General features: G+C 40.8%; 3 protein-coding genes and 2 pseudogenes across 14 annotated transcripts; 3 read left to right on the top strand and 2 right to left on the bottom strand.

Moving 5' to 3' along the window:
- Window positions 1–31,145: 31,145 nt before the first annotated feature.
- On the bottom strand, window positions 31,146–31,629 carry LOC150014706 (small ribosomal subunit protein eS24 pseudogene; annotated as a pseudogene).
- A 24,258-nt stretch (window positions 31,630–55,887) lies between these two features.
- Window positions 55,888–228,909, top strand: SCMH1 (Scm polycomb group protein homolog 1). Of its 8 annotated transcripts, XM_090269218.1 has the most exons (17): window positions 55,888–56,065; window positions 98,276–98,356; window positions 102,312–102,440; window positions 111,281–111,349; window positions 111,769–111,792; window positions 122,919–122,989; window positions 136,018–136,252; window positions 154,191–154,279; window positions 158,982–159,225; window positions 185,100–185,332; window positions 188,697–188,823; window positions 205,828–206,028; window positions 207,761–207,952; window positions 215,786–215,980; window positions 217,754–217,819; window positions 226,580–226,722; window positions 227,727–228,909. In XM_090269218.1, exons 3-17 carry the CDS (start codon window positions 102,428–102,430, stop codon window positions 227,850–227,852), a joined length of 2,028 nt encoding a protein of 675 aa, XP_090125344.1. In that variant the 5' UTR covers window positions 55,888–56,065; window positions 98,276–98,356; window positions 102,312–102,427; the 3' UTR covers window positions 227,853–228,909. The 8 variants fall into 8 exon arrangements, with proteins under 8 accessions (XP_090125344.1, XP_090125347.1, XP_090125349.1 ...); XM_090269221.1 differs by lacking the exon at window positions 217,754–217,819; XM_090269219.1 differs by lacking the exons at window positions 55,888–56,065; window positions 98,276–98,356; window positions 102,312–102,440 and adding exons at window positions 106,727–106,961; window positions 121,615–121,757.
- Window positions 70,100–70,954, top strand: LOC150014705 (PIN2/TERF1-interacting telomerase inhibitor 1 pseudogene; annotated as a pseudogene).
- A 2,342-nt stretch (window positions 228,910–231,251) lies between the features above and the next one.
- SLFNL1 (schlafen like 1) lies at window positions 231,252–235,349 on the top strand. The gene is given in 7 exon segments (XM_090268261.1): window positions 231,252–231,508; window positions 231,510–231,669; window positions 233,539–233,732; window positions 233,734–233,825; window positions 233,828–233,859; window positions 234,109–234,252; window positions 235,248–235,349. Coding segments are annotated over 7 exon segments (981 nt in total).
- Window positions 235,350–238,073: 2,724 nt separating this feature from the next.
- On the bottom strand, window positions 238,074–270,071 carry CTPS1 (CTP synthase 1). 5 transcript variants are annotated; one of them, XM_090269215.1, is made up of 21 exons: window positions 269,939–270,070; window positions 267,636–267,698; window positions 266,983–267,019; window positions 266,587–266,765; window positions 264,400–264,570; window positions 261,900–262,000; window positions 260,895–261,011; window positions 258,238–258,321; window positions 257,542–257,622; window positions 252,285–252,436; window positions 250,884–251,016; window positions 248,253–248,341; window positions 247,124–247,218; window positions 246,434–246,496; window positions 244,557–244,600; window positions 243,099–243,195; window positions 241,856–241,911; window positions 241,670–241,766; window positions 240,988–241,132; window positions 240,326–240,412; window positions 238,074–238,972 (listed from the first exon to the last, which is right to left on the bottom strand). In XM_090269215.1, the coding sequence occupies exons 4-20, from the start codon at window positions 266,750–266,752 to the stop codon at window positions 240,328–240,330; spliced, it is 1,776 nt and encodes a 591-aa protein (XP_090125341.1). In that variant the 5' UTR covers window positions 266,753–266,765; window positions 266,983–267,019; window positions 267,636–267,698; window positions 269,939–270,070; the 3' UTR covers window positions 238,074–238,972; window positions 240,326–240,327. The 5 variants fall into 5 exon arrangements, with proteins under 5 accessions (XP_090125341.1, XP_090125343.1, XP_090125340.1 ...); XM_090269217.1 differs by lacking the exon at window positions 267,636–267,698 and having other exon boundaries at window positions 240,326–240,400; window positions 269,939–270,071; XM_090269214.1 differs by lacking the exon at window positions 267,636–267,698.
- Between the last annotated feature and the right edge of the window lie 18,287 nt (window positions 270,072–288,358).

Below are 288,358 nucleotides of genomic sequence, written 5' to 3'. Positions count from 1 at the left end.
CAGCTCTGAAGCCACACTGGGACTCTGGGTAGATGCGGGAAGCAAGGGTCTGCAGGCGGGCAAGAGCGACCCGGGCGAATACTTTGCCGACGACGCTGAGGAGAGAGATGCCCCGGTAGTTGTTGCAGTCGCTGCGGTCTCCTTTGTTCTTGTACATGGTGATAATGTTGGCGTCTCTCATATCCTGGGGGATGTAACCCTCCTTCCAGCAGAGACAGAGTAGATGGTGGAGCGGCTGTAGCAGGACTGGTTTCCCGCTCTTTAGGATTTCTGGAGGGATTCCGTCGCTTCCTGGTGCTTTCCCGCAAGCGAGGCGGTCGATGGCTTTGCCGAGCTCTGCCGCAGTAGGTGGGGTGTCTAGCTCCTCCATGACTGGTAGGTCTGGGATGGCGTTAAGAGCAGTGTCTGTTACGGTGTTCTTCGTTGCGTACAGCTCGAGGTAGTGCTCGGTCCACCGCCGCATTTGCTGTTCCTGGTCAGTGATGACCTTACCTGTCTTGGACTTAAGGGGGGCGATCTTGGAGGGGATTGGGCCTGTTGCCTTCTTGATACCCTCATACATTCCTCGTGCGTTGCCTATATCGGCGGCTTCCTGGATGCTTCTGCACAGGTTTAGCCAATAGGTGTTGGCACAGTGGCGGGCGGTCTTCTGGACTTTGTTCCTGGCAGCCCGTAGAGCTTGAAGTGTACTGGGAGTGGGCGTGACCTTGTAAGCCAGTAGGGCCTTCCTCTTAGCCTCGATCACGGGTTCCATTTCTTCCCAGTGAGCCTCGTACCAGTCAGCGTTCTTCCGCTCTTTCTTCCCGTAAGCAATAATGGCGGAGTTGTATATGGCGTCGCGGAGACGTGGCCAATTGGATTCGATAATGTCATCTGCCGCCACTCCCTCGCCGAGTGCATCTTCCATCTTGTTGATGAATTGCTGGGTCTTAACTGGGTTGCTGGCACAACTGGTGTTGATGCGTGGGCGACCCTTCATCTTGGAGTGGTGCAACCTCTTCGGCATTATGCGCACCTTGCTTACCACGAGGGCATGGTCCGTGTCGCAGTCTGCACTGTGGTAGCTGCGGGTGAGGAGGGTGCTGCCAATATCCGTTCTTCTGGTGATGACGAGGTCAAGCTGGTGCCAATGACGGGAGCGGGGGTGCCTCCATGACACCTGGTGGATCTCTTTGCACTTGAAGAATGTGTTTGTCACGCACAGGCCGTGGTGACACAAAAGCTCAAGCAGTCGCTGACCATTCTCATTGATCTTTCCTCTCCCAAAGTTTCCGAGGCAGGTGGGCCAGGCCATGTGGTCGGCTCCTACTCTTGCGTTGAAGTCTCCAAGGAGATAGAGAGCGTTACTTCTGGGAATCTTGGATAACGCTTCGTCCAGTGCATGGTAGAACTGTTCTTTCTCTTCGGTGGTGGCGCAGAGGGTTGGGGCATACGCGCTAAGAATGCTGACTGGGCCGAAAGTTGTTGACAATCGGAGGGTAAGTAATCTCTCTGTGCCTCCTGTGGGTGGCTCTATGGAGTTAACAAGCGTGTTCTTCACAGCGAACCCAACACCGTGCTGTCTTGGTTGGTCCGGAGACTTCCCTTGCCAGTAGAAGGTGTAGTTGGTTTCTCTGATAGTTCCGTTGTCGGCCAACCGGGTCTCCTGTAGAGCCGCAATGTCGATGTTTAGTCGTGCCAGTTCCCTATCGATGACAGCGGTTTTCTTGGCACCCTTGATCCACGGAAGGTCTGCAGTAAGTCCGGGGCACATGGTCCTGATGTTCCAGCTAGCGAGGCGAAGAGCCGGAGGCTTCTTTCTTGTTGTTTGCTTGGAATTAACTGGTGCGGGTGTTTTGTGGCCCACTTTTCGAGAGGCGCCTCTCTGATCCCCACGCACCCAGTGGGGCAGGCGAGCCATGGCGAGACGGTAGCTGTCCAGTGAGGTGCGATGACCTCTCCCACCGTCAGAGGAGACCCCTGGCGCTCGTTTCCTTCGCCAATCGGATGAGCTTATAACCGGTATCTGTCTCCTCCCGTGTTGAGTCGACATCTTGCGATGACGCTGGAGTGTCCTCTCCAGTGAAGCTGAAGCTACAGAGCCTGGGCAGGGTGATATGGAGGGTCTGCTGTTGCCCATGCAGCAGACCCCCCTCTCTTCGCAGCTGAAGGGTCCAAGGGAAAGACAGAGTCAATACAGCTTGGCTTCAGGTGCGCCGCAGGAGTTGCCGGTGTTGACTACAACGTCAAACCGCCTTAGGGACTCCGGCTCCGGATTTTCTGTCGGGGTTTACTCCCTTAGCCTTTCCCCTGAAGAGGTATGCCGCAAGGCAGTGGAGGTTTTTTGGAGTCAGAGTTTTCCTTCTCTGATGTGCCCTGACTGGAAGATCGAACCAGCGACACTTAGCTCGCAGGCCAACGCTCAATCCACTGAGCCAAACCAGCCAGGGACGATTTCTACATAGCTCATCAAAAATGATAGATCAAATAAACAAAAATAAGTAAAGCTAAAGAATTCAAATAATAAATTTAAAAATGTGATTTGAGAACTCTGTAAAAAAAATCTACCACATTTTACTTCCCCATGGCTATTCTGTAAACACCTATTTGTACTTCTAAATCTCCTCACCTCTTCACCAATTCCCCCAATCCCCCACCCACCTGGCAAGCATCAAGGCACTCTCCATATCCATGATTCTGTCTCTGTTCTTTTCATTTGCTTACTTTGTTTTTTAGATTCAATTGTTGATAGATATGTATTTGTTCCTATTTAATTCATAGTTTTGATCTTCTTTTTCTTAAATAAACCCCTTTAACATTTCATATAATAATGGTTTGGTGATGATGAGCTCCTCTAGTTTTTCTTCTCTGGTAAGCTATTTATCTGTTCTTCAATTCTAAATGACAGCTTTGTTGGGTAGAGCAATCTTGGCTGTATGTCCCTGCTTTTCATGACTTTGAATATTTCTTGCCAATCCCTTTTAGCCAGCAACATTTCTTTTGAGAGATCAGCTGACATTCTCATGGGAATTCACCTGCAGGTAACTAACTGCTTTTCTCTTGCTGCTTTTAAGATTCTCTCTTTATCTTTAACGTTTGGAATTTTAATTATGATGTGTCTTGGAGTGGGTCTCTTTGCATCCATCTTGCTTGGGACTCTCTGTGCTTCCTGGACTTGTATGTCTCTTTGCTTCAACAAATTAGGGACATTTTCTTTCATTATTTTTTCAAATAGCTTTCCAATTTCTTGCTCTTTCGCCTTTCCTTCTGGCATCCCTATGATGCAAATGTTGGGTTGCTTGAAGTTGTCCCAGATGCTGCTTACAATGTCCTCATTTTTTTGGATTTTGGATTCTGTTTTCTTCTTCTTGTTCTGATTGGTTGTTTTTTTGCTTCCTCATGTTCCAAATCATTGATTTGATTCTCAACTTCATCCACTCCACTGTTGTTTCCCTGTAAATTGTTTTTTATTTCAATTAGTGTATCCTTTGTTTCTGACTGGACCTTTTTCATGCTGTTGAGGTCCTCACTAAGTTCCTTGAGCATCCTTATAACCAGTGTTTTGAGTGCTGCATCTGATAGATTGCTTATGATCATTTTGTTTGGTTCTTTTTCTGGAGTTTTGAACTGTTCTTCCATTTGGGCCATGTTTCTTGGTCTCCTCATTTTGGAAGCCTCCTTGTGTTTGTTTCTATGTATTAGGTAGAGCTGCTATGACTCCCTGTCTTGGTAGCATGGCCTAATGTAGTAGGGGTGTCCTATAGAGTTCAGTGGCAAAGCCTCCCTCCCCTATCACCCAAGCTGGGTATTCAAGGTGAGCCCTTCATGTGGGCTGAGTACATCTTTCTTTGTAGTTGAGCCTTGATTACTGTTGGCAAATCAATGGGAGGAATTCACCCAGGCCAGTCAGCTGCAAGAACTTGCTGTGATCACTGACCACCAATCTCCACACTCCACAGAGGATCAGCTGTGCAGGGGCAGGGTGCTGGTGCTCCCACATGGTTTGTAGCTGTCTACTGGGTGTGCTGGCCCTGGGGTTTCCTGGGTGGTGCAGGTCAATGTCAGCTGCCACCTTTATTTTGCCTACAGACACCCTGCCTAAGCTATAAAGCAATCTGAGATGGTTGCTACTTGTGCTGGGCTTGGAGATTCCTATTCGAAGCCAAGCTGTGAATCTAAGCTGACTGCTGTTAGTGCTAGGCCTGGGGCTCACTGAGGCCATCTGTTGCTTTTTTGATAGGATTTAGGAAGTTATGAAGCTTGAGCCAAGACAAGCCATTCACATGGAAAAGCAGCTTGGGTGGGCCCATAAGTTGGATGGGGGAGAGTCTGTGGGGATCTCCAAGGCAGGTCAAACAGTGTTAGCCAGGTTGATGGAGTCTCAGATATGGCGTCAGCCTCCTGGCTCTGTGGCTCTGTGGGGGAAGGATTCAGAAAAGAGACAATGGCTAACCTTTCTGTCTAGGAGAAGGCTGTTCCCCAGCTCTTGCCTTGATGCCAGACAGTTCACTTTCTCCCTGTATGCCATGGGCGCCTTTCAAGCTGCTACCCTGGTGCTAGAGCTCAGGGGGAGTGAGTCTGATTAAGTCCATTTGTGGGTTCCTTAAGATAAACTTCTTGGGACTCCAGAAGTGTCTTCCACAACTCAATCCCCACTGGTTTTTGCAGCCAGAAATTATGAGGATTTATCTTCCTGGCACTAATACCCTGGGCTAGCAGGCCTGCTGTGGGGCTAGAACTCTTTGGCTCCCAAGATATCCCTCCTGAATTTTTATTCAGCACATGTGGATGTGGGACCAGCCCATTCCACGTCTCTGCCCTTCCTACTAGTCTGGATGGATGTGTTTTCTTTAATTCCATAGTTGTCAGACTTCTATTTAACTCAATTTTATAGTTGTCAGCCTTCCATTCAACGTGATCTCCGACAGTTTTGAGTGATGTTTGTTCTATATTTTAGTTGTAATTTTGATGTGGTTGTGCGAGGAGTTGAGCTGTGTTTAACTATGCCACTGTCTTGACCAGAAGTCAAAGCTGTATTGTTTTAAGCCAGTAAGTCTGCAGTCATTTGTTACAACCACAGTAGGAAACTAATATAGAAGGTAATATATGAACAAAGACCTGAGGGAAGAGAGGGTGTAAAACAAATATGTATCTGGGAGTTTCAGATAGAGGGAAGTGTGAGTCCGGAGTCACCAGGAAATCAGGAGAGGGCAGCGAGCTTATAGCAAAGCAATTGATTTATTGGAGAGACTCTCCAGCGAGAGGGGGAATTAGATCAGGACCAATTCCCACCCGAAAGGGGTTCGGATGCTGGTTTTTAAAGCAACAAACCACACTAGGGGGAAGTGTGTGTAGTACAAGTTTCTATTGGTTACTTTCTATATTTTAGTGAGTTATTGGCTAGGAGGTTTCTCTTTGGGCACTGTAATCTCCCTCCCTTTCCAGGCCTTGGGATGAATACACAGTGTCAAGGTTTTCCTTTTCCCAGCTAGTAGAGAGGATACACACAGACTTTCAAGGGCTGCCCTGTTCCTGCACTATCATAGTTTACTTGTGTTGTTTGGAATGCCTGGCAGCCTTATCAGACCAGGCTCAGGATTACTGGGTCAGCGGGTGAGACACGTCTTCCTTTGCTTCACTGGTGAGGGTGCTGCTTTTGTTTTTGGATTATTCTGTTCTTTTCTGTCCCTTCCTGTTTTTTCTGTTCTGGGTTGTTAATTCTGTTACCTATCAGGAGGAGCAAGAGCAAAGGCCCTGTGGTGCGAATGCTAGAGGGACGACAAAAAGCGAGAGTGTGTTGAGCAGCAAGATCCAGAGGGAGAGGACCACCTCAGCAATGAGCAGCGGGGGCCTTGGAAGTGATTGTAGGAATTTGGCTTTTACTTTCTTTCTTTCTTTTTTCTTTTTTAATTTCTTTTTCTTTCTTTTTTTATTACCATTTACGAGCACCTAGAGCAGAGGGGTCTACAATTCAGCTTACACTTTAAGAGAACCACTCTGTCTACTGTGGGTAACCAGGAAGGCGGTCAGGATGACCAGCTTTACCATAAAGCTAATTAAGCTCGAACTTCAGAACTCTACACTTGCATGGGTCCCTGCCAGACCCCAGCAATGCATTCACATGGTCATATGCTTGTAAAATTGTTAAAAGTAAGATATTGTTACCACAATTGGTTAAGACTGTTTGATCTCTTTCTTGATTTTTCCACATATCAATTCTCAGTGCTGGAATGGCTACAGGCATTTTTGGGATCCAGCTAGGGAAAACTGAGTTGGAGGTACCTTTAGTTTGAGTATAGTAGGATATATTTGTGTGGTTCACAGTTTATGCCATGTTATTGGAAGTTATTGCCAGCTGTCTAGGAACAAGAATGGCTTCTAGGAATTTGCCTACCACCCACTGTGTTGACTTACCCAGGATGGTGATGTGAGAGCTTTGAGTATTGTCAGCTCATAGAATTTTTAAATATTAGTCACTGATCAAGAAAATTTGAAAGACCCAGAAATCTTAAAGTTCAGATATAAAATAAACTTGATGGAGCTTCCCAAATTTGACAATTCTAAAAATTCACCAATAACAAGTTGTGAAAGTGGAGGAAGCTTTTTAAAACTATTAATAATAGAAAAAGAAATTTTAATCAGCTGGAGTAGAAAATACTTTTCTATTATTTTCATGAAAAAAAAAGTCTTGTCATATGAAAAGCTTTGACAAAAAAATATGAAGCCAAAAAATATAGGGGAAAAAGTAACATAGAGGCATGCCAGACAATTAATTAATAGGAAAAGATTATTTTGTGAATTGTGTCAGATGTTTATGGTACTGATCTGCCTTTTAAAATTTTTTAATTTGCTCTGATTCCTTTTTTATCTACCTAAATACTTACTTTTATTCTTAATTTAGTATTTGCACCTTCTAATTTTTTCTTAATGATGGCCCCCCAAAACTGAATATTATTTAGGCCCAAGACCTGGATCTGTCCTGGGGGTGAATAGAGATGGGTGTGGAGGTGTGTTAGTATTTGGCATCTTTGTCTCAGATCCATTTCTCACCCTCCCAGCCCTGCCCCCCATCTCTGGGAAGGTAATGACCTTGTAGGCTGTTTCAGGGATTCTGTGTCAGCTACCTTCTGGCAGGATCTGGCCAGTGAGAGACCTGGTGGCCAATTAGAGGGCTGGAAAAAGGGAGAAGCTGGCACTCCCTCCTCCTTTGGAGGCATCCCTAGCCTCTGCTCTGTGCCTCCAGCTCCTACAGTGGTTGCAGCTTCTTTCAAAGTAACTTTGGCCCCTGGGTGTGGGCAACACCACCTTTTCTTGCACCTCTATAGTCTACAGGTGGTCACAGCTTTCTGCTATTGATAATCTTGGGACTTCTTCCCAGTGCCCTATTTGCCTTCTCAGCTTCCTATCACCTGTGTAACCAGTTTCAGTATTACCTTCCTTCATGAAGTGGTTTCTGTTGCCCTGTGTGGATCCTCTCTGAAAGAAGGAGATGAGGACAGAAACAGAGAGTCCTGTTAGAGGGCTAATGGAACCAACCAGTTGAGAAATGAAGGTGGTAAAAAGTGATAGAGATAAATGATTCACTTATAGATGGGATAGAAAAAGTAAGAGAAATAGAGGAGTTGAAGATTACTGCCAGGTATTGGACCTGTGTACCTGGAAGAACAGGCTTATTACTTCCTGAGGTGGTGCAGACTGAGGGGGTGGGAGGAGACAAGGAATTTGTTTAAGAACATTTTAAGTTCAAGATGCCAATTAAACAGAGTGAATATACCAAGTTGGCAGTTAGATATATGAGGCCTCTCAGAAAACAGACCCAAGATACATAGTAGAAAAGACTGAGAGACTCATCAAGGGACACCAATGGAGTGAGTGTAGATAGTGGAGAGAAGAGACCCACTAACTAAACCCTGGAGCATATCAATGTTTAGAGAGAGAAGAGGAGGGACTGACAATGGAATCTGAGACGCACACCCAGAGAGGTCGGAGAACCAGAAGAGTGCTGGCTGGGAAGTCAGCTGATGAAGGTGTGCCTGAGAGAAGGGTCCTATGGGTCAAGTTCTACTGACAGGTGAAGTACAATGAGGTCAGAGACCATTTCGCAATATGAATGTCATTGATGACTCTAATAAGAACAATTTTAGAAGAATGTTGGGGTTAATAACTTGGAGAACATAAACATAAACATTTTTTAAAAATTTGGCTGTGAAATAAAGGAGAGAAATGGTGTAATAGCTGGAAATGAAAGTGGGGTCAAGAGAGGAACTCAAGTACATATATTTATGTATATTTATCTACACACACACATATAATAACCTTCCATTAAAGTATAACATACATAGAAAAGAATGCACAAATCACGAGCATAAAACACGGTAGATGTTCACAGTTCACTTATTCACGTAACTCCTACCTAAGTCAAGAAAGAGGACATTGTCAGCACCCCAGAAAGCCCCTCATGCCCAGTCATTACCTGCTCCTTTCTCCCCAAGGTAACCAATATTCTAACCATACATTAATTCTGCTGTTTTTGAAAGTCATACACTATGACTTTCACTCAATATTGTTTGTAAGCTGTTGAACGTAGCAAGAGTTCATTCATTTTTCATTGCTACATGATCATTCCACAATTTCCATATCCATTCTATCCTTGATGAATGGGCATTTGGATTGTTTACTATTTGTGCAATTATATTTAATGTTGGTCTGAACATAATTGAACATGTCTTTTGGTGCACAAGTGTGTGCATTTCTGTTTGGTATATGCAATAGGTATAAAATTGCTGAATCATAGGGTAAGTATATGTTCAGCTTTAGCAGAGATTGCCAACTAGTTTTCCAAAGTGGTTGTATCAACTTATACTCCATCAGCAGGGCAATCCAGTTGTTCCACATCCTTGTCAACACCTGATTCTGTCCTAGGTCTTTTTAATTATAGCCTTTTAGGGAAAAAGTTTTAGTGGGGAGCCTAAATAAGAGTTATCCAGGCCATGAGTAGGGAAGAGAGTGTCCATGAAGAGGCACAAAGTTGGGGGATATGGCTGGAATGCAGTGCACAGGTAACTGGAAACCAAAACCACCACGGGAGAAAGGCTTGGTGACTGATTAGACATGAGTGGACAGGCAGGAGAAAGAGGAGTCTTTGCATTTTTAAAATGTTAGCCTCAGGACTGCATGCTTTCTGTTCAGGAAAGTTCACCCCTTTTAGCTACACAGTCTGATGAATTTTGACAAACGTATACAGTTAAGTAACTGCTATCACAATCAAGTCAGAATACTTTGATCACTCCACAAGGCTCCCTGATGACCATATAGACTCAACCCTTTTCCCCCACGGCCAGCCCCTGGCAACCACTGATCTGCCTTCTGTCACTACAGTTTTGCCTTTTCCACATTTTCACAATGGGATCATACCATGTATAACCTTTCTGGCTGGTTTCTTTTACTCAGCATAATCCTTTTGAGATTCATCCATGAAATTGCGTATATCAGTAGTTCATTCTTATTACTGAGGTGCAGTTCTTTGTATGGAGATACCACAATTTATTCAATCAGTACTTGATGGGCATTTGGGTTTTGGGTGTTTTTGTTTCCTGGTTTAGGCTATTACGAAGAAAGTTGCTAGAACCATTCATGTACAAGTCTTCATGTGGACGTATCTTTTCAATTCTCTAGGGAAAATATCTAAGAGTGGAATTGCTGGATTCATAGCAATGTTTTAACTTCATAAGAAACTGCCAAACTGTCTTCGAAAGTGTCTGTATCATTTTGCATTCCCACTGGTAATGCATGTGAATTCCAATTGGTCTCATTCTTGCCAGGACTTGATATTATCAGTTTTTAAAAATTATTATTATTATTACTTTAGCCATTTTAATAGTTGTGTGGTTATATCTCATTGTGGTTTAACGTGCATTTCCCTAATGATTAATGTTGTTGAACATACTTCCATATGCTTAATTACCATCTGTATCTCTTCTTTGGCAAAGTGAGCCTCAGAACTTTTAGTTTACATTAAATTCTTTGCAAAAGTCCAAAATATTAAATAATAAATAAATATTAAATACTAAAGTTGGGGGCCAGGAGTCCTAGCTGCTCAGTTTCTTCTACCACTGTCCTCCTTGTCCTCTCTCCCGAGCCCTGACCCTTAAGAGGGCTCCACAGAGCAGCGCTCCAAACCAGACTAAGGCTCTTGCTAGCTAGTCTCCAAAGATGACTTCCCAACAAGCCACACCTTTCTGTATCCAGGCCCTTGTGCACTCCCCTCCCACACCACATCTGGGTCAGCCCTGTAACCAATAAAACACAACGAAAGTGATGATTCTTGACTCCTGCAGCAAGGTCAGAAGAAGCCATAAAGCCCCCTGCTTGGTCCTTTAGAGTGCTCACTCTGGGAGAAGCCAGCTGCCAAGCAAAAAGTCTAACTATGTCAAGACCACTGTGCTATGAGAAAGCCCAAGGCAGCCATATAGAGAGGTTGCATGGAGAGAGAGAAATGCCTGACCAGCCCCCAGCTTTTCCAGCCTCTCCAGCCCAGGCACCAGACATGTGAGTGAAGGAAGCCATCTTGGATGAGCCATCCAGTCAAGCCTTCAAATGACTCCAACCCCAGCCGCCCTCTGACTACAACCCTACCAGACAGAGTCCACAAGTTAGAATTACCTATTGAAATCAACCCTCAAAACCATGAGAGATCCTCATAAATTGCTGTTTTAAGTCACTAGGTATTGGAGTGGTTTGTTATATAGCAATAGTTACATATGGAGAATGACCAGGCTTGGGGTCTAGCTGACTTGAAAAGGTGGTGGGGTAATCCCTGAGCAGAGGAACAAGAGAGAGGACTCTGGATGTAAAAACACTCCTTCTTTTTCTTTCTACATGCAAACTCCCTGGATGTCATCTTATATCCTTACGCTGTCGGTGCCAGAACCGTGGGTGGCTACAAGAAAACGGAGACTGGGCAAGAAACAGGAACTGAGAAAGTCAGCAGATGCCAGGCCCAGGAATGAGCCCAGCTCTGACAAATAAGAACAGTAATTCCTTACATGTTCACGGTCCTTTGCAGTTTCTAAAGAACGCTGAAATGTGTCATCTTATTTGACCCTTACGCCAGCTAGGTGTGTGTGTACTTGAGAGGGTGGAAATTATGAGTCCCATTTAACTAGAAGAAGAAATGAAAGCTCAGGGAGGGTAAGTGTAGTAGAGAGCACAGCCGTGGTTGGGGTTGTTGTTGGGATGAGAGAGGGAATAGGGACTAATTCAAAACTGGCGCAGGGTGGAGAGTGGGGGCAATAAATCACTTAGCATAAAAAGTTGGTAAAGACAAAGCCAGGGCCTAGTTATTAACTGAGCACCTACTGACACTAGAGTATGTTCTTGACACCCCTTGTCTCACGTACTCCTCCTAATAATCCTGTAAGGCAGATGAAATTACCATGCTCGTTCTGCACCAGGTCTCTGGCACCACCACTCAGAGGTGTGGCCCCCAACACTCACCCATCCAACCCATCTTGTCTCCATGAGGTTACTACTGATTCAGCAGACACTGGTTCTGTGGCTGGAACCTTATGCCTGGATGGTGAGCAGAGGGTCCTAGCTGGGCTCCTAACCTGTCCTGTGCACACTGGTGTCCTCACTACCCTTAAGCCCATGGTGGCCATGCCATTTCTGTGCTCAGAAATCATTAGGGGCATCTAGTAGACCAGCCTTTTCATCAACCCCCCACCCATCCACCCTACCCAAAGCTTAGGACCATGCCTATCTCTAGTTGTAGGAATTCATTAATTCATACATTCAGCAGCTAATTATCAAATGCCTGCTCTGTGGTAAGCACTGTGTTTAAGGAGGACAGCAGAGTGTACAATAAGATAGATACCTTTTTTGAACACAAGGAGCCTACAATCTAGCAGTGTATACAAACAAGTTCCCTAAGACACCAAGGAGATATGCAGAGAACTATGGGAATTTACTGAAGAGAGAGTGATCTGACCTAAAGTGAGATGACAGAAGTAGCAGAATGACAGGGGGAAAATTGAGGGAGAGAAGCAAATGCAAAGGCCCGAGGCAGAAAGGTACTTTTGTGGGGAGAGGAGAGAAGAGTGGAGAGGAAAGAGACTAGATAATGTAGGGCTTTGCAGGTCTTACAAAGGATTTAGTTCTGAAGTGAGCTTGGACAGAGATGGTGATGAGTTTTTGATTAGTAGTTTGACCTGTCTTCTGATTCCACTTGGACACAAGGCCTCATTTCGACTAACTAGTTCCTCGATCTGGTCTCCCAGTATGGAGCTCTTGCCTCGACAAATTGCCTGCAGCTCAGTCTTGCACACACTACCCCTCTGGCACTGGCAGAGGCCTGGTGGAGCAGATAATTTATTTCCCTTCCTATATGGGGCTTGTGCTTCAAAGCAGCTGGCCCCAGCCCTAGGGAAGAAGTTTGACTGGCATGAGTCAGTATTGGCAATCCTGCTTCCCTGCCAGTGATGGATTTAGGCACAGGTATGTAAAGAAGAGCCTGATGGGGGACTTCCGGGAAAGGAACCTCATTTCTTCATGGGACATTATGTTGTCTCTGTCTAGATGAGATGCCTGGATCCAGGGCAGCCCTTTTGTGATCATGAGGACAAAATGAACACATTCAGGGTAGCAGCAAGACAGAAAGAATAAACCTGGGTCTTTGATGACATCATTGAGTGACTCTATAGGGGTGCCTCCTCTTTCTCTGGAGGGAGTTCCTGTTATGTGAGATCATCTGTTTTCTCATCGTTTAAGACTGCTGAGTTTGAGGTGTTCTGCTACTGATGTACCTCTGGTCCCAGGCATCCCTGTTCATGCCTTGTGCCTCTGAGGCTGACCCCTGTTCATATGCCTGTGTAGACCCTTGAGTTTGAGATTCCCTATCATAGTACTCCTCTTACTTACCAGGACACTCACCTTGGTGGCAACCTGCATATGGCACCATAGCCCTCTTTCCCTTTAGCCCCAGCAATCTAGTTTTAGACCTTCCACTGTGTCTTAGACCTTGGTTCCCTCAATATAACTTGTACCCTTTTCCATTGCATCTATGCCCTTATAACTGAGGATAAAAAAGCTCTGCCCAAGTCCCGGTGTTCTCTAGCTGAGCTACAATTTGTCTGGTCCCCTGGCTTATTCCGCAAGAAATCAGTCAGAAGCTGCTGTGTATGTTGATCCTGCCAAGACTGTGTGATCAGGAAACTAAGTCAAAGTCAGAGCTTGGGAAGATCAGGAGGCAATAAGGAGAGGAAATGCAAGATGGTGGTTTAGGATCAAGAGCTCAGAAGGCAGTCATGGAGGAAGTGAGTGTGAAGAGGCCTGTTTGGATTTAAAACAAAACAAAACAAAACAAAAAAACAGTGTTAAGTGTGGAGGCAGGTCTTCAGGTTGAAGGCACTGGGCAAGCCTGGGTGCCCCCTCAGATACCTAACATCCCGTCTCCCCTCCTGTCAGTCCTCACCCAGTGTCCTGTGTAGATTTCAAAGTTCCCCTTCAGTAAACTACTAACTTCCTAGTTAAAGTGGTTCAGACTTTGACTCCAAATCAACTCAACACACAGACCACCTACTCCTGCACTAGGTGCTAGAAATGCAGTGATGAATATACAACAGCCCCTGCCTGCTAGGAGCTCATTGTCATCAAAACGATTTTCTGTCCCAGGCCCAAGTCTTGCAGAATCTGTCCCTATTCCCCATTGCTAAAACCAGAACATTCTCCTCTCCTCTCTGCATTCTCTTTTCCTTATGATTCCACTGAATATATACCTCTGCCAGGAAATTTTCTCTGACTCTCACCGTCAGGCTCATTTTATGCCATTCCAGCAACCCTTGGAAATTTCCTATTAAACTATGTCCAGCTGGGATTAACACAGCATGTAGCCTTTTGGCCTTCAGAGGTAGGTAGGTGTGTGTGTGTTCACCTCATTACAGCCGAAGGTCACATCCCCCAATGCACTGCCATCTGAACACATTTGGAGAGCAACTTGAGCCACGGCCCTCCTGCCCTTTACTCTCCCGGAGCTCAGTCCTGCTTCTCTAGATGTTTCCCCTTGATGTTCTAACAAGACCTCAGACTCATCAAGCCCCACACCGTCCCTCCAATCTGCTTTACCTCCCATTGCCCCATTCTGGGTTTGTAGCCACATCAGCCACCCAGGCACACTGACTTAAGACCCCTGACTCATTCTCCAACAGACACACATGTACTGTTATACAGCCATACTCAAAACTTATAGACTCCACAACTGCACAAGAGCTTCATCCTTGTGAACAGCCCACTCAGTCACATGACATAAAACTCACACTCCTTCTCACAAAACTCATATCACATTCAGAGGCATGGTCAGTCCCACAAAAATAAAGTCAAGCCCATGTAGAAATTCACCTTCCTGCATAGTCATATGAAAGCATGTGTATGATAAATAAATGCACACACTCACACATGCATGGTCCTGGGTGACAAGAGTTTCACCAGGAGAATTCTGGGAAAATGAAACATCATAAAGTCCAATCATCTTGAATCCATAATGAGGCCCTGAACCCATTAATTCTGTGAGGGAAGGAGGGCAGGCAGTGCCTTTCCCTGTGCCTGACAGCCTGTGATTTGTGCCTGCTCCATGGGCCTTGGTGCCATAATTCACCCTCAGTGCCCACAGGATGACTGCCCAGCCTGGCATTTTGCCCAACTTAAACTCCAGACCTGCCTGTGCCTGTTCTCCTGGCTCCAGACCCAAGTTGTGTCCCCAAGATGGGGATAGAAGTAGAAAATGTAAGTCCCATAAGGGCTCTATCTCTCAGAAAAGAGAATCACAAGATGTTTCTACCACCCCTATGTCTTCAGGATCCCCTGTGCTGAGCAGTCGGCCAGGGACTCCAGGACAAACTCTTCTCTGTGCCCAGACCACAGTCAAAGCCAAGCTGCCTTAAACAAATTGGCAAAGAGGATCCCAGCAGCCTGAACCTGGGGCTCAGACATCAGTGGCAACCTGGAAACTATGTACTGCCTTCCCTTTCCTCCACCTCCAAACTTACACACAGACTGCCCTGGCTCTAGGGCTGTCTCCCTGAAGACAGGCAGTTGCTAAGCCATCCCTGGAGCTGATGCTCACTGCTAGGGCAGTGGTGGTGTGGAGGAAGAAGGCAGGATGAATTACTTACATACTAGTGTGATAACATGGAGGATCTGTGTGAATGGCTGGAGTGGATGAAGGAGATAAGGCAACAGGAGAAGCTGACAAAGATACAAAATTACAAGGCAACTTGCTATTGACTCCAAAACAAGGAGGACAGTTTTTCTTCTCAGCTGCTGAGAGCTGGGCACAAGGCTGTCCTGCACACTTCCAGAAGGGGCTCTGATTCAAATGCGGGGTCTGGCTCAGTCCTTATAACATCCTGCTTCTTCCCATTAAGGGTGAGTAGGACCACAGTGAAGAAGGATTCCCCAGGGATTAGCTGCCAGCAGATTCTTGTCCAGAACTGCTCTTTTAACCTTTGCTGTCTAGGAACATTATTTACTTACCTTTGTTTCCTCTCTGGGCCTCACTGGTGAAAAGATCAAATCATCAAATTTTATTGAGATAACTGATCAACCATTTGGAAAACAATAAAGCTGAAATCATATTTCACTTTTTTTTTTAATCCTCACCCAAAGATTGTTTTTTTTTAATTGCTTTTTTAGAGAGAGGAAGAGAGAAAGAGGCATTGATCGGTTGCCTCCCATATGTGCCTGGACCAGGGATCATAGGCGCCCACATCCGGACTGGGGAATAGAAACACTCAACCTTTCAGTGACGGGAGAAAATGCTCCAACCAACTGAACCACACAGGCCAGGGCCATACTTCACTCTTTGCACAAAAATAAATTCAAAGGAATAAAAACATAAATGGTAAAAAGTGAAACAACACAAGTACTAAAGCAGAGTGAGTATATCTGTATTATCTTGAGGCAAAGTGGCCTCTCTAAGCATGACATGAAAAAACAAAAGTTATAAAGAAAATGCCTGGTAGACTTAACTACATAAAAATCAAGTACTTATGAAGGACAAAAAATAAATAAGATAGAAAGTCAGAATGAAGTAGAAAAATATTAAGAATATTAGCTGTAATATATAAAAGAGCTCTCACAAATATCAAATAAGATAAATATTCCAATAGAGAAACTGGCAAACAACATGATGAGACAACTCGCAAATGAAATATGAATGCCCATTAAAAACTAAGTGTGCTGATCAAAGAAATGCAAATGAAAAATCAATTGTCACCTATCAGTAAGCAAAAGGTTTTTCAAAAACTGACAAGGGTATATATCATTGGCAGTGGTATAAGGAAGGGGGCTCTCTCCCACACTGTCATGGATTGGAAGACTTAATATCATTGAGATATTAATACTACCTAAAGCAATCTACAGACATAAAACCAAAAGAGTAGAATAGAAAGGTGAAGAAGAAGAACTAGAAATTGAAAAATTATGTGACAAAATAATGAAGCAGAACTTTCTGAACTTGGGGAAGGAAATAAGACTTACAGGTAGGTCCAGGAAGCACAGAGAGTTCCAGAAAAACTGGACCCAGGGAGAACCACACCAAGACACATTATAATCAAAATGCCAGAAATTAAGGATAAAGAGAGAATCTTAAAAGCAGCAAGAGAGAAGAAGAGAATTACATACAAAGGGGTCCCAATAAGACTCTCAGCTGATTTCTCAAAAGAAACTCTGTAAGCAAGAAGGAACTGGCAAGAAATATTCAAAGTAATGAAAAGCAAAAACCTATAACCATGATTACTCTATCCAGCAAAGCTGTCATTCAGAATAGAAGGGCAGAGAAAGTGCTTCCAGGACAAAGTAAAACTGAAGGAGTTCATCAGATCCAAACCACTGTTATATGAAATGTTAAAGGGACTTGTTTAGGAGAAAGAGGATCAAAACTATGAACATTAAAATGAAAACTGTATCACAACAACCAACAACAGAAGCTAGGGAATCGAAACAAAGGCAAACTAAATAGGCAACAAGAGTGGAAAAAGAATTATAGGTATGGGGAACATTATGGGGGAGGTCAGCAGAGAGAGGGAAGAGGGGAAAGGAAGGGAGATCGTGCAGGAATTAAGAAGCATAGTAGGAGGGAGTAGAGTAGACAGGAAGATGTTGAAAAGAACTATATGCACAACCAATGGGCATGGACTAAGGGGGGTGGACAACTGGAGGGAAGGGGTCACTGGGTGGAGGGGAACAAAGGGAAAAGAAATTGGGACAACTATAGCAGCATAATCAATAAAGCATATTTTAAAAAAAGAATAGAATAGAAATCCCAGAAATAAACCTTTTTATATATGGTCAAATGATATTTGACAAGTGTATCAAGACCATTTAATGGGAAAAGGATAATCTTTTCAACAAATGGTGCAAAAGAACAGATCTGGACGCTAACCTAACACCATATATAAAAATGAACTCAAACTGGATTAAATACCTAAACATAAGACCTAAAACTATAAAACTCTTAGGAGAAAATATAGGCAAAACATCATGACATTGGGTTTAGCAATGATTTCTTAGATTTAACAATAAAGGTACAGGCAAAAATGAAATAAATTGAACTCAATGACAATTTTTTAATTTGGTGCATCAGGGTGAAAAAACAACCTGCAGAATGGGACAAAATATTTGCAAATGATATATCAGATAAGGAATTAATATCCAGAATATATAGAGAACCAACACTCAACAACAAAAAAAATAAACAAACCAATTCAAAAATGGGCAAAGGATTTGAATAGACATTTCTCCAAGAAAAATACACAGATAGCCAATAAACACATGAAAATATGCCTAACATCATAATAATTAAGGAAATGCAAATCGAAACTATAATGAAGTACCACCTCATGCCTTTTAGGATGGCTAGTATTAAAAAAAAAAAAAAACCAGAAAGGTCTTGACTGTCCAGCAAGGCAAAACATCACGGTTAGACTTCTGGTCAGGGCACATGCCTGGGTTCCAGGCGGGGTCACCAGTCGGAGAGTGTGTGAGAGGCAACCAATATATGTTTTTCTCACACATTGATGTTTCTCTCCTTCTCTTTCTCCTTCCCTTCCTCTCTCTCTAACAATAAGTAAATAAAGTCTAAAAAAAAAACAGAAACAGAAAGTAACAAGTGTTGGTGAAGATGTGGACAGTTGGAACCCCTGTGCATTGTTAGTAGGAAAGTAAAATGGTACAGCCACTGTGAAAAACAGAATTAGAATTAAAAAAGGAATCACCATATGATTTAGCAATTCTAGTTCTGGGTATAAACCCAAAAGAATTGAAAACAGGATTTTGGGGAGATATTTGTACATCCATATTCATAGCATTACTTATCATATAATAGCTAAAATGTGGAAGCAACCTATATATCCATCAATGGATGTATGGATAAGCAAACGTCGTATATATGTACAATGGAATTTTTTTTTTTTTACCGTCCCCCCTACAATGGAATATTATTCCATTAGAGAAATGGGCAAACAACGTGATGAGACAACTCGCAAACGAAATATGAATGCCCATTAAGAACTAAGTATGCTGATCAAAGAAATGCAAATGAAAAACCAATTGTCGCCTATCAGTAAGCAAAAGATTTTTCAAAAACTGACAGGGGTATATATCATTGGCAATTTCCTTCAAAAGGAAAGAAATTCTGACATATGCTACCACATAGATGACTCTTGAGGAGATTATGCTAAGTGAGATAAGCCAGTCATGAAAAGACAAATACTATAATATTCCACTTCTGTGAGGTAGTATTTGGAGTAGTTAGAATCAGAGACAGAAAGTGGAAGGGTGGTTGCGGGGCCTGGGGGCAGGAGAGAATGGTGTGTTGCTGTTTAACGGGGACAGAGTTTCAGTTTTTCAAGATGAAAAGGGTTCTGGAGATGGATGATGGCGATGGTCGCACAACAGGGTCATGGTTGCACAACAATATGAATGTACTTAATGCCACAGAACTGTACACTTAAGAATGGTTACAATGGTAAAGTGTAGGTTATATGTATTTTAGTACAATAAAAAAAAAAAAAGGAAACAAAAAGCTAAAAAAAAAAATCAACTTAAAACCCGACAAGGGTGTCTGTCGTTGGCAATGGTGTGAGGACAGGGTCTCTCCCACATTGCTGGTGGGAGAGGTGAGAGCAGGTTCAGTGCTTCTGGAGGCCAGAGGGCCAATGTACCCTCAGCAGTAGCATAGGAGAGAAGGCATCCTTCTAAGTGCTTTGCATCTAATAATTTATTTAATCCAAACAGTAATCCTGTAAAGTAAACCTTATCATTATCCCCATTTTACAGATGAGGAAACTGAAGCCCAGAGAGGTTAAGTAATTTGCCCAAGTTCCCTTTGTTCGAGAACAGCAAAACTGATATTGAATCCGAGGCATCTAGCTCTGCTATGCTATATTATACCACAATGTTAATCATGCAAACCCTTTGTCTTAAAAATTCCATTCCTGGGAATCCATCTAAGGAGTTCATTAGGCAAGTGCACAGAGATGTGTATATAAGGATGTGGCTCTGTGTGTCAAATATACCAGAGAAAAAATGGGAATGATATAAATGTTCATCAGGAGAAGATCCATTGACTAGATTATGTTACTTCCATAAAACAGAATGGTATGCAACCATTAAAAAGTATGAGGTATATTTCTATTCACTGATAAGAAAAGATTGCAACAACATATTGTTGAGTGGAGAAGCAGGTTGCAAAACAGCATGCATAGTATGATCCCATTTAGGTAAAATTATATATATATCACTCAAGATCCGAGAGGATGCTCACCAAAACGCTAAAGGTTATTATCCTGAGATGGTGGGGATTTCAGATAATTTTTATTTTCTCCTCTCTTCCTTTCTTGTGTTGTTTGGATTTTGTGCAGTGAGCATATATTATCTTTGTGAACAGAGGCAATTTTTTAAAAAAGCCTCCTGGAATTGGTGTCTTATTTGTATCTCTCTGCACTTTGTTCAGCCAATCTAAATGAGAACCTACTATGTATTAGGCCCTGGATTGGAAGGCAAAAGAGAGAAAGGGACACTTAGCAGTATGGGGTGGGGGTGTGTTGGGGGGGGCGGTGCAGAGACAAGGCCGCAGTGGGAAGCCTGGGAAGAGAGACGCCTACAGCCGGCTTGACTGAGATGGAAACCAGGCTGGAGCAGAACGGCACCGAGAACATGCACCAGTGCCGAGGAAAGATGAGAAGGTGCAGACACAGGTACTTGGTATGGGCACCGCGTCTCACTCCCAGGTTGGCTAATGCTGTCCTGTTAATGAAGTGAGTGATTAATAGCCAAGGGGATAGAGAGCTGGTGTATGAGATTAATCCCAGTTAATGAATCTATTGTTAACGGCATTAAATAGCGGCAGGGGTAGGGTGGGGTGGGGTGGGTGAGGCAGCCTCCTCGCAGCACATCCAGGCTGGGGCTGGCTCCACAGCCAGCGGAGAGGGAGGCTTTGGCACGGGGGCTGGGGGGTGCAGAGGAGAGGAGGACAAGTGATGAACATGCATCGCACACCTCCTGTAACTCTGGTGCTTTCTCACACGCCCTTCTGTGCTATCCAGCAGCTTCAGTATCCCCATTTCACTGTACCGTGTAAATGACAGCTTGCCCCTGTCCCTGGCTGCTGTGCCTTCATCGACCTGACTCCAGGCCAGGCTCTGTCTTTCAGGCCACACTCTCTTTAAGGAGTAGCCGAATGACAAGGTCTGGGGAGGGGGGTGGAGGGTGAAGAGAAGTGGTCACTGGTCACTGGAGACACAAGGCCATGAAGGGACTAGAGGAGCTCTCCAAGAACCAGGGCAGAAAGGGCCCTTCATGGAGGCAAAGAAAAAGTAGATGGCAGAAGTCCTTTTTTGTGGAGGACAACAGAATCCAAAGGTGAGGTGGCCTAGCTCTGCAATGCCTCTCTTCCCAGAGACTCAGGCATCAGGACTGACAAAGCATCAAAACAGAGAAGTCTGTCTCCCCGCATTGCTTCTCCCCTGGTTCCAGCTAACCATCCAGAGCCATCCGAGTGGGAGCCTCAGGCTCACTTCTGCCTGCCCCAATACTTCTTCGGGTGTACAAATAATATTTACTGAACCGCAGCTTGTTTGGTCCCAATGCTAGAAGCTAAACACATGCTGATTTGCTTGGCCCTCACTATAAACCTGAGTAATAGGTGTTATTGTTCCCATTTCATAGATAAGAACACTGAGGCTTAGAGACAGACACTGCCTTGCCTGAGATCCCACAGCAAGTTAGTGATAGAGCCTGGATTGGAAATGAGTCCTACCTGGCTCCAAAGCTACGCTGCAACTCCTCCTTCCCCTAGCCCAGTGGCCTTCCAAGTGCAGTCTCCACACCAGCAGCAGTGGTGGCAGCACCAGCTTGTTAAAAAGGCAATTCCTGAGCCTCATCCCAGACCTACCGGGGTGGGTCCCGTGTCTGTATTTTAACCAGCTTGAATGCTTCTGAGAGCCACTGCCCTGCACACTGTTTCTCCTCGGACAGCGGGGGAGTCCTTCCAGGGTGATGCCTAGTAAACCCCCTGAGTGCTCCTGCTACTCCCTGCACCAAATCACCCAGGGGCCCGTCGCTCTTCTAGCTATGCTCTGCGTGATCTCATCCTATCCCTCGGCTTTAAACAGCATTTATATGCTGACAACTTCCCGATTTATATCCTCAGTCCTGACATCTCCCCTGAACTCTCATACTTCCAGCTACCTACCTGACATCTTCTCTTAGATGTCTTAAGGCATATCAAAATTAAAGTGAATCCTGATCGTCCCCAAACCTGCTCCTCTCCCTTCTTTCCCCTCTCAGGAAACAGCAACAACACTGGCCCGGTTGCTCAGGTCCCAAATCTTGGAATCATCTTTTTCTCTTTATCTCATAGCTCACATCTAAGCCAATAGAAGACCCTGCTGGTTCTGTTTGCAAAATGTATTTCAAATCTGACTGCTGTCTACCACCTCCACACCTGTCACTTGCTCCAAACTGTCTTTCTCTTCTCACCTGGACTCATACAGTCACTTCCTAATTAACCCCTCTGCTCTCACTCACACCCCCTACAATTTGGTCTATAATCAGTGGCCAGAGTGATCCTTTTAAAACATAAATCTTAGATTATGTCACTTTCCTTGTCAACCCCCTCCAGTGACTTCCCAACATATACAGAAAGAATTAAATCTACAGTCCTTGCCTGACCTCAAAGGCCCTGTGTAATCAGAGCCCCACACCCCTCTTTTCTCTCCAGCCTCATCCACTTGCTACCTTACCTGGCCACCACAGCACAATCACACCTGACTTCTTGCCCCACCTTGATTACAGCAAGGAGGCTGCCACCTCAGGGCCTTTGCTCGGGCTATTTCTTCTGCTCAGAATATTCATGCAATTGCTTCATTCAATTCTCTGCCCACCACCTCCTGATCCTTACTCGGCTTTGTTTTATGCAAAGCACTCATTTAACCTGACATTGTGTCATCAATCTATTTGTTTTACTATCTGTCTCTCCTACCAGGCTGTATAGTCCATGGGGACAGGGAGTTTTCATTCACTCAGTAACTAGAGCCGTGTCTGCCACGGGAGGTGCTCAATCTGTATTTGCTGAGTGAGTGAGTGAGTGAGTGAGTGAGTGAATGAATGAATGAATTTCTCTGAACTTCTGTTTCCCCACTTGTAAAAAATAGGCACATTCACCTCATAAAGTACCTATGAAGACTGAATAAATATGTTAAAAATACATCATTTATGATTGGCATAATGTAGCTCCTAAATAAAGATTTTTTTTTTTGTCATTTTGGATCTTACCTTCCTTCCCTTGCTTAAGAATCCATGCTGGCTCCTATTTCCTACCACTTTCAGTGTGAGCCTTGACCAGGCCAGGCCAAGCCAAGCTGGTTATGGCTGACCAAGCTTTGCCAAGAGTTGGCAGTCAGCCAGACTGCAACCCAATCTGCCTTCTCTCTGTCCCCTGAAAGAAATCAACAATAAATTCACATTCATGTGATACTTTAAAGTTTGTCTTATACTGATGTCAAATAGTCTTCATAACCATCCATCCAGTTTGTACCATTATGATTATTTACAGATGAGGGCACTGACAACGTGAGGAATTTAGCCAGGGTGGTAGCTTCAGGGAGTGGCAGAGATGGAACCTGCCCCTAGTCATCCAAGACAAACTCTCCACACCCTCACTTCCCACCTTCCTCTGGTGCCTGGACTGCCCTCCCCTCTGCTCCAAGTCTCAATTCTACTCTTGCTCTGAGATCCAGTTCACCTTCTTCCTCCTCCTGGAAGCCCTCCCAACTATTTCTCTCTCCTCCAAACTTTTCAAGTACAGACTGCATTCTGTACTCTGTTGCCCTGTTCTCTGATTGTTTACCATATATATTCTCTATTCAGCTACAATAGTGATACATTATTTTAAAATTACATTTGCCATACAGGCAAACAGATTAGAGAGATATAGAGGAAAAAGCCAAAGTTCCCCTTCACTGCCCCTCCCCAATCCTGCTCCTCCTCAGAGTGACCTCTGCAAACAGTCTCGCCTGATGGCAGGTTCGCAGACCCCATCCAGGCATTCACCCACCTACACTTGCTCACATGCAAACAGCAATGTTTAATAGATGGGATCACGCTGCACTTATTCTCCGACTTGATTTTTCTGACTTAGCAATATGTCTTAGTGACTGTGCCCCTTCAGCACACACAGACTCCTTTTTGAAGAGCTGTAAGACCCAGGATGCACCATGATTCATTAACCCATTTCTCTGGTGATGGACATGGGGCTCATTTCCAATTGTTCAGTGTTAGAGAGCACCGTGCCCCATCAGCCCATGTCTGCCTCTCCAAGCACAGGTGCATTCCTGTGGGAAGGAAAACTGAAGTGAAGTGGCAGGGGCAAGCCCACCCTTCAAAGAGGCTGGGCCACTTTATACTCCACAGTGGCCCACACAATGACCCTGCAGTCTGAATTTACAAAACATTTCCACTAGCACTATTTGCTCCTCACAAGAACTCTGAGAGGTATTAACATGAGTACCATTTCACAGGCAAAGACTGGGATTCAGCCCCATCCTGTCACTCTCCAGAGCTGGTGCTCAGATCTGAGCTCATACAAACAAGACAGATCCCCGGATCCTGGAAATGGTGGAGGGGGTGGCACTTGCGCACTTCAGGAGTCCCAGCAGGGTCCTGAGCCTCAGAGGAGCAAGGAGACTCAGGTGGGGGGTGGAGAGGTGAGACACTTAGTAGGGGCTCAAAAGCCTAAGGAGGGGCTTTCTTCCTACTCCTTCCAGAGCTTAGAAGAGCCTGGGCTCAGGCTGAGAAGCAGGGCTGCTATGTTGCCATGGAAACGGAGGGTTCCTCTCTCCTTCACAGCAGGAATCACGGTGATTGGGGGGTAGGTGTGGGAGGAGGATGTTTCCCTGGCAGCACCAAGGGTTGGGGCTAGGAGGTCAGTCACTCCACCCGCTCCTTCCCCCTTTCTCCTCCCCATTCACTGTTGAGGCCAGCAGTCAGCAGGAGGTGTGGTGTGGGTGCAGGGGCTGCTGGTAGAGATCAAGAAGGGACCTAGTCAGTCAGTGGGGGTGGGGTGAGGTGGGGAGGCAGGGGCTCCTGAAGGAAGCTGCAGAAGTTCCCTCCTTTTAGACAGCCCATGTGTCACCCCAAGCCCTGCCCAGGGACTATCACAGGACACAGCCTCCCCTCCCACTCACTCACAGTCACATGGTGAAGCCCACTCTCCAGCCCAGCATGCCCATGCTGACCAAGGCACATGGCCAATGAACTTCTTGCACACACACACTGCCAACCACATACATGCAGTCCCATACTAATATGCTCCTATGTTGACATGTCCGCACACTCATTCACACACAGTCACACCCAGACATACAAAACACATGTACCTGCTACCTGATGCCCAAGTGTGGTCACATATTCATGCACACATGCAAACACGAATCCCCTCTTTGCCTCTCTGGCTGATTGTCAGTCCTGGAAGCACCTTGCCTTCTTCATATCTCCTCCTGCTCACGCCCTCTCTCCTTTGTCTCTCTCCTACTCTCCCCCTAGCCCTCAACCTGTCCTTGGAGGGAGTCCTTCCCTCTAGACTCAGCCCTGGAAGGAGATGCTGTCATTTCCAAGAGCGCAGATTCTCAGACACAGACAGCATTCAGCCTTGAAGAATCAGGAAGGGCTGGAGGATGCTGTGTGGAGTTTGATACCTCGTCCACCTCCCTTTCCTTCCACATGATAGTCCTGTCTGATCCCAGCTGGATTTAAGAGCTGCAAAAGCTCCCCCCTTCCCCACTAAAAACAAAACTAACGAAACCCTTCTACAAGCTTGCCACCAAAAAAAAAAAAAGTGCATATCTGAATAACTGTGGTTAATAATAATAGGCAGCTAAGTGGCTAATTATTGAGGGCTTGACTACTAAGTTCATGGTCCCACTTATTCCTCATATCAACCTCCAAGGCAGGGAATAATAGATATCCATTCCACAGAGAAAGAAACTGGAGCTTAGCGAATCCATGTTATCTTGCAAGTGATGGAGCAAGACCTCAAACTCAGGCCTGCCAGACTCCAATGATCCCTACCCAAGACTGCCCAGTTTCCAGGCATTGAGCTCCTGCATTGTGCAAGGGCACTTTGACAGGAGATCTAGGGTATCAGCAGGACGACTGGCACAGCAAAGCAGACAGCTGCTGGGTGAAATAGAATACTAGACATCTCTCTCCTTAGGGTCCTTTGGTCATTGGCCTCCCACTCAGGAAACTTTCACAGGTAGTCTTTCGGACTCGAGTCCCCTGCTCTGTGTTCAGACTACTCCTTGCAGCCTCTTCTCTTAGGTTACTAGCTTGCTCATCCTTCCAAGCTCCCAATTGCAAATTAGTTCTTTTGCAGAGAATTATTCTAGTTCCATTTCCCTTCTGGCCCACTCCAGCCAGGCTCAGAGAGCTATTAGAAATGACTACAATGGCTCATCAAGGTATTATGCTAAACACAATTTAGCTCATTTCTAAGGAAAATTCTGTTCTTAGTTACTATTTTTTTCCTTCCTGCTACACTGAGATCATTATATTCTCCTAGCCTTTTGAAGGTAAAATGTTTTTTTTTTAATGTTCTTACTTGATAAAATTTTAAGTTGCCAAATTCTATGAGTTTCTTTCTTTTCTTTTTCTTTTTAAATAAAAGGGTCAGGGAACTACCAATTGCCTACTAATCTAACCCAACCCCTCATTTTCATCAACTGGAAGAATGAATCCTAGAGAAGGGGCTTGTCAAAGAATCAGCTTTATTTGTGAATTCCACAAACTCTGGGATCAAAAGACCTGATTCAAAGCCAGACCAGCCACTGTGTGACCACAATTGGGCAATTCACTAGATCTATGTGCACCTCAGTTTCCTCCTCTGTACAATGGACTGATCTGAGAATCAAATAAGACTGCATGGTTGTCACTTTGAAACCATAAAATGCTATCAAGCTTTAGTCATCATATAACCCTTCAGCTGCAAAGCTGGATTCAGAATCCAGGCTTCCTGACCCATGATCTGTTATTCCTCCATGTTCAGTTGGGCCAAGGGTGGGCTGTGGAGTCAGAGACCTGGATCAAACTCCAGCCCCTCTGTTTACTAGCCATGGAACTGTGGGCAAAATAACACATCCCCATTGGTTCTTCATCTGAAAACAGGGAATTATAATCCTTAATTTGTGGTTGCTGGGATTAAATGAGTTAATATAAGAGAAGGGACCTGCCCAGTGCCTAGCACATGGCTGGCTAACAATAAGTGGGTGTTTTCTCCCTTTCCTCTCTCTTTCCTCCAGCTGTCATTCTCTGAATTTCTTCAGTGGTGACCAATCTCCTGCTTCCTTTGAAGGAAGATTTGATTTTGGAAAGCGCCCAAGGTCACTGAGAGGCTCATCTGGCCAGGGAGGCAGATGATTAGTAATCAAGCCCAGGAAGGAACACCCTTTAAATGTGCAGATGGGTTTCAGTCTTGCAAGGGGGAGGAAGAGCTTCTCCTCTGGTGCCTCCAGCACCAGCTTGGAAGGAGGCCAGTCTTGTGGGGGTGGTGGTGGTGGGGGCATGGTTCTACTTTGCAGGGCCTCTTCTGGAGGCCACCAAGGGAAGCAGGTCTGCAGCTCCCAGGAAGGGGCAGTCATCATGTGTTGGTAGTTCAGAGGGGAAGATTCTGGCCTCTGTGACTGCCTCTCATCCTTGCCAAGTCAGATGTCAGAGCCAGAATGACACATCATCCAGTCCACTCTCCCATGTTTTTAAATGAGAGAACTGAAGCCCTTCCCTCCCCCTCCTGTTCCCTGATGGACAGAAGTAAAGCTTCAAGTGCAACTCAGAATGCCTGAGCTAAAAACTGACCTTGGGGACATACAGCCCAACTTTCTCTTTCTTTCCCAACATACTTTATGGACAAGGATGCAGAAGGCAGGAAGAGAGAAGCCATGTGCCCAAAGCATATGTTCCCAAGGTAGTGACAGAGTTGCTATATACCCAAGCCTTCCAGCCCTCGACCAGTGCTATTCTACTGCCCAGAGATACAGCACTTTACATGAGAAGCAAATGACTGTTCTCCTAGCCTCCCCTGAGAACAGCCATAGAGGCAGAGAGAGGAAAGCAGCCCAGGAAGAAACCTGGGAGCAGGAGAGGCCACTCAGAGGGGTACCAATGTGTGCTTTCATCAAGGGTCCTGCCAGGAAACATTTAATCAGCAGAGGGGCCACCTGGCAGCAGCTCTGTCCCTGACTCTCAGGACCAGGCAATCTCTGTCCTCTCCGGCCTTCAGCGTCCTCATCTGGAAAAAAGAATGGATGTTGCACTGCATACGCTCCTGGCCCTTTATCCCTCCACCAAGGGCTGCAGCCCCTAGGGTCCTACAGCCTGATCTGTTGGCAAGGGTGGCAGAGGTGCCCTGCCCCACTAATGCCCACAGTTGTCATTGGAGGAACAGCAGCTATCAATAGTGGCAGACTTCTACCTGAAACTTCCATTTTATTGGTTTCCAGTATTATCTCTATCCCTCAGTTTCCCCTGAATATGCTCACCCAGTTGGCAGCAGCTGCTGGGAGCTCAGCCTAGGAAAGCTGCGCCACCTAGGGGCACTCAGCCTCTACTGCAGCTTGGCGGAGACATGAAGGCTGGATCTAGGGACTTCCTTCTCCCCCAGAGCAGGCTCCTGATGCTTATCTATCCCCTGTCCTCACTACTACCTTGAAAATGACAGGTTAGGGTTTTTAAGGCAAGGAAACTGAGAAGATCAAGCACCAGCAATGTGGCTGAGTCCAAACCAGAGCTCAGACCTGATTTTAGCAAGTTTTTACTGCCTTTTTTTTTTTTTTCTTTCCTTAGTTCCAAGGGCATCTCTGGGAAGAGTGACAGTTAAAACAACTGCTCTTTAGTGGGGAAGAAGTCATCTTAAATCGCTGTGAAACTTACTTTGTTGGTTTCAATAAGAATGTAGGATAGACAGAGTCTGGCCATATGCTGCTGACTGGACTAAGAGAAACACCAGGAGCTTGGACAGACGGTGGGGGGGTGGGTGAAGTCCTTGCTCTGTCAAGGACTCGCTGGCCCATCCCTACCCCCGTCTGGGAGAGAAGTCTCTGAACTATCTAGGAAGCTGTATTAACTTTTTTACTGGGTCCTTGGGAGGATTAGCAACAAAGTATGAGAAACACCTGACACCTGGCTGGTCTCAGCAAGTCTGTCCTCCAGGTACTAGGCAGAGCAATCCTGTCACTCCCGCACCCAAAGCCCACCACTGGGCTCCCAGCCCAGAGTGAAAGCCCAGTCCCCACAGCAGCCTGGAGGCTACTTGGGACCTGCCTCGCATCACCTCCCTCATCACATTCCTCCTTCTTCACCCCTGGAACCTCACCCTCCCACTTCACCCCCTCCCCTTCCTCCTATCTTATCCCCCCCACACCCTCACTCCATACCCAGCCTCCTCTCTGTTTCCAAACACAGTGGGTATGGTGTTTTGCTCTTCCTTCTGTCTGGAATGACATTGGCATAACCTCCTCCCTCCCTGCCTTCTGTTTTTATTCAAATGTCATTTTCCAGAGAGCGGTCTTCCCTACCTAACATTTCAACACCCCCTTCCTTGCACGACTTTGTTTTTTCTCCTTTCACATTTGTTACCACCTAACATACCATGTATACCTAACTTACGTCTCTTATTTATTGTCTATTTACCATTTGCTGTGTTCCCTGCTGAGTTCTAGGCACATAATAAATATTTGTTAAATATGTGGATGACTATTCAAATAATAATTTTGAAAAGAATGAAAAAAGATAGAACACTGACCTTTCCAATGCCTTTTGGAGACTTGGACAATAGTTAACATGTTTGAAACTTTTCTGTCTATAAAATCTTTTACAATAAAATATTAAATGTTATTCCAGGACACTGTGAGCATCCAGGAAAGGGGTGGCATGCCCACTTTATGGATCAGAAAGCAGAGGCTCTGCAGAATAAAAGGCTTAGGTCTGGGTCATACAGCTGCTCAGGGGGCAAGAGAACCCAATCTCTAGGCTCAGAGGCTGCAGAGCTTCCTCCTTCCCATGTTTCAGCGCTTCCACGGAGCCGGAGACCTGGAAGTACTTATGCTGAAGCACTTGGTTGAAGGATTGTTCTTAGCATAAGCACAGTACTTAAGTGGCCACCCAGTCAGCTTTCTGAAGGCTATCCCAGGGGACAAGAAGAGCCTTTCTTAACATCTGTGAAAGCTTATTGGGCACCAACTCTTAAGGCAAGATCATGAGACCAACCCTGGGCAAAGAAAGCCTGACTGCTCAAACCAGTGTGGCCAGCTTCCCAGAGCAGAAGCCACCCCCATCAGGCAAGCCCAGGGGCATAGATAGGCTTGGAGAGAGGCAGTGAGATGTCCAGGAAGAGAGCAAGGCACGGGGATCTTGGGCTGGAATCCCAACTCCATTAAAAACTTGCTGCATGACCTTGGCCTTGTCACCACTGCGTCCAGTCTCCCAGAAGCCCCTCCTGTCTTCTGTGCCACACACAAGGTACCCATACCTACCTCTGGAATAGCACTCAGCACATTGTTTTGATATGTCAGCCTCCCTCTCTCCCCAAGTCAGTGGTTCTCAACCAGGGAGAATTTTCCACCCACCCACACCCCCACAGAAAACATTTGGCAATGTCTGGAGACATTTTTGGTTGTCATATGTGGGGGAGTGTTACTGGCATCTAGTAGGCAGAGGCCAGAAATGCTGCTATACGTCCTATAATGCACAGCCTCCCACAAGAATTATCTGGGCCCAAGTGTCAAGTGTTACTCGAGAGAGCTCCTGATTCTTCTCTGCACACCCAGGGCCCAGTGTGGCATGTGTAAAGCTATCCATGTGTTTGCTGATTGCAGAAACCCCCGGTGCCCCTTGACTCTGGGAATGTATGATTTAAAACCCCTGACTCTACCCTGCTGGCCCCACTTTCCTTCTCATTGGCCAGGCTGATAGACCCGGGGTTGGAGGTCAGAAGGCCTCCACAGACCTTTGCCTGTGGTGCCACATGTCCCTTAGGTTCACAGTCTCCAGCTCTGCCCCCAAGTCACACCAGCCTCAGAGACAGCACTGGGCTTTAGAATCAGACCAACATGAGTTGAAGTCTTAGGTCTCTACTCACTCACTCACCCTCTGTGCCTGCGGGTGCGTTACCTCTCCTCCCTCATCTGCGTATAAATGAGGAGCACAAATGCTGAGCTGCCTGTGCATGGCTTTTGTGAATATGTGTAAAGCACTGGACCAGCAGGAGGAACACCTCCTACCAAAGGTAACTAGTTGGCTGGTTCAAGTTGGAAAATCTTGATTCCATGGCACAGCTGCAGAGGATAGCTTTGCTGGAGAATCTCTGTTTACCATGGCCCTTCAAGCTACGGCCAACTGGCATGCCCAGGAGCAGGGACTGGCCCAAATCAGCAATAAGCCAGCCTCAATGGGAGAATTCAAGATGTGCAGAGTCAAGAAGCAGTGAGAGCAGAGCTCTGTCTGAGGTGTTTGCCCGCACATCCCTGATGCTGACCATAGCATCTGGCTCCTGGTGGGCTTTCAGTGAACACTGATAGACAAATGCACATTTACCATGGCTCTTTTTTTTTTTTAACCAGAAACGTAAAAGGTCTTTTATTAATCCTCATGAAAAATCTGCATCATCAGCACAGATAAAGTCACTGAAGAATCTTTACTCCTTCTTTTTGCCAGCACCAACATTGGCCTTTGCAGTCCCCCTGACTTTCTTCATTCTGTTCTTGCGTTCCTTTCTCTGTTTTCTTGAGGTCTTCTTCTCATATAGGCCATGTCTTGCAAGTCTATGTTTTGGTTTAATTTTCTTTGCATAATCCAAGGAATCATAAATCATGCCAAAGCCAGTTGTCTTGCCACCACCAAAATGGGTTCTGAATCCAAACACAAAGATGACATCTGGTGTGGTTTTATACATTTTGGCTAGTTTTTCCCGAATTTCTGTCTTGGGTACTGTTGCCTTGCCAGGGTGAAGGACGTCAATGACCATTTGTTTCCGCTGAAGTAGTCTGTTGGTCATGAACTTCCTGGTCCAGATAGTCACTGTGTCGTTCATGATGGTGGCTAAACTTCAAGTAGCAAAGGAGGAAAAAAGAGCTCACCGTGGCTCTTGATGGAGCCCCTGCTGTGTCTGTGCCCTGCCCTGCCCTGACACACTCTCCCACTTAATCCCATAATAGCCTTATAGGTAGGAGCTGTATCCTATAAGCCTCACAAAGTGAAGCTTCATTCCTGGGGCCACAGAGCTCATACGTGGCCTCTCTGGGATTTGAGCTCAGATCACTTACCAAAGCCCACAGTATTTCCATAATCCTCCCTGTATCTCCTCTATCCAGGAGTCAGAAGCTCTTCTGAGAAACAGTTCTAGGAGGAGGCCCCTCCAGCCCAAAGGAACTCCATGTTGCACTAAGGAGAGAAACCAGGAGCCAGCTAGGCTTCTCACTTCTCTAGCCCCCAGCCCAGTCTTATCCTCGCCAGTGTCAGGGAGGCCCTGGAGCAGGGAGAGACTTTAGCGAGTACCTATCACCATTCCTGGCAGAGCCTCTAGAATCAAGGTCCAGAAATCTGCTCTCGCCAGTAACCTCCGAACCCTGTTCCGGAACTTCTGATATGGCTTAAGTCCCTTAGCTAACCTCCTAGGATGCATGTGACAGGGCATTCAAGGCTGTGTCCTCTGTCCAACATTTCCTATTCTGTCTCCTGCTGATCTCTTCAAACAACTAGTATTCTACTTCTTAGGTCAATGTGCCCTTGCTAGAACCTGCTGTCACCCTCACACCTCCGTGCCTTTGCACATGCTGTTCCCTTTACCTAAGGAGTGCCTTTTCTTTCTTGTCTAGCAATCAAATTCCTTCTTAACCTGGGCCTGCTTATCCATTAGGCACAGTGGGCATGGTGCTTCGGGGGCCTGCAACACTTTTCGGGACCCTCAAAAATGTTTTTCTTTTAAAGTTAGAAGAAAAAAATAAACTTCTAGGTCAAAAAAAATGTTTTAATACATTTTCTTAATAATTTGTGTTTATACCAATAAGGTTGTAAAATACACTTTAAATCATGTATGTGTGCATCGTTAGTTTTAATAAAGTATATATGTGCGTGCGCGCACATCTGTGTGTGTGTACGGAGGAAGGCACCATGAAGGTAAAGTGTCTAGGACCCACTAAAGTCATAATGTGGGCCTGTCCTCAGTCTTCAAAACCAGCTGCTTAGTCCCTTCCTCTAAGAAATTATGCCCTGAACATACCCTCAGCGGCATTGTCTCTTCTCTGTGTCCCCACTCTCCATTTTATGCCTAGCACATGACATAATCATTGCTAACCCGTTTTTCCATTAGATGGTGAGCTTGGTAAGGTAAAGGGCCATATCTTATACATCCGGTGTCCCCAGCACCTAGCTTGGGGCTAGCACATGGCAGGTACTCGGCAAATATTACTGATTCAGTTGAAGCTCCTCCTACCAATAAGGAACAAAGGCCTCCCCTCCTCAGGTCACCTAAAACTGTACACAGCAGAGCTGTGTCTAGTCATGTATTCAGTCCCAAATGCCCATTACAGGCCAGACACTCTCCTGGGCAGTTAACAGTCAACTGGTGGGTGATAAAGCAAACATGGTCCTGCCCTCATAGAGCTTCGGTCTGCCTGCTCCCCCTGCCAGGGCCTGCCCTTTATACTCTTCCACCATTTCCCCATCCTGCCCCATGATGCGTCCCCTACACAGGTGCAAGGAGAGAAAACACTTCTACTCAACCCTCCTTCCCCACCGGCTTCAGCCCCTCAGGCCCCACTGCCTCTCCCACAGGGATTGTATTCCTCCTTCCCCCTCTCCTGCAAGGTGACGACTCCAGCTCCTGCGTGCTCATTAATTTCACGCTCCATCTCCTGCGTGACTGACCTACTTTCTGCCCTTTCCCCACGTGGCTGCCCAGCAGCACTGGGTCTCTCCCACACCTGGGGCTAGATTTCCGAAACCTCTCCCTTTCCCTGCAGCCAGGTGTCCCTCTGATGCCTCAGCCCTCCCTATGCCTACCCTGCATCGGAGGATACACATTCAAAACTATCCCTGGCCCCAGCCCCAACCATGGACACCCTGCCTCTGCTGGAATCCACCGTTTCTAAAGAAGCCTGTACTTCCTCTGCTCGCAGGGGTGCCCAGGTCCTTGCTGGTCAAGCCCCTTATCCTCCTCCTGCCTTCCTTCAAGGCCAAGTACAAACTGTACTCCCTGGTCTCCCATCCCCCGACCATCCTGCCTTTCCCTCAGCCGGTATTTATTTACACCCCACCCCACTCAGAAAGGGAGTTGAGGCATGACTTTTAATTGGTAACCCTCATTTGGCATTCATCACAGAGACTTACATCTGGACTTTTCTGGGACAGCCCCAATGTCAAATAGCCTGCTTTCCTATTCCCATGTACACAAGGTGGCATAATAAAAATAATAGCTAACATTCACTGTGAGCTGCTCCAACACAGGCTCTGCTCTCAGGGCTTCACACAAATCAATTTATTCAATCCACACAGTGATTCTATGAAGTAGGCACTATTTTTTCAGTTGGGAAAATTGAGGCACAAAGAGGGGAAGACATTTGTTCAAGGTGGTAGGGCTGGGATTAGAACCAAGGCAGACTGGATCCAGAACTCAGCCCTAAGCCATTACTGAGGCAGACTACAGACTGTTACTTGCACTCAGAACTGGCTCAGAAAACTGCAAAAAAAAATAGGCCCCAGACATTATATATAACTTTTCATATAGCAAATAGGACTGATTAATTGTCTTCTCTCATGTTCTCTTCTCTCAGACAGGAGTTAATCGTGGAGCTGGGGCTTCTAGAACTCTGTGCTCTTTCCAGTACATTGGGCTGGAACGAGGGAGCTCTGGGTTCCATACACACACCTGGAAGGCTGGTGCTGCGCCAGCTTCCGGCAGGCCAGACTGCTTGTCTGCTCTGTGTGAGGGGCTCTATGCTGAGTACACAGGGGCCACGGGGATTGTCTAACCCACTTCGAGGCTGTGAGGACCAAGGACACAGCATCAGGGTAGTGGGCAGTGTCTGACTTCAGAATTCAGTGTACAGATGCAGAGGCATCATCAGGAAGAACCTGCCCACTGCACAAACTGTATCTGACAATATAAGGGGGGCAGGGCAGCCATGCAGTTGCAATGCAGGCTGTGGCTTTCTACCCATCTGGCCCAGGAGGTGGGGCCTGCGCTCAAGGAAAGAAGCCTGGACAGGGGTCTGCCCACCCTGTGGAGAGGAGGTGCTGAATCCCCACACCACCACCACCAGAGTGGAGAGCTGTAGAAACAACTTTTTATCCAGCAGAGTTCATTTAGTTTTAATAATGCATATTTGTTTCTGATTATACAGATAAAACATGCTTATTGTGAACATTAAGAAAAATTTAAAAAGTCATCTATGATCCCACAATCCAGAAATAAGAACTGTTAACACTTTCGTGCCTTTTCTTTGAGATATTTTTCCATGCCTATATATTTTTACATCATTGGGATTCTAACAGTATATCATGAGTATTTTCCCATTCTGAAAAGTCTTCAAACCATGATTTAAAAAAATTTTTGATCCTATAGGACATCTCACAACATCTTTTACTATTCTCCTCTTATTGAATACTTAGGTTATTTTTGATCAACCCTATTTCAAAACTGCAATGGCTGTTGGAGCAAGAAGCTCCACTGCCCGGTCATATATAACTGAAAGAATAAATGAATGAATGAAGTCGGTCCAGATGTTTAAGGCTTTGAACATTCAGAGAAGGGTGTTTGGACCTGATGCCGTGGCTGCCAAGGGAGTGGAAGGTCTTGAGCTAGCCATGAGAATGCTCTTCAAACTCTCCCAACACAGGTCAAAGCCGTGGCCCTTGCAGACCTGGTAAAGGGGCACCCCCACCCCCAGGACTAGCCTAGGGAACAAAGCACTGCAGAACCCCAGGGAACTTGCCAACCAACCTCCCCTGGTGGTGCAGGACTGAAAGAGGCACTCGCTCTAGTTTTCACAGCATTCAAAGGCAGAACTGTCAAAAGCTGGCCCCCAAATGTTCATATTATGTGGGAGAAAGTCTTGGGGAGAAAATAAGAAATGAGGAGAATTATGCAATTGAAAACATGTACGAATCCAGACAGAATAATGAAGCACAGACACGAGATTCTGCACTCAATGGAAATTGCATTTTGCCATGTTTTGTGGTTTGAGAAAAAGAGAGAGACTGACTCAGAGAGACAGATGGAGACACATGGGGCAAAGAGAAAGGGGTGGGGGGAGAGACAAAGATGCAAAGAGAGAGGAAGCAGCAGCCAGATGGAGCTTCTCAAAGGAGAGGAGAGGGAGCAGTGGGGATTGGGGCGAATGGCTTTGTCTTCTCCCTGTCTCATCTCTCCCGACTTTGCAGCTGGGTCTGCAGAGGGTCGCCCTGGCAAGCCCCAGAGCCTAAGCAGTCCTGAGCTGGGCAAGAGGGAAACCAGGAGACTTCTACCCTCCGATCTGGGGCCTGGGGATTTTTTTTCTGTTTTTAAAAAATATTTTCTCTATTTCCAGCTTTTTAAAAAAACTAACCACTCATGAAATACTACTTAACAGTACAAAGGAACCAACTATTACTACATGCAACAACTTGAATGAATCTCAAGGGTATTACATTGAGTAAAAAAAAAACCAATCTCAAAAGGTTACATACCGTATAACTCCATTTTTATGACATTATAGACATGACAAAATTGTAGAAATGGGGAGATTAGTGATTGCCAGGGGAGAGGGATGATGGAAGGAAAGTGGGTGGGTGTGACTTTATAGGGTAACACAAGGGAGCCTTTGCTGTGATGGAATAGTTTTGTATCTTGATTGCAGGTTACATGAATCCATACATATGATAAAATGACACAGACCTATACACATACATTGTACCAGTGCAGTGTCCTGTTTTGATATGGCTCCATGGGGGAAACTGGGTGAGGGGTCATGTGACCTCTCGATAATATTTTCGCAACTTTCTGTGACTCTGATTACTTTTGAAAAGAAGTACCCAAATAAAGTTAGCAAAAAAATTTAAAAATTAAAAGATCACATATTATTCTTATAATCAGAAAAGCTATCCCAAAAAGTTAAGCGTCACACAGCTGAAAGCTGAAATAGTCATAATGATAGGTCATTACCTAAGGATTATAATCCACATAGAAAGTCTCGCTTAAGCAAAAATCCTCAATGAGAATAGAAAGCTGAACAGAAACCAACTGGGGGATTTGTAGGAAGCATGGCTGAGAGAGCAACGTACTCTGCTTTTCCTGGCTGTGTGATTTAGGGCAAGTCACTTCACCTATCTGGGCAGATTCCTCATCTGGAAAATGGATTCCTGTACATGTTAAAGGGACAGCACTTTTGAAGCACACAATGCTCAGACTATGAAGTCCCATCCTTCCTTGAGATAGCCACCAGGAATGATAAGTGCACTGGCCGACAAGGACCCTGACTTTACCTGCTGGGGCCAGGAAAGGAGATTAACACTGAGAAGGCTCTTAGGAGAATCCATTATATGCCACCAAACATGCTATAAAAGCCCTTATATGCCACCAATCATCCTATAAAATCTCCTCTGTGTTACCAGTCATGCTATAAAAGTCTTTGAGTCCCACTACAGTTGGGAAAAAGATATCCATTTTTTTTCCCTGAGAAGGTCTTTCTGGAATTATATATTTTAGAATAAATTTAAGGACATCACGAATTTGATAGCACTGAAAGAAAAATGTTTTGGCTTTAAAACGCAGACAAAACCAGTAATTCTGTTAGTATTTTTAAATCGTAAAAGAGGAAGATAAATATTACTACTATGGTAACTATAAAGCACTAAAGAAATGCAGATGTTGAAGTGCGATAACACTAGCAGGTGTGGTCACCTGTTTGGAACTGGTCACACAGGTGGGTGCACATACGTGGGGTGAACTAAGTGGGCGGAATGAGTTCTCAGGAGCAGTGGAGAAGCCCTGCGTCACCTCGTCTGAAATCGCTGGTGGAGACACTCAGAACCACTAGGCTTGAGTCCAACACTTTCATTCACAGATGAAACCCCTAAAAAGGAACAATGTACTTGGCTCTCAGGGCCCGCCATGGCAGTAGGATATGCTTTGGAAATATATCAGTGTGAGGAGTAAGGTTGGCTTTCAGAGTAGCAGTGTAACCTCTTAAGACAGTAATAACATTTTAGTGACACTTTTCAATGTATAGAATGCTTTTGTGGAGCTATTTCCTCTGCTTCTCCCAGAACCCTTCTTCCTGCTTTAAGCCCCCTCCAGTGGCAGGTCAACCATCCGCCGCTTGAGTTCCCTCAGTGACAGCAGCCCACTCCTTCTTGGACAGCTCCTGTCGTCAGAAAGCTCTCCCCGCCAGCCAGGTGTGATGTCTCTGACCCAGCCAATCGACCCCACACACAGCCTGTCATTCAGCCATTTGAATTCTATTTCTGTACAGTTTAAAGTTGAAAACATCTTTATGAGTCCCTTGTTGAAATTCAAGTATGGCCGTGAACACCTAAAGCCTGCGTCAGTGAAGACCTTTGAGGTGCAGTGTTGGCAGGAGGTCCCATGATGGAATGACTTGGGAGAGTCAGTGTGCAATGAACCAGGAAGCTGGGAGGCCAGGAGGCCCAAATACATTTTATTCAGGGGGCTCTTTCCATCCTCCAGAGCCTGTATCTCCTTGGGAAAGAAAACAGATGCATCCAGAAGGGCAGATTCCTTCCTTTCTGTTATCTGCACGCTTGGCTGCTGAAATAGTCCTATCACAGGTAGTGTCTCCATTCTGGGCAGATTCAAAGGGTCCAGAAACTTCTGGTCAAGATGGTATTGTGAATTCATGTTTTGAATCCCACCTTGATGCACTAAACTCATAGCAATGAGAGAAAAATATAAATTCAAAACAGGAATAACCATACTCAAACCAGGATAAGCATCTTTGTAGACCAGGAATGCAACAGGCACACAATGGGTGACGTCATGTGGAAGCTAGGGCTCTGGGTACATAGGCAGGGGGCGTGGTCAGCAATTTGACTCCCTCGGGCAATGAGCCCCAGGTGAAGCCAGGGCCAAGCTTCATGCAGGTTCAGTGACAGGATGTAAAATCCCCCAGTGGCATCACAGGATGATAGCCTGGAGTCATCAACATGAAACCTGGTTCTGGACAAGGTCTCAGAAGTCCAGGATGCCTTTGTAGCAGCTTTTACATTCGCAACGGTATGCCTAGGTATGAATTTACTTTTATTTCATCTGTTCAGCATTGAGTATGCACTTTGAATCTGAGCCTTCATGTCTTTAATTCTGAAAAAATTCTCAGCCCTTATTTCTTTAACCTTGCTTCTTCTGTGTTCCCTCTGTTCTCCTAGAACTCCTATATATAGCATCCTGTCAACCCGCACTCCCTGTTTCTAAATTGTTTGGGGCATAGAATGCCAGTTATGCCCAGTATTTATTTTCCCCCTTTTCCTCAGAAATAGAGTCTCTGACATTTTAGTTAGGTACATGGCCACTTGGAATAAAAATTACACTTCTCAATTGTCCTTTTAGCTGCATATGGATATATAACTGAGTTCAGGAAAATGTGCATAAGCATGAGTCTTGCAGGACTTCCTTGAAATGTCGTAAAGCAAGGGAGTGTGCTGTTCTTTGACCTTTCTTTCTTTCTGCTAGCTGGGGAATGCATGAGATGTCTGGAGCTGGTGGAGTCATCTTGGACCACGGGGAGATGCCAGATAGAAGGAGCCTTCATGAAGTTACCCTAAACTTCGTAATGTTGGACCACTACTCCATGATAAAGAAATGGACTGGCATCTTGTTTAAGCCACAGTTATTTTCCTATGTCTTAGCTTGGGTTTCCAAAAAGCAGACCCCAAGACAAGAATTTGGATGCAAGAAGGTTATTTGGGGGACAATAAGAGGAAGCACAGTGAAGGAGTGGGAAAATGAGACAGAGAAGTGACAAAAACCAGTAAAGGATCTGATCATGAGTAGGTTACTGCTGGGGGCAACTGAGGACCTATTTCCCTGTGGGACCCATGGAAGACTCTGTGAAACAGGCTGCATAATTTCCCCAGGGAGCAAGGAAACTGGTTGACTGTCTTTCCCGGGGCTGCCTGCCCCAGTACTCTGCCCGCCCCTTGTGCAAGCTGAGCACATTCCTACCGACAGAAAATACCCTCATGTGGAGATGCAGGAAGCTCTCGTCCTACACAGAGCTGTCTTTAGGTGACTGCTGGGGTCAGCCAAGGAATGTGGGTCAGGTACTGACAGTGTCTGCAACCTATCTATTGCATTAGAACCTCTCTAACTTCTACACTGCTCTTTCCTATAACTTACCTGTTTATCCCTTGTTGTATCCTGGGTGAAATCCCCAGTTCTCTCATCCAGATAATCAATCCTATCTTCTACCATGTCTAATCTAGATTTATTCTGTCTCCTAAGTCTATTTCAAGAACCGTATTTCTCATTTTCTAAATGGTTTTGTTTCCTTTCCGCTTGTTTTTAACTTATAATTTATTATCTTTTTATGGGTGAATGTTATTCCTAACTTTATTTGAAGAGCTTAAACATTTATTTTGAAGTTGTTTCCAGATAATTCTATCCTTTTACTTTTGTCTATAGTGATGCCATCTTTTCAATTACTGATTTTGTTAGCTGTTTTCATCAGCATTAATTTTTCTTGTGTATTTCAGAATTTTAGTTTATGGGCTTTTCTTAAGTGGGATTAATTTTTTTCTACGTATTCAGCTTGCCTAGTGCTTTGATGGTTTCTCTCCAGACTCCAGGGACCCATCCAGAACCAGGTTTATGCTGACGGCTCAGGCTCTCATCCTGTGATGCTGGTGGGGGTTTTACATGTCCAGTCACTGAACCTGTGTGAGGTGTGATGCTGGCTCATTACACATAGAGGAAAGCCAATTACTCATTTATTAATCCACCTGCCATTTATTGAGTGCCTTCTCTGAGGCAGGCCTGTTCTAGAGGTGGGAATACAATGATGAGCTACACAAATAGTAGTACAAATAAGCCTATCACTAATTATCATTGATTGATGCCCTTAGAGAAAAATAAAGCAGAGTAAGGGAGCAAAAGTGATAGAGTGAGGGTTAGAATATCTTAGGGACGTTGTTTAGGGAAGGCCCCTCTGCAACATTTGAGTAGAGAACTGAATAAAGTGATATAGTAAGTTATGCACAGATCTTCTCTCCCAAACAGAGAGAAGAGCAAATGCCAGTGCCCTGAGGTGAAAGTGTGCTTATTATGTTCAAGAGACAGAGAGAAAGCCAGGGATCCAGCAGAGCGAGCAGGGTTCGGAACAAGCAGTTCATCTGAAGAAGTCTGGAGCCAGATCCTACGTGTGGGGCCTTGGTGCTGCAGCATGCAGGAGCCAACTCAGACAAGCTCTGCCGTGTTATTGTCCAGTGACATCATGCTGGAAGCTTGAAACTGGCTGTGGAGGGAGAATACACACCACAATTAGCAAATGCTACAAATCAGGGCTCCCCACCCCTGAAAGCCTGTTGTTAAGCATTTACCAGCATACCACTGCTTGTAGGTTTGGGGAGAAATATGTTCTAATTGGAGGCCGTCAGAGGAGTTTGGAACTGGGGAATAACTGATACAGTTTCATTTTGACAAGATCAGTGTGGATGACAGACCCCAGTAGTACAAGGAGGAAACAGGGAAATGGATTAGGAAGCAATGCAGTGAGCCAGGTTATAAGGGGTGGGGACCTGGTCTAGAGAGGTCACAGAGGAGGGAGCTGCTTTAATTACGTGTTCTATTTTCTGGTGTTTCCTCCCTTACCATCTTCCTTAGCCTTTGTCAATAGAGTGATTCCACTGGCTGAGAGAACACATTTTCTTAGAAAGACGATGACTTTGGAATCAGGGGGCCCAGCTAGAAATCTTGGATCCACTTCTTAATAGGTATTGCTTCGGGGAAATTATTTAACCTGAGTCACAGTGCCTCATGAGTAAAACAGATAATACTTAAAAAGGGTGGCCATGATGAGTAAAGAGTGTGCAACTTCTGTTTATCCTTCTTTCCTGGGTCGCAGCACCCTGACCCTTAGGCCCCCAGAGTCTCTCCCTCTAGGCCCATGTCCTGGAAGGAGTAAGAATGAAACTGCTGGTCTCCGGTTCCCGGGTTGCCTGCGTTTTCTCCCGGTTCTTAAGTGGATCGCTGGCGCCACCTAGTGTCCAATATGGTTCCTGCAGGCCAGCCTTTCTGGGGTGATTTCTTGATTGTGAATCATCTCAAGGTTAAAGACTCCTTTGTCAGGTGAAGCCAATAGCATCTTACCTGTTCTAACATTCATTGTATGACCTGTCAACAAAACCCGCTTTCTGTTGTCCTCAATTCCTCCTTGCATGTCAGTATTGCCTCCACATCCAGAATGCAGAGAGAAGGACCTGTATCTTCAGAATCCACTATTCCTTGAAAAATTACTTTGTGTCAGGCACTCTGCTTTAATCCTTAAGGCAATTATATCCTTAATGTTCACCTGGAGAAATTGAAGGTGATACATATAAAAGTGATTCGCTTGAGATCACAGGGTAAGCAACAGAGGTAAGACTTGACTCCAGAACTCCGCAAATCCAAGTTTTTTCCACAAAAGCATCCAGCACAGGCTGGGCAACCAGAAGATGTTCTGAGTGTTATTTTATTTATTAGGTTATTTTAAAGCAGTGAAGCAAAGAACACCGAGTAGGAGTCAGGAGACCCACATTCAGGTTCAAGGTCTAACATAAAAATCTTGCTTGGGCACATCAATACACCTTTGTGGTCTTCAACATCATCATAATTAAATAAAAGAATGGGACTATATACTCCCGAAGACTCCCTCCAGTCCTGATGTTTAACAGTTGAAGGGTTGAGAGGCCTCTAGATGAACATCAACATCTGGGCTCTGAGGCCATTGCAAGGTGAGTCCCAGCTTTGCCTGAATTCAATGGCAGTGAGATCTTGGGTGAAACACTTATCTTGGCCTCCATTTCCTTGTCTGCACAGCAAGTGTAGTGAAAGTGCTCATCTCCCACTAACTCTGAGCTGTCAAGGCCTTAGGCAGGGCAGGCTAGTCCTGCCAGGAATGGCAATCTCTTCCCCATAACAACAGATACAGAGGTTTGATATACTTAAGAATGTAGGCACCTGGGCTCTTTGTCCCAGACTTGCCAGTAACTCCTATGTAGCCTGCAATAAATCATTTCTCCACCTTGGGCCTTTGTTTCTTTGTCTAATGATCTAAGAGCCCTTGAGCTCAGGAAATCTATGAATAAATATTTATTGAGTAAATGTGTGAAATGAATAAATGGGTGAATAAATGAATGAATGACAATCTAATGTCAGTGCTATGCCCCTTACCCATTCACAGAGAATCACTAGTCACTTAGGCAATACTTATCATGCACAAAGATGTATGTGCAGCAGATACACAATGCTGGGGGAGAGTGAATGGAGGAAACAGAAAAGGAGGAAGGGAAAGGTTTCAAGCAGGATGAGCAGGACTTGGCCTGGAGGACATTTCAGTCAGAGGGAACAGCATGTAAAAAGCAAGGCTGTCCTAGCACCTACTCTTCATTTTTGTCTGCTCCCAGATGAAGTAGTAGCTAGGCCCTGAAGTTAACAGAGATAATCAATCTCTTCCTTCTGTGACAGATAACTGATGTTTTTATTTCATTGCCATACTGGATAAAGTATCTTCTCTCTCAACCAGAAATATGAAATCATCCAATTTGCAGCTGAGTTAATGCTGGGAATTGAAATGCACTGAATTCTAAAGTTCTGATGCTAAGAAGAATGTTAAATGAGTCTCACTCCCAGTGCATGTGACACATTTTAAAATATATTTCATGAAGCTTGGTGCTGTTAATTGAGACATGCGTATAACCTGTGAGTGATACAGTTGCTGTGGGAACCCTTGGAATCTAATACTTTCACATCCATGATTTTATGATCTTAATTACTTAGACTCCCAGAATCCTAGAATGTTAGTAACAGAAGACTCCTCAGAGACTTAACCTCCACATCTTCCTGATGCAAAAACTCAGGCCAACACATGGGAAATGAGCTGTTTAAGACCATACAGCAAAATCCTTAGTTTCTGACACAAGAATATAAACCCCTAAATTTCAAATCCAGTGCACTTTCTCTGCACTAGAGTTACCTAATCCTGAGGGTCTATTATAAGTTGAGAGTTGGACTTTTCAAATTGTACACTTCAGTAACAAATGTCCATTTGAAAGTGACTCATTTCCTTTGGGTTCAATGGACTTCTTTCAATAAGGTCAATACTAAAAAGTTATATCAGGGCCTGGCCAGGTGGCTCAGTTGCAGGTTTGATCCCTGGTCAGGGCACATACCTAGGCTGCGGGTTCAGTCCTCAGTCCTGGCATGTACAGGAGACAACTGATCAGTGTTTCTCTCTCACATTGATGTTTCTCTCTCTCACTCTCTCCCAGTTCTTCTGTGTCTAAAATCAATAAACTATCCTCAGGTGAGGAGTAAGAAAAAAAGTTGTATCAAACCTCAGATTCTTGACCATCTCTTTAATACTTGGGTGATAGAATCATAAAATCTTATAGTAGAAAGGGACTTGACAGGTTTAACTGCTTCTACCAAAGAAAGAACTTTCTTGAACACATATAGTGATATATTCATTTCTTCCAAGTGACTTTATCCCATTGCTTGGTCACAATTCCCAGGTTCAGTGAGCAGAATTCTGTTTCTATGTCTATTCTATCCAGTAAGGAAAGGGAAGGAAGAAAACGGTGCTCATTTATTGAGCACCATTTAGGCATCAATCACATGTGAGGGCCTTGGATATAAGCCTCATTTGATTCTGAAAATATCTCTTTAAAATAGATATTATCATCTTAATATAAGGTGGTGGGGGTGGAGGAGAGTTCAGAGTTTTAAAATATGCCCAGGTTCACCCACAGGTAGTGGAAGATTCAAGTCCATGTGTAAGTCTTTGGAATACTGAGAAGTCGTGTCTCCCCTGCCTTCTGCCTTTCTTGTAAAGCCCTTTCTGTATGGTTCATCAGAGCTTTTCTTTTAAAATAAAATCCAAGACTTCCAGTCAAGATGGTGGTGTAGGCTGACATGGCTTACGTCTTCACAGAACCACATCAAAATTACAATAAAATGCAGAACAACCATCACTCAAAAGAACCATCAGAAATCAAGTTGAATGGATGTCTGACAACTATGGAATTAAAGAAACCACATCCATTCAGACTGGTAGGAGGGGTGCAAATGTGGAATGGGCTGGTCCCACACCCATGTGTGGTGGATAAAAATTCAGGAGGGATATTTTGGGAACAAGGAGTCCCAGACCCACACCAGGCCCCCCAGCCCAGGGTTCCAGTGACAGGAAGATAAGTCCCCACAACTTCTGGCTACAAACACCAGCAGGTATTGAGTCGGTGGAAGAAACTGCTGGAGCCCCAAGCAGTTCCTCTTAAAGTGCCCACACATGGACTCACATACTCAGACTCACTCTCTCTGAGCTCCAGTAATAGGGGAGCAGCTTGAAAGACCCCAGTGGTATAAAAGGAGAAACTGAAGTGTCTGGTATCAAGGTGAGCAGAGGCCATTGTGCCTTTGCTAAACCCTCCGCCAATAGAACTGGCAAGCTGGTGCATATCTGAAACTCCATCAACCTGGCTAACACTGTTTGACTAGCTTTGGAGATCCCCAAAGACTCTGCCCCCACCCAATTTATGAGCTCACACAAGCTGTTTTTCTATATGAATGGCTAGCCTTGGCTCATGCTTCACAACTTCCTAAATCCTATCAAACAAGCAACAGCTGTCTTCAGTAAGCCCCAGGCCCAGCACTATCAGCAGCCAGCCTAGATTCACAGCGTATCTTCGCCTGGGACTCTCCAAGCCTAGCACAAGTAGCAGCCATCTCAGAATGCTTTATAGCTCAGGCAGGGTGCCCAGGGAAAAACACAGGTGAGGGCATCTTCGCCTGGGACTCTCCAAGCCTAGCACAAGTAGCAGCCATCTCAGAATGCTTTATAGCTCAGGCAGGGTGCCCAGGGAAAAACACAGGTGAGGGCTGACCTTGGCCTATACCACCCAGGAAACCCCAGGGCCAGCACACCTAGTGGACAGCTACAGACTACATCAGAGCACCCCCACCCTGCCACTGCACAGCCGATCCTCCACGGAGGGCAGAGGTTGATATTCAGTGGTCACAGCCAATCCTTGAAGCTGATGGCCTGGGTAAATCCCTCCCATTGATCTGCCAACAGCAACCAGGGCTCAACTAAAAGAGGAGGGTGTACTCAGCCCACACAAAGGGCACACCTCAAGTACCCAGCTTGGGTGGGTGACAGGGGAGGCTGTGCCACCAGACCCTGAAGGACACACCTACTACATTAGGCCATACCACCAAGACATGGAGTCAAAGCAGCTCTACCTAATACATAGAAACAAACACAAGGAGGCTTCCAAAATGAGGAGGGAAAGAAACATGGCCCAAATGAAAATACAGATCAGAACTCCAGAAAAAGAACTAACCAAAATGGAGATAAGCAATCTATCAAATGCAGAGCTCAAAACACTGGTTATAAGGATGCTCAAGGAACTTAGTGAGGACCTCAACAGCATAAAAAAAGATCTAGTCAGAAACGAAGGATACGCTAATTGAAATAAAGAACAATTTATAGGGAAAACAGTAGAGTGGATGAAGCTGAGAATCAGATCAATGATTTGGAACATAAGAAAGCAAAAAGCAACCTACCAGTCAGAACAACAAGAACAAAAAGGAATTTAAAAAAATGAGGATTGTACAAGCAGCCTCTGGGACATCTTCAAGAGGTCCAACATTCACATCATAGGAATGCCAAAAGGAGAAGAGAAAGAGCAAGAAATTGAAAATGTATTTGAAAAAATAATGAAAGAAAACATCCCTAATATGGTGAAGCAAATAGACATGCAAGTCCAGGAAGCATGGAGAGTCCCAAACAAGATGGATGCAAAGAGGCCCACTCCAAGGCACATCATAATTAAAATACCAAGGTTTAAAGATAGAGACTCTTAAAAGCAGCAACAGAAAAGCAATTAGTTACCTGCAGGTGAATTCCCATAAGAATGTCAGCTGATTTCTCAAAAGAAACATTGCAGGATAGAAGAGATTGGCAAGGAATATTCAAAGTCATGTAAAGCAGGGACATACAGCCAAGATTGCTTTACCCAGCAAAGCTATCATTTAGAATCAAAGGGCAGATAAAGAGCTTCCCAGACAAGAAAAACTAAAGTAGTTCCTCATCACCAAGCCATTATTATATGAAATGTTAGGGAACTTATTTAAGAAAAAGAAGATCAAAACTATAAGCAATAAAATGGCAAGAAATACACATTATCAACAACTGAATCTAAAAAACAAAGTAAGCAAATGAGAAAAACAGAGACAGAATCATGGATATGGAGCATGTCTTGATGGTTGCCAGATGAGAGGGGGGTGGCGGAGAATGGGTGAAGAGGTAAGGCGATTAAGAAGTTCAAATAGGTAGTTATGGAATAGCCATGGAGATGTAAAGTACAGTATAGGAAATAGAATAGCCAAAGAACTCATACACATGACCCATGGACATAAACAATGGTGGGGGGATTGCCTGAGGGAGTGGTGGATTGCTGGGTGGAGGAGGGCAAAGGGAGAAAAATCAGGACAGCTGTAATAACATAATCAATAAAATCTAATTTAAAAAATAATAAAAAATAAAATCCACCTACTTAAATGCTTTGATGATTCTTTAATACCCACTCCAAGTAAACAATCTGAACTCTCTAGCTATATATCCAACATCCTCGATAATCTGGCTCCAACTGGACTTTGCAGGTCCATTTCCCTCTACTCCTCTAGTGCACCCTAGGTTTTCCATGAGGATTCCTTTCTGTTTCTGCACATGCTTGACTTGCTGCATATGTGCCCTTCCCCTCTTTCTCTGCCTAAGAAAAATCCTAGTTTTCCTCTGAGGTCCTCCCAAATGTTACCTTCTTGGTGAAGCCTTCCCCAGTCTCTATGTAGAACTCATTCCTCAGCTTTCTTCTGGCACACTGTACACACCTCTGCGACATCTTCTTTTGCTTGTCATTATCCTTTGTAGTCCAAATCCTCAATGACAGAGATTGTATTTTACTTTTCTTTACATTCCCAGTACCTGGCACTCCTCAGTGTTCCATAAATATTTATGAAATAGAACTGAGCCTTAATCCTTTTCCAGATGTTAGCCCTTTAGTTATTTGAAGACCCCTCTAAGGCCTTACCCTATGCCATTGTATTATATATATAAAAATAATTTATTATATATTATATATTTTACATATTCAATATGTATAAATACATATTCTATTCTATCTTAGTTACTTCTTCTCTAGGCTAAATATCCCCAATTCCTTCAGCTGTTTATTGTAAAGTGTGATTTCCAGATTACTATCCTCTAGGTCATTTGCTTCTGAGTGATAATTTATCAACATCCCTCCTTTAAAATATGATGCCTAAGTAAAAATGTAATAGCCCAGATGAAGTCTGGCTGCAGCAGAACGAAGTAAAAGGATTGCTACTTCTGAGTTTATATAAGCTTTCTTTAACCTTTACTCTGTGCCAGGAACCTCTGCCTATCTTATTTTCTTTCACTCTTGAAATAATCTGGTAAGGTAGATGTTATTTCTCCCATCTTATAAATGAGGATACCAGTCATCTGGCACTATGAACATAAGTTAACTTAAAGTCACAAGCCCAGAGCACATAGCGAGCTGGTGGTCAACTAATACTGTTTAGATCATTTCCACATCAACTGCCATCAAGTTATTTCTTTCCCAGTTATCAGCTAGTGACAGGCTTAAGGGCAACTGAGGACAAAAAGAATCAGTGCCTTTAGAAGGGTGTAGAACCACAGCACAGAGAAAAAGCGGTTTTGGATTAATGACCAACTTCCTAACAATAACAGCCTTCATCTCGAAGCTCAGACAGAGCCTGGAATTTCTCAGCCACATAGCTTCCTGAAACTATTTGTATTTGGTATTTTACAAGAAGAACAAGAGCAGAAGGGTCTTAGATAAACAATGAGGCCTGAGGCTCAGCACTCCTCTGCGAAACCTTCACACCATCATAATGTGAGCAGACAGTCCAGGCGAGGCTCTGCGAGCTCAAGTAGACAATAAGGAGGCTGCCTCTTTGGTCCCTGACCTGAGCCTGAGGGGGACGCCCCATGCATGTTCACTCCATAAATATTACCGAGTACCATTATGTTCCAGGTATAGTGCCAGGTGCTGGGCATTTAATGAACTCAGAGAGACTCCCAACCTTCTGGAGCTTACCATCCGGTGGAAGACAGGCACAGAAGCAAATGATAGGCTAATGATGACAGGATGTGCCCAGGCTACTTGGAGAGCAAGAGAAGGAGCATTTAACCCATTCTGGGGTGAGATTGGAAGAGAAAGATCAGAGGAAGTTTCCTGGGGAGGGTAATCTTAATAAGTAAGAGTCAACCTGGTGAAGGCAGAAAGAAGAGACAAGAGAAAAAAAGAAAAAGTTTCATAGTAGAGTCTCAAATGCAAGAAATAGCAGAAGGTTCTATACAATGTGGGAAGAACTATAAACAGTTTGTTATTTAATTTAAGTTCAGAGGCTGGAAGATAGATAGGATTATTAGGTGTGTGTTGTGTATTAAGCACTGTGATAAAACCCACACATGCATTATTTCAGATCATTAACTCACTGCGTTACCTTGAGCAAGTTACTGCATCTCTCTGGGCCTCACTAGTAAAATGAAGACTAGATGAGTTTCAAGGTTCCCTCGAATCTCAGCCTCTGGCATAACTGAGTGGGAAGATTCTAATCTATAGTCTGTCTACCATGTTTACAGAAATGCTAGTCAGGTTGATGGAGCACCATGGCTTCCCCAAATTACAGGCAGAGTATTTAAGAGGAAGTGAATTCTATTAGACTCAAAAACACTTACTAACATGTACCAGTGTGTACGGGATGCAGAAATGGTAGAGATTAAAATAGCTGTCTGGCAGGGTAGGGCGTGTTAAGTCACTGGAAAGGGTCAGATGTGGGCTGTAGGGAGCTCAGAGTTGGGAGTTCATAGTTGGCTAGAGGGTTGGGGCAATGTGTCTTGGAGGAGATAGTGTTTGTAATGGGCCACAGGATGCAAAAAAATGGTAATGAGGATAAGCAAAGGCATTTCAGGCAAAGGAAACAAGGAGATCCTGACAAAGCCAAGCCAAAACTATACTTCTGCTCCCCCCACCTGCTCCCTCCATCCCTGCAAATCCTCTGCTTACCCTACCTTACCCACTCTCAGGATTCTTAGCCGACAGTTGAGACTCTCCATAGGTAACTAAGCCTCATTCTCTCCGTCAATAAGACCCATGTCTCTTCTATATGGACCCTTGGCTACAGCCACACAAAACTACTTGCCACTTCTTAAATGTGCCCCTTAGTTTTCTTCTCTATCTCACCAAGCCTTCTCCATGCAATGCTCCATTACCCTCCCTCCTCCATCTTCAACTTTCCTTCCATTCAAGATCCACCTAAAATACCACCTTCTTTACGAAGCCCTTCCTGGATCTCTTCCAAACACCACACCATTTTGACTACATTTCCCTTGTAACACAACTTTCTGCCTTGCATTACAATGCCTTTCCTCCTGAGATTGTCAGCTCCTTGAGGGAAAGTGTGATGCCATTTTGGTATCTCTCCCAAGGGCTTGCACTGGAAGCACATTCTAACTGACCAGAGGGCTAGCTCCCCAGTAAACACATGGGCTGTGAGCAAAGTGGTCAGAGGGAGAGTCTAAAAGAACCTGTCCTTTGACTATCATTTAAGGAGAACTAGAGTCTTTCTGTCATCTTTTGGTCACTCATCTTCATCCTACTCAACACAAATGTGTGTTTTGGTGGTAATGAGCCCACCTCTAGTACTAGCAGTTAGCTGTGCTATCCCACCTTCCTAATTGTTTCTAGGGGGGTCAGGGCCCCTGGTGAATGAGATCAGAAAATTTCCAATCATTCTTCTGATTCTAAACAGTATACAGACAAAGGCTGGTCAAACTGCACATTTCATTATCTCAGGCAGCCTCAAAGCAGAAAAGAAGTAAGGAAAGGCCAACAAAAACAAGGTGGGAAAGGGAAAACATCCAAATAAAGAAGGAAGTTAAAGGCTCTTATGTGTTTCAGTGCCCCCCCTCCCCTGGCCGGGCACCCTCACTTTCTTTAAACACCGAAAGACATCTTTTTCATTTCCTTCACTAACTCTCCCTTGGGGTCACTGTCTACTAACTAGCATGGTGAAAGTAAAATACTCTTCCCTTGATTGTCAGCCCCAGAATAATCACTCCTTTTTGCTTTGCCTTCCCTTATGGAGGGTTCTGCATGGTTTATTCCTTAGTGTAATATATTAAAAAGCAGGTCCAGGGGTTTTTCTTTTCTTCTTCTTTTTACATCCTTCTTTAAAACCGAATTATATCCTGACCGATTTGCCCATTTTCTTCCCTTTCCACTGCCTCTGTACTTATTGGCTCCCTCCACCCCCCATCTATGACCCTTCCCAAGGAGAACTAGAGTCTTCAATCCACTCTTCATTTGCCTCTTGCTTTTTAAACCCCTTTCATCTCTTTAAAAATTCAAACATTAGCAATTAATGAAATCTATGATGTGCTGTGCCCTGGGATACTAAGTGGAATCAAAGTGAAGACCTACCCTCAAGGAAACTACAGTCTAACTTAAGATATTACAATGTGATAGATCTCATACAGAGGTATTTGCAGCACAGAGGAGGGAGCAATTAATTCTTCCTCAGACGTGTCAGAGAAGTTTTGAGCTGGATCTGTAAAAAAAGAAGGGCTCCAAAAGAAAATGTGTATACTCTTTAATTTTTTCAGCAGACACATAGAAATATCTCCTTCATGTGAAGCCTGAAGCACTGGAGCTACACTTGTGAACAAGGTTCCTGATCTCCAGAAGTTTTCAGTATAGAAAAGGAGTTTTAAAATGTGTCCAATCCTAATAAGGACAATACAATGCCCATTGTGCCATGGAGAGAGTTACATAACTGCCATAGGAATTCTTAGAGAAATGTTTAAAAGAATATTTCTGACTGGGTGTAGTAGGCAAAATTCTAAAATGGCCCCCAAGATTCCTGAGCACTGGTGTACATGTCCTGCATAATTTCTGGGCCAGTGACTATGATGAATTTTACTCCTATGATTAGTTTATATTATATGGCGCAATTGCCCTTAAGTATGGAGTTTATCTGGATTGACCTACTTGTAAGTGTTTTAAACGCTGAGAGTTTTTTTCTGGTTGAAAATGGTTATTTGAGAGATTCAAAAGGTGAGTGGAATTTGATGTGAGAAAGGTTCTCTCTTGGTGAAATGGAAGGAGCCACGTTTCCATGCATGTCTTTATACACTTACTACATGTGTACATGTGTCCCTAAACAAAATTGGTATTGTTTTGTTTATTTTAAAATGTTGTATGTGACATCATACTACTTATCTTTTTTGTTCAATGTGTTTCTAAGATATTTTCATGTTATTGTATGTAGCTCCAGATCGGGGGTTAGCAAACTTTGTTTTGAATGGCCAGAGGAAAAATATTATAGGCTTTGCAGATCATAAGGCCCATTGTAGCACAAAAAACAGCCATAGAAAGCCTGACGGGATTCCAATAAACCGTTATAGTTATGTGCCACATAGTGACATTCTGACCAACAAGGGACCAAATATATAACAGTGGTCCCATAAGATGATGATGAAGCTAAAAAATTCCTATCACCTAGTGATTTTGTAGCTGTCGAAACGTTGTAGTACAATGCATTCATTACTCTCATGTTTGTGGTGATGCTGGTGCAAACAAACCTACCAGGCTGCAAGTCATATAAAAGCATAGCACATACAAGCATGTACAGTACATACTTGATAATAATAATAAATGACTATGTTATTGGTTTATGTATTTACTATAGTATACTTTTTATTGTTATTTTAGAGTGTACTCTTGCTCCTTATAAAAAATGTTTGCTATAAAACAATACACCGTGTGACACTAGAGACAGTCTCATACATTTCATGTTTACCCCATCTCTTGATTGCATCATTTTCTCGTGTTTCATTTAATCTCGTGTTGTTTCCAAGACTAATATAAAGCTATCCTCATCTGCTATGAATACTTTTTTGATAATGTGAAAGGAACAGATACTCAGCATTTTAGGGGAACTCCTCTTCAAAGGCAGGTTTTCAGAGAGCAGAGGTGTTAATATAATTGTTTTCCTTCTCAATGCCTGAAGAGCCCTAGAAGTGTATGAAGGACACCCTGGGCTGGGTAGCCTTTGAGGGCCTCTCCCAAGATTCCCGTACTCACAGACTATTATTGGCAACCTCTTCCTTTCCTCCCATTTGCCTCCCTGACTTAAATGGTTCTCAGAAAATGGGCAATTAGAAGAGGTAACAGTGTGCTGAGGTCAGAAAGAGTGGCAGCTTCCACAGCAAACATGAGCAAAATCCTCACTACAAAGGACAGAGTGGAAATAAAGGAATAAAAAACACACCTTAGTGCTTACTTGTCAGGCAGTAAGGTGATAACCTAATTAGGGATTTAAAAAAAAGAAAGAAAGAAAGAAAGAAAGAAAGAAAGAAAGAAAGAAAGAAAGAAAGAAAGAAAGAAAGAAAGAAAGAAAGCAGACGGAGTCATATGGGTGTTAGCCTGCTGTTTATCATCCTTGCACTTTCCTGTTTCTTTCTGTCTGCCTGGAGTTCCTGTGCCCTCTGGATTCATCCTTCAAGTCCTGACATGGACCTTGAAAGTTCTTTTTGAAATGTAAATTTGATTAATTTACTCCCCTACTTCAAACTTCAATAGCTTCTCATTGCCATAGCAGGCATTCAGAAACGTTTTGGTCTCACGACCACTTTCCATTCTTAAAAGTTATTTAGAACCCCAAAGAGCTTTTTCATGTGTACTTGGTTCTATCAATATTGATCATATTAAAAATTAAAATTAAGAAATTTCTAAAACTTAATTTAAAACATACATTGAGAAAACAATTATATGTTAATGTAAATGCACTTTAATGAAATATCTGTTTTATTAAAAAAAAAACTATTAATGAGAAGAGTGGTATCTTACATTTGTGTAAATCCCTTTAGAGCCTGACTTTAAAAAAGACAGCTGTATCCTGCAACCTGTTTCTGCATTTAACTTGCTGCAATATCTTATGTCCTATATTCTGTGGAAAACCTCACTTAAACTCGTGAGAGAATGAGAGTGAATAAAGCACATGCTTAACATTGTTATAAAAATAATTTTGAGCTCACTGACTCCTGAAAGGAATTCAGGGACACCCAGGGTCCCAGAAGCACACTATGAAAATTATTGCCTACAAAATAAATTCTAAGCTAGACATACAAGGACCTCCATGTCCTGGCTTCCTTCTCCCTAACTTCAGCAGTATCATCACCATATCTACACATCTCCTATACTCCCGACACACCAGTCACACCAGCCAACCAACCTTATATGGTATCATGTGTTCATGCCTTTGCATACACCCCTTTTTCTGCCTGAAATTAGCTTCCCCTTGTGTTACCGAATCCAACCAGTGGCGATTGGTGGGGATGGAGGTCGGGGTCCTACCACTTGTCGCCTACCAGGCAAATCTCCAAAGTTGGAGTTTGGTGGAAAAGAAAGGAATCTTTTATTTAATGGCAAGTTTCTGCCTAAAATATCTGGGTAACAAAAGTAAGGAGAAAGAAAAAGATTACAACATCAAAAATAGTTTCATAAATATCATATAGGTTCAAGAACTGAAAATAACACAAGGACAACAATCTGTTCACAGTGCTATTATCACCAAGGTCTTTGGAAATAACGGCAAGTTTCTGCCTCAAAGCCTGTTCCTTCTAAGACACCCAAAGAAAAATCACCCTGTCACCCTCTGCCAGCTCAGTTTAAGGTTGTGCCAGGAACCTCTTCTCCCACGCACAAGTATCATAAATGTAGGTGCCTTAGCTGGTCCCCAGTCACTGTCCAGCTTCAGGTATCTTTCAGAGTCTGTGCTCCCAGGCCTGCGCTGGTCACCCTTGTTAGGCCTGTTGGCAACGGTTGACATGTCCCTGCCAGGGGGAGGGAAAAGAACCAACTGCCTTTTTGCTTTCCCGCACTCCTTTCAAAAGTCCCCTCCCAGTATCCCATGCCCGTCAAAAGCCAGTAGGAGTGTCTAGCCTTCCAACCAATGAGGGCCAGTGTTCCTCTTCCAGTCATGTTTAGCAAGGAGGCAAAGTCTCCAATCACATGTGCAGCTCAAACCCCTCCCCCTTACACCTGCAGACTCCTTCAAGAGCTGAGCTGAATGTGTTCGACACTGGATTGCCGCCTTTGACCTACTCTACCAGAGGTGACCACTCCCTGCGGGAAGAGAACAGGCATGAAGTCAGTGATGCTGGAGATGAACTTCCACTCAGTCATTTACTGGCTCCGTGACTTTGGACAAGTAGCTTCGCCTTCCTCAGCTTCAGTTTCCGGTAAAATAAGTCTAATCCGGGGTGGAGGTGGCAGTAATAAGAGGAGTGTAGCAAAGAATGCGAATGGGCACCAAAAGAATGACCCTGTGCACTTGCTGAACGGGTGAACTGATGGACGGTGAGAGCTTATACTTACTGGGTATTTACTTACTAGATCCCCGCACTGTTCCGTGGGCTTCACAAACATTAATTTATTTCTTCCTCACACCATCCCTCTGAATTAAGTGCTATCACGTTAAAGACGAGGGCCCTAGGGTTAGAGGTCCTAGGTTTCACACCCAAGATTATCCATCACACAGCAGATCATGAGCAAGGAGGAGAGAGCCCGTTCTTTGCCCAAGGCGGAGCCCCACGTCAGCCGGCCTGCGGGGCCGAGACCTGACAGCCCTTGGGTTCGCCATCTCTCTGACAGGTCCACGCGTGGCCTTGGCCCGGGGGGGGGGGGGGCGCAGTGACCCGCGGCGGCGGGATTCGAACCGGAGTCCCTGAGTTCTTTTCAGGGTTGGGTTTACCCATCCCTGAGACTCGGTGCGGAGAGCGGGTCAGGGGGCGGAACCGGGCCCCCTGGGCGCAAGGCAGGAGGCTGCCGGGGCTAGCCGGGCTCAGCCGCTCGGCGGCACCCTCCCCACACCGCCCCGCCCCCATCCCCCGCCGCCCCCGCGCGCGGGACTAACGGTTGAGGCGCACGCCACCTCGTGGCGTTAGGGGCAGGGGCGGGGCCGGGGAACTGCCGGTCCGCCCCCCAGAGTCTGCCCCCTCTCGCCCGTCCCTCGCCTCAGACCCGGACGCAGCAGCCTGGATCTAGCCCCCTGCCGCTCGCCCGCCCTCTGCCCTCGGGAGCCGTCCCCACCCGCCCCCTTCTGGCGTCCTCTCTCGCTCCCTACGCAGGGGAAACATGGCGGCGGGGAGGGAGTGAGCCGCCCCGCGCTGCCCCGCGCCCGCAGGTAAGCGCCTCGGCGGCCGTCTCCACCAGCCTGGACAGTCCTGTCCCTGAGGGGCCTAGGTGACCAGGGCCCGCCTCGGGCGAGGAGGCAGCGGCGGGACCTGCCAGCCCAGTGCTCCCGCCCCTCCGGACCCGGCTGTCTGGGTCTGTCGGGGCTAGTCGGCCTGTCTGTGGTACAAGCGCTGTCGCGGCCCTTCCCCACCTTGTCAGCTCGGCCCGGAGCCCCGGCGGCCGGTTCTGCATCCGCGGCCCGGCCGGCGGGGCCCAGTGTCCGTCCAGCGGCCTGACACGGGAGGGGCACCCGGGGAAGCCCAGGACTGGGGGACCTTTGGAGGTTCGGCATCGCGGGGCGGTGGGTGCGGGAGCCGCTGTGTCCAGGCCGGCGGGGCTGGGGTCGGGGAGGCTTTGGCTTTGAGCCCAGGGCGGAGAGCCAGAGGGGTTGTCAGTGTGAGCGCGGGTCTGTTGGCCTGCGCGGATGCAAGAGCTGAGACATGCCTGTGGGTCCCGGTCCCGGTTCGGGGCAGAGGACCGAAGTCGGCGGGCGGCAGGGCCCCACCGAGGGTCTACGGTGCGAGGGGCCCGGAGCTGCCAGCAGCGGTGGTCCGGACTGACTCCCAGCGGCGAGGGCTGCAGCGGGACAACTCACGTGTGCCGCTGGGAGCGGGCGGGGGGTGTCGGTTTCATAGCTCAGACCGTGGGGTGAGGGCTCTGGGCACCCAGGTGAACGAGCTGCCGGAAGGGCTGGACACGTGGGCAGAGCTAGAGGCCAGCTCGAGAGGAATGAGAAAGGGTTTCCAGGAGATGGCTTAATCCCAGAATATCTCCAGACTGGAAGGGAATTTAAAAGTCATCTAGGGTCCGTTTCTTCTATCCCATGACAAAGCAGCTCTGAAAATCCCAAATTCTACCCTAGTAATTTGACCAACCTGTTTGAACACCTCCTCCAGTGATGGGAAACTAGCCTTTTCCCCAGGAAACCCGTTCTGTTCCTGGACACCTTTGGTTTTTAGAAATATATATACTTTTTGTTGTTGTTGTTGAAAGAAAGAGCTGCTTCCCATTCTGCCTAGTTCTTTTTCTTTGTGGACACTTTAAAAATACCTGAAGATAATAATAATATTTTTGGAGTCCTGTCTTCTTTTTACTAATTTCAGTTCTTCTCTGATCCCTCCTTTGAATGAGCTCTAGTTTGCCAATATCCCCTTTAAAGGAGGGCTTCTTGATGTCAGAAACTATTAAGCTTCTCTAAGAAGCTCCTTGGCCCCAGGAGTTAATCAGCTTAAATAAAAAGTACTCTAGTCCCTTCCTCATTTCTATGCTGTTTTCATCTTAAAAAAAAAAAAAAAAGTCTAATACTGTTTGTTCAAATAAATGAAAAGTGATCCTATTTTGTGGAAATTTTTGGGTTTTCCCTCATTTTATAAATGTCTATAAGCACTGTATCAAATGAGCTAATGTATATCATGGTGTTGCAATGCAGCATGCAAAGAGAAGAGTTTATTATTTTTACTCTGAAAAAGGATTGAGATCCAGATTGGTGCCAAACTGCAATTTAATATTTAGTTGGGAAGGGAAATGCTTTATTATATTGAACTCTATGCTCTATTTCTAACTGCCATCAGAAGGCCCAAAATTACCATTAAAAAGAATATTTTTTGTTAGTCACTTACCAGCATTATTTTTATTTGCTTTTTCATCACTTAGCCTTGGTATGTGGGGTTAAATTTTTTAAACGGGTCTTTTGTACCAAGGCCCTAAACCCCTGCCCAAACAACCCTGTTGTTTAGTAATTTTTTGAGTCCAGAAGAGCTGTGATGGCCTTGTAGATTAAATGCCAAGCTCTTATATCTGGGCCCCTGTTCTGATGCTAAGCAAAGTTTCACTGTTTTTATAACATAGACAAGCATATACCAGCAGTCAGAATTGGTTTATTACCCTTGTACTTATGTCTTCATTTTTTTAAGTTGTTTAGTGGTTTTAAAGTTTGTAGCATACATATCAAGTTTTGATTTCTGGTATGTAAAGGCTTTGGTTCCTTCCCTTCAAAAGACTTGGAGTTAGTAATAGGAAATCCTAAAAATTGAGAACTGGTGTGAATATTCCACTGAAAATTTAAGTTCAACATGTTCTAACCTTGACTTTACATTTATGCATCTACTGTGTGTCAGGCACTATGCCATGTACTGCGTTTAGCTGGGTATACAAAGATGAATAAGATACATTTTCAGTCTTTGTGCAGCCATGTAAACTAAATGCTAAAATAGGACATCTCAGAATAAGAGATAAGATCTATGCATACAGTGCTCCAAGGTTAGGGCACTTAGACTAGCCTATGACTTTAGGGAAAGCTTTGGGGAGAGATGATACCCTACCCAAAGCTTAAATGGTAAGTCATGCAAAAAAGAATAAAAAGTGTGCTTCAAACACAGAAAACAGCTTGAGGAAAGTCATCAATGCAAGAAAAAGCATAGCTTACATGGAGAATCACAAGCAGTTTGGGACTGCCTGAAATTAGCTTCCCTTTGCAGACTCTTTCAAATCGCTGCAAGGTTTTTATCAAATGTGGTTGAATAATATTTTTAATTGTGGTCACAGGGATGAGGAGAAAGGAATGAAGGCTTTATGATTGACTGGGTATGCCAATGAGAGGGTGAAGAGTCCAGCTCAATGCTCAGGTTTTTGGTTTGGGTGACTAAGGGGATAGTGGTCACAACTGAGACAGGAAACTGGATAATGAGTTCAGTTTTAGGCTTGAAGATTTTGTGATTTTTTTGAGTTAGGTCAATGAGCAAATGTAGTAGAAGTAAGTTAGAAAAAAGGAGGTTGTGGTCAGAAAGTGGAATATTGGAGTTAAATTCTCTGATGTGGAGCTGTCTGTAGGTCTCTGTAGCTGAAGTATAGCAGAGGTAAAGGTTAATGAAGCTGAGTATGACAAGGAACTGTGAGTCTTTTATTGAATGAGTCTTCTGTGTGGATAGCAAAGTGATTTAGGATGCTAGAATGTGGGGAAGAGAGACTGTTGTGACCCAGGTGCAGTGAATATAGGGAATTAATCGGGAGGGTGGCAGATAACAGATGAGGAGAAGGGTTGAGAGTGATATAGCCAGATGGCATAAACCTCAAAGGAGGAGGAGGAGGTTTTTAAACAAGAGAGTGAAAAAGTAATGGTTTTTGACTTTTCTTTCCTGGAAGCAGCCTTCTGATCTCTTCATCTTTATTCAGGACTCATATTAATCATTCTGTTTGTTCTGAAGAGTCTGTTCTTAGTCTTGGAAAGTAGAAAGGCAAATATCCTATGTCCGATCTTTCCTGCTAATACCTAGTGACAAAGGCATTGGAGGTTTTCTCCTGATGATTATAGTGAGTAGGTGGGTAGGAAACAATCAGATGTACCTAGGCTGTGTCACTTACAGGCCGTAGGACGGTAAGTACATTGTCCAACCTCTGTGACTTTCAGCATCCTTATCTGTAAAAAATAAATTTCTACTTAATAGGGTATCACAAAGATTATATGAAATAATGTGTGTGTGTCTATGTATATGTGTGTGCGTGTGTATGTATATAAAAAACAGAAGAACAATTGGTGCTTCAGAGGTGCAAAGTAAATATTAGTTCTCTCCTAAGTACCTTTAAGGAACTTCACCTCTGCAGGCAGAAATGAAGTTTTTCATGTTTAAACTAAATTATAAGTACTCTACAGGAGGTAAAAGCAAAGAGATATAGGAATTCAGAGGAGGGAGCCATGATTCTCATAATTTGGAAACAAGATTAGACATCACACTCAAGATGAATTTCACTTGGGCCTTGGAGAACAAATTTCAATAGATTAAATAATTTAGGTGAAGATACAAAGTAGGGAAAGTATAAGATGCATTTGTTAAAAAATGGTAGTTGCCACAGGTTTGAGTATTATATTTGTGTAAGTCAGTAGTGAGAAATACCTGAAACTATGGAGTTTGGACTTGATTCTAGATATACTAGGGAGGTATAAATTATATATCCTCTCTCACTACCTCAGTTTCTTATCTGTGAAATTAATAAGCATTAATTCAGAAACTTTGGATTTGTGTTTGAAGCAAACCAAGTAAGAAATTTCACATTTGGAAATAAGTTCCAATGTAGGCAAATTTTAAGTTAAAAAAAAATAAGTGCTAAGATTTCTTTTGTAGTTGTAGATAGGCTTAGTGGAGTTAAGAAACATATAAGATGCCCTGGCCAGTATGGTTCAGTTGGTTGGAGTGTTGTCCCATCCCATGCACCAAAAGGTTGAGGGTTCAATTCCCAATCGGAAAGCCTACGAGAGGCAACTGAATGATGTTTCTCTCTCTCTCTCCCTTCCTCTCCCTCCCTCTCCTCCCCTCAGTTTCCCCCTTTCTGCCTCCCCCCACACACCTCTTCTCTCTCTAAAAGCAATAAAAAAATTGTCCTCTGGTGAGGTTTTTTTTTTTTTTTTTTTTTTTAAAGAAACATACAAGATCTCACTGGTAAAAAGTGACTAAAGATTCATTGATTTCACTTCCTTTCTTATACTACCAAACTGATTTAGATTTGAAAAGAAGCCTGGATTCCTCAATGTCACTAAATATTAATTAAAGAACCCAGGGTTGGTCACTTTGCCTCTCGGATCCTTAGTTTCCTCATATATAGAACAAGGGAAGGTATAGGTGCAAGGTTTAACTAAGATAGTATGTGTAAAGCACTTTATATAAGGTTGGTTACATGCTAGGTGCACAAATGTTGGCCCCCAACCCCCAGATCTGTAGATGAGAAAATTTACAGACTGTTGCCAAGGCTTTAGTGCTAACTCCCCGGCCACCACGAAATTGCTAGAACTAATTATTTTGATAACCTTATGGCCATATAAACCCAGTAAATCTTATCATCTGTTATCTTTGTCCCACTCCCCCGTCATCTCTCTTCTGTACTATTGTTGCTGTGCTGACTTGGCTTCCTTTCCTCTCCGTCTCTCCCAACCCTGCTTGTTTGCTCCCTCTCAGACCTTTCCAGTTGTTCATTGAAACTCCAATTTTCTACATTTTTAACCATCTTGCTGGATGTGTGTGTGTGTGTGTGTGTGTGTGTGTGTGTGTGTGTGTGTGTGTTCTGGCCTTGAATGGAAGCCAGGCTCTCTGCTGAGTGATGGAGAGCAGTATCACTTAGGTGCAGCTCATTCTCCATACACTGATATGCAGAAGGAGAGAGAGAAGGTTGACTGTAGTTTTTCATGGACCACTATTTCTAGATTATTATTTCTCCATCTTTTTAAAATCCCTGCGCTCTCTGGCATGAGGGCTATATTACTTTGTCTTTTTATATATAGATCTTCTCTCATTTAGGACTAGCACACACATTCTTCCTTTTCAACTCAATTTCTGTCCTCATCCTAAGTAACTTCAATATTCATATGGATGGTTGTTTCTCCAACAGATTGGCCTCCTCAATTCAACTGATTTTTTTAAAGCTAATCAGATAATTTGTTATCACCCAGAAATGACCAACCTCTGAAATTTTAAATAAAGACTTGTAGCTTTGTTCAAAATTTCTCCTTCTACCTGGCCTTTGTCCGCACTAGATCTGTTCTTTGACCACATTGAGGCCTATCTTTACTTCCTTCCCTATCCAGCTTAATTTTCTTAGTCTGCCACTTATTTCATTCACTCTTTTGTCATTATCCTCCATTCACTTGCTCCATTGTCCTTCTGTCCCTGTCTGGGTAAAATCCCAAATAACCTCTCTCTTCTTGCCTATACTAGCTCTATGGTGCCTGCTGGGAAAAAAAAAAAATCACAAAGTTGTATAGATTGCTGCCACTGGGCCTTCAAAACATAATCACTTCTTTGCCCTCTTCTCTGTGAGGCCTTATGTCAAACCTTTTCCTTAAACTATGCCTGTGTTTTCTGGCTTCTTCCTCTTACCCAAGGCTAAATCTCTGACCCCCATCTTTTCATTGCTGTCAACCTCTTTCTTCTGGCTGTCTCTCTTTCTTTTTTAAATGTAAATCTGCTTAGAGGTCTCTCATCTTGAAATAAATCTTACAAATAAAATCTGAAGCCCCTGTTTCCCTCCAGGTACCACCTAGTCCCCTGCCTACCCTTTACCTAAACTTCTTGAGTTATATACATTTGATATATAAACTTTCTCATTCTCACTTCTTCATTGCATTCTGGTTTTAATCTTCATCACTTAATGCTAAACTTCAGTTTCCTCATCTGAAGATAGAGATGATAATAGCACCTGTTAGTACCTGTTAGGTACTATAGTACCTTAAGATTTTAGTGATTTCTTTTTTAAGCAAGTTAATCTGCACAATGTCCAGCACATTGTAGGAATGCTATGTATGTTACATGTTTATTTTACTTTTATTATTATTGCTATGCATTTAATTTGTAAAACACTCATGAGTGTAGATACCATATTTTTTTGCTCCATAAGACGCACTTTTTACCCCCCAAAAGCGGGGGGTGGGGGACATCTGTGCGTCTTATGGAGCAAATACTGTCACAGACTGTGATGTGTATTACCTGACCTGTCAGCGGTGGTGACAGCTGTTAGAAGAGGAAGCAATGGGCCCACGCAAAACCCCTAGGGACGCTTAAATGTCCCACTTTACTGCTGAATCTCAGGGTGTCTGGTCAGTATGAAGGTAGCGAAGAAAGTGATATCAGTGATTGTGAGCAACTGAGCTTCATAAATTCTGACACTAGTGGTGATGAGTTCTTGCGGTTCCCAGAAAACTAGAAGAGTACTTGAACCTTAAAGTCTCTCCTCATTTGTTAATGACAGTGATGATGATTCTTTTTTTTTTAAGTATATTTTGTTGATTATGTTGTTACAGTAGTTACAATTTTTTTCCCCCTTTGCTCCCCTCTGCCCAGTATCCCCCTTCACTTGATGATGGTTCTTAATACTGCTGTTGACTGCTGTTCACTTTACATGGTTGAAATATTATTCTGTTATATTTTATTAAATATTTTAGTACACCATCTGGTTCAGAATATATATATTTTTTGTTTTCCTCTTCTAAACCAAGGTGTGTCTTATGGTCAAGTGCATCTTATAGTGTGAAAAAATACAGTTGCATATCATTTAAGGAATTACACACATTCTCCTATTTAATTTGAAACATGTAATAACCCTCTTAGGTAGGATGCCAGATCATAATAAACACTACTTACTGATAACAGATGAGTTGTATATGAATTAAATGATGTGCCCAATGTCAAGCAGCTAGCAAATGTTAGAACAACTCAAAACCACGTCTTCTTATTACAGATTTTGTGCTTTGTCCAGAATGATCCATTGCCTCCCATGACCTGCCTTTTAAGGCTCTGAGCTGTCTGAACCTCCTGCTGGTTCTGCTGCAAATTGTCAGGTGTTTCCTTAAAGTTTGAAGCATATAAAGGCTGCTGCATTCTTTTTTCTTTTCCATATTTATTTATAAATGTTACAAATGTTAGCTTTTAAAATTAAAGTAAGTAAATATTATATATTCGTTTTAATCACTATGTCTATTGCTCATTGGTATATTATAGGCACATCTCTTAAGTGTTTATTATGATTGTTTTGTTCTCATATGTATAATTTTCTCTGGGGCATTCAAACATGAATAAAGGCTATTTTAGTCATTATGTCTTATAAAATATAATAGAAAACATGAGAGCCAGCATACTTGTTCTTGGAGATATTTGAGTAAACAGCAGGCAGTCATTTGTCTTAGAGGATTTAGAATGTTAGATTTCCAACCCTGACTTTTTGGTGTGTTTTTTTTTTATAGATTTCATTTATTTATGATATTTTTAGAGATGGGGAGGGAGGGAGAAAGAGGAAGAGAAACATCAATGTGAGAGAGACACATTGATCAGTTGCCTTGCATATGTGCCCCGTTCATCTGGGGATGAAACCCACAACCCAGGCATGGGCCCTAATGGGGAATTGCACTGGTGACTTTTGCTTAGCGGGACAATGCTCATTCAAGCACTCTGGTCAGGGTTCTGTCTTATCTCTAGTTACCTCAAGGAACTGCTGGAAAGTCTCCAAACTAGATTAAATTTATTTCTTTAAAAATAAATGAATTTTTAAATGAATTTGGGAGTATAAAAGTTTGTAAAGTCTAATGGACATAGAAGGTCATAATTCCAAAAAAAGGAAATATAGGAACTTAAAAACATCTAATTTACATGTCTTCAGTTTTTAATTTGTTCAACAAATATTTGTTAATGTCAGCTAACTGCCAGACACTGTGCTGTGTACAGTGGCAAAGATGAATGCCATAAAACTTAAATTCAGACAAACCACAGAGTTAAAGAATATATTAGTGATAAATATAACAGCCAAATATTACTATCTATAATAACAAAGGATTTCTACAGAGTAGAAAAAGACAAATAAATAGAACAATGACAACGCATAAAATAGACAACTTAAATGTTTATTTACTGGTAATTAGTTAGAGGCAAATTAAAGCTCTAATGAGGTATCATTTCACACCTATTAAATTGGAAAAAATTAAGTCTGATAATACCAAATATTGGTGGGAATGTGAAGTTAAGGAAACTCTTGGATGCTATTGATGGAATAGAAGTTGCAAAACCATAGTAAAGAATGATTTGGCAATATCTGTTAAAACTAAAATGCATGTAATCTATAATTCAGTAATTTTACTCCTAGATAAATACCCTTTAGAAAGTCTCCAATATATGTTTAAAGAGACATTCAAAAATATTCATACAACATTATTATAGCAGGAATTCAAACTAGTCCAAATGTCAGTCAATAAAATAATGATATTATGGTATATTTGTCTAGTGGAACTGCATGCAATAATGAAAATAAATGAACTAGATCTATATAGTAACTTGGGTGAGTCTTAGAAATAAAAGGTTGAGTGAATAAAGCAACTGGGAGAACACATTTATATAAAGCTTAACATTCATTATTATTTAGGGAAGCATACTTACATAATAAATGTTCAAAGAAACATTGTGTTGGTCAAAAAGTTTGTTTTTTTTTCTGTGACATGACTCTACCAGCTCTTAGTTGTCTTTAACTTCATTTGCAACAATTTCATTCAGTTGTATTGTGACAGCTGTCATGTCATTGTGCATTAAAAAACAATCAAAATTGGTGAATTTTTATGTATCCATTTTAATATTGAAAGTGGAAGATAATATGCAACATTTTCAGCATGTTTCAAGAAAGGTAAAAATGCAACTGAAATGCAAAAAAAGATTTGTGCAGTGTATAGAGAAGGTGCTGTGATGGATTGAACATTTCAAAAGCTGTTTACGAGGTGTCATGCTGGAGTTTTCTTGCTGGATGATGCTCCACGGTCAGGTAGACCAGTTGAAGTTGATAGCAATCCAATTGACATTAATTGAGAACAATCAGCATTATATCATGTGGGAGATAGCCAACATACTCAGAATATCCAAATCAATAAAATTGTTGATGAAAATGAAAAATGCGTCTTTTATTTTATAGAAAAACTGTGTGGATGTTTTGGCCAACCCAATAAATATCTAATTAAGGATAGTGGGTCTCTCTGAAGGGTAGGATGGGGAGAAAAGACTGGTAATAATGCTAGAAAGAGCACACAGGAGGCTTAAATTGTATGGATAAATATTTTTCAGCTAATTTGTAGATAAAAGGTTGTCCGTTCTTTATACCTTTTTATATATCTAAAATGTTGTACTATATATTTTTAAAGAATATTGACATAGTCCTTGTGAGTATAATGCTAGGAGGGAGTGGATAGCAGAAATATAAAGAGAAGTTATTAGAATGAATCATGTAAAATAGTTTTTCGTGGGTCTAAAATGGTCTAATATAGGCAATTTCAAGTGACTTGAGCTCATTCAATCTAATGTAACAAGTGGTCTCTTGAAATATATTCAAAGTACTGTGGGGAATACAAGGGCAGGAACAACTGACTGCCACGGTAGAAAGAGGAAGATCATCTTTGGAAGGACTCCAGAAGAGAGAGAGAATGACATTTAATTGGATCTTAAAAGTTGAGAATGAATTCACTAGATGAAAGAAGGCTTTCCAGATAGAATACCCCTTTGAATAGATGGAATCTCCTGGTAGAATAGGTGGAGGTCAAAGAAATACAGTTGAGGAAGAGACTAAGAAAGGACAAAAATAACAGCAAATATCAGTAAAGCATTTAGTATGCAGTTTTATATACATAAAAACTCATATAGGACTTCAGGCCAAGATGGAGGTGTAGGCAGACATGCTGCATCTCCCTCCACAACTAAGAAGGAATATAACTACTGCAAAACCGGAAATAATCAGAAGTTCCAGAAAATAAATGGAAGTCCAACGTATGAAGTTAAAAAGAAGTGGTGCTTGTCCGGACAGGTAGGAGTGGTGAAGCTGGGGCGGAGAGGTCAAGCTGTTCTGGCAACGGCAGCAGTGGCGACTGCAGCAGGACAGCGGTAAGCACATATACCCGTATTTAAGGGGAGGCAAGAAGTGCCTGGGGATCACCTTCGTCTGCAGACCAGACCTGTCAGCTTGCGATTCCAACGCCTGGAAAGGCAGACCTTCATTGCCTTGGACTGTGAGGCCCAGAGGGGGTAGGGATGGAGGAGGAGGCTCCTGGTCTCTCAGCGGAGAGTGAACAGCAGGAATCCATCTTGGATCCCCACCCCCACAGAAAATGCCACAGTGTGGTGAGAAGGGTCGCCTGGTTGTGATGAGTGCACAGGGCTCCACCCCCTATAGCGTAGAGGTGTGACAGCCCCGTCCAGGAAGCAAAGGTAAACACAAAACTGTCAGGATGGCACAGATCATGATTGAGATCCCGGTGACACAGCTGACTAGACAGCAAATATCTAATCTAATGAAGCAGCAGATAGGAAATCTTTCTGAGGCACAGTTCAGAGCTTTGGTTATAAGAATGCTTACAGACATGACAGCAGATCTTAAACAAGACGGGGAAGGAATGAAGGCTAGTCCTGCTGAAATGAACAAAAACACATATGAAACTAATGGTGAGGGAAAGAAAACCAGGGATCAAATCAACAAATTGGAACATAGGGAAGGTACAAACAGTCAACCAGTGCAGAAAGAGGAAACAAAAAGTGAGGAAAATGAGAAAAGGCTCAGAAACCTATTGGACAGCTAGCTATAAGCAGGCCAACATCCGAATCATAGTGTTGCCAGAAGATGAAGAAGAAGAACTAGAAATTGAAAAATTATGTGACAAAATAATGAAGCAGAACTTCCCTAACTTGGGGAAGGAAATAGACTTACAGGTTCAGAAAGCACAGAGAGTTCCAAAAATACTGGACCCAGGTAGAATCACACCAAGTCACATTATAATCAAAATGTCAGAAATTAAGGATAAAGAGAGAATCTTAAAAGCAGCAAGAGAGAAGAAGAGAATTACATACAAAGGGGCCCCAATAAGACTCTCAGCTGATTTCTCAAGAGAAACTCTGTAGGCAGGAAGGGACTGGTAAGAAATATTCAAAGTAATAAAAAGCAAAAACCTACAATCACGATTACTCTATTCAGCGAAGCTGTCATTCAGAATAGGAGGGCAGAGAAAGTGCTTCCAGGACAAAGTAAAACTGAAGGAGTTCATCAGACCCAAACCACTGTTATAGGAAATGTTAAAGAGACTTGTGTAGGAGAAAGAAGATCAAAACTATGAATATTAAAATGAAAACTGTATCACAACAACCAACAACAGAAGCTAGGGAATCGAAACAAAGGCAAACCAAGTAGGTAACAAGAGTGGGAAAAGAATCATAGGTATGGGGAACATATTGGGGGGAGGTCAGTAGGGAGGGGGAAGGAAGGAAAGGGAGGGAGATGGTACAGGAATTAAGAAGCATAGTAGGAGGGAGTGGAGTAGATAGGAAGATGTTGAGAAGAACTATATGCACAACCAATGGGCATGGACAAAGAGGGGGGACAACTGGAGGCAGGGAGGTCACTGGGTGGAGGGGAACAAAGGGAAAAGAAATTGGGACAACTATAACAGCATAATCAATAAAGCATATATTTTTAAATGTATTTTATTGATTATATTGTTACAATAGTTCCAATTTTCTCCCCTTTACTCCCCTCCACCCAGCATCTCCCTCCCCCAGCAATCCCCCCCCAAGTCCATACCCCCTCGTTTGTAAAAAATAACTATCCCTTTCTCTCAGATATTAAAGCATATTTTTTAAAAAAGAAAAAATTTATATAATCCTCCCATAGTTAAGTAACCTATCCAAGGTGACAGGGGAAGTAAGTGGTAGAACTAGGATTTGAACTCTGGCATTCCAGAGCCAAAGTCTATGCTCTTGGCCAATAAGCTGTACTCTGAATTACAACATTATAAGCAAAAGGAGAAAGTGGTGTTTTGAATGTCAAAGGAACAACAGTTAAGTGAAAGAAAGAAACAATCAGCAGTGTGGAAGTTCCTAGGCAGATAAAGTAAGAATACTACAAAGAGACCATTGGGTAACAACAACAAATCATTGTGCTCTGAGGTACAGTAAGGGATACCAAGATAATAGATAAGTGGATATCTCAGAGTAGTAGTAATTCAATCTACCAGTTCTGTGGGCCAATGATTATAATTCCATTTAATTATGGAGAAGATGGAGTCAGGGAAACTTCAAAATAGAGCCTCTCTATTTTTAAGCATTTGATATGTCAACACATTGAAAGAACTTTAACCCTTTGCTGTCTGTATTATCATGTCTAAAATGTAGTTAGGATTAATATTGACAGTTTTGCTTATTCTGTATCTTCTGGTTTTAATAAAATTAGAACTTAGGTTGTTGTTAGAATATATGCAGAATTGGATGATATTCTAAAGATCAGTGGTTCAATGTCCAATATTTCATAGGTAAGAAGGTGAAAGAGTCCTTGTAAGCAGCATATGTGGAAAGAATTTTGGTTTAGTGGTTGAGTCCCAGTTCAGGTCTCTGTCTGCCACTGACTGGCTCTGATTTAGGCAAGAGGCAGTTGCAGGCAGTGATCACTAAGATTTACAACTCTCAGGTTCTATGACTGTTAGGTCATTTATTCAGTAAAGAAACTGATGCCTAACGAAGGAAAATTTGTGCAGAGTCATAAAACCTGAAATTTGATTCATTTGACTCTTGGATCAGGAAATCTGATAAAAGGATCATCAAACATTTGAGTGGCTGCTATATATCAGGCACATATTAAGTACTTGAAAAAACAAAGAGGCACATGGAATTGTAGAATTTATCCACTCTAAAAGTAACAGCCAGGGCTCTACCTAAGACACAGAGCAAGCACAGGAGGTTGTCAAGTTGAGGAGACAGAGAAGTATGGCCCAAAACGGGGAGCATATCAAAGGTCCAGAGGGAGAACTAAGCAACAAGGAGATAGCCTGCCTAACGGACTCAGAGTTCAAAACACTGGTAATAACGATGCTCAGACATGAGTGAGTATGGCAAACGCATAAGGGAAGAAGTGAAGGCTATACTAAGTGAAGTGGAGAAAAATCCTCATGAAACCAATGGTGAAGGGAAGGAAGCTGGGGTTCACATCAACGATTTGGAACATAGGAAGAAATAAACAGTCAACCAGTACAGAATAAAGAAATGAAAATTGAAAAAAAATAAGGAGACGCTTAGGAGCCTCTGGGACAACTTTAAACGTGCCAACATCTGAATCATAAGGGTGGCAGAAGGAGAAGAGGAAGAGCAAGAAATTGAAAACTTATTTGAAGAAATAATGAAGGAAAACTTCCTTAATTTGGCAAAGCAAATAGAAATACAAGTCCAGGAAGCACAGAGAGTCCCAAACAAGCTAGACCCAAAGAGGACCACACCCAAACACATCATAATTAAAATGCCAAAGGTTAAAAATAAAGAGAGAATCTTAAAAGCAGCAAGAGAAAAGAAGAGAGTTACCTACAAAGGAGTTCCCATAAGACTGCAGCTAATTTCTCAAAAGAAATTTGCAGGCAAGAAGGGGCTAGCAAGAAGTATTCAAAGTGGTGAAAAACAAGGACCTACAACCAAGATTACTCTACCAAGCAAAGCTCTCATTTAGAATGGAAGGGCAGATAAAGGGCTTCCCACACAAGGGTTTAGGGGCCTAAGAGCAAGGAGCCACAGGTCATATTAAAGTTCAAGTTAAAAATAACCACTTGGGACTTGGAGCCATGATCAATAATGAAGACAATTGGATTGCTCACCAGGGTGACTTTAACCAGCTTCTGGCTGAACTGAACGCTTGCCATGGACGGGAAACAGCAAACTCCTCAGACAACAAGGAAAAGAAATCTTTCAGCCTTCAAAAAAATCTAAAACCTCAAAAAAACATGTTCAGTATAAGAAATTTACAAAAGGGAAGGACTTGTCATCTCAGAGCAAAACAGATCTTGACTTCATGTTTGGGAAAAGACAGAGTAAGAAGACTGATTATAGTTCCACTACTGCAGATGGCAGTGAGACCTCTGCTACAACTACCAGTGTCTTCACCATCCAGGAGAACTTTGACAAGCAGATAGGAGAGCTAAAGAACAAGCTACAGGTCATGGCAGCAAGGCCTGACTTTTCGGAGACCCAAATGGAGAGGAAAAGGGGAAAGAAAAGGAAGAAAGAGGTGAAAGATAAAAATATGGAGAATTATACCCAACCCAAGACCGAGAAAAAGGGAGACCAAGTTGAAAAGCAGCTCAAAGACCCTCACTGGGATGAGAATTATGACACTTCTGCTGAGGATGGAGAGAATTGTGTGCAGCTACTGGATGGCCAGTACTTAGCACCAAAGCCCCCCCCACCCCCCCCAAAAAAAAGATAGAGAAAGGAAAAAGCTACAAAAGCAAGTTGAGACAGCAATCCAGTCTACACTAGATGAAATGCCAGTGAAAAATAAGAAGATAAAGAAGAAAGGTTCCAAATAAATTCTCTTGAGCCAGGGCCTTCCAGCTACTCAGATGTCAGGATGCTGCCAGGCAAACACCTTGGCCTGAAGTCAGAAGAAAGTTCACCCCTGAGAGTCTTTGCACGTCTTTTAACATCCCTGTGGATTGCTAAGTCTCACCCTCTTTCCCAAATCATATTCCCAGAATTTTTTAATGTTCCAAATCATGGCTCTCCTAACCAAATAAACTTTTGTAGACTCTGAAAAAATAAAAATAAAAGTAACAACCAGCATCTGTTTATACATATCCTAGTTTATTCCAGAATGTAGTTAAAGCATACCAACTCTGTGTAACATATCATAGCTAAGAAAGAGAATAAATAACCTTTTCTGAGTATCTCAGTGACACTGCAACATGCAAACATACATCGTTCTCACCCACCACATATAGGTGTTATTAGCTCCATTTTATACATAAAGAAACAGGGACTCAAAACTATCTGCAAAAATCATACAATTTATAAGTGATAGGACTCAGTTTCAAACTCATTAGCCTGACTTCAACTCTTAATGCCCTCCCCATTTCACTGTGTACACTCCCCTCAAGCACGTTACATAACTCTGAGACTTTATCAGTGAAGGAGGCAAGGTTTACTTGTAAGAATTCTTGCCCTGGCGAGGGGGCTCCTTGGTTGGAGCATCATTCTGTACACTTCAAAAAAATTTTAATAAGTTGGGAGTTCAACTCCCAGTCAGGGCACATACCTAGGTTGCTGGTTTGATCCCCAGTCAGGGCATGTACGAAAACCAACTGACTGATGTTTCTCTCTCTCCCTCTCTCCTTCTCTGCCTCTGCTGCCCCTCTCTCCCTGCTTCCTCTCTAAAATCAATAAACGTATCCTCTAGTGAGGGTTAAAAAATAAGAATAGACTTTAAAATATATCCTATCTCACAAAAAATGTAAGCAAACTAGAAAAATCCCAGAATAGAAGAATGAAACACTACTGAAACAGAGTCATGATTTTTTAAAATAATTTATTTATTTGTTTGTTTATTTATTTTTAGAGAGAGACGGGAAAGGAGAAAGACAGGGAGAGAAACATCACTGTGTGGTTGCCTCTCACTCGCACCCCCAATTGGGAACCTGACGTGCAACCTAGTCATGTGCCCTGACTGGGAATCGAACCAGCAACACTTGGCTCACAGGCCGACACTCAATCCACTGAGCCACAGCAGCCAGGACCAAGTCGTGATTATTTTTTAATTTGAGCAAATATATGAACAGTTTCCTTGTTAGAGCCCGTGCTTATATTTTAATAAATTGCTAGGTTTCTGTACCTCCTCAACCTTTGGTGTACAACCACTTCCTCCTTAACCAACAAACATTCGCCAGCTATCTATTAAGTATACAAAGGTGAGAATAAGATGTGGTTCCTTCCCTCAGTAAGCTTACGATCCAGGAAATAGTTGCATCAAAAATTCTTAGAACTAAGCCCTGGCTGCTGTGGCTCGGTGGATTGAGCGTTGGCCTGCGAGCCACATGTCGCTGGTTCGATTCCCAGTCAGGGCACATAACTAGGTTGCACGTCAGGTCCCCAGTTGGGGGCGCGAGTGAGAGGCAACCACACAACGATGTTTCTCTCCCTCTTTCTCCTTTCCCCTTTCTCTAAAAATAAAATAAATAAGCAAACAAACAAATAAATAAATTATTTTAAAAAATTCTTAGAACTTTACCTCAGTGGTCTACCTACCCTAAACCTGTAATGCTAGTCTAATGAGAAGAACAACAGACAGATCTCAGTTGAGGGGCATTCTGCAAAATACCTGACAAGTACTGTATTTCTCAGTATTGTCAAGGTCATCAAACAAGGAAAGTAGAGAAACTATCAGCCAAGAAGAACCTAAGGAGACATGACAACTAATGTAATGTGTTTTCCTAATTAGGATCTTGGAGCAGAAAAAGGATTTTAGGTAAAAACCAAGGACTTCTCAATAAAATGTGGACTTTAGTCAACAATATATCAATTAATTGTAATAAATGTACCATACTAATGTAAGATGTTAATAATAGGGGAATCTGTGTGCAGAGTATATGGGAACTCTGAACTATCTTTGCAGATTTTCTGTAAATCTAAAATTGTTCTAAAATACAGGCTTATTTTTAAAAGTTATAAAATTAAAATAATTTTATGTACTATTTCTTTGGGATTCAATTAAAGCACATTTCTTCACAAAATGTTCCCTATTTAGTTGACTCATAAGATAGTACCAACAAGCTGTCTGTTGATAGATTCATGTGCCAAAGTGTATGCTAGGTCAATGTCATGTAAACTTTTCTCACCTCAGTGTCTTATATATTATATGTGTAGATGACAAAAAATATGCCAAGTGCTAGACAACAGAGAGGACTCAGTAAAAATTCTTACCACATAATATTGCTTGTTAATGGATAACACAATGTCATTAACTGAAGAATTGTAGCTAAGTCCCCACATTAACTTGTGAACAAAAATAATTCAGTTCACAGAGGACTGTTATTTTATTTGAACTATTTCTGTGAAATTTTAAAAAGTGCTACTATGTATTATCACTATATATGAATGTGAGTTGGGTTTTTTTTACAAATGCTTTTGAGATTAGTATAATTGGCATGAGATCAATTTAGAAGTCTTGGATTTAGTTTTAAGAAAAACCTTTTTGAGAAATCTTAGAGTTTATAGTTCTTCTACTAAGTACATCTTTTTATTTTCAGTTATAGTTGTACCTACATTGAAAGATAACCACTCACAGAAATATGTATTCAAGGACATATTCTGTAAATAATTACTTAATGACCCTACAGAAAGCTTAGAAAATATTACTAAACAAATACTAGCAGAACTTGCAATTCTCTTGCTTCTGTTCTACCCTAGAACCTATTCTCCAAACCCCCCAACTCTTAACTTCAGATTTTCATCACACCACTAACTTAATGCAACTTTACTTAATAAACAAGAATTGGTTGGTTGGGCTAAATTCTGTTAACTCCCTTAATAATAGATTATTTTTATGCGACCTTGACCTTCACACTTAGGTGTCAAAGTTGTCTTCTTGAGAACTGATAGTTGAATTTGATGAAATCTTATATAATATTTTTATTAACTTCTTTATTCTCAACACTAACAATTTTCTTCTGATTTATTAAATCCCCTTATGATATTTAAATAAATTGTTAGGGTGAAAAGAGAAATGTCAACATGCTGGTGTTTCTGATTATTAGTTATCAACATTTAGATGCCAAATACAGTAAATAATTACATAATAAGTGCTGAATACCTGTTAGTAAAATTCAAATTTGAATTAATGGACTATTTTTGTTATACCTAATTTTTGTGTGTGTGCATGTTCCTTTACCTTATATTGAGAGGGAACTGTATTTTACACTGACCACGATTTGGAAATACCTTTGTTGTCTGATGGATAGGGGGTTAAGTCCCATTTCTACTAGCCCTAATCTACCAAAAAGGTCCTTAGATTATTCCATTGGTCAGATAGGTTCCACAATCCCTGATCTATTTGTAAGTTTTGCCTTTTCTACGTACAAGTTATAGAACACAAAATCCTGGAAGGCAAAACAACGTCTTAAACTTTTTAGTCCCCACTGTATGCCATGTTTTCTGCTACAGTGGTGGGTTCAGAATATATTTTAAATAAATACTGTTATAATGCTCTTTCTCTCTGTTACTAGGTAATAACAACTACCATTTCTTACAGTATGGGAGGAGACAACCAGACTTTTGTTAAATGTTAAACTTGAGCCTGTGCTAGTATTTCCTCAATTTGCTTGATTATCTAGAACACTTATTAAGAAATAACAACAAAAGCAATTCCTATTAAAATACCAATGGCATTATTTTCAGAATTAGAACAACTAATCCTAAAAGTTATGTGAAACCACAAAGACACCCAATAGCCAAAGAAATCTTGAGAAAGTGGGAGGTATCACAGTCTCTGATATCAAACTATACTATAAAGCTACAATTATCAGAACAGTATTGTACTGGCATAAAAACAGATATATAGATCAATAAAATAAGACAAAGAACCCAGAAATAAATCCTCACTTAAACGATCAATTAATCTATGACAAAAGAGGCAATAACACTCTCTTAAACTAGTGCTGTTGGGAAAACTGGAAAGATACATGCATACACAAAAAAATATGCAATTGGGCCACTTTCTTACACCATATACAAAAATAAACTTAAAATGGATTAAAGCCTTAATTCTAAGACCTGAAACCGTAAAACTCCTAGAAGAAAACAGGCAGTAAACTCTTTGACATGGCTCTTAGAAATATCTTTTGGACATGTCTCTTTGGGCAAGGGCAACAAAAGAAAAAATAAACAAATGGGACTATATCAAACTAAAGAGTTTTGCACAGCAAAGGAAACCAACAAAATGAAAAGACGCCTACTCCATGGGAGAAGATACTCACAAATGATACATCCAATAAGAGGTTAATATTTAAAATATATAAGGAACTCATGAGACTTACAAAAAACACAATCCAATTAAAAAGTTGACAAAGGTTAATAAAGGAAAAAATAAATGGACAGAGGACCTGAAAAGATATTTCTCCAAAGGGGACACACAGATGGCTAACAGACATTGAAAATATGCTCAGCATCGCTAGTCATCAGGGAAATACAAATTAAAACCACAATGATATGTCACCTCACACCTGTCAGAATAGCTATCTATAAATCAGCAAACAACCAATGTTGGCAAGAATGTGGAGAAAAGGGAAGCCTCTTACACTGTCGGAGGGATTGTAAATTAGTGTGGACCCTATGGAAAACAGTATGGAAATTCTTCTAAAAATTAAGTATAGAGCTGCCATACAAGCTACCAATTATACTTCTGGGTATGTATCCAAAGAAATTCAGAACACTTAATTCAAAAAGAACATGCACCCCTGTGTTCATTGCAGCACTAATAATAAAAGCCAAGATACGGAAGCAACCCAAGTGTCTGTCAGTAGATGAATGGATAAAGAAGATGTGATATATCTACAATGGAATATTATTCAGCAGTAAAAAAGAACTAATTCTTGCTGTGTGAGACAACATGGATGGACCTAGAGGGTATTATGCTAAGTGAAATGAAAGACAAAAACCATGTGATTTCACTTATATGTGGAATCTAAAAAAACAAAACAAAACAAAACAAATGAATAAACAAAGCAAAACAGAAATAGACTCATAGATAAGAGTTGATGGTTGCCAAAGGGGAGAGGAGGTAGGGAGATGGGAATAAAAAAGTTTTTAAAAAAGATACCTTGACCTGGAGATTCTGTTTCAGAAATTTGGGGTAGTGCACCTGTTGATCTTTTTGAAAAAAAGCAGTGCTCTAGTTTTTAAATATTGATAATGTACCAACACTTTTTGGTTGCAAAGGGCAGAAACCCAACATAAATAGATTTTGGCAAAAAAAAAAAAAAAAAAAAAAAGGAATTTATTGGCTCATTCAATCTGAAATAGGGCCTGGAGGAAAGGAAGTATTAATCTACTCCTTGCTTCTAGATTGTATTCCAACTTTATCAGACAAGAAATGCATGTCAGAGGTGCTTGGGAGGACCCTATATGAATCAGGATTCCTATGTCTTGTCTCTTATCCACAGTTGTAGCTCCTGCCTTTCTGCCTTTACTTGTACCGTTTTTAGCTCTGGGTAGTTTTCCAACTCAGCCAAGCTCCTGCATAGACTCTAGGCAGAACAAACCTTTCCTAGAAAAGCCATATTTTCTTCTTAATGCTTTCAGATGACCACTTTAACTTGGGACTGATATTTTCCAATATGCACTGGTATGACCATACGGGGTTTTAAATATTTTTAGTATCTCCCCTATTTCATATTAAGCAGTTTCCTTTTTTATAGGAACTGATTGAAGGCCATCTGTATAGCCAATGCACATTATTTCCTGTGTTTTCCCTACCAAGTCTCTTTTTGCAGTGTACTTCAGTAGTAGTGAGCCCTGGTACAAAACAGACCACAGGTTGATCAGCCGTCTCCTACAGCATAAGGATGGCCAGCCTCTCAGCATGAGCTACAAGTCTGCAGTGTTCTTTTCCCATCCTTGATCCAGTCAACTCTTCTGATTCAGGGACCTGTCTATACCACCCCTCTTCACCAATTTCTCTATCATAAGGGTTCTTTTGGTTGTAAGCAATAGAAACCAACTCTGGTAAACTCTGTCTATAGCAAAGATTTCCAAAACTTGCTGAATATATGGAGAGATTTTAAAATTAAAAACCCAATATACAAAAGAAGTTATCATCTCCAACAGAATGGAGCACAGGGATTAGTATTTTTTAAAAACTAGGTGATTTGGATGCATGTCCATTGTTGCCTGTTTCAATGAACGACTTCCTAATTCATCTTTTTGCCCAGACCTAAAAACTGGCACATGTTTCTGAAATGACTTTCAGTTCATGGCTAATACTCATTAGGACTGTTGCCTAAATAGCTAATGAATCTTTCCACCCCTATTCATTACCCCTTCCTTTTTCTAGCCTAGGCCACCATAGTTCTTTTGGCCATTGTATTAACCTCCTAAGTGGCTTCCACGCTTCTACTCCTTCACTTCTCTCCTCACGCCCCCAAAATGGATCACTACATATCATCTTTTTGCCTAAAATCCTTAAGTGGCTTCCCATTGCACTGAAAATACAAACGATATTTTCCCTTATGGTCTACATGACATGGAGCCTACTTTCTTAACCAATCTTACGTGGTGCCACCATCCCCTAGCTAAATTCCAGTCACACTGGCTCCATTTTTTAAATATATAAAGCTCTTGCCTTGGCCTGTGTCACTTGGTTGGAGCATTGTCCCATAACCAAAATGTTGCGATTCAATTCCCAGGGTGTGGGCGCAGGCGACCCCTGGCCTGGACACATACAATCCTTGGTTAGGGCATGTATGGGAAGCAACCAATTGATGCTTCTCTCTCTCACATAATGTCTCTCTCTCTCCTTTCCTCTCTCTAAAAGCAAAAAGAAATGTCCCTGGGTGAGGATAAAAATATATACATATCAAGTTCTTTTCTGTCTTTGAGACTTAGCACATGCTGTTGTTCCCTCTGCATGGGAAGGTCTTACCCTGACTCTTGGGTAGTTCTTTCTCAGCTTAGAAATCATCTCCCCATAAAAGCTTCCCTGATGCCTTTTCATAATCACTGTTTATTTCTGTTTTATCACTTAATTACAAAATGTAATTATTTGTTTCTTTACAAGTTTCATGGCAGGGATCTTGCCAATCTTAATCTCATTTAACATCTATCATGGTACTTATCATGGTATTCATTAAATATTTGTTGAATGAATTAATGAATCTTCATCACTACCAAGCTTCTATCCTCTCTCCTGAATTACTATAGTTGCATCTTAACTACTCAGCCTATGACTGTTCTGGCTCTCCTTTAATCCATTTTCCATGTTGATTTTAGGGTTAATTGTTTTTTTTTAATTTGAAGGCTGATAATTATACTAACTTAAGTTCTGCAAAAGTTTCTTGTTGGTCTCAATGTAATTTTTAAAATTATGGTAAAATATACATAACCAAATTTACCATTTTAAGTGTACAGTTCAGTGGCACTATGTTCACATCATTGTGCAGCCATCATCACCAGCCGTCTCCAGAGCTTTTTTCATCTTGCAAAACCTGACACTCTGTACTCATTAAACAATAACCCCCCATTTCTGCCTCCTCCAGCCCCTGTCTGTCTTTGTGACAGGCTATATAGTTTGACTATAAGTACCTGATATGAGTGAAAATCATACAGTATTTGTCTTTTTTGACTGGCTTCTTTCACTTAGCATAATATCTTGAGATTCATCCCTGTTGTTACTTATAGAACTTTTAATGATAATGGCCCCATTATAACTGAAGAGTTCCTATGACCCCCCCTTAGGTTCAGTAATTTACTAGAACAACTCACAGAACTCAGAAAAGTACCACACTTATGATTACAGGTTTATTATAAAGGATACAAATCAGGAACAGCCAAATGAAGAGACATACAGTGTGAAGTCTGGGAGAACCCTGAACCCAAAGTCTCCATGGAATCAGGGTACATTACCCCCTGGGACATTCACAGGTACCAGGAGTACACAATTTGGGGAACACAGTTCAGTCTACTCTCTGCCCCCTACCCCAGTTCATGTCCTTCCTATGTGCAAAAGACATTCACTTTATCCCAATATTCTCAAAAGTCTTAATCCATTCCAGCATCAACTCTAGGTCCAGAATATCTTCTAAATATAATCAACTTAAAAGTCGCATCTTCCAAATCATCTAAATCAGGTATGGGTGGGACTCTGGTGTGGTCTATACTGGGAAAAATATTATTCTCCATCTGTGGACCTGTGAAACCTAGAAAACAACTTACCTACTTTCAAGGCACAGTGGTAGGACAGGCATAGGAAAGATATTTCCATTAGGAAAGAGAGAATGGAAGGAATAAAAGGGTTACTTGTCTAAAGCAAATTCACCACCCAGTGGGTCAAGTTCCATCTGATCTCAAGGTTTGAAATAATCCTCTGTGGCTGGATGGTCTGTCCTCTGGCCTGCTGGGGCAGCCCCACCCTTTTAGCCTAAGAGAGCCCCATTGGGCCAGTCATCTACATCTGTAGCCCTGGCTTTAGTGTTACTTTTCCCTCATTTCGTTTCTTCTCTCTTCCTTTCAATCCAGGCTGGAAGCACTTCTGCTGGTATGAAATTCTCAAAAACCTTTTAGTTTCAAGATTATAAAGGGTCTTAATATCTGAGAGGGAGGGATTGTTATTTTTCATTGTTAAAATAATTAATCAATTATTTATTTAAAAAGAAGAAGAAGAATATATGAAAGGGTGAAGCAGGAGAGCTTATATGTACGAACCATGGGCATGGACTTGGGGGGGGGGACTACTGGGGGAGGGGGGTGCTGGATGGCGGGGAGTAAAGGGGGAAAAATTGGAACTATTGTAACAATATAATCAATAAAATATACTTAAAAAAAACAAACAAAAACCTTTTAGTTTCCCATGTAATTTATGGGGTTAAACAATCTGATAAGATGTTCCTCCACAGATCTTTCCTGGGTAACCATGTATATATATAACTGTATCTCTATTTCTAATTCTGCAATGGTTGATTGTATTCATGAGTCAGGAAAATGATTGTCCAGCCACACCCTTAGCTCTGTTTCCAGAGCATGCTGTTTGGATATCCAGAGATTTTTCCAAATCATCAAGTGCTGGCTCCTTTTTGCTTAACAGTTTATTCTTCAATTCATCTCATATTTCAGTATAAGCACCAAGGAAAAAATAGGCCACAATTTCAGCACTAGGCCACAGTTTCAACACTTTGCTTAGAAGTTTCCTCAACTAAATAAGTTCATCACAAGTTCACCCAATGGCTGAACACAATTCAGACAAATTTTCTGCCAACATAACAAGAAGTTTTTTTTCCTCATGTTGAATAAATGTTCATCATTTCCTTCTAAGGCCTCACTAGGAGCACCTTTAATGTTCATAGTTCTACCTACCATCTTTTCAAGGTAGTCAATCCTCTACTTATTATCCAATTCCAAAGTTACTTCCTCATTTTTAAGTTTTTGTTAGAGCAGAATTCTACTCTCATGAGTACCAAAAACTTTATTAGTTTCCTGGGGCTCCCAGAAGCTGGAAGAAGCAAGGAAGGAGCTTCTCCTGCAGACTGCGGGGAGAGCATGGTTCTGCAATGCCTTTATTTCAGGCTTCCAGCCTCTAGAACTGTGCAAGGATGAATTTCTGTTCATTACATCCGATATATGGTACCTTGTTATGGCAGCCCTAAGAAGCCAAAACAGGAGTTACCTGGAGGTACTGTAGTCATTAGTGGAAGACAGTGGGTATATGTGGTATCTTTCAGTATCCACAGGATTTTCTGCCATTTCTCTTTTAAACCAGATTTGTGGCTAGCTGCATTATAAAGCTTACTTTTGTTGTGTTCACAGCTTATAATTTGGCTTTACCTCAGGAGAGTAGCCTTAAATCATTGGTAGGGATGCTTTGGTTCCAAGGAGCCTTTATTTTATTTTATTTATGTATTGAAAATTTTTATTGCATTTTTTCCATTACCATTTAACCCCCTTTTACTCCCCTTCCCTGCAGTCACCACACTGTCGCCCATGTCCATGAACCCTTTTTCCTTTTTGCTTGATCGTTCCACCTCCTAACCTCCTTCCGCTCTCTATCTATGAGTCTGTCTCAATTTTGCTTGTTAGTTCAGTTTGTTCATTAGATTTCACATATAAGTGAAATCACATGGTACTTGTCTTTCTCTGCTGGCTTATTTGACTTAGCATAATGTTCTCCAGGTCTATCCATGTTGTCACAAAGGGTAAAATTTTCTTCTTTTTTACGGCTGAGTAGTAGTCTATTGTGTAAATGTTCCATAGTTGTTTTGTCCACTCATCTACTGATGGACACTTGGGCTGCTTCTATATCTTGGCAATTGTAAATAATGCTACAATGAACATAGGGGTACTTATGTTCTTTTGAATTAGTGTTTTGGGTTCCTTTGGATATATTCCCTGAAGTGGGAATGCTGGGTCAAAAGGCAGATCCATTTTTAATTTTTTGTGGTATCTCCATACTGTTTTCTACAGTGGTTGCACCAGTCTGCATTCCCACCAACAGTGCACTAGAGTTCTCTTTTCTCCACATTCTGGCCAGCACTTATTGTTTGTTGATATATTGGTGATAGTCATACTGATGGGTGTGAGATAGTATCTCATTTTGGCTTTAATTTGCATTTCTCTGATGATTAATGACATCGAACATCTTTTCATATGTCTATTGGCTGTCTGTATGTCCTCTTGGAGAAGTGTCTATTCAGGTCCTTTGCCTATGTTTTAATTGGATTGTTTGCTTTTTGGTGTTGAGTTTTGTAAGTTCTTAATAAATTGTAGCAATTAACTCCTTATCAGATGTATTAGCCAATATGTTCTCCCATTCTGTGGGTTCTCTTTTTACTTTGTTGATGATTTTCTTTGCTGTGCAAAACCTTTTCAGTTTGATATAATCCCATTTGTTTATTTTTTTTTCTTTTGTTTCCCTTGCCCGGAGAGATATATCTGATAAAATATTGCTACGAGCAATGTATGAGATTTTACTGCCTATGTTTTCTTCTAGGACCCAGGAGCCTTTAAACTTATGGAGGGTTAGGGCTTTAGTTTTATAGACCTTCCTTCTGCTAGATAGCCTAGTACTGGGTCTTGGTTTCCTTCTCATACATATGTTGTAACAACTAACTCCATCTGGGTGAAGCTAGAAAGCTTGAGTGGCATTTCAATTAGCCCTTGTATAGGCAATTCACCCATAAATGATGAATTACATAATGAGTCCTTTATCATTACTTGTAATAGACATCTGCGATGTTCAGTTTTGAGTTACTTTTTTGACAACACATTCTTTGCCTATATTAATGAGGTCTTATACTTTTTTGTATTCCCCTTAGTGCCACAGAGTTTGCAGGTCTCTTAGAAGATATTCGAAATGCTGTTTTATCTATGGCACTGCTAGTGAGAGACTAGCTCTAGTGATAAATAAGAGATGTTAGTTGCCGGGGCTGTCATTTCAATTTATCTTGCTTGCACTAGGCTCATTAATAAATTGCCACAATGATAATAGGAAAGTAATGAACCTTCTGGAGGCCCAGCTGGGGCACAGAATGCTAGCAGGGACCTTCAGGGCAACTTCTATTGTTATACACAGTTCAGTTAAAGGATTTCAGGCTTTCCCCACCCTCTTTGAAACATTTATATTTTGCAAAACCGAAATCCTTTTTTCACACTTTTGTACTTTCTAATTGAGTGTATTTGAATTTAACGCAACAAACATGTACCTGATGCCTACTATTGTCAGGCAGTGCATTAGACCCTGTGGATGTAAACTGAGTAAGACATCCCTTAGGGCTACACTGTCAGATAGGGCATAGAGGCATATAAACAAATAATTGTAATACACTATTTAAATGTTATTTAAAAAACCAGATATCAAAATAGCACAGAAGAAGAAATGATTATGTAAAAGTGCTAAGAAGGCTGAGGAAGAGGAGATACATTGATTTCTGAGTTAAATTTTGAAGGATGAGTTGTAAGTTGACAAATTGAATGTATAATGGGAAAAGGGACTCCATTATAGATGAGTTGAGGGACTGTATAGATCATTTTGAATAACTTACTTAGGGGAGGAAGGTAAAGAGAAGGAGAAAATAGGTAGATGATGTTGGAGAAGTAAGTAGTGGGACCAAATTTTAAAGGATTTAGGTTTTGATGGGCTACACATGCAATGCCAAAGACTTTAGTGAATTTCATTCTATAATAGGCCACATGAATCCATTGAAGGATTTTAAACAGAAATATGATATGATTGACTTTTTATTTTAGAAGGGCTACTCTGGTTGCCATGCACATGGTGGAATGGAAGTAGAGACAGATCAATCAGAAGGTTATTGGTTAGTTTTGTGGAAGCAAGTAACAACATAGTATATACCGCAAAGAGCATGAACTGGATTGTTTAAAATCCCAGTTCAACCACCTACCAACTCTCTAACTCTGACATTTCCTCATTAGTGAAATGGAAATAATAGTTATCTCTTACTGGATGTTATGGAAAATCATATAAAGTAACATATATACATGGAATTGCTCCCATGAACTGAGTATAAATCTTAGATGTTATATTTTTAACTTGCTTTTGTTGAGTTTTAGGGAACTTAAAACCAAGCATAGGATTTTTAAGAATCATTTTTATTTTCCTTCTACTACTCTGTCCTAGTAAAAAAAGAAAGAAATCAGAAAGTTTGCAAACATTTTATATTCACATTAAGATCCATATTTTAAGGTTTCCAAACATTTAAAAAATAATGTAACTAAAGCTTTTTCTTTTTTTAAAGATTTTATTTATTTGTCATTAGAGAGAAGGGAAGGGAGGGAGAACGAGAGGGAGAGAAACATCGATGTGAGAGAGAAACATCAATCAGTTGCCTCTCACATGTGCCCTGACCCTGGGGACTGAACCCGCAACACTGGCATGTGCCTTGACAGGGAATCAAACTGGCTACCTTTTGCTTTGTGGGACAACACCCAACCAACTGAGCCACACCTAGTTAGGGCTAACTAAAGCTTTTTCCTCTGACCACCCTGCCAGACTCTCAGTTGAAGAATCAGGCTTAGTATCTTTGAGTCAGTGGTGCAATAGGAAAAGACCAGAGCTTTAGCTCAACAAATGAGCTTTATAGCTGAGAAATAGCATTAGAGTTTACTCTGCCTTTGTTTCTTCAAGTGTTTAATAAGGATAATGTGAGTAGGTGTCCTGCCCACCTTGTATATATATTGTGAGGATCACATTCTTTCTGTAAGTAAACAGTCATCAAACTACTATCCATGGTACTGTTACAAAGAGTGTAGAAATAAATCTTATCCGGATCCTGATTTCAAGGGAATTGCAGTGCTAAAACAACTGTAAAATATGTATACAAGTAGCTGTAACACAAATAAAGTAATACGTAAGTCAGTTAACTTTGAAAATTATAAAGGAGTGAAACTAGAAGTCATTTATACTTTGTATAGTTTTGTAAAAATATGTTTCATAAAGTATATTTCATTTGTTCTTATTTTTAAATTGCAAGTAAAGCTGAAATAGTCACTTTCTTAGATACTTGTGGAAAATAAATACTGAAGATAATTTAGATTTTAGGAAGATTTTTTTAACCTATAGCACGTTTTGATCCCAGGCTTAATATTCACTGATCAAGGTACTCTCTGAGCCTTAGGGGTGGGGTGGAGTATGTGTGTAATGGAGATAATATCACTTGCCTTTCAGATTTGTTGTGATGAAATGGCCATATGTGTAAAAGTGCTATAAAACAATGTTTATTCATTCCTTTTAGTCTCTTTATTCTAGCCTACCCACCTTTTCAGTGTTGCCCAATGTTGAGCATTGAGGCAGCAGCTTCTCTGAGATATTTTAAAGTAGTTTATTTTTTTACTTGTGAAAAACTTCAAACATACAACAAAATCAAAAGGATTTTGCCATTAAAAACTTTTTGTTCACCACTTGAATTTTTCCATTACTTGTAAATATTTATATGTCCCTGTACCTATCCAGCTGTATTGAAATTTCTTTGGTGATTCTTTAGGACTTTTCTGAAAGAGGTTTAATTAATTTGGAAGCCAGCAATGCAAACACATTTCAAATATTTGTAATTAAATTTACAGCTTTTCTATTTACATTGCTTTGTTCCTATAAAGGAATTTAAGTTACCAGGTTATTCGTTATTTGGATTTCTCTGTACTATCTGTGCTCCTCCCCTGTCGTTTGTAACCTTAACTCATCCCATTGCATTTTCCTGAGGGTGTCATCAGTTAATCTTTTTTCCAATGTCACATTTAGAGTAGGTTCTTTATGGTAGTATTTGTTGTCTTTTTCTCCTTTTAAAGTATCTTTACAATTAATTTAAAAAGGTACTGTACATTTTGTGCCTAGTGATAAAAAGTGCAGCTAGAAGCTTTGTTTGATTAGGAGTTAGATGCTAGGGAACACAGGTCTTAAAATCTCAGGTCTCATTACTTTCCATCAACTTCCATTTCTTGTTTCTTAGCTTGGGTTTTTTCCCAGGATAATTGATTTATTTAGTATGCCCTAGGAGTAAATATAATCCTTTACCTGCAGTTGGTTAGAGGCTCTCAGCAATGGATTGATTTTCTCCATTTTATAGCTCTCTTTAGATTATATGTTGCAGAAATTCTTCAAAGTTCCTGATTCTTTGATGGTACTCTTACCTATTTTCCAGTGCTGCTAAGTAGCTGGGTGCTTACTCATATTTTTTAAATCTCATATTTTTAAAAGACAGTGCATGTCTTTTAAATTAGTTTTAATCAGATAGAATTTGCCTTTATGTTAGGTGGTTTTCTTTAATAAGCTGTGAGAACTACGTATATTGAGAAAAGTCCGTGTAATCAAGGTACGGACACTTAATGAAGAAAATCAGCCAGTGCTGAGGGCCTCTAACCAAACATAGGTAAAAGATTTTTTACTCATAGGGCATACTAAATAGCCCAGTTTTCCTGGAAATACCTTAATCTTCAGAAACAAGAAATGGGCCAGATTACCTTGCTTTGAATCCAAGCTCCACCATTTACTAATTTACTAACTGTGTAACTGTACAAATTATAAGATATCCTCTGTACTGGTTTCCTCATTAATAAAATGAGATAATGATAGTACCTACCTTACTGGCTTGTGAAAATTGAACAATTTAGTACAAGTGCTTAAAACAATGCTTGGCACATAATAAGCACTTAACATTTAATTTTATTATTTATTTCCTCTACATATGGGTTGTCTGACACAATAGCCACATGTTTAGTGCGACTGAAGCTCTAAATTGTAAATCTTATTTAACTGTATTAAATTTAAATTTAAAAACTAATCCTTGATATAGTTTTTGGAAAATTTTTAAGTATGTTTGGAAAAACAGTATATGAATCTTTTTCAACTGTAAATTTTATGTAATATGAATAAAGGTCTAGTATTTCTAATAAAAATTTAGCATCTGAATTGAGATAAACTATAATACACACCAGATTTTGCAGACAACATAAAAAAATGTAAAGTGTTTTCATTGATTTTATAACAACTGGCTGAAATAATATTTCAATATATTGTGTTAATTAAAATGCATAATTTAAGTAGTTTTTATCTTTTTTAACTTTTAAAAATGTGACTACTGGAAAACTTAAACTGATATACTTGGCTGAAATTATATTTCTGTTGGACAACAGTGCCCTAGAGCATGGATGGGACTTAGGGAAAGGGCAGTGGAAGAAGCATATGGACTAGGGGAGGTGCTTTCTCTAATTATACAAATACCCCCAGAGATTCCAAAAACCTTCACCCAGTGGAGCCTCCCTTCCCATCAAATTAATCCTACCTCTTACCCTCTTGCTGAAAATCAATGCTTTCAATGAGTCTGCCCTCACTGATAAAGTGTTTTGTATTCTTCAGATTTGTCAGGGCAGAAAAAAGTTATGAATCACTGCTCTGTGTTCAAGAGGTTAGACACCTATTAATGATTTTGATGAAATAAATATCTGGAGTTCTCTGAACTAGATTACTATATAAAATTGTTCTATGAAATAAAGTCTGCCGCTAATCCTGGTCCAATGAACCCCAGAGACTTAAAATGAGGAAGGATTAAAGTAGATTTTAATTAAGGGATAAATTGCTGGGTCAAAAGCTGAAGAAGTTGAGAAAGGTATTTTGAGTCCTGAAAGCTAAATTTCTGGACTTAAACAACAACAACAACAACAACAACAAAACTCAAAAAGCCAGGCACTGGACATATTTTTTTCCTTCTCATGCCTCTTTGTTCCTACTTGTTCCTTTATTTTATACAAAGGTTTTCTGACTTGTTTAAAGAGGCCTTATTTTCAGTAGTTAACACAAAAAAAGATTCCTAGAAATATTCTAAGAAAAAGGAAGAGAAAAAAAAAAAGAGTAGAGGAACAGAGATACAAAGGGAAATGAATAAATACATGTTAATAATAACCTTAAATGTAAATGGATTAAATACTCCAATTAAAAGACATAGGGTAACGGAATGGATAAGAAAACAGGACCCACATATTTGCTGTCTACAAGAAACACACCTGAAAACAAAAGATTTACATAGACTGAAAGTAAAGGGATATGAAAAAATATTCCAAGCAAATGGACCTGAAAAAAAGCCGGGGTAGCAGTCCTCATATCAGACAAAATGGATTTCAAAGCAAGGGCAATAAAAAGAGACAAAGAAGGACATTTCATAATACTTAAAGGAACAATCCATCAAGAAGATATAACACTGATAAACATATATGCACCCAACATAGGAGCACCCAAATACATAAAGCAAATACTAGAAAACCACAAGAAGGATATTAACAACAACACACTCATAGTAGGGGACTTCAACACTCCATTATCAACAATAGACAGATCATCCAAGCAAAGAAACACCAAGGATATACAGGCATTGAACAACACACTAAACCACATGGACTTAACTGACATATATAGAACTTTTCACCCCAAAGAAGCAAAATATACATTCTTTTCAAATGTACATGGGACATTTTCAAAGATAGACCACATAATAGGACACAAAACAAGCCTCAATAAATTCAAGAAAATTGAAATCATATCAAGCATCTTTTCAGACCACAATGCCTTGAAACTAAAAATCAACCTCAGGGAAAAAAATCAAAGACACCCAAACTCATTGAGAATGAATAACACGCTATTAAATAATGAGTGGGTTAACAATGACATCAAAGAGGAAAGCAAGAAATTTCTAGAAACTAATGACAATGAACACACAACAGCCCAAAACCTATGGGACACAGCAAAAGCAGTCCTAAGAGGGAAGTTCATAGCAATACAGGCATATCTGAAAGGACTAGAAGAATCTCAAATAAAAAATCTAATCCTAAAGCTACAAGAACTAGAACAACAACAACAAACAAAGCCTAGGGCAAGAAGAAGAAAGGAAATCCTCAAGATCAAAGCAGAATTAAATGACATAGAAACTAAACAAACAATCCAAAAAATCAACAAAACTAGGAGTTGGTTCTTTGAAAAAATAAACAAAATCAACAAGCCTCTAGCCAGGCTCATCAAGAAAAAAAGAGAGAAGACCCAAATAAACAAAATCAGAAATGAAAGAGGAGAAATCACGACTGATACCTCAGAAATACAAACAATTATAAGAAATTACTACAAACAACTATATGGCAAGAAATTTAACAACCTAGAAGAAATGGACAGATTTCTAGAAACATATAACCTTCCAAAACTGAATCAAGAAGAAGTAGAAAGTCTCAACAGACCAATAACAAAGAAGGAAATTGAAACAGTAATCAAAAACCTCCCTGCACACAAAAGCCCTGGACCGGATGGCTTCACAGGTGAATTTTACAAAACATTTAGGGAAGAACTAACTCCTGCCCTCCTCAAACTATTCCAAAAAATCCAGAAGAGGGAAAAATCCCAAACTTTTTCTATGAAGCCAGTATTATTCTAATCCCCAAACCAGGTCAAGACACAACAAAGAAAGAAAACTACAGGCCAGTATCACTGATGAACATAGATGCTAAAATCCTCAATAAAATTTTGGCAAACAGGATCCAGCAGTACATCAAAAAGATCATACACCATGATCAAGTGGGATTCATCCCAGGGATGCAAGGATGGTTTAATATTCGCAAATCAATAAATATAAAACATCACCTAAACAAAATGAAAGACAAAAATCACATGATCATATCAATAGATGCAGAAAAAGCATTTGATAAAGTACAACACCCATTTATGATGAAAACACTCAGCAAAATGGGAATAGAGGGAGCATACCTTAACATAATTAAGGCTATATATGAGAAGCCTGAAGCCAACATCATACTCAATGGACAAAAACTGAAAGCATTCCCCCTGAGGTCAGGAACAAGACAAGGATGTCCGCTCTCTCCACTCCTATTCAACATAGTGTTGGAAGTCCTATCCACAGCAATCAGACAAGACAAAGAAATAAAAGGCATCCAAATTGGGAAAGAAGAAGTAAAACTATCACTATTTGCAGATGACATGATAGTATACCTAGAAAACCCTATAAACTCCACTAAAAGACTACTCAATATAATAAGTGAATTTGGCAAAATAGCAGGGTACAAAATAAATATACAGAAACTAAGGCATTTCTGTACACCAACAATAAAATATCAGAGACAGAGGCAAAAAAGAAAATACCATTTACTATAGCAACAAGAAAAATAAAGTACCTAGGAATAAACTTAACCAAAGAGATAAAAGACCTGTACACTGAAAATTATGCAACATTGAAGAAAGAAATTAAGGAAGATACAAATAAATGGGAGCAAATACCATGTTCTTGGATGGGAAGAATCAACATCATCAAAATGGCCATACTACCCAAAGCAATTTACAGATTCAATGCAATCCCTATTAAAATACCAATGACATATTTCACTGACCTAGAACAAATACTCCAAAAATTCATATGGAACCAAAAAAGACCCCGAATAGCAAAAGCAATCTTGAGACAGAAGAACACAACAGAGGAATCACAATACCAGACATCAAACAATACTACAAAGCCATTGTGATCAAAACAGTCTGGTACTGGCATAAGAACAGACATATAGATCAGTGGAACAGAATAGAGAGCCCAGAAATAAACCCAGGCCTCTATGGTCAACTAATCTTTGATAAAGGAGGAAGGAACATAAAATGGAGTGAGAAGAGCCTCTTTAACAAATGGTGCTGGGAGAACTGGACAGGGACGTGCAAAAAAATGAAACTAGACCACCAACTTACACAACACACAAGAATAAACTCAAGATGGATTAAAGACTTAAATGTAAGCCGTGACACCATAAAAGTCTTAGAGGAAAACATAGGCAGGAAAATTTCAGATATCCCACATAACAATATCTTCATGGATACATCTCCTAAGGCAAGAGAAATAAAGGAAAAAATAAACAAATGGGACTACATCAAACTAAAAAGTTTCTGCTCAGCAAAAGAAAACATCAGCAAGATGAAAAGGAAACCAACCATATGGGAAAACATATTTGCCAATGATATCACAGACAGGGGACTGATCTCCAAAATATATAAAGAGCTTATACGACTCAACATCAAGAAAACAAACAACCCAATTAAAAAATGGGCAAAGGACCTGAACAAACACTTCTCTGAAGAGGACATACAGAAGGTCCATAGACACATGAAAAAATGCTCAACATCATTGGCCATCAGAGAGATGCAAGTAAAAACCACAATGAGATACCACTTTACACCTGTCAGAATGGCCATCATGAACAAATCAACAAGCAACAAGTGCTGGCGAGGATGTGGAGAAACGGGAACCCTACTGCACTGTTGGTGGGAATGCAGACTGGGGCAGCCACTATGGAAAACAGTATGGAATTACCTCAAAAAACTAAAAATGGAAATGCCTTTTGAACCAGCGATTCCACTGCTAGGATTATACCCGAAAAATCCTAAAACCCTAATTCAAAAAAACCTATGCACCCCTATGTTCATAGCAGCCCTGTTTACAATAGCTAAGTGCTGGAAACAGCCTAAGGTCCCATCTGTAGATGAGTGGGTAAAAAAACGGTGGTACATTTACACAATGGAATACTATGCAGCAGAGAGAAAGAAGGAACTCCTGCCATTTGCGACAACATGGATGGAACTGGAGAGAATTATGCTTAGTGAAATAAGCCAGGCAAAGAAAAAAAATACCATATGATATCACCTAATACAGGAAACTAAAGAGCAACATAAACAAATGAACTAAATAGGCAAAGACTAGAATAGTAGTCAATAGGGGGGAGGGGGGAGGGAGACAAGGGGGATAAGTAAGGGAAGGGTCTAGTCAAGGAATGGGTATGAATGACTCATGGACATGGACAACGGGGAGGGATATGATTGTGGGAGAAGGGATGGGTTGGGTGGGGGGAGCAATGGGGGAAAAATGGGACAACTGTAATTGAAAAACCAAAAAATAAAAAAAAATTTAAAAAAAAGATTCCTAGAAAATACTGAGTACAGTAACTCTTAGCAAATGGTACTACTCTTCTGCCTTAGCTGTTTGGAATGCTTATTATGTATTCTTTCTGTATCACCCCCAAATAATTTTTTAAAAATCTATGATATGCCTTAGTTTAATACCACTCAAAGATTATTCCATACCCTCTCAATCAAGTCAGTTTTCTAGAGAAGTGAACCCTTTCCTTTGATTGCTGTATTGTTTTGGATTCACATAAGACATGTTTATTATTACAATGAAGAAAAAGGTATTCTCAAAGTTTCCCAACCAGGAACTGGGTATCAGGGTAATTGCTTGAGTATCTTGCAGAAACACAGTTAACATCATTTGATAAATTTTCCTTGTTTCAATAACAGGATTTTCTATGAAGATATAAAATCAGACACTTGTCGAGGTGGATGATGAGGAAACAGATGCATGCAGCTAGTTTGTATTAAATATGGGACCTGCCTGGGAAGGCACTAGAGAATTCTAACCTCCTGGTTTTCAGGTGAAGAATTTGAAGCCTTGAGGAAGTGGCTCCTCAGGGACAAAGAACGAACCAGGCCAAGTTTAGGTCTAAGTTACCTCTAAGTTTCTTGGTACATAAAAAACAGAATTGTCCCAAATATCTCCATGGTCTAATAAGCAGGAGGATTTTTTATTTTTATTTTTTTATTTTTTGGTTTTTCAATTATAGTTGTCCCATTTTTCCCCCATTGCTCCCCCCACCCAGCCCACCCCTTCTCCCACAATCACTTGTTGTTTGTTGATTTGTTGATGATGGCCATTCTGACAGGTGTAAAGTGGTATCTCATTGTGGTTTTATTTGCATCTCCCTGATGGCTAATGATGTTGAGCATTTTTCATTTGCCTATGGACCTTCTGTATGTCCTCTTCAGAGAAGTGTTTGTTCAGGTCCTTTGCCCATTTTTTAATTGGGTTGTCTGCTTTTTTGATGTTGAGTCGTATAAGCTCTTTATATATTTTGGAGATCAGTCCCCTGTCTGTGATATCATTGGCAAATATGTTTTCCCATATGGTTGGTTTCCTTTTCATCTTGCTGATGTTTTCTTTTGCTGAGCAGAAACTTTTTAGTTTGATGTAGTCCCATTTGTTTATTTTTTTCCTTTATTTCTCTTGCCTTAGGAGATGTATCCATGAAGATATTGTTATGTGGGATATCTGAAATTTTCCTGCCTATGTTTTCCTCTAGGACTTTTATGGTGTTACGGCTTACATTTAAACCTTTAATCCATCTTGAGTTTATTCTTGTGTGTTGTGTAAGTTGGTGGTCTAGTTTCATTTTTTTGCACATCCCTGTCCAGTTCTCCCAGCACCATTTGTTAAAGAGGCTCTTCTCACTCCATTTTATGTTCCTTCCTCCTTTATCAAAGATTAGTTGACCATAGAGGCCTGGGTTTATTTCTGGGCTCTCTATTCTGTTCCACTGATCTATATGTCTGTTCTTATGCCAGTACCAGACTGTTTTGATCACAGTGGCTTTGTAGTATTGTTTGATGTCTGGTATTGTGATTCCTCCTGCTGTGTTCTTCTGTCTCAAGATTGCTTTTGCTATTCGGGGTCTTTTTTGGTTCCATGTGAATTTTTGGAGTATTTGTTCTAGGTCAGTGAAATATGTCATTGGTATTTTAATAGGGATTGCATTGAATCTGTAAATTGCTTTGGGTAGTATGGCCATTTTGATGATGTTGATTCTTCCCATCCAAGAACATGGTATTTGCTCCCATTTATTTGTATCTTCCTTAATTTCTTTCTTCAATGTTGCATAATTTTCAGTGTACAGGTCTTTTATCTCTTTGGTTAAGTTTATTCCTAGGTACTTTATTTTTCTTGTTGCTATAGTGAATGGGATTTTTTTTTCTAGTTTCTATCTCTGATATTTTATTGTTGGTGTACAGAAATGCCTTTGATTTCTGAATATTGACTTTGTACCCTGCTATTTTGCCAGATTCACTTATTAGGTCATGTAGTTTATTAGTAGAGTCTATAGGACTTTCTATGTACACTATCATGTCATCTGCAAATAATGACAGTTTTACTTCTTCTTTCCCAAATTGGATGCCTTTTATTTCTTTGTCTTGTCTGATTGCTGTGGATAGGACTTCCAACACTATGTTGAATAGGAGTGGAGAGAGTGGACAGCCTTGTCTGGTTCCTGATCTCAGGGGGAATGCTTTCAGTTTTTTTCCATTGAGTATGATGTTGGCTTCGCGTTTCTCATATATGGCCTTTATTATGTTGTGATATGCTCCCTCTATTCCCAGTTTGCTGAGTGTTTTCATCATAAATGGGTGTTGTACTTTATCAAATGCCTTTTCAGCATCTATTGATATGATCATGTGATTTTTGTCTTTCATTTTGTTAATGTGATGTATTACATTTATTGATTTGTGAATATTAAACCATCCTTGCATCCCTGGGATGAATCCCACTTGATCATGATGTATGATCTTTTTAATGTGTTGCAGGATCCAGTTTGTCAATATTTTTTGAGGATTTTAGCATCTATGTTCATCAGTGATACTGGCCTGTAGTTTTCTTTCTTTGTTGTTTCTTGACACCTGGTTTTGGAATTAGGGTAATACTTGCTTCGTAGAAAGAGTTTGGGAGTCTTCCCTCTTCTTGAATTTTTTGGAATAGTTTGAGAAGGGTAGGCGTTAGTTCTTCCCTAAATGTTTTGTAGAATTCGCCTGTGAAGCCATCCGGTCCAGGGCTTTTGTGTGCCGGAAGTTTTTTTATTACTGTTTCAACTTCACTCTTTGTTATCGGTCTGTTCAGGATTTCGATTCAATTTTGGAAGATTATATGTTTCTAGAAATTTGTCCATTTCATCTAGGTTGTCAAGTTTCTTGCCATATAGTTGTTTGTAGTAATTTCTTACAATCCTTTGTGTTTCTGTGATATCAGTTGTAATTTCTCCTCTTTTGTTTCTGATTTTGTTTATTTGGGTCCTCTCTCTTTTTTTTCTTGATGAGCCTGACTAAAGGCTTGTCGATTTTGTTTATCTTTTCAAAGAACCAGCTCCTACTTTTGTTGATCTTTTGAATTGTTTAGTCTCTATGTCATTTAATTCTGCTCTGATCTTGATTATTTCCTTCCTTCTCCTCACTCTGGGCTTTGTTTGTTGTTGTTGTTCTAGTTCTTGTAGCTGTAGGGTTAGATTTTTTATTTGAGATTCTTCTGTCCTTTCTAGGTAGGCCTGTATTACTACAAACTTTCCTCTCAGGACTGCTTTTGCTGTATCCCATAGATTTTGGGCTGTTGTTTGCTCATTATCATTTGTTTCCAGAAACTTCTTGATTTCTTCCTTGATGTCATTGTTAACCCATTCATTATTTAATAGCATGTTATTCATTCTCCATGACTTTTAATGTCTTTGAGTGTTTTCCTTGAGGTTGATTTCTAGTTTCAAGGCATTGTGATCTGAGAAGATGCTTGATATAATTTCAATTTTCTTGAATTTGTTGAGGCTTGTTTTATGTCCTATCATGTAGTCTATCTTTGAAATTGCCCTATGTGCATTAGAAAAGAATGTATATTTTGCTTCTTTGGCTTGAAAAGTTCTATATATATCAATTAAGTCCATTTGATCTAGGGTGTTGTTCAGTGCCTCAATATCCTTGGTGTTTCTTTGCTTCAAAGATCTGTCTATTGTTGACAATGGGGTGTTAAAGTCCCCTACTATGAATGTGTTGCTGTTGATATCCTTCTTGTAGTCTTCTAAGATTTTCCTTATATATTTGGGTGCACCTATGTTGGGTGCATATATGTTTACCAAGGTTATATCTTTTTAATGAATTGTTCCCTTAAGTATTATAAAATGTCCTTTTTTTGTCTCTTTTTATGGCCTTTGCTGTGAAATCTGTTTTGTCTAAGTATTGCTACCCCAGCTTTTTTTTCATGTCCATTTGCTTGGAATACTTTTTTCCATCTCTTCACTTTCAGTCTGTGTAAATCTTTTGTTTTGAGGTGTGTCTTTTGTAGACAGCATATATGTGGGTCATGTTTTCATATCCATTCTGCTACCCTATGTCTTTTGATTGGAGCATTTAATCCATTTACATTTAAGGTTATTATTGACAGGTATTTACGTATTCATTTCCTTTTGTACCTGTGTTCCTCTCCCTCTCTCTTTTTCTTCTTTTTCTTACAGCATTCCCTTTAGCATCTCTTGCAGTGCTGGTTTGGTGGAGATGTATTCTTTTAGTCTTCTTTTGTCTGGGAAACTCCTTATTTCACCTTCTATTTTGAAAGAGAGCCTTGATGGGTAGAGTAGTTTCAGTTGTAGGCCTTTCTTTTTCATTGTTTGAAATATTTTTTGCCATTCCCTTCTGGCTTGTAGTGTTTCTGTTGATAAATCAGTTGATAGTCTTATCAGAGCTCCCTTGTATGTTATTTGCTGTTTTTCTCTTGCTGCCTTTAGGATTCTCTCTTTGTCTTTGAATGTTGCCATTTTAATTATGATGTGCCTTGGAGTGGGCCTTTTTGGGTTCATCTTCATTGGGACCCTCTGTGCTTCCTGGACTTGCATGACTTTTTCTCTCATCAAGTTAGGAAAATTTTCTGTCATTAATTTTTCTCTCCCATGCTCCTCTTCTTCTTCTTTTATCCCTATGATACAGATATTGTTTTGTTTCATATTGTCCTGCAGTTCTCTTAAACCCTCTTCATTTTTTTTAAGGCTTTTTTCATTTTGTTGCATTGTTTGGGAATTTTTTTCTACGTTGTCCTCTAGCTCACTGATCTGATTCTAGTCCGCTGCTCTCCCAGTTCTTTCTTGAGAGCCAGTGCCCAAAACTTATTACAAGGTGTCTCTAGTTCACTTCACCATCCGTTGGCTTCAGCCAGGGGCGAGTGCACTCCCTCATGCAGGCCAGGGTGACCCATTGCGCACCGGGGTGGGTGGGTTCAAAGCAGACTGGTTGCTCGCCTGTTCCAGCGGAGGGGGAGCCCTCTGCGCGCCAGTAGGCGGGTTTGTTGTGTGCCTGTTGTGGTGGTCCCGGGGGCGCCTGGGCGCAGGGGCTGACACATTGGTTTTGCACCTGCTGGGAAGGGGCTGGGGCTCCAATCATTTATTAATGGACACTTGGATCATTTTCTTCCCTTTGGCTATTGTGAATAATGCTGCCATGAACATTAGTGTACAAGGATCTGTTTCAATCCTTGCTTTCAATTATTTGGGGTATATACCTGGGAGTAGGTTGCTAGATCATATGGTAATCATATGGTAATTCTTTGTTTAACTTTCTGAGATTTTCCACAACAGCTGTACCATTTTTCATTCCCACTAGCAAATTTCAAGGGTTCTAATTTCTCTACACGCTCACCAATACTTATTTTTGTTTACTTGTTGTTTTCATAATAGCCCTTCTCTAATGGATGTGAGTAAAGTGGTAACTCATTGTAATTTTGATTTGCACTTCCCTAATGATTAATGATGTTGAGTGTCTTTTCATGTGCTTATTGACCATCTGTATAGATAAATGGAGAAGTGGCTATTCAGGTCCCTTGCCCATTTTTGAATTGGGTTGTTTGAGGTGTTTTGCTTGTTGAATTATATATGTTCTAAATATTAATGCCTTATCAGATATATGGTCTGCGAGTATTTGCTCCCATTCTGTAAGGTTGTTTGTTCACTCTCATGATAGTGTCCTTTGGTGCACAATGTTTTCCATTTTAATGAATTTAGGGTCATTTTTTTTGTTGCCTGTGCTTTAGATGTCATATCTAAGAATTATTGCCAAGTCAAATGTCATAAAGATTTTCCTTTATGTTTTCTACTAAGAGTTTTATAATTTTAGCTCTTATATTTAGGTCTTTGATGCATTTTTAGTTAATTTTTTATAAGGTGTAAGGTAAACATTCTTCTTTAATTTTTGCATGAAGGTATCCAGGTTTCCCAGCATCATTTGCTGAAATGAGTTTCTTTTTCCCAGGAATGGTCTTGTCACCTTTGTTCAAAATCATTTGACTGTATAAGTTAGGGTTTATTTCTGAGCCCTCTCTTCTATTCCATTTGTCTATATATGTGTCCTTATGCCCATATCACAGTGTTTTGATTACTATAGCTTTGTAGCAAGTTTCGAAATCAGGAAATGTGTGTCTTCCAAATTCATTCTTCATTTTCAAGGTTGTTGTTTAAGCTATTTGGAGTTCTTTGAAATTCCATGTGAATTTTAGGATGGCTTTTTATATTTCTGCAAAAATGTAATTGGGATTTTGATAGAGATTGCACTGAGTCTTTAGATCACTTTGGGTATTATTTTCATTTATATTAGTCTTCCAACTTATGAACACCGATGTCTTTCCATTTATTTATGTTTTCTTTAATTTTTTTTAGCAGTGTTTTGTAGTTTTCAGTGGACAATATTTTAGTTCACGTGGCTCTTATATTTCTCACAGTAAATTAATAAATGGACATTGTAGTTTACTCATCATTGTTTAATGACCTATAGATCTGTCAAGACTCTGTTCTATATTTAACATACTTAGGATTCTGAATCTACAAAGCTGAGGGAAGGATCCTGGAAATTGGAAACATAACCAAATCGCTGCCTTTGGGAAAGCCTGTCTGAGTGTCCAGACTGCTGGATAAAAACCTAATTTCGCTGCATGTCTCTTTAATCTACAGTAGTTTGTTCACATTTCTAATTTTTTTCTATCTTTTCCTTCTAGATTTCTCCATCTTACTAAAGAGAAGTGATTTCCTATTTGGTATAGCTGATGGTACCATGCAAAAATCAGATCCTCAAAAAGGTCAGAACCTGTATTTGTACGTAATAGAAATAGAAAGTTATCCTCTATTAGGCTATCTATGAATGTATGATATGTATCACAAAAAGTAACTATAGTGAATAAAAGAATCTCTCTTTTTCTTGCCAACTTATCCTGCAATTTTACCAAGTCTGGCACATCATTTATATAGCTCTTTATAGTTTGTAAAGTACTCTTCACATAATTATCTCATACAGTTTTTACAGTAATCTTAAGAAGTGGGTACAATTGCTCTTCCTGTTTTATGGAAACAATGAGGGGTTACAAGACTTATTAAAATCTTGTTATTCTGAACGACAAGATTTATTCCTAGATCTTTAGTGTCTAAATTTTAGTAATTGTGTAAGTATGGAAGCTGTATGGACATTGGAAATAATGTATATAAAGTCTGTGAAAAACATTAAAATCCCTTTATAGATGTAAAATACCAATATAAATCAGATCTTGATATTGAATGTCTAACATAGTCTTTGGGATGACACCAAATGCTTCAATATGTTATACACCATTGTCTTAGTATGGCAGATGAGGCTCTTCACAAGTTGCTGCCTAATCTATTCTCATTTCACTCAGTTCCTCTCATTTGTCTCTGTAGCTTACTCTACCCCTTTACATCTATAATAAACTACTGGCTATTGTCCAAACACAGTGTGCATTTCCAGGAAGGTTGATGTGGCACCATTGGTATTAGTAATCTTCCCTGTTCAAGAAGCATGAGCCAGAAGCATTCTCCTGTGCTCTGGATTATACCTACCTCTGTAAGCTTCTGGAAAGGGTAAACGTTATACATAGTTGAAGTCTACTAGGATGGCCTGTAAGACAAAGGTAGTTATTGGCTTCTCTGCATTTTTATTAGCCACTTATTATTGTTAGCTGCTTTGCTTGTTAAAGGAAATATTAATGTTCTCTGGGGATTCTTCTCTCTCTACATGTGCAGAGATGCATAACTGCTACAGAGAGAGTGGGGGGAGGGCCGATCACCAAGAGAAAGCTGCTCCATCTTCTTTGTTCACATCTGCTGCATATACAAGACAAAATATATTGGTCTCTTTGAGACAGTGATTGCCTATCTTGCCTCCCTGCTGCTCCTCTTTTGTGGGATCACACTCATCTCTGAATGGAGCAAAGTAAGTGGAGACCTGGAGGCAGAGGATCGGTTGAGAGGCACTAGAAATACTTGCTCAGAAGAGAGTGGCTGATTAGTGGCACATCCCAGACTAGTCTCCAGCCTCCCTTTAGCTTGTCCTCCATGATCACAGTGGGACAGTTCTCCCAACAATTCAATTTGATTACTGTGCATATCGGGATAGAATTATGATTTATTAAAACCATACTGTGACCTAACACTGTAAGAGTTCTGTCTTATAATGGATTTTCAGAGGTACATTTAATGTTTCTTTTTTCTCCTTTCCAGTTTTCATTTTTGAGGGGAACATTCTTCCTTCCCTGTTCTCTTCTTCCCTTCCTTCCTCACCTTCTTTTTCTCATTGGTATGTGCCTGTAAGCCTGCATTACTTCTTTTGTGTTTTCCAAGCTCTATGAATATTTAAAACACAGTACCTAAGGACATCCTTTGTTTAACCTAATTTTACCTTATTAAATCCCAGATTATGCCTAATCTTATTCAGTGTCAATGTCAAGCTAATGAACATTAGTGCTTCAGTTTTCACTGTAGTAAAATGGGAAGAATATCCACATTCACACCTGGTTGTAGTTCTTCCCAAGCAGGGCTATTTTATGTTAGAAGCAAATATAATTATTCTTTTTTATTTGTTTTGAGAAGAGAGACAGTGCTATTAAAAGCATAGTTTATGTTCAGATGCTGCCTTTTCTTCTGACTATAACCTTTTAGAAAGTTAATCAACCTCCCTGGTATCATTTCCTCATTTGTAAAAAGGGGTAATGACACCATACTAAGTGGTATCAAACTGGGGAGGATGATGTTATTGATATACTTAGCACAATATCTGGCACATAATAAACACTTAAATATATGACCTATATAATGCTAATAATTATTATTGCTGTTTTAATATACAAGTGATAATTTACATCTGACTTTTTTACTAATATCACAGTATATGAAGTTTTTTTTCTATTTTTTCTTGCTTCAAAGCATGACCTACTGTGATTGTTTTGTCATGTTTCAAAAAGATGCTTCCATTGCCTTGTAGATTTTTTTAATGCATGTTATCTTTCTCTCAAGGGTTTCCAGAAAACTAGAATTTTTGCACTGTCTAGATTTGCACTGTTCAATAGAGTAGTCACTTGACATATATTAGTTAAATTTAATAAAAATTAAATACAATGAAAATGCAGTGCTTCAGTCATACTAGCCACATTTCAATGGCTGATTAGCTACATGTGGCCAGAGGCTGCCCATTAGACAATGCAGATATAGAACATTTCCATTATCAATGAAAGTTCTATTGAAAAGCACTGCTTTAGATGTTACTAGTCTATGCTCTTATACTCTTTTATCAGAAATCAAAGAGAGTATATGTTCTAGGATGTTCCAGAGACTACTCTCTTAATGTTTCAGGGCTCTGGACATTGAAAGATTGAGGTTACTCTTCTTACTCCAGCCCTTTAGTGTCATTACTATGTTTTGAAGTAAATATAGATGCTTTCACTTCCCCCAAGAAGATCACATTACTTTAATTTTTAAAGGTCCCAGTCAACAGTAAGAGGAAGGCAAAGAGAAAAGAAGCAAAGTAAAAGTAATTGTAGCAGATATTCCTATAGTAGTTACTAAAATGTGAGTTTTAGAATCCTTAGAGGCTAACTAGTAACAGGAGGTTCTAAAATCCTTTTTGCAAGTACATTATTTTATTCACAGTATGAGTTTTCTCTCCAATAAAGGTAGTAAACAGCAAGTTTTTCCTTAATAATCTGTATTATCTGTATTATGCACTTTAACAGCCATTTTTTAAATTTGTTCTTCACAACAACCCAGTGAAGCATGTACAGCATTAGGATTACCATTCCTATTTTACTAATAAAAAACTGAGGTCAGTGCAATTAAGTTACTTGCCTAAAGCATTTAAGGAAAAATAGAGTTAAGATTCAGAACAGGATAAAATTTTAACTTTCAGTTCCGTATTTTGTTTTGTTTCATTTTTGTAAAAGAAAGAGTGAAGGTTCTTTAGGGCAACTTGGAAACTGACAACTGTTGCATGAAGCACTCTCAGAGAATTACTGTTGCCTCATTTGTCCTATGACCATGTGTATTAGTTGGGGGCGGGGGGGGGGGCTGGCATAACAAAATACCACAGGCTGGGTGGCTGAAATAACAGAAATTTATTTTCTCACAGTTCCTGAGGCTGGAAGTCCAAGATCAAGGTATTAGCAGGGCTAGTTTCTGGTGAGGCATCTCTTTTTGGCTTATAGAAAGGTATCCTCACCTGGCCTTTTCCTCTGTATGTGTTTGGGGTGGAGAGGAGAGATATCTCTGGTGTCTGTCTCTTTCTCTTTTTATAAGGATACCAGTCCTGTCAGATTAGGGCCTCCTATGACCTCATTCAACCTTAGTTATTTCCTTAAAATTCCTATCTCCCAACACAGTGACATTGGAGATTATAGCTTTAACATGAATTTCACAGATCAATTCATAACACCAGTTCATAACACCATGGTGCTTAGTATCTTTTGGTTTTTCTGGCTTAACTTGGTTAATTGGAAACTATATTTATACTCAATATTTTCATGGAACCAGATGTAGCAAATATTTTTATCTCTGGATATTCGGGCTTTGTTAAATTGAACCTGCGATACTCACTATGAGGTACTGTCCAACCCTGAGATATTCTAATAAGCAAAAGAATTATATATAACTGTCTTACTTTTCTTATAATGTAGCCTGGTTTGTATAGCTAAAAGTCTCAGTACTTTACAGGGTAATAAATGTCCCCCTTTCCTTCCCACCCTCATTTTACAGATGGAGAATTAACATACAAAGGAACTGGCTTATCAGATGTCAGAGCAAGGTGTTGGTGGATCCAGGGATAAATCCCAAACTTCTTAACACCTTGACCAGTTTTTAGCTCATTGACTATGCAGCCTAGTGGTAAGTATCTTTCTACACTCATATCCTGGAGATAAGAGGAGTTAAGAGCCTTGGCAAGGACTGAATTTAGGAATTTCTCATTGCTAATTAGGTCACTCATTATCCTTTTCTGTTAACCATGGTGTCATTTTTGTCATTAGCATGAATTTTCCAGGTCATGAAAGTAGGTTAGAAGTTTTGCTTTTTAAATACTTTAAAATATTTCTCTAATGGTTCAACTGCACTAGAGGTTATTAAGAAATGAAAGAAAGAAAACCTATTTAATGAATTTGCTCTCTGTTTTAGGCACCATGCTAGAAACTTTGTATTATGTTATCTTACTTAAATGTCCTTAAAACTTATAGCCATTTCTGGAAGGTTACATTCTTAGCACTTTTATAGTGGTATGTTTAATAGTATTGTATTAAATAGACAAATACCTTATAAAATTCAGTTTAAATTCTAGTAAAATTTGAGGTTTGTGCAAACTAAGAACTTTATCAGAAATCTTTAAAGCTAAAATCTCTTTGTGTTTAAGCATAGCTTCTGAGTTGGAATGATTTGTCTGATACTGTCAAGCTTACTCTTCAACTTGACACTAAAATCATATTTTCTCTAAAGCCTTTTCTTCTACCTCTGCATCTGAAATAGTTGTGATTCTTTTAATCACTAGGGAGCTTGAACAATCAAAGCCACATGAAAAGCAAGGGTATAAATGGGCCTCCAGAACCAAAGTTTCATAGGCCATAAGTATATTCTCTCCTCCATTCCTCACCTGTGCTTCTCCGCCCATTGACTTCTTGCTTATTGTAGATCTGCATTCTCCATTATAGTAAAAAATAGAGCCACTAACATAAACTACATTTTACTTCTCTTACCATATCCCCTTCTGCTTCAGCCAACATGACACTGTCCATTAGGTATTTTTCTCCCTTTTATAGATTGAAGGCTGAGTACCTTATTATACATGTATGTATCTAAGTATCAATCTCTATGTCAAATTGTTTCAATGAAAGCATGCATTTCAATATTGCTTCTTAATATGTATAATTTTCCTCTCATTGTGTAACTATTTCTGAGTTTGGTGAAAAAGACAAACTTTTTTTATTTTTATTTTTTGAGTGCTTTCTGTGTGCCAGGTCCCTGCAATATTGACTGGCTTAGTAATATTTAGCTCTGATACTCTGTGACAGGCATAGAAATAGGAGATAGAGATGGTACTGTGCTCTGCTTGGGGATGTTACCAGAAAGCTATTGCAAAGTAACAGTTGTCCTCAACTATGATGAATAAATATGGATCTCCCAAAAATAGAGAAAGAGAGAAAATTTTAGAGAGATGAAACAGTATGACATGTTCATTATGTTTGGATATAGTTTAAGTCTTGATCTTTGAAGACTTAAATGAGGTAGTGACAAGTTTTATCCTTATTTTAGAAAATTAATACTAAAGTATGGATTGGAAAAGAGTGAGATCAGACAGAATTAAGTAACTTTTTATTGGTTAAGGTAAGAGATAATGAAATCTTAAACTCAGATTTGGAAGAGAGGAGATGGTCATTTTATTTTTTTTATTTTTATTTTTTCAGATTTAATGTGTTTTATTGATTAAAATATTACATTTGTGCCAATTTCCCTTCCCTCTGCTCCCCTCCACCCGGTGGCCCCCCTCCCTCCAGTTGTCCCCCCCTTTTAGATTATGTCCATTAGTTGTGCATACAGTTCCTCCCAACCTCTCTCCGTCTATTCCATTCCCTCCTACCTTGATCCCCAATTCCTATATCATCTCCCTCCCTTTCCCCGTTCCCCCTCCCTGTTGACCTCCCCCCAATATGCTTCCCGTACCCACAGTTCCTTTTCCACTCTCGTTGCCTATTTAGTTTGCCTTTGTTTCATCTCCCTAGCTTCTGTTTTTTTAAACCAGTCCCTTTAACATCTCATATAACAGTGGTTTGGATCTAATGAACTCTTTCAGTTTTATTTTGTCCTGGAAACACTTTCTCTGTCCTTCTATTCTGAATGACAATTTCGCTGGATAGAGTATTTGTGGTTGTAGGTTTTGGATTTTCATTACTTTGAATATTTCTTGCCAGTCCCTTCTTGCCTGTAGGGTTTCCCTTGAGAAGTGAGCTGATAGTCTAATTGGGACCCCTTTGTACATAATTCTTTTCTTCTCTCTTGCTGCTTTTAAGATTCTCTCTTTATCTTTAATTTTTGACATTTTGATTATAATGTGTCTTGGGGTGGTTCTCCCTGGGTCCAGTCTCTTGGGAACTCTCCTTGCTTCCTGGACCTGCAAGTCTATTTCCTTCCCCAAGTCTGGGAAGTTCTCCTTTATTATATTTTCACTCAATTTTTCAAGTTCTAGTTCATCTTCCTCATTCTCTGGCAAACCAATGATTCTTATGTTGGGCCTTTTATAGCTGTCCCAGAGGTTTCTGATCCTCTCATTGTTGCTTCCCATTTCCTCTCGCTGCATTGGTTGACTGCTTGTTCCTTCTCCATATTCCAGTTTGTTGAAATGAACTCTGGATTTTTTTTTCTCACCGTCTATCTCGTATGCGGTTTTGTTCCTTTCGTTATGAAAGTTTTTCGCTTCTTTCTTATCTTTTTCCTGCTCTTTTGTGAATTCTGTAAGCCACCTGATAACAATGGCCCAGAACTGAGCCTCTCACAGGTTTCTTATCTGTTCATCTGTCAGGTTCTCTATCTGCTGTCTGGTGAGTTGTGTCACCGGGATTTCTATAGTTGTCTGCCTCATTTTGACAGATGCGTTTTGTTTTCTTGGGCTGGCTGTCCGGGGCGGTGCCTGTGTACGCGTCACAAATTAGCGACCAGTGTCTGTCTGCGACCTATTTCGCAGCCCTGTGGTGCTTTCTTTGGGGGCGGGGGTCCAAGATGGATTCACACAGTTATTCAGCTAGGAGACCGGGATCCGTCCTCCCGCCCCCCTGGGCCTCACTGTTCAAGGCAATGCGGCGGCCGCTCTCCCCAGCGCCGGAGTCGCGCACCGCCAGGGGCTTGCCGGCAGCCGGGATTCCTCGCCGGGGTCGCGCACCGCCAGGGGCTTGACTGCAGGCGGGATTCCTCGCTGCCCGCTGCCCGCAAACAGCACTGCCCTCTTTAACTCTTACCTGCCCAAATGGCACCGCTGGTTTATAACTTCATATGTTGGACTTCCGTGTAGTTTTATTTTCTGGAATTTCTAGTTATCCTTTGTTTTGAAGTAGTTGTATTCCTCTCTAGTTGTAGAGGGAGACGTAGCGTGTCCGTCTAAGCCTCCATCTTGGCCGGAAGTCAGGAGATGGTCATTTTAGAGGTAGAACTGATATATTCTAATTTGATAACCTAGCACATTTGGAGGGCCAGGGAGAGTAAGCAATTCAAGAGGATTTCAGGTTTCTGAATTGTTACTGTTAACTGGGATAAAGACTACCAGAGAAGAAATATACTGCCTGGGGAAAGGGAATAAAACAAAACTAGTTATTTAAAATAAGTAGCAACATATCATAATACACTCAAACATGGCCATTATTCTTAGAATGCTTTGAAAAATTATGTGACTAGCTCCTTTTTTAATGTGTGGAATTCTGTCAGATGCTGTATTCTGTTCATTTAGGAATTGACACAGTTGACAATTATCTAATCCACTGACTAATTTATGATGATGTTTTAAAATTAAGCATTTTGTAAGGTAGTTGTTGTCTCCTTTTCTTCTTTGTGTGCTGCTTTCCAGGTTCCACTAGTTTGTGCCAGGAGTTTTAAATATTTCTTCTCAGAAGTTCCTTTTTCATTGTCTTAAATCAAACCTTATTTGATGCCTTTTCACTCAGTTAAATTTATTAGTCATTTTGCTCATTTTGTTTCACCTTTGAGTCTGGCTTTCATTTTTTGTCTTTACTAGGATATTCTTTTCTAAATTGCATTAGTTGCTTTTAACTATTGTTTTATTAATGATCTTGCAGCCTGGTTTCTATTTTTATGGCTTCCTGAATCAGTTTTGCATATACTGGTAGCTCATCTTTACTTAAGTGATATAATACTGAAAAGTTGTATATATAAATGTACTGTATATTAGTATTTAATTTTAAAGAACACATTCCTTCTAACATTAAAAATAATTGTGAAAAACTTTAAACATAAATTCAATTATGATACCCTAATATCTTTTGTCTCTGTTAGTAATTGTTAAGCCTAATCAACTTCGTAGTCTTTAATAATTATTTAGAAGAGAATAGTAATGGCAGGTTTCTAGAAAGGTAGGGGACATCAAACAAGGAGAGAAGGCACACTCTTAAAGTGGAACACTGACCAGTGTGACTGGAGTGTAGTGGAAAAGGGAAAAGTCGTAGTAGCTAAGATCGGAGGAGTTGCAGAAGCCAGATCCTGCATAGCTTTGTAAGGCACTCAGTGCCTCAAACAGATAAATGACACTTTATGTTTTATGTTTTAAAATGCTCACTTTTACCCCATGTGGAGAATACTCTGAAGTCCAGCAAGAGTAGAATCAGGAAAACAAGTTAGCAGGCTGCTGGAATGTTCCAGGTAAGAGGTAATAGTGACTTGAACTATAGTGCAAATGGTGAGATTCAGATCAGTGATGGATTTGGAGTGTGGGCCAACAGAACTTACTAGTGGATTGGATGTAAGTGTAAAGGAAATAGAGGCATCAAGAATAATTTCAAGGATATTTGGCTTGAGCAACTGAGTAATGGAGATGCCATTTACTGGTTTGGGGAAGACAGAAAGAGGAACAGGTTGGCAAGAGGGGGCATTTTGTTTTAGCCAGACTGTTGTTTCAAACTGTTTAGTTTGAAATATCTGATTGATAACCATGTGGAGATGGGCTATAGGTAATTGCATATGTACGTGTGGAATTCCGTGAAGAAGACAATGCTGGAAATACGAATTTGGGAATTACCTCAATGGGGTGGTGAGCAGAAAAACCCTATTTGAATGAGGTGATAATGTGAGGAAGTGTGGAGGCAGTGACTATAGACAGTTCTTAAAATTTAAGTTTTCCTATGAAGAAGAGCAGAGAAATGGAAGGATATAGCAGGAGGGATATGTGTGGGATTAAGAGGGAGTATTTGTTGGGTTTTTCTGTTTGTTTGTATGTTTGTTAGATGATGGAGCAGTAAGAATGCTGATGCAAACAATCTATTAGAAGGGGAACATTTGCAAAGTCCTTAAAAAGGTGAGAGGAGATGGGATCTGGAGCAAAAATGGAGGGTTGACTTTTAATAAGAACAAGGACACCTTATCCACAGCAATAGGAGAAGAGTAAGAATGATGAATGTGTAGCTTCATTCATTCACCAAATGTTAACTTACAACCAACTACTATACTATGCAGCTGGGGATGTACCGCTAAACAAGATCTGTACCTTTCTGAAATGAGTGGCCTGTAGAAGGCTCCTATCCCTTATTTCTGTTTTCTCAATGAAGTCTGAATTAACATACTCCTCTAAGAGTGAAGGTGAAGGAGGGAATATTTGGAGTATGAGGAGAGGGAAAAGCATATGAAATTTTTCTTTTTTGAAAAGTGAAAAACTTAGTAGGGAAATGTGGTGTGATTTTTAAATGGTGTGAAGTAGCATTTGAGAAATATGGCCATGAGTTTAAAGTAAGACCAGTAAGCTTGTATTTGTTTTTCTTCAGCACTCATGAGCTGTTGGGGTAGGCATGGTATGGGAGGATAAGTGGCTTTAACCTGTTAGGATTGAGACTCCAGGGAGTCAGGAGCATTTGCCAGGAAGTGATTTTAATGAGGAACCATGGAATTGGAGCTAAGTAGAAAGAAAAGTGGAAACATGATGGGTGATTGGTGGTGAGAAAGTGATAGAAGGTCAGCAGATGAATCTAAATTTCCAAGCATGAAAATGTACTTCCATTATATAGTAATATATCCTCTTTATAGAAAATAGAAAAGGGGGTGGACTTCCGGCCAAGATGGAGGCCTAGACAAACACACTGTGTCTCCCTCCACAACTAAGAAGGAATACAACTACTGTACCTCAAAACTAGAGGCAACCAGAAGTTCCAGAAAATCAAGCTGCGTGGAAGTCCAACAAACAAAGATATAAAGAAGAAATATTCATCCAGACAGGTAGGAGGGGCTGAGCCGGGGCAGAGAGGACAATGTGGTTGCAGCAGCAGTGGCAGCAATGGCAGGCTGACGGAAAGCACAGTCACACGTTTTAAAGTTTCAGGAGGGACACCTCGGGAGTGCTCCCAGCACCAGACCAGACTGCACAGCTCATGGTCTTAGCGCCAGAGAAAATAAAGCCTCATAGCTTCTGACTGTGCAAACCAGTGGGGGTTGGGATGGAGGAAGAAACTGCCAGTCTCTCAGCAGAGTCTGCTTAGTTAAAAGGCCCCCATGGTCCTAGAACATTTGCAGACCCTCCCATTCTGGGAACTACAGCCAGGGCAACAGCTAGAGAGGCACCAGTCCCATAAAGAAGTGGGAAAAAATGCATGGAAAAGGGGTGAGTGCTGAGCAAGTGGCATTGTTCCCTCTCAGACCTCTCCCCCACATACAGTGCCACAACATGGTGAAATGGGTCACCCTGTACTGATGAATACCCAAGGCTCCGCCCCTTACAACGTAACAGGTGTGACAGCTCTACCCAAGACACCAAACAAACACAGAAGCTTGTCAAGTTGAGAAGACAGAGAAGTATGGCCCAAAAGAAAGGACGGATCAGGGTTTCCAGTGGGGGAACTAAGCAATGAAGAGACAGCTAACCTAACAAACAAGGAGATAACCAACCTAACAGATGCAGAGTTCAAAACGCTGGTGATAAAGATGCTCACAGGCTTGACAGATATGCTTAAGTACAGCACACATACGGGAAGAGGTAAAGGCTATGCTAAATGAAACAAAGGAAAATCCACACAAAACCAATGGTGAAAGGAAGGAAACAAGAATTCAAATCAATGATTTGGAATATAAGGAAGAAAAGAACAATCAACCAGTACGGAATGAGGAAACAAGAATTGAAAAAAGTGAGAAGTGGCTTAGGAATCTCTGGGACAACTTTAAACATGCCAGCATCCAAACCATAGGCATGCTAGAAGGAGAAGAGGAAGAGCAAGACATTGAAAGCTTATGTGAAAAAATAATGAAGGAAAACTCCCCAAGTGTGGCAAAGGAAATAGACATACAAGTCCAGCAAGCACAGAGAGTCCCAAACAAGCTAGATCCAAAAAGTACCACACCAAGACATATCATCATTAAAAGGCCAAAGGTTAAAGATAAAGAGAGAATCCTAAAAGCAGCAAGAGAAAAGCAGAGAGTTACCTACAAAGGGGTGCCTATAAGACTATCAGTTGATTTCTCAAGAAACTTTGCAGGCAAGAAGGGGCTGGCAAGAAGTATTCAATGTGATGAAAAGCAAGGACTTAAAACCAAGATTACTCTATCCAGCAAAGCTATCATTTAGAATGGAAGGGCAGATAAAGTGCTTCCCAGACAAGGTAAAGCTAAAGGAGTTCATCATCACTAAGCCATTATTATATGAAATGTCAAACGGACTTACTTAAGAAAAAGAAGATCAACACTATGAACATTAAAAGGACAATAAACTCACAACTATCAACAACTGAATCTAAAAAATAAAAATAAAACCCAACTAAGCAAACCAGGATAGGAACAGAGTCATAGGTATGGGGATCATTTGGAGGGTTCTCAGTTGGCAGGGGGAAAGGGGAGAAATGGGGAAATGGTGTGGGGATTAAGCAGCATAATTGGTTGGTACAAAATAGACAGGGGGAGGTTAATAATAATATAGGAAAGGGTGAAGCCAAAGAATTTATATGCATGACCCATGGACATGAACTAAGGGGTGTGGGATTGCTGGAGGGAAGGGGAGTACTGGGCAGAGGGGAGTAAAAGGAGAAAAAAAAACTGGGACTACTGTAACAACATAATCAATAAAATATACTTTAAAAAAAAAGCAAATAAAATATAAAGGGGTAAAAAACAGTACCATCACCCTGAGATAACCAGTTGTTTATATTTGCTGTTTACTTCTGTCTTTTTTCTAATGTCTATTTTTAGGCTTGTATTAGTTTGCCAGGGCCACCATAACAAAGACTACGAACTGGGTGATTTGAACAACACGAGTTTATTTTCTTCAAGTTCTGGAATCTAGAAATCCAAATCAAGGTGTCAGATGTGTTGTTGTTTTTTTCTGAGTCCTCTCTCCTTGACTTGTAGATAGATATCTGTCTTCTCCCTGTGTCTTCATATCCTCTCTTCTCTGTACCTGTGCCCAAATTTTCTCTTCTTGTATGGATACCAGTCGTATTGGATTAGGGCAAACCCTAATGACCTCATTTTAAGTTAATTGCCTGCTTAAAGACCCTCTCTCAAAATAATCACATTTTGAGATACCAGGGAATGAAGATTTCAACATGAATTTGGGGTGGGGGCACAATTTAGCACCTAACAGGAGTGTTCTTTGTTTTTCATTTTTTACATAATTCTTATTATTCCACGAATATAATTTTTGATCCCATATTTTACCAGATAATATTATATCTTAAACATTTTCCTCTTTTGTTGTTTAGCCTTTATAAAAGTTTAACAGCTACAAAATACTGTCAAGTGAATGAACTGCAGTAACTTAATCAGTCTTCTCTTTTGAACATTTAGGTGTCCCCCCCCCCCTTTGTTATTTATAAACACTACTGAAGTTTTTAAAATAAATCTTTTTTTCTGTATTTTGGATTACTTCCTTAGAAAAGAGTCTCAGAAGTAGATTGCTTTATCAGAAACTATTACTACGTATTGACAAATTGGAGAAGAATTGAATCTTTTATTTTGTTTTCACATGACTGATTTCTTATTTCCCACAGTAATAGACTGGAATGATGTTAGAAAACACAAACATGATCATCTATCGGAATCTACATCCCAACATCAAGGTAAGAAAAAAAACTCTATTTAGCATGGAAAACTTTTATTTGATATCTCTTACCATTAAAACTTTGAGTATAAAAGACTCACCAGTTAAAACAAGAGCAAATATTGTCATTTATAGAAGTATCTGTCAAAAGCAATATGCTTTGTTTTGAACTAGAAATCAGGAAATTTAAATTCCAAGTATAGACAATCCCAAATTAACTTCATAGCTTTAGGCACAGTTGCACAGCTTCTCTGGACTTCCATAGTTTTTAAGAGTCTAGGCTTGGGAGTTAGGCAGAATTGGATGGGGTACCTCCACAACTGTTACTACGTAACTTAATGTCTTCTCAAGCCCATGTTTTACGCCACATCTTCACCTTTCTATCATTTTGGTATGTTTGTCATAATGACTTATGCTGTAACATTTTTTCTTTAATAGAAGCTACTGACATCCTGGAGCTAGGTAAGATATTTTTCTTGTTATTTCTGTTAAATAAGGGGAATTACGAAACCATGGATTAGATTATAACTAGGAAAAGAATTCCATGTGTCTGTCTCATAAACTAGTGAATGCTGTGCTCTTGTCTGCCTACTGAGCTCATGTAATTCATCTCAGTTGCTGTGTCAAACCCTCCTTACCAGGAGGCCGCAGACCAAACTAACAAAAAGGCAGGGGAGGATTTAATTATATAGAGTACAAGGAGGGTAGGAACTGAAACAAACTGGAAATAACTTCTTAACTTACTAAATCCAGAACTAAAACAAACCCCTACCATCCATAATTCAGAATTTGGTGGGATTTTCCCAAAATAATTTCTTTGAGAGATACTGAATTGAAATTTAACCTAAAGATTTTCTAAAATTTTTAACTAAATAAAAACTAAAATATTAAAATATTAAGTAACAAGAATCAGACTGATACTGCATTTAGTTTTCATCCCCGTATAGTGTACTTTAGGACTAGGATTTGAGAAATAAAACTAATATTGGTACTTCTCATTCAGCTTTGAGAGTTCCTCTATAAACATCAGTCTTAACTTCTTAGGGGTCTTTAAATTTTTTCTACATGTTACATGAATATTGAAAGCATGATGCCTATAGCAATTTTTGTTTAAGTATTTTTATATATTTTGTTATTACAACTTCATGTGTTTAGCTCTGTTATTATAGTTGTCTATTTGCTTCCTCTGCCTTTTCTTTCAGTAACATTGCTTTCATTGCCCAATGACAAAGAAAATAGTGTAAGGTAGTATAACACTAGAGTAGGAGCCAGAACTTCTGGGTTCTTTGAAAACCAACTCTGCCACTTAATAACTTTGTGACTCTGATCCTTAGTTTCCTTTTTTTTTTTTTTTTTTTCTTTTCTTTTTCTTTTTTTGAGTGGCAAAGCCAGGATTTTATTTTAAGTATATTTTATTGATTATACTATTACAGTTGTCCCAATTTTTCCCCCCTTGCCCCTCTCTGCCTGGTACCCTCCTTCCCTCTAGCAACCTTTTCCCCACTTAGTTCAAGTACATGGGTTGTGCATATAAGTTCTTTGGCTTCTCCATTTACTTTACTATTCTTAACATCCCCCTGTCTATTTTATACCTACCACTTATGCTTCTTGATCTCTGCACCTTTTTCCCCATTCTCCCTCTTCCCCCTCCCTGCTGATAACCCTCCGTATGATCTCCATACCTATGGTTCTGTTCCTGTTCTAGCTGTTTGCTTAGTTTGTTTTTGTTTTTTTAGATTCATTTGTTGATAGTTGTGAATTTGTTCTCATTTTAATGTTCATAGTTTTGATCTTCTTCTTTTTCTTAAATAAGTCCCTTTAACATTTCATATAATAAGTGCTTGGTGATGATGAACTCCTTAAGCTTACCCTTGTCTGGAAGACCCTTTATCTACCCTCCAATTCTAAATATCATCTTTGCTGGATAGAGTAATCTTGACCCTTAGTTTTTTGACTCATCAAATGGGGATAATAATTCATTCTGCCTATTTAACAGGGTTAAGAAGATTGCATGAGCTAATGGATGTAAATACATCTTAAAAATTGAAATACATTTCAACTTTTGGAGGATTATTATTTTCATCCTGTTCAGCAACCATCCTCAGACTTTAAGTCAAATTTTGTGACACTCTTTGAAGTGAAGCATTCTGTGAATGTGAGCTGAAGAAATTAATGAAATGAAATAATGCAGGTAAAGGGCCTGGCACTTGATAAACAATAATTGATAGTCACTTTTTATTATTCTTTAAAACTTTCCTCAAGCTTTCTAAGGTGTTAGAAAAACATGGACCTGAGAATCAGACAGGCCTTAGTTCAAATTCCCATTCCCCACCTACCAGTTTTGTTATTTCAGGAAAATTACTTAATCTTTCTGAGCTTAATTCTTCGTCTTTAAAATAGGAATAAAACTTACTTTTCAGGTTATGATGAACATGGGAGATACTGAACATAATATGGCATGGTGCAGGCAAATGGAAGGCACTCAGTGATAGCTGCTGTTTTGGCTGCTTATGATGATAACAATTATAGTACAGTGACAACATAAGGTATATTATAAACAGCCTATTTTGTTGACAGGGAATTATAAAAAGTAGATTCTCAATTTAACATAAAGTGATGTTTAAATTTAAAAGTATATTTTTTCTTGTGGGAGTAGAGGTAGTATAGCTAGGCATATTCTCTGATAAATTAATCCTACATATTTCTTTTTTTTTAATGCTTTATTGATTATGTTATCACAGTTGTCCCAATTTCTTTTCCCTTTTTTCCCTCCACCCAGTGACCCCCCTCCCTCCACCCCTCTTAGTCCATGCCCATTGGTTGTGCATATAGTTCTTCTCATCATCTTCCTGTCTACTGCATTCCCTCCTACTATGCTTCTTAATTCCTGCACCATCTCCTTCCCTTTTCCCCCTTCCCCCCTCCAGTGTCCTCCCCCCAATATGTACCCCATACCTATAATTCTTTTCCCACTTTTGTTGCCTACTTAGTTTGCCTTTGTTTCGGTTCCCTAGCTTCTGTTGTTGGTTGCTGTGATACAGTTTTCATTTTAATGTCCATAGTTTTGATCCTCTTTCTCCTATACAAGTCCCTTTAACATTTCCTATAACAGTGGTTTGGATCTGATGAACTCCTTCAGTTTTACTTTGTCATGGAAGCACTTTCTCTGCCCTTATATTCTGAATGACAGCTTCACTGGATAGAGTAATCGTGATTGTAGGTTTTTGCTTTTCATTACTTTGAATATTTCTTGCTAGTCCCTTCTTGCCTTCAGAGTTTCTCTTGAGAAATCAGCTGAGAGTCTTATATAGTTTTCTTCTTCTCTCTTGCTGCTTTTAAGATTCTCTCTTTATCCTTAATTTCTGACATTTTGATTATAATGTGTCTTGGTGTGGTTCTCCCTGGGTCCAGTTGTTTTGGAACTCTCTGTGCTTCCTGGACCTGTAAGTCTATTTCCTTCCCCAAGTTAGGGAAGTTCTGCTTCGTTATTTTATTTTATTTTATTTTTTATAATTTATTTGTTTGTTTATTTTATTTTATTAGAGAGAGGGGAAAGGAGAAAGAGAGGGAGAGAAACATCACTGTGTGGTTGCTTCTCACTCGTGCCCCAACTGGGGACCTGACGTGCAACCTAGTAATGTGCCCTGACTGGGAATCGAACCAGCGACACTTGGCTTGCAAGCCGATGCTCAATCCACTGAGCCACAGCAGCCAGGGCTCTGCTTCATTATTTTTTCACATAATTTTTCAATTTCTAGTTCTTCTTCACCTTCTGGCAACCCTATGATTCAGATGTTGGCCCACTTATAGCTGTCTGATAAGTTTCTGAGCCTCTCCTCATTTTCCTCACTTTTCCTTTCCTCTGCACTGGTTGATTGTACCTTCCCTATGTTCCAATTTGTTGATTTGATCCCTGGTTTTCTTCCCCTCACCACTAGTTTCATATGTGTTTTTGTTCATTTCAGCAGGACTAGCCTTCATTCCTTCCCCGTCTTGTTTCAGATCTGCTGTCAGGTCTGTAAGCATTGTTATAACCAAAGCTCTGAACTGTGTCTCAGAAAGATTTCCTATCTGCTGCTTCGTTAGATTAGATATTTGCTGTCTGGTCAGCTGCGTGATTGGGATCTCTATCATGATCTGTGCCATCCTGACAGTTTTGTGTTTACCTTTCCTTCCTGGTCAGGGCTGTCACACCTCCTACACTATAGGTGGCAGAGCCCCATACCCTCGTCACAACTGGGTGACCCTTCTCACCACACTGTGGCATTTTCTGTGGGGGTGGGGGTCCAAGATGGAATCCTGCCGTTCACACTCCGCTGAGAGACTGGAGCCTCCTCCTCTGTCCCCACCCCCTCCGGGCCTCACAGTCCGAGGCAATGGGGGTCTGCCTTCCCCAGTGTTGGAATCACAAGCTGACGGGTCTGGTCTGCAGCCGGGGGTGCCCCCCAGGCACTTCTCACTTAACCGCTGTCCTGCCACCATCACCGCTGTTGCCGCCGTCAGCACACCTTGGCCTCTCTGCCCTGGTTTCGCCCCTCTTACTCGTCCAGATAAACACCACTTAACTTCATACGTTGGACTTCCATTTATTTTCTGGAACTTCTGGTTATTTCTGGTTTTGTGGTAGTTGTATTCCTTCTTAGTTGTGGAGGGAGATGGAGCGTGTCAGTCTAGGGCTCCATCTTGGCCAGAAGTCTCCTGTGTGTGTTTGCCTCTGTGTTTTAGATAGAGCTGTTGCTTAATCCTACATTATTTCCTTTTGCCCATCAAGCAAAAAGAGCAGCCCTAAATATCAAACTGAAATAAAAACCAGAAGATTTTTAGGATCTCAGAATTTGAAAGAGGCCTTAAAATAATCTGATTTGGCCCAGCATTTCAAAATCTGACATTTTGAATCTTTTATAAATTGTCTTGTGTTGAACTCCTCAGTTGGGGATTTCCAGCCTTCTTAGGCAACTAACATTATATTTAGACAAATAATTATTGGGTCAATATATGTTTCTTTGTAAATTCTGTTAGTCATTCTTATAACTTTTAGGGCCATATTGAGTAGTTTTACCCAGTTTTTCACTCACTGGCCTCTATTAGAAAGCAGCTCTGGGGACTGCCTCCTCACTGCCACTCTTGACTTTCCTGGTTCAAACCACCATAGCCTCATACCCAGATTATTAGAACAGCTTCCTAACTAGTCTTCCTGCCTCCAGCCTTACCCTCCTCCAGTCCATCTTCACACTGCAGACAGAATAACTTTCCCCCAAACCCTTCAGTGCTTCCTCTTATTAATGTGGTATATGAGGCTCTCTGATACCCAAATACTGCTTTTTTCCACAGCCTCTTTTCTAAGCTATTTCTTTACACTCCACCAAGTAGCCATACCAAAAGATTCAGTATTTAGAACTGCTTGTTCTCACTTCTGGACCTTTATACATGCTTTTCTTTCTTTCTGGAGAAAAAGAAAATAAAAATATTTTCTCTGAGTCTTAGAAGTTCCTTCCTCTGGGAATCCTTTTACAAAACCTCTAGATGCTCCTTTATAGCACCCTTGTCTCCAAGTGTAACAGTTATCACAGTTTATAATGGTTGACTGTTTTGGCTCTGTCCCTTACTGGACTGAAATCTATAAGGGCAAGAACAGTATTTTGATTATAGTTGTATCTTCAGTACCCACACAGTGCTTGGCACACACTATAAATATTTGTTAGATGGATGGATGAAGACTTTGATTTCTTATTCATGCTAAATGTTTATTCCTTCAGTTGGCCCTCGAGTGACATGGTTTTGGGTCCCTTTACCACTTAGGTCACCATTTAGGCTTTGGTTTGTTCTATCCCTCTCAAACTATAGCTCCCAGAACTAAATTTAATATTCCAGGTATGAGTTTACTAGTCCAGAAAAGAGTAGGACTATTACTTCCTTGCTTCTTTTCATTTACTAAACTTATTTAGCCTCTATTAAGTTTCAGGCACTGTGTTAAACAGTGATGATGTAAAAAAATTAATAGAAGTTAGCTCCTATCCTTACATAAATAATTATGATGATATAACATGATAAGCATTAAAATAATGGTGTTAACCTGATGTTATAGGAGACAGGGAAATGGATGAATTTGTTCTGGGAAGTCAGGTAAATTTAGAAATTTTTTTTTAATTTGGTGTTTTATCTTTAGGATGATCCATTAACAAATACCAAGTTATTGATCTAAAAGGCCTACGGACAATGTTGAACTACTTGTGTATCTCAGAAACTTAGCTTTGGACATTTTAAAGTAACTCGGTTTTATTCATGGTAGATGTGCCACAACTTATTAATCATTTGAAAGTGCCAAGAAAACATAAGGTTGAGGGGATGACTTATTAAAACGACTTGCTCTGTCAGATATTTAAATTTATTATGAAATTATATGAAACAAAGTATTCCTGGTGTTAGAATAGACTGACTGATAAGAATAGAATAAGAAAGCCAGAAATAGATCCGAGTGTATATAAGAAATTAACATATGATCAAGGTGACATTTTAAATCAATGGGCAAGGTGATTTATTCAATAAATGATGTTGAAGCACATTTATTGAATAAAGATGAAAAGAAAAGCTACATGTTGGCCTCATTTGTCTTACAAAACAAATTCCAAATAGATCAAATATTTAAATGTAAAAAAAATAAATCTGAGAAATCCTGGGTTAATATCTTATAATATTGAAATAAGAAAAGCATGATATAAAAACCAGCAACCATTTTTAAAAAGGGCTGAGAAATTTAGGAGAAAATCCTATCAGACTGAGACAAATGTCTTCAACATATATTACAAACAAAGGACTAATATCATTAATATACAAAGAACTCTTAGAAAATGTGAGTAAACTGAACAGTAACTCAATGAAAATGGCAAAAATAAAATACAAATTGACTAATAAGTCTAAAAAGATCTTCAACTTCATTAGTAATCAAAGAATTACAAATAAAAGCATAAGAGTATTTTGTTTTTTTCACAAGGTTTATCAAAATTATTGAAATGGTTAAAACAGTTGTAGCAGGAAACATAGTCTTAAGTACTATTGGCAGGAATTATATTGTATCAAAGTATAAAATATGCTTACTCTTTGTCCATTAATATCACTGTTAAGAATTAACCCTAAGGAATTAATCTTAAAAGTGGTAAAAGATGTCTGCACAATAGATACTCATCAAAAATTAGAAAACACTTAAATGACTATCAATATTATTTAACAAATACTGTTGTCTAGTTATGTAAATTATGGTACATATAAACAATGGAACACTTTTCAGCAGTAGTCTTGGAGTAGAATTTATGGTCTAAAGACTATGACTGTCTTTATTGCTTTTAGGAGTTTGAGTTCCACACTTGAGGTGGAATGAAGTAGAGTTCTTATAGAGGAATGTGGCCACAACAGTAGCCAGCATGAGTGGAAGTGCCTGACATACCATGTGAAATCAGGAGCATTTGAGAGCTTCAGGACATGTATAGAAAGATTAGATATATCTCTAGGATCAGTGAGTAGACGTTAGAAGAAAGCAGACTTTGGCTGACTATAAGTTAAAGTCTACCCATTTGTACCATTAAACAATAGCAAATAATGAGTTTCTCATCATTAGAAGTATTGAAGCAGAGGCTGGAGGAACCTTTCAGGTCTTAACTTACATAGCATCTCATTAAGATGCCTTTCTTGACCATCCTGCCTAAATTACTTTGCTTTATTATTTCTTTACTTGAAAGAGGGCAGGAATTGTAATTATCTGGTGTCTCTGTTACCCTCTGGACCAGCTGATATATATTCATTTGTTTATTTATTGCCTCTCTTCCCCCTTAGAATATAAGCTCTATGTGGCCAATGAGTTTGGCTGTTCTGTTCTTTGTTTTATCACTAGTGCCTATAACCAGGCTTGGTATATAGTAGGTGCTCACTAAGTATTTGTTGAATGAATGAAAGGGATTCACACATTCAACTAGGTTGATTTCTTGTGCTTTACATTTTGTGGGGGATATTATTTCCTAATAATAAATGCAATTATTGTTTCACGTGCATTACAGTTTATAAAACATTTTCATAGTATTATTCAGTAACATAAATGAGATGTCTGGCTTTTTCCCATCTGTGAGATCTCAGCTCAAATGTTTCCTTTGTAGAATGTCTCTCCATAACTTCACCATCTAAGATAGTTCCCAGCCTCTATCACATCACATATTTTATTTCCTTCAAGTTCTTCTCACTTATTACCTTACTTATTTGTTCATGTGTTAATTGTGTCTCATCATACACTAGAATATGAATTCCATGAGGGTAGGTACCTCCTGTCTTATTCCAACACTTAGAATTTGGCACATAGAGGACACTGAAACATAAGTTGAATGAATAATTGAAACCACTCTGTAAACTTTAAAATGTTATATTTGTATTAGTTAATAACATTAATCTTCACAATAATTCTTAACCCCAAATATGGATTAGATGTCCCTCTTCTGCATTCACAAGGCAAACTGTACTACCTCATTAACTGAAATTTATCATAATTATACCAGGTTATTTGGGATGTTATTTATATAGATCTGCTTATTTCTAGACTGCAAGCTCCATGAACTTAGGAACCATGTCTATCTTGTTCCCTTAACAATTAACACAGTACTTTTGCACTTGGAAATTTCATAAATATTTATTGAATGAATGAGTGTATGTACAATCTTGTACAATAGGTATTATCTCCATCTTTAGATGAGTAAACTGACGCTTGGAAGGAATAAGTAATTTATCCAAGATAGTTATTTGTAGAAACAAGACTTTAACTGGCATCTTCTGACTCTCAATATCACGTTCTTTCAACAATGGTAGTAATTTATAGACATAGGTGTTAATCATAGTTACCTAAGAGCCTTTGAAAATACAGATTCTCAGACCACACTACAAGCCTACTGAATGAGATCCTCCTAAGATGGTACCCAGAACTCTGTTTAAAGAAATGAGAAAAATTATTCAGGAGATTCTGATGATAAGTAACATTTGGGAATCAGTGATGTAGCCAGGGATTGGCAAGCCGGTCAAATCTAGCCCGCTGCCTGCTCTTGTAGTTTTAGTGGAACACAGTCATGCTTATTCATTCACATGTTGTCTGTGGCTATGGCTGTTTTCATGCTGCCTTGCAGAGTTGAGTATTTGTGACGGTGACTGCATGACTCTCACAAAACATAAAATTTTTACTATCTGGTCCTTTACGGAAAGTTTGCCAACCTCTGATATATACTTTGCCGCTGGTTCTATTTCTTTTGTGGTTGTTTTAGTGCTTAGAGATGTGGTAGACATGATGTTTGTTTCCATTTTGGGCATTACAGTAGGTGCTTAAATAGTCTTTACAAATTAACTTATTTTGCAATTCACTTGATAATAGGAGACTAAGCCTTGGGTAGCCTAAGCAGTCAGATACAAGAAAAATACTAATCTATGTATGGTTTAAGCCAAGCAGCCCTCACAGTAGATGAACTGTTTTTAACAAAGAAAATCCTTTTCATTCAGTTGGTAATAGTGTGTTCCCTAAGTGGGGGCAGATGTGAGATTTCTTGCCTTTATAACAGGGATTGATTACCATAGATGATCTGTGATTAATACTCTTAATTATTTTGGTACCCCTTATGCTGCCATAATTCTTAAAACCAAAGTCTTTTGGATTTTTTTGTTCAAAACTCAAGCTAATACAAGCAATCACCCAGGACTGAGCAAACCTCTAGATCTGCATTGCCTAGTACAGTAGCTGTTAGACATATGTATGTATTTAAATTTAAACTAATAAAAATTAAATAAAATTTAAAATTTAATTTTCTCACAGTAGCCACATTTCAAGTGTCCAATGATTACAGGTGGCTGGCTCTACAAGACTTATTATTTGACTTAATCCTTTATTTACAAGAATGGAATAATTTGTAATGTTTCCTTTTTCTAACAGCAAATAGTGATGAAGTGTATTCAGTCCTTGTGTTAGGGCCATCTCAGCTAAGAGCAAACTCTATTAAATTATGATAAGCTCTTTAAATCTTCACTCCAGGAAATATCCATCTCATTTACCCTGTGGACTAATTGTCTCTTCATGATGATTAATCATTGTCCAGTTCATGAAATGGCTGAAAACTGACTGGGATTTCTGGTCAAATCTATTTGGCTTGGTTAATGGTGGTGGGAAACGGACCACTCTTAAAACAGAAGTCAATAGAATATATAATCTTAGCATCATCTTTGAAATGATTTAGATTTTATCATTCAGTAACTAATTTTTATTCCCAGCATCTAGTGTTTTTTGCATGGCCCAAAGTGGCCCTGTGCTGCTCCACTGCAGAGGAAACTTCAAGAAATGCTGGTTTGCTACAGTGTTTTAGCTTGTGAGCATCTCTGGGATCTTCCCTGCTCCATCATGGGGGCTCCTCTAGGTGGGTATTAGGGGAAGCTTGGTAACTGGTTTAACCTTTAATAAAGAATTTGGTAATCTTTTGGGATCCAATAAAATATATATTCAACAGTCTGTCCCTTAAAATCTTTTCCCTGGTCCAAGGATAGTGTCACTTTAAAGATTGTTTCCCTGATGCAGTGTTCCTTAAACTTTAAGACGCTTTAAGGCCACTTCAACAGGCTAAAAGATTCTGTGGACAAGCCCCTCCCCCCCGCCCGCCCCCCGCCAACTTATTCTTAGTTACCACCATCAAAAATGCTACCTAGGACCTGCTTTTCTCTAAATTACTAGATCTTTGTCATTTTGCACCTCAGAGCAATGCAACATTGGCAGGGATGGGAATAAGGTAGAGATGGGTGAGAGAAATCCAATTTTCAGACTGAGGATCCAAGTATAATCTCACTCATTCTGGCTTTTTCTGCCCTCAAATCTTCTTACCTAATGTTTCCAGATACCTACATATATTTTTTTGAGCTGAAAAGGGATACAACCATATTGGGTGTTAAATGCTATCACCTGATGACAATAAGCCTCTCCAGGAGTCAGGTTTTTCAGAAGAAATCTCCTTATCCATTTTCTACCTCTTCTGTTTCCCACAAGCTTCCTGGGCACTTCTTTGAGACAGAGGTACACAGTATTCCCTCACTTATCATGGGTATTATGTTCCAGACACCCCTGCGAAGTAGGAACCTTACACTTATTCTACACTCTTAAACCTATATAACTTTAACAACATACATATACAGTATTGCAAAATCCAGCGATATAGTGAAAAATCTGCGATAAATAATTAAATATAATATTTTTTAAAATTCCGCGATACAGTGAGGCCGCGATAACTGAACCGCGATATAGCGAGGGACTACTGTATATCTTGCTCTGGCATTTTGGATCACTTTAGGAACTAACATGAAAAACACATCAGGTCATCTTTAGACTATGATTTTAAAATATTAATCTAAAATTATCCACTCAGGTCACTTAGATTCCTCACCCTAATATTCCTTTGAGCCCAGACAGGCAAAACTAAGTTTTCTTACACTTCAAACCAGTCTGAAAATAACCTAATGTTTAGTGTAAATTACATCCTGAAAGCATTTTTTAGAAACTTGACTGATAGAGATTTCTGTTTTCTTTACAGGTCATTTTACCTGGGACAAATATCTAAAAGAAACATGTTCAGTCCCAGCGCCTGTCCATTGCTTTAAGCAGGTAATTGATTCTCAGCATCTTTTGTAGGTGGGAGTCAAGTAGGCTTTTTCTGGTCCTTAGACAAGCAAAACATGAGGTTGGAACTGTTGGTTTTCTCACTTGAAGGCCCTAGAATAAACTTCTATGAGAAGAGTGCAATTCAAGACTCTATAAGTTTTGACAGCAGACGTTCTCTTCAATAACACCATTCATTCCAAATAACACCTTCTTGAAGATATTCTGTTACTGAAAACAGAATTTTTTCTATATAATTTTTACTATAGCTTTTAAATCAGACAGATATGATGCATCGTTATAAAGCCCTTAGGTCTTGAAAGTAGAGCAGTATTTGTTTCTCTGTACTCAACACCCTTGCCACAGTCATGTCTTTCCGTAAAAATACTGGCACTGAGTCCCATGGAGTCAGGGGAGTGTTCTAGGAGCTCATCAGCAGTCATTCAGAGCTCCCCACTTAGGATTAAATGCCCCATACAATGCATAGATGATGCTGACTATGTCAGTACGTAAGAAGGCTAATAAACAAAGATGCGTACTGCTGCTGAACAGAGGTAAACATCAGGAAGGTATTTACATTCTTCTTTCTTTAGTCTTCAATGGTCATTTCCTCAAACTGTCAACATTTTACTTTGAGTTTGAATTTTGTCTACACTCTAAATAAAAGAAAAAATTCAGGACTTCTGCTCATTTGAAATAGAGGGACCAAATTTATGTTCCCACGTAAAATAATAAAAAGGACAAAATATATTAAACGATGTTTTTTAAGTTACTGTAAATCAAACAAGCAAGCGCAATGATCTCTGAGAGATGGATAACAAATAAGCTGAGCCCCTTATGATTTCCCAGCTTACTGCCTTAAAAGAGTTCTGAGACATGACCCAGATAAGGGGAACCAAGGTCGAGCCCATCATACTCCCTAATTTGAGGAGATGGAGCTGAGAGTCCAGGGAAACCAAAGTGGCTAGAATTTGCAGGACACAGTGCCAGAGAGGAGAGAGCTGCACAGAAAGAAAACAACAGAGCTCTCCCTTCAAGTATTCAGCAAAGTACTATTGTTCAGCATATGCATGTAAGGAAACTACCCAAAGCCAAGGGGAAATCCATCTGAAAAGTGTAAATGGAATAGAGCCTGGCACTCCCACTGGGCTGGGAATAGTGCCAGATCACACCAACTAGACTGGAAAATCTCAATTCATATAGGATTGGGTGGAATACTCAGGAAACTTACTCAGAAGTGGTAAATAATTAGCCTTAATGTGAGCACTGTTCTGGGCCTGCCTAGCAAATCACAAAGCAAGACTCAAAATGATCAAACTATTTCCAAGTAACTTAGCTGCATCTGGGAATAAAGCTCAAGAAGGAAGTGCAAAAATATCCAGCTCCCAACAGGTAAAATTCACAATATCTGGCATCTGATCAAACCAGGCATATAAAAAGGCTGGAAAACATAACAAATAATAAGCAGAATAATCGATCAATAAACAGACTCAGAACATATGCAGGTCTTAGACTAGACAAAAACATTAAAACAATTATATTCAAAAGTTAGAGACATGGAAGATATCTAAAGACTCGTGTTGAACTACTATGTGCAAAATAACAAATACACTGGATAGTATTAATCTCAGAAGAAAAGATTGGTAAACTTGAAGACACAGCAATAGGAACTATCCAAAATGAAATACAAAAGGAAAAAATAATTTTAAAGTGATGAAAAGAACATTAAGTATGCCATAGGAGACTTCCAATTTCCATGTGATAACTTCATAGACCATGTAATTGGAATGCCCAAAGGAAGAAAGAGATGGGGGACAGAAAAATATTTGAAAATATAAAGGTTAAAATCTTTCCAAAATTAATGAAAACTATAAATCCACAGATCTAAGAATAAAAAAGAAGGAGGAGAAGGAGAAGAAGAAAACTACACTAAGGAAAATTATAAATGCTTAAAACTAGTGATTGAGGACATCTTAAAAGCAGCCAGAGAAAAGTACTTTACAAAAGGGGAACTAAGATAAGAATGACATTATATTTTCTTGTCAGAAACAATACAAGCAAGAAGAAACTTGAGTAACATTTTGAAAATCACAAAGAAAAAACTGTCAACCTAGAATTATATTTTCAGCAAAAAGATTTTCAAAAAACAAAAACAAAATAAGGATATTTTCAGATCTACAAAAGGTTAAAGAATTCATCACCAGCAAAATCACTACAAGAGATGTTAAAGGAAGTCCATCAAACAAAAGGAAAATGATACCAGATGGAATTACAGATCTACTCAAAGGAATGAAAGTCACTGGAAATTGTAATTATAGAAGACAAAAGATGTTTTTATTATTATTTAAATATGTATAAAAGATAATTGTATAAAAAATAATACTGCATTGTAAAGATAATTAACATTTTTATAAGTAAAATGTTTGATAAAAATAGCTTAAAGGCCAAGAGAAATATCAAGTATAATATTGTAAGATTTATATACATGAAAGTAGTATAATGTTACTGCAGGATAGAGTGGTAAGTTAAATATGTTTACTATAAAACCCCAAACAGCCCTGGCTGCTGTGGCTCAGTGGATTGAGCATTGGCCTGTGAACCAAGTGTCACTAGTTTGATTCCCAGTCAGGGCACATGGCTAGGTTGCACATCAGGTCCCCAGTTGGGGGTGCGTGAGAGGCAACCACACAGCAATGTTTCTCTCCCTCTCTTTCTCCTTTCCCCTCTCTAAAAATAAATAAGTAAAAACAAATATTTTTAAAAAAATCCAAAACAATGACTAAAATAATAGAAAACAAATAATAATATGGTAGATTTAAATCCAACCATATCAATAATCAAATTAATTATAAATGGTCTAAGTGCCCCAATTAAAAGGCAGAGATTGCTACATTGAATAAGAAGCAAGGCACAATTATATACTGCGCAAGAAATTACATTTTAAATATAAAGATACAAATAGGTTTAAAGTAAAAGAATGGAGGGTGATATACCATGCTGACATTGGCTATATTAATATGAAAGTGAATTTCAGAGCAAAGAATATTACCAGGGATAAAGAAAGTATTTTATCATGCTAAGGGGTCAGATTGCTTAGATGAAAAAAAAAAATGCTAAGATATAAATACATCTAAAATTTATCTATAGTTGAACTTTTAACACTCTCTATGATTGAAGAACAGGTAGACAGAAAATAAACAAGTATGTAGTAGACTTTAACACTATCAACTGGCTTGACCAGATTGATACACTCTTAACTAAATAGAATGTGTATTCTTTCCAAGTGCACACAGAAAATTTACCAGGTTAGACCATATTCTGGACCATAAACTAAGGCTTGATAAATTTAAAAGGCTTTAAGTAATACAAAGTATGTTCTCTGATATATTGGAATTAAATTAAAAATCAATAGCAGAAAGTTACCTGGAAGAGCACCAAATATTTGGAGCCTAAGTATCACATGAATAACCTATGGGTATTTAGGAACATTAGGAAATATTTTCAACTAAATGAAAACAAAAGCAGAACATTTAAGAATGTTGTGGTATGCTTCCAAAGCAGTTTTTAGAGGGAAATTTATAGCACTGAACTCTTACATTAGAAAAGAAGACTTCTGGCCAAGACACACTTTAGCCACCATCCACAACAATAAGAAGAAATACAACTACCTCAAAACTAGAAACAACCGAACTACCAGAAAATTGAACCACATGGAAGTCCAACACACAAAGATATAAAGAAGAAATACTCATCCAGACAGGTGGGAGGGACGGAGCTGGGGGGCAGAGAGAACATGTTGTGCAGGTGGCAGTGGCAGCAGTAGCAAGGCAGTGGCTGTGGCTGGTTGACGGAAAGTGCAGTGACACATTATAAAAGTCGGGAAGGACACCTGAGCGATCCCAGTCCCAGACTACACCGCCTAGCTCATGGTTCCAGCATAGGGAAAATAAAGCTTCATTGCTTCTGACTGTGAAAACCAGTGAGGGTTAGGATAGCGGAAGAAACTACCAGTCTCTCAGCAGTTTGTTTGTTTATTGGGCCCCTACAGACCTAGAACATCTGCAGATCCACCCACTCTGGGGACCACAACCAGGGCAACAACTAGAAGGCACCGGTCCCATACAAGAAGCGGGAGAAGTGCCTGGAAAATGGGCAAGTGCTGAGCAAGTGGCATTGTTCCGTCTCAGACCCCTCCCCCACATACAGTGCCACAATATGGTGAAATAGGTTGCTCCGCACTGACAAATACCTAAGGCTCTGCCCCTTACAATGTAACACATGCAACAGTTCTACCTAAAACACAGAGGCAAACACAGGAGGCTGTCAAGTTGAGGAGACAGAGACCTATGGCCCAAAAGAGGGAGTAGATCAAGGTTCTAGTGGGAGAACAGAGCGACAAGGAGATGGCCAACTTAACAGATGAAGTGTTCAAAACACTGGTGATAACGGTGCTCACAGACTTTACGGACACACTTGAGCATGGCACATGCTTAAGGGAAGAAGTGAAGGCTATGCTAAGTGAAACAAAAGAAAATCCACATGAAACCAATGGTGAAGGGAAGGAAGCCGGGGTACAAATCAATGATTTGGAACAAAAGGAAGAAATAAACAGTCAACCAGTACAGAATGAACAAAAATTCAAAATGAGGAGAGGCTTAGGAACCTCTGGGACAGCATTAAACATGCCAACATCCAAATCATAGGGGTGCCAGAAGGAGAAGGGGAAGAGCAAGAAATTGAAAACTTATGTAAAAAAAATAATGAAAGAAAACTTTCCTAATTTGGTGAGTAAACATACAAGTCCAGGAAGCACAGAGAGTCCCAAACAAGCTTGACCCAGGGAGAACCACACTAAGACACATCATAATTAAAATGCCAAAGGTTAAAGATAAAAAGAGAATCTTAAAAACAGCAGAAGAGAGTTACCTACAAAGGAATTTCCATTAAGACCATGAGCTGATTTCTCAAAAGAAACTTCACCAGCAAGAAGTATTCAAAGTGATGAAAAGCGAGGACCTACAACCAAGATTACTCTATCCAGCAAAGCTATCATTGAGAATGGAAGGACAGATAAAATGCTTCCCAGACAAGGGAAAGCTAAAGGAGTTCATCATCACCAAGCCATTACTATATATTAAAGGGGCTTATTTAAGAAAAAGAAGGTCAAAACTATGAACATTAAACTGACAACAAACTCAACTATCAACAACTGAATCTAAAAAACAAAAACAAACTAAGCAAACAACCAAAACAGGGGTAGAATGATAGGTATGGGATCACTGGGAGGGTTATCAACTGGGAGGGGGAAGGCAGAGAAAGGGGGAAATGGTACAGAGATCATGAAGCATAATTAGTAGGTACAAAATAGACAGGGGGAAGTTAAGAACAGTATAGGAAATAGTGAAGTCAAAGAATTTACATGCATGGCTCATGGATATGAACTAAGGGAGGAGCGATTGCAGGAGAGAAGAGGGGTACAGGGCAGAGAGGGTCAAAGGGAGAATATTGGGACAGCTGTAACAGCATAATCAATAAAATATGCTTAAAATATAATTCAATAAAGTCGTAATGGAGGAGAAATTCCCTTTTACAATAGCAGCAAAAATTAACATTTATGAATGAATTAACAAATATGCAAAACTTATAGAAAGAAAACTTTAGAAACCAGCTTACTAAAAGCATGATACATTAAAAATTTGTAAAGTATACTTTGTCAAAATTAAGAACTTCTGCTCTTCAAAAGATATTAATAAAAGAACAAAAATATAAGCCACGGACTTGGAGAAAATATTGACAAATCATGTAGCTGATGGCAGTACTTCCCAAAAATGATCTATTGATTTGACGTAATTTCTATCAAAATCCCAGATTCCTATTTTGCAGAAATTGACAAGTTGACTCTAAAATTCACATAGAAATACAAGGGACCCAGAATAGCCAAAACAATCTTGAAAAAAGAGAACAAAGGTAGAGGATTCACATTTCCTGATTTCAAAACTTAATACAAAGCTACAGTACTCAAGACCTTGTGGTACTAACATAAAGATAGACATATAGATCAGTGAATTGGATTTGAGAGTCCAGAAATAAACCCATACATTTATGCCCCATTGATTCTGGACAAAGATGCCAAGATAACTCAGTGGAATTTTTAACAACTAATGTGGGGACAACTGGATATCCACACACAAAAGAATGAAGTTGGGCCCTACCTCCACAGCATACACAAAAACTAACTCCAAGTGGATAATAGACCTAAATGTAACAGCTAAAACTATGAAATTCTTAGAAGAAAATATAAGAGTAAATCTTGGATTAGGCAGTAGTTTCTTAGATTATGGCACCAAAACCACAAAGAACAGAGGAAAAACTAGAGAGACAAAATTTAAAGATTTTGTGCTTCCAAAGACAGTCTCGAGAAAGTGAAAAAGCAACCCACACATTGGGAAAAAATACTTAAAATTATGTATCTAATAAGGAACTTGTATCCAGGAGATGGGAAGAACTCTTTACCACCTCAACAGTTAAGACAAATAACCTAAGATTTAAATGGGCAAAGAATTTGAATAGATATTTTCCCATATATATACTAATAGCCAACAAGCACATAAAAGATGTTTAAAATCATTAGTCCTTAGGGAAATTCAAATCAAAATCCAATGAGATACCACTTCACATCTATTAGGATAGCTGAAATTTAAAAAAAAAAAAAAAAACGGACAATAACAAGTGTTGCTGAGGACATGGAGAAATTGGAACCTTCCTGTGTAGCTGGTGAGATTGTAAACTGCTGTAGGCACTTTAGAAAACAATTTGAAATTTACTCAAAATTACCACATGACCTAGCAATCTCACATTTAGGTATATACCCAAGAGAGAGAAATGAAAACAAGCACACAAAAACTTATTCACAAATGTTCAAGGCATCATTATACATAATAACCAAAAAGAAGAAACAATCCAAATGTCCTTTAACTGATGAATGGATAAGCAAAATTAGTATATCCACATAATGGGATGTTAATTCAGCAATGAAAATGAATGAAATACTGAAATACACTACAGATTAACTTGTAAACATTATACTAAGTGGAGAAAGGAGCTCCTCAAATTATAAACTTTCATTTACATTAAATCTCCAGAATATGTGAACCCACAGAAACAGAAAGTAGATTAATGATTTTCAGGGACTGGGCTCAGGGGAGAATGGGGAGAGAAAGCTAGGGGATATGGGTTTTTCTTGGAGGGGATACAAAGATCTATATATGGGTGTTAATGAAAGATTTATTTGTAATAATGAAATGTTGGAAACATGCCAAATGCTCATCAACTTGATATACTACTCAGGAATAAAAAGATGTGGATTTTTTTTTTAAATATATTTTATTGATTATGTTGTTACAGTAGTCCCAATTTTTTCTTCCCTTTGCTCCCCTCTGCCCAGTACCCCACTTCCCTCCAGCAATCCCACTCCCCTTAGTTCATGTCCATGGGTCGTGCATATAAGTTCTTTGGCTTCACCCTTTCCTATATTATTCTTAACTTCCCCTGTCTATTTTGTACCAATCGATTATACTTCTTAATCCCTGCATCAGTTCACCATTTTTCCCACTTCCCCCTCCCAGCTGACAACCCTCCAAATGATCCCCATACCTATGATTCTGTTCCTATTCTGGTTTGCTTAGTTGGATTTTGTTTTTATTTTTTAGATTCAGTTGTTAATAGTTGTGAATTTATTGTCATTTTAATGTTCATAATTTTGATCTTTTTCTTAAGTAAGTCCCTTTGACATTTCATATAATAATAGCGTGATGATGATGAACTCCATTAGCTTTACCTTGTCTGGGAAGCACTTTATCGGCCCTTCCATTCTAAATGATAGCTTTGCTGGATAGAGTAATCTTGGTTGTAGGTCCTTGCTTTTCATCACCTTGAACACTTCTTGCCAGTCCTTTCTTGCCAGCAAAGTTCCTTTTGAGAAATCAGCTGATAGTCTTACAGTTACCCCTTTGTAGGAAACTCTCTGCTTTTCTCTTGCTGCTTTTAAGATTCTCTCTTTATCTTTATCTTTGGCATTTTAATGATGATATGTCTTGGTGTGGTCCTTTTTGGGACTCTCTGTGCTTCCTGGACTTGTATGTTTATTTCCTTTGCCAAATTTTGAGAGTTGTTCTTCATTATTTCCTCACATAAGTTTTCAATTTCTTGCTCTTCCTCTTTTTCTTCTAGCACCCCTATGGTTCGGATGTTGGCACGTTTAAAATTGCCCCAGAGGTTCCTAAGCCTCTCCTCATTTTTTTCAATTCTTGTTTCCTCATTCTGTACTGGTTGACTGTTTTTTTCTTTCTTATGTTCCAAATCATTGATTTGAACCCTGGTTTCCTTCTCTTCACCATTGGTTTTATGCGGATTTTCCTTCGTTTCATTTAGCATAGCCTTCACTTCTTTTATGTGTTTGCCATACTTAAGCATATCTGTCAAGCCTGTGAGCATCTTTGTCACCATTGTTTTGAACTCTACATCTGTTAAGTTGGCTATCTCCTTGTCGCTTAGTTCTCCCACTGGAACCTTGATCCATTCCCTCTTTTGGGTCACACTTCTCTGTCTCTTCTTCTTGACAGGTTCCTGTGTTTGTTTGCCTCTGTGTCTTAGTTAGAGCTGTCACTCCTGCTATGTTGTAAGGGGTGGAACCTTAGGTATTCGTCAGTACAGGGTGACCTGTTTCACCATGTTGTGGCGCTGTATGTGGGGGAGGGGTCTAAGAGGGAACAATGCCACTTGCTTAGTACTCGCCCCTTTTCCAGGCACTTCTCCCAGTTCTGTATGGGACTGGTGTCTCTAGCTCTTGCCCTGGCCGTCGTTCCCAGAGTGGATGGGTCTGCGGATGTTCTAGGACCATGGGGGCCCTTTAAACAAGCAGTCTCTGTGGGGAGATGGGCAGTTTCTTCCTGCGCCCCAACCGCCACTAGTTTGCATAGTCAGAAGCAATGAGGCTTTATTTTCCCCGAAGCTGGGACCATGAGCTGCATGATCTGGTCTGGTGCTGAGAACACTCCCCGGGTGTCCCTCCCGACTTTTAAAATGTGTGACTGCGCTTTCCGCTGGCCTGCTACTGCCACTGCTGCTGCCACCACCACGATGCATCTTCTCTGCCCCGGCTCCGCCCCTCCTACCTGTCTGTATGAGTATTTCTTCTTTATATCCTTGTCTGTTGGACTTCCATGCAGCTCTATTTTCTGGACTTCTGGTTGTCTCTAGTTTTGAGGTAGTTGTATTCCTTCTTAGTTGTGGAGGGAGATGTAGCATGTCTGCCTAGGTCTCCATCTTGGCCGGAAGTCAAAGATGTGGATTATTGGTGCATTCAACAATATGGATGAATGTCATAATAGGTATATAGAATGTTAATATCTATAAAAAATCTATAGCCAACATCACACTTAATGGTGAGAAACTAGAGCTTTCTCACTAACATCAGAAAGAAAGCAAAGATGTCCCCCTCACCACTCCTTTCCAGAATTATACTGGAAGTCCTAGCTATTGGTAATAAAATAAGAAAAGGAAATAAAAGGCATACAGATTGGGAAGGAAGAAATAAAACTGTTTGCAAATGACATGATTGTCTATGTAGAAAATTTGAAAGAATTGACCCCCCCAAAAAATTTTAGAACTAATAAGCAACCATAGCAAGGTTGCCAGATACAAGATTAATATACCAGTCAATCGCTTTTCTGTATATTGGCAATTAAAATATTGAATTTGACATTAAATACACAATACCATTTATATGAGCACCTCCAAAAATGAAATACTTAGGTATAAATCTAACAAAATTTGTATAAATTTTATCTAAGGAAAACTACAAAACTCAGATGGACAAAACCAAAGAAGAACTTAAAAATGGAGAGACAGTCCATGATAAAGAAAGGGAAGACTCGGTATTGTTCAAAATGTCAGTTCTTCCCAAGTTGGTGTATAAAAATTTCAGCAAGTTACTTAGTGGGTATTGACAACAGACTGATTCTAGTTTATATTGGGAGGCAAAAGATCCAGAATAACCAACACAATATTGAAGGAAAACAGAGTTTGAAGACTGATACTATCCAAATGCAAGATCTGCTGTATAGCTACAGTAATCAAGACAGTGTGGTATCAGTGAGAGAATAGGTAAATACATAAACGGAACAGAATAGAGAGCCCCAAAATAGTCCCACATAAATATAGTCAACTGATCTTTGACAAAGGAGCAAAGGCGATACAGTGGAACAAAGATAGTCTTTTTAAGAAATGGTGCTGAAACAACTGGATAGCCACAGGCAAAAATTAAAAAAAAGACTCTAGACACAGACCTTACTCTTCACAAAAATTAGTTCAAAATGGACCAGTCCTAGCAGATAACATAAGAGAAAAACAAGATGAGCTTGAGTATGGTGATGACTTTTAGATAAAACACCAAAGATGTGATCCATGAAAAAAATAATTGATAAGCTGGACTTCCTTAATATTAAAAGCTTCTGCTCTGCAAAAGACACTGTCAAGAGAATGAGAAGACGAGCCACAGACTGAAAGAAAATATGTGGAAAAGACATCTGCTAAAGGACTGTTATACAAAATATACAAAGAACACTTAAAAGCTCAACAATAAGAAAACCAACAACTTAATTAAAAAATGGGCCAAAGATCTTAGATGCTTCACCAAAAAAAGAATGCAAATGACAAAAAAGCATATGAAAAAAATGTTCCAAGTACAAATTAAATACCACTACACACCTATTAGAATGGTCAAAATCCAGAACATTGATACCACCAAATGCTGGTGAGGGTATGGAGCAACAGTAATTCTCAGTAATTGTAGGAATGCAAAAGGGCACACCATTTTGTAAGACAAGTTGGTGATTTCTTACAAAACTAAATACTCTTACCATATGAAATAGCAATCATATTCCTTGGTGTTTACCGAAAGGAACTGAAAACTTATGACCACACAAAAACCTGCACATGGATGTTTATTGCGGCTTTATTCATAATTGCCAAAACTTGGAAGCAACCAAGATGCCCTTCAGTGGGTGAATGAATAAATAAACTTTGGTATAGCCAGAGAAAGGATTATTTTTTAGCCCTAAAAAGAAATGAACTATCAATCCATGAAAAGACATAGAGGAAACTTAAATGCATACTATGAAGGGAAAGAAGCCAATCTGAAAAGGCTCCATAATGTATGATTTCAACTATGTGAAGGAGGATCCAAAAAAAAATTGGAATTATCTTCTGGAGGGCATGCCCCTTGTTAATACAGACTTCCCGCACTAGGTGTGTGTTCTAGGTACCCATCTATACCAGGTGACATTGTTGTGAGAGGCTGTGTTCTGCTTCAGTAAATTTTTTTTGAAGATTCAACATATTTGCCCATTTCATGATGGGTTATTTACAAGTGTGCCTGTTCACACTCTGCTGAGTATTCAGCAGTTTTTGACCAAAAATGTCATGGTCCTCATGCCCCGCCCTCCTTATTCACCCAATCTTGCCATGAGTAAATTTTTTTGTTTGTTTCCCCTGATGAAAAAAATCGCCAAAGGGAAACGTTTTGCCGATGTGGAAGAGGTAAAGTTAAAAAACGGCAGAAGCACTAAAAGGCATCAAAATCAACAAGTTCAGAAACTTTTGAGCAGTGGAAAAAATGTCTCCATAGGTGTATTATATCAAATGAAGAGGACTTTGAAGGTGACTGAAGTTGAAACATGTAAGAATAAATGTACAATTTTTTAATAAGTAAATTCTAGAGTTTTTTTTGGATCCCCCTTCATATGACATTCTGAAAAAGACAAATTATGGAGACAGTAAGAAGATCAGTAGTTATCAGTGGTTGAGTTGGGGAGGGATGAATAGGCAGATTGTAAAGTATTTTTGGTCAGTGAAACTTTTGTATGATACTGTAGTGGTAGATACATGTCATTATACATTTGTCCAAACCCAATGTACAACATCAAGAGAGAACCCTAGTGTAAACTGGATTTAGAAGAATTATGATGTACCAATGTAAGTTCACCAATGTCACAAATGTAACACTGTGGTGGGGGATCCTGATAACAGAGACTTTGTGTATGTAGGGGCAGGGTGCATAAGGAAAGTCTTTGTATCTTCCTCTCAGTTTTGTTGTGAACCTAAAACTCCTCTTTAAAAGTATTTTAAAAAAACAAAAGAAATGAATTCTTGATACATTTAACAATATGGGTGAATATCAGCATTGTTATGCTGAGTGAAAGAAGTGAAATATATATGTTCTCTATTATTCCACTTAAGACTGGAAAATGCAAATCAATCTACAGTGATAGAAAGTAGATCAGTGTTTGCCCAGTAACAGGAGTCTGGGAAGGGCTAGGCAGAGGGCTTATAAAAGGACATGAGAGAACATGTCCATGCTCACCTTAATTGTGGTGATGGTTTCAAAGGTATATGTGATATAGTGTCATGGATGTATACATATGTCAAGATTTACCGAAGTGTATATTGTATGTCAATTATAACCTAAAATTTTTCTTGAAGATATGAACTGATATATAAGTTAATGTCAAGATAAGAAAAAAAAATTGACCCTCAATAGTTAGTCTGTGTGCTGGATATACAAAGCAATATACTGAAATGCTTCATGAAGAAACACTGAGGATATGATAGGTATATAGGATGATTTCTAAAAAGAAAACATTATGAATACCTAGAGGATTAGGGAGTTGGAGAAGGTAGGATGTGAAAACATTTAAGTAAGGACCATTCGAGGCACCCTTGTCCCTTTCTTACTGGGTGAGTCAATATTAGACACTTAAGTGGAAAGTAATTTTCCCCTTCATCTTACCTTCCAGTGTTTCTTTTGCATGTAACTCTTCCTAAGTATTAGGAAATAACTCATGGTGGTTTGTCCCTTACCCAGCTGTAACCAGTTTGAGTCCAAATCATAAATTTTCAGGTTTCATCTCATAACATCCTTACTGAAAATGCCATTTACCTTGGTTTTCCTAATCCCCATGGCTTGTTCTCCTCAGTCCTACACACCTCCAAGTAATGAGTTCAAGATCAGCATGAAATTAGAGGCACAGGACCCCAGGAACACCACATCCACCTGTATCGCCACAGTAGTTGGACTGACAGGTGCTCGCCTCCGCCTTCGTCTTGATGGCAGCGACAACAAGAATGACTTCTGGCGGCTGGTTGACTCAGCTGAAATCCAGCCTATTGGGAACTGTGAGAAGAATGGGGGTATGCTGCAGCCCCCTCTGGGTGAGTAACTAGGTCCAAGCCCTCCCTAACCAATTAATTATATTCCCAAAATTGTACATTCCATTATGGGAAAGCCTAGGATTTTCTGCCTATCTCTTCTTTTTCACATGATTCAAAAGAAAAGGCCTACCCAAAATAAAATTAGCTGTAAAATCTGGGCATCTCCATCTCTACATTAATTATAATATTCAAGCATCTCTCAGACTCTCCTTTTTCTAGCAAAAAACCACACTCTTCACCCTTTTTTGTCAGTTCCCATTTACTCTGATATAGTGGAAGGAAATTGTGCCATTTAATCTGCCTCAAAAAACCATAGAGCTTTTACTAAATCCTACAATAATAACAAGAGGTGAGGGAAAAAAATCTCTTACTAGGAAGGATGACTGTTACAAGGTTCCCTTATCTCCTTTCCCCTAAATTATCACTTGGTCCTAGGAGTTTTCTCATTTTGAATTAATTATTCAGTAAAATGCATTATTTTACTTAAACTAATAACCCCACTAGATTTTTCTCATCAGGATCAGATTGACCCTTTTTTTTTTGTCTTAATATACCTGAGAGATTTAGCCCATCTCATCAGTTACTATGAGTCATTATTACAGTGAGTCTCAATGGAGGGAAGAGAGGTGGATTACGGGGTAGAGACTATGTTCCCATCAGGAGTCTGTGCTAGATTAATTGAGCATCAGAGAATAACATATTGTTTGAAAGCACTCCCCAGGTGGTTATTTAGCATTTTCCCCCATTAAATATTATTTGTAATGTAAAATTTAACACATATACAGAGGTAGAAAGAATAGCACTGTGAATGTCCTGTATCCTTTATCCTTGATAATTATCAACAGAGTCAGTATTGTTTTATCTATATCTTTACACATCCCCTTCCCCCTTCTGCCCAATTGCCCAAACATAGTATCATTTTGTCATTAAGTATTGTCTATGAGAAATATATACTAAATAATTTTAAACACAATTGTAATAATGTCACGTGTAAATAAACTAATGATAAATTTTAATATCAACAAATTTTTACTGTGTTTAAATTTTCCCTATTCCCTCTCTCTCTCTCTCTCTCTCTCTCTCTCTCTCTCTCTCTCCCTCTCTCTCTCTCTTTCTCTATTACAATTCCTTTGAATCAGGATCCAGATAAAATACACATATTGCAGTTGGTTGATATGTCCCTTAAGTGTCTTAATCTTTGGGTTCTCTCTTAATTTTTTCTGGCAATTTATTTGTTAAAAAAACTAAGCCATTTTGCTGGTTGTATCTCTATAGTATCATTTAACATGTTTCTCTATCCTCTTTCCTAGAAATTGGTAGCTAGATCTAGAGTCTTGGTCATGTTCAGGTTCAATTTTTTCCTAAAAATATTTAATAGATGGTGGTGTTTACTTCTGTAGGAAGTATATATAGTCTTAATTTTCTCTCATTTTTATAATGTAGCAATCATTACTGTTTGTGGTCTAGATCCAGGATTGACAGATTTTCTTAACGGGTCAGATGGTAAATACTAAAAGCTTATGGGCCACAGATTCTCTATTGCAGCTACTCAACTTCATCTTTGCAGTGCGAAAGCAGCCATAGATAATACATAAGCAAACGGACAATGCTGTGTTCTAAGTAACACTTCATTTACAAAATTGATGGTATGGCCAGCCTACTGGCTATAGTTTGCTGACCTCTGATTTAAATCCATCAGTTTATTATGCTTACAGAATGGGTAATTTTAATTTTATCATTCCATCCATGTAAATTAAGTGGAATACACCTATTAAAATAAACTTTCATCAACTATTTGGTTATCTTTAGGAACAATTCATGTAAGAAAAATGGTTTAATGCTTGATTTTATTTACCAATTTCAAGATATTAATTGCTTTACTAACATCCTCCAAAAATATTTAAGAAGGATTCTGTCCTTGTTTAGTATCATAAATCCAAGGATTCATACATATGTGATGTTTTTCACCTTTGGCCTCCTAGGAGCCTCATCAAGTTGTCTCCTCATTATTATTTGATAGCTCTCTTGAATTTTTGAAATTTCAGGATGTTTTTTGTTTATCTTGTACATTTCTTGGCCCAAATAAGGAATCAGCTGGGCTCCTTTCAGTGGAAGGTGGTATTTAGAGACCATAATCAGGGCACTAGAGTGCTCAGTGCTATTGAGTTGGTCATTCTTTTTTTGGTCTTTTTGGTGTAGAGAGGTAAGAGCATTCTTTTTTAATTAAAATTTTAAAAATCATTAGTTTATATTGATACTTTCTACTAAAATTCAGGACAATGGTGTTTTTACTGATTTCATCTTTAGTCTTTTCAATTTGTATCTCCTTTGTACCACCACAAAGCTCTAGTTTTCCATGTCACTAAAATGAACTCATTTGTTTTTATCCTACTAAAATTAGATCATTCACTTTTATCCTACAATACACATACAACAGTCTCAGGATAACAATACCAACACTACTACTATTATGAGAACTAAACAGTGTTTGAGTTTTTTGCAGTTTTTTTCCTTACCCTCAGGGGAAGTCTAATAACATTATAAGGTCATTTGGATTAGTTTCTCTCTGGGTAGCAGTGCTACTAACTTGATATAAACTTAGATTCGCTTGTTTCATAGTATTTTTGATTTTTTGAAGATAGCTTTATTTTAAATTTTACTTTATAAATACATAAATACATAAATACATAAATGATATACATTGTCTTTAAAACAAAGTATATTCAGAGAAATCCCCTTCATTCTTTTCCTCTCCTCTGCCATAGGTAACCACTTTCTTTACTTTTATAGTTTATATTCCATTTAAAAACATATAAACAAACATCTCCTCTCTGTGTGTATAAGTATGTACATATATAGATATGTATTCTCCACCTTATAGAAACTATAGCATACTGTACACAGTTTTCTCAACCTTGCTTTTTTCATTTAATTATATGTCCTAAAGTGACCTGTTAGTAGTATAGAGATATTCTTCAATCCTTTTTATAGCTGCATGGTACTGGATTATTCTCAGCCTATTTTATGAGTCATTCTTTAGAAGTATCATGAGAGGCCATTTAAAAATAAGGTCCCAGGGATAATGGTGACCATCTAAATAAAAATCTTGCCATAAATTCTTCAGAAATGTACAGACAAAAAAGGAGAGTAAATTGAACCACCCCTAACTCATGTCTAAACATAAGCAAGAGTCAAGAATATCACAGATTTCAATAACATGTTAGTTTACATATTCACTGGTGCCACAGCAGTGGAACTTGCTGGAAATTTGCCCTTTAGAGCTTTGGGAAAGCTGTTACGGAGAGGTGTTTCTCTGGAGAAATTCTGCTGCAAAACCACCTCAGGTGAGGGAGAGCGATGCAGCTGCTGCTGTGACTGCTGGTTACTGTTTGTTTCATGCACTGCAGGAAGTGGACAACGGAGAAGACGGGAATGCTGCAGGAGCCTGCCAAGTAAAACTCTGGAACTAGAAAGCAAACCTCTTCTCTTCTGTAATAACTTTAGATAGGATCAAAGAATATCACTTAAAATTGATAAGCCAAGTAGTAGAAGCATAAATGAGGAAAAAGAGAATTAAGGACATCATAAAATATGTTAATATAAAGGTAACCACTAAAACAAAATTCCAAAACTTCCTAAGTACCAAAGGAACAAAAGATCTAGAAACAGACCACACAGAGAAAGAGATAAACTAATTACAGAAGACACAGGAAGTAAAACAGAATTGAGACCAAATGTGTAATTTATATTAATAAATGTAATTGCTTTTAAATCAACTCTTTAAAAACTTTTCAGATTAGTGCTCAAAGTCAACCCCAACTTTATACTGAGTGTAGTAGACATACCTAAAGTAAAGCGAATCAGAAAAGCTAAAATTAGAATTATATTAAGGTTATAACAAGGAAATCTAAATGACATAATAGCAGAGGTTACAGTTCTGGTATTAGACAGGTAAAATTCAGACCAAGATATATTAAATAGGACAAAGAAGCCACTTTATAATGGTTAAAAGTTTCATAATTCACGGTGCAAATGTAATAGTTAAAAAATTTCAGTACCAAGTTACAAATCATCTGTCTCCCAGAATAGAAATTATGGTAGGTGCAAAGAGTTATAGACACAGTAGTAGTGGATTGAACACATATTTCTTTAGGTAAGACAGGCTAAGAGAACAAAAAGTAAAGGTATTTAAAAACTTAATGAATAAGTTAGCTAGTTTGCATATATTTGTATACATACCAAATTTTACACCCTGGCAGACACCCTTCCTATTTGAAATTTAGAACTCTTTAAACAACTCTTGCTCAAAAAAGGTAAATATAAATCAAAATTGTAAAATTCCTAAAACATAATGATAATAAAAATCATATGTCCCAATTTTCAGATACAGTAAATCAGTGGTTGGAAGAAAATGTATAGTCTTAAATATTTGAAATCAATAAAAATGAAGGGATAAAAATGAAAGATTTAAATTCCTAACTCAGAAAGCTAGAAAGAGTCACAATACAAAAAAAAAAGTAAAAAGAAAAATAAAACACAAATTAATGAAGGAGGAAATAGAAAAGTAATAAATCAAAACACTGGTCCATGGGGCGTGGAATTAAAATACACAAAACATTAGTAAGCCTAATAAAGAAAAAAGGGAGTAAGCACAGATATACAAAAGTAGAAATGACAAAGAGGAAATAGCTCTAAGTAATTTTGAAAAGCTAAGAGAAATAGGAAAATACTACTTGTCCAAATTGATCCAGTAGCATCACAATGTTTTGATGAATATATAGCAAATATAAGTTTTCAAAGAACTGTACCTATAAAGAAGCATCAGATAGATCATTTCAATGCTACTTAAGTTGTTATTGGTCAGTGATATCAACAGAACTTTTTGTGATAATGAAATGTTTTGTATCTGTGCTGTCCAATATGCATTCATCAGCCATGTGTGGCTGTTGAGCCTTTGAAATGTGGCTACTGCAACTAAGGAACTAAATTTTTTATTTTATATAATTGTAATTTAAAGCTTAAAAGCCTGAATGGCTAGTTGCTATTGTAATAAATGGCGTAGTTCAAGATCATTGAAAAAGCAGGAAAACATCAAAATACTTTTTATAAGGCAGGTAGAACTTTTATATCTAAACTTGATTTAAATGCAAACACACACAAAGTCATGTATGAATATTGTTATAAAAATCCTAAATAAAATGTTAGGAATTAGGCTGGTGTCTCTCCACATCATGTCCCTCTCCTTTCTTGGAGAGTGAATAAAAATTTTATTCTTTACATTTTCTTCTCTTTGTGAATTCTTTCACACCCACGTCACCGACCACCCTAAAATTTTGGTGGCCTGTATGGACACCTCATCTATTTCTCCCTCTCCTCCAGTCTCCTGAGACTTGTGACTAGGGGAGCAGTGGGTAATGGAAGCTTGACCCAGGCTAGCCTGCTAACCCTGTGTCTGTGATGTTTGGAGAGAGGATTCTAATCCTTCTCCGTCTCTCTGGACTCTGGACAGCTTCCTCCTCACCCACCTTCAGGGCCAGCAATCATGTAGGGAAACCTACCTGCCAACTGTGGAATAAACCCTTCAACAAGATGCATTTTGTCAATGCTGAGATAGAAGATATAAGAAAACTTGTTTATTTCCTAGAACAATTTGGAAATTACTGGATAGCAAGAACAGAACTAACAGCTTCCTACAGCCACAGGCAGAAGATAACAATGGAACAAACTGCTGCCTCATGTTACAACGCCCTCAACAGCTCAAGGGCCACACAACAGCAGGCCCCCTCCACTGTTTTTTAAGTCCAATTATAATTCAATAGAAGTTCAAAGCTCCCACCCCTCAATGCTGGTGTATCTGTCCACACCATGCCCCTCTCCTTACTTGGAGAGTGAATAAAAATTTTATTCTCTACAAAAAAACTAGGAACTAGAATTCAACATATAAAACAATTTATCATGGCAAAGTAAAATGTTTTTTTGGGATTGAAAAGAAGATTTAACTTTAGAAAAGTCATTAATGGAATTTACCAAATCAAGATAAGGAAGAAAAGTCATATGAACTTTGAGAAAGTTCAGCACGCTACTAAAGACTCACATTTCCCTATTTCAAAACTTACTGCAAAGCCATGGTCCTTAAGATATTGTGCTACAGAGATAAAGATAGACTTAGAGATCAGTGGATTCGATTTGAGAGAGCAGAAGTAAATCCATGCATTTATGCTCAATTGATTTTTGACAAAAATGCAAGGACAAATCAGTGGGGCTTTCAACAACTGGAGGTAAAACTGGATATCCACATGCATGGAATGAAGTTGGACCCTACATTCACACTGTATGTAAAAATTAACTTCCACCTAGACAATAAACCTAAATTTAAGAACTAAATCTGTACAACTCTTAGAAGAAAACATAGGAGTAAATCTTGGATTAGGCATCGTTTCTTAGATACAGCATCAAAAGCACAAAGGCAAAAAGTAAATTAGTAGTTTCCAGGCACTGGCATAAAGGGACAAATGAAAGTGGCTGCTAATAGATGTGGGATTTCTTTTCGGGAGAGTGATGAAAATATTCTACAATTAGAATGGTCTTTGTACAGCTCTACGAATCACTGGTCAGATACTTAAAAGTATAAATTTTATGGGATGTGAATTATATCTCACTAAAATGTTATTTTTTAAAATCATATATCTGACCAACAAATAGTGTTGGGAAAACTGGATATTTGCATGCTAAAGAATGAGGTGGTACCTTTTCCTTACACTAAATACAGTAATTAACTCAAAATGGATCAAAAGCTAAAATGTAGGCACTAAAACTTAGAAACTCTTCTTAGAAGAGAACAAAGGTGAAAAGCTTAATGGCACAGGATTTGGCAATGATCTCCTAGATATGACAGCAAAAGCACAGGCAACCAAAGGAAAAAAGATAGTTAAATTAGACTGCATCAAAACTTAAAATGTTTGTTCATCAAAGGACACTACCAACAAAGTGAAAAGGGAACTCGCACAATGGGAGAAAATATTTGCAATTACATATCTGAGAAGGGGTTAATATCCAGAATATATGTATTTTAAAAACTCCAACACAAAATTTTTTAAAATACTAATTTAAAAATAGGCAAAGGACCTGAATAGACATTTCTCTAAAGAAGATATACATCCAAAGAAGAAATACATCTAAAAAGGGGTTAATGTCCAAAATATATAAGTAACTTAAACAACTAAACACCAAAAACAAACAATTTAAAAATGGGCAAAGGACCTGGATAGACACTTTTCCAAAGAGGACATGCAGATGGCCAATAGACATATGAAAATTTGCTCAATGCCACTAATCATCAGAGAAATGCATATTAAAACCACAATGAGATACCACCTCATGCCTGTCGGAATGGCTATCATCAATAAATCAACAAACAACAAGTGCTGGCGAGGATGTGGAGAAAAGGGAACCCTTGTGTACATTGGTGGGAATGCAAATTGGTGCAGCCACTGTGGAAAACAGTATGGAGTTTCCTCAAAAAATTAAAAATGGAACTGCCTTATGGACCAGCAATTACACTTCTGGGACTATATCCAAAGAAACCTGAAACACTAATTTGAAAATATGTGCATCCTTATGTTTCTTGCAGCGTTACTTGCAATAGCCAAGATGTGGAGGTAGCCCAAGTGGCCATGATTAGATGAGTGGATGAAAAAACTGCAGTACAGTGCCCTGCCTGCTGTGCCTTAGTTGGTTGGAGCATTGTCCCGTAAACCGAAAGGTTGTAATTTCAGTTTTCAGTCAGTGCATATGCCCAGGTTGTGGGTTCAGTCCCCAGTCGAGGCACGTACAAGAGGCAACTGATTGATGTTTCTCTCTCGCTTCCATGTTGCTCTCCCTTCCTTCCCCTCTCTGAGATCAATGAGCATGACCTCAGGTGAGGATTTAAAATTTTAATTGAAAAAACACTCTGGTACAGTTACACAATGGAATACTCCTTGGCCAGAAAAAAGGAAACTTGACCTTTTGCGATAGTGTAGCTAGACCTGGAGAGTATTATGCTAAGTGAAATAAGCCAGTCAGAGGAAGACAAATACCATATGATTTCACTAACATGTAGAGTCTAATGAACAAAATAAACAAAATGGAAACAGACTCATACATACAGAGAACAGACTGACAGATGTCAGAGGGGTGGGGATGTGGTGGTGCTGGGTGAAAAGGTGAAGGAATTAAGCAGAGAAAACCCCTCAGAAACACAGATAACAGTATGGTGACTACCAGAGGGAAAAGGGGGTGAGGGGAGGTAGAAGAGGGTAAGGGAGGGGGTAAACAATGATGGAAGGAGACTTGACTTCGGGTGGTGAACACACAATATAGTATACAGATGATGTATTATAGAATTGTATACTTTAAACATATAATTTTATTAACCAATGTCACCTCAATAAATTCAATAAAAATTTTTAAAATTTTTAAAAGGTGCTCAACATCACTAATCATTAGGGAAATGCAAATCAAAACCACAAGGAAAAACCACTTTACACCCATTAAGACTGATGGCTGTTATCAGATAAATCGAAAATAACAAGTGTTGATGAAGATATGAAGAAACTGGAACTCTTGTGTATTTGCTAATATAAATGTAAAATGGTGTAGCCACTGTGGAAAATAATATAGCATTTCCTCAAAAATTAAAAACAAAATTATCATATGATCCAGAAATTTCACATTGGTGTATATAGGCAAAAGAAAAAGCAGGGACTCAAATAGGTATTTGTATACCTATGTTTAGCTGTGTTGTTTACAATGACCGAAAGGTCAGAGTAACCCAATGTTCATCAGCAGAAGAATGTGTAAATAAAATGTGGTAAATACATACAATGGACTATTACTCAGCCTTTAAAAGGAAGGAAATTCTGATACATGCTACAGTGTGGATAAACCTTGAAGACATTATGCTGAGTGTAATAAGCCAGTCACAAAAGACAAATACTGTATACTGTATTTTTTGCACTATAAGACACACCTGACCATAAGACACACCTAGGTTTAGAGAAAGAAAACAAGAAAAAAAAATATTCTGAACCAAATGGTGTACTAAAATATTTAATTAAATATAACAGAATAATATTTCAACCATGTAAAGTGAACAGCAGTCAACAGCGGTATTAAGAACCATCATCGCTGTCATTAACAAATGAGGAGAGACTTTAAGGTTCAATACTCTTCTAGTTTTCTGGGAACCCCAGGTCAGGTAATACGCATCACGGTCTGTGACGCAATATTCACTCCATAAGACGCAGAGACATTTCCCTCCACTTTTGGGGTGGGGGGAGAGCATCATATGGAATGAAAAATACAATAATTTCACTTACGTGAGGTATGTAATATAGAGAAATTCACAGAGACAGAAAATAGCACAGTGGTTGCCAGGAGCTGGGAGGAAGGAGGGGAATGGGGAGTTACTGCTTAATGGATACAGAGTTTCAGTTGGGAAAGATGAAATAGTTCTGGAGATGGATGGTGGTAGACGGTTGCACAATGTACTTAATGCCACTGACTTTTGAGAAGAAGGGGAAATATGTGTATGTATACACACATATATAACAGGAAATTATAGTTTTATATACTTAGTTTTACAAAAAGAAACAATGGAATGTTACAACAAAATAATGAGGTCACCTATTGAGAGTGTCTAGGAATACAGTAGAAATTATAGGAATGAACAGGAGACTTCTCTGAGAATACCTATAATTACTTTGACTTTTGAATTATGTAAATGTTTTAGTTAATAAATAAAATTAAACCAAAATAAAAGATGAACAAAGCATATCCTAAAATTGATTACAAAGAGAAACACACTGACCTGTGTATCAAATGGATATCATAACCACATTGAAAAATGAATTGATTCAAATAACCTGAACAACAGAACCTTCACAGTACATTTTTAATGGGGCATATTTTAAGGAAAAAGTAGGACTGCAAAGAAATTCTGACTTTTTCTTAATAATGTTAATGGTTTTGCCATAAATTGAAACTATTTTGTATGTACTGAAGCAAATGAGTAAATAAGATACAAATATGGAATCATAGATGAAAAAGAACCTTGCAGTATAGGATTTGAATTGAAATTATCTATATAAACTCTTAACTTTCAAGTTAAGATACATTCAGTTCAAATCATTCATATACAGGGGTGGGCAAAAGTAGATGTACTATGCCATTGTGACAGTGTTTTGAGTTAATAAAGCTATTGTATGTAATAATCATGACCCACATGTCTTTTTCATACAAATAACTATAAACCTACTTTTGCCTACCTGTGTGAGAGAGAGTATGTATATGCGCTGCCCCACTCTGTTCATTGAAAAGGCCTAGAAGCAATCACATCCCAGAGATCCCTCAGAAGCAATGAGCACACCTTGATTTTGGTTTCTAAATCCCATTCTCTACTAAGAGGAATCAAGTTTCTTGGAGAAATGGCTCATTGCAAGGCTGAGCAGAAGAGAAAATATAAGGTGACTCTGGAACATCTTATGAATGCAAAGGAGTCTCAAAGAATTATGGGAACTTATTAAAAGGACACAGGAACCAACTAAAAGGAGTTCTTACTAACCAAAATTGAAACAATATGAGCATCAAGAAGAAGAATAAAAATAAAAGAACAGTGGAAATAGCACTCATGGGTCCCTAGTGATACACAAAGAAAAAAAATCAAAAGTTTCAGGGAAAGGTCTTCTTTACAGAATGCCAGCTAATAAATATAGATGGAATGGTAGGAAATTACTATTTTAATTGGTTCAGGGAAGGATAATCAATAAATGCTGAAACCAGAGTGTAAAAAAGCTTATTGGAGAATAGAATAGTCACATAGTTTCAGTTTCTTCCCACCGATTACCTATTAATTAGAAAGAGAAATTGCAGTAAGGAAATCTGTTAATCACCCCTTAACAAGTCATCAGATTTAGTATCATCAATAATTTGACCAATTGGTACTATGTGCCTCTCGAAGTAAGGCAGTAAGAAGTACTCAGCATCACTTGTATAGTATTTATGTCACAACTGTTTAGCATGAATGTAATCCTAAGGAAACAATCAGAAAAATTCCAAATTGTAGGACATTCTGTGAAACAACTAGCCCAGACTCTTTAAAAATATCAATTTCACGAAAAACAAACAAAAGGCAACAGGGCTACTGTAAATTAAAGGAGCATAAAGAAACATGACAATGAAATGCAACATGTGATTCTTGATTGGATCCTGTATTTTAAAAAGTTGTAAAGACTAGTCAGGGGACAATTGAGAATATTTTAAATTGAAATTTGTAGATATGGTAAGAGCACAGTGTTAAAGGAGAATGTCCTTATTCTGAGGACAAATACACTGACATATTTAGGGGTGAAGTGTCACGATGTCTAACTTTCACATAGTTAAGAGGAAGAAGTGCGTGTAGGTATATGGAAACAAAATGTGGTGAAATGTTATTAGTTATTGAATCTAGGTGAAGGATACATAGTTGTTCATATACTGTTTTCGCTACTTTGCTCTAGGTTTAAAATTTTTCAAAATAAACAGTTTTTAATAAGTTATGTATACAATTATACATATATATGTGTGTGTGTTCATGTTCCCCAGGCCTCCTCTGGACCTCTCCCCAGAGTTGCTGAATCAGAATCTCTAGGTAATGGGGCTTGGGATTCTGCATGGTAAATAGCTCTCCCGAGACTCTGATGGGTCTATATTTGGGAAGCATTGCTCTAGAAGAGCATTTTTCTCCATTAAAATCTTGTATGGTTTGTATGTGTGTATGCATGTGTGTGTTCTGCTCACATAGGAACATTCATTACTCCCTTGCAGAGTCCTCTAGGGAAAAAAATGTCAAAAGGCGGAATGATTCACCAGTGAAGTTATCTCAATGCTGCCAACCTTTCCCTCATAACCCCTTGTTTTACTGACCTCTTTTTACTACTCAAGACTGATTATTTCTTCTAAACAGCGCTGTCTGGATCACTAGTTCTCAAACTTGGCTGCTAGTAGAATCACTTAGGGAATTCTTAAAATGTTCAGCGCTAGGTCTTAGATCAGTTAAATCAGAATTTTCTGGGTGATACTGGTGTATTCTTTGATGCCTCCAGGGGCTTCCAGTGTCCAGGTTTGAGAGTCACTGATCTAGAGTAGAAGCTGGCCTCTGGTGAGGCCACTAGCCACTATGTCAGGATCCCAGAACAAACTCCCTGCTCAGCAAACTTCATCACATGCTCTGGTGTGTATGTGGTACATTGACTTGAAAGGAATGCTTTCTATGTTCATGTCACTGATTAATTAGCCTTCTCACTTGCTAAGTAGCCTCCAGGTCCTGTCAATTAAAAGGATTTAAAAAGATGCATATCTCACTTTCTGGTCACAGAAATTTGAACTCTGTTTATAGAAATGGTGGGGGGGATTTTTAGAAGTAACTAACCATGATGGCTTAAATGCTTATTTTATAAATTTGTACAATATTTACTGAACTCTTCTTTTTTCTGCAGCAAGGACCCTGGCATTGGGCAGTGCCAGAACCATCTATACCTATGCCTATCTCAAGATTAGTCACAACCCAGACCCTCAATTAAATTAACCTGAATTAACTTGTGCTTGAGTCTGTACATGGGAGTGTAACCACAGCACAGTGATGGTAGAGTCCTATCAGAACTAGGAGGAATCCCATCGGTCCTTCCCAAGTACAATCATTTCTTCATCAGGGAAGACTGTTCAATAGCTCCCTTCCAGTTCCACTTCTTATTTCTCTCAGTCTGGGGTAAAATTTAGATAGGCCATCAACCCTGTTTGGAAGCACTGCTTTAATTCAGTGTCCTAATCTGACAAATACAGAAACAAGGAAAGGGAAATGAGTTGCCTGAAGTTGTACAGTAAGTGACATATTTCTGTACATATATTTGTATATGTACATGTAGGTAAAACTCCTCTGTGGGAAGAGAATGAGTTGGGAGTGTCATGCAATCATCTTGAGAGTCATCGAGCCTAAAAACTTCACAAAGCTTGGGATTATGTAGGACAGTGGCAGGGTGGGAAGTGGGGACCATAATGTGGTTCCTGGTGTGAGTACTGTTCTGTTACCTGCCACTTACTAGTTTAATTGTGTGGCCACTGCTACACCTTACCTGGTCATTAATAAACTCTGCCACACGTGGTTTTTGTGAGGATTAAATGGAATAACATGATACAGCAATTCCTGACACCCACTTAATAAGTGGAGATTTCTTCTTTGTTTAATAAAACTCTTCTGGAACTTATATTCTAGTTGGAAAATACATACACATTACAAGGAAAAAACAAAGGAAATTCAGGCAGTGATAAAAGCTGAGGATAAATAGAAGGCAGTGGAGTTTAAGAGGCTATTTTAGATAGGGAATTTAGGAATGCCTCTCTGAGGAGCTGAGGTTTCAGCAAAGAACTAATTAAGATTTGAGGAAAGGGAAGGGTGGAAGGGTGTTTGTGGCAGAGGGATGTAGCTTGGTGCACGGGGGACTCGGCAGTGAAAGGAGATGAGTTATGAGAAGTAAGCAAGTTCCAGATCATGTAAGTCTTGTTAACATGCATGGAGAATTTAGATTTATTTTGTGTTACGGGATATGAACATAAGAGTGTGATCTGATTTATATTTGAAATAACATGAACATATTATTCTGGCTGCTATGTGGAGAATAGACAGTAGGAGGCAAAAGTAGAAGCCGAGAGTCTAGGTTCCAAGGCTGTTGCAGTAGTCTAGCCAAAGTCTAAATGTGGCTTAGATTAGGGTGGTTGTGGTGGGTGAGAATAGATAATAGTGAGAAATGGTTTGATTTAGGGTATAGGAGATGAAAGAGCCATCAAGACTTGCCGATTAATTGTATTTGAGGGGTAACAACAAGGGAGGAGTCAAGAGTGACTTAGGGTAGGCTTTTTGGTCTGAGTACCTGGGTTTAAGAAGCGGTACCATTAACTGGGATGAGATGACTGGAGGAAAGGACAAGTTTGGAGGGGGAAGCAAAGTCAAGAGTTCTGTTTTAGACTTACTCATTTCAGGAATTTTTGGCATCCATGTAGAGTTATAGAATAAGGCAAGTGGAAATACAAGCATGAAACTCAGGGCAGAGGTTTGGGCTGCAGATATAAATTGGGAGTCATTATTTGACAGCAAGAGAGTGGGGGACCAAGAAATGGCCAGACACTGAAGTAATCCCACCTTTAGAGATTAGGATTTCTTATCCACCTGTCCTTTTCCTTGCAAAGACCCCAGGCCATTGTTTAATTTGAGTAGACCTTCAAATTATTGTTTTCTCTTTCTTTTTTTGTCTTCACAAATTTATGACTTCAACTCTTTTTACCTAGAGAGACAGTAGGGAAGAACTAAGTGATAAAATATTTGAAGATACTAATGTGTGATTAATAAGGAAGGCAGAAGAGTTGGGTTTCAATCCTGCCTCTCAGATATTTTACTTAAGTAAAATTGTAACCTTGGATATTTTACTTCTCTAACCTCGGTCTTTTCATCTGTAATATTAAGAATAATAGCTAGCATTATCTAATACTTACTATATACCAGGCAGAATTTTAAATCCTTTACATGTATTAATCCTTAGAACAACCCACTGAGGTAGCTACTACTCTTATTGTCGAGGAAACTAAAGCCAGAGAGAGGTTTTGTAATTTATAAGTTACACAGCAACTAAGTGTCAGAGCTAGTTTAGAATCCAGGCAGCCTGGCTCCTGAACCAGTGCTACTTTTCTTGTGTCCAATTCACAGAGTTGTAGTAATGATTAAATGAGATAACCCACTTGAAGTGCTTATTTAACACATGGAGCCTGGCGCATGATATGTGCGTAATCAGTGTTTCCTTTGGGAGGCAGCACAGTGTAGTGAAAGAGAGCCACAGGAAAAGTCCTAGGTCTCCCGCCTGACTGTGCCGCAAACAAGTTTCCAAGCCCCCTTGGACTTCAGTTGTGTCATCTACAGTATAAAATGAATTTGGAGCAGTGTGGGTAGTCCCACGTTACCTTGGGAGTTAAAGAATAACATGCCTTGGTAATTCCTCGGGTTGGCAACATTTCTGCATTGCCCTTCTACTCTTGAAGAAGCTTGCTAGGAGGTAGCGAAACATATTAGTTAAAAACCATGAAGTCTGTAGCAAAGTCATCATATATTGGAATCTGCCTCCACCGTTACTACCTTGGACAAGCTACTTCTCTTTAGTTTCTGTTTTATCATCTGCAAACTAGGGATAACAATAGAGTATACCTCATGGTATTTCAAATATCCAGTAATAAATTTCATGTAAAGTATTTACCTCATTAAAAGCATTCAATACATACTAGCTATTATAATATTACTATAAGGGTTCCCAAAGCTGAGATTTTTTTTAGTTCTTCAAGTTCCAGATGAAATAGAAGCCCCTCAGTAACCAGGTCCTAAAAAATTGAACAGGGTGTCACATGGTGAGGCTCTTTAGCTGTTGGGAAACAAGGGTCTGAATAAGAAATTTCTAATTGTGTAGGCATTCCTCCCTACTCCTCTCCTTACCAAGGTGGAGGGAGCATTTTATAGAACAGTTGTGCCTCTCTTTGCCTTATCCATAGATGTATTGAACCACTCATGGCAAATCTGCCCAAACTTTGGCTTGCTTCAGCGCTTCCCTGAGTTAAGGAGAGTTGTATTCCCCACACACAGACTGGGCCCATAGCTGAATTTCTAGAAAAATTTAACTTTTTTCTTTTAATCATGGTTAAAGGAAGAATAGTAGCCAACACTTGTTGAGCAATGAGTGCAAAAACCCAACTCAAACCAATTTAGAGGAGGGAAAAAGGAGACAGGAATTGCTGACTCATATAACTGGGAAATCAAAGGCCTGGTATTGAGTGTCTTTAGACACAGGGTTTTAAACATTCTCATGTCTTAACCCTGGCCGGGTAGCTTAGCTGGTTAGAGCGTTGTCCCAATACGCCAAGGTTGCGGGTTTGATCCCGGGTCAGGGCACATACAAGAAACGACCAATGAATGCATAAGTAAGTAGAACAGCAAATCTCTCTCTCTCTCTCTCTCTCTCTCTCTCTCTCTCTCTCTCTCTCTCTCTCTCTCTCTCTCTTAGGTTCAATATAAAATAAGTAAATAAATACTCCCATATCTCTCCATCACTTGCTCTACCTTGGTTTATTCTCAGTTTTGTTCTGCATGTAGCAGTGCCAAATCTACAAACATCTTTCTACTCATGATCTCAGAGAAAGACACTGTCTCCTCCAATATGCATATCATATCAGAAAACTGTTGACCTGACTTGGGATATACATGCACACTTTTGGTCTATGGGAATCTAATGCTCTTAAATGTCATTATTTTCCATTCCATGGTCAGATGCTTAGAGCCATGTGATAGACATTCCCAGTAAAACATATAGACTAGGATATAGTTTTTTCCAAAAGGAAAAAAAAGCTAGACAGGCAAAAAAGTAAGTGATGGCAGTTTTAGATTGAGTGATAAGCATCCATATTGCTGTCACCATTGTTGGTGTGAATGAGCTATCCCAAGAAATCTGACCTTGGGAAGCTTGGCATAGTCTAGCCAGCTTTGAGGCGGAAAGTTTAAATCATATAGAATGATAACCGTTCTTCCATTTTCTCTACTCGCCTTTTCCCTGTTAATTTAGTTATAGTTATTAATATTTAATCCCAAAAGCTGATTCTTCCTTTTTCATTTTATCTACATATTGATAGTTTAACATAATGGTAAAGAATGTGGGTTCAAAGACCAGATTGCCTGGTTTCAATCCTTTGTCATTTGCTCACTTTGGAATTCTGAGCAGTTTATTTTACACCTCTTTTCCCGTCTACAAAATGAAGATAATATCTACCTCACAGGGTTGTCTTGAGTATTAGTCAGTGGAAAGTGATTGGCACAGTGTCTGGCACACAATAAAGAGTTCAATAACATCCGTTTCTGTTGTAATTTCTAGCTCTGAAGCTTTGGTGCAGCCTATTTATTCCTTTGTCAGGAATGGGAAGACTGAGGTCAATTGGGAGACTATCAGGAAGCACTAGATTTTGGATGAAGCCAAATTGAAGGAAGTACTAGGAGCGTCTTTCCACTAATTGGAAGAACTTACTACAATAACAATCTCATTTTTGTAGTTTATTAATTAAATGGTACATTCTTATTGACTTTTTCTTACTGAATGACAATGGACAGATAACATCTCTAGGCTTTTTACTTTTTTATAAAATTAATATTTTTGGATAGGATGATCCCTTTCATCTTCATCATTGCCTGATCCTTAGTTGTTAAAGCAAAAATGAGTATCAGAAAGTGTTTTGTATCTGAGGGGTGTGTGTGTGTGTGTGTGTGTGTGTGTGTGTGTGTGTGAGTGAAACAGAAGTGAGAGAGCACACACTAAAGAGAGAGAGCGAGAAAGAAAGGGAGAAACAGTGAGACTATTCTGAGATAAACCAAAACGATTTACATGTATATTGGATTAGTCAGTTGACGTATTTGGTGTCTTCTTAAGAGATTATTAAGAAGAAGAAAAGCTTCCACACTCTACTGTCTAGACAATTTCTAAGTATTTTTTAATCCTATCTCACATCTATTTTGGATTTTTCAAGGAAAACTTTTAGGTGCTATGATATATATCTGTAATATTTGTCTTGAAATCAGGACACTTGGTTGGGGACTTTGTTCTACTAGTTACTTTGCAACATCACACTTGGGCATGTTACATTCCCTCTATGTGCCTCATTTCCTCATCTGTCTAATGAGGCATTTCTTCTATTTAACCTTTAAGTCCTTTCCTAACAGTCTGTGATTCTGTAACTTATCACAGTATAGGTTGTGGAGGAGTAGCTGGATTCCAAAGGGAAAACTTGATATTGCCATCCCCTTTGGAACATATTTTTTATCTGTTGCCTATTATGTTTGCTGCAGGATTTCGGCTGAATGCCTCCTCTTGGCCCATGTTCCTTTTGAAGACACTAAATGGAGCAGAAATGGCTCCCATCAGGATTTTCCACAAGGTACGGTGTCCCTCAGATATCGCCAACTACAAACTGCTTAAAACTAAAGGATTATACTCTTAATTACTGAGCCTCTGGTGTCTATATGATATTTGTGGCCTAAGGATGCCATCTCAGCAACTAGTTCCACAGAAGGATTATTTAGTACCTTATGAAGCAGCAATTATCTCCAGAGGAATATTAAACTCTAAATTATGATTCCTGATTTTTAGGTCCCAGCTCTACCAATAATAAGCTTTGTCTTTTGACCTCATGTAAAAGGTGGGATTCTGTTTACCTCACAGGATAGTTAAGTTAAAATGTGTTTACTAGTAAAACATATAAAATGTGACATAAGTCTAAAGGAGCTGTTCTTGTTATAGATCTTGGAGTTCCATAAGGTTCACATGCTAAACAAAGAGAAAGAAAGGAGACAATTTTTGAGTGCCTACAGTAAGTTTGGAGTTTATATACACTAGCTCACTTAATACCCACAGTTAACTTTCTGAAACAAGAATTATTGTTTCCATTTAATAGTTAAAGAAACAAATACTTCTGAATAAGGAACTTGCCCAAAATTGTATGACTAGTAAGTGGTGGAACCGGGATGCAAAACCTGTATTTATTCCTCCTTGTTTCTCAAGAGATGAGGCACTCAGTCTGCTCCCAGTTGAATTCTTTTATGAGGTTAGAGTTATAAAGGGGACTGAACTAAAGTTAACTATGCTGCTATTGAAGTCTAAACCCTGAGTTCACTCTGGTTCCTAGAATATATAGTGTACTGGGCAATTTAAAAAAAACCCTTTCACTACAGAACACTCAAAATATTTGGAGGGAGCAGGGGGCAACAACTGTTCTTTTAAATGCTTTGTCGAACTTACTAAAAAGTAAGAAAACTCTCCAGAGGCCAAGATGAAAAAAGAAAACTAGAGGGTTAAGTGCGTGCACCTAACCTGCAGGTATTTTAAGGGGCTTTGCCAGCTTATTTTCCAAGAATCTTGTCTTTTAACAACCACAGTAGGATAGAAGATGAGGCCTTGGGCCCAGGCAAGCCAGGGAATGGACCCGAGACTGCTACATACAAAACCAGAACAGATATCCTCAAATGTTCACTCCTTAGTGAAAAGACTGTCACGTTGATGAGGAAGAGTTTGCGCCTGGGCTTTGGATAGCAACAGGAATGGAGTCATCTTCTTGATAAAAGTCTTTTCCCCCATGGAAGTCCAGGGTTCAGATATAGTACTTGTGTTGTCTAGAAACTCCAGAGTTGTGTGGAGACAATTCTGAGTGCTCAGCAGAAGCAAACCTAAAACCTCTGTAGAGGGTTTGGTTGCTTTTGAACTAGATGTCACAGAAGTCCCAAAAGTGAAGTACCACTGAAGATGCATACTCACTTCAGAATTACAGAGTGCTCAAGAACTCTCAAATCCAACATGATGGGACATCAGCAGACACAATGAACAGTAAGACTATAACCCCAAGGACTTTCAGATAATAGAAATATCAGATAGAGATTATAAATTAAGTTTTTGAAACTGATTAAAGAATGAAAAGGAAGATTTTAAAATGATAAAGATATAAAACCCTATTTTTTAAAGACAGATTTGAGAAAAAGATTGAGCATCTATAAATGACACTTAACCATTAAAATTAAAAATTAATAGGTTGATATACAATGGAACCTCAGTTCTCAAACTTAATTCATTCCAGAAAACTGTTTGAGAAGCAATTTGTTAAAAACCCGAATCTCCTTGGTCTCCTGAGAGCCGTGTGACCGATCACCCAGGTATCAAAGTGAGAGGGTTATTGGGTAGAGAATTGAGTCCCAAAGTTTTGTTAGACAACCAAGACATTTTTTTTTCTTGAACGACTTGGTTAAGAACCAAATTGTTTGAGCACTAAGACATTCAGGAACCAAGGTTTGACTGTATAAGCAACTTAGACATAGGTAAAGAAGAATTATCTGAAAGACATGTAAGGAATTTTCCAGAATATAACACAAAGAGATAAAGAAATGGAAAATATTAAAGAGGAGAGACAAAGGGAATGATATTAGAAGGCCCAATAATGCTGAATGTGAAATCCAGAAATAATTAAAAATAATAGAGACAATATTTGAAAAGATAATGACAGAATTTTCCAGAGTGTATAATAAAGATAACTATAGATTTTAAAACATCATGGTATAACTCAGGTCAAAAGAAAAGATCTGAGCAAGTAATCACACAGAATACCTTCAAAAGGATTACAGTTAGGCTGATAGGACATTTCTTGGCAGCAGCATTTCAAGCCAAAGGTAATAGAATAATATCCCCAAAGTTCTTAGAAAAAAATAGTTGTTAACCTAGAATTTTATATCTAGTTAGACTATTATTTTATAATGAATGTAAAATCAAGACAGTTTCAAAACAAATTGCTATAAATAGAGACTAACATATCTGCTAAAAGATCAACTAAAGACTATATTTCAGGAAGAAGATAATTGAACCCAGAAAGGAAGACATGAGATGCAAGAAATAGTGGTGAGGGCTCTGGCTGGGTGGGTCAGTTGTTTGGAGTCCTGTCCTGTGCACCAAAGGGTTGTGGGTTTGATCCCTGGTGTCTCTCTCTCTCACTCTCTCTCTGAAATCAGTGAACATATCCTCAGGTGAGGATTAAAAAAGAAAGTGGTGAGGTTAGACCGTGGGTAAACATGTGGGTAAAGCAAATCAAGCAATGCCTATAACTGTATAAATCAATTATAACAAAAGTGATTAATTCTCAAACACCTTTAACTCAGGAGTAATTAAAATATTCTAAAGTTCTCCTATTGTTTGTGACTAGAGATAAAGATGAGTTTTATACTTACTTATGTCAACTATACTGTTACAATCTTAAGGAGATCCACTGAAAGATTATAAATAGAATGCTTAATATCTGAGTCAATGGGGGGGGAATTCAGTCAATTTTAAAGGAGAAAAAAGAACCTTAAAAATCAAGTAACATAGAAATGTAGGAAATATAATAATTATAATAAATATATCACTTATCACAGGAAATGAGCTTAAACTCATCAATTTCGTCAGATTACATTGTCTTTCACTTTAGCTACATGCTATTTACAAAAGACCCTGATAAAATATGCCACAAAAATGTTGAAAATAAAAGAACATAAAATATATATCAGACAAACCTTTATCAAAACAAACCTGGTGTTAACTATACTGAAATCAGAAAAAGGAGACTTTGAGGCTAAAAAGCATTTAAAGCATTTAACTATCTACTTATAAAAAAAAAAAGTACTGTTCACCAAGAAAATAAAAGTTTAAAATATGCATGCTCCTAACAAATATAGCCTCAAAGTATATAAAGTAAAATTTGACAGAATTACATGGAAAAATTGAAAAATCCACAATCTCTAGGGGATATTTTCATACACATCTCTGAATCATTGATAAATCAAACACACAAAAATTGGTGTATCAGTCAGCATAAGCTAATCAGGATTAAATTAAGTTGATCAATTTATAAAATTCAGTTTTATTCTTATTTAACAAATAGTTTGAAAATAAAAAATTTTAAAGATATTTATAATAGCAATAATGTTATAATGTGCCTAGAAAATGTTCATAAAAAGCATATTTTTTATAGAGTAAATTTTAAAATGTATATTAAAGAATACTTAAGTAGAAAATGTTATCATATTTATGGATGGGAAGGTTCAATATTATACATGCAAAGATTATTTTTTGCCAAATTATAAATTCATTGAGATTCCAGTCAAAATCCAAATAGGGTTTTTCTGTGAAACTTGAAAAGCTGATTCTAAAATTCATACGGAAGATTAAGGATAAATAATAGCCAAAACAATATTGAAGAATGACAAAATGGGGGGAGTTTTTCTTTCAGGTATCCATTTAATGAGACTATGTTATTGGTATAGGATCAGACAATAAAACTAGGGTAACAGAACAGTGTGTACAATACTTTTTTATACTTTACCCTTGCAGTTATATTGCATCTCAACAGGTGGTGGTGAACGGGATGCTGTTAGAGTATACAATGTTACAATCACTTTGGAAGGCAATTTAGCGATATTTAATAAAGCAGAAGATGTATATATCTATCCCATAACCCAATAATTTTACTCCTAGGTGTATATACTAAAGAAACCCTTCCATATGTATACAAAGGAAAAGGTACAAGAATGGTCATTAAAACTTTTGAAATAGTAAACAGTTGGAAAAGCCTTAAATATCCATCAAAAGAATGAATAAATTGTGATATGTACATATAATGGAATACTTTTAGCAGTTAAAATGAACTGGAGCTAAATTTATCAACATGGGTAAATTTCAAAAACATGATGTTGAACAAAAGTAACATATATAGAATGATATGTATAGTGTAATATTGTTTATATAAATTTTAAAAATATGCAAATAGATATGTACATATATAGTGAAATATGAAAACATGCATGGGGAATGGGATAGGGGAAAGGCACAAAAGGAGGTTCAACTTAATCTGTTACCTTTCAGTTCTTTAAAAAAATACTGAAGAGTTAAGAATAACAAAGTAATTCTTCAGTATCCCTTGAAATTCATTTGAAAAAAAGACCAAATCTCCTTTATAAATCTTAGATAGCAGTCCCTTTTTAATAATCCAAATGAGGCGGCAGTCCTTCGGCATGCATAGCCTCTCTCTTTGTGTCTCGGTCTGTATATTTCTGTTTCTCATCTAGGAACCACCATCACCTTCCCACAACTTCTTCAAAATGGGAATGAAGCTAGAAGCAGTGGACAGGAAGAATCCTCATTTCATTTGCCCAGCCACTATTGGGGAGGTGCGGGGCCCAGAGGTGCTTGTCACTTTTGATGGGTGGCGAGGGGCCTTTGACTACTGGTGCCGCTTCGATTCCCGAGACATCTTCCCTGTGGGCTGGTGTTCCTTGACTGGAGACAACCTACAGCCACCTGGTACTAAAGGTAAAGGCCCATCTTTGAGTTCTTGAAATCAGGACCCAAACTGATGGTGGAGATCACCTAGCTCTCTCAGGGTCAGCATATCTCCACCAATAAACCTCACTAGTAGGCAGAGGAGGAGCAAGGGCAAGCAACTTTGGTAAAAACCAGACTCTACCTGAGAATAATTAGAAACAGTAAGAATAAAATGTCAGGTGAATGTAGGCATGGAGTTTATTATAAAGTAAATAATTCCTTGCTTTAAATATCTTGGTTTATTCTCAGGCAGCTAGCTTTGCATCTCTCTTATTTTTGTTTCTAATCTATTTCAGAGTTTGTGTAGTGTCATCCTCAAGGTCTTAGGGCCTTTTATCTGAGCTGGAGTAGCATTGTATTATAAAACTACTTGAGAAGCACTGTAGCAGAATGGGAAAAGCATGGGCTTTGAAGTAAGCTAGACTTAGGTTTGAGTTCCAGTTGTATGACTTTGGTCAGTTAGTTCACCTCTCTAAGCCTCAAACTCCTCATCTGTAAAAGAATACCTACCTGCTTCATGAAGTTATTGTGAGGAATAAATGAGATTACATGGGTAAATTGCTTACATAATATCTGACCAAAAGTAAGTGCTGAACAAATATTTTTATTGTATTATTGCTGCTATTATAGTAATTATACATTATATTTTTATGATTATATTATTACTATATTATAGTATACTGTATTATCATTATGATACTATTATTATTATGATAATACTATTATTATTTTAAAAATTGCTACCCATGAGAGAAATAAAGTGCTAGAATAGTACCACAGAGTAATTAAACAGTAAATGATATTTCTAATGATGATAATGTTGGAAATTATCCAGGACAGAGTTTGAGATAGCTGCTCTTCATGAAGGAAATAATATGAATCTTATCCCCTTAAGTCTAAAAGTAGTGATGAATCTAAGGAAATGGAAAGTTATCCTTTTTATTGTCTGTGGGTCTCTTCTAAACCTTTATTGGATTCATTCATTAAATTGGCCAACTGTTTATTGAGCACCTAATTTTGAACCAGCCTGAAGGCACAGCAGTTAGAAAAATGAACAACCTTCATGCCCTCATGGCACTTCCATTCTGCTAGGATGAGGTACTAAGCATTTAAATCAAGTAATAAACAAGGTGATTTCAGATATACAATTTCTCCTAAGGAAATAAAGTATGATAAGATAGTGACAGTGAAGGTGTGATTATGAAAGAAGTTTTTTGTTTAACAGCTTCATGAAAGTAGAAAGTAAAATAACTGGCAAATACTTAAAGTATACAGTTTGAAAAGTTTTGACATATGTATGCATCCATGAAACCATTACTATAATCAAGATAATGAATATATCCATCATCCCCCAAAATTTCTTTGTTCCTCTTTGTGAAAGGGGAGCTTCTTTAGATACAATATCTTTAAAAACAATTTTTTTGTCTAAAAAGGTAATGTTTGAATTGAATGATGAGAAGGAGCCATACGAGGAAAGAGAATTCCAAGCAGGCATTTTCTCTCATGGGTATATACCCAAGAGAACAGAAAACATCTGTCCAGACCACAATGTATCTGGAGCATACATTCCAGTGGCACTGAGAATGACTTCTCCAACTGCATACAGTGCACCATGTGAGGGGGAGAGTGGCACATCTGAAATAGGACCTTGTAAGCCAGGGTGGGCATTTGGATTTTATTATAAACATAGTAGGGACTCACTAGAGGTTACTATATGGGGCGTGTGACAAAAGCTGATTTACTTTTTAAAAAATCACTCAAACTTATGTTCTGAATACAAAGGAACACATAACTCAACAATCAAAAAGACAACCCAACCCTGGCCACTGTGGCTCAGTGGTCAGAGCCTTGTCCCATAACCGAAAGGTTGCAGGTTCAATTCCCAGTCAGGGCACATACCTATATTGTGGTTCATCCTGGTCTGGGCATAGGCATGTGTAACCCCTGGTCCCAGCGTGGGTCCCCAGTATGGGTGCATGTGAAGGCAACCAATTGATGCTTCTCTTGCACCGATGTTTCTCTCTCTCTGTCTCTCTCTCAAAAAAGAAAGAAGACAATGAAGACAACCCAGTTTTTAAAAATGGCAAAAGGTTTCCATGGCCAATAAGCCCTTGAAAAGATTCTCAACATCATTAGTCAATAGGGAAATGTAAATCAAAACCACAATGAGGCATTGAGACATCACTTCACACTCATGGTTATGGCCATAATTAAGATGTGGAGAAACTGGAACTTTTGTACATTGTTAATAAGACTGTAAAATTCTGGGCCACTATGGGAACAGTTTGGAAGTTACTGAAAATATTAAACATAGAGTTACCTGTGACCCAGCAGTTCCACTCGTGAATATATACCCAAGAGAATAGAAAACATATGTCCACACAAAAATGTATCATGAATGTTCAAGCAGCATTATTCATTATAGCCAAAAAATTAAAATAACCCAAATATTTATCATCTGATGAACAGATAAGTAAAATGTGGTTTATCCATATGGAATAGTATTTGGCAATAAAAGGTAATGAAATACTGATATATAATACAACATACATGTATCCTAAATACATGTTAAGTGAAAAAAGTCTGTCACAAAAGACCACAGATCATATGATTACATTTATATGAAATGTCTAGAATAGGCAAAAACATAGAGACAAAAATTAGCAGTTGTCAGGGACTGGAGGGAAGGGGAATGACTAATAAGTATAGGGTTTCTTTTTGAGATGATGAATATGTTCTAAAATTAAATAAGGATGATGTTTGCATAATTCTGAATTATACACTTTAAAAGGGTGAATTTTATGGTATGTAAATTATATGTCAATAAAGCTGTTATTTAAAAAATCACTTGGGTTGCTCTATGGAGAATGGGTTGTGCTGTGCTGTGTATGGGTAAGGAAAAGACAAGGGTGGCTTGGATTAGGTTGGTGGCACTGAGGTGGAGGGAACTTGAGATGGGGAAATAAGCACACATCTTGTGTCAGGAAAGTGCTACTACTCCTCTATATGCCTCAGGAAACAAGTGCCCTGGCGTTGATGTGAGACAGCCATTGCTATCCCTTTGCAGGCCCTGTGAGATACCTCTGGAAGCAGCAAGAAGAGAAGTGACTTGGAAGTGGTAGTGGAGCCATTTTTGTTATGTGAAACTAAAACAGGATAAGCCTTGCTGATGCAGGCTATATTCAGTGAGGTTTATTTTCTCACTTGCTCCTGGGAACTCTTATTTTGATCAGTGAATCTCTTACAGCAGTTAGGCAGTTCTCAAGAGCCAAAAGAGCTGAGAGTCTGTGTCCAAGAACTGCTGGACATGCATTCCTTTCTGACTGCACATTGTGCTGATAAGAAATATGATTCACTATGTGGTTGATGCTTCCAGAGGTATTTGCTGACTGTTTTCCTCTCCAATTCCATGTATCTCTGGAGATCTTAGATTTTTAACAGAGATGACCTGAACTACCAGGCTCGGTAGGTTGAAAGAGACCTTCTTCCACTTGGCATTTCCAGAACAGGTTGTTCAGTCATCATCATTCCAGCAGCCAGCTTGTTTCCTCCAATGACTCCCTCCTTCCCTACCCCATACCCACAGTAGGTTCTGTAATGTAACTTTCAGTAATAGCAGAACTCCAGCCATCCCAGTGTCCTGGCTAAGGAGTAAGTGATACAATGTGGAAAAAATGTGGTTACTCATTTCATTTCACAAAACAAGATGTTCTCTCTATATGTAAGCCTGTTCTCTTTCTAATCATGAGATTGTCTTCTTTTCTACCTTTTGGTCATTAGTGTACAAATGTGAAAAAATTGAAAGTAATATGAAGTTGTTTCTTGCTTGCAGTAAGGAAAAAATGCCAATGTTCCTTTAATTTTTTTTACACACATTATTTCATTTTATCTTCCTGGTAACTCTGAACTAGATATAATTATTTTCAGATACTTTTTATTTGTGAGAAAAGTGAAGTTCGGAGGATTAAGTGACTTGATTTTGTTGATATCTGAGTCTAGAGGGGGAGGCCATGGAGATCTTACAATAGGACCAGCTGTCAGGGCCATCACTTGGAGCCATACTGCCTTCACACGTCTCCCCTCCACTCACCCCATTCTCCTCTGGGCTCTCTTTAAAGCTTCATTTGAGACCCTGGCTCTTGGCGTCCAGATCCTGATATGAAATAGGAAAGAAGCAGTGTAGTGTAATATTAGAGCTTTGAACTGGGGGTCTAATTCCAACAGGACCACAATCTTGTTTTATGTCTTTGAACAAGTCATTCCAAATATGAGAGATTGAACTAAATGATCCCTAAGGGCCCTCCCTCCCCTGTAATACTGTAGTTTCCTGATCTTGAGGATGGGTTAACAGGTAACTCCGAGCTGATTCCAGATCCCTCAGCTCACCTACCACCTAGATCTGGCTCTGCCTTTCTAAGGGGACTCCTGCATGCCAGCTGTTCTTTGCTAAGCCAGACCCTTTTTAGCTTCCAAACTCCTGGAGCCAAGCCAACTTTGATGGACAGCAAATACCAGCCCTGCAACTAATCCAGAGTACTTGGGTTATGAAAGGTAGCAGCTTTTTCTTTTTTTCTTTCTTTTTTTCCAGTTCATCACTTTTTGTCTGTGTGATTTAAAAGTGAAACGGAGGCATGTGTTACTTTTTAAGTTTAAGGAACCAAATAAAAAGTTCAATCCACTTGGTATGGTCATTAATGCTATTTGGGCCTTCAGACATCATAATAATTCATTTAACTCTCCCTTGCTTTGATTTCAGGCTGGGCACATCAGTTTCGTATTTTAGTTTAGCTTCTTATGTAATTTTACAACAGTAAGAGGACATGAGATCCAAGCTACTTCCTATTTATATTTTTATTATAAGTATATTGCATTCTGGATTAAACATCAGTCTTTTGTGACTTCATATAGTGGAAGCTGGGTCTGGCTGCTCTCTATATGCTGTTACAAATGTAGGGGTCTGAGCATGCTTGTTGGAGTAAATGGTCAGCCAGGTCTCCTTTACCCTTTCAGTCTACCCTTTCTACCTGTGCCATTGTACACAGAGAAAACAAAGTCTGATTCATTGCTGTGGGGGATGTGCAGCGGTATTACCATGGTCTGGAGAGTAAGAATTTGATGCTTAAAAAACAAAACTGTCAGAATGTCTCTTTTTTTTCTGTGAAACATCTAAAAAGTATTTCCCTTTATGGATGGTCTCTTCCTGTTGAAAAATTACATACAAAACTCTAAGTATAAGGCCCTGGCTGCTGTGGCCAAGTGTTGCTGGTTCGATTCCCAGTCAGGGCACATGACTAGGTTGCACGTCAGGTCCCCAGTTGGGGGCACAAGTGAGAGGCAACCACACAGTGATGTTTCTTTCCCTCTCTTTCTCCTTTCCCCTCTCTCTAAAAATAAAATAAAAAAACAAATAAATAAATTATTTTTTTTAAAAAAACTACAGTATAATCACTTTGCGATTCTGGGTCAGAAAGAACGTTGGTTAAACTGTAATCCTAAACTGTACAAGAAAAACTAGGGTAGAGGCAGCAATAACACAACCAGTGCTGACATGTGGGTTGCACCACGTAGGTCAACTAATGAACTGTCTAATTTTCTTCAACCCACCAGCCATTCATTCAAGTTCCCAGTATCAAGTCACAGCTAAGTGCTGCTCATTGGATCAGCTGATAGGGATTCCGCCTTTAGATTTTACAGTTTTGTGGGCATATAGACCAGTAGACAATTACAACTTTGTAGTAATAAAATTCAAAAGGGGCCCCTAACCTACACTGGAGAATTGGAAGGTGGAGGTCAGGGAAGGCCTCCAAATAAAGTGACATCTAATCTAAAACCAGAAGAGTGGGGAGCGAGAGAAAGCGCTCTAGCTAGCAGAAGGAACAGATGAATGGAGACCTGAGATTTAAAAAAAGAAAAAGAAAAATGTAGTCGAGGATCTCAAAAATGTTTAAAAGACATATTTGTAGACTATGAGGAGAGGAAGGCACAGGAAATGCTTGGCTTCCCTTTAAATCATTTTGAGGATCTGGGTCTTTACCCCAAGAGCAAGGAGAACCATTGAATGAGCTTTAATTAATGGAATTGCAGGTCAGATTTGTGTTTGAGAAGAACCATTCTGGTAGCAGTGAAAGGACAGGAGACTTCCAGAAGCAGAAGGCAGAGATGTGAGTTAACAAGCTGTTACCTATTCCAGATGAGATAAGAGGATTGAGGCAGCAACATTGTGTTGATAAAGATAAGCTTGGGGTATAATCTTTGAATAAAGAAGCCAGACTGTGAGTTCTTAAAGTTTAGTTTAACACCCATTACAACTATTTATTTAACAAGTAGCTGCCACTATAACATGTAAAATAATGCTAGTTTTTGCAGTATAAGCATTAATAAGGGAGCTAAAATTCTTCTTTCTGCCCTGTCTAGGAAGTTAGGATTTATTTCGACCTGCAGTCCTCATTAAATGCAAATGTATTAACTTCATCTTTATATCCCCAGTGCTTGGTACATAGTTATTCAATGATATTTGCTGAGTGAAATATGTCATGCTGTATTTTCTGATTTCATTCTATTATCATCTAAAGCTAATATTCACTAAATTATAAAAGTGAGAGTGCTACTGCAATTTTAATAGATTAAAAGTTATTTAAACTAATGTTTTATTTTTCTTTTTTTTTTAAATGTGTTTTATTGATTATAATATTACATTTGTGCCAATTTCCCGTCCCTCTGCTCCCCTCCACCCGGTGGCCCCCCCTCCCTCCAGTTGTCCCCCCGTTTTAGATCATGTCCATTAGTTGTGCATACAGTTCTTCTCAACCTCTCTCTGTCTATTCCATTCCCTCTTACCATGATCCTTAATTCCTATATCATCTCCCTCCCTCTCCCCATTCCCCCTCCCTGTTGACCTCCCCCCAATATGTTCCCCGTACCTAAAGTTCTTTTTCCACTCTCGTTGCCTGTTTAGTTTGCCTTTGTTTCAATTCCCTAGCTTCTGTTGTTTCTTGTGATGCAGTTTTCATTTTAGATTTCATTGTCTTGATCCTCCTTTTTCTAAACCAGTCCCTTTAACATCTCATATAACAGTGGTTTGGATCTAATGAACTCTTTCAGTTTTATTTTGTCCTGGAAACACTTTCTCTGTCCTTCTATTCTGAATGACAATTTCGCTGGATAGAGTATTCGTGGTTGTAGGTTTTGGATTTTCATTACTTTGAATATTTCTTGCCAGTCCCTTCTTGCCTGCAGGGTCTCCCTTGAGAAGTCAGCTGATAGTCTAATTGGGACCCCTTTGTACATAATTCTTTTCTTCTCTCTTGCTGCTTTTAAGATTCTCTCTTTATCTTTAATTTTTGACATTTTGATTATAATGTGTCTTGGAGTGGTTCTCCCTGGGTCCAGTTTTTTTGGAACTCTCTGTGCTTCCTGGACCTGTAAGTCTATTTCCTTCCCCAAGTCTGGGAAGTTCTCCTTTATTATATTTTCACTCAATTTTTCAAGTTCTAGTTCATCTTCCTCGCTCTCTGGCAAACCAATGATTCTTATGTTGGGCCTTTTATAGCTGTCCCAGAGGTTTCTGATCCTCTCATCGTTGCTTCCCATTTCTTCTCGCTGCATTGGTTGACTGCTTGTTCCTTCTCCATATTCCGGTTTGTTGAAATGAACTCTGGATTTTATTTCCTCACCATCTGTCTCGTATGTGATTTTGTTCCTTTCATTATGAGTGTTTTTCGCTTCTTTCTCATCTTTTTCCAGATCTTTTGTGAATTCTGTAAGCCACCTGATAACAATGGCCCAGAACTGAGCATCTGACAGGTTTCTTATCTGTTCATCTGTCAGGTTCTCCATCTGTTGCCTGGTGAGCTGTGCCATCGGGATTTCTATAGTTGTCTGCCTCATTTTGACAGATGCGTTTTGTTTTCTTGGGCCGGCTGTAGGGGGCAGTGCCTGTGTACTCGTCACAAGCCAGCGACCGGCGCCTGCCTGTCCGCGACCTATTTCGCAGCCCTGTGGCGCTTTCTTTGGGGGCGGGGGTCCAAGATGGATTCACACAGTTATTCCGCTAGGAGACCGGGATCCGTCCTCCCGCCCCCCTGGGCCTCACCGTTCAAGGCGATGTGGTGGCTGCTTTCCCCAGCGTTGGGGTCGCGAGCTGCCGGGGGTTCGACTGCAGCCGGGGTTGTTCTCCCCGCCGCTGTCCCAGGTGCGACCGCAAACAGCTCCGCCCCCTTTCTCTCGTCCTACCTGCCCAAAGAGCGCCGCTGGTTTATAACTTCATATGTTGGGCTTCCGTGTAGTTTTATTTTCTGGAATTTCTAGTTATCCTTTGTTTTGAAGTAGTTGTATTCCTCTCTAGTTGTAGAGGGAGACCTAGCGCATCCGTCTAAGCCTCCATCTTGGCCGGAAGTCCTAATGTTTTATTTTTCATATTTTGGAAACCCTATAGTCAAAAATAAGAGTCACAAGGGTCACTCATCTACAGAGAGGCTCATCTCCAAGACCATATTCACCCACTTGTCTGTCACTAAGCATATGTACACCTCCACACCTGGACTATCCTCCCCCTTCCCTTCCACCTGACTTCTTTTTTGTCTAAGCCAAAACAAGCAGGAAAATGTCCTCTCTACAGGAAGCTCTGGCAACTAATAGGCCCCTCATGTCTCCTGAGAAAGTATGTCTCACTAACCATGTGAGAAAAAGTGTGGGCACATTGGGTAATAAGTGAAACGAATTCTTTGGTGGCTTAATAAGGACAGCCACTTGGCTACTTTCCCTTTTATTCTCTCAGATATACTAGTTCTAGGCCATGCCTTTATTTAACATACCATTTTCACCCTCCCTGCACACATACATACACAACTCTGGCCTTTATTCATCCATCTCTCCAACAATTAGCAGTGTTAGGCTCAGTAAGAGAGAAGGGCTTCCTTTCCAGGTTGAGTGATTTAAATGACAAATGGGTGTGCAAATGCATAGCACTGTGTAGCCCATGATGGATGTCGACTATATGTTAGTTTTATCTAAATTAAGACGCCTAGACATCCCAGGAAAAGGGAACCGCACACAAAGCGGCATTTTAGCTGCTCTATTTGGTTAAGAAGAATATATTTATGAGATGATGTTGGTACAATGAGCCAGAACTCCCATAACAGGTTTTCTCGTGTATGTCTGTGGTACACAAATAGAAATAGGAATATGAGAAATGAAATGAGTGGCACTAGGTTATGAAGTGGGATTTGGGTTCTCTCACTGATTCTAATTATATCTGTCCAGGGGACAAAAAAAAGTTCTGTCCCATGCCTCCCTTCCAGTTCCCTCAAGCTGCCCCTTGGCTCTGCCCTCTTCTCTCTCCTGCCTTCACCAGTACAGATACCTGAGAATGGTAGCAGTTTTTCAGCATGGGTAATGAAACAGCTGGCCTCTCTCAAACTTCCTGGAAATAGCAGTAACTTAGGCAGTTCATAAATTTGAACGACCATACCTGCTGTTTCCTTGGGAATACTTAGATCCATGTAGTTTTCTTTGGCAAGCTCTAATTATAACACTGACTGTATGCCAGCACCAATACATCAACTTGCAAATTCTCCATTTTAAATAAATGTATGTGGTTCTTAGAAAAGTCATGTTGGAAACCAGTTATATAAACTGTGTTATTACATTTTCCCCTGAATTCCCTAGATGATTTTTGATAAAATATTACAGTTATAAATGAGAATTTGTAAATATCAGTAATGACTACAAGAAAAACAAAACATAAACATGTTTATCAAGAAGATGAGGGGAACATGGCAAACTCTTAAAGAAAAACAGAAGATTATGAAGGTGATATGGTAAGAAGGCAGGAGCTTGTAATATTTTAAGATTCATTGTCTTATGCTAAGGAAACCTGAATGTGTTCATTTATGGCTATCAGGTGCTTCCTCACAATGTGCTTTTATGCCGCCTCTTTGAGTAGAAGACGTAGTCCTCCACTTGCTGAAATAGCTCTTGCATCCTCTTCCTATTGCCCCGGATAGCTAGGGTCAGTTACTCTTGAGTTTCAATAATATGAGGTTTTTGAAGTGAGCTTGTGGTTCAGTCATGGTGATTTTATTATCCTTCTATTTTCCCCAGTCTGTACAGATTTATCAGCCTAAAAAGACCCGAGGAAAACATAAAATGTATTTATAATTGCAGTGGTCCTCTATTCATGCTGTAGGAATAAGGGTCAACAGGGAAAGAAGGAGCTCGATATGGAGAACTGAAAGTGTTAATTGAATTAAATAGGAGCAGAAGGCAACCTATGCTTTATTAAATGAACTGGAATTTAGGGGAATAGAGTTTCAGCCTTGGCATCAGCCCAGCTGGCAGCACATAGCTGAACGCAGCCAAGTTGAGCAAAGCTAATAAAGAACACATCCTCTAAATTACTATGCCAAGGCCAATGATACAATGCCATGAATGAAAACAAGACCCCAGTCCAGGAAACTGATAAACCAAATGGGTTTTCCCCTGTTCTTTTTTTCCTCCTGTATGGTTTATGTTCTGTGTCCTGTAGACACAGATACAGACATGCACACACACACAAGCTGGGTTGACTTACATTTTATGAATCCGTTTCCAATTCCATATGCTGTGTTGCAACTGCAGAGAAGAGACATCGGATAATGAATTCTTCTGAGCAACTAAGTTGGATAAACTTAGAAATCAGAAATACCCTGATGCCCTTCATTATTATAACTAGGCACGTTTAGTTATCTTCATTCATTTGAGGATATATTCTTGCTTTGTTCATTGGTTTCAGGGTAATATAGTGGAAAGAGCATGAACCTTAGAGACTGAAAGATTCAGATTCAAATCCTAGCTTTAGCTATGTGCTCTTTGGCAAGACTTTTAACCCCTGTGAGTTCACTTTCATCTTTAAAATATCCAAGTATTCTTTTTTCTTCTTATTGTTCTGATTGGTTATTTTTTACTTCCTTATGTTCCAAATTATTGATTTGATTCTCTGTTTTATCCATTCTACTGTTGTTTTCCTATAAATTGTTCTTTATTTCAATTCATGTATCCTTCGTTTCTGACTGGATCTTTTTTATGCTGCTGAGGTCCTCACTAAGTTCCTTGAGCATCCTTATAACCATTGTTTTGAGCTGTGCGTCTAGTAGATTGCTTATCTCCATTTCATTTAGCTCTTTTTCTGGAGTTTTGATCTGTTCTTTCATCTGGGCCATGTTTCTTTGTCTCTTCATTTTGGCAGCCTCCCTGTGTTTATTTCTATGTATTGGGTAGAGCTGCTATGACTCCCTGTTTTGGTAACATGGCCTAATATAGTAGGTGTCCTGTAGGGTCCAGTGGCACAGCCTCCCCTATCACCCAAGTTGGGTACTCAAGGTGCACTCTTCATGTGGGCTGAGTACACCCTCTGCTTGTAGTTGAGCCTTGGTTGCTGTTCAAAGGTCAATGGGAGGAATTTACTTAGGCCAGTGTAAGCAACCTCTGGGACGATTTCAAGCATTCCAATATTCACATCATAGAGGTGCCAGAAGGAGAAGAGAAAGAGCAAGAAATTGGAAATCTATTTGAAAAAATAATGAAAGAAAACTTCCCTAATTTTGTGAAGGAAATAGACATGCAAGTCCAGAAAGCACAAAGAGTGCCAAACAAGCTAGATCCAAAAAGGACCACTCCAAGACACATCATCATTAAAATGCCAAAGGTTAAAGATAAAGAGAGAATCTTAAATGCAGCAAGAGAAAAGCAGTTAGTTACCTACAGGGAAGTTCCTATAAGACTGTTAGCTGATTTCTCAAAAGAAACTTAGCAGGCTAGAAGGGATTGGCAAAAAATATTCAACATAATGAAAAGCAGGGACCTACAGCCAAGATTGCTCTACTCAGCAAAGCTGTCATTCAGAGTCGAAGGGCAGATAAAGGACTTCCCAGACAAGAAAAAACTAAAGGAGTTCATCATCACCAAATCATTATTATATGAAATGTTAAGGGGACTTATTTAAGAAAAAGAAGCTCAAAACTATGAACAATAAAATGGCAATAAATACATACCCACCAACAATTGAATCTAAAAAACAAACTAAGGAAATAGGAAGAACAGAGAAAGAGTCATGGATACCAAGAACATTTTGATGGTTGCCAGATGGGAGGGGGGTGTGGGGGAATGGATGAAGAGGTGAGGGGATTACAAAGTACAAATTGGTAGTTACAGAATAGCCATGTGTTGTAAAGTACAGTATAGGAAATGGAGTAGCCAAAGACATGAACAATGGTGTGGGATTGCCGGAGGGAGTTAGGGGTGCTGGATGGAGCGGGGCAAAGGGAGAGAAATCAGGACAACTGTAATAGCATAATCAAAAATATATACATTTTAAAAAATTAAATTAAATAAAAAATAAAAATAAAATAAAATGTCCAAGTGTAATGGTTGTCTCAGGAAAAAGCATTTGTTTGAGCTACAAGCTAAAGTGTCTAGTTTTTTTCATAGAACATCATCTTTACTTAAAATAACAACTGACTTCGATATTTGGCTGACACTTTCTCCAAAATTAAGTGAGCTGGTCACTTCAAGGAAGACAGCCTATAAGCATTTGTTGTAAATGATAAATTTAAACTTTAAAGCAAAAATTAGAATCTTGTAAAACTTCTGTCTACCAACATAATGTTAACATCTTTCCAATATGTAAAGATTTTACCATGTTATATCCCATCTAGAAGTTACTTTGGTTAAGGTTCAATCAGTTGTCTTTTTTTTAAAAATTTCCTTTTTTAAATTGATTTTAGAGAGAGTGACGGGGGGAGACAGAAAGAGATATCAATTTGTTGTTCTACTTATTTATGCATTCATTGGTTAATTCTTGTATGTGCTCTGACTGACCTAGGATCAAACCCACAACCTTGGTGTATCGGGATGACACTCTAACCAACTAAGCTACCCAGCCAGGGCTCAGTCGGTTGTCTTAATATCAAATACAAGACTCAGGAAGGTAAAAAGTTATGCTATTTCAGGGTTAAAGCAAACCTCAGAAGTCGTCAAATTTAACCTCCCACCTAATGCAGGACTCACCCTAATACCACCCCATAAAAATCCTCATCTAGCCCTAACTTAAATTCTTCCAGAGCCAGGGAGATTTTAACCTCTCAAAGGAGCCACTTCCTTCCCCTTGTGAGAGTCCTAATGGCTAAGCATGTTCTTTTTTTTTTCTTTTGAGCTGAAATCTGCTTTCCCCTAGTATCTTTACATTGGCTCAACTTTTGTTTCTTGATTCACCTGAAACCTTCTCAGGTAGCCGTGATACTCTTGTTTTCCTCCAGATCTTTTTTCTTTAGATATTTCTGATATTGGATAGTTTCTGAGCCCCTCATCAGCTTGGACTCTCTTCTTGATCCATTCCAGTCACAGTGTTGTTCCTAGCGTGAACTCCACACATCAGGGATGGTCTAACCAGTACAGAATGGTGTGACACTCTCACTTCCCTTAAAAAGGGACTATACTGTGACCTAACTTGTTGAAGATAAGAGGTTGCATTTTTTTCTGTTTTTATATTCTCAGTGGTCACAGTAGATTCTTTTTTTCCACTGTTATCACTATCTGACAATAGTTGGTTCAGTCTACAAGCTTAAGGCAAACATACTAATGCATTTGCTTTTCTTCAGAAATCATACTTAGAAAGATTACGTAAAGTCTGTCCCAAACCTTCTAAGAAATATTCATTAATTAAGAATAAATCTCAGAAGGGGAAGGGTCTAGTCAAGGAACTATTATAAATGACCCATGAACATGGACAACGGGGTGGGGATTGACTGTGGGAGAAGGGGTTGGGGAGGTGGGGGGTAGCAATGGGGGAAAAAGTGGGGCAACTGTACTAGAAAAATAATAAATAAAAATTTTTTTAAAGGTTAATTAAGATGCTTTACCAGGATACATGAATAAACAAAAGGAAATGGCAATCTTTATCTTGTTTGAAGAATATATTTTGAAAGGATTAAACTTCAGAAATCACTTAAAGGTAAATAAAATTGGCAGCCGTAAGAAATACTATTCATTAAATGAACACAGGTTATAGAGGCTACTTAAAAAAAAAAAAAAAAAGACTGAACTTTGAGCTTTTGAAAAGGAGGTGAGCCCGAGCAGCGACTGCCTCGGGCAGCAGCAGGTGCAGGGGTGCAGTGTTGACCACAGGCCGGCGGCACCTGTGGGGTCACAGTCGCTTCTTGCTGTTACCTTTGTCTAGTCTCAGCACAAGTAGCCATTTTAGGTAAGGGGATTTCGGGCTGGTTTTTGTTTTTGTTTTTTGCTACTGAAGGTTAGGAATATTAATTCAGAAGATTTGGAAAGTACTTCTATAATCTCTTTTATCATAATACCCAGGTTATGATAAATCAAGTGTCTTCCTCGGTAAAAGGTTTCATCAGATAAGAGGATTTCCCCTCTTTCCCCATAACTTCATTCAAATCTGTAACAATTGCATAGTATGTGATCTATAGAAACATGGAAGCCTACCTTAGAGCTGAATTCAGTTACATACACATAGTCAATAATCACAGTATACTGTGGAGCCAGTCATATTGCAACTTCCCATGGAAAATAACGTAGGTCACAAAATATGTTAAACCTCATAATAACCCATAATTCAAAGAGGTTAAGTGATTATCAAGGGCCTGAACCCAGCTACATGGGTTTCTGACTTCAAAATTCGTGCTCTTTCTACAGTAACACACTTCACTTCTCTGTGCCTCAAAGGAAGTTTAGAGATAACCATTAGGTAAATAAGTCTGAGATAATTGTGAACAATATTGAGTTAATGAATGTTAAAGTTCTTTGAGAATTGTGAAGTATGATGCTTATGGGAGGGGTTTCCGTCAGTGATTTTGGAAATGCATAGTAGAATCTATCAGAAACTCAAGGCCCTTTTTTACCCCCAGCTGGGAGTTGGGATGAGTTTGAAATGCCTAATGGAAATAGAATAAGGATCAAGGATGGGAGACAAATCCTTCAAAGCACCAGTGACCAGTTACTGTATACGCATCTGGACAAGAGAAGTCAGTTTTCTAGGCTGGTGACTACAAGCTGTTAAGACATAGAAAATATAACACTATAACTGTCACAGGGAAAGGCATTTGTAATTGAGTAAGGCCACCTGCATATGTAGTTCTACAACCAGGTATGCCAATTGAGATATTCCTAGGAAATTTAAATTTCATGGAAATAAAAGGGACTGGAAAAGCCAGTTAGGGGCACTAGGTAGTGCCCATCCCTCCCCTACCCACCTCCCACCCCACCCCCAGGATATTTTGAGCACAAGTAAGTTTCTCTGTCCTTTGTTTCACTACTGGTACAGCTGCTGGTAGTCTCTCTGTTTTGTAACATCTGAAAGTTTATTTGGATAGGCGCTTATGGTGCCTCTTGTTGGTTTCCTGTATTATACTTTTTAGTGACAGTGTATCATCACACTTTTTCTTTTTTCTTTTATTTGTGTTTTTGTTTTCGGAATTATGCTAACATAAGAAGTAACCCTCACATAGATTATATAATCGTATAGTTTGTTTTAATATTTGATATGGCTAGTCTTCATTTTCATTGTTTTCTTAGCTTTTCTCATGGGGCTTTTTTAATATGAACTTTAATATCAGCTTGTCTAGCTCCAGGAAGAAAAAGGTTCCTTGGTATTTTGACTGATTGCATTAAAATTATAAGTTGACTTAGGAAGAACTAACAACTGATGATGCTTAGACATACAATAACAAGAGATGTCTTTTTATTTATTCAAGTCTACTTTTGTGTCTTTCACTAGTTATTTTCTTCATATAGATTTTGTATATTTCTTATTATCTTTACTTGTAAGTATTTTGTCTTTCTTGATACTATTGTAAATAGGGTTTCTTTTTTCCATTACATCCTCTACTGACTATTATTTGTGTATATGAGAGCGATTGAGTTTTGCATGTTAGCTATATATCTTGTAACATTGCTGAATTCTTTTACTGTTTGAGCTAGCTTTATCACAGATTCTCTAGAGAAATATAATTTGAGCTACATATCCAATTTAAAATTTTCTAGTAACATTTTTTAAAAAGAAACAAAATTAATTTTAATAGCATATTTTATTTAATTCATAATCTCTAAAGTATTGCCATTTTAATATGTAGTTGATATAAAACAATATTAATGAAATATTTTACACTCTTTTTAAAAACTAAATCTTTAAAATCAAGTATGTATTTTACACTGACAACACACCTCATTTTGAACTAGTCACTAGCTACATGTGGCTAGTGCTTACTGTATTGGATATTACACATCTAGAGCTTTCCGGGTATTATATATCATGTCATCTGCAAATAGGTAGTGTTTGGCTTCTTCTTTTACAATTTCTTAGGCTCCTGATTGTTTTGTTTCCTTCCTGTAATCCACTTTCCAGAGAGTATCCAGAGTGTTCTCTCTCAGGGATAAATTAGTTCATGTCCATACCAGGATCCACAGCCTACACGGTGTGACCCCCACCTACTTTTCTGGCTTCACCTTGTGCCATTATTTCCTCTACTCACCCTGCTGTATTCTCTCTGGCCTTTTTGTTTGTTTGTTTGTTTGTTTGTTTCTTAAATCAAGCTCATTATTTTCTTAGGGCCTTTCCACCTGCTGTCTCCTCAACCTAAAACACTTTGCCCTAGATGCTCGCATGACCAATTCTGTCTTGTCATGCTAGTCTCAGCCCAAATCTCACCTTCTCAAAGAGCCTTTCTTGAGCATCCCTCTATTACTCTCTGTCACAGTGCTGTTTTCTTTTCTTTATAGCAGTTATCACAATCCGATTTTTTATTTGTTCTTGTGATTCGTACTGTAGAGCTTACCACACAATGTAGTCTCAATACAGAATGTGTGTCAGGTGGATGAGTGAACAAGGGAGTGAATGAATGGGTCTTGAGTTACGAAGAGGAGAGCTGTATATAATGATGGGAAGAGCAAGGACTTTGGAGTTAGGCATCTTAGATTTAAATTCTAACCTTGCCTCATTACTTATATGCCCTTGGCCAAGTTACTCAAGTTACAGTTGCCTCATCTGTTAGAGATAATACTCTGATTTGTAGGCAAGACTTCAAAGCCTATTGTTCTAACTGCCAGTATATACTGCTTCTTATACATCTTAGTAAATTTTATCAGCAATAATTATTGCGCATACTGCCATTGCAAATAATATAGCACCTCTTTTATAGTGCTCAATAAATGCCAGTTCCTTTTAAGCAAAATTAACTCCACATTAGGGGGCACCCATGTATAAACTACTTCCTTTCTCCGTTTTTGGTTTTAGTGACATTATGGGTCATTGTTATGTCCAAGAAAATAAGGGTTAGATACACACATATATGCACAGATCAGAAGTTTGTCAAGGAGGAAAGACCAGTTCTACCCATCTTTATGTGCTATTACCCTGCCTTAGGTGTGCCTCTGCCTTTACAATGAACCTCACTGTTACCCTTTCCATATGTAGGGGAATAGTTCCCACCCTACATCTCTTGGCAGAGTCTTTGTGTATGAGACTCTTAAGTGTAATATGGACTCTTCTCAAGCTAGCTGCAGCATCTCTCTCTGACCGTACCTGTTTCTCTTTCTTATGGACTTAAGACACACACAACTACCTGCAGCTCTTCATATAACCCTGATTTTTTACAGCTCCGTGCCTTCGTACATACTGTCCCTTCTGAAGTACCCTTACTCACCCTCTACGCTTGTCCTTTTCCTAATGCAAGATCTATTTTGTTCTGCAAAGATTACTTAAAATGTCATTTTGAAATCTTGCCTGACCATCTTACCTGCCTGTCTCCCTTGCCCTCTTACCTTTCCTTGCAGTTAGTCACTCCCTTTTCCAGGCCCTTATACTTGTATAAGAACTTTGTCAAATAGTGTTGATTAAGGGCATAATTCTGTCAACCTTTGTAGCATCAAAATGTATTGGAGAATAATCTGATCCTTCATCTTTCTCTGAAGTAGGATAGTCATTAAATTATTTAATTACTTCTATTTGGGAAAATAAAAATAGATTGCATTTAAATGACAAACTCAAGGTCACACCATAAGGTACAGAACTAGAATTAGATCCCTGGTCCCCTGATACCACCCAGGTTAGGGTTTTTTTCTTTGTCAACTAGGATAATTAAGTTAGGATATGGCAGGACAGGGCTTCCTGGTGGGAAGAACTTTCAAATCTTGGAATCCCTTAGGATAGCTAAAGAAATCCATTATTAAGAAGGTTTTAAATTAGTACAAAACTTAACTTCTGTGCTAGCTACTCACACATGACCTGCATACCCTGATTTTACAGAACTGTTCAGTATAATTGTTTAGTTTCTTTCGTATGGATCTTTCAGGTTAGAGAAAGCAATGTGTTTGCTAGTTGGCATCATGGACTTATATGTTCAGCCTTAAGGAAAAAGAGAAGAAAAATTATTTTCTGACTATTAGAACACCAAGTAAAGCCTTTTTCAGTTCTTTTATATCTGTTTCCATTTTTGATCTACAAACATGCAGTAGGTACCAACTAAGAACTCAGCCCCTTGTTATGTGATAGCAGGAACTCACTTTCCTGCCCAGCTCAGATTTCATGATCTTTTACTGGAGATATATGATGCTGTCCTAGGGTTTATAGTAATTATTTTAAACATTTGGTGTGTTCAGTTTTTTAGACTCAGATGTGGATTAGGGTTTTTCTGGGCAAGTGTGTTGGAAAAGGAAGGGCAAGGAAGGGGCTGTAATTGATCAGTGGTTCTCAAAACTTTTGTTATCAGGAAACATCTATATCCTTAAAAAGCCAAAGAGCTTTTATTTATGTGGGTTAGCCATAGCACCATATTAGAAATTAAAACTTAGAACTTTTTTAAACATAATAATATACAAGCATATATTTCGTTATCTTTTAGAGTGATGATGTCACACATGTAGCCTCCGGAAAACTCCACTGTTAGAGAATGAGAGTGAAGAAGGAAAATAATGTTTTAGTATCATGAAAACAGTTTTCACCTTACAGAAAAACATTAAAAGGATTTCAGGGACCTCTGGAGGTTCCCAGACCATACTCTGAAAACTGCTAACTACATAACATTCTTAAAATCCGTTTTACCGAAAGTGGATATTTACATCATTTCAAGTTTTAGTTATTACAAATAACACTGCTATGAACATTCATTTACACATATCTTAGTGTACATGTTCAAGAATTTTTCTGGGGTTTATTCCTAAGATTAGAATTGCTGAATCATAGAATATGCCCATCTTCAGATTTATTAGATAATGCCTGCACTGCTTCCTAAGGAGTCTTCTGAGAAGTGCTGAGAACATTCTAGTACATGTCTTTTGGTGATCATACCACTTATTTCTCTTGAGCATAAACCAAGGTATCGAACTGTTGGGTGATAGGATATAAAACTAAGCAGTTTTTCAAAGTGATTTATGTTCCCACCAGCAATATATGATTTCTAGTTGCTTTGTATTCCTCACCAATACTAGGTATTATCAGTCCTTTTAATTTTATAATTTTGGTGGAGACGGTAGTGTCTCATATTTTTAATTTGCATTCGCCTAATAACTAATAATGTTCAACAATTTTTTACATTTTTATTGGCATTTTAATAAAGTCATATATGTTCATCTTTTATAATTAAAGCTTTGTGTGTCCTATTTAGTCAATCTTTGCTTACCCCAAAGTTTTGAAGATATTCCCCCCTGTGTTCTTCCAGAAGTCTAATGTTTTAGCTTTCACATTAATTTTTGTATCTGGTGTGAAGTGTAGATTTCAAGTCACATTTTTTTGCCAGCTGGATATCTATTTGACTCACCACAATTTTATTGATGAGATCTTGTTTTCCCCACACACACCCAGAATTACAGGGACACCTTTATTGTAAATTATCGTTGGCAGCCGTCCGTCTCAAGAGACGATGGTGTAGCTTCTTCAGAGTCTATCTGCACCGCCGAGAATGGCTGTGCAGTCCGACTCGGGAGTGACATGGTATCTGTCTCCTCCCGTGTTGAATCGACATCTTGCGATGACGCTGAAGCTACAGAGCCTGGGCAGGGTAATATGGAGGGTCTGCTGTTGCCCATGCAGCAGACCCCCCCTCTCTTCGCAGCTGAAGGGTCCAAGGGAAAGACGGAGTCGATACAGCTTGGGTTCAGGTGCGCCGCAGGAGTTGCCGGTGTTGACTACAACGTCAAACCGCCTTAGGGACTCCGGCTCCGGATTTTCTGTCGGGGTTTACTCCCTTAGCCTTTCCCCTGAAGAGGTATGCCGCAAGGCAGCGGAGGTTTTTTGGAGTCAGAGTTTTCCTTCTCTGATGTACCCTGACTGGAAGATCGAACCAGCGACACTTAGCTCGCAGGCCGACGCTCAATCCACTGAGCTAAACCAGCCAGGGTCAATTGTAAATTAGATACCTGCGTTTATGGGTCTAGTTCTGGACTCTGCTTTGCTCCATGGATCTGTTTGTCTATCCTTACACCAATAAACACACATCTTAATTACTGTAATTTTATAATGGGTCTTGATACCTGGTGATATAAGTATTCCCTCTATCTTTGCTGTTATTCATCAAGATTGACTTTGCTACTCTAGATCCTTTGCATTTCCCAGTAAAATTTCGAATTAATTCATCAACTTGGGTGCACACACACATTTAAAAAACTGCTGGGATTTTAATCAGAATTGCATTGACTCTGAGACTCTCATTGAGATTAATAAGACTGAGTCTTGCAATCCATTAATGTGACATATCCCTTTATGGCCACATGGTATCTAGAGCTTCTTTAATTTCTCTTAGGATGTTATATAGTTTTTAGTGAAGATGTCTTACACATCTTTCACTGAATATTTGATTTGAGGTTTTTACATTTATTTTCTAATTGGTGATATATATAAAAATACAACATATTTTTGTATATTGAGTTGTATATCTCAGCCTTTCAAAAATAATTTTTTATTTTAATAGATTTGGTAGATAGGAGGAGAGCAGTTTATGTAAAAAATAATTGTCATGTGCAAATAAAACTTCTTTACAGTCTACATTTGTAGTTTTTATTTCTTCTTCTTTATTATGTTGGCCTCCAATGCAATGTTGAATAGAAGTGTTAATAGTGGGCATTTTTTTTTCCATAATTCAGTAAGAAAGTCTTCAGTATTTCACCATTAATTATGCTGTTGACTATAGACTTTTTATAGATACCCTTTTCTATTAAAAAATTCCCTTATTTTCCTAGTTTGCTGATAATTTTTATCATGAATGGGTGTTGAATTTTGTCAGCAACTTCTTCTGCATTTATTGGGATGATATATGTTTTCTGCTTTATTTTGTTAACATAGTGAGTTCAGCTGTTTTTTTCTGTTGTTAAATACCTTTGTATTCCTGAGATGAAACTCACTTAGTCATGATATATTTTCCTTTGTATATCTGTCTGTATTCAATTTGCTAATATTTTGTTAAGGATTTTGCATCTTTTGATCATGAGGATATTAGTCTATAGTTTGTTTTCCTGTAATACTGTATCTTTCTCATGTTTTGGTACAAGGTTTACATTGGCCTCACAAAATGAGTTGGAGAGTGTTACTTTTTCCACTATTTACCTAAAGAGGTTTTGTACAATTTGTTATGATTCCTTTTTTAAATGTTTACTAGAATTCACCAGTGAAGTATCTGTGCCTGGAATTTTATGTGCAGAAAGGTTTTTAATTGCAATTGTAATTTTTTAATTATGTATAGAACTGTTTATACTCTGTTTTTTATGTCCATTTTAACAAGTTGTGTTTTTTCAAGGAGGTTGGCCCTTTTTTCTAAAATTTCAAATTTATCTGTAACACCCTGTTACTATCTTCTTAATGGCTGAAGGATCTCTTTTATTCTTGATATTAGTAGATGGCGTTTTCTTTATATGTTTCTTAATCAGGCTTGTTAAAGGGTTATCCTTTCAAAGAACCAACCTTTGACTTTGTTAATTTTTTTTATTATATGTCTGCTTTCTTTCTTCATTGACTTATTTATTCATCTTTATTATTTTCTTACATTTAGTTTCTTTGAGTTTAGTTTGCTATTTTTTCCTAGCTTTTGAAATAGAAGATTAGATCATGGATATTTAACCTTTCTTCTCTTCTAATATAAACATTTAGAGCTATAAAATTCCCTCCGAGCACTGCTTTGGCTGAATCTCACACATTTAGATACGTCACATTTTTATGAATTTTAAGTTCCAAGAATTTTTATTGTTTTAATTTATTTGATATATGAGTAATTTGCAAGTATGTGTTTCTTAATTTCTTAGCATTTGGGGGTTTTCTAATTAATTTTCTGTTATTGATTTCTATTTCATTGCCACTGTAGTTAGGGAACATACTATACTCTTTCAATTCTTTGAACTTTATTGAGGATTGATTTTTTGCACCAGATATTCCATAAGCATTTGAAAAGAGAATGTATTATACATTTTTTGGGTGTAGTGTCCTATATGTGTCAGAATGGTTGGTTATTTAGTTATTTATGTTATTAGTTGGTTATTTGCATTACTCAAATCTTTTCCGTCCTTATTGATTTTATTTTTCAACTTCTTGACCTATCTTATACTGATAGGTTAAAATCTCTGATTTACAATTCTGGAATTATCTATTTTTCTTTTTAGTTTTTTAGAGTTTTGCTTTACATATTTTTTGTTATTAGGTACATAGAAATTTAGGTTTATTATAGCTTTTTATTTATGACTACAGTCATGAGCCACATAATGATGTTTTGGTAAACAACAGATTACGTATACAAAGGTGGTCCCATACAATTATAATGGAGCTAAAAATTCCTGTTCCCTAGTGATGTTGTAACCTTCATAACAACGTAACACAATGCACTACTTATGTATTACTCATTTTTTAGATATGTTTAGATATACAAATATCCTTGTGTTACAGTTGCTTACAGGCTTATATCCTAGGAGCAATAGGCCAAGGTATATATTAGGTTATACCATTTGGGTTTGTGTAAGTACAGTCTATGATGTTCACACAATGATAAAATCATCTAACGACACATTTCTCAGAACGTATCCCCATTGTTAAGCAGCACGTGACTATATTTTATCTTGATGAAATGCCCTTTTATAGTTGTCATACCTTTTGCCTTAAAGATTATCTTGTCTGGTGATAATATAGCCACAAGAACTCTCTTTTAGTTAATATTTACAGGGTATATATTTTGCCATCTGCTTGTTTTTATATTCCTTTGTCATATTTCATATTTCAAGGTCCTCTTATAAAAATATATAATTGGGTTCTAGAGTTTTTTGGCTTGGTATATTAATTTTTTTCTATTAATTATTTTGCTTTCATATAGCCCACCAAGCTTTTTTTTTATCTTGTTCTAGATAGTAAATAGTCATTTTGGATCTACACACATTTACCCTTCCTTATGCTCTTCATTCCTTCCTGCATTTTCATCCTTCCATCTAGGATTACTTTCCTTCAGCCTGAAGATCTTCCTTTTTACTTTTTATAGTTTAGGTCTGCTGGTGCCAAATTCTCTCAGCTTTGATTTGTCTGAAATGTTATTTAATATTCATTTTTGTAGGATATTTTCACTGAGTATATAACTTTAGATTGGAGATATATATATATATATATATATATATACACACACACACACACACACACACATAGGTATATAATTATCTTTAAAGGGCTAAAATATATCAACAGCCAACCTAGAGTTCTATACCAAATAAAAACATCCCTGTTTCTTAGATATGGGCCTTCTTAGGCTCTTACTTGAGAACCAAATAGGCCTTTATTTCTTTAGCCCTGAAAAACTGCAAGAAATGGCCCTCCTCTTGAGAAAATCAGGGCTTAGTTCTTCGACATCTCACTTTTCTTAAAATTTCAAAATCTTGATGAGGAATCAGCTATGTGTTTGAGATAGATCTCCTCCTTTAGTGAGACCTATATAATCGGAGATTTTATTCTGCATTTGAGGAGCTCTCAGCCTCGCTTCACAGCTCCAGTGTACAGGCTCAGAAGTCAGCAAATATCCCATGGGGAGAATTGGCCACACACATGGAACTCCTCACGTTCCAATCCATCACAAACTCTATTATTTCTTTTTCCTCTAGTAGAGTCCTCTGCACAGGCCAACTCTGATGCTAAATTCATGCCCTCAAATTGGCAAATGCCCTTAGGAAAGAAAACAATGTCAGCTATTGCCGGAGCCCTTCCCAGACAGGTCTGGAATTTTAGTTCATCTGATCTTCATGATTACTGCAACACTGCAGTGTTTTTCACAATAATTTGTCTGACTTTTTCTGGTGGTTGCATCAGCAACAGTGCATTGTCATAATCTGTTACATCCTACCTGGAAGCATAAGAAACATTCCTTCTACTTGTCCACTATAATGAATTTTTAAAACTAGTCTCTACTTCTAATCTTGCCCTGCCCCCTTTTAAGTACATGCTGTTACTCCTGCGCTTAAAACCCTCCAGGTGCTTCCCTTCATAGTAGAATAAGTTCAGGTTCATTTTCACAATCTACAAAGTCCTACATGATCTTATTGCTACTTCCTTTCTAACATATTCTCCCTCCACTGTCCCCTTTGCTCACTCAGTTTCAGCTATATGCTAACCTTCTCTCCATTTCTCAAACACACTAATGTGTTCCCATCTCAGAATCTTTGTACTTGGTATATGCCCTGTACCTGAGAGGCTCTTTTTCTCAGATCTTCATAAGTCTTTGCCTTTATTTCATTTGGGAGCTCTGTGCAAATGTCACCTTTTCAAAGAGCATTTTCCTCACCCCTCTATCTTCTTATCCTTGCTTTAGTTTTGATTGTAGCACTTACCTAACATTATATGGTATATATATTTGTCTGTTTTCTGTCTTCCCCTCTAGAAGGTAAGCTGCTTAAGAGTGGAAACTGTCTGTTATGTGCACTATTTTATCCCCAAGGCTTCTTAGAACTGCATAATCTGTAGTAAGTCCTCAATAAATAGCGTGGAATGAATTAGATATCCCCTTTCTTGAAGAATTATCAATTTAAGGAAAAGATAAATGATTGGAGTAAAATTGAAAGTACTCTAACATAGATGTCTACTGAATGCTTTGGGGAAGGAGATACTGACTTAGTTGATGTGTAGTCAAACAAGGCCTCAATAAAGAGGTGGGTGTTGAAAATTGCATATTGATGTATGTCTGACCAGGAAGAATAAAAACCTCAACATATACAAGTGACTTGGTGTTCAGAAAACAGTGGGTCTAGAACTGGGGGTGGGTGGCAGGAAATTACATCATACATAACTGGAGAGCAAGGTGGGCAAAGTCACAGAAGTCCTTGGATGTCAGGATAAAGAATTTGGACTTTACCTTTGGAGCAAAGATTTTTAAGCTTAAGGAGAGATGCTATCAGATGTATGTGTTTCACTACTTGTCACTGCAATACTTACACTAAAACTGTAAGTGGGTTGATGTAGAAAATTCCTGACTTGGTTGAAGAGCCTAGTTTCAAAACAGAAAACATTATCCCAACTCATGGCGTAACCTGAGAAAGGCATCATTTCTTCTTCTAACCTCCAATCTTCATTCTTAGCAGGAAGGGATTGTAGGCATTCCATCTCTGAGCCTGTGGGTCTGTTTATGTGCTTTAACTTGATGCCTTGGGGAGAAATTTTTAATATTTTTTCTACTGCATCTGCCAGAAATAATTAAAACTTCCAATTCTAGCCAATCTAACTTCAGTTCTCCTCTGAGATTTTCTAATATTTAGGTCAGATGCCAGGAAACTAGTAGCAAGTCTTTTTTCCCCCTCTGGCTGGGATGGAAATACAGGTGGGAGGAGGGGAGGAGGGGGTGATAGAATAAGTCTTTTTCTTGCAGTTGTCATTCCAAAGAGTCCCTATCCTGCATCTGATGGGAACACTGAGAAGCCCAGCACCCACAGCAGCACCAAAACTGACTTGGAGCATCAACCAGGGCAGAGAGGGCGTAAACCAGGAAAGAAGCGGGGCCGGACATCCAAGCCCCTAATTCCCCATCCCATCGCTACCCCATCTAAGTCAGCTGAACCTTTGAAATTCCCAAAGAAGAGGGGTCCTAAACCTGGCAGTAAGGTAGGTAAAAATGTGGGTTTCTCAGAAAGGAATAAGGGGTTATAAAAGGCTAACTCATCCATATCCATCCATCTGGAAAAGGGCATGTCCGGCCATATTCACCTTGTGTCTGGTTTTAAGAGGATCTCCTAGGTTGTTATCCCTACTTAGCTGCTTACCTGGGAGTTGTATCATTAGATATAGTGTGGTGTGGATAAGAAACAAATTTTGACTTTGAAAGTTACTCTCATTCAAGGGAATTCTGGCCCAATTTCCTCCGTAGATGGAAGGCCCTGCTACTGATTGTTAATGTACCCAAAGTGAATACCCAGGCATGTAAACAAAAAGAGGAAACAATTCTGTAAATGTATTTTTTCTATTCCTGCTTCTTCTTAAAAAAAAAAATAATAATAATGAACTACCTACTAATCATCAGACTCTGTATCAGACAACATTACATATCAATATAATTTTCACAAGACCCTAGGAGATGAATAATGTTAATGTTACTTAAGAGTTAAGTAAATTGAGACTTGGAGATGTGAAATGGCCTCCATAAGGCCACATAGCTAATAAACAGCAAAGGCTACAGGCCTGAGTCCCCAGACTGTCTAGTTTCAAGATCACTGCTGCCCTACCACATAATCACTCCCTCACATTTTTTGAGGGAGATAACCTTTAGCATAGGAGAAGACTGCTGAGTCACGCTTCACTAAGCATAGTCCCTAGAAGTACCACCCTTTAGTCATGACCGGTTCTTCATGCGTATCTTCCCTGGGGACACCGTTGATGTGAAAGTTCCTCAGCTGCTTCTCTGGGGCTTCCTTTGGCATCACCTTCTCCACTCCTTCCCTTCCTGTTCGGGATTTCTCTGCAGCTCCCTCCTGAACTGGACTACCTGACTTCCACTGTGGAGACGATACCCAGTCCTCCTGGGAACTCCATTCCAATCTCCTAACTTCTTCCCTGGGTTTTGTTGGTTGGTTGGTTTTGTTTTGTTTATTAGCTCCAGCTGACTTCAGTCCTTCTAGAATACAGGCTCCTCAAGGTTGAGAACCTAATCTTTTTCTTGGCTCTTTCTCCTGCATGCCTTATATCTCAGTCTCTTAGGAGATGTTCAGTATATGCAGGATGGATGGATGGATGGTTTGAGTGATGATGTTCTAATTGAGTCTGTCTCTTATTTATTGACTTTGACTTCTCGATGTCACATCCTAATCTTCGTATGTATGTAACATGTAATGCTCCTGATCCACTACCACTGACCCTTGACCCAGGTCCTGATTCACTTCTGTTTGTCTTCTCATTCTTAAGTTATGGAGGAGAGGCTGGAGGCCACAAGATTACAAGGCCAGAGAAGCTGTGCTTTTGATGATGTGAAGACATTTTGAGGACATATTAAAGAGGGAGGAAATTGGTGAGGTTTTAAAGACAGAACCAGAACCAAATAAGCAGAAACTCAAGCAGACAGGCTTTGTCTCAGGATAAAGAAACAGTTAAACCCATTCTAAAATACAAATAGTGATCTCCCATCATAAGAGGTATTTCATCAGGGACTGTATGACTATATGGGAGGGCTGTTTTCAGGGATAAGGAAGTAGATATACGGAATAGATGACTTAATTAAATAACCTTGAAGATTCTTCAAAACCTAAGAACTGTGACTCTATGATTGCCTCTTCTTTGCTTCCTCAGGCAATCCCAAACATAAGTCATCTTTCTGTGCAGCCTCTTGTAAACAGTAATCTCGTTTTATCTTGTATTTTAATGGCCTGGCATTTGACTCCCTAATTCCCCTTCCTATTCTTTTTGCCTGCTGCTATAAGTGTATATATCCTTTCCATTTAACCCATAACCATTATATTCCTTTCCGAAGCGAAGTGGTCTTGTGCCTAGAGGCATTGAAACCAGACAAGCTTAGTTTATATCTCATCTCCATGTGTTACCACCTGTGTAACTTTAGGAAAGCTTCTTTGAGTAAGGCTGTGAGCCCATTTTCTCATCAATAAAATGGAAGTGAGGTAATGTATGAATAGATACAATACATGTAACTGCACTTATCTCAAATAAATATATAATGTCTTCCACTTTTCTGGTTTCTTCTAAAGTATTTGGTCACCTCACTTATCAGGATTGTTCCTTCAGATACCCCATAAAATTCTACCGCCAACTCAGTGAAGTTCAACCCGGTATTCCTTCCTACCCTGACTCATTGTTTATTTGGGTTTTTCCTTTTAGCAATAACAAAAAATATGAGGGGATGTCCATGCCCCATGTATGCTTTCATAAGTGTTTGTATGATTACCTTCACAGGCAAGGCCATCTTATAGTATATGCTTGCTGTCATTGGTGCTGTCTCTTTTGATAATAATACTCCTAGAAAGCAGACAGGTTTATAGAGCTCCCAGCAGTGGACCTTACATGACATTTTGTGAAAAGCTATTTCTGGACCTCAGTACTGATTATGTTGTCTTTGCATTTAGAAGGTTGCCAAGAACCTTCTGAGCCTCCTGACCACCATAGGGGAGATACTAGATGTCTCTCAAATCATTTTTATTACTTCCCCCATCATTGGCATTCTTGACTGTATGCTTCATTGAAAAACATTATTGACACTTACATACCAAGTATCATACTAGGAATGGTACTCAAAATTAGACTCTAGCTCTAGGTTGATAGTATATGCCACTATATAAGTATATAATGACAATACAATGTGACAAATGCAACAATACAAAGGACAGAGACAGCACCAAAGAGATAGTAACTAGAGAAAATCTAGAAATGTTTCCTGGGTAAACAAATATTTATAAGATAAAAAGAAAAGTCATTTCAATCAGAAGGGATGATTTATTGTTCTAAAGGTATAGACCAGGTATGGTTTTTAGAGAAATAATATAGTTAGAAATCACTAGAGTATTAGGTTGAAGATAATTAAATGGCAGGTAATGAACCGAAGAGGCAGGTAGAGGAAAGAAGTTTGTAGAGTTAGGGGACATGACATTTCCATTTTTCAAGAAAGTAAAAGTATAAAGTAAAGTTAAAGTAGACTTAAGCCACAGCATTTTTCCCCCTTTTTTGCTTTTGTCTGCCCACTAATAAAGAACCTGGAACTGCAAATCATAATATTGAATCTAACATAAAAGACAGTGAATTAAGCTCTGGCTGTACAGAAGCCCAGAATATTGTGCATAGATTCAGAAAATATTTACTAAGCATCTACTGTATGTACAGCTTTGGACGAGATGCTGTGTGGAAAACAAAGATAAAATATACATCTACAAATATATTTTCATCTCATGGGTGAATTAGGGCTAGGAATAGAGGAATGAGAGAACGAGTTACCTATCATGGGTAGCAAACTTTTCCCCATCCATTTTGACAGAGGAAACCTCGGACTCTGCTGAACCCACCACCCACCTCACCAACAACCAGCACCCCTGAACCGGACACCAGCACTGTACCCCAAGATGCTGCCACCATCCCCAGCTCAGCCATGCAGGCCCCCACAGGTAAGAGCAGATCACGGTGCTAGCTGCAAGAGCCCCAGGCCCCTGTGTCTGTACTTTCTCATCTTATACCAATAATTAGCCCCTTATCCATCTGTAAACCTAAACAGGATCTTTTAAAAAAAATTATCTTTGACATTTGAAATAGCTTCAGAGAAACCTCCATCCTGTAAAAACAGTCCAAGAAACTTGGGCAAATAGTTCTGTGAACTCAGAGTTGGGAGCTGGGGTGGCCCAGTATATAGTACTAATCCTTTCCAGTTCAGGGTGCTCCATTCTTAGTGATTCCTTCCAGAACCCTTCCGGCATTACAATAATCCTGCCACTGCTCAAGGTCACACAGAACGAGCCAAGGTCCAGTTGGGAAATGGTGACACTGTAATCAGTAAAATCTGCCATAGCCTGGCCAAGAGCAGGAAATGGGTGCAAAGTTAGTTTCCATTTTTCCTAGGCTCTGTATGAGACTTAGGCCAGGGAAGGGATGCCAGCTCAGTGACTGCCGGAAGAGATGGTCGGCTTGCTTTAAATGGAATAGTGAGGCACAGTCATGATGCTTCCACTGCCGTGGGTCTTCTGCTTATTGTTGAAGAGGCACCTAAGTGGCATCTAGAATGATGTGGGGTAAACCAAGCAGGTATATAGGTACCTAGGGGGCATTATCCTGAGATTTGAAGTCACTTCCCTTTCTGAGCCTTATAGTCCCTTCAAATGTTAACAATAAAAGCTATCATAAATTAAAAGCTATGTTCCACACTGTATTCTTTATCACCTACCTTTTTTTTTTTTTAACTGCACAACACTTTTTAAGAGTTATTATATGCTGGTAGTCTAAAGGAAAAATAAATCTACAAGAATTATTACAAAAAAAAAAAAAGAATTATTACAAAAACAAAACAAATAGATTCCCTGTCCCCCATCATTTACTGCTCACCAAAGACAATCACTTTTAATTCAGCTGATTCTTTTTTTTACCTCCATATATAAAAATGGAATGTTTATATTAGTATTTTTTTAGCTTTGGGCAGTTTTCGGCTAATAACTCACTTTAGAAGATGAGGGTTTAACTCTTCTTAATCTCCTTGTCCCTTATCCACTGACATATATTTCCCTATCTTAATATTGTACCAATACCCTATTGTATTTTGATTAGTTTCAAATTCAGTATTTTGTTATTGTAACTTGTTAAATGCTCTTCTCAGTTGAGCTATATAATGTACCATGATTACTTTTCCTGTGTTGCACAACATTTTGTTTTCAGAGTAAATCTTGTTAATTTCTTTATTATATGTTTATCTCCCTCTGTATTTATTACTTCAACCTTAAACTATCTTACTACTGTATACATCTCTTTTTATGTTCTAGCACGTTATCTATCCTATCCATTTTGAACTCTGAAAGAAATCTCTCCTGGAGCCTTCGGAATTCTTTGACATCCTCTTCACCAATCTTTTGTATTATCCTCAGTTTGCTGCTTGCCATGTCTTTGTTTTCTCATGTAAATCTTTCTTATATTTACATCTTTAGTATTGTATAAAATCTTTTATTCTCTTCAAAACTTCTCTTTACACCCAATATTCTGAAATTTCACCTAAGATGTGAGTATCTTTACCTACAATGCTGGACATTTAGTATTCCATTTCATCCTTTAGTTTCTTGAAATTTTCTTAAATTCATTCATCAATGATTTTCTGATACTTTTGCTCTGTTCATTCTTTCTGGCATCTATGTTATTCAGATGTTGAACTTCTTGAACTCTAATATTCTTAACTCTCTTGATTCTTATTCCTAGTCTTTGTCTTTTGCTCAGCTTCCTTGAAGCTTTTCTCAACTGCATCTTTCAACTTTGTATTGAGCTTTTTGTTTCTGACATCTTACTTTTAAAAGTACCTAGGCTGTTTCCGGCACTTAGCTATTGTAGTGGCATTTTCCAAAGGGTGTTTGGTGGAAAACCAGTCTTGCAAAATGCTCTGCATAAAAGGATTTTACATACATTTAGGAAACTGGTCAAATACAATTAGGAAATGCTTCTGTTCTGCTTCCCGGCTCTTGAATATCTGCAACTGCTATGAAGAGCTTCTTTATTTTCCGAAATTTTTACTAACCTTTTTTATAGGTTACGGCAACATTGAGCAGTGGTTATAGAGTTCTTTTTTTCCCATATTCCTCTAACGCCCACAAATGCATAGCCTTCTCCATTATCAGCATCCCCCACTACAGTGGCACATTTGTTTCAATTGAAGAACCCACATTGAAATATCATTATCACCGAAAGTCCATAGTTTACATTAGGGTTCTCTCTTGGTGTTGTATGTTCTATGAGTTTCAACAAATATGTAATGACATGTATTCACTTATACATAAATTTGTTTCAATAAATATACAGTTGGCCCTCTATATCCTTGGGTTTTGCATCCAAAGATTCAACCAACCCCGGATCAAAAGAGTATTTTCTGTGGATTTTCATTGCACAAGTGTCAGCACTCCTAACCCCTGCATCTGTATTTCTTTTCTTTCCTAGATCATGACTTTGGTGTTGTATCTAAAAAGTCATTGCCATACCAAGGTCATCTTGGTTTTTTCCTGTGTTACCTTCTAGAAATTTTATAGTTTTGAATTTTACATTTAGCTATGTGATCTATTTTGAGTTAATTTTTTGTGCAGGATGTAAGTTCTGCCTCTAGATTCATTTGTTTGAATTTGACCCATTTGTTGAAAAGATGATCTTTGCTCCACTATATTGCCTTTGCTCTTTTGTCAAAGATCGGTTGACTGTATGTGGGACAATTTCTGGACTCTGTTCTGTTGCATTGATCTAGTTGTCTGTTCTTTCACCAATACCACACCATCTTGATTGCTGTATCTTTAGAGTAAGTCTTGAAGTTGAGTAGCGTCAGTCTTTCAACTATGCTCTTCTTCAATGTTCTGTTAACTATTCTAGATCTCTTGCCACTCCATATAAACTGTATGTGAGTAGGTCAATAACCACAAAGTAACTTACTAAGGTTTTTATTGGGATGGTTTTGAATCTATAGATCAAGTTGGGAAGAATGGACATCTTGACAATAATGAATCTTCCTATCCATAAACATGGAATGTCTCTCCATTTATTTTGTTTTTTAATTTTATTAATCAGTTTTGTAGTTTTCCTCATATAACTTTTGTTATGTTTATGCCTAAGTGTTTCATTTCTAGAGGTGTTCATAAGGTATTATATTTTTAATTTCAAAAATTGTTCATAGCTATTATATAGGAAAGTGACTGGCTTTAGTATATTAACCTGTATCTGGCAACCTTGCTATAATTGCTTATTAGTTCCAGGAATTTTTTATCTTTCACATTTTCTATATAGACAATTATGACATTATGAACAAAGAGAATTTTATTTCTTCCTTCCTGATCTGTTTACATTTTCTTATCTTATTACAATATATTAGTTAGAACTTCCAATATGGTATTGAAAAGTTATGATGAGAGAGAACATCCTTACCTTGTGGGAAAACTTCTAGTTTCTTCCCATTATACATGGTGTTAACTATAGGTTTTTTGTAGATGTTCTTTATCAAGTTGAGGAAGTTCCCATCTATTTGTAGGTTGCTGAGAGATTTTACCATAAATGGGACTTGGGTTTTTGTCAAATGGTTTTTCTGCATCTGTTGATAGATCATGTGATATTTTTTCTTTAGCCTGTTGTGATGGATTACGTTAATTGAGTTTTTACTATTAAACCAGTCTTGCATATCTGGAAGAGATCACATTTGGTTGTCATGTATAACTGTTTTATATATTGTTAGATTCAATTTTCTAATATTTTGTTGAAGATTTTTGCATCTATGTTCATGAGAGATATTGGTCTCTAATTTTCTTTTCTTGTAATGTCTTATATTAAACTAAATTTAACTGAGTAAATTTGAAAATCTAATTGGTTTTATTAAATGATTCATGAATCAGGTAGCATCTTATCTAGCAACCAGAGAGATACTCTGAGGCTAATACAAGATGGAAGGCTTTTATAGAAAAAAAGGTAGGACAAGGAAATCATCAGCAAGGGAAAAATGAACATTCATCGTAGGAAAGTAAGAGTTCAGGTGCTTACGGTTTCTTGTTGGCTGAGCTACAACATTTCCATTGGCTGGGCTTGTTGCTGGGCAAGAGGAAAATCTTTACTAAAGAGCTACATTTTCTGTTTGGGAGTGTGAGTTAAGTTTCTTCCTGTTGGGTCTATAACTGATGTCTTCCTGTTTAGAGTAATTGATGTCTTTCTACGTGGGATAATTGACCATGGAGTGATAAGGCTGGAGCCCCTTCTACAGGCCTTCCCAAATCCAATTTTAATTAAGGTTTCCTTTAACAGCTTTCACATGTCTTTGGTTTTGGTTTTAGGGTAATGCTGGCCTCATAGAATGAGTTAAGAAATATTCTCTCTGATTCTGTTTTCTGAAAGAGATCATAGAAAATTAGTAAATGTATTTCTTAAATGTTTGATAGAATTCACTAGTGAATTTGTCTGAACTTGCTTCTTTATATTTTGAAAGGTTATTAATTATTTTTTAAGATTTTATTTTTAAAGAGAAGGGAAGAGAGGAATAATGAGGGAGAGAAACATCAATCAGTTGCCCCTTTCACCCCCTCAATGGGGTACCTGGCCCACAACCCAGACATGTGGCCAGACTGGGAATTGGACCAGTGATCTTTCAGTCTGTGGGATGATGCCCAACCCACTGAGCCACACCAGTCAGGGCAGAAGTTTATTATTGTTTACATTCATATACATATATATATATATATATATATATATATATGTATATATATATCGTCGTCGGCAGCCGTCCGTCTCGAGAGACGATGGTGTAGCTTCTTAAGAGTCTATCTGCACCGCCGAGAATGGCTGTGCAGTCCGACTCGGGAGTGACACGGTATCTGTCTCCTCCCGTGTTGAATCGACATCTTGCGATGACGCTGGAGTGTCCTCTCCAGTGGAGCTGAAGCTACAGAGCCTGGGCAGGGTGATATGGAGGGTCTGCTGTTGCCCATGCAGCAGACCCCCCTCTCTTCGCAGCTGAAGGATCCAAGGGAAAGACGGAGTCAATACAGCTTGGCTTCAGGTGCGCCGCAGGAGTTGCCGGTGTTGACTACAACGTCAAACCGCCTTAGGGACTCCGGCTCCGGATTTTCTGTCGGGGTTTACTCCCTTAGCCTTTCCCCTGAAGAGGTATGCCGCAAGGCAGCGGAGGTTTTTTGGAATCAGAGTTTTCCTTCTCTGATGATATATATATATTCAGATTGTCTTTTTCCTTTTGTGTGAGTTTTGGCACATTGTGTCTTTCACAGAATTGGTACATTTCTTCTAGATTTGAAATTTGTGGGTAGAGAATTATTCATAGTATTCCTTTATTATTTTTTTAATGATCATAGGTCTGTAGTGATATCCCCTCTTTTATTTCTGATATTAGTAACTTACCTCTCTTTCCTTTTTATTTAGCCTAAAGGCTTATTGATTTTATTGATCTTTTAAAAAAGGAGCTTTTGGTTTTATTGATTTTTCTCTGTTGACTTGCTGTTTTCAATTTCATTGATTTCTGCTCTAATTTTTATTACTTCTTTTCTTCTGCTTACTTTGGATTTAATGTACTCGTCTTTTTGTAGTTTCCCAGAGTAGAAGCTTAGACTATTGGTTTTAGATCTTCTTTTCTAACATATGCATTCAGTGCTATAAATTTCACTCTATCCACTGCTTTTGCTGCACCCCAAAATGTATTTTCATTTATATCAAAATATTTTTAAATTTCTCTTGAGATTTCTTTTTTTTGGCCCATGTGTTATTTAGAAGGGTGTTGTTTAATGTACAACTATTTGGGGATTTTTTAAAACCTATTTTTTGTTACTGATTTCTTGTTTAATTCCATTGTGATCTAAGAGCAGACATCATATGATTTCTGTTCTTTTTAATTTGTTAATGTGTATTTTGTGGCCCAGAATATGGTCTGTTTTGGTGAGTGTTTTGTGTGAGCTTGAGAAGAATGTGTTTTGTGAGAAGTAATCTATAGATATCAATTATATCCAGTTGATAGATAATGCTTGTGAGTTTAACAATGTTCTTACTGGTTTTCTACCTGCTGGATCTGTCCCTTTCTGATAGAGGGATGTTGTAGTCTCCAACTATAAGAGTCGATCTATTTCTCCTTCTACTTCTATCAATTTTGCCTCCCATATTTTCATGCTCTGTTGTTAGGTGCATATACAGTAAGGATTAATATGTCTTCTTGGTTAATTGACCTCTGTGTATCATTATGTAATGCCCCTATTTACCAGTGATAACTTTCCTTGCACCAAAATCTGTTCTGTCTGAAATTAATATAGCTACTCCCTCTTTCTTTTAATTACTATTAGCATGGTATGTTTTTGTGTATTCCTTTCTTTTTTTAACTATTTTTTATTTATTATGCTGTTACAGTTGTCTCAATGTTTTTCCCTTTGCTCCCCTCCACCCAGTGCCACCTTTCCCTCCAGCAATCCCACCCCTCTTAGTTCATGCCCATGGGTCGTGCATGTAAGCTCTTTGGCTTCACCCTTTCCTATATTATTCTTAACACCCCGTCTATTTTGTACCTACCAATAATGCTTCTTGAGCCCTGCACCATTTCCTCCATTGTCCCCATTCCATTTCTCAGCTGATAACCCTCCAAATGATCTCTATACCTATGAGTCTGTTCCTGTTCTAGTTGTTTGCTTAGTTTGGTTTTGTTTTTATTTTTTAGATTCAATTGTTGATAGTTGTGAGTTTGTTGTTATTTTAATGTTCATAGTTTTGATCTTCTTTTTTTTAAATAAGTCCCTTTAACATTTCATGTAGTAATGGCTTGGTGATGATGAACTCCATAGCTATACCTTATCTGGGAAGCACTTCATTTGCCCTTCTATTCCAAATGATAGCTTTGCTGGATAGAGTAATCTTGGTTATAGGTCCTTGCTTTTCATCACTTTGAATACTTCTTACCAGTCTCTTCTTGCCTGCAGAGTTTCTTTTGAGAAATCAGCTGATAGTCTTATAGAAAACCTTTTGTAGGTAACTCTGCTTTTCTCTTGCTACTCTTAAGATTCTTTATCTTTCACCTTTGGCATTTTAATTATGATGGGTCTTGGTGTGGTCCTCTTTGGGTCTAGCTTGTTTGGGACTCTCTGTCCTTCCTGGACTTGTATGTCTATTTCCTTCACCAAATTAGGGAAATTTTCCTCCATTATTTTTTCACATGAATTTTCAATTTCTTGCTCTTCCTCTTCTCCTTCTGGTACTCCTATGATTTGGATGATGGCATGTTTAAAGTTGTCCCAGAGGTTCCCAAGCCTCTCCTCATGTTTTTCAATTCTTGTTTCTTCATTCTGTACTGGTTGACTGTTTATTTCTTTCTTTTGTTACAAATCATTGACTTGTACCCCAGCTTCTTTCCCTTCACCATTGGTTTCATGTAGATTTTCCTTCGTTTCATTTAGCATAGCCTTCACTTCTTCCCTTAAGCATATGCCGTACTGAAGCATGACTGTCAAGTCTGTGAGCATTATTATCACCAGTGGTTTGAACTTTGCGTCTGTTAGGTTAGCTATCTCCTTGTTGCTTAGTTCTCTCACTGGAACCTTGATATGCTCCCTCTTTTGGGCCATACTTCTCTGTCTTCTCATCTTGACAGGCTCCTGTGTTTGCCTCTGTGTCTTAGGTAGCGCTGTCGCACCTGTTATGTTGTAAGAGGTGGAGCCTTAGGTTTCCATCAGTGTGGGGTGACCCATTTCACCACACTGTGGTGCTGTATGTGGGGGAGGGTCCTGAGAGGGAACAGTGCCACTTGCTCAGCACTCACTCCTTTCCCAGGCACCTCTCCCGCTTCCCACATGGGACTGGCACCCCTCTAGCTGTTACTCTGGTGGTGGCTCCTAGATGGGGTGAATTTGCAGACATTCTAGTACCATGGGGACCCTCTAACCAAATGGACTCTGCTGAGAGACTGGCAGTTTTTTCCACCGCCCCAGCCCCCACTGGTTTTCACAGTCAAAAGCAATGAGGCTTTATTTTTCCCAGCGCTGGAACTGTGAGCTGCATGGTCTGGTCTGGGACAGGGCTTTCTACCAGCCAGCTACAGCCACTGCCTTGTTGCTTCTGCCACTGCCACCGCCACAACACTGTGTCCTCTCCACCCCGGCTCTGTGCCTCTTTCCTGTCTGGATGAGTATTAATTCTTTATATCTTTGTTTGATGGATTTCTATGCAGTTTGATTTTCTGGTAGTTCTGGTTGTTTTTCCTTTTGAGGTAGTTGTACTCCTTATGGTTGTAGAGGGAGACAAAACGTGTCTACCTGTGCCTCCATCTTGACTGGAAGTCATGTTCCTTTACTTTTAATCTATACATGTCTTTCTTTTTAAAATGGTTTTAAATACAATAAAAATATTAAATAAATGAATAAAATGGGTTTCTTTTAGACAGTATACAGTTGGTTTTTTTTTTTTTTTTTCTTTTTTATCCACTTTGAGAATCTCTGTCTTTTAATTGGTGTTGTTGGACCATTGACATTAAGTGATTATTGATATACTTGGATAAATATCTACCATATTTGTTACAGTTTTCTATTCGTTACCCTCGTTCTTTGTTTCTGTTTTTGTCTTCCACTCTTCTGTCTTTTGTGGTTTTAAGTGAGCATTTTATACGATTCCATTTTTTCTCCTTTTTTACCATATCATTTATACTTTTTTTTTTAACTTTTTCAAGTGTTACCCTAGAGTTTGGAGTATACATTTATAACTAATCCAAGTCTACTTTCAAGTAACTCTGTACTGCTTCATAAATATAATAAAATAATTCTGATTTCTTCTTCTCATTCCTTATATGATGATGTCATTCATTTCACCTACACATAAGTATATGTAAACACATATATATTCACATATACACACATAAGCATACACAGTCAAATATGTTATTGTTTTTATTTTGAACAAACTATTATCTGTTATTTCAATTAAGAATAAGAAAAACAAGTTTTTATTTTGTCTTCACTTATTTCTTCTCTGATGGTCTTCTTTATGAGATCTGAGTTTCTGATCTCTACTATTTCTTTCTGAGGAACTGCTTTAACATTTCTTGCAAGGCAGTTCTACTAGCAACAAACGCCTTCCATTTTTCTTTTTCTGAGAAAGTCTTTATTTCTCCTTCACTTTTGGGGATAATTTTGCAGGGTACAGAATTCTAGGTTGGTGGGTGTTTTCTCTCAACACTTTAAATATTTCACTCCCTTCTCTTCTTGCTCTTGTGTTTTATAAGGATCTAATTTTTATTGTTTCCCCTCTACAAGTAAGGTGAGTTTTTCCTTGATTTTTTTCAAGCTTTTTTTTTATCTTCGATTTTCTTCATTTTGAATATAATATGCCTAGGTGTTGGTTTTTTTTTGTTTTTGTTCTTTTTAATTTTGTTTTTATTTTTATTAATTTTTTTTTTTTTTTTTTTTGGCCTTTATCTTATTTTGTGTTCCCTGACCTTCCTAGATCTGTGCTTTGGTGTTTGACGTTAATTTGGGGAAATTCTATGTTATTATTGCTTCAAATATTTCTTCCTGTTTTTTCTCTCTTTCTTCTCATTCTAATATTCCCATTGTGTATGTATGTTATATCTTTTGTAGTTGTCTCACAGTTCTTAAATAGTCTATTCTGGGTTGTTGGGAGGGCATTTAGTCTTTTTTTTTTTTTTTTTTTTTTTTTAACTTGCTTTTCAGTTTTGGGAGTTTCTGTTGAAATACCCTCAAGCTCAGCAATTCTTTCCTCAGCCATGTCCAATCTACCAGTCTACTAATGAGCTTTTCACAGGTGTTTTCCATTTCTGGATAGTGTTTTTATTTTTGTAACATTAAACAATTTAGTTAAATAATTAAAAAATTCTAACGAAAGTTTTTTTAAAAGTTTAGTAGATTAATGATCTGCTCATAAAAAATGGAATACATAGAATACCCGAGGACAGTGAAATGTGTCTCTTTATTTATTTATTTCTTTTTTATTGTTATTATAATATATTACAGTTGTCCCAATTTTTCCCGCTTTGCACCCCTCCATTCATTGCATCCCCTGCTCCCACAGTCAATCCCCACTCTGTTGTCCATGTCCATCAATCATTCATACATGTTCCTTGACTAGTCCCTTCCCCTTCTTTCCATTATTATTCTCTTCCTCCCTCCCTCTGGTTACTATCAGTCTGTTCCATGTTTCTATTTTATTTGTTAGTCTATTTTGTTAATTAGATTCCTCTTATGGGTGAGATCCTATGGTATTTGTTTTTCACCAAGTGGCTTATTTCACTTAGCATAATATTCTCCAGTTCCATCCATGCTGTAGCAAAAGGTAGGAATTCCTTCTTTCTTTCTGCTGCGTAGTATTCCATTAATGTACCACAATTTTTTGATCTACTCATTTATGGATGAGCACTTAGTCTGTTTCTAGCACTTGGCTATTGTAAATAGTGCTACTGTGAACATAGGGGTACATTGGTGATTTGGGATTATTAGGGTATATTCCCAGCAGTCTGACAGTGTTTTTGATCTCTAGAACTTTTTTAAAACTCTTTCTTAGAATTTCCATCCCTCTGTATACATTGCCCATCTATTTTGTATGCTATACCTCATCTACGGATAAGACCTCTTAACATATTAACCAAAGTTATTTTAAATTCTCAATCTAATAATTCCAACATCCCTGCCATGGCTGAGTCTGATTCTGATGCTTGCTCTGTCCCTTCAGGCTGCACTTTTTGCCTTTTAGTATATCTTGTAATCCTTGTTTTATTTTGATAGCCACATGTGATGTACTGGGTGAAAGGAATTTTTGTAAACAGGCCTTTAGTAATGTGGCATTGAAGTGTAAAGGGAGAAGTACTCGGCAGTCCTACAAGTAGATCTCAGTCTTTTGGTGAGCCTGTTCCCCTGGACTATGAAGTTCACTAGTGCTTTTCAATTCCTCCCCTCACCCCTCTTAGGAGGGACAGCATGGCTGGAGGGGGTTGAAGTTGAGCATTGTTTCTCCCAGGTAGGTTAGGCTCGAGTCAAACCCAGCAGGTTACGCTCTTTTAAGATAGTTTCTCCTGAGAGTAGATCTTGTTAAGAAGAACAAAATGCTCTGGCTTTTACAAAATGGTTTGTTTACCCCTCCCCTACTGGAAGCATAAGGAGATCCTTTTCCCCATATTTACTCCTGAAGGTAAAACACACAAAAGTATAGGGACCCCTCCCAAGATGACTGGGTCCCCAGTTTTTAACTCTCAGTCTTGTCTACACTGAGCTTCCAGCAACTTGTCAATTTACAGTTTACATCTTCCTACCTTGGCTCTGGTCATGGATTTCTGCTCTAGTAAATTGTGATTCTCTGTATTCACCTCTCTCTCCAAATCTGGGGGACATCTGTTTGCCCTGTGACCTCACTTCTCTGATGGATCTAAAAAGGACTGTTGATTTTTCATTCTGTTCAGTCTTTTACTTATTGATAGGAAGTGGGTGCCTCCAAGTTCCTTATATGCTGGTCCCTTCTCCCAATTTTATTTTACGACCTCCAATTCTGATATCGTGGATGCAGTAGAAAACCAAAACATGACAGTTCACAAAAATATCTTTTATGACCTTAACATTGTGAAGGATTTTTAAAAACAAGACAATAAGCACATAAACTATAAAAGAAAAGGCATATGGACCTTTTGTGTACCTGATAAAGGTAATATTAATATATTCAACTATTTTTAAGTTAGGACAGCTCATTGCTCTTCCCCTTGGCATCAGTCAGAGTGGCTCAGCTGGGGCTGGAGGATACACTTCCAAGATGGCTCGTTCACATGACTAGCAAAATTGGTGCTGGATGTTAGTTCTTCTCTACACAGATCAAAGGGTAGCTTGGGCTTCCTCATACCATGGTGTCTGGGTTTCAAGAGCAAGTGTCCCAGGAGACAGGAAGTGGAGGCTACAGTTTTTTTTAAGGTTTAAGCCAAAAAATTAACAAAGTGTTATTTCTACCATATTCTGTTGGTCAATCAGTCAGGGCCCAGATTCATGAGAAGGGGAATAGACCCCACCTCTTGATGTGAGGAGGGTCAGAGAATTATGGACTATGTTCTAAAACCACCTTAGTTCACTCTCTGGCCAAATTATTTACATATTTTCCCACTTGGAAATTTTATTCTTCCCCTTGCAAGATTCACCATTAAAATTCTCATCAAGTTTATGTCCAGGCCAGCTGGCTCTGTTGGTTGTCAGTTGGTTGGAACATCATCCCATTCACAAAAGGAATGCAGGTTTAATCCCCGGTCAGGCACATACTTAGATTGCGGGTTCAATCCCTGGTTGGGGCACATACAGGAGGCAGCCTATCGATGTCTGTCTGTCTCTCTTTCTCTCTCTCTCTCTCCCCCCCTCACTCCCTCCCTGTCCTTCCCCTTCCTTCCCTCCCTTTCTCTTTCTCTAAAATCAATAAACATATCCTTGAGTGAGAATTAAAAAATAATAAAAAATAAAAGTCTCATCAATTTACAACATCAGGCTCCAGATGTAGGATCTTCTCATCTAAATCAGACCCAGGTACAAATCAGACCTGTCAGGTGCAGTTTCTCAGGTTACAGCTCCTTGACTGTAGTTCTCCAATCTGAAGACCTGTAAACTAAAGAAACATGTTGTCTAGTAGTTACCAGAGGGGAAGTCAGGGGAAGGGTGAGAGGGTAATCGGTGTCAAATATATGGTAATAAAAGAAGATTTGACTCTGGGTGGTAAACACACAATGAAATATGTAGGTGATGTATTAGGGAATTGCACACTTGAAATTTATATAATCTTACTAACCAATGTTACCCCAATAAATTTCAGAAAAATTTTTAAAAATAAAATACACTGTGAAATAACAATGAGACATACTGGGGGGGGGGTGAGAAACATGGTGTCTGCTCCCCATATTCCCAACATACAGTGGTTAGACGGGCAGAGAATAACTTACAGATACACCTGTTCAAAGGGGAGAGAAACTAGAGGCACAAAGCAGTCACTGGTCTATAGAAATTCTAAAATCCAGCTGGGCACATGTTGCTAATTCATTAATTCCATCCAGTACTACTTTCTGGGAGCTGTTTTTGATTACTCTTGTTTTTGACCCTGAATCACCATTCTTTTTCCATGAGAAACTGAGATTGGTTTCACCATCTTCTTCCTCCCTATAAAAGATCGGGGGTCTAAAGGATTCTTTTCATTTCGTACCACCTCTGTCCTTTTTAGTCCTAACTGGCAATGCTTCCACCAGAATGATTCTCTTAAAAACTTGAGGGATTATCTGTGACTACTGTTGGGATTTACTTCATTAGACAAAAGCTACAACCACAAATCTCTTGAAAATAAGCCCTTCTCTAGTTTGGGCTTCTTGTACAGCTGCTGTGAGACAATGCCCTTCAGATTCTTTAAAATCCTGTTGTTTAAGGGAGAGAATCAGAGAGATTTGCCCTTAAAGTTATAGGGCCTTTTAATCTGAAAGAGTCTATGGAGCATAGTCTTAAATCATTCTGACTTCTTAACAATAGATTTTATTTTCCCATTCCGGATTTGACCCTTTCTTAACTTACAATGTTTTGCCTTACGGAGGGACTGGAAATGAGAAGTAATTTTATTTGTGGACTCTGCAAGTCCTGGGCTTTTTTATGTTTTACGTTTGTTTGTTTGTTTGTTTGTTTTAAAGTGACTCCCCTCTCATCTTGCATTTTTATCATAGGTAGTGAAATGAAGCCAGCTGGCACTTGCATTACTTTGCCTAGAAATCACCTTAGCTATTTAATTGAGTTCATCAGGTACACTTCTTATTTCCATGTTACTTTAAGTGACAGGACTTTCCATCACTACCGAATGTGTCCTCTGTCCTCCCTCTTCCAATAAGATTTTTCTTATTTTCCTTTCAGCTCTCACTGACAGCCTTCTCAACACTCTTTGGGCCCTTTATGCTTCTTTCTGATGCCCAAACCCAAAGTCAGTGTCATGTGTGTCTGGCTTTTATTACTGTGGCACCTTATTTCTGGTAATACAATCTGTTCCAATAATCTTTTGCTCCATAGCGAACCACCACAGAACTTGACGGCTGAAAACAACAGTGTGGGCAGGGCTTGTCTCTGTTCCATGCAGTGTCAGCTGTGGCAGCCCGAGTAGGGCTGGAGGACCACCTCCACCACATGCTGACAAGTCGGTTCTGGCTGTTGGTTTCTCGCCATGTGGACCTCACTACAGGGTGGCTTTGTATTCCTCATACATGGTAGCTGGACTCCAAGAGTAAATGTCCCAAGAAACAGGAAGTAGAAACTGCTAGTTCCTTAAGCCCTAGGCCTAGAAACTGACACAGTGTCATTTCCACCATAGTCTATTGGTCAAATGTCAGAGATCTGTGTAAGAAATGTCAAAGAATTTGGAGGCCATGTTTTAAAACTGCCATACTCTGCCCTGGCCTGTGGCTCAGTGGGTTAAACACCAGCCTGCGAACAGAAAGGTCACCAGTTCGATTCCTAGTCCAGGCCCATGCCTGGGTTGTGGGCCAGGTCCCCAGTTGGAGGCATGTGAGAGGCAACCAATCCATGTTTCTGTCCCTCTCTTTCTCCCTCCCTTCCCATCTCTCTAAAAAACAAATAAATAAAATCTTTTAAAAATATGAATAAGTGTATCTGCCACATTATTGTAAGGGTTTCATAGTTTGCCTTTTACATTTCACACTTTAATTCATGTAGAATTTCTTTTTTTAATCATTAATGAACTGGTTATATTTTTTCCTTTTTGTGTGTTTTTATTAGATGAAGTTTCCATACAGTGAAATATATAAATCTTAAGTGTACAATGTGATGAATTTTAGTCAGTGTAAGCATCCTTGTAACTAACTATCCCGAATTGAGTTAAAAGTCATTTCTACCCCACCTCACCTCCACAACTCCCCAGGAGTTACCTCATGCCTCCTTACGGATCTTTCTTCACTCTCACCTTTATTTTGATTTCTAACACTGTACATTAGATTTTCTGTTCTTGAACTTAATATAAATGAAAACCTACTATATGTGTACTTTTTTCTGTCTGGTTTATTTCTCTCAAAATAATGTTTGTGAGAAGCACCCTATCAATAGTTTGTTCTTTTTTACTGCCAAGTGGTATTTCAATAAGTGACGACACCACAATTTGTATATCTGTTCTCTTGTTTATGGACATTTGGGTTGGTTCTCATTTTGGACTGTTATGACTAAGCTGCTATCAACATTCTTATAAAGTTTTCATTTATCTTCATTACTCTTCTTATCTCTTTGAGTTCTTGCATTTTTATTTTGTTTTCAGCAAAAGAATCAGGTTTTAATTTTGTTATTGATTTGAGAGAGAGAGAGATAGAAAGACATCAGTTTGTTGTTCCACTTATTTTTGCATTAATTGGTTGCTTCTTGTATGTGCCCTGACTGGGATCAAACCCACAAAATTCAGGATGATGCTCTAACCAACTGAGCTACCTGGCCAGGGCAAAAAAAAAAAAAAAGTCATGTTTTGACACAAAAGTCCCATTTCTTAACAGACTTTAACTAATCTTTCAATTATTATCTCTACCTTCACACCCACCTCCAGAGGCACCTGCCCATTCTTCGGTCTTTTATGAATTTCTAAGATGAAACAGCTTGGTTCTCATCATTGCCCACTTTGGTTAAGGATTCAGCTAGGTCTGCTGAGTCAGTTACTACTTTGCCAGTCTGCTTTCCAGCTTCCAAAATTTTATGTTGTCTTCTCTTTTTATCTGGCTCATTTTAATAGGTTTTAGGAAAAAACGTAGTTAAATATTTATTTCAGTTCATCTTATTCATCCTTTCTCCTCTCTTTTATTCACCTCTCATTTTCCACATCCTTCCTGTCCCTTTCTATTTATCATTTTCATCTCTCCACCTTGCTTGCTCTTAGAATCAGAATAATAAAAATGGGAGAGTCCTCAGAGAGCATCTGTCTCAGCCTCATTTTACAGATGGTAAACAGGAGGCCCAGAGAGGGTAGCAATTCATCCATAGCCCACACAGCTACTGCTCTTATCTTTTTTGCCTTAAATAACAAAAGAGACTTTTTGTCCTCCAACCCCTTCAGTATGAGAAAGGAGAGCACCCCCTACTAAAAAGGAAGCCTAGAAGGCAGATCTACAGGGAGAATGTCATAGCTGTGCAGGCTTCGGTGAGCCCTCTCCAGACACCAAGGAAGCAGCTCTGTTTAGGACTGCCTCTTTCTCCTGTGCCCACCTGTCCCCTACCCCAGCACAGTGCCCATTGGAGGGTTGCAGTTAGGAGATGGCCCAGCTATCTTAACAGGAGTGAAACAAACAAATATCTAGGTTGGAACCCTCAGGCCCTTTTCATGTTTTTCTTTATTCCATTTTTTTCTCTTTTTTACTACTTTCTTTGGACCTGAGTGTTGATGTAGAAGATAAAAAGGGGACTCCAAGGTTCAGAACAGAAAGGAAGGCAAGTGACCAATGGCGTTGACCATTCTAAGTTCAAGTCTACACACATACACACACACACACACACACACACACACACACACGAAACCACACTCTTGCTAATACTGCCATGCCTCCACAAGTCCTTACACATATAAGGTAAGATACACAAAGAATATGTGAGGCAACCAAGTACCAAAAATGAATGCACATATGTATGGGAAGCTGTTTAGATGTTCTCTTCAGTGCACAGAAGACAAAGTGCAAGTTCCGTGCCTTGGCTTTTGGTCAGGCTGTTCTTCCAGCAGGCTATGTTCCCAGAGCCTTTGGTCATGCAGTTTGGGTTGGCAGCAGCTGGGCACAGTCACCCTCTACCCCTCCCACAGTGTGTCACTAGCTTAACAGCTGGGAGTCCTGCTCGGGACCAGAGTCCAGGGTACAGACGATAGAAGAGAGCACTATTGTCTAACTTCTCTACCCCGAGTACTCTGTAAGGTTCTTTAATTTAATTCTTTGTCTCCTGCAGTTTGTATTTACCTGAACAAGAACGGCAGCACAGGCCCCCACTTAGATAAGAAGAAGGTCCAGCAGCTCCCCGACCATTTCGGGCCAGCCCGCGCCTCTGTGGTGTTGCAGCAGGCTGTCCAGGCTTGCATTGACTGTGCTTATCATCAGAAGACCGTTTTCAGCTTCCTCAAACAGGGCCACGGTGGTGAGGTTATCTCAGGTAAGCTCCCTGGGGCTAGTATGGCCTCCTAGCCAGAGGGCAAGGCCTTTTCAACTGGCTAACTTCTGACAAGGCATCCTGGTTCCCACTTCACACCTGAACGCTCTGGAGAAGTGTGAGGGTATTCCCTTCCTTGGAGAGTCCTCATTTTCAACACCCAGGACCCCTCTGAGCCTTACGCATACCTCTGCCAAGCAGAATACCCATGCAGACTCTGTTTAGAGTCTTAACTGAGCCTCTAAACAGGTTCCTCTACTGTCTGCAGGCTTAGTCTCTCCATACAGAAAATACATGAGTGTGGCATCCCAGAAGAAAGAAGAATCAAGAGGGGGCTGTATCGTGGCTGCCACAGCCTCCCACCTGATGTGTGGGAACCTTGAACTCTTCTTTCATTCTTTTAACTCCTTAACTTCCCAGTTCTGAGCCAGTCCTGATACAAGGGAGTTGAATCCCAGGGCAGAGTGGGACGAGTCATACCCTCTCTCTTTCCTGCTATGAAAATCTGAGTCAGCTGCACAGTGTTTTCATGTTTTCACTGAGAATATTGACTTTTTCTGCTGCGCCTCTGTCCTCTTTCAGCTTTTGTAAGTCCAAAACCCTATTCTTCATCCACCAAACCTATGAAGACTTGACCTAAAGCCTTTCAGTTATAACTATATGCTACTCCATAATCTACTGTCCCTTCCTTCTAACAAGTTGCACGATCCAGCCTCAAGAAGCAGCTGACATGGAAAACCCCATAAATAATCCAACTGTATTCTTCTTGCAGCAAACACTTACTGAGTCCTTACTATATGTCAGAGGTTATTGCCAGGACACTGGCCAGGGACAGGGAGAGAGGAAGATGGCAAGCTCAGGCTCTGCCCTGCTGGAAAAGGAAGACGGTCTCAGAGCTAACTGTGAGAGGTGTTACAATAGAGGAATATGTGCAGGGTGGTGTGGGAGCCCCCATGAGAGAGTAGTTGGCTGAGAAGAGGGTGGGGCAGGCAGGGAAGGAATTGTTATAGAAGGCATACTACATAGGAAATCAAGCCTTCCTTTCTTTCTGAGGCAGAGGCCTCTCCCAGGTCTCTCCTTTCCTTCTGTGTGGCAGTGTTTGCTGCCTCTCCTTCGCACCTAACGCCTCCTGTAGGGTTCTTTCTCTGCCCCTAAATCGGTTCCTGAGAATGACCTATTCCCTCATTCCCTGCTGCTCTCAGAGACCTTTTGCTTTTTAAGGACTATACAGATAGTTTTTCAATAGAAATAGATAGAAAGTGAAATAAAACACAGCAGGCATAGTTCCAAATGTTGCCGAAATTCTAGTGCTCTTAAATAGATCAGATTGTGCACCAAACCAGTGCTGGCAATGGCTGTATTCTCCTCTTCTGCCCAGCTCCTCTGTTCTTGGGCAGTTCTTATGGAAATAGCACCCTAAATGAACAGATTTCCTGGATGAGGCCCAGCCAACTGATGGAGCAGATAGAATTATGTTCACGGTTGTTTTCACAAGTGAGTGAAATCATTCCAGAGCCCTGGGTACAACAGACTCAGCCTGGCCACTCCCTTTATTGCAAGCCCTTTGGAGTTGGCAAAAATCATACCCTCGAGGGAGGGAGGGAGGAAACCTGGGCACTGATTGCCTTTGTGTAAGCAGGTAAGCCCGAGGCAAGCTGTGGGCTGAACTCCTCCTGCCCAGCGCTGCTCTGCATGCCCGGCTGACATGCTCAGCCCTGTTTACTTCACTCCACAGCCGTGTTTGACCGGGAACAGCACACCCTCAACCTCCCAGCAGTCAACAGCATCACCTACGTCCTCCGCTTCCTGGAGAAACTCTGCCACAACCTTCGCAGTGACAATCTGTTTGGCAACCAGCCCTTTACACAGACTCACTTGTCACTCACCACCTCAGAGTACGGCCACAGCCACGACAGGTACCTACCAGGTAGGAGCTGGGATGGGGCTTGGGCTAAGAAGGGGCAGGACCAGCAAGGGCCCAGGGCCAGCCCCCAGACAGACCTGCAAACCTAGCACCTGCTATCCAGAGGTCTGGGTTCCTGTCCCCAACCTTTCCCACATCTGGGACTTTTTGGTCTCCTCTTATCTTTACTCTCTCTTCAGGATTTTGTTCCCTCTCTCTAGGATGAACCTTCTTTCCTCTGGATTTTTATTCCTAGAAAAAGGTGGTTCAGGAGTCTCTGAGCTCCAAACTACATGTGGAGCCACTGCAAAGTCACAGGACGTCTCCCAGTGTAAATCTGTCAGCAAAGGCCTACCATAGCTCTCCCTTGCCAGCAGGAAGGTTTAGTCTCAAGCTACAGATTGGGAAATTTGCTCCCTGGTGATTGGCCATCCACTCTTTCCTTTGGCACGTGGCCCTAACTCCTCCAGCACTGCCAGTCTAGCAAGTCAATTCAAGTTCCTGCTGTTTCTAACTAGGCTGGAAAATAACTTTCTTAGTTAACATACCAGACCCACAGCGGGAAAGCGGATGCCACGTGGCCGGATCAGTGACTAAGCACTTCCGAGAGAGGTTAAAGAGTGAATGGAACGCGGCATCTCTAATCTGGAGCCCAGGACACAGCCGGCAGGAAGGGAAGGAAAGCTCGGCCCTAAACGTAGCAAGGTAGGTCATTGTTGAGAGAGGGAGGAAAGGCCCTTTAGAGGAGCCCTGTTGGCTCTGTCATGGCCAGAGGACTAGAGAGGTGGTGCTGCAGTTCAGGGCTGTGCTGCCTGTTGATGGGGGAGCATATAAGTTGAAAGGTGCCCCCCTTCTGACCTTCTCTGCAAGTTTGTTCCCATACTGCCTTCCCTGTAGTCTTTTTATCATTGCCTTAGCAGAATCACTTCTGATAAAAGTGCCACTTGTGAAGAAAGTGCCCTGGGCAGTGACTACTCACCCAGCCCCAGCCACCAGCAACTCTATATTTTTGCACCCAAATGAGCATTGCTTATGTAAGTTGTAAAAATATACCTGACTTTCAAATACTGCTTGTAGGGATCAGACCCTCTAGTCCCTGCAGACGTATTTGTGACCCCTTCACGGATCCTCTCTCACCTAACCTGCTCTAGATTGCTTCCTTTCAGCATCAGAATCTCTGAGAACAGAAAAAGACATTCTCACTTACAGTTAGAACGTTCCACTGCGCATGGTAGAGTTTGTGCAAGGGCAGGCTGTTACATATCCCCCGCTATTGGCATTCAGTAAGCTGCACTTCAGTAATGAAAGTTAGGCCTGCCTGGGATTCTGGAAGAACAGATACACTAGAGGGAATAGCAGGTCCATGAGTGCAGCTGCTAAAGACAGATTTCTCAAAGAAATAGCAACTCAGAATTCCTCAGTGGAATATGGTCCTTAAGAACTAAGAGGAACGTACTGGTACCAGCATACAGAGACTGGTAGGGGTGTATACAGTGGACAGGCAGTTACAAAGGTAGTTTGGGATTGGGGGCATGACCTTTCCTGGGAATTTGGTACCAATTTGCATCTCTCTGATTCAACCCTGATTCAGATAGGAGGAAACAAGCTTTAGCCACTCTTCTTGCGTCACTAAGAAAGAGACCAATACCTGGGTTATCACATTCTGCCATTGACTGTCTCCCATCCCTTCCCTCATTTTCAGATTCAGCCAACTCTCTGCACCCTCTTATGCTCACTAGCCTTTGTTTCTCATAGTGGGTGCCCAGCACTTGGCTGCTCTCACCCTAGTTTGTATTTGCCTCCCTGAAATGAGCATTTTAACTGTGCCCAGACAAGTCAGAGCATTGCCTAGATTTCTGATTCCTCTGTGCTTCTGTGCTCATCTTTTCTTCCTGCCTACCTACCTGCCTGCCTTACTAAGCCTTTGCTCTACCTCTGATCATTTATCATTTCTTGCACTTTTCTGATTAGTTACCCAAACCTCTACCAAAGAACTTGATCTGGACAAGGGCTGTCTTTTGCTTTGTCCTTTGGATCTGGTGTTATCACTCCCTCCCTTCTGCTTGGTTACACACTTCTGCCAGTTCGACAGTGGAAGGTGCCACCTCTGCTACCTAGGTACTTCCTAGAGCCCTTTTCCTACAGGCTCGTTTGCACACTTATCCTACCTTATAGAGTCTTGGCCTAACTGACCGTGAACTTCCAGATAGCAGCTAATCACCAAATGCATATCTCATCAGGCTTCCTTACCTAAGTTGAGGCTTAACATTTTGTCTCCAACATTTTATTTTGAAAAATTTCAAATCTACAGAAAAGTTGTACAGATAGTACAGTGAGCAACCAGATACTCTTCACCTGGATTTACCACTTAACTTTTTGCAATAGTTACTTTATCTGTTTCTATAAGTGTGTGTGTGTGTATATATATATTTTTTTGTTTGTTTGTTTTGTTTACTGAATCTTTTAAGAGTTAACTGCAGATAAGAGACTTGATCTTTAAATACTTTTGTTTGTATCTCCTAAGGACAAGGAACATAGTACTATTATCACACTCAAGCAATTTAACATATATAAAATCTTGAACCAACATGGGTTTGAACTGCACAGGTCTACTTATATGTGGAATTTTTTCAATAAATACTATAAATTCATTTTTTCTTATGATTTTCTTAACATTTTCTCTGGCTTACTTTATTGTAAGAATAAAATATATGATCTATATGTGTATATATATATCTATATATATACATATAACATACAAAGTATGTGTTAATTGACTGTTTATGTTATCCATAAGGCTTCTGGTCAAAAGTCAAACATGAATTTTCAACTGTGCAGGAGGTGTGGGATAGGGTAATGGGTGCCCCTACTCCCTGTATTGTTCAGAGATCAGCTGTAACTAACAAAGTTCATGTTTAAATTTCCTTATTCTCCCAGTAATGTCCTTTTTTTACAGTAAAACATTTTATTTTTTTAATTTAATTTTATTTTTTAATTACAGTTTATATTCAATATTATTTTGCATTAGTTTCAAGTGTACAGCATAGTGGTTAACAGTCATATACTTTGCATTATCCCCCGTGATACTTCCAGTGCCCACCTGGCACCATACAGAGTTATTACAAAATTATTGCTAGATTCCCTATGCCAATAATGTTCCTTATAGCTGTTTTTTGCTTTTTTGTTTTTTATTTTTTTAACCTAATCCAAGATCCAGTGAAGGATCATCCCTTGTATTTAGTTATCCTGTCTCTTTAGTTTCCTTTGTCTAGAACAGTTTTCTAGCCTTTTTCTTACCTTCCATCACATGACATAGGTATTTTGAAGAATCTAGGCCAGTTGTTTCACTTGAGGTCATCAAATATTTATCAAATAATTACTCTTTGCCAGACGCTATACTGGACTCTCAGTAGGCAGAGGTGAGACAGACTTGGTCCCTGCTCTGAAAGAGCTCCCGGCTGAGAGAGGGAGATAAAGGCAAACGTGTGCATGTTCAGGGCGTGGGCCAGAGCTGCTCTGGCCCAGTCAGGAGTGAGGAGCAGGAGGAGAGGGGAAAGATGTCAGGAAAGGACTCCTGGGGAAGGTTGGGAGAGGGGTTGGGCAATGTCAGATCAGAGTCCCTTCTTCAGACCTACTCACGTCTACATCAAGTAGGAGTCCTGTGAAGATTGAGAGGGAGCTCCTTCTGGCCCTCTACAAAACTGACAGTATTAGACAGCAGATAGCATTAATTTAGCTGACCCCAGTGAATATTCATTTTAGCTGTTGAAATCCACCCAGCATTAACCTGTAGGCCTGCTACCTTGGAATTGACCAGGCTCCTCTCTGCTGGAGGAAGTGGTTCATCTTTCCCATGACAATGAGTTCCCTGTGTCTGTCTTTCTAGTTGCCGTCCAGGTCCTCTGAGCTTGTTATAACGTGGTTCTCCAAATCCCCAAATGCACAGTGATTAAAACCAAATAAAAACTGAAGTCTCTTAGGATACCCCTTCATCCCCAGACAAGCTTTCCTCATAGAACTGTCAGAGTTTTAAGATGACTCAAATGTTCATAATTAATTGAAACTATTGATTCCATTATGTAGTCAGACAATCAGTCAGCCCAGTTATCTACTGACTACATGGTGCCAAGCTCTGACTTAGAGACAGAGGGTTCCATTGTAAGCTAGGAGTCAAGGTCCTTACTCCCACAGAGTTGACAGCCTGGTTAAAAAAAAAATACAAACAAATAAGCAAACAGTTAATTTCATGGTGATGAGTACTTGAACAGTACAAGTTCAGAGTTCAAAAGTTCAAACCAGTGTCAGGTAAGACTTCCCAGAAAAAAGTGATATCTCAGCTTGGACCTGAAAGAGTGGAATAATCAGGTGAAAATGCCACAGACCCAAAGAGATGGAGGAGGGGAATGATGAAGAATGTTCTATTGACTAAGTAGCATGTGGGAATGTGAGGGACAAGAGGGCACATGACCTGTTTCGGAGGAACTGAATGTGCAGTACATCTGGAGTATAAAGTAGAAGAGAAGAATGAGGAAGATGAGGCTGAAGTAGTAGGCAGAGGCCCACTCAAGAAGGTCTAATTGACCATGTTACACACTTTAAACTATATCATTGAGCAGTGAGGACCCACTGAAATGTTGAAAGCAGGGAAGTAACAATCAAATTTGTGTTTTAGAAAGCTCTCTCAGGATACTATGTGGGAGAATGGATTGAAATGGAGCAAGACAGTAAGCAGGAAAGTTCATTGGAGATTTTTGCAGAACTCTGTGAGTCCTAGATTTGGGAATTTTTCTTTCTTTTGATATCCAAATCTAAATAAAATAAAATAAATCCCATTCCAAGTAACCCAAAATAAGGTTACATTTTCCTGATAATTGCTCATACTTCTAGCTGTCTGTCAATTCCTGCTTCTGACTCAGTTCATAATTCCTTATTTCCCTGGCAACACCCATAGCTGGTAGTCTCTCTCTATAGTCCTTTGCCCCAAACATTTGATTCAGTTCCTTGAATCTCAGAAGTAGGAAGTGTTGTAGAGATGATCTCCTATGTAGCCCAACAGACGAGGGCGGTCAACTGACTTCTACTTAAATATACCTAACAACAGGGTGCTCACTATTGCCTTTGGCAATCAGTTTTACTTTTACACACTTCTGATTGTTAAAATGCCTCTCTTTTAATCTGAAATCTGCCTTATAACTAACTCCTGCTCACTGTTCTACTCTCTGCCTTCCAAAACATCAGATCTACTTCCAGGGCTCTTCCCAACCCATGACTGCCTTTACGGTTTTTGTCTCCTCTGGCTTTTCTCCAGACCTACGCTTCTTTGCCTCTCACCAGCATTCTGGTCGCCCTCCCCTGGGAACTCTAGTTTTTAAGGTCAGCCTTGCAATGCGATACTCAGAGAAGATCTGCCACTCACTAAAAATAAATGCATACGGTCAAGGTCCTTATCTGTCTGTTTACCCTGCATACCCCATACCTCGCGTAGTACCTCACAAAGAGTGCGCAACAAATTTTTGTTGAATGGATGAATGAGCTCTTTCTCATACTGATTGTTCTCATGTCTCCAGCATATCAACAGCATATTTAATTTATATTGACCTGATGAGGTTAAGGGTTTTCATCTCCATTTTATAGATGGGCTAACTGAATCCTAGGGAAAAAAGCAGTGATGATTGACTCATAATTGTGCTAGAAATAAAACCCTAGTCTTGCAGCGCTGATTTCTGATCCCTGGGCCAGGAGTTTCAAAGTTTGTTTTGTTTTAGCAGTAGAACTCTTTTTTTGCAAAGATTATATGAAAATCTGGTGTGTAAAAGTTAAAACCAGAGCTGTTTTGATAGAAACTGGGATGAGACCCAGAACCCCATATCCTTGACTCCCCTTTAGAGGCCCCCAAGGCCCTGTGAAGTACAACTGGAACACAGTGCAGTCTTCTACCCCCAGCATCATCCTGGGGAAGGCAGCCAGGGCCTCGTGGACCAGCCCTAAGCAGACTAGGACCTCCCAGAGCCTCAGGTATGATTTTTCCACTGCATCTCATCAGGATAAGATTTAATGGCCTTGCCTAGTCCAGGTGCTACCAGTCCAGATTTTCAGGCTTCTCAACTCAGAATCTGGATTTCAGTTACCATTCTTAGCATCACTGAGAGAAAAAGACACTTACTGGCTTGTATCAGCATCCGGTGAGCCCCAGGCATTGTCATCATAATTCTTTTTCACATCTGTTAGCTCTTGTGAGGCACTGGTATTATCCCCAGTCTTCACTGAGTAAAATGAGCACTATAAAGGTGAGGTTACCCTGCTGATAAATGCAGAAACTTGACTTCATCTTTTTCTTGAGTTAATGCAGAGACTGTTAATTTGTCACTCTGACTCTGAATGAAGAATAAAATAAGAATTCTCCACCTTTGTAAAGTACATCCCATTTCATTTCCTCATTCAATGTTCACAGCATGACAAAGGGTGATTTTTTCCCATTTTGCAGATGAAGAAACTGGTGCTCGGAGAAGACAAGCGACTTGCCTGGGGCCACACACCTAGTGCAAGGCCGGGGCTGAGGCCTAGTGCCCAAGCCTCGTGATTCCTGTTCTTGTCTCCAAGCAGGACAATGCTATAGTCATCTCTCCTGGAAAACAGGAACCTGGAACCTCACCTGCAGAACGGGAGTGGATATGGTTTAGGTATCCTGAGCCTCAGAGACTTCTCTCTTAAGAATCATTTCTAGGGAAGGGCTTTATCAGTTAAATTCCCTGAGATAAGGGTGACATCTGTCTCATGCTAGAATTTGACTTTTAAGCCCATGGTTACCGAGATATTTTAGGTAAATAGCAGAAAGCAGTCTTAAAATCCTAACCCATCTTATTACAGAGGTCTTATTGTATGCTAGACAGTGTGCTTGAATTTAGTGTTTATTAGAGGCCCTGAATGAAGCCCAAGCATGATCTAAACACCTAAACTCTTTAAGAAAACCACAAAGTCCAGTGATAAGGTCCAGTACCCAAGACACCCCCCGACAAGTAGAGAATGCTGTGACCAGGGCTAAGGAACGTGTAGAACTCAGTCATGAGACAGAGTCCGCTTCACGTTCTGTAGAGCAATGATTAGGGGCTGTTGCCTGGTGTTGGGCTGTGGCCTGGGTGTGGAAATGTCAGGACAAGCTTCCCTTTACAAAGGCTTGCATAGCCACTTCCTTTTGATATTTACAAGCCCCGTAGATGAAGGGAACTTCTCATATTATAGATAAGGGGACTGAGGTTCTAAGGAAAGCACCTTGCCTGCAGAGGGGCAGAGCCAAATTCTAACCCAGATTCTGGTTCCATGCCCACATTCTCACCACTGTACAATCCAGCATCCTTGGAATGCTTCTGTAGAACAAGGCACATATGAAAGGAGAAGGGAACATAAGAGCAGATCCTCTGCAGGCAGGCCTTTAGCCAGGCATCAAGAAGCATTCCTGAGATGTCCAGCTAGTTGAGAGAGTCTGCTTCTAAAGTGCCCTCATCTAAGCATACACATCTCTTCTCCAGCACCCTAGTCTTGGCTCTAGCACCTCGTATGTAAGACAGCCTCTTCCAGTTGTTTTATGGTTCTCCTTATCCAGAAAGAGCATAAGATATCCAGACCAGAAGGAACCTCAAAGGTCATCTAGTCTAAGATTAAGTGTCTCTAAGGAGATTCAAGTCCAGAGAGTGGTACTGGGCTTGACTAAGCCATGGCTCATACACAGACTTCCTAAGACCCAGCCCGGACTTTCTGTTTTGCTGCCTCTTGCTCCACCCAGCAGGTCCCTGGGAGCCAGCACCCCAGCAGTTCGTCCAGGCTAGTCCCTCCTCTAACTCTGGTTTTACTGTTTTTTAGGTGAAACCTTTGTCCTGGGGAATAGTCTGGCCCGGTCCTTGAAGCCACACTCAGACTCAATGGACTCCACCTTGAATCCTACCAACCTTGTCAGCACCTCCCAAAGTCTTCGAACCCCTGGGTATCGGCCTTTGCTTCCATCCTGTGGCCTCCCACTGAGCACTGCCTCAGCTGTGCGTCGGCTGTGCTCCAGGGGTAAGCTTACCAGAGTTCTGGCCCTCCTGCCTTCCCTCACTCTTTCCTTCCTTTCCTTCTTTTCTGAGCTCTGGGAGGCCAGAAAGAACTTAGCTCTGTTGCCCTTTGCCTGGTGGTTGGACTGGGGTCTGGCTAAGCACCTGGGAGGCACTGGGAGATAACTGAAGCTCTGGAATTGGCTTGAGAATAATGGAAAATGAGACCTAGAGTCAAAGGGACAGGGAAGGATTAACTGATCCCTTCATTAGCCATTTATTTGAACATAAGTGTTTGGCATTGGGATGCAAAAAATGGCCACTTCTTGTCCTAAAGGAGCTCATAGCATTGTATAAGAGATGCTTAAACAGGCCATTGTAAAACAACATCCTGAGTGCAGTTACAGAGGTATTCTCTGTTAGTATAAAAACTATAAGAAGGAACACCTAATACAAGCTTGGCATACAGGAGGGAAGCTTCCTTAAAGAAATGACACCCTGAGACTTGAAAGGGTGACTATATGAATGGCCATCTTAGGTGTGATATGGGGAGTGAGAGCTTTCCAGAAAGAGAGTACAGCATGAAAAGGGGTGAAGGGAAAGAACTAGCAGATTGTACCAGGAACTATATACCATTTGGGGTTGCTGAAACAAAAGGTAATACTGGAACTTTAAAGAGAAAAACCTGGAAAGGTCAAGGTTATACCATAGAGGACCTTAAATGCCACGTTAAAGAGTTTATAGAGTTCATATTATAGGCATTGCGAAGTTATCGAAGGCTTTTAACTGTGCTTTCAGTAGATCATTGACTACTATGTTGAGGATGGATGTAAGGAAAGACAAGACTGCAGAGACCAGTTGGAGGTTACCATCATGGGCCAGACCAGAAGTGACAAAAGCCTGGACTAAGGCAGTGAGGGAACATGTAAAGGAATTGATGGAGCTGGAGGGAGAGTAGTTTACACCAATACTGGATCTGGGCAGGGTGAGGAAGAAGCAAGGCTGAGGGAAGGCTGAGGGATGGGGGAAACCGTAAGATTGATGTGCTAATTAATGGTTGATGTAACAGTTATAATGGACATAAGTCACAAGACAGTTGGAAAGGCAGGAGAGGAGGTTGGGTCAGAAAATGAGATGTTTAAAATTATTAAATAAATTTGTTCTCATTGATGGAAAGAACCAGGCAAGTGAACTTGGCAGTAGGTATTTGAAGTAGAGTAGATGTGAAAGTACTGGCCAAGGCAAGGAAGTTAAATGGATTGCCTCTGAGGGTTATGGCAGGAATTGGGGTGGAATAGAAGATAGTGAGCCAAGTAACAAAAAAGGCTTGCTATAGAAACCCAGAGATTTATAAACAACAATGATCAGGAAGGGCAGATGGTCGAGTACATGTTTAGCCTCTGAAGAACACACGCTTTTATAGGAGGATGGTCTAAAAGCAGCAATTGGGCGACAGGAGAATGCCACCTCCTCACCCCTACTGTGGCCCGCCCTGGCCCAGGGATGTGTGGGATTTAAAAGAATAAAGAGATTCTATTAGCAAGGCCTGCAGTGGAAAGAAGTGACCTCAGGAGAGAGAGTTTGCAGGAAGGCTGACAGGGGAAGAAGCCTGGGATGCCCCTTCCCCGACCCCAACCCCAGCGAGGCAGCAAAATGGAGTATGAGAAGCTCTGACGTAGAGGTAGAACTGAAAGCTGATTCCCTGCCTTGGGACTTGGGTAAGTCATCTCACCTCACACACCTTCATGTTCCTCGTATGCAAAATGGAGATGGTGATATCCCCCTGGTCTTTCCACAGGAGTGTTAAAAGGATCAGATGGAAGCAGGGATATGGGATCGTTTTGGAAACTAACTCATTCCCGAGGTATGAGGGTGTTACTGTTACTGTGACCTTCTCCAAGGCCATTTCTATTAGGAGTGCCTCACATGGCACTGGTGTCCCCCAGACATCTCCACTCTTCCTTTGGAATATGTTGAGTCTGTCGGCCAGACCATGGTCTAGATCTCTTCTGACCCCAAACAACCTAATAAGGCTATGAAAAGATCCTGTTCAGTTGGCCCTAAAATTGTAATGGATGTACAGTCTGTCCCTTCTTATTTCACTATCCAGGATGACTGGGCATCAGTTTGTTAGTCTGGCCTCTGTGGAGGGGCCTCGCCTACCTTAGTCATTCTTAGACTGAGATGCTCTACCTTCCTTGAAGAGTAACCACCAGCTGTACCCATTGGATGGAGGGGAAGAACCCTGATATAGTCTGTTTGAAAAAATAGGAATAGGAAAAGACAGAGATAGGACACTAACTTGTCTCCTTCCTACCTGTGTGGTCTTGGGCAAGTCAGTTCACTTCTCTAGGCCTCAGTTCTCTCATCTCTAAAGTGAAGCTGATGGTAATTTTTTCAAGAACTATTTTAAGGGTTAAATGAGCTGACAGTGGTGGGAGTTCTTTATAATGTTCATGTATCAGACCACATCCACCACTACCACCTGGTGCCCGCCATAGTCATCTCTTGTGTGAGCTATCATAGGAGACTCATTTTACAGCCAGTCTCCCTTGCTTCTGCCCTTGCCCCCTAACGTCTGTTATCAACACAGACTGTGACAGTGATCCTTTTAATTGTACATCAATTCATGTCAGTCCTATGCTCAAACTAAACTACATCACTCAGAAAAGCCAACGGTCTTTCAGTGGCATACAAGGCCCTCTTCCTCTGCACCACCACTCCCCCTGCCCCATCACACACACACTGGCCTCTCAGATGTCATTTCCTACCACTTCTACTCAGTCACTCTCCTCTGGCACATTGGCCCCCCAGCTAAACCTTAAATGTGCCCATCACTCTTCTGCCTCAAGGTCTTTGCTCAAATGTCTTCATCTCAGTGGAGTATACATTCCAATAGGAATAGGCTGACAGGCAAACACATAATATATGATAGTATTTTATGTGTGAATATATATGTGTGTGTATTTATATATAACATCATTATATACATATGTGTGTGTAAGAATAATACTCTATGTGTGTGTGTGTGTGTGTGTGCATGCATGTGTGAGATTCCTAGCTCCCTCGGGTAGAAGAATTAGCTAAGATGGTCCAAGAAGGACACTTAGTTGTATATCTCGTCTCTGCCCTCCATAATCTCTGTACTTGGTTTCTGTCTTAGCATCACAGTAGACTTTCAGGGCAGGGAGAAGTGGCTGGCTCACAGAGAGCCCTCTCCAACTTCTTGGCTATTACCACCTCTAAAAAGCCATCAAAATTTTTATGGTTCTAATTTCCTCTGCTTGCTCCAGCACACTTCTCCCCTGGTCTGCTCAGTGCCCAGCCACAAGCTTTGGGAATAATATGCTAGAGTCTCTAATACAGGGAGCAGGGGCTAGGCCATCCAAACTGAGCTTTGACTTTTAGACCTGAGACTCAGAATGCAGAAAAACTAGAAGAGATTTTTAGCCTTCACAGGAGAAAATTAAAGAGTAGGTTCCTTCTATTTTCACAGGTGTGTTCCTGCTCTGCCACTTAGTATATGACTGGGCGCTTCCTGGGTGGTGAGGATATAGATAGGAACAAGGCAAGGCCCTATCTGAAGACAGACACAGTCTAGTAGGGGAAACAGAAAAATACCCAAGTAATTGATCATTCATTCATTTAACAAACATGTTTGAACATCTGTGGCCAATCAGGCACTCTTTTATGTGTTGGGGACTGTCAAGGAAAAATTCCTCCAGTGTGTCTCCCCTACTCTCAATGCTCTATTCAACACTACTGCACTTCTGACACCCGACCCGTGGGTTCTCCACACACCACGCAATTCTGTGATACCAGCAGGGTGTCCTGCAGTTTAGCTCAGTTCTGACATTACCTGGAGATAGCATCAGTCGTCCTACTACAGACTAAGGGCTCAGGCCAACCAGACTGCTGGCCTACCCCCAACTTTTTCAGAAGCCAGTCAGAAGTCTCTGTTGTTACCTGTACTTCTAACTGGCTATGTAAGTTGGAGGTTCCCACCATCATCTCCTCAGGTTCAATTAATTTGCTAGAGTGGCTCACAGAACTCAGAAAAACTGTTTACTTTCTGGATTACTAGTTTTCTGTGAAAGGATACAACTCCAGAACAGCCAGGGGGAGGAGATGCAGAGGGAGGGTGAGCTGGGTGAGCCACTCTCCCGGCACTTCCATGTGTTCGCCAACCCGGAAGCTCTCCAAACTCTGTCCTTTGGGGTTTTACAGAGGCTTCATTACATAGGCACGATTGATTAAATCATTCACCATTAGCGATTTATCTCAACCTCTAGCCCTTCCTGCTTCCCTGGAGGCTGGGGGGCGGGGCTGAATGGTCCAGCTGTCTAGTCTCCTGATTGGTTTCCCTGACAACCAGCCCCTCATCCTTAGGGGTTTTCCAAAAGTCATCTCATTAACATACTCAGGTGTAGCTGAAAGGGGCTCATTATGAATAACAAAAGATACCTTTATCTGAAATATATAACACACTGTAAGGAATAAACACTAAGTTAGATAAAGCAGAGGAATGAATCAGTGATTTGGAAGACAAGGTAGAAAAAAACACACAAATAGAGCAGCAAAAAGAAAAAAGAATTTTAAAACATGAGGGGAGCCAAGAAAAATTTTGGACAACATGAAGCGTAACAACATCCACATCATGGGAATACCAGAAGGCAAAGAGAGCAAGAAAGGGATCAAGAACCTATCTAAGGAAATAATGGTTGAAAACTCCCCTAATCTGTTGAAGGAAAAAGACACACAAGTCCAAGAATCTCAGAGAGTCCCAAACAAGTTGGACCCAAAGAGGCCTATACTGAGACACATCATAATTAAAATGACAAGGCTTAAAGACAAAGAGAGAATCCTAAAAGCTGCAAGAGAAAAGCAGGTAGTTGCGTATAAGGGAACAACCAATTAGACTGTCATCAGATTACTCAACAGAAACATTTCAGCCCAGAGGGGAGTGGCATGAAATATTCAAGGTGATGGAAAGCAAGGACCTACAACCAAGGCTACTTTACCCAGCAAGGCTGTTATTTAAAATCAAAGGAGAAATGAGCTTCCCAGACAAGAAAAAGCTATAGTAGTTTGTTAACATCAAACCAGTACTGCAACAAATGTCCAAGGACTTGCTTTGAAAGAAGAAGAAGAAGAAAAAGAGAAAGGAAAACAAAACCAGAAGAAAACAGTCTAACAATAAAATGGCACTACATACGTAACTATCAGTAATCACCTTAAATGTAAATGGCTTAATACTCCAATCAAAAGACATAGGGTAGCTGAATGGTTAAGAAAACAAGACACATATATATGCTGCCTCATCTCAGATTGAAAGATACACACAGACTAAAAGTAAAGGTATGGAAGAAGATATTTCATTCAAATGGAAAAGAAAAAAAGCTGAGGTAGCAGTACTTATGTCTGACAAAATAGACTTTGAAACCAAGGCTATAGTAAGAGACAAAGAAGGACAATACATAATGATAAAGGAAACAACCCCACAAGAGGATATAACCCTAGTAAACATTAACACACCCAACATAGGAGTACCTAAATATGTAAAGCAAATCTTCATGAACATAAAGGGAGAGATTAACAGAAATACAGTCACAGTCAGGGATTTTAACACCACATCGACTTCAATGGGTAGATCTTGCAGACAGAAAATCAACAAGGAGACAGTGGCCTTAAACAACACAGTAGATCAGATGGATTTAACTGATATCCTCAGAGCATTTCACCACAAAGCAGCAGAATTTACATACTTTTTAAGCACACGTGGAACATTTTCTAGGATAAACCACATGTTAGGACTCAAAATAAGTCTCAGTAAATTTAAGATTGAAATCATATCAACTATCTTCTCTGACCACAATGCTATGAAACTAAAAATCAATCACAAGAAGAACACTGAAAAACATGCAAAGACATGGAAGCTAAATAACATGTTACTAAACAGTGAATGGGTCAACAACTAGATCAAGGAAGAAATCAAAAGATACTTGACGACACAACAGTCCAAAATCTGTGGGACACTGGGAAAGCAATCCTTAGAGGGTAGTTCAAAGCATTACAGGCCTAGCTTAAAAGCAAGAAAAAGCTCAAATCTAACCTTACACTTAAAGAAGCTTGAAAAAGAACAACAAACAAAGCCCAAAGTGAGAAGAAGGAAGAAAATAATAAAAATCAGAGCAGCAATAAAGGAAATAGAGTCTAAATAAAACAATACAAAAGATCAGTGAATTCAAGAGCCGATTCTTTGAAAAGATAAAGAAGACTGAAAAACCTTTAACCAGACTCATCAAGAAAAAGAGAGAAAGGACTCAAATAAGTAAAATCAGAATGAAAGAGAAGAAATAACAACTGACATCAAAGAAAAAGGATTGTAAGAAAATATTATGAACAACTATATGCCAACAAACTGGACAACCTGTATGAAGTGGATAAATTCCTAGAAGCATACAATCTTCCAAAACTAAACAGGAAGAATTAGAATCTGAATAGGCAGATTACACCTAGTGAAATCGAAGCAGTAATCAAAAAACTTTAAACCAACAAAATCCCTGGACTGGATGGCTTCACAGGTGAATTTTACCAAACTAATACCTCTCCTCAAAATATTTCATAAAGTTCAGGAGGAGGGAGAACTCCCAAACTCATATTATGAGGCCAGCATTGTCCTAATTCCAAAACCAGATGAAGACACTACAAAGAAAGAAATTCTAGGCCAATATCCCTGATAAACATAGATGTTAAATTCCTCAACAAAATACTAGCAAACCAAATACACCAATGCATCTAAAAGATCATACACCATGATCAGGTGGGATTTATTTCAAGAATGCAAGGTTGGTACAACATTCGCAAATCAATAAATGTGATTCACCACATAAACAAAATGAAGGATAAAAACCACACAATCATATCAATATGTTCAGAAAGAGCATTTGATAAAACCCAGCACCCATTTATGATAAAAACTCTCAGCAAAGTGAGATTAGAGGGAACATACCTAAACATAATAAAGGTCATATATGACAAACCCACTGCCAGCATCATTCTCAACAGGCAGAAACTATAAGCATTCCCCTTAAGATCGGGAACAAGACAGGGATGTCTGTATTCAACATACTAGTGGAAGTTCTAGCCACAGCAATCAGACAAGAAGAAGAAATGCATCCAAATTGGAAAGGAAGAAATAAAACTGTCTTTATGTGCAGACAACATGATATTGTACATAGAGAACCCTGAAGATTCCACCAAGAAACTACTAAAACTGATAAATGAGTTCAGCAAAGTAGCAGGATATAAAGTAATATCCAGAAATCAGTTGCATTTTTATATGCCAGTAATGAAATAATAGGGAAATTAAGAAAACAATCCCATTCACAATTGCTTCAAAAAGAATAAAATACCTAGGAATAAACCTAACCAATGATGTAAAAGATCTGTACTTGGAAAATATAAGACAGTAGTAAAGAAAGAAATTGAAAAAGATGCAAGTAAGTGGAAGCACATACAATGTTCATGGATAGGAAGAATTAGCATCATTAAAATGTCCATACTACCCAAAGCAATCTATAGATTCAATGCAATTCCTACCAAGAATCCAATGATATATTTCACAGAACTAGATCAAATATTTCAAAAATTTATATGGAACTACAAAAGGCTCTGCAGAGCAACAGCAATCCTGAGAAAGAGCAGCAAAGTTGGAGGCATCACTCTACCTAATACCAAACTGTACTGTAAGGCCATAGTAATCAAAACAGCATGGTACTGGCATAAAAACAGACACATAAACCAATGGAACAGAATAGAGAGCCCAGAAATAAACCCACATCTTCATAGTCAATTAATAGTTGACTGAGGAAGCAAGCACATACAATGGGCTAAAGATAGTTTATTGAATAAATAATGTTGGAAAAACTAGACAGATACGTGCAGAAAAATGAAACTACACCACACTTACACCAAACACAAGAATAAATTCAAAATGGATCCAGACTTAAACATTAGACCCAAAACCATAAAAATACTGAAAGAAAACTTAGGCAGCAAAATCTCAGACATTGCTTGTAGCAATGTTTTATCAGATATATCTCCCTAGGCAAGGGAAACAAAAGAAAAAATAGATGACCATCTCAAACTGAAAAGTTTTTGCACAGCAAAAGAAATCAACAAAATAAAAATACAACTGACATAATGGAAGAACATATTCGCCAATACATGTGATAAGGGATTAATATTCAAAATTTATAAAGAACTTACAAAACGCAACACCAAAAAAAACAACCCAATTAAAAAATGGGCAAAGGACTTGAATAGACACTTCTCAAAGAGGACATGTAGATGGCCAATAGACATGAAAAGATGCTCAATGACACTAATCATCAGAGAAATGCAAATTAAAACCACAATGAGATACCATCTCACACCTGTTAGACTGGCTGTCATCAATAAGTCAACAAACAACAAGTGCTGGCAAGGATGTGGAGAAAGGGGAACCCTTTTGCACTGTTCGTGGGAATGCAGACTGGTGCAGCCACTGTGGAAAGCTGTATGGAGATACCACAAAAGATTAAAAATTGATCTTCCTTTTGACCCTGCAATTCTACTTCTGGGAATATATCCAACGAATCCAAAATACTAATTTGAAAGAACATAAGCACCATTATGTTAATCTCAGCGTTATTTACAGTCTCCAAGATATGGAAGCAGCCCACGTGTCCGTCAGTAGATGAGTGGATAAAACAACTATGGGACATTTACACAATAGAATACTACTTGACTGTAAAAAAGAAGAAAACTTTACCCTTTGCGATGGTGTGTGTGGACCTGGAGAACATTATGTTAAGTGAAATAAGCCCATCAGAGAAAGATAAATACCATATGATTTCACTCATAGGTGGAATCTAATGAACAGACTGAACTAACAAGGAAAATGGGGACAGTCTCATAGATGTAGAGCAAGATGACAGCTGCGGGGGTGGGGGTGCTGATAAGGTGAGGGGGTGGAGGGATTAAGCAAAAAGGACTCACGGACATGGACAACAGTGTGGTGATTGCTAGGGGGCGGTGGGTATAAAGGGACTAAATGATGAAAAAATACAATAAACATATTTTTAAGAACAGTTTAAGTTTAAGCTGATACTGGGACTATTTAGGAGTAGAGACCTATCTTTTTAACCCAGGGACTTGAATTTTTTCTCTTTTTAATCAGTTAAAGATGGTCTTTTTAAATAAACTTTTTTAGAGAAAACAAAACAAAACTATTTCTGTACGCTCCCAACATAGATGAATCTCCCAGACACAATGATGAGTTAAAGGAGCCGGACACAAAAGCGTGCATACTATATGAGTCCAGGGTCATGAAGTTCAAGAACAAGCACACTAACTGACAATGGAAGAGTCAGAACAGAGGTTACCACTAGGGAGAGAGGTATTGATTGGGAAGGAGCACAGTGTCTATATCTTGATCCAGACAGTGGTGAAACAGGTATACATAAATGTCAACATCCAAAAAGTCGTGCCCTTAAAATTTGTCCCCTTTGTGCGTGATACACCACAATGAAACACATGTAAGACACCAAATAAATATCTAAAAATAGAACACACCAAAAATACTGTGCTAGTCAAATAACATTTAAAAAAAAAAAAAAAAGACCAAGTAGTTGAGACTTCATATCAGGTGCAATGGGAGGCCATTGCATTGAGCTTTTAGGGACTGACACAGTCCGGTTACTTTTTAAAGGTTACTTTGCCTGCTTTAAAGAGAACATATTATTAGGATGATGTAATGGGGGAAAGTGTGTATAGCTTGAGCTATAACCAGCAGATACATGAAATGCTTTGTGAGGCCAGTTAGGGAGCTGGTCCTTGAAGCCATCTCTTGCTTAGCTAAGTTGGAGTTTGCTGAAGAAAAGAGAAATTGAAGGGAGAAGAGGGACATTCCAGGAAGTGGGGATGAGACATGCCAGAGATCTGCGGCAGGTGATGATCAAAATACAGAGATCCTCCATCCTTCAGGGGAAATGGGAGGAGCTGTATTTGAGCCACAGTTGAGATAAAAGCTCTAAGCAGAACACTAAATTAATGTTGAGCTTTCTGGTAGCCAAAGCCAAACTTTTTCTGCCTCTGTGCATTAGGCTATAGTGAGGTCAACTCCCCCGATCTTTGGAAGAGAGTCAAGGTATTACCCACCATTATTTTCTCCCTAGACCCCAAGGATTGGGCTCTACTCTTGCCCGGTTCCCGAGGTCTCTCTAGTAATGGTCCCCAGAACCTAGGCAAAGGAGTCTCACCCACCAGCCCAACACTGAACCCAAGTAATGCCATTTACCTCACTGTTACCCCAACAAGTCCAGGATGAATCACAGCCTCAATGTTAAATTCCTTCTATTTTCAAAATCAGATCTACCTTTAAAGGACAAAGATTTGACTTAAGAGCCTCAGCCCCTCAGATGCTTGTGTGAAACCCTCCCCTGCCTCTGCCTGCTCTGGTTCCCCTGTTCTGGCAAGACTCTTAGCCTCCCCATGGAGTCTTTCAGGACATGCTAGGGACAGTGGCAAGGAGTTCAAACCAGTCCCCATGCATGATGGCGGGTACCCTTCTGTCCTGCAGGGTCAGACCGATACCTGGAAAGCCAGGATGCTTCTCGACTGAGTGGCAGGGACCCCTCCTCATGGACAGTCGAGGACGTGATGCAGTTTGTTCGGGAAGCTGATCCTCAGCTTGGACCCCATGCTGACCTTTTTCGTAAACATGTAAGTGTCCCTGCCTGATCTCTTGTGGGAGTATTGCTTCTGAACCTTGTAGACTTAAGTGTTCCAGGTCCCTTGAAGCCAAGCACAGGAGATTACACAAACTTAGACTCTTGGGTCTAAACAGTCCTCCCTGGGCACTGAGTTCAGCTTACTCCGCTAGTGCAGGGTCTGATTCAGCCACGCTCCTCCTGGGTGTACGCCCTGTGGGCTCAGTGTCAGGGACAGGCCCTTCTCTTTTCCCAGGAACGCTTGCTCTCCCTCCCATCTGCCTGCCTTGGCCTGAGAATCAGGGGCCTCAGCCCAAGTTAAAGAGTCCCTTGTCAAGTGGCCCCCAACTCTCCATCCTCATCAGTCCCTCATCTTCTACTAGCCCCTCAAACATCTCTTCAAGGGACCATTAGGCCCTGTGGCCAGGGACTGCTCCTGATCCCCCTGCATTGACCATACTTCTGATTGAGGACTCAAAGCCATTTCCCTGTAGCTCCTGATGCTTGGTGCTGTTCTGCCCCTTGGGCAACTCAGAACAGATCTGCTACCTTTTGCTGGTCACTTAAATCTCTCATGCCAGGTGGGTTTGGAGGGTGCTCTCAGCTCAGGCCTGAAGATCTCAGAGCCTGCCTTGTGTGTAGCTCACACAGAGGGTCCCTGCTGCTCAGGAAGGAGGACTCAGAGTAACAGCGGAGGGTCAATCAGGGTAAAAACAGGCTGTGAGAAGTGACCAGCACACTGACTGGGGGTGCTTCCTGGACGAGATGGAACTGAGCTGGGTCTCAGAGGCTTGGGAGGATAGCAGCAGAGAAGGAAAAGGAGCAAACATGTGAACAGCTTAGCTCCGTGGGCGCAGCAGTAGATTTTGGGGGGGGGGAGGGATGGTTGGAGACAGGAGGTGGGAGACCAGGTAGGCTTTAGTGTCACAGCGGGTTCACTCGACTCAATGTGGCTGGTCAGACCAACCAGGCCTCTGATGGCACCTCCTCCCATGCCACCCCCACCCCGGCCCGCAGGAGATCGATGGCAAGGCGCTGCTCCTGCTGCGCAGCGACATGATGATGAAGTACATGGGCCTGAAGCTGGGGCCTGCACTCAAGCTCTCCTACCACATTGACCGGCTGAAGCAGGGCAAGTTCTGAACAGGAAGACACGGCCCAGACACCTGAGGGGAGGAGTACATGGGGGCGGCGTCCTTCTCCCAGGGAGCAGGACCAGCAGCCCACTCCCAGGGCCTCAGTGGGGTTCAGGGCCACCTAAAGACTGCAGGAGGCTGTGTGGAGCCCCCACTGCTGCCCTCCATCATGACATGTCCTTCCATGAAGGACTGAAGAGGGGAGTGGGGGACCCAGGGCTGGCGCTGCTCTTCCCTCAGCCCTGCCTCTGCTCTGAGGTCCCTCTATTTATTTCCCAAGCCTGGCCCAGCCTCTCACCAGAGGTTTAGACTGAATACCCACCATGTGATGGCAAAAGGGGCTGACCCCTGGGCTTTGGAAGACGGGGCCCTGAATTGGCACTCGTGTCCGGTTCCCTTACCACCTGCTGGGCCTGCTGTGGCACCCATTGCCCCACAGCTCCTGCCTTCTCCTTTCGCGATCCCCAGACTTTAAACACATGGTGCAGACCTCTACGTTTTTTAAAAAAAGATCTTTTCTTATTGCTAACTTATTGCTTCTGGCACTCGGGCAAGCCCTTCAGTTCCTACTCCTCTCACTCCAGACATGGGGTTTCAGGAGGACAGAGACTGCCCTGCCCTGGCCCCGGCCCCAGAGAGGCGTGGCCTCTTTACAGAGGACATTACCCGGGGCACATCCTCTTTGGGGTGGGCAGACCCAGAAAGCCTTGACCACATCACTCAGCATGGGGAAGAGAGGGTCGCTGTCAGCTTGCCTTCTCTCCCTCCACTGGGCCCTTTGCAGCTCCAGCCTCATCTGTGGGAGTGGAAGTACCCTGCCCACACTGTCCCCAGCGCAGCTCCCTGCCGTGGCTGGAACTGCTGCGGTGGAAGGTTGAGCCAATGATTTTAGGCCAAGAAGGCCGTGAAGTGGGTGGGAGCAAAGGGTCTCCAGACTGGAGTCTGGCTGTACCCATGCCACTGTCCACATGCTTCCTTCAGAAACCGGTCAGCAGTGCCACTGCCCCGCTGCTATCTGGACTTATTTTATGTCAATTTGTTTATAAATAAAAAACAATACAGAAGCCAGAGTCTTTTTAATCAGTCAACAGCCAAATCACTGTTTTCCAATGAGGTCAGTCCCTACCTCTCGGTCTTAGTTTCCTCGCATATCAAATGAGGAGCTTGGACAAGATGATCCCTAGGACTTCTTCTAAGTCCAGGTGTCCCCTGGGCCTCAGCATGGCATAGCCCCCCCAAGGAAGAGAAAGGGCTTCACTGCTACGTGCGCCCGAGCAGGAAGAACAGTGTTAGGGTGAGCAGCCCCAAGGAGCCTCCGGTGGCTGGGTTTATCCACAGCCTTGGCGGCAAGCAGAGGTGCAGACGAGCCCAGCCTGGGGCCAGGTACTCAAGGCCAGGGCTACAGCTGCCTGTTTCTCCGGGGGTCAAGGGGCAGCAGCACAGTGCAGTATAACCAGAGAGTAACTAAGTTTTCTACCACTCTGTGCCCCACAAATTACTCTACATGAATTAGAATGATCTCATTTAATCTTCACAACAAATCCATTTTATTGATGAGAAAAGGTAAGCTCAGATCACACAGCCAGGAAGTACTGAAGTAGGCATTTGAAGCCACGTAATCTGACTTCAGGGCCACACCTGAGGTTCCAGCCAGTCCAGCTATTTGCAGAGCACTTCGCGTCAGTCATTTCATTTCTTTGAGTCCATCTGGCTCTGAGGGGGTTGGATAAGGAGACTTTTGAGGGCCCTGCTAGCTCTCACCGTTGACTAGTTCTGACATCCTGATGAACTCAGAATGCCTTTTCCACTTGGCCACTGTGAGGTTCTAACTGTGGTCTCCGTGAAGCAGAAGGTCAGGGTTGCCAAACCAGAACAGGCCCCAGTTTTCCGCAGGCACTGGGATCTGACCATTCAGGGTACTCCCAGAAATGGCCTTGACCTATTTTTCAGAGCTCTTCTGGGCAGCAGCCTCTGGCTCTGGCATAGAGAAGGGCCTGGTGTCAGAGAGGGCCCTGGAACCACTGTGTGCATTGATCCTTCCTGGGAGTAGCTGGGCCCTGTCAGTGCTCAGTGGAGCCTGGGGTTGGTGACTGAAGTGGGGACCAGGGTGGGGGTGGGGTGGCACCAGGGGACCTGCATGGGCACTAGGGCCTAGAGAGACATTATAGAGGGAGGAAATGTACCTTCAGCCCCTGTGTTGTGGGAGCTGCCCAGAGGGAGCCCCAGGGCCAGGCTGGTGTCCCTGTGTACAGCCATCTGTTTACAGTGGGGATGGGAATTGGGGGGAAACATCCCCCTGAGTGACTTCCCACCCTGGCCTGCCTGAGAGCCTGAGGCTGGCGCAGATGGCATTGCTGACTGATGAGATCACAGAGGGAGTTGCAAGGCCCCGCCTACCTCCTACAGCCCTGGTTCTCACTGCTACCCCATGCCAAACCCCCAAGTGCCCTTGGGAGCTGCTGGCCAGGGTTCAGGGCTGTGGGAGCTCAGGGCTGGCCCCCCAGTAACAGTCAGGACTTGAGAATCATAGGCCTCCCTTTTTCTCCTATTCCTGTTGGCCCTGAATGCCCCCGCCCCAGCCGAGGTGGCCCCCAGGCACTGACTACCTCAAGGATCCGATCTGAAAAGATGTGGGCTGGTGGGGCCTGCCACACAGACCAGAGGCTGGGTGTGTGGGGGTGAGTGCAGGGGCTGGCGTGTGCACAGCTCAAGAGCCAGGTCCCCCACTTGGTGGGAGACTGGCTGGGGCTATATAGGGGCCCAGCTACACCCCTCGTTCTGCCCCTCCTCACTTCTGCTACCTGAACCAAAAACGGAGGACTCAGTCTAAACTAGTTCTTAAGAAGGGTCCACAAGCCTCCTGAAATTATACATATGTATATGCAAAGCCCATTTTACGAGAGGCTATAGCTTTCATCAGTGTGCCCGAAGCATAAAAACCTCTGCTCTAAACCCTCTGAGCCAGCCCTGACTGTTTCAGAGCCTCTTCTGGGCTCTGGTGGGCAGGAAACCCCACAGCCCGAGCCTGTGACTAGGGAGGGAAGACAGGACCCCTGGGTCAATGAAAGGATATGGGGAGCCCTCAGAGACCTGAGTCCTGGTCCCCTCTGTCCCTCTCTGAGCACGTCTGCTCAGTCTTCCCTTCTATGGAATGGAAGGGCAGGCTCACATGCTCCGTTCTCTGGCTCAGCCCTGTCTCGCTTTCCTCTACCCTGTCCCAGGCCTGGGGTGGGTGGTGGGCCCCTTGCCGCCAGCCCTCTGCCCTCCCTCTCTCTGGCCCTTCCCAGCCCCTGCCCATCTGTGAACCTCCCAGGAGCCTTACCTGGCAACCCTTGAGTTCCCTGGGAGGCCCTGGACCAAGCTGAGAGCCCAGGGCCCTGGGGAGAGCAGCCAGCGGTAAGGAACCATGGAAGCCCTTCTGAGGGAGACCCCTCCAGGGACTCTCCCAGGAGGAGATCAGCACAAACAGGTGCAGGAGGCCCTCCTGGAGCCCCCAGGCAAGCAGCCCCTGCAGGAGCTCCCCACGGAAGAGTCCCAACCTTGGGACTTAGGCCTGAAGGGAGCTCTCAGCACACATATTCTCTACGTGGGCCACCTGAACCCCCAGTTCTCGGGGCCAGTGCTCGCCTACCTGCTCCAAGACACCCTGGAGCAGCTGGAGGTGGCACATCGAAGTGGTGAAAGTGGTCATCCACGTGGACACCCTGGCCTCCCTCCCCTGGCACCTGCAAACAGCTTTGGAGGAGCACCAGACCAAGGAGCCGGTGGCCGGCAGGAAGGAGCCGGTGTTAGGAGAGGGCCCGGGGCGCTCGGACTACAGAGAGGTAAGTGAGGCTTTCCCAGAGCCACCAGGCCTGCAAGCCCCAGAGCCTTGCCCAGGCATGTGTGTCTGGGTGGCCTCCCTGGGTGGGGGTGGAGGGGTGTCTCTGAGAAACTGGGAACAAATCTGCAAACTTGGGGGCTGCTACCCAAATGACTGGCCTGAAGCTGGCACTTCCAGCTCACTCCCAGAGGGACAATACAATGACCCCTATAGTTTGCCTCCAGCCTGGAAACATATAAAGGCCAGGTCCTCTGCATCCCAGCTTCTGGGTCTGGGCCAGCCCACACCTTAGATCACACAGGGATCCTGATTTTCTCCTGGGTCCTCATTCAGTTGACAAGCACCAACAGCTGCTCTGGGCTAGACTGCAAAGCAGAGCGCAGGCTCGGCCGCCCTCTAGGGGCTCTCTGCCTATGAGCTGAGCCAGATGCAGCCCATGACACAGCTGCAAGGTCATCTCCTGGAGCTGTGGGAGGACACGGGAGGGACCCCATGGTTCTCTGGAGACAAATTAGCAGGGAAAGTGAATCCAGCCTGGGAGTGGGACAGGCATTCCAGGCAGAGGGACATGGCATGTAGGAAGGAGCAGTCTGGCGAGGGGGATGTACCATCTGCAGAAGGGTGGGCCATTTGGTGTCCCCGAAGCTCAGGCTAAAGGCTGCAGAGGAGCAAAGAAAGAAAGAGGTCAGGGGCCGGCCACCAAAGGCAGTGAGACCAAGACAGAGTGGGACTGGGAGGCTGGCTTCTGTGGGAACATAAGGGAACAGTCAGCTCACTGAGGCTGCGCAGGTTACTCAATGAGACAGGTGATACTGGTTTCTTTCAGGGTGGAAACGCCATGGTGTTTCAATTGTTGCAGAACAGCTCTGTGACTTCCATTTCAAGACCAGTGAGCCTGATTTTATGTTTGTGAGACAGTTAATCACAATTCTGATAAATCTGTCCTTCCTGGGCACTTCAGGGCTCATGGTAATATGGCCACCATCACCATACCCCAACCCACACTGAGTTCCCAGCCCTGGAAAGCCTCTTCCAGAGCCTAGAAGGCAGCAGAGAATACAGGAAGGAAGATCGTATCTGGGGTCAATGATGGGATGGGGAGAGCCTGGAACAGGGAGTCCAGTGAGGGGCTGACCAATGAAGCCCAGACCAGGGAAGTGGCCATGAGCTCATGCCCAGAGCCCCCAAACAGAGCAGAAACCATGGAAGGGGACTCAGGAAGGCCTGAGAAAAGTTGAAATACAGAAGGACTGGCTGATGGTCCAGAAAGTAATCAACAAAGGTTTCAGGGGGATTAGGAATAGGGTGGAGGCTCTGGGAGCCCCCACATTTCAGATGCTTGAAGCTGTCACATCAGACCTCAGGGCACTGAGGTATCTGCTGGTGATACAGTCCTGGGCCTCAGAGGTCTGTCCACAACCCAACTAGGAAGAGATTGGCCCACAGGTGTCGCAGCTTCAGCCCCGGAAAGGAGACCTCTTCTTACCTGACATGCATCTCATAGTCCACCTAGAAAGAGAGCAGCCCTGCCAGGAAGAAACAGTGGCTCGTTTGAACCCTTGATCCAGCAGGGATTCCCTCATTGACTGCAGAACCTTAGGCAGAATGAGACCCCCTCTACCTGGGAGGGGACATGGGGATTCCTGAGTGGGCTGAGCCCCAGGGCAGTGAAGGTGGGGGTTCTGGCAGCCTGTCTCTCTTGCTGCCCTGGTGTGGGCTCCTGACTCTTGCCCCACCACAGCAGGAGGAAGACACCGGCCCAAGCCCTGGCCAAAGCTCTGGCCTCCTGCCAGCCCAGGCCCCGGGGTGGCTTAACTCCCAGCACCAACCCAGTGGCATGCGCTCGGACAGCACCATCGTGCACCAGCAGATCTAGGGCCAGAAGCGGCTTTTCCAGGGCACCTTCCTGGGCAGCACAACACGCAATGTGGAGTTTAAGAGGGGAGGCAGCAAGTACCTGAGCCTGGCCTTCAAGCATCACCTGCGGCGCTACATGTGCGCCTTCCTCAACAGTGAGGGCGTGGATGACAGCGGGCTGGTGCGGGGCGTCCGCTGCAGCCACCGTGGAGGACCGCGTGCGCCTGCTGATGGACTCCATCCTGCAGGGCTTCAGGCCCCAGGTCTTCCCGGACACCTACATGCTCACCTTCATCCCAGTGGCAGCACCAATGCCAGCAGCACTCCCCTCAAGGTGCGCCGAGGGACAAGAAGGTCTCTGGGCTGTTTTGTCATCTGTCATCACTACACTCTGCTGAGCTGTGCTGGGCACGGAGTGGCAGCAAAGGGGAGTCGGGGAAATGGGTGACTAGAAAAGAGACTTGAAACAGCCCCAGCACCACCAGGCCGCACCCATGAGCCGGAGGGCCAGGAGCAAGCAGGACGGGATTTGGCTGCACACTGTCAGGCGCAGCATCCCAGAGCTGCTGCCGCCCTTACCCAGGGGATCCGCCTGAGCGTGCATACCCACAAGGTCCAGGTAGAGCCGCAGCTGTATGAGACAGACCAGGGAAAGGTGTTCCTGAGATGTGACGGGAGCATCCAGGGCCCACTGACCGTCCATGACATCCAGGAGTGGTACAGACAGGTAAGTGGCTGAGGCTGGGTGGGTGGGATGGGGCACCAAGCGGGCCCTGGGCCGCACCCCCTCGCCCCCCACCCCCCGCCCTGCTTTCACCACTCACTGAGCAGTCCTGGGCCAGCCTTCGGGTTTCCCTTGGTGCTCCATTGTCCCATAAGTGTGCTGGAGGAGCCAAATTGAAATAACCCTACTGCCTCCCATATTCTACTGTCTTATGGCTGGGGGAGTCAGCAAGTAGGAGACTGAGAACTTCTAAGACAACCCCAAGGATTAGATATTACACTTGGGGGAAGGCCCTCAAGATAGGGGCAGTGAGTGCTAGATACAGTCCCAAAGAAAAGCCTTTTCAAGAGAGAAACATGAGGCAGCAGAAAAGCAGAGGACGGCAAGGGGCTGATGGAGAGAGGAGGACATGGTGGTAGTGAGGGGCGGAGGGGGGCTGCCAACTTGAGCCTACCTCTGGTACTCAAGGAGGCTGCAGAGGATGGGTCATCCCAGGGCCGGGGAGGCTCAGCTTCCCGTAAGACCCCAGGGCTGATTCCATCAGGGGTGGACGCACAGCCAGAGGACCTGGCTTCCCCACCTAGCAGTGCCAATCTGGTGCCCAGTGGCCTTAAGCAGGCACCCCAGGCTCTCTGAGCCTTGCCTTCCCCCATCAGTTCAAGCCCAGGAGGAGGATGTGAGGACCTGAGACAAAGTCAGCTTGAGCCAGCAATTTTCAACCAGTGTTCCCAAAGATTTTTTAAAACGTGCAATACCTGACTTTTTAGTCAGGGGCACTGACCTCTTTTCCCTTAGATTGTCAAATAAAAAAATGACAAAAGCCAACACAACAATAGCCATCTGGTGTGACTGAATCAAAATTATAGCTATTTGTTAAACTGGCAAAAAATATATTTTGTGCGTGCCGCAAAATTTTAGTAATTAGTTTATGCCTGCCATGAGATGAAAAATGCTGCAAATCGCTGGCTTAGACATCTGTTTCTGTGATGTCCCCTCAGAAGTGGGCAGTCGAGCTGAGCAAGCTGGAGGAGAGGGTGAAGGTGTTGACAGTGGAGAAGGAGCAGCACAGGCCCATCTCCCGCACCTGCTGCATCCTGTGAGGCCCCACGGGTGGGGGCATCTCCCTGGGAGATGCTGAGATTTCCTACTTGAGCCAAAGTCCTCCCAATAAACCCATGTGGCTTCTCAGAGGGCACTGGGAATATCAGGCTTTCTTGCTCCTTCAGCGACACTGTGCACACACACAGCCTGGTCCTCACGTGACTTCAATCCTGAGCAGACCCCAAACTGTGTAGCTAGAAATTGCTCTTAGCATGATCTCCAAGGAACCTTACCTTCAGAAAGAACCTGTAAAAACTTGGCCAGATCTGTACTAGAGCTGAGCTAGAAGAGATTGTCCCCATTCCTAAGATGCTCCTCTTTCCCAGGCCAGAGTCTATTGACTCCAGTTGGCTAGACAAGGCCAGAAAGAAATGTGTCATCCTGGGAAATCCCCTCTGCAAATGGCAAGGCACATCCGTAAGTGTGCTTACAGGGCAAACAGACCACCTTGCAGCCCCTACCCCTGGCATGCTAAAAACTGTGATTCTCATAGCTCTTCAATAAATTACAGGGACTGGGACAGAAATGATTATTTCTAGGACCCTTGCCAGCCAGTTGGATGCAGCTGGGTCATGAGTCCCATGCCCATTTCCCGTCCAGGAGGTCAAGCCAACACTGGGTCCTTACCACACAGCTGAGGGGGAAGGAGCCCAGCTGGTCAGGTTCTAGTCCAGCTCTGCCTTCATGACTGGGTACCCGGGGCAAAGTGCTACCTCTATGCAGTTAACAGCACTTGCTCATTGTCAGGCTGGTACCGTGTCTCTCCAGCACACTCGGCACCTGCCCAGAAAGGGTCTGACTTCCATTCCAAACACCCTCCAGCCACTGGGGTAGTCCAGCTCGGCCATTTCCCCTCCACCATCTCCATCAGCAGAGTCAAAGATGCTAGAAAGGCAGCATCTGAATGGGGACAGGCCTGGGCCCCCTGTTACATCAAGAGCAAAGCCCAAACCGTGGTCTGCGGGGCTCTCCATGACCCGCCCCACCTGCACACACCTCCTCCTCCTGCCCTTGCTCACGCACTCCAGCAACACTGACCAACTTGTTTTATGAGCACACTTGTCTCAGGCCCTTTACCCTGGCTGCGTCCCCTGCCTGAAATGCTCCTCCCCCAGGGCTGCTCGACTCCCATTTCCTTTCCTCTCCACCTTCAAGTGGAGAAATTTTCTACCCACCCTATTTTAAATTACACCACCCTCCCCTGCTTCTGGGCCAGATGCTAGCCCAGGCATCACAATCCCCAGAAATGCCCTTACTGGGAAATAGCTGGTTTCTGCAACGGCAGATGAAGTCATGTTGCAGTTAAGCTGCTCCAGACTAAGAACCGGCCCGGATCACCTGGGTTGAAGGACACCAGAGACTGCCAGGTTTTCTCCCCAAAAGCCTCTGGGTCCTGGTCAGTGGACACTGGGCATGAAAGGCAGTCTTGGCTTCAGCCCTTGTTCCTAGTACGGTCTCATCTGCACAGCTGGGTAGCAGGGTTGGCCAGGCTTCCCAAACCCTGGAAAGGCATCAGTGGTCCCTTTTCTAGAAAGTTGTGCAAGTGACCAGCACCTAACAATTGGTCATTTGAGGCACTCTTAAAGGACAGGACCATCTAACCATTATGAGGTTTTTGCAAACCACTTTACACCCAGCCACGTCTTCCTTGTGCCAGGGAGCGTTGCTGTCACCAACAGACATGTCAAAGCCCTTGGCCTGGGCAATGCTTTTACAAAAACAATTGAGGACTGTCTGATGGAGCCATTGGTGAGGTTAGAATTCACCTGATCAGCCACATTCAAAGAAGTATGCTAGTTGAGTATGAACACCTCTGTAAGTGGAGGCATTTTATTTTGACCATGAGAAATGGGGACAGAGGTAGCTGGGTTGCTCTTGGTCAGGAGGAACAGCAGCTTCTGGGCATTGGTGGTGAACTAGTCAGTGAAAGGGTAAAGGGTAAACCCACTTCTTTCCTAGATCTCTCTGATAGAGGAGCCCAGTGGTAAGAGAGAAGCCGTTTTCTCCCCAACCTCTAGTTTCTCAAATGAGTGAATATTGCTGCAGAGACAGTTCATGAGGTGTGCTCAGCAGCCATGGGCATTGTATCGCTACGTTCACTCTGAAGGAAAAACCACCCAGGACCATTGTGTGTGTGTGTGTGTGTGTCTCTCTCTCTCTCTCTCTCTCAGGGGGCAGGTTCCTGTCTGGCAGAGGGAGGGCTCTCTTCATGAATAGCACCTTCTACACCCCCTCCTCAAGATCGAACAGTACACACAGCACCCCAGATTCTTTCAATATCTTGATGTGCTGAGAACCTAAATTTGAAGTCTTTTGGGAAATTCTGGTTCCTATTTTTGTCTCCTCTTAGTTTTCTTTTTTTTAATCCAACCAAGGATATGTTGTTTTGTTTTTTTTTTAATTGAGTTTAGAAAGAGAAACATTGATTGCCTCCAATATGCACCCCAACCAGCACCAAACAGGCAACCTAGGTATGTGCCCTGACTGGGGATTGAAACCGTAACCGTTTGGTGTACAAGACGACGCTCCAACCAATTGAACCACCCGGCCAGGGCGCCTCTCTTAGTTTTTAAACAAACTATCAGATCATCCACTTGAGGCTGCTCACCTGGAGGAGAGCCTGGGACTCACGGTTCAGGTGACCAACCACACCCAGACACGTCTGGCACAAGACATTTTCCGCCAGGCGTGACAGAAACAGCATTACAAACGAAGTGCGTGTCTCCTGTTCTGCATTATTTATTTCTTAAATTAAGAGTATACAAGTCCAGCCAGAATATAATGTGCACACAGCTGTGCCTATCGTTACACGTGAAGAAAATAGATTTTCATATTGCCTTTCAACTGCAGTAACACCATCCTGAAAGGAAGAATCCCCTTAAGCAAAGCTGTCTATAAGTGAGAGGGTTTTAGAGGCAGCTTCCCCCAAAATTCTTTATTCTTTTGTAAGCGACCCCTTGATGCAAGGAGTGTTTCCCAGTCCCGGGAGAGAAGCACAGCCAGAGGACAGGAATTCTAAAAATGGGGCTTCAGAGACACAAAATTCTTGCCATTTCACGTGACAGCAAACTGACTGTCCCTTTGGACTATGAGTACCAGCCACAGTTGGCATGAGAGTCCCCGCGGCACAGGGCAGCGTGGAGGCTGTTCCGGTGTCACTGCCCTTGGCAGCAAGCCCTCAGGTCGCCAGCACCAAGTGCTGGGAGCGTTGGCTGCACACACCCTCAGTGCTCCCTAAGCACCCTGGCACTCTAGAATGGTCTGGGCCTCCCTGGGGAAGCAAGACGCTGCACACTCGAAACCAAGACCCGCAGTAGCTGGAGAAACGAGGCAACTGACGGGCACTCGACCAGCCCCGTCTGTCACCCTCTTCTGCCCAGACATCCTGCTTCTCGTCTGAGGCTGGCAGACCAAAAAGCAGAGTGTCAGCACCAGGCAGCACACCATGTAGGAGCTGATACACATGATAGGACATGCAAGCCACACAGTCTTTCAAATACCTTTCCCCCATAATAAAATATTCTTAATAAAAACATAATTTAAAGGAAGTGTCAAAAGCCAAGTGTAAAATCAAAGCTGTAAACTCCCAAAGTCTGAAGGCTCTCTTGAAGAATCACCCCTGCTAAAAAAAAAAAAAAAAAAAAAAAATTAGCAATTCTATGTTGCATGTATGTTAAAGTAGAAAAGTCAGAATTTCTATTAGCTGCTGTGGTAAACTATGACTTTTTCTTTGAAGACCAGTAGTAGGAGCCTAAAATGAATCATTACAAGCTAAATTTATAATTCCTACAAAATCATACATTTTTAAGATCTTACATGAACCTCTATATCTACCCCAATAAGTTTTTTTCATAGCATCTAGCCTCTTAACAGCGCCATGGACAGTGAATACTCCACTTAGCAAGGCAATAAGAAATTCTATATAATTGACCAAATATCTACCCCTTTACCATTGAAGTTGCCTTTCTCTGTGGCGATTTCTGAGACCATGGACCAGCCTCTAGCACACTACCAGGAGCAGAGCACTGATGAGTCCGTCTGGGCTACGTGCTCACCCAGCAGAGAGTAAGCAACCACCGGCCTCCTCCCAACACGAGCCTCCGTCTCTCGCCCACCCACCTCGCTCCGGTTATCACCGGCCAGGTGGGGAAGGGTCATGAGCCCATTCCACCAGACTGCGTGACGCAGAGGCCCGCTGGTGGTGAATGCAAGGCGTGTGGGAGCCAGGGGGGCTGCCTGCCCAGGCTGCTGGGCCAGAGCTCATCTTACCTGTGATGGGACCCACCCCCCAAATATGGGACCAAGCCACATCCCTGGTTCTGCCTTCAGACCCCACAGATTCCTGACTGACACCCCGAGTCCCCCTGCTACCCTCAGCAGCACACTATGTGTCTCTGCTGACACAGCTCGCCCCACCGTCTCAGCAGGACTTTACACCCTTCGAGGCCGTGCCCTCAGCGACTGCACTTTATAGACACATATCCTGTCACTGTAACATTCAAAGTCTGAATGTTATTCAAAAAAATTGATCAGATTTTAAATGATTTCTAGAATAAGCAGCAATTAACATAAAAGTGCTGCATACATAATTTTTAGAGCACTTCCTGATGAGGCTTTGCAAAAATGACAAATACCACATTGTCACACCTGTCACCTCCTTCAAGATCTCTTAAGTTTATGGCTACATGAAGCATCAAAGGGCAAAGAATCCAGTCCTCCCAGATTTGGTCAGACTGGCACCTGAATGCAGCAATCGGAGGGGACAACTGCCCGGGCCTGGCGCCCCCCAGAGCGGGGTGGTCACTGCTGTGCTTGGAGGGGTCTCACCCATTCGATGCCCATGCTGACTTCACCATTTTCATTCTCTGACAGATAAAAACTTTAACACTAAACCCATGATATTCTTACAATTCTAGTGTTATCACCATTAAAAAAAAACCTAAACTAAACTAAAGCTTAAAAATATATACGTTACCATCAGTCATGATTTATTGATGGAAACTTCAGTTCAGTGATTTCAGAGTCAGGGGAGCTGCTTCCGCTTCTGTCACTATAGGTGTCCCTGCGGAATTCATAGTTTATTCATCATCTCCCACCAAAAACTCACTCATCATCCCCATTTTTGTAACCACCGTTACTGTAAGGACACTTGTCTGCACACAGCAAAAGTCAGAAAGACTCTTTACTACATGACATATTTAGCTTAAGCCTGTAGAACTTCCAGTTACAAAAGAGACACACTTGAATTATTCTTCCATCACGATACCCTAACCACCAGCTCAGAGTAACTAACTGCCTCCGTGTTAAGGTGCACAAGGACGGGAAACCATCTGGGCTGCGGCCAACACCCTGGGAAAAACCACAGTTTCCCTTGGACCACAGGGTCCTCCTTATAAATGTAACCCTGGAACCCTGATGCTACGGAGAGGGGGACCTGACCAGAGTGCCAGGGGAAGGTCATGGGCAGCATAGGAGCAGCTTGAGAAAACCCCTGGGCAGGTGACGTCACTTGCGTGTCTGGGTGAGAAGGAGCATCAGCCTGGCCCCTGGCCCCTGTGGCTCTGCTTATCACTAATGGGGTGAGGGCTTGCTGTAATGATTCATGACCACCTGAAGGACTAGAAAGCCTGGTCCCACCTAGGCGAGAGCCTGCAGCCTTTCTGGAGGTAATGCTGGAGCCTTCCCACAGAGGCGAGGAGGAGGCCAAAGTACGGCGGGGATGGCTTGATAGGCCTGGACAGGAACTCAGGGTGGTACTGAACCCCAACAAAAAAGGGATGATCTGAAACAGAAACGCAAGAGAGACAGCTTCACTATGTGTGTGCACATCAAATGTGGATGAGGAGAAAAAGCTTGTTCAATGTTTCACGTTCCCACAACACTGTAATTATCTGGAAACAGCTTCTCGATTGGAGCCTGGGTGAAAGTAACCACAAGGCATAGGAGATCTGATGCCCCTCGCTGCATGCTTCACACCCCTGGCTGAAGGGACTGCCCCTCCAGGTCCCTGTCCCTGGATTGAATCATGCAGGTCACATTAGATTAGAAGTGGGGGGGTGGGGGGTGACTCACATACCAAGTCCCAGCTCTCATTCTGGAGAACGAGGAATGGAAGCCAGAGGTGAAACAGCTACCCACAGAGGCCATGGCACAAAGCTCATCCTTGGGGACCCCTGCTGTCCCAACACTTCAGACCCCGCCCCCCGGAAAACAGTGCTGCTTCCTAATTCTGTTAAGTCATGGGTAACAACTAACATTTTTATATTTTCCCACATGCCAAGAAAACTTGTTTTCTATTCAATACAACCCCAGTAATGACCTTCCAACTCCACGATTTCCATTCTCTCTCCTCCAGCATCTTGGCCAACAAACTTCAAGCCTTGCTCCTCCAAACACTTTTTCAAAACTGGATTCACCTATTGAAGAATGAAGAATAATTTCTCGGCTTATTGTTTCCAAAGTAACAGAAAGAAGAAAATTTTAAGTCACAAAGCTCAATTTCTACCTCAAACCTGTGGCGGTGCCTCTCCTCCAAGTAATCGGGGTCTCCATAGAGTTTCCCTGGCAAAAAAAACAAACATACTGATATAAAAAATTCTAAAAAAAAAAAAAAATTCTGATTTTACAAAAAAAAAAAATCCATTCACAACCACATCCTGCCTTCCCTTTTACTTATGATCTCCACAGACAGGTGCGGGAAGATTGTCCCTGTGACTCTCCTGCCCACCACAGCCACCTGCTCGGAGCAGCACAATTGAGACTAAGTCCTGGGCCCCGACCCTTTCCGAACACAGCAGGACACACCATGACAGAAGTAGACTTGCATCACCACCCTCCAATGTGTGACCCCTGAGGTACAAAGCACTTTCTGCTGGAAACTGCTTTGGAAAACAAATCAGGACACACCAAATGTCTGAAGCCCTGACAGAAATGCTGTAGGAGTCACACAGGTGACAGCGAGGGCCAGCACCGGGCAGTTAAGCCACAGCTGTCAAAGCTCCTTAGCACTCGGTGGCTGCCCGTGAACAAGGGCTGCACTTGCAAGTGGGCTGTTTCACAAACCCACTCGGGTTGCCGGGTGAGGTCCCCAAATCTGCAGAACATCAGAGATGGAAGGACTAACAGATCGCTCAGGTACTCAATTGTGCTGCTACCGAGTCCCCAGACACAGAGCTGTGAGAACACAGAACAGTTTATTCTTGTATTATAAATTATTGTATTCTTTCCCAAACAAACATCTGTAAACCTACTTTTGCCCCCCACCCTGCATAGACTGAATTTTTTCAGTAGGCAAGAAAATTAAATCTTAATTTTCTTAAATATTTTCCTCCCCAGATTTTCCATAAGTCGTTAGCACCTGCAAATACTTTTAGAATTAAATCTATTTAGGTTGAACCTTAAGAAACTGCCATTTTTTTCTAGGACAAACACTGCCAACGTGGGCCATTTCATATGGTTCAGTCTCATGGATTAGGTAAGGAACAGATTACAATGGACTTCACCTAACTGCCTCATCCTGGGGACTCACCCACACCCAAGATCCCCTGGTCCCTGACTGCACCACCTTTGGCCTAAGACCCATACAGCTGCTTTGCCTATTTCAGTGCACCCTAAAAGTGCATGATTAGGAAGGGAAAAGAACTTCCCAAGCCAGAACAGAACCAAAACCACCAGAGCCCAGAAGCACTCCAAGAAGCGCATCCTGGAGGAGCTGGGCCCGAGGCCGGGCCAGTGGGGGCAGCTCTTACTCATAACGGAGCTCTTGGTCTGGAACAGGGTTCTCCTCTTGCCCAGCCTCATGGTCCCGCCCATCTGCCCAGCATTGTGCTCTGGCATATCTATGACCTGCAGATGTCAAAAACACAAGCATGCGCTGACACTCCGCTTCTGTTAGACACCAGCACTGACCAACATGAGCGTGTGAGGAGGCTCTATTCCCTGGCCTTCCCTGTAGATGTGTCACAGGGGAAAATGCCTCCCAATGACTATTTTTAAACCTTCACTGGGCAGGGGCTGAATCCTCCAGCCTGTCCTCACGATCTGCAGGACCAGGCACAGCTGCTCCTGCCTTGGCCGTTCCTGCCCCCCGCACGTGGGCTCACACATGCCTCTGGGCTGCGGCAGTTCTCACAAAGACTGACATGGCTGCGGGTACACCAGACAGGACATGGTATCATGCACGTCCCTTACGCCAGTCCCACGAGTGGCTCAGCGGAAATGATGCTCATCTAGGGTTCACCAAGAGCCGACAGTAACTTAGTGAACGTCTGTGGACGGAGTGGCGCGGTCCCGCAGCCCCGACAGTCCTGTGCTCCTCTGAGCACTGCTGACATTCTCTGTGCTGCTTCCCGACCACCCCACCGTATGTCAAAACCTTTCTTTTTCTCCTCCTGAGGTCTTAGTGTTAGCAAAGTTCAATGCCAGGTCAACAGACATATACTAATGCTGTCGACGAGCCTTGAGATCAAGGGCTCTCTCCACCTTGTTGAGCACAGCATCCTCTGTGCAAGAGCAGGCCTGCCGCCCCTGGGCTGGGGACGCAAAGCCAAGCAAGGCACCGTCCTCGCCCATGAGGAGATACTGCATGAGGAACGCTGGTCTCCAAAGGCTTTGGTTACCATTCAACAAATCAGTACTACATTCCATAAGTTCTTTAATGATATGCCCATCTCCCAGGGTTGTTGGGATTTAATGAACCAATATACAGGGTGAGCAAAAGGAGGTTTACAGCTGTGGGTACACAAAACAGTTCTTGCGTTATTATTTAGTCCTGTACTGTAGATTTTTCCATACGAACAACTGTAAACCCACTTTTGCCCATCTCTGTATATAAGTCAATGACCAATGCCTAGCACAAAATAAGTGCCTGTGTTTCATATCGTGTTTCCTATCAGTATAATTATAAAGTGCTCCTGGGAGCTAAGGGGAGTGGGGATGGAGAATTATTTTAATCAGGATGCCCCCTAGTTGGCTGGGGTGGCACCTGTCCTTAAAACTTTCTGTGGCAAACTGGGAAGAACAGTGAGAAATTACACAACGAAAAAGAAAATTCTTCCTATCCAGCAGGTCTGAAAGTGCAGGACCTCAGGGTGCTCTGGGACGCAACCAGGTGGGCTCATTTCCTGTCTCTAACCATCATCAGCCACTTTCCTAAGTGACCCTTCCACACCCTCTAAGCCCTAGTGAGACTCAAGCACTGGACTTACCACAGGATGATTGGTGTTGGGATCAAACTCTGTAGAATTGGCATCTGAAAAATCAAAATATCTGCATTATGAAAATATTTAAAAACAAACCTGATTATCTAAAAGTTTACTTCCTAGGCTCTCAGTCACAATTTCCCTCCTCAGTTTAAAGTCATTCAGTGATTAGAACAAAAAATTGGGATACTATCTTAAAGATGTAAAATACACACACGAGCACATTTTTTCCATTAAATCTGTAACTCTCTGGGAGGGATCAAAGCTATACAAAACGGGGGCTTGGAAACCAAGTGTAATCTCAAGTTTTTTTCACTTTCCGTTTCACGATCTCTCTCCAAAACGGGCAAGTACTATTTCTTTCATTCTCGGCACCTTATACATTGCCCTGCTCAACTGCCTCACTCAACAGCTAAATCATAAAGTAGCTGACTTCAAAACCTAAATAACCTTTCTATCTTTTACTGAATTGATCAGCTAACTGTCAAGACTAAAAGGAAAAGCACCAGCCCCTGGCACTGTAATTCTGCTCTTTCTATCGAAACGTACAGGTATAATTCCCCTGCTGGGCCTCAACTGAAGGAGCACTCATCACCAGGCTGCTCCACCCCCGGGAAGCTGTGTGGTGGCAGGAGGCGACGGCTGTGAGGGGTCGACAGCGCCCAGAGGACCAAGGGTGGTGGGTGTAAGAGCACCTGCTCAGCAGCTGGAACCTAAGGGCACACTGCCTACGAGAGCAGGCCACCGTCCCCTCGGTGTTCCTGTGTGGATGGGAACTGAGCCCAGCTGTTAACAGTAGGCTGGCCCCAGAAGAATCACATGTATTATACTTTGTAAAGCCAGACCAGTGGTAAATCCCTTCAGGTTGCTTTGGTTCTTTCTTAGAACTCATAAAGTCCTCCTGAAAATCTAGCCTCTGTCAGCCGGGCTGCAGATAATACGAGGTGGTTGCAGACTCCTCCAGTGGTGGCCCTGGTGAACCACACCCCCGGTACTCACACTGTGTGGTTGTTCCTCCTCCCACCTCCCACCACCGACCCTGGGCTTGGCCATGGGACCTCAGCAAGACTGATACATGCTTGCACAGTGGGCTTGTCATTTGGAAGCTGGTAGGTCTCCATGGTGTGAGGAAGCTCAGGCTGAATTAGTAACTAATGAGCTGCCACATGGAGAGACCTTTGCGATGTGCTGGGCCAAGCTGAATGCAGGGCAGGGTGATCTCAAACACGCCACACGGAGCAGAACACGAGTCACCCCACAGAATACTGAGAAATATGCTATTGTGCTGGAAGCCACCGAGTTTTGGGATGGTCTGGACAGTGATGCAGTTAGCCAGGCACAGAGCCGATAGGATTCTTTCCTATTTGCCATCCCTGTGTTGGAACCATTCACATGCATTATTTCATTTACTCTTTATAACCATGTGAAGTGGTACCATTATTGTCCCACTTTACAGAGGTAACAGAGGCCCAGAAAGGCTAAGGAGTGTGCCTAGAATTACCCATAACAAATGGTCAAGTCAGAATCCAAGACCCTGACCACCTGCACAGCCCAAGTTCATAATAACTGCACAGCCTCACACAGGCCGGAGTTTTCTCGCTAGACACCAGCTAAGGGACAGTGGGCCACGGTGACTAAAGTGTGAGGATCCCCAGAGCAGGAAATACGGGATCACAGAGCGGGCTCAGCTGTGCTCCCTCCTTCCTGGGGTTTTGCTTGGAGGGGCGCACTTTTCCTCAATAAATGTCCCATTAATGCACCCCGAGAGGTACTGAGAGATCCGGCCTGTCCTCCACGGCTCCCAATGACCCAAAAGGCACCAGGTTTCACGCCCTCCTGGAACATTTAAGCAAGAATTTAACAAGTTTTAAGTAGACACTTACCTTGCCATCCCAGCACATTTCTTGAAAATTCAACCACTGCCAGCTGCATTCCTAAGCACACGCCTTGAAGGTGAGAGAGAAAAACAAATGCAGCCCCACTGAAAGGTAGCGTTCCCACGCGTCACGCCAGCCTGTGGGGACTGAGTGTCCCGCTTGTTCACAGCGCTCCAATCCCAAGCCCTCCTCCCTTCCTGCTATAGACAAGCGCCCCTACTATGTTTTATCTGCATCGGATTTCAAATACTGGACCTAAGTGTATGTGAAGGCTCCAGGTTTGGGAAGTTACTGATTTTAGAAATAATATTCTATTCATTACTTCAAAGAGTCAAGTGTTCCTACCCCATTTCATTGAGTTCCCATTTACAATGGGTCAAGCTGAAAATCACTGAAATTTATAGCACAAGGAAGCATCCCAAATCACTCCGCTCAGTGACATTCAGCTGGTGCTCCAAGTGAGGATGGAAAAGTCCCCCATGTCTTGCCCAAAAGCCAAGTTCAGTAAATAAACACGATTTCCTGACATTTCAGCCTTTGAAAATTCCACAACATCTACATGCAACTCAAAGTTTAAACTTCTCTTTTTAAAGGAGGGTTTGGATCCCTCCCAAAAAGAACCAAAAAGGCCTGCCTTTGGTTTGGTAATTCCACTTCACTTACAGGCTCCTGCTGGCACCTTCCTTGTGTTCTTACCCAAAAAAGGCTTCTTCTGTTTCCGAGCCCAGGCGATAGCTTGGATTTTTCCTTCTGTCCCTCGAACCCCGAATCCCCCTGGGACCAGCACTCCACTGTACAAGAGAGCACAGCACAAGCAACCCCCTTTCCACCAGCCCAGCTCCCAATAATTGCCCACAGAGCCACTTCCCAGACACAGATGCGGTGAAGTTACTCCTTACACTCTGCACTGAACCATGTGACCTCAGGATTGACAAGGAGCTGAATAGAGACGCCGTGAACTTAGAAAACACACACAGCCGTGGATTTTTCTTAGTGATGTTACAAAGTGCTCATAACAAGTAAAAATAAGAGATGCTATACAGAAGTGCAACATTGCTACCCCACGGTATCTGTCACAGGCACAGCCTCTTTCCTCATTTTTAATCTGTATTAATGTAATCACTTATTTTCCTCTTGGCTTACTGTGCTCCCTGGGTAGGAAGGCGCCTTTCCTCACAGCTCAGAGTGCCACACTGTGCTAGGGTCTCAGCCACAGTTGCAGTACCAGTGAATTCTTCTTGTGAACTAGAAATTCTTGCTCATGTTTTATGATTATAAATAGCAGCTGCTGAAAACAAACTACTCATGAGACTCCACTGACAGAGACTCATCAAATCTTCTGGATGAAAATCTTTATATAAGCCTCATCAATAGATGCATACAGCAAACAGTATCAATAACATTAGAACAAGTTCTCTTCAGATTCCACCACACTGGTAAGCTGTATTTTGGTAAAGTTTAAATCACCCAGTATGTAGTCTTTTCAATAATTAAAAGATAGTTAAACAAGTAGATTTACCAGCAGCACATGAAAGCACAGCACTTCGCCCATTGAAACAACCCCAAGCCGCCCTGACCGATGTGGCTCAGTGGGTTGGGCGTCATCCCGCAAAGCGAAAGGTCACCCGTTCAATTCCTGGTCAGGGCACACGCCTGGGTTCGGCGCCCCCTGTCAGAGCACGTATGAGAGGCAACCAAGTGGTGTTTCTCTCACACATTGCTGTCTCTCTCCCCTTGTTCCTCCCTCACACCCTCTAAAAATAAATAAATAGAATCTAAATACAAAAACCCCAAGTCCCTGAAAAGCAGAGGCAGAGCGACTCACTGGGCACTGCAGAGCTTCTGCCAGGCTTCGTGGTAGCGCACGGGCTCCTCCTGCAAGGTGCTCGGCTCCAGGTCCATGGAGTCGATGTACTGGGAGCAGTTGGGGGGAGAAAAGCAGGCCGTGACTCCAGAGCCATGTTCCATGTTCCTTCATCACCTCTAAATAATATTATCCACACCCCATCTTTCTCAATTTTAACAGTTTTTAAATGGCACCCTTAATAGATTTAAATCTAGTAATCACTTAAAATAAACTTTAAAATCCTTCTATTTTAAAACACAAGCATTTCCTTCAAAATCATTTAGCTCTCAAACCCATCTCTATCCGCTCGATGCTCTACCTGTTTAGGACCCGCTGCAGCAGACTCTAGAGTGTTCTCTCTGTTCAGTTTTCCCCTGTCCATCTTTTACCTAGATGGCTCTTCATGTTTTTCAACTTTACTGAAGTTTGATTTACATACAGTAAACCATAAGCACAGTACCTGTCCCAGGCCTCAAGCACACTCCACGGCCTCAAGTAGGCAAGGGCCGTTGTGTATCCACTCTGATGAGCTTTATCATCACTGAGAGGTGTGACTCCCACTCCTTGACCCAGATATAGAAAGTTCCCTTTGCCCCCACGCAAACAACCTCCTGCCTGCTTTCCTCACCACAGGCTTTGCATCTCCTAGAACGTCACGTAAGTGGCACCATACAAGATGGAACCTGTTCTGTCTGGCTGCTTTTGTTCGGCGTGTCTGAGGTTCGCCCATGTTGCTGTGTAGGCCACAGTATGCTCCTGGTCATCACTGAGCCGTGGGCCAGTGTAGGAATACACCACGTGTTCATACACTGACTCGATCTGGACATTTGGGTTGTTTCCACATTTTGCCTCTTATGAATAATTGGTCCATTTATATAAAAATATATTTTGTAGAGATGTTTTCATTTCTCAAGTAAATATCTGGGAGTGGAACAGCTGCATCATATAGTAAGTGTATGTTCAACTTTACAGGAAACTGCCAGACTGTTTTCTAAGGTGGTCACACCATTCTCCAGTCCCACCAGCAAAGCATGAGCTCTACAGTCTCACCAGTACTCACAGCCATTCTGGTCAGTGTGTGCTGGTATCTCACTGTGATTTAATTTGCACTTACTTCGGTGACAAATAAAGATGCTTAGCATCTTTTCACACATATCATGTGCATCTTTTATGAAAGCGTCATTCAAATCTTTTACCCACTTTTTAATTAGATTGTTCAACTGTCTATTTCTTCCTGCCCTGACTTCCCTGAACATGGAGGCCAGATCCAGGCATGGCCCAGCTGAAGAGATTCATGACCCGGCCTTCGCTGGTGTATCTCCAGACATCCTCCAATTCCCAGCTTTTCCTGATCTCCAGGCCCCTGGACATACTCTACCTTCTCTCGGGAATGCCCTTCCCTTCAGCCTTATCCATCTGCCCAAGCTCGCCCAGGTGTCCCTCTGTGGGGAAGTTACCCTCCTCATACACCTACCAAGGCAGGATCGCCCATCTTCTCTGTGCACCTGTCACACCTGAGAAACCCCACTTTCGTTCTAGTCACCTCTGACCTCTGCCATCTAACATACGATAGGCACAGACCACCTCCAAGTGGATAAAACAAATAAATGATCCAAAGAAATAGCAAAAAAATAAGTTAGGCCAGTGTAATGAGGTCTCATAATTCTTAAAAAATGTATAACGGGCCATTCTACAGGAATCTATGTGTTCACTAACACAAAGCAAACTAAATTACCACGCTGAGACACCTGGAGAAATGGGAGCCAAACCCCAGTGTCAGGTGAGGACTTCTTCTGAAAAGCTCCAGCTGGGAGCTACGACGCTGGGAAAAAGGTGTGAAAGGGACAGGTGGAAGGTTCTCCAGAAGAGCTAACATGTCCTCCTCCATGCCAGGCACAGTACTCAGCACTTCAAATGAACTCATTTAATTCTTACAATGACCCTACGAGCAAGGTACTATCACTAACCCTTTTTAAAGGGGAGGAAACTGAGGCACAAAGAGGGTTAAGTACCTTGCCCAGGGTCACACACCTTGTAAGCGACGGAGCCAGAATCTGAGCCCTGGCTGTGTGGCTCTGGTACCTCTAAACCTCTCTCGACACCCCGCTGCCTCAAGGAGACAGGCAGGGACCATGAGCTGACACTCCACCAGCTCAACTCTGTCACCATGTCACAGAGCAGAACTCCCAACTGCTACTTACTGGGTCCCGCCCATGTTGCCAGCACAGACTGGGCAACTAGACACTTATTTCGGAGAAACCTCCCAACTCTACAGGGTGGATATTAGCATTCTCGCTTCACAGACCAGGGAACTGGCATCAGCAATTGTTCAAATTGTTCTGGCCGGCCAAGGCTGTCCCATCCCCATGGGGCAATTTTACTTGGTCACTTGATATTCAGACCTAAGCATTCACTGTCCCTCAGCTTCTACACTGACCATCTCTCCCCTTCATTATTTCCTGAAAATGCTCTACTGTTCTCTCAAAGCCTTTTCTATTCCTAAAAAAGAAACTCTGAGCTCCAAAAATATAAAGCAGATATGCAGCACGTATGGGTCGACAGATGGCCCCCCTGTTCGCGCCTCAGCTGTGCCTGCCCCTCCCTCCTTACCTTGATTTCCAACTTGTGGTTAATGGCCAGTGCAGAATGCTCCAGAGCTTTAATGACAGAGGCATATGAGTCTGAGAACTTGGTGTACTTGCCTACAAGGGCAATAGAGCAGGTCTCCAGCAAGCGATCATATCTATCAATCAAAGGTAAAGAAACAACAAATTATTTAGAATGTACATACAACCTTGAGATCAAAATTCCTTTTAAAGAGAAGAAAAACAAGTCTGGGAAGAATTTAATGGGAGCAGCTATTATTATCTGAGTTCCAGATACCAATGGTAAAGACGAGACAGTTTTCAGATTAATGTGGCAGGCTTTTTAACAAAATGGAATTTTAGAAGCTGTTACAAAGAGATGGCTTCAAAATTTCAAGCATATTGGGGTGGTAAACACACAATACAATATATACAGATGATGTATTATAGAATTGTACACCTGAAACCTATATAATTTTTTTACTGATAAATTCAAAAAAAGAAAAAAATCTCACATATATTGTTTTAGAAAAAATTAAAATCCCCAAGGACAAAAAAAATAACAGACAATTCACAAGAGTTAATGTGATGAAGGGAATAGTCAAATATATTATAGGACATACACACAACAGTCCATGTTCATTAAAAATTTCCATTATAACGTTTAATTAGTAACAGAGCAAAAATGTTTATAATATTTTATGAAAAAAGATCCTAAAACTGTGTGCCATTTTTGTAGCTACGTGAAGATATACATGTAAATGGGCAAAGTCTGAAAGCAAAAATATAAAAACGAAAATATCACAGCAATGAACTGAATGGCTCCTCCTCCCCCACTTGTTTAATAATATCATCATATTAATTCTGCACCTACAATGAGGCACGCCCATGCTCGGAGGCCCTGAGTGAAGATATGTGATGTGACGTGTGAGTGCCACACAGCTTTAGGAGAGGAGGATGCGGGCAGTTCTCAGTGATGAGTTCTGGCATCAGCAATACAAAAAAACCACCATCTTTGCTGATTCTTTTCTGGTGTAGGGTGAGTGGTGTGTTCCTAAACACTGCTCAGACATCTGGGATGCTACCCAAAAGTGCTCCAGCCACGGCCAGCCACGTTCTGTGGGCCATGAGCATACGCACTGACCCACTGTCACTGCGATGCCTGTTGGCATTGATTTTCTCATTGATGGGAGACAAGGGTTTAGGTGTGTGATATGAACTCCCTGTGACCTGGGCCCACTCTGCCAGGACTTCCTCAGCCATGCTGCAACTACATGTGGGCCGAGAGCCTTTCTTAACACCCCTTACTATTTATAACCTTTTCTAACACAAGTTGATAGCACAAGTAAGAGTTGAATTCCCTGAGATCCTACCAAAAAAAAAGAGAATAAGAATAGAACTCCCAGCTCCTTATTAGGAAGCAAACCTGTCAGCCATCTCTTTCCACTTCATCAGCATTCTTCGTGACTGCCTCTCAACAGGAAGGTCAAGTCTTCTAAGAAAGTAATCTACAACCCCCTGCTCCTCTAATAACAAGGGGACTCGGTAGATGGACGAGACATCATGGACACAGATCACCTGTTTAGAAAACAGAAAAGGTTATTTAATAAAAACAAACAAAAACTAACTGGGCTGACAGCCTCCTACTAGCTATATGACCTTGGGAAAATAACTGTTCTAAATTTGAAAACAGAAAAAAAAGGCAATTTTCTAGAGAAAAAAAATATATAACTCAAGAAGAATTTTAAAATAGTGGTTAATCTCCTATAAACATGGATACAAAAATTTTTTTTTAAAAATCACATACCAAACTACAATTGTAGTTTAGAAAACAAAAAGTCATGTCCAAGTAGGATCTGTCCCCAGACAGTGGTTCTCAAATTTGGCTAAACTTTGAAATCACTTGGGGGAGCCTTTAAAAATCCGTAAGACTGCTGCACCCTACACTATCTCTGGGAGGAAGAGGCAGGCATCAGTATTTTTTAAAGCAAAGTTTGAGAACCACATTAGGAAATTTAAAAGAACTCACTACATGAACAGATTAAAGAAGAGGAAAAACCTCAGTGAATGCAGGTTTAATAAAAAAATCAAAACCTATTCATGATAAAAATTCTTGACAAATTAGGAATTTTAGGGAAAATATTTTTAAGAACCAACAGCAAACATCATTCAGTTGCTACTTAATATTAATACAAAAGTCTGGAACAAGGCAAAACTGGCCACTATCACAATTTTTAGTCAGTGATGTACTAAAGGCATTAGCCATTACAATTAGATAAGAAAAAAATGTATATGAACTGAAAAATAAACAATTACCACTAATTGCATATAATATTATTATTTAATCCATAAAAAAACAAGAGAATTCACAGGTAAACAATCAGAACAGAACGTAGTAATGCTAGCTTGTCTTGAGATCAGCAGGGTTTCCTATACATGGGTCATTATCTAATCAAGAAACAATTTTTAAAAATATGATATTCATATAGTAAATTATAAGTACCTATAAATCTAAAAAACTTTACAAAGATAAATAAATCCAAAAAGCACCTTTATAAAGAAAATTATAGATTAGTGAAGAATAGTCCTGTCAACAAATGAAGCTAGCTCAACTAGATATCTACAGGCAACAAGATGACTTCCAACTTTTATTGCAAAGTTACTAGCAATAGCCAGCTTAGATTCACAGCTTGGCTTCATCTAAGAATCTCTAAGCCCAGCACAAGAGGGAGACATTCAGATTGCTTTATAGCTCAGGCAGGGTGCTCTGGGAAGAACACAGGTTTGGGGCTGACCTTGGCCTAAACCACCAGGGAAACCTCCGGGCCAGCGCATCCAGTGGACAGCTAGAGACCACATGGGAGCACCACCACCCTGCTCCTACACAGCTAATCTCCTACGGAGGGCGGAGGTTAGTGTACGTGGTGGTCACAGCCAATCCTTGCAGCTGACTGGCCTGGGTAAATCCCTCCCATTGATCTGTCAACAGTAACCAAGGCTCAACCACAAGAGTAGGGGTACTCAGCCCACACGAAGGGTGCACCTCAAGTACCCAGCTTGGGTGACAGGGGAGACTATGCCACTGGACTCTGCAGGACACATCTACTACATTAGGCTACACTACCAAGACAAGAAGTCAAAGCACTCTACCTAACACACAGAAACAAACACAGGGAGGCTGCCAAAACAAGGAGACAAAGAAACATGGCCCAAATGAAAGAACAGATCAAAACTCCAGCAAAAGAGCTAAATGAAATGGAGATAAGCAATCTATCAGATGCAGAGCTCAAAACACTGATTCTAAGGATGCTCAAGGAACTTAGTGAGGACCTCAGCAGTATAAAAAAGATCGTCAGAAACGAAGGATACACTAATTGAAATAAAGAACAATTTACAGGGAAATGACAGTAGAGTGGATGAAGCCAAGAATCAATCAATGATTTGGAACATGAGGAAGCAAAAAACAACATATCAGAACAAGAAGAAGAAAAAACAATCCAAAAATATGAGGATAGGATAAACAGTCTCTGGGACAACTTCAAGAGATCCAACATTCACAACATAGGGGTGCCAGAAGAAGAGAAAGAGCAAGAAACTGGAAATCTATTTGAAAAAATAACAAAGGAAAACTTCCCTAATTTGGCAAAGGAAATAGACATACAAGTCCAGGAAGCACAGAGTTCCAAACAAATGGATGCAAAGAGGCCCACTCTAAGACATATCATAATTAAAAAGCAAAAGGTTAAAGATAAAGAGAGATTCTTAAAACCAGCAAAAGAAAAGAAGTTAGTTACCTACAGGGGAGTTCCCATAAGACTGTCAGGTGATTTCTCAAAAGAAACTCTACAGGTTAGAAGGGGTTGGCAGGAAATATTCAAAGTCATGAAAAGCAGGAACCTACAGCCAAAATTACTCTACCCCAAAAAGCTATCATTTAGAATGAAAGGGCAGGTAAAGCGCTTCCCAGACAAGGTAAAGCACTTCCCAGACAAGGTAAAGCTAAAAGAGTTCATTATCACAAACTCTTATTATATGAAATATTAAAGGGATTTAGTTAAGAAAAAAGAACAAAACTATGAACAATAAAATGGCAAAAATACCTACCTATATCAACAATTCAATCTAAAAAATAAACTAAGCAAACAAGAAGCATGGATACAGAGAGCATTTTTAGGGTTACCAGATGGGAGGGGCGTGTGGGGGAATGGGTGAAGAGGTGAGGGGATTAAGAAGTACAAATACATGGGGTGGATTGCTGGGGGAGGGGAGCAAAGGGGAAAAAATTGGAACTATTGTAACAATATAACCAATAAAATATAATTAAAAAAAAAAAAGTACAAATACGTAGTCACAGAATAGCCATGGGGATGTAAAGTACAGTATAGGAAATGGAGTAGCAAAGAACTTATACACATGACCCGTGGACATGAACAATGGTGGGGGATTGCCTAAGGGAGTGGGGGGTGCTGGGTGGAGGGGGGCAAAGGGAGAAAAAATCAGGACAACTGTAAATCCTTATCAATGAAATACAATTTAAAAAAAATTTTTTTTAAGTTACTATATATAAAGATTAACTCACAAAGGATCCGAGATCTAAATGTAACACCTAAAATTGTAAAAGTTTTATAAGAAAATATAGAAGACAATCTCTATGACCTTGGTTAAATAGAGTGCTTAGAAATAATACTAAAAGCATAATGTATAAAGAAAAAAAAAGGATAAATTGGAGTTCATCAAAATGCAAAAGCTTCTGTGCTCCAAAGGACACCATTAAGAAAATGAAAAGATAAGCCACAGACTGGGAGAAAAAAATGTGCAAATCATATCTGATAAAAGATTTACATTCAGAATATATAAGGAACTCATAACTCAATCAGACAGTAAAACATATAAAACAGGCATAAGATTTGAGATTCAAATTTAAATATAGAAATACTTGTTACATTTTTAAAGTGAATAATTTTAATGACAACCTATTCTTTGAATTACATTACCTTCATTTGCTGGGATTAGAAATATCTAAAATAATTGAAGTGTGGAAGCATTTTTCTCAATCTGTTGAGATCTTGCTTCTAGGTATGTCCTCTGTTTTTGCTCAAATAAACTCTAATAAACTCATAAAAATTTCCTACAGGTTTGGACGTTCTTACGTTGAGACACACAGCCACTTCAAAATGGAGTCACAGCTGCCATCCCAGAGGAACTGCCTTACCTGTCTTACTCTTCAAACCTTTAGAATGTTGAAATAACTTTGGACTGGGCCAAACCAATGTTGCACTCCAAACAATTGTTTGCAAAGCTAAGAGGAAAACACGAATTCTGACTACTGAATTGGAAATTAAAGGCATTGTTTAGAATTAGCACCACCATGAATAGCTAAAGAATTACTTAGCTTATTTGCATCTATAGAAATTCCTCTTGAACTTATTAACACCAACAGAAAATCATTCTATTCATGCAGCTATTCTTTTTTTCTCTCATAGAAACCTCTTGCTTTCACCCTCTAACTGAAACACCTGTTTGGGTTTCTACCCGAATCAGGGCTTCCCAAATGGCCAAAAATAAATTAATAATAATAATAATTGAAGTACCTGATAAAAAAGCTGTTCATAATAATGAAATTATTCTGATGTTCCAGGTTTTTGTTCTGACTCCTTAGTCCCTGCTCAGGACTCATACCCAGGAACCCCGATCTTGGCCCCAGGCTACCTCACACCCTGGAGCCCCACAGGGGTGGAAATAACAGCTGCCTCCCTAATGGTGAAAGGCTTTCCTCTGGCTCTGTTCACTTCAATGCCAGGTCACTGAGTTTAACATTTTTATATTCACTTCCACATTCCTGCAAATGTTGTAAATAGATTTCTCTTATTTTAACCCTGCTGTTTCCCTCTCCCCTCTCTAGGCCAGCTGGGCTCACCTGCTCAGTCTCCCAATCCTCAAATAAACTAGTGGCAAAACAACGCATCTATAATTTAATCATAAAACCCTTTAAATCCACAGAAACTCTCCTTCAGCCAAACCCAACCAAAGCCACAATCTCAATTTATCACCACTACAATTTCCATACCACGCGCCACACTTAGATGTATTACAGATCCAAAATTTTGACTTTCCTGAACCATAGGTACTCTCCATTAGCACAGGTAACAAAAGACTAAAATAGGCTTAGAGCCTCCAACACCTTAGACACAGGCACCAGGAATATAAAGCTGAATAAGGTGACCCTTGCCCTCAAGCGGCTCAGTCTATAAGGAGAAACACACAAGACACACGAAAAAGAGCAGCATAACGGGCTCACCACCAGTACATATGAGCCCAGAGAAGGACCCACCTGAGGTTCAAGGGCGAGGAGGTTTGACAGGTAAAGCTGCCCAGATAGAACTGTGTCCTAGCTGGGCCCCAAAGGACGAAAATGAATAGGGAAGATGATGAGGCCAAGGGGCGTGGGGGTGGGCAACCCATTCAGCGTGGATACAGCAAACAGTACAAGTGGGGAGAGAAGAGACAGCAGACGTAAAGTTCATTCAAGGAACCACGGGACACAAGGCAATGGAGTCACAGAGCCAACAGGGATTGGTTCTTCTAGGGAACAGTCTATGGTCTCAAATCCTGAAACTGGTTAGGAGACTTCAGGATAATTAGAAACAAAAAATGAATCACATGAAGATGGAATTCCTACTCACTTGTTCAGGTTCAACATGGCAGAACATTGATATTTTCTCTTTCACTGATGTGTCGAGAGGATTTGAGCACCTGCACACAACCTGGCAGGAAGAAAGGAAGAAAGACGTTTAGATAGAAGGGATTACAAAGCTGGATTTCTCTCCTGATTGAAATTAAAATAGGCATCACATTGTTATGCTAACTCCTAGCACAATGCATGTATATTATGACAATATTATGTTTGCAAAAATGAAATTCCTACATCCTAAACTGGAAAACAGCAGAGTGGCAGACAAGTGAACAGACAAGATTACTGAACTGCAAGGGCCAACTGGGGTTTGCTCTATCAACGTTCCTGGTTAGGAGGGAAGGGAGAATAAATGACTGGCTGAGAGGAGAAATAAGACATGACCACCCACATGCCAGGTAAGGAAACCTCTGTAAACTATAGCCCCAGCCCAAAGCACTAGACTTATTTCTCCACCATCAACTAAAAGCAGGCCACGAAAACAAAGGGCTTGTGTGCCATGGGGGAGAGATTTTTTAAATTTTTTTACTATGTGACAAATAGCTTTATTTTAGATCTCTTAGTGCAAGTGTGTCATCCATAAACATCCATAAATTCCTGGATGGAGATGGGAGGGACTGCCCAGCAGCAGGAGATTTTAATTAGACACACAAGATCAAGTTGAAACTGTGTAATCAGGAAATCTTACCAGATCTGGGGAAAGCCCAAGGCCCCTGAGTTCCCGAACACTATTCTGGGTTGGTTTAGTCTTCTGTTCCCCCGTTGAACTTGGCTATTTCACAAAAGGGAAAAAAATTAATTTCTCCATGATAGGAATTTTCAAGCATGACTGTTTCCTAAGCTCCTTTTTAATGGGGAAAGTAGATCATTTAATCATTTATCTAATTTAGTTTTTATTTTTGTGAGTTACACATGCAAATATTTCAGAGTCAAGTAGCTCTACAAAGTCTGTCCAAAGACCAGTGGCACCAAACCCTAGAGACAACCACTCTTTGATTCTTAACCGAGCCTTCTGGTAAGCTTATTGCTACTTCTTAGCATTTAATTTGAGGCATTTCCTATGAATTTCCTTGTTAGATACTACACATGAATCCATCCTGTGCTGCAGCCCCCATCTCATGATTCCTCTTGAGTTCACAGCTTTTGAAAGTACTTAAATACTCAAACAAACGAACTAAATAGGCAAAGACTAGAATAATAGTCAATAGGGGGGAGGGGGGAGGGAGGGAAGGGGAATAAGTAAGGGAAGGGTCTAGTCAAGGAACGTGTATAAATGACTCATGGACATGGAAAGAAAAAAAAAAAAAGAAGAAAGTACTTAAATACTGTCCACCATTAAACCATGTGCCATACTTGTCCTTTCTGGTCCAAATGTTTGTTTTGTTTTGTTGGTAGGCTGAGTTTTCTGTGTACTAAATTATCTTTATTCTCCTCTCACACTTAAGATACATTTGCTGGGTATAGAATTTAGGTTGAAAATCATTTTCCAAGAATTTTTAAGGAAACAGCTTCACTGTCTTTTAGCTTCCAGTAATACTTATGAGAAGTCGAATGCCATAATGATTCTTGATATTTCTCTTTAGAGCCTTTTAGAATTTCTGCCCTATTATCCTGAAATTTCACGATACACTTTGGTGTGGTTCATTTTTCATTCAATATCCTAGGCATTCATCGAGTCCTTTCAATCTAGAAACTCATGTCGGTAAATTTCCTTGAATTGTTTAGATAGTCAAAAATTTTTCTCTATAAAGGGCCAGATAATATATATTTTAGGTTTTGTTGGCCATACAGTCTCCTTCACAACTACTCAATTTTTCTGTTCCAGTACAAAAGCAGCATGAACGATACACAGACACAAGGGTATGGCTGTGTTTCCATAAAATTTTATTTTCAAAACCAGGGGCTGGGTTGATTTGGCCTGTGGGGACTAATTTATGAGCACCTCATTCAGATTCTTTTCCTCTCCATTTTTGTTACTTTTGGGGAAATCTTATTATTTGGATGTTAGAACTCTTGGACCAGAACTCTCATTTTCTTGATTTTTCTCTATATTCTCTCTTTGTCTTTTTGCTCTGCTTACTAGGGCATTTCCTCAACCTTCTTTCTCTTAAGTTTTTCAATTCTGTTATCCAATTATTAGTTTCCAATAATTCTTGTCCGGTGATCACTGGCTGCCAGCTCACATTTAAAAGCTAACTAGAAATTCTGTGAAAGTGGGTGGACTTATCCACCGGGGTCCTCACTTTGGATATCCGCTGGCCCGTTTCACTGGGGAACCCCTGAAGGCAGTGTTTTCTCCTGGGCTAGTCATATGCCCCAGGAAGACTCTTTCAGTCTCCTACACGGAAGGTCCAAGCCTGGCTGTGATGATTCTGGTAATCAAGTGGCAGAAGAAGGTAGAGTGTCTCAAGAGCATAAAGTTACACTTAACTCCATGTGCTTGGTTCAGTATTACTGCCCTCAACTGTCCCTAGTGTCTGCTCATCCAGAATACCTCTTCAGAGGTAAAAAAAAAAAATCCCTCCAGTATGCTGCCAAGATGAGGGAGGGGCTAATGCCGCACTGTGCACATTATGGAAGGGGATGTCGGGGTCTAACTGCTTCTGGAACAACAGTTATGAGCCCCACCCTTACCCCCACTCCCAGAGGTACCAGATGCTGCCCATTTCTGAGCCTCTGTGGGTTCTGCAGGGCAAACAGGGTTGCTTTTCTGCTTTTCCTGATGCAGGCTTAGGATCCAGCTCTCCCAGGTCTGCAAGTCAGTTTGTACATGTCTGTCTGCTTTCTGCCTTCCTAATTTTTGTTACTGTTGACTCCTCTCACAGCATTTATCTTTGTGAATTTCTGTCTATAGAGCAATTCCCTTTACTGTGGCTGTCATGGGGCTTCACCACGTGGTTAAAGATAAATGGATATGTTCCATCCACTGGCTTTAACTGCAACGTCTCTGATTAACTTTCCAAATGTTTCCCACTGGATCTTTTCTTTCTTTCTTTTTCTTTAAAGATTTTATTTATTTACTTTTAGAGAGAGGGGAAGGAAAAAAGAAAAGGAGAGAAACATCGATCAGCTACCTCCCACATGCCCACAACCCAGGCGTGTGCCCTGACCGAAAATCGAACCAGCAACCTTTTGCTTTGTGGGATGACGCCCAACCCACGGAGCCACACCGAACACAGCCCCAATGGATCTTTTCAAAAAGTATGAGCATAATAATTTAAAATTCATAAGTTTTTTTCTTCTTTTCTGCTTCCTGCTGCTTAAATATTTAAAACAGAAAAGGAATAAAAATCATCCCTTCCTCCCTTCTCTCGATCACCCAAAGGAAAGTTGTGAATGACTTACCTGAGGAACTAGACTGACGTGAATATTACAGAAGTTCTCTCTTTTGACCTTGAATTGGAACTGACGGAAGGCCTCAATAAAGGGCATGCTTTCTATATCTCCCACTGTTCCGCCGAGCTACAAGAACAAAGTTACTTCAGAGGTTAAGCACTAAATCTTCCTCCTGTGGTTTCGTTTTCTAAAAAATACACTCTGTCGACTCAATTCCATGATCAGGGCTCTTTGGGCCCATGTAGTGTCAATTAACAGTAATTAGACATTTTTTTGTGCTAAAAGATTACCTTTTTGGATGGACTTACCATTCCCTAAGGTTATCATGGGTCTTTCCACATCATTTCAAGAAAAAGGCCAAGTGAAAAAATTCCAAGTGTAATAGAAATTTTATTTGTAGCAGAGTCACAAAGCAAAGAAACCTAAATCTTACCCACTTAGCTACAAATAATGTTTGTATTAAAAATCATCAGTTACAAGGCCAAAGAATTTATATGCACAACCCATGCACATGAACTAAGGAGGGGTGGGATTGTTGGAGGGAAGGGGGTTACTGGGAAGAGGGGAGCAAAGGGAAAAAAAATTAGGACTACTGTAACAACATAATCAATAAAATATACTTTAAAAAAATCATCAGTTACAAACTGCTGGAACTTCTGAGTCTCCTGTTTTCGCAGGAACACTGAGATCCACCAGCTAGGATCAACAAAGCAGGAGTACAGAAACTGAAACCAAAGGAGGCTCATTCATTCCGAGACAAAAATGTATCACAGTCTCTACTACGTACACGTATAAATGCTGAAAAAGGAGTCACTTGGGCAAAGTATCACTTTGAATGGTTCAGCCAATCCACATGACTGTTAATGTGCCCTCATCTGCCACATCACAGTTAGGAGGGTCAAGGGCTTAGTTGGGAATCGTCTGATCAGCTGCTGGTGGCTGACTAAAGGGGTGAATATGTACACTTGGTCACCTACTCAGGAATCATGGAGTTTAGAAAAGACTCATACACACCTCAATAACACACACTTGAGGTTCCAGGCCATCTTCATCCACAGGTATCAATGCCTGTCTCATTACCCAATCCTGGATTGCGTCTGTGATGTGAGGGACAACTGAGAAGGAGAAAAGAAGTATATGACTCACACTTTTCCGTCAGCATTGATGAGACAGACACACTTAAGGTGACAAAAAGCCGCACTCTTTGCCTTCAGAGATGTAAAGGGGTCACAAAAACATTGACACCATTCTTAAATGGCCTTGAAAAAATATTTGAGCTCAGACTCCCCACAGCCTCTTTTCCAGACGTCCAAGTTATGGCTGGAAACACAAGAGGGTAGGGCTGAGAGTGGTGTCCCAACCCATATCAGCACGCTTGCCCCTGAGCAATTTCACTCCGGCAGCACAGCTACACGACAGACCACGTGGCCACCCTACTGCTTACAGCTGAAGGTGGGCATAGCACATCTGGGTGCTTTTCCAGGAACAAGAAAAACCAGGGCCGTGTTCCATTATATTTCCAGATTCCCAAAGGGGAGACAATCCACTGCAAAGAGACAGCACAGTGTAGCAGAGTGGTTAGGAGCACATCTGGGCTCAGAATATCTGGATTCTCCTGTCAGTTTCACCACTCATTAGAGGTGGATCTTTAGACAAATTACTTAACTATTCTTAAGCTCGATTTCTCTCTCCATGAACTGGAGCTAACAGCTTGTACTTGATAAAGCTGTGGAAATTGTAGGAGACAGCACTGGTAAAATGCTAAGCAGAGAGCCCAACATGTCATTGCTCAATAAATGCCAGCTATTGCTAAACACTTTTAAAAATCATAGCTGTCAGGCTCTGATGGGAAATTCCGAAGCGGCAGAGATTACTGTTTAACTTGCTATGTATGGAGCCAACAGTGCCTCAAGCACAAGGACATTCATTATCTACTCCACACAGAGCAGCCAAAGTGATCTTTTAAAAATGTAAATCAGAGTTCACCACTGCCTGAGTTTATGTTCTGACTAAAATCCAAACCCCAGGCTGTGGCCCAGTAGGGCCCACATGACTTGGCTGCAGGCCACACCACCTTCTTCTCTATCATCCTGGGTCACTGCTCCTTGTCATTTCCATGACCAAGCCCTTTGTGGTCTTGGGCCTCTGTCCCTGCCACGCATGCTCTCCTCCTTCCATGCCTCCCATCCTGGCCTCTCAGCTCACAATCCTCTCCTTGGAGTCTTTCCCTGACCACCTGTCCAATGGCTCTCCCCGCTCCTGTCACAGCTCCTATCAGACACCTCGTTCCATTTGTCTGTAACCTCCACATGGGCAATGGCCTTTGTGATCTTGCTTACCAAGTATTCCCAACACCAGGGAGGTCTGGAACAGTGAGCATTCACAACATATTTGAGGGATGAATGAATAAATGGATACATACACTAGAGCCGAGAACAACAAACTACATAATCAAGCTCATTGTAATTCCAAATTGATCCCTTTGTGTGTGTCCAGAACTCAAGAGAAACACTTCACTGACTTAGCTCCTTGAATCCTCCTAACATACCAGAGACGTAGATACTGTTATTATCTTCATTTTGCAGGAAAGGAAACCAGATCCCAGAGAGGTTAAGTAATCCATCCATTTACAGTCATAAAGCTGGTAAGTGGCAGAGTTAAGGTGTAAACATGACCCAATTAACCCAGAATCTTGGTCTGGGGCTGCTCACTGTCAGTGGGACCTTTGGTTATCAGTTCAGTGTAGCCTAAAGCCAAAAGCAGATTTATTCTCATAACTCACTTTTCAGCAGTCCCCAAAATGCAGACTTATGCCATTACACTAGACAAGTGGTTTTCCAACCCCACCGTTTTCTCAAATGAACGCTGTGCAAAACTCCAAGACAGCAAATGGCTGCAAGTGAACCTGGGGCAGTGATAGCTTAGGAGGACCCAGAGACCCACTCCCCAGACTCCCCCTAAGACCAATCTGTACTGCTGACTAGTCTAAAACCAATGTACAGCAAAGATGGTCTTTTCCCTATCACTGCCTATGCACAGACAACACACACACAGAGTCTGGCTACTACCCTAATCTAGCCGCCTTCATCACTTCACACTCCTCACGTATAGAGACAACAGCTCTCTGACCCTGACTGGTGTAGCTAAGAGGATTGTGCGTCTTTCCGCACCAAAAGGCTGCCAGCTGGATTCCCAGTCAGGGCAGATGCCTGGGTTATGGGCCAGGTCCCCAGTTCCGGGCGTGTGAGAGGCAACTGATTGATGTTTCTCTCCCTCTCTTTCTCTCTCCCTTCCCCTCTCTCTAAAAATAAATAAATAAAATCTTTTAAAAAAGACAAGAGCTTTCTGGACTCAAATCATACCACTGGACTGACAGCTTCAATGCCATCCATAGAGCAGTGATGGCTTCTTCAAGTTATTTTTTGAGTCAACTGAAGTCATATTTCAGTAACAATACACAAAAGAAACTCAACTGGTTAAGATTTTTAAACTTTGAAGGCAAATCCAATATTACCTTGGACAGTTTTTCCCAAGTAGTCACCTTTGCGTTCCTTATTAATAACATACTGGTATATCTTTCCGGTGGTCAGATTATTGTCCTTGGTGAGGCGGATATCAAGGAAACGCTCGTAGTTTCCCAGGTCAAGGTCTACTTCCCCACCATCATCCAGCACAAATACCTCACCTGGGGTAAATAGTAAAAATGTGTAGGGTAAGTGAAAAGTATATATACCACGGCACCACTTGCATGCTAAAACATAAATGCTCAACTAGAACAAAGTCTGTGTTATCTACACACAATGCAAAGCAACTTATTTCTAGATAACTAAGTGGGACCCAAAAGAAAAATCACCAACCATTCTCTAAAAGGTAACTTCACACTTCCAGTCTGTGAACAACTCAGTCTGAATGAAGACAAGTTCTGAACCAGCATGGAATGGAAGAAAATTCCAGCCCAAAGGGCTGTGGACATATGGGACTTTACAGTTAATGTGACATCTGCTGTTTTCAATAAAGTCTACTACTTCTAAGCAAAGCAAGGTTTAAAGTGTGATATAAGCATAATTTGATTAGAAAGTTAAACAAGATACATATATTAAGATTGTGTTGATTCCAAAAATCATCTTCTAGGCTACACTTCAGTCCTAAACAAAGTTGTGAAAGTACAACCTTTTCCCCGTTCCTTTGTTTAACATTCATTCCTCAAAACGTCAGTATAGAAATTCTGCCCAAATTGGTTCATTCCTACCATCACAATAAGATAAAAGCTCAAAAATAGGAAAGGTAAAAAAAAATGTACTATTTTCCCCCTCAGAGAAAGAATTCTTCCTCTGCTCCAAAGTTTTCTATGAAATATTGCTCCAGTATGTCCCTCTTTTCCTGTCGCTATTTATTACATTAACATTTTTGCCCTGGTGAACTCATCCTTACACTTTACCTCAACATTAGAATGTAGAAGTATGAAAATAGAATTTAAAAACTTAAAAAGTATGTTTTAACAATACACTCACCCACAATTTTAAGCAAATAATCTTTTAGGTAATTCAGACAGTCACATATCCACAGCCAATAGGTACTCTCCTACCCTCCCTTAACAGTTTCAACTTTTCGCTCACCTCAAAAGATGTTCGTTTATATCCTCCAAGCTCTGTTAGCAAAACAGAATCTCCAGCTTACACGTCACCCAGCTCCAGCATTTATCTGTTGCCTAAATCCCTACAAAGCGATCCTTCAGCCTATCTGAATGAACACCTCCATCAAAGGAACTTACAACTTCTGGAAGTCAGTTACCTCAGTCTTGGAGAATTCCTGCTATTACAAAGATCTTTCTTTTTTTATTTTATTTTATTTATTTATTTATTTATTTAAGATTTTACTTATTTTTAGAGAAAGGGGAAGGGAGGGAGAGAAAGATCCACATGTGGTTGCATCTCATGCACCCCTGACTGGGGATCTGGCCCACAAACCAGGCATGTAACCTGACTGGGAGTCAAACCGATGACACTTTGGTTCACAGGCCGGTGCTCAATCCACTGAACCACACCAGCCAGGGCACAAAGACCTTTCTTATATTACAGAAAAGTCTATTTCCTTATTATGTCTTTTCATGCATCCTATTTCTAAAGCTTGGGGCCACAAGAATAAATATAATCCCTCTTCTCAAATATTTGAAGAAAGTTATGTCGCCAGATTACCTTTTTTCAATCAAAGTGACGAATTTTCACTCAGCCACCAAAAAGATAATTTCTATTATTTCTGTTACAGAAACCTTTAGACTCTAATCACTACACTGCATATTAAGATTTCTGCTCCTTCGCCCTGACCAGCATGGCTCAATTAGTTGAGCGTCATCCTGCAAAGCTAGAGTTGCCGGTTCAATTCCCAGTCAGGGCACATGCCTGGGTTGCAGCCCAGTTGGGGGTGTGCAAAAGGCAGCCAATTAATGTTTCTCTCACACATCAATGTTTCTCTCCCTCTCTTCCTCCCCCTCTTCCCCTCTCTCTAAAAATAAATAAATAAAGTCTTAAAAAAAAGCTTTCTGCCTCCTCTCTGTCCAGGTGAGAAAAGCATCATTCTACTACTCTAAGGGCCTTTTTAGAAAGTACAAAATAGATGTTATGCAATTTCCAAGGGCTGATTCACATGTTCTCCTACATACTACACAATTACTTTTTAAATAAGAAAAATGCACTTTGCTTACCATGCTCATAAGGAGAGAATGTTCCTGCGTCAATGTTAATGTACGGGTCAATTTTAATTGAAGTTACATGTAAACCACATGACTTCAGTATTGTGCCCACACTGCTAGCAATGATTCCTTTTCCAATTCCTGATATAACACCACCAGTAACTAGAATGTACTTCATTTTACTTTTTGACCTATGGAAAGGAAAAATTATAGATTAAATAAACCTCAACAAATCAAACGTATCTAGGTTCAAATACCAGCTCTGCCATTTACTAGCTATAACCCTCTGGGAGCCTTGGTTTCCCCGTCTGTTATACAACTTCAGAAAGCTGTTTTGTGGGTTCCTGGGTCACTGAATGGCTTCAGTTAAATATGAGTTGAAAAACAACTGCTAATCAAGTAACATACCTTTTTTCTTAAAGCTTCGACAACCCTGAGAGTCAACCTAATTTAAAAAAAAAGAAAAAGCTTTAAGCTACTGATAGAACACTATGCCCCTAATGCTGGCTGACATCACCACCAGACAATGGAATACCAGGCAGGTACCTCATTATTTTCCCTCCATGGGGAAAACAATTTCACTCTTGGATAAGCACTCTGATTTCCCATAAAAGAAATAGTGTCTTTGGCTAAACTACAATGTAGTACTAAGAAAACAGCTCCTTTAAGTTATAGAAGACAGAATAAAAGGAAAGAACTTGAACATTTAAAAGAAGTTGCAGTTAAATCTAAAAATCTTTTAATTAAAGGCAGCTCTCTTCTGTAGTTTAATAATAACTTACTCCTTGCCAGCAATCTCTCCCAGGTAGGCCCTGAGGAGTTTTACATGTTGGAGGAAAGGGACAGCAGATAATATACCAGTACAAAGCTCGTAATGGGCAGAAGATTCAAAAGGAAGGCAGATTAGATTAAATTCAAAGAGCCAGACAGTTTTGGCGGTGTCTGGGAGAAAGAGACTCGATGAGAGATAAGAGCGATGGATAGATGCAAGAACAGCAGAAGCAAGGGGCAGGTAAGACAATGGCAGAGACAAGAAGTGGAGGAGACTGCGACAGGCTCACCAGGGAGAATTCATCACTGGCCCACAGCTTCAGAGGCCCAGAAACATCGTTTGGTCAACAAACCTAAATGTGATCAAAATGAGAAACACAATCACCAAGGAGAAAAAGAGAACGCTTGCTTTGGCAAGGTCACGTCCTTCTCTGGGAACACTTCATGTGAGGCCAAAAATAAGCGAAGAAAAGGAACAAGGAAACAGTTCTGCTTAAAGCATTCCAACCCCCACCCCCCCAGCTCTTCCCCAAAGCAGGAATGAACACACTTGGCAAGGAGATAAAATGCTTAAAATGTCTTCCTCCTGATAGGAAGACACCGTGGCCATGTCCTGCTCTTTCTGTCCTCTATTGCAGCATTTCCAAAAGCATGCTGCTAGGTTTCTATGAAATGCATATGGGGTTCCTAAAAAAGGGTTTAGAGACAGATAAATAAGAGAAATGCTGGAATGCCAGTTTAACAGTCAATTGGTTTCTTTAATGCAAGACTTCTGGATCCTTTAATGTTAACATTCAACATAACTTCCAAAAAAGAGTATGCACTACGCAGTTTTCCCAAACTTGTTTGACCCCAAGTCCCTAACATTTGGGGGAAACACTTCTCTGACTGTTCTCTTACAGCTGAATGGTTCCTTACTGACACATGAATATCAGCCTTGGCTATATTTTAGATATGTCCTAGCCACGCACAGCCCAGAGACTAGGCCTGGTCTTACTATATTCTAGAAATTCTTCAGCCACTCTGAGTAGGTTACAGAGTGAGAAGTCTCATCTCATCCATTTACATTTGAATTGCCCCAATTTTATTCTAAAGGGATAACACCACTCTTTAGGGGTGATTCTTACAGTCTCCCACTGTGCCTGGCAATAAACACTCAATGTTCTCAAAGACCAGGTGGGGGCTGCAAGGACTCACTCACATTCACGGACTACCCACTACTGTAAGTATGTATGTTCGTGCTACTGTGCCACACACTCTGGGGACTACAACTGATCAAATTTGGACCCACCCTTCAAGTTGCGGGCAGCCCAGTTAGAGACAAAACATTCACAAAGAAATGAGTGATTCAGGGATGGCATGGGAAGGGTACAAAAGGGGAAGAAGAGCAGAAAGCTTTCAGTAGCAACACCAGGGTCAAGTACCGCAACCCATCTAGATGGTAAGAGAAATTCAAGGGTAGAGGACCCAGACTGCTTTGTTGACCTGAAACTTGCAATGGGCCTTGAAGGACCGACTGCATGACTTAGAGCATGGGAAAGGGAACAGAGTGAACAGGAAGCTGAAAGCTCTCTACAGGAAAAAGGTAAGGCCAAGACAACAGAAGGGGAGAAAGGGGGGGACAGGGGGAAATAAGTTGTAGGTGTAGGCAAGGGGCCCAATCATGTGAAAACTTGAATGTCCAATCTGAACTTTATTCTGAAGGTGATGGAGACACGGGAAGGTTTTCAAGCGCAGAAGTAACAAAAATCAAGATGCAACAGAGGGATTCAACAAAGATGAAAAAAGCTTGTTTTGTTTGTTAAATGCTGCGAGACTCAGTTCCAGCTCCATCACTTGGGTACTGAGACCTGTCAAGTCACTGAAGCTGCCTGAGCCCTTAAATCTGTAGAATAGAGGTGAGAATCTCCACATCGCTTGTGTCACAGGGCTGCTGAGAATTCAAAATTATAATGTATAGACAGAAATGAGCAAACGTAGTGAACTTAACACCGCGGCCGAGAAGGTAAGTTGCCGGCTGCAGGGCCGAAGTGGGTAGCACCGGGAGATTGTCAGGCCTGGCGAGCTCCAAGGCCCTTCCGCCAGGGGAGTCGGGGGGCGCCGGAGGGAGCCAAGGCCACTCCACGGAACCCATCCCACCACGACAAGCCTGTCTCGGATCTTGAATCCCCTCCTAGCGAGATGACGGCCGTGCCTTGAGGTCGGAGGAACGTAGCCCGGGGCAGTCTGAAAGGAGCAGCAGCCGCGGAGCCCAACGCTCTAAGGCCCTCCCCGTCCCACGGGCCATCCCCGGCCTCTTGCTGCCGGGCCCCGCGGCCCTTCCTGCTGCCCCACGCCCACTGCGGCCCATCTCCCCACCGGAGCCCGGCCACGCGGCCCCGCGCGCGGGAGCCGGCTCCTAGCCCGCCTGGCCGTCCTCCCCACTCCCGTTAGGCACGCGACTCATTGGGCAGGCGGGCTACCCACTCCAGCTATGATTGGTGGGAACAATGTCTGTCACCCGGCGGTGGGGCTGTCCCGCTCTGGGCTCAGCCCGCGCCGCCGATTCCTGCACCAGAGAACGGCTCCCCCGGGACTTCTGGAGTCAACCTACCTGAGGCCCGCTTCAAATCCTCCTGTCGGCTATGGAGTAGGAGGGAGACGCACGCACTCGCCCCTTCAGCCAGTGAACCACCCCGGCCGCATGCGCCCAGCAAGTCTTTCACGGAGGCGGGCCTAGGCGGTGCGCACGCACAGGCAGGGGGCGGGGAGGGCACCTGGGCCGTCCCCTGGGCGGAGCCTAGGTGCGCGCGACGCAGAGCCTCGAATGCGCAGGCGCCCGGCGGAGTAGGTCTCCCAACCACCTGGCAGAGAGTCAACATAGTTCTAACAGTTCTGACGCTGTGCAGAAGTAGCTATTCGAGACTGGGCAGGTTGTGGCATTTCTGCCAAGAAGCTTTTGTCATAACCAGTGTTGCAAACTTCGTCACTTAGGGGGGAGGAGGCCGTTTTTAGATTCACATCTGGCAAATCCGTCGCCTGGCTGCAGCCCCCTGCCCCAACAGCTTTTCAAAAAGGCTAGATCCATCGCACCAAGCCTCTGAACCTTTCTGCCTTGTGAGCAGGATGGTCAAGGCTTTTGGTGGTGCGACCCCAACCCATCTCTCCCGCCGTGCCTGCTGGACCCCAGCCTCTAAAATGGAAGCCCGAGAGGGCGGCTGGGCACAGGTTCCTTCCTCACCCAGCTCCCTTTCCTCTACATCAGCCCTGACAGTGGCTGCTTTAGCTGGACAACGGTGCAGAGACTACTGTGTCATCCAACTAACACTCACTGAGCGCTAACTGTGCCACGCGCTGTGCTGGGCTCCAAGGGGCCCTGTCCTAGGTCCAACCATGCAGTGAGGCCGACTAATCAGCTTAGTTACAAGTCATGATTTTCCTAAGTGCTTGCTGATGAAGTGCCCGATGGCAGGGGAGTGAGGGCCCAGGGTGGGTGCTGACCAAGCCTGGTGGGAGTTGGGGTTGCAGGCCAGCAAGTCTTCCCTGAAAAGGGTGGCTTTAAAGCTGAGACCTGAAGTTTACAGGTAAAAGAAAGGGAAGGGAGAAATCAGAGTAAGAATGAGTGAGGGAAGTAAAGTCTGTGAGGAGGACGGGAAGCCCAGAAGAGCCTAGCAGAACTGAATTGGAAGGCCAATGTAACTGCATTGGAGAAAACCAAGGGAAGGGAGGGTCATGAGATTAGGCTGGAGAGGTGGGCAAGGCTATACTATGCAGAGCATCATAGACCAAGTTAAGGATTTCTTTTCTCCTAGTCGTAGTGGAAAACCATAGAAATGTTTGACCAGGGGGTTTGTTTTTCTATTGAGTAGTGAGTACATGCATACAGTTAATTTTTTTCATCTAACACTACACAGGGTAGACTTGAAAAGTAAGTTTCTCATCTCTATACCCCAGTGTTCCTGTTTTCTTCCCTATAAGCAATTTGTCACAAGTTCTTCCATATCTTCATTAAAGGATTCCTTTTTAAATTTGTATTTCAGGAGAATAACTCAAACAAATGGATTTAAGAAAAAATAACAATGCTTCTGGCTCCTTTCAAGTCTGCATTGCCACTGCTCCTACTCTGCCAAGCTGCCCAAGCTGCACTCAGCTCCATATCTAAAACATGCTTGGGATGTGTTTGAAGCCTATGATCACACATTCTTTCAAGAAGTACGTGGTGTTTATCAAAGAGTTTGGGACATGATAGACCTGAGAACATACTTGCTGAAATAATAAAGATGCTGTAGGAGATACTGTACAAAAATGAGCCATTCACTCAGCCACTCTTCTGGATGGCCAGTGTACACTCCCCTCTCTGTCCTCAAACCTCTGCCATCACCGCCCCCCCAATACTCTCTCAGTTGATGGCCTCAGTTCCTCTCTCACTGAAAAAAATAGAAGCCAGCAGGAGAACTTCCTTGAGCTTTCACCATGGTATCCCTCAATCTCTGTGCACACAAGCTCTGCCTGCTTTCCTGTACTGTGGACAAACAGTACTGTGGACAAACTGTACTGCGGACAAACTGTGCTCCTAAAGGTCAACCTCTCCTCTTTGCTTCAAGTGCCATATCCTCTCAACTCAAATATGTCACTGTAGGTCTCCCCGCCAGCATCAACAGCTCTTTCCTCTCTGCTAGGTTGTTTCCACTAGCATGATGCAATTTCTCCCATCTTAAAACCCCCTCTTGAGTACATCATTTCCCGGCTACTCCATCTCTGTGTGCTCCTTTTTAGCACAACTCCTAGAAAGTGTTGTTTGTACTTGCTGTCTCCAACTTCTTCCCTCTCTCGAGCTCATTCTGATCAGGCTATTGCTTGTGTACGTTTATCGAAATTGTTCTTATCAAAAATTAACTTCTGTATTCCCATACCTCTTCTCTGTATAGCAAGCAGCCTAGACTGACAAGTCCCAGGTAAAGATGCCAGTGTGACTGAATGCACATGGTGTGAGTGCCTGTGTGTATTTGCCCATTCGGGCTGCTCCTCTCCTCCACATTGAGCTCACATTCCCTGTGGGCTTCTGGGTGCAGCCATACTGCCCCAGATCCTGCCCCTAAACTATTTCCCTAACAGCATTTGTAACAGCTCGTCATGTCCTCCTTAAAACATGTTCTTTACTTGGCTTCTAAGAAACCACTTTCTCCGTTTTTCTCCTATTTCACAGGACTCTCCTGGGTCTCCTTTGTTACATTCTTTCCTCTTCCTGACCTGTAAACATCGGTATGCCCCAAGGCTCAGAAAATCCCCTCTCAATCTGTAATCATTCTCTAGATAATATCATTCAGACTTCTGTTTTCTTTTTTTTAACCATTTTTATTTTTTCAATTACAATTGACATTCAATATTATTTTATACTACTTTCAGGTGTACAACATAACGATTACACATTTATGTAATTTACAAAGTATCCCCCCCAATAAGTCTAGTACCCACCTGGCACCATACATTATTATTACAATATTATTGACTATATTCTCTATGCTGTGACTATTTTGTAACTGCCAATTTTACTAACTCCCTACACTTTTTTCACCCAGTCCCCCACTTCCCTCCTATGTGGCAGCCGTCAGTTTGTTCTCTGTATCTATGAGTGTGTTTCTGTTTTGTTTGTTCGTTTATATTGTTCTTTAGGGTCCACATATAAGTGAAATAATATGGTATTTGTCTTTCTCTGTCTGACTTATTACTTAGCATAATACCCCCTAGAGTCATCCATGTTGTCACAAATGGAAAGATTTCATTCTTGTTACGGCCGTTTAATATTCTATTGTATATATGTACCACAACTTGTCTGCTGATGGGCACTTAGGTAGTTTCCATATCTTGGCTATTGTAAATAATGCTGCAATGAACATAAGGATGCATAAATCTTTTCAAATTAGTGTGTTGGATTTCCTCAAATAAACTCTCAGAAGTAGAATTGCTGGGTTATGAGGAAGTTCTATTTCTAATTTTTTGAGGAATCTCCATACTGTTTTCCACAGTGGCTGCACCAGTCTGCATTCCCATCAGCAGTGTACAGGGGTTCCTCTTTCTCCACATCCTCTCCAGCACTTGTTGTTTGATTTATTGAGGATAGCCATTCTGACAGATGTGAGGTGATACCTCGTTGTGATTTTAATTTGCATTTCTGATTATTAGTGACATGGAGCAAATTTTCTTATGTCCATTGGCCATTCATATGTCCTCTTTGGAGAAGTGTCTATTCAAGTCTTATGCCCATTTTTTAATTGGATCATTTGGTTTTGGGGGTGTTATGTTGTATGAATTTATAAAGTTTAGTAATTAACCCTGTATCAGATGCATCATTGGTGAATATCTTCTCCAAGACGTTACATTGTCTTTTCATCTTGTTGATGGTTTCCTTTGGTGTGCAAAAACTTTTTAGTTTGATGTAGTCCCATTCATTTATCTTTTCACTGGTTTCCCTTGCCTGAGGAAATAAATCAACAAAAATATTACTAAGAGTAATGTCAGAGAGTTTATTGCCTATAATTTCTACTAGGAGTTTTGCAGTTTCGGGTCTTACATTTACATTTTTCATTCATTTTGAGTTTTCATTCAGACTTTAAATACCATCTAGGTACAGGAAACCATCTGAAAGTTAGTGGGGGAGGGGCGGGGCAGGCAAAATTAGTGAAAGCAAATAAGAGGTACAAAATTCCAGTTATAAAATAAAGGTCACGCGGATGTACAGTACAGCATAGGGAATATAGTCAATAATACTGTAGTAACTTTGTATGGTGACAGGTAGTAACCAGAATTATTGTGGCAATTATTCTGTAATGTATTGATATATAAATACTGAATCGCTATGATATACACCTAAAACTAACTAAGTATGCCAGTTATACTTCAATTAAAAAATATATCTCTGAAGGATACAAAAAGTTGGTGGTAGTAATTGTCTCTGGAGAATAGAAAGGTATCTAAGGAATAGAGTAAGTGGAGAATTCCTAATATTGTAAAAGTCTTTTTTCCCTTTTGAATATTTTTATCATGTGTATGTATTACATATTCCAAAAAAATGAATAAAGAAATATAAATAAATATTGACATAAATAAATAAGTAGATAGCTAGATAGATACCATTCATATTCAGACAACTCCCAAATTTTTATTTCCAGCCTGGACCTTTCTCTTGGACTCTAGGTTTGGGGACCTTCTAAGCACAGGACCCTGAAGTCAGCCCTGTGCAAAGGTACAAAAAGCCAGGTGCCTTGTCTTCAGGTGCGACAATTCTACAATGCTATTCAGGATCTAGAGCTCCCCAGGGATAGAATGAGGCTTAGACTCAGCAAAACCAGGGCTTGACAAACTTCCTGGAAAGGGCCAGATAGTTAAAACTTGAAGCATTTGGGGCCATACAGTCCCGGTCACAACTATCCAATTCTGTCTTCACAGCACAGAATGGCCATAGATAATACATAAATAAAATAAGTGTGGCTGTGTTCCAAAAGACTTGGGCCAAAGGCCAAAGTTTGCCAACCCCTGAGCTAAATACACCTCTTGTCTAGCTTCTCCCCTGCCCTCTCCTGAGGCCATTCCTCCATCATGCACTTGCACAAGAACCCCATCTCAGACTTTGTTCTTGGGGAACCCAGCCTAAGACAGCACCCCTCCCAATGTCCTTCCTGTGGCACACTTGATGCTCAACCCAAGACATCTATCACAGGGTGCTGAAATTGCCTGTTTAATTCTCTGTCTCCTTCACATCAGACTGCAATCTCTTTGACATTATTTAACCCTTCTGTGTCTCAGTTCCCTTGTTGGGGACAGTCTTGCTCACCTTTTAATAACCAGGATCTACTACCCTATGATACAAATGCCATCATTATTACTCTATTATGTGTAATGAAGCCAAGATTAAGAAGTATAAATGCCCTCTTGAGAGCACGTGGGTGGGTTCACCTTGAATCTCCTTTTGCCCCGCCCCCATTCTACCATCACCAAATTTTGTTAATTGTTTCCTCACTGATTGAGCAAAAAGGAAAAAGGACTCATGGATACGGACAACAGTGTAGTGACTGCTGGGGGGAGGGGGGATATAAGGAGACTAAATGGTAATGAAAAAAATACAATATAGATTAAATTTTTAAAAACTGTTTCCTCACCAAGGCTATGTTGGGTTACTTTTTTCACTTTCATGTCAATATGCTGTCATCCTACACTGGCATTTTAATTTTTTAATTTTTTTATCCTCACCTGAGGACATTTTTTTTTTCATTGCTTTTAGGAAGACAGGATGGGAGAGAGAAACATCAATGCAAGAGAGAAGCATCAATCGCTTGCCTCCCATGCATGTCCAGACCAGGGATCAAACTCATAACCTAGGTTCTGTGCCTGACCAGGAATCAAACCTGCATCCTTTTGGTTGTGGGATGACACTCCAACCAACTGAGCCACACCAGCGAGGGCCTAGTCTGGCATTTTAATAGATTATCTGGGTCAGTAGTGGGGCAGAAGGGAGACTGCAACTATTGACTTAAATTTGTAATGTTCTCCCAGACTGGGGCTATATTCTAAAATAAAATTTATTTAGTTTTTAATAACTATGTAAATGGCACAAAATTCAAAAGGTAAAAAGGAATTCACAGCAAAAGCCTCCTCCCATACTTACTCCTCAGCCACCTACTATGACCAGTTTCTTCTTTATGCTTCAAGAGATACTCCGTGCATGTCTATACCCTTTCTTACTGGCTATATATCATTGCAGTATTAATGTGTGATGTTGGATTTTCCTCACCTGAGCTAGCTTTCCTTAATGTTATTTGGTTATAGCCTCACTTTGCTCATGAAAGGATTTAAAGGCCGTGTGTGTGCAAAATATGAGAGAAAAAATGAAACGGGAAAAATAAAAGTAGGAATTCACTCTCTTCAATAACATTCCATTGCCTTCAGGATAAAGTGAGAACCCCTCTTTGGTTTATGAGGATATGCACAAAAACTGGACTCAGTTTACCTCTCAAGCCACAGGACCCACTCCATGCTTTAGCCACACTGAACTCGTTCAGCTCCCCGCACATGCCATTTGAGCTTTTCCCCCGTCTGGATCTTTGCACAGACAGTGCTGGACTAGTTCCTTCCCTTTGTCCTACTAATGGCACATTTCAGCTTGGCCTTCGATTACCTAAAGTAACTTTTCTGGACAGCCTCCTTCCCTCAGGTCCGTGTTAGTCTGTCCCACCCCGCCCCGACCCCCATTATTTTATTGCTTCCTGGATTTCCCCAAGCATAGCAGGTGCAAATTGTACCTTTCCTTGTCCAAAGCTCACTCTTGTGAGATCTGGGACCTGTTCTTCTGATTTATAGTTGCCTGCTCAGTGCCCGGCACATGGTAGGCATTTAATAAATATTTGTTCCACAAATAAATGAATCAAGAAATTAAATTAGATCCTAAATCCTATACCCTTTCAAGAGACAAGTCACAAATTTGACTTTTAACTTCCCAGCAGCCAAAATGAAGAGGGTCAATATGATTAAGTAGAAAATGATACAATGCTCAGGAGAAACATCACTACTTTTAATAATCTTTCACTGACCCCTTGAGTGCCCTTACAAGCACCCCCAAGTCCCCCCTTACTATTTTTCCTTGTTAGCATTAATCAAAACTATAATAATTGATGGGGTAATTGGTTATTTGACCTCTGTGTTCCCTACCAGACTGCATTTCATTTTTGAGTGTATCCGCAGCACATCTCGCATGGCCTGCAGGTAGTAGGTGCTCAGTAAATGTCTACTGAATGAATTAAAAAGACCATTGTTCCTGCCACTGAGATCAGAATTTCTCCTGTGAGCCTTCATGGAGAGGACACAGGATATATAACGTAAAGATGAATGGTCTCAACACCCACACAACAGACACACAACGAATGCGCACAGGGCTGTTTCCTATGATTGTCAATAACGGCTAATGGTGGCAGTGCTATGAAGTACAATTCAGGCAAAGTGATTCTGCAGAGAACCAGTGGGATGCCAGTAGTATGCAGCGTGGGGGAGACCTGGCGTATTCAGGACTAAATGATAAGGCATCTTCTGGTGTTCCTCTCTGAAGGTTGCTTTCTGACCTGAACGCTGGGTAGACTTGGAGGGACAGCGAATTCGATACTATACTCTCTGAGAGATACATGGAATAAAGCTATTCTGAGCTTCAAGTTAAATTCAAAGGCTTTTAACAGTCCATTGAGCTTGAGGGTAAAATTCATATTCACCTCAGAATTAATTAATGTCCTTCACAGGGAATATGATGGCATGTCAGAATAATCTGATAGAGACACCTGTCTCATGTGAGCATATAATAATATGTATTACTATTATACATGACTAGTTGATATAATCATAACTAGTGCCTCAATAACACATATAGGGGAGATGTAGTAAAAGGGAAAGAAAAAAAAACACTTTATAAAGACATGTTATTGTGCAAGCATAACCATAAATTCTCAGTTCATAAACATACCCTAGCTAACATCACCACATATTCCAGACTTGGGGGCATAGTCTAATTTCTTGGAAGTTTATGATTTTTAATAAAAGTTATGTGTTACATATGGAACCAAATGTTGTTTTGCTATTAAATTCCTGTAAGAGTTTTAATGCAAATAAATGAGCAGATGAGAAAAATGAATGCTTTTCAGGTCACATGTTTTGACTTTTGGGTTCAGAAATGGCAAACAGGACTCATTTTCAGTATTCTCCCCTATGAGAACCGCCCCCCGGCCCAGCCTCGCCTGATTGTTGAGTACCATTCCTCCGATCTAGAGTCCTCTCTTTATTTTGTCCCAGCATTTACCACATTATCTGGATTATCTGGATTTGCTTTTTTCTAGGTTGAGAGAAAGAACTGCCTCTTTTCAGTTCCAGTAACTGCAAGAAGGTGGGGTGAAGCCTCCCCTCAACTTCCATAGGTTCTCCAGAACCACCTCAAATGTGCACTACCTAAAAACTGTGTACTCAGTTTGCAAACAGAGCTTCAAGACAGGCTCCCACCACTTGCTTCCAAACTAACTATGGCCCCTGTGTGCTTCCAGAGGCAGAGCATTCTGTTCACAGCGACCAGCTCAGTGCTTGGCACATAGCAGGCCCTTGATAAATATTTGAGGAACTGAATCAAGACTATGAAATGACCTTGTGACTTTTCACTTCTTCATGATCAGGCTGTTTTCTACCTATCTGGCCAAGACAAATGAGTGTTCTTGCAAAAAAGTCAATTGTTGTACTTCAGTTGGTGGGAAGATACCACAAGAGAATTCTTATATTAGCGCAGTAACCCAAGGGTCTCCAGTGTTTCCAGGCAATGTTTCCCCAGGGTGATTTGTGGACTGATGGTCACTGAGGGGTCATTGTATCAATAGTCCCTGGGCTCCCTCTGGGCACCTTGCATTTTCCCAGCTGCCACAGAGTTGAGTGGCCTGAGTGATGTGAAGTGAATGGACAGTCAGGAGACTGAGAATTCAGAAAGATTTGCATTCAGGAAGCACTTAGTGGAGCCATAATATGTATATAAAACTCAATAGTTGTAATTTCAAATTCTGGGGCCAGACTCCAGACATCTAAGATCTCTCTGAGATCTATTTCTGTCTTCAAAAATGACTCCTGCTCCTGCCATTAGTGCCATGATTACTTGAAAGGCGCCTTTTAAACCTAGGGCATAAGGACTTATAGGATATGCAGCAACTACCAAGTTTATAATATTAGCTCTTTAATTTCTGTTGCACATGATGAAAGTTTTTAAAAATGATTCAACCTTTTAACATACCTGTATTCAACATATATTTAACTAATCTGAACTCAAGGGGGAAACACCCATCTGTTGATGGGTTTAAATAATGAGAAGGACTGGTAAGAATAATGTAGTAGAGGTGATGTTATCTTGGAGAAAAAGTTTAGGGCTGATTTTTTTTTAATTTATTTACTTATATATTATAAACTTTTCTAAAGTATGACACACAAACATCAAAGTATAAAAAAGCTGAGTGTACAATGAATTTTTACCTATCCACCACATCCATGTAACTCACACCCAAACCAGAAAACAGAACACTCCCAGCATCACCCACAAACCCCCTCATTTCCCTCCCAGATACCACTTCCCCAAGCACATCCACTACCAGGACTTCTAACACCATCGATTAGTTTTCTCGGGTTTTTTTGTTTGTTTGTTTTTTAAGCTAAACTGGGAATAATATGGTCATCTCCTGAAGCACTTCGCTTTTTCAAGAGTCTTAAGATTCACCACATTCTATTTGTCTCCTTTGAAGTGTTCCTGTCTCCTCTCTCCCTCCTTCAGGCCAGATCCACTTCCTTTTTAGGAAAACAAATCATTTTCCTCTGATTCTCATTATGCAAATAAAGCAAAAGAGTTGGCAAAATGGGTATCTAGTTCAATCATTTATTTACGGAGCACCCATTGGCATCACTCATGTGCCAGGTGCTATCCTGGGCACCAGGGTTACAAAGGCAATTACAATATTGAGGTCACTATAATATTAGGGATAGTAGTGGGGTGCCTTGGACACGTTGTCCATCCAGGTGCCAAGAAAAGCTTCTCAGAGCAGTGTCTGTAAGGATGGGCAGGTGCCAACACAGGGAAACAGGGAGGCCAGGCTGGTGGAGTGTGGGGATAAAAGGGGCTGGAGAGAGAGGGAGGATCATGTGCTGAGTCACAGAGGCAGGAGGAGCTCATCCATAGAGGGAACTGCAGTTTATTCCTTGTGGAGGAAGCCCACAGTGGTGAGATTTCTGAGTTACAGTAGTAGATTGAACAAGCACATCAAACTTTCCTCCCCATTGAAACCTTACCAAAACTACAATAAAGGTTAATGGGGCCAAACATTAACATATGGGGACAGAAGACGATTTGACTTTGGCTAATGGGCACACAATGCAATATTCAGATCACGTATCATAAAAATGTACACTTGAAACCTATATGATCTTATTAACCTATGTCACCCCAATGAGTTGAATTAAAAAAAGAAAGAAAACAAGGACAGAGAACAGGAAGCTGTCTACTGTTAAATTTTAAAAAAAAATGAAATGCATTTAAAAATAACATAAAATCACAAAGGTAGAAGAACAGGACAGGCGACAGAAGTAAAAATTTTGGAAGCAAGAAATTAGATGAATGAATGAAAATCAAACAAACAAACAAAGCCAAGCCCAGGCCAGCTGTGGGGAAAACAGAACTCACTTGACTTTCCCTGATGGCATGAGGGACTTTTTATAGGAATTAATCTTTGCACAACTACAGGAGTGGTTGAGAAAGTGAAGACCCAGAAAGGAAGATGAGGGATCAGAGGACTCAGTAACAAACCCTTCTGAAAAATGATTACAGGTGGACACAATGGGGCTTGCTGGGAGGCAGAGAAGCCAGGCGTGCTGCCCCCTGGGAGGGGGAACTTTGCAGCCTCAGGGCAGCTACCACTTCAGCGGACCCAAGCCGCTGGTGGTGTGCCTGGGGCCACTGTGGCCAGCAGGGCCAGCAGTGCGAAGAGGAGTTGAATGTGACAGAGGACAAGCTGGAACCCACCAAGCGCTTCTGCATCCGGCTGTTACCATGTCCCCGCTTCAAGGAATAGTGGCCACTGCTTCACGGTCACTCCAAGTCCTCTTTGGCCCTCTCACACAGGAACTCTAGGGTAAGGGGTTCCAGGAAGGACAGTTTCAGTTTAACCACGCTGAAAAGAAAACTGGGACCAATGAATGCAGGGGAGCAACAAGTCAGAAGGAAGCCAGACGCCGGCACCGAGGAACAAGGAGTAAGGAGTAAGGAGGGCCATTCCACCTCACTGCTCACGCTCGGACAACTGGCTGAGAGAGAAGAAGTTCCGTGTTGCTGCCACTGCTGCAACCTTGGGTTTCCATTCCTTCAGCTGAATGCCTATCCCAGCTAAAATACCCTCTGCTTTTCCACTTGCACTTGTCACTTCATAAATTTTGAGTCCCTCCAAGTTGGGGATATGCTATTTGCCTTTCATTCTCTGTCAGACCCTGGGCTCCCTATTCTGGTTGGCAACGCCCTCCCCAACAGCCACGTCCATCCATGCTCAGCCTTGCCCGCGCTTATTGCTCACCGCTGGGGCGCTGCAGGGAATCTAGGTCCTTTCTCCAGGCAGAAGAGGCACTCTGCTTTCATGAAGATCCTGTTTCTTCTATGGTGAGCCCAGCTTGCCTCTCTTGCCCCCTTCTCCCTGAACGGACTTACGTCTGCACTTTTCCCCCAGCCTTCCTTCCTCTGGCAGAGAGCTCCCTCACTCCAGCGTGGACACCTGCGTCTCCTTAGCAGCATCCTTCACAGCCGCCTGTGTAAGGGGTTTTCAATGCTCGGTCAGCTCCTGAGTGCCCAGGGTGTGCTCCTCCTGACTTAACCATAAGGCCAAGCCGCCACAGGGCCTGCAGCAAGCTAAGCTTCTGTGACAGAGACCTGAACATGCAGTGGCTTAAATAAGGGAAATACTTATTTCTCGCTTACATAACAACCTTAGGGTGAGTGGTCCGGGCTGACAGGCCAGCCATCCAGGGACCCAGGTTCCATCCATCGTATTATTGGGCCTTCCCACAAGGTGTTGTCCTCACCTGCGTGGTCAAGGCTGGTCTTCTGCAACGTCTGTGTTCACCTCCCTGCAGGTATGGGGAAAGAAAGGAAATAAGGAAAAACAAGTTCCCCTTCAGCAAATAATGCAGAAGTTATACATACCCCCTCTGATGCATCCCACTGGTCAGAACTGAGTCAGAGGGGCCACATCTTGGCTGCAGGGGAGGCTGGGAAATATCGGCTCTAACAGGGTGACCATCTGTCTGGGTAAACTCTTATTACTACCAAAGACATGCAGAATAGGTTTGGGGGGATAACCAAGTCTGCCTGGCACCAACCAAGACCTAGAGGATAATAACTCTCTTCTGCTAGCCACTGCTCACATCTGATAATATTCCTTCCCCATCTCAGAAAAAAATGTAGGGTCTACCCAGAGAATTTTCCCTAAAAACATAAAAATGGTATCATCTGGCATAGCAGATGCTGTCCTCACACTCACCATGTTCTTAGCCCTCCGGGGCATGTTACCCTGACTTCCAGCTGTCGGTTCCTGGAAATCTTCACCTAGGACTTTCTGTGACTGCCAGAGCCTGCTGCGCACACAGGGCAGGCCTGCCGTGTGCAGAATGAATGGCCTTCCCTGAGCCCGATTCAGTTTGGTTCATCTCAATCAGCGCTGATGCAGGCCCCCTGGTCCAGGCTCCATGCTGAAGAGCAAGAATACAGAAGAAGCTGGCGCTCCATCGGCCCCCGTTCTGTTCCAGGCCCAGCACTGAGTGCTTCATCTGCGTCCTCATTGCATTCTCACACAGCCCTTGGAGGGTGGTTCTCTCCCTCTCCCCATTTTATACACAATTGAACTAAGGCTTTGGGAGCAAAACTATCTGTTCAAATCCCCAGCTTGTAATCAGCAGAGGTGGGGTTTCGACCCATATCTGTATGGCTCCGTGATGCCTGCATCAAATGAAAGATGCTCCCTGTCCCAAAAGCCTTCAGTCAATAGGAGGACAGGGCAGGGAAGGGAATACCTAACAATAAATACACGTTGAATGCAACAGTGAAATATGTAAGGTAGAGAAATGATGGTTCCTTTCACCTTCTTGTGGGTGGGAATGAATTCCAGGGATGAGCTAAGGAGCCTTCACACCAGCCCCTTACCTGAGGGGGAAGCACAACTCTATATTTTTTAACCTACCATTATTTTGAATCTTTTTACAGCAATCAAACTCTTTTAACTCAATCCTCGTGGGATGTGTAGAAAATGGCAGTATTGATATGACACATTCAGGTGAAGTTAAGATTTGGGACTGTCTACAGGGGACTGGACGAAAACCCTAATTGCATTTTCTTGATAGTACATAATCGTGAAAAGAAATAAAATACAAAGTGTTTAGCAAAATGGTAAATATTGAATTAGAATAAAACTTCCAAATAACATCTTTTCTAATTTTTTATGAGAAATGACATGCTTTTTATAATAGATTCTAAATTTGAAATGGCTGCAAAGCTCCTGATTATATTTTCTGATTATGCTATTTTCCAGTTCACCACTGACAGAAACTTTTCACAAATAAATGCTGTGAATGGCAGTGATATCTACCATTTTTTCCTCCAACTGTCAGAAACTCATTTCTTGCTCTTAATAGAATTAGGATCCTTTGAAGTATAACTCTACTGATATAATCGTTCTCTAAATCTAAGTTCTGCACTTCTTTTTTTTACAAAATGTAATGTTAAAATTTCATGTCATAATCTAAAGGGCTTTAGAATACAGTAGTATTTTGCTCAAGCCTACTGTTTTAAGATTATGATGAAAATTTTTTCCAACACACACAGACTTTGCTCTATTAGTCTTAGTACTTTTTCTCTGGGATTCAAATAACAACTCCAACTTAGTTCACTAGTAAACCATTCGTAATTTCCTTCTCCAAAGGTATGTTCCTTCTTTGAATTCATAAATATGGTTAGCACATATTAATATTGCATTGGGGGTCCCCAAAGTCACCCACAGTGTGCATGATTTGCTAGAAGGACTCACAGAACTCAGAAAAGCTGATATACTCGTGGTTATGGTTTATTACAGTGAAAGGTTACAGATTAAAATCAGTAAAGGGAAAAGGCTCCTGGGTGAAGTCCAAGCATACTAGGCATTCTCCCTCGGTCGCGTCACACAGAGAGGACCTAATTCTCCCGGCGATGATGAGTGAAAATATGGGCCAAGGATTGCCAGCCAAGGAAGCTTGCCCAGACTTGGTGTCTGGAGTTTTTAATTAGGGGTCAGTCACGTAGGGATGCAGCACCCCCATGACTGACCTTGGCTACTAAATCTCCAGGTCCCCAAAGGTCAAACTGATGCAGCATGATTCAAGGACTCAGGGATACAAAAACTCTTTCATCGAAGAGGACATTCCAAGGGCTCAAAGGTCAAGGGCTAATCCTGAAGACCTTTGGAATGTTCAGGGTTTTGGCAACCCCGGCCATTTGAGGTAACTTATTAGGCACAAATATGCTTTCAGATGACTCTTACAATTCCTGATCAAGTTCATCCAGAGACTCCAAAATGTCAATTAAATCAGATTTTGAAGCCAATTACTATATCCTTCAAAAAAAAAAAGTTGCAAAGTGATAGTGAGTCACAATGTTTTAAGTTCATAAATCTGGACAAAACTCTTTTTTGGAGAGTCAACCCACTTCTATATGAAACAGCAAAGAGTAGTTTTATTGTCCCATTTCATGGAAGGCTGAAGACATACAGGACTGAGAGGCCTGAGGTGCAATTCACCATTTTAATCACATCATTTATGGTGGAATTCAGGTCTTTAAGGACATCTTTACATACGATACACTTCTGTGAACGAACGACCAGGCTGCTCACAACTCAGCATTTTTGGAATGAACCTGAGAATAAAAAGCCTTCACCTCTTGCTGTTGTTGCAGGTCCCCATGAGACCGCAAACTCACCCAGCGTTGTCACATGTCTTAGTCACGGAAGGTGCTCAGTGACCTCTATTTCCTCCTCACTGGGTTCTGAGAATTCTGCTGGTGCTTCTAACTGACCACAGTTACTCACAACTGTAGAGTCATTAGTCCTAGGCTGTAGTGACAGCTTTCTCAAGTTTCAGAATTAGCTTTGTTTCTGTGTCATCTAAGGTGTTTTCATTGTGTCTGTAAAATTGTTTGGATGTGGCAACTTATCTATTTTCCGGCCCCAAACTTAGTGCTGATAATTTTCTTGTGGGCCAGTAAAATGAGAGATTCTGAAAGTAGGTAAGATATTTTGACTTCGGCTATTAAGTTCAGGGCCTTGTTTCTTGAACTCTGCCTGAAAGTATTGTAACAGAGCTCATGAAAGAACTTTGTTTTTTGTTTTGCAATGGCAGACATTTACCAAAGGTCAATATTTTGCTGCAGCAGCTGAATGGTTTGCAGTTAGGTGTAAGCAGAGACGGGCTTCTTCTTTTAAAAAAAATTTTTAATGTTATTTTCTACTTCCTCCTCTTATAAATGAACATTCTTATCAATTATATTTTTATATGCTGTGAGATAAATTAGAGTGTAAGTTTTTGAGACTTTTTAAAGCAACAATCATAGTATTGCATTGGCTTAGAAATTAGGTATCATGTAATCTTGGAATTAAGCTTCAAGAAAAATATAAAGTTTAGTCAACCACGCATATCAATGACAACTTAATCTAGTTCATATTACATTAAAAGAGGTGAATTTTATGAAGGAAAAATGCATTACAAAACAAAGAATGAATTCACCTGCATCCTGTGCAAAATAATACACTATCTTTTACAGTTCTTGAAGAATATAACATGCTCAGTCCAGAGTCTATCATTATTTTGATATGGTTGTCTGGGCTCATGCCCCATTGAAGAAGAATGTAAAATTCTAGGAGGATCAAAGTATTGGTACATCATTGAGCATTTTGAAGAATGCTTGGTTCGAGGTGATATTATGTTAATTCTCAGGGAAATGATAGGGAGCACGGTACACAGCATGGGAACAGGTTGTTTGGAAAATGACACAAAGCAGGTGGTAGATTGAGGAATGCATTTCAGGGTAGAATCTGGTAAATGCACTTGGGTGTGGATAGTTCTTACTAGGACTGTCAACTTTGGATGGTCTCACTAGGATGGATACTCAGGGTCCTAAGGGAATGTTACTGGTCTGGATGGTTTGCAGTTAAGTGTAGGCAGAGATAGTCTGGCCTCCTGGCTTCACATGATGAGTTTTCCTGGACGTAAGACTTCTGGGCCAAAGGATAGAACTGGAGAACCACAGAGTACACATGCAAGATCACCGTTGGTATATCTATTTCCTGTTGAATGAAAAACATATTTTTGTACTACCATATTTAGTGACTCTGATGACATCCCATTTTTAATTAAAAAGCTGTCTATTGTGGTGGGGAAATAATTGTCCATAAAAATTAAATCTATTTAAATATAAAGTACTTAAGGTTATTATAGGTCTTTATGCCTGGAAGTCTTGTGCCTCACTGAGAATATTTTATACACATTGCATTAAATTTGGGGGGGAAAAAAGAATTCAGTAAGCAAAATAGGAAGTATTAAATACTAATTTTCATTTAACTTAGTAATTAAAATTCTGAAAATTTACAACATATAACTATTGCTCTTATTGAAATATGATAAAATATTTTGAAATCAATTTTCTGGAGCTGTAAAGTCTTACAGTCTCTTGAATAATTGATTTGATTGATTGATTTTCAATCAGTTTTGGTTTTAGATATAAAATTTTTGTTTTTATTTATTTTTTTTTATTGATGTATAAAATACACAGAGTGAAGAGTGTGAAGTGCAGTTCTGTATATGCCAGATCCAAGAAGAGACCATTTCCATCCTCCCAGAAAGCAGCCTCATTCCTGCGCAGGTAACCACTGATCTGATTTCTATCACCATAGGCTAGATTTGCCTGTTTGAGGACTTTGCACAAATGAAATTATACAGTATGTGCTCTTTTATCTGATTTTTTCACTCAGCAGCATGTTTGAAAAATTCATTCTTGTTGTATGTAGCTGTAGCTTGTTTCTTTTTATTGCCAAGTAGTATTCCATTGTGTGTGTATATGACAATTTATTCATTCATCTGTTGCTGAACGTTTGGGTTGTTTCCAGTTTGGGACTATTATGAATAAAGCTGCTACAAACATACTTGTGCATGTCTTTTATTTTATTTTGTTTTTTCCCATTGTGTACATATTTTTGTGGACGTAGACACTCACTGCTATTGGATAAACAAACACCTAGGAATACAGCTGCTAGGTCAGAATATGTTTAACTTCAGAAATATTTTCTCATTTTTAAAAGAAAACAATAATTCATTCTAAAATTCCATCAAGAATCAATCTGTGTTAAATGATAGCATTAAAAATCAAGAGTTATTCATTCAATCAAAAAATAACAACTTAGAAAATTAACAAATTAATTATTTTCACTATGGAAACACAACATGAAATAGTAATAATATCTATACTTCTGTTTTTTAAAATGTGGAAAATAAGAGAAAATTAAGTTGAAGAAATCAATATTTTATACATACTTGCAAAGTAAAATATCACAGATGTGAAACAAACCATGACTAGGGTCATAATCAGACCACTTGAGATGATTTGATAGGCACCTCTTGGAAGTGTGGCATGATGTGGCTGTGACAGAGCCTTTCCAGTAGCAGGTGCTTTGCATAGAATCTGAGCCACAAAAATAATCATTCCCAAATTCAGGAAGTTTACAGAGGGAACCATCTAAGAGTTCAAATATATTCTCAGCAGCAGTAAGTTGAGTGGTTGAACAGGTCAACATGCCTACAGCCCATTCACGACATACCAGGGAAAGCTCTGTCCAAACTAACAGAAATAGGGATTCCAAGACAACATGTGTTCTGTGGTCAAATAATTTTGGAGGATTCTATGCTAAAGTTAAACTGCAAGTTTAATATTGCAGGAATTGTCAGAAACTTTAGGATTCCAATGCCCATTGTACATTCATTTTGACCCCCACATAAAAATGGGCACAGAAACGTGCAGCACACTTGAGTGGGAATAGTTGTTCTTACATAAGGTAGATTTGGAGGGAGTATCAGTTCAGGATAATGCTCAGCTGCATGTAATAAAAAGTCAGTTACTTTATCAGATAGGGATTTATATTCCTTCAATAAAGAAGTCTGGTGATAGGCATCCCAGGCTGGTGCAGCTGCTCCACAATATCACCAGGGTCTCAGGCCCCTTCTGCCTTTCTGCTCTGCCATCCTTAGTATGAAGCTTTTGTTCTTACGTTTGCCTCATCGGGGCCTCATGCTTACAAGATGGCTACTTTACCTCCAGCCTTAGGTTCACATTCCAGGCAAGAAGGGAGCAGCAAGGAGGAAGAGGTGATACCTCCATCGGGAAATCAATGCTTTCTCAGAAGCCTCCAGCACACTTCTACTTACA

This window comes from Furipterus horrens, unplaced genomic scaffold, assembly GCF_987537825.1.
Source record: "Furipterus horrens unplaced genomic scaffold, mFurHor1.1.pri manual_scaffold_3, whole genome shotgun sequence".
NCBI classification, from domain to species: Eukaryota; Metazoa; Chordata; class Mammalia; order Chiroptera; family Furipteridae; genus Furipterus; species Furipterus horrens.
The sequence above is the reverse complement of the archived record's forward strand: the minus strand, read 5'-3'. Positions and strand labels throughout refer to the sequence as shown.

Bases quoted from the DNA above. Each gene is read 5' to 3' on its own strand.
- SCMH1 (XM_090269218.1), top strand. The intron at 185,333-188,696 runs GTAGGTAAAAAT...CCATTTTGACAG, and splicing joins GTCCTAAACCTGGCAGTAAG to AGGAAACCTCGGACTCTGCT. The intron at 206,029-207,760 runs GTAAGCTCCCTG...TTCACTCCACAG, and splicing joins CGGTGGTGAGGTTATCTCAG to CCGTGTTTGACCGGGAACAG.
- CTPS1 (XM_090269215.1), bottom strand. From the start codon at position 266,752: ATGAAGTACATTCTAGTTACTGGTGGTGTTATATCAGGAATTGGAAAA. The intron at 262,001-264,399 runs GTAATATTGGAT...TCTCCTTCTCAG, and splicing joins CTTGGGAAAAACTGTCCAAG to TTGTCCCTCACATCACAGAC. The intron at 241,767-241,855 runs GTAGAAATTGAG...ATTCTTCAATAG, and splicing joins GGCACCGCCACAGGTTTGAG to GTGAATCCAGTTTTGAAAAA.